General features: G+C 30.5%; 3 protein-coding genes and 2 long non-coding RNA genes across 16 annotated transcripts; 2 read left to right on the top strand and 3 right to left on the bottom strand.

The window, feature by feature from the left end:
• Positions 1-1,047: 1,047 nt before the first annotated feature.
• LOC136987311 (PEST proteolytic signal-containing nuclear protein-like) lies at positions 1,048-48,959 on the bottom strand. The gene is made up of 6 exons (XM_067285040.1): positions 48,951-48,959; positions 27,760-27,833; positions 18,015-18,265; positions 8,362-8,436; positions 4,859-4,911; positions 1,048-1,685 (listed from the first exon to the last, which is right to left on the bottom strand). Exons 2-6 carry the CDS (start codon positions 27,806-27,808, stop codon positions 1,565-1,567), a joined length of 549 nt encoding a protein of 182 aa, XP_067141141.1. The 5' UTR covers positions 27,809-27,833; positions 48,951-48,959; the 3' UTR covers positions 1,048-1,564.
• A 442-nt stretch (positions 48,960-49,401) lies between these two features.
• LOC136987303 (trithorax group protein osa-like) lies at positions 49,402-208,338 on the top strand. 7 transcript variants are annotated; one of them, XM_067285021.1, is made up of 16 exons: positions 49,402-50,395; positions 100,071-100,268; positions 142,069-142,191; positions 147,524-147,686; positions 152,336-152,434; positions 153,223-153,336; positions 179,638-180,005; positions 184,637-184,825; positions 188,547-188,748; positions 193,341-193,941; positions 194,023-194,329; positions 198,782-198,835; positions 200,709-200,907; positions 203,709-203,777; positions 204,721-204,944; positions 205,020-208,338. In XM_067285021.1, the coding sequence occupies exons 1-16, from the start codon at positions 49,625-49,627 to the stop codon at positions 207,171-207,173; spliced, it is 5,835 nt and encodes a 1,944-aa protein (XP_067141122.1). In that variant the 5' UTR covers positions 49,402-49,624; the 3' UTR covers positions 207,174-208,338. The 7 variants fall into 7 exon arrangements, with proteins under 7 accessions (XP_067141122.1, XP_067141123.1, XP_067141124.1 ...); XM_067285022.1 differs by having other exon boundaries at positions 200,712-200,907; XM_067285019.1 differs by having other exon boundaries at positions 49,403-50,395; positions 200,691-200,907.
• On the bottom strand, positions 145,158-145,785 carry LOC136987315 (uncharacterized). Its single transcript, XR_010882605.1, has 2 exons — positions 145,561-145,785; positions 145,158-145,473 (listed from the first exon to the last, which is right to left on the bottom strand). It is a non-coding gene; the product is annotated as an uncharacterized lncRNA (long non-coding RNA).
• A 3,521-nt stretch (positions 208,339-211,859) lies between the features above and the next one.
• On the bottom strand, positions 211,860-226,082 carry LOC136987309 (protein eva-1 homolog C-like). Of its 6 annotated transcripts, none has more exons than XM_067285034.1 (9): positions 225,891-226,082; positions 218,664-218,857; positions 218,311-218,434; positions 218,064-218,213; positions 217,724-217,870; positions 217,260-217,409; positions 216,506-216,649; positions 216,120-216,436; positions 211,860-211,991 (listed from the first exon to the last, which is right to left on the bottom strand). In XM_067285034.1, exons 1-8 carry the CDS (start codon positions 225,976-225,978, stop codon positions 216,129-216,131), a joined length of 1,305 nt encoding a protein of 434 aa, XP_067141135.1. In that variant the 5' UTR covers positions 225,979-226,082; the 3' UTR covers positions 211,860-211,991; positions 216,120-216,128. The 6 variants fall into 6 exon arrangements, with proteins under 6 accessions (XP_067141135.1, XP_067141134.1, XP_067141136.1 ...); XM_067285033.1 differs by lacking the exon at positions 211,860-211,991 and adding an exon at positions 215,079-216,036; XM_067285035.1 differs by lacking the exon at positions 211,860-211,991 and having other exon boundaries at positions 215,079-216,436; positions 218,664-218,845.
• Positions 225,066-226,319, top strand: LOC136987314 (uncharacterized). Its single transcript, XR_010882604.1, has 2 exons — positions 225,066-225,727; positions 225,814-226,319. It is a non-coding gene; the product is annotated as an uncharacterized lncRNA (long non-coding RNA).
• The last annotated feature ends 9,481 nt before the right edge of the window (positions 226,320-235,800 follow it).

Raw genomic sequence — 235,800 nt, forward strand, 5'->3', positions numbered from 1 at the left:
CTCTCTCAACATTTACACACAGATGGATTGGAACAGCAGGGCAGGCACTTCAGCAACCCACTTGATGACAGCCATCCTACTTCCCTCAGTCCAATGTAGTGAATCCAAGGCATTCTAGCATACAATTGGTCCACACTGTAAACATGTATACACATATCAACAGCAGCATACGGCTGTCGAACAGCTTTGCATTTTGAAATAATCTGGATAACTTTTTTCGTTAACAAGTATACATAAGAATTGGCTTTAATCCTTCCATTTCTTACATAAGTTTAGTAACCAGAAGTTGGCTACTAGAAAAATTGGCTAATGTGTCATTTGCTTAAGCAAATGACACATTAGCCAATTTTTCTAGTATGAAGTTTCAAAATGTGTCGGCAAGAAATTGGAAAATTAATTAGTCATACAATACTTGCACGATTCTTCTACCGTATGATTTTTAAGTAAGTAGCACTTTTATTCTCTCAGACAAAAACTGTACAATTGTTCTTTAAGCAAAAGTTGTATAGGAGACACACAGGCTACACATAAACACACTGTACGTATAAAAAACAGTATGCTGTGTATTACGATTAATGAAATTCAATTGATGAGATTACAACCTACTGGCGTCTTGTCGTAAGTTGTACAAATATTTGGTCAAACTTCTGCCGTACGATCAAATTGTACAATAAAAATTGGAAGGTGTGTCATCTGTTTAAGAGTCTGACAAAATGCCCTGATAGCTCTCACGGGAACAGCTAGATATTTAATTTATTTACATACAAGTTTATGCCAGTTTTCTAATTGAATTTTTACAATACACTAACTAAAAGAACTTTGCTTCGATGTCACATACGACGATAAAGTAGAAGAAAGTATAATTTCATCGTAAAAATATTTATTGTCAACCAAATTATAACAAAGTAAACAGAAATTTTAGAAAAACACCAAACATCAAACAAGAAGTTATTGTCACAACAATAATTATAACTAATCTAGTAGAAATCACACCGAGAGAGAGAGAAAGAGAGAGAAAATTGCAAAACAAAATCAAAACGACCACAATTTGTAAAGTTTTTTTACACCAGATATTGTTTATTAGAAGTAAATACAATATTTAATGTGATTTCGTACATGGATAACTATTCGGCGTGCTTACGACATTTAAGCATAAACATAATAAAAAGCTAGATCGGGTAAGATAAAAAAAACGCACGTGGCTTACGAGTGTCGAGAAAGATATACATCGCTACCGTATATGATGATGACGTCCGCATGGAAAAATAACGACAATTTGAAAAACGAAAGCCAAAATATACCGACCGAGTTTGAAAGCTAAGTAGAATGATGGTAAGAAAATTAGAAAATTTTGCAAGAAATTTATGTACACTCGTCGTCGTAAACGATTTACGTCGCCTAATTCGATTACTCGGTACGAGAGACCAAATCGGAACCGGAATTTAAAACGATATCCAAACTTTAAATTACGGAGTTAGAGTGGCGTCTACGGCACCGACCTCTCGAGACTGCAACGTGCCATTTGGTCGCTCAACCGAAATGATATGTACCGTCGCTCCCTACGCTATTTGTCAGCGACCTCCTCCATTTTCTGTCTCAGCTGTCTCTCGAATACTTTCTTGGCGTCGCAGAATCCCTGACGCGTCTTCCCGTAAGAATTTGGTCCTGCGGAAGTTGGCGTGTCTCTGAAAGAGGAAAGAGTAATTGCATACGTAAATCACAAGTATATTTACTCATATTTAAATAATTTGGCAAATTCTAACTCACAATGCCACAAAATTCATTGGTTATATTACTGAACTTTAATATTATAAACAGTTTTAGTTTTGTTCTTCCCATATTTCTTATCATGTAATGGCACAGTTTCTTCATCCAGAGGTAAAAAAAATCAATATTTATTACAATCTAGGAAATATTTTTATTACAATGGAGTTACAAATCCCATATTAAGCTGTAAATGTTGTGATCACTTCTGTGGACTTTCAATTCTTTCATGATTATCAGTATGATTTGTTTTATTATTTAGCAAATGGCTATCTCTACAGCTAAACAATGGTGTAAAAAGGAACACTGATACACAGAAGTAGAACGCCCTGCCATAGTAAAGCAATATAATCGGCATTTGAGAGACACTGAATCGTGCAACCAAATGATCTGGTACCGCCAGTCTGCTGCAAGAACAAGTGGGTTGTATGTGACCTACATTGCATTGTTGAAATGGCTTGCTCCAGGAATGGGCACATGTACCAACTTTTTTTCTGGCATGCAATCCAGAACTGACATTAAAAAAGTAAAAGTAAATATCTAATATCCTTTTTATATTTTGTTTCATGTTTTATAAAAAATTTATTGGGTTTCTAAAAGTATATATATATATATATGTAATTTTGATATATGTAATTTTGATTATTTGAAAAGATTCTTTCAATACTCAAAATACAACAAATAACATGCTCCCAAAAATTTTGCATCACAGATTTGGCAACTTTGGCATACGCATTTAAAAGGGTTTCCCGCCGCTGACTTGCCCAAATTGGTGGTAGAAAGATGTAACAAACACTTGTTAGAGGTTTAATATTCAAATAATTCTTGCACAAGTTCTATTTACACCTTACCGAGCACCTAATCCACAGTAAGAATTGTATGGATAGAAGAGAGAGACTTCCTCAGAGGGCAATCATCAGTATGCAACAAGTTGCAGAAAGGTTGTTTCTGTGGTCTCGACTTCTAAATAATGCCAAATAAGTGCCATTTTTGTCAACACCAAAAATGCTGGCCAATGCTGCAAAGGAGCATGTAGGATTAAGCAAGACTGTGATGGCAAGAAATCATTTTTCAAATTTTATAAGACAAAATAATTTCACTGTTGTATAAAAATAAAACTATCAAATGAAAACTTTCAATTTATAGTATTTTTATCACGTTCCCCTGATCATGGACATCCATATATTTGGATTGTGGGCCCACATGCAAACACATACACTGCAAAGCATAGCATTAGTGGGACCAAAAAGCATTAACCAAGGACCCTAAATGATCCATGACAAACAAAAAGTAAAGTGCATGCAGAAAATTGCACCAGTACTAAAAAGACTATTTTATTTTTCTTTTTTACTATTCAATGATCTTTTTACTTTTTTTATTATGGAAATATATGGCTTTGTCATTTATTTATTAACATCTACTTACATTCAAAATAGCTCTCATCTTAAAGTTTATTTTTATATTACTGTTAAAATGAAGTATGACATCAAATTAATATAATACAAACAAAGTGTATCAATATTGACAATTTAGAAATTATTTTGTTTCATAAATTGTTTTATAAGTGAAAATCCAAAATAATTTAACATTTTATATTATTCTTCTATTCAGATGCTGAAAATATTACTAATGTACAGTACATACAGAGTTTTTACTATTTTGTGCAATGTAATGTATGCACTGTAAGAAGTGTATGCAACATTATACCTAGTACTTCAAATGTTCCAGAGATCAAATTTAAGAGAAATTCAACCCAGAGTTCAAACGATGCTTCTACATTTGAACTAATAAAAACACCTAAACACCAAAAAACCAGCAAATGATGTGTACATTTAAACAAAACAGATGTTTTCTACCGTTTTAAATAGTCGTCTTCAGGTTTGCAGAAACCTGAAGATGACCTACTCCCTATTAACCATGAAACTGAAGAAGTGTGTGACGTAATTCACCTTTCTTAGCAATTTTAAAGTCTCCGTAGATGTTTTACCTAAAAATTGCTAAGAAAAGTGTACAGTGATTCTACCATGGCAAAGTCGAAATGTTGGAGGTTGTTCTTGAAACTCCACTTTTATTACGTCACAGAACAAAGGTAACTACCTCCGGAAAAAAACAGCAGCACTTGTGGTTTAATCACATGACATGGGTGAAATTAACCTGAACACGTAGAGGTGGTTTGGTAGAATCCATTTCATATGCCATAACTTCAAACACATGCTTTTTGTTGTCATAGATTACTGCAGTCCCCGAACTTTTGGGTCGTACCACGTAGTATCGATAATTGAGGTGAAAAAGGAACTTATCACAAAGCATGGAAGCAGTACATGTTTGGTGAATCTGGTGGCCATGTTTAAGATGTCAAGTCAATGAAGTGCACAATTCTTAAGAACAAGGAAGCAATAAAAGCAGCAAATATCACTAAAGTTTGACAATGTCAACCTCCGGGTGACTGCATGTTGCCAAGATTGAAAAATCCTCGTATGGATGAACGAGAAGCAATTGGCTAGTGATATCATCTCTGAGAAAGCCAAGAAAGCCACATAAGTGGTTGGTTGGTGTTTTTTGGCACAAGGGCCACATAAGCCGAACTGCGGCACGCCACATAAGTGACCTTACGAAACAGAACACAATCATTCCTCAACTAAGGTACAATAAATACAATTTTCATATTATTATGCAATATTAGGTATTTTATTTATTGTTTTCGTGTTTTACGTTATTATTTAAGGCATTTATTATTAATTGTGTTACTTTTACCTTAAATTATGTGTATTTGCTGTTTAAGTTTATCAAACTTAGGGTCTTGTAATGGATTAATTCACTTTCCATTATTTCTAATGGGGAAAAATTGATTCAGATTTTGAGAATTTTGGAGTTTGAACCTGTTTGTATTCCTGAAATGAAATGAATTCAGAGTATGAGGCACCAGTGTATTTTATGGAAAAATATCAGTGTGTCGTTTGATTCAAAAGCTTTAATTGCCATTCTTTTAAATATAATCATCGAAAAAGTGAGATTCAAATAATTGAAAGAACATGGAAAATAAACATGTGATTTTTTATAAATCTTGTACAAGTTAGATATGTAAAACTTTTACCTTCCTATGTTCCTCATTCTCATTTTTGCTTCTGGAGGCATTTCTTCCTCTTCCTGAAAAATAATTATTTTGAATACAACAAAATCTGTAGATTATTTTATAATAGTTTCGGTTTTATAAAATAACAAAAGCTATATTTAATATAGGGGAGTCAAAATGACTCATTCTATCCTTCTAGACAAAGAATTTTCTGGCTTCCTACTATTATTGAGCTACATTTTAACTAATTAAATGTACCGTACAAATGCTACTTAACTTAGGCTTAAAATACACAATTAAGTTGCTGTCTTGTGCTAAATTTAATAATTAGGAACAAATAAATGTAGAACATTCTGAAAGAAGAGAATCCATAGCTAAAAGAAATTAAAAGAAACATGGTGTAAGCAATATTGATAATTCTGCAGCATTTAAATTTTAGAGATACAAAGATGCACAAACTCTTGAAAATATAGTGAGAATATATTACCATGTATAATAGATTTCAATTAAATATCACAGATCTTGCAGTTGCCTATCATCCTTCATAATTCCATAATAAATTGTATCCCAGATCATCATCATCGCTCCTTTCAGATTTGTATTATTCAACTATCAGTGTGTTCCACAGATGCTTTACTGCAGAGTATTTCATACTGTTCTTTTCATTGACAGTACATTTCTCACTAATCCTGTTTGTGTCACATAGAACCTCTGACAAAAGAGTGAAACATGATTTTTCAACATTTGGTTGCATTTTAATAATTTCTGCATCTAAAGTACAAATGCATGGAACCTGAGTAGCTAACAGGTACTTTGTACTTAACTCCTTATCAATCACTTTCTAAGAAATGTCGACACTTGCCAAAAGTGACAATGATTTCTTAGAAAGTGCAGAGTATCTTCATCGCTTACTTTCAGTTCTTTTAGAGCCTTTTTTCGGTCCAAAACTGACATTAAAATTCTTCAGATGTACCAAGTTTTCATTAGCAAATAATCTATCTTTAGAAACTATTTACCAGTGACCTATCATTTTTCACAAACTTTCTCGTCGGGCTCATTAATAATTGGACAACGGCTTGATAAAGATATGGTCCAAGAGGTTTGCTGTTCTGGAATCGAGTAAGAAAGCTCTCGTACTGCATACACATTGATCAAAAAACTGAAAGTTTAACTTTAATAAATGAATCATTGAGAGTCCGTGTCAAAAATGCAGCCACTTTGTTGTCTTTAAATTTTTTTCTGTATGAAAGTTTGTTGTTGCTTACATATATCTTCACAAATTCAACAACTTCTGCTGCACATTCTAGGCCTTTTCATTCTCCAACTACCTTTCTGCACTAAATTTCTTAACAAATAAGCTGCTTACACTTACAACTATATATTTGGAGAACATATGGGTAAATCTTTTATCAAATAGTACAAATTTCGTAACGGTGACGGCACATTCCAATTTTCTACTTTAAAACCAGCTTTCACAGCACCACGGATTACATGTAAGTCGCATCTCCCCAACCTCACAAATGATTTTCCAACATTTTGCATTACCAAATGATCTGGTTTCTTCAGAAAACTTATATTTACATTTAATCCATTCATAAAGATGTGAAGAACTTTTGCTAGATCAAGACAAATGTCCAAGAGACCATTAAGAAATGAAGGGAGAAGATCAATCTTCTATACTGTGATCCAGAAAGACATTAAATATTTGATCATAATCCTGTTTTCACTGTTGTCTCAGTACTTTATCACAAGATCCATTTGTTCTTTGAGCAACTTTGTTTAGCAATTCATCAAAGGAGATTCTAATATTATTGCAACTTATAACAGAAACAACCAGTATTTCTCTGAAATAGTAGGCTAGGTTATAATTTATTATGCAAGAAGCTTTGTCTGGATTCAATTGAAAAATTGTGTATCTGTAACACTGTCGGCAAACATTTTTTTGAAAATGTTGTGAACGTCAGAACATGAATTAAGTGGTATCTTTCTTTTTCTTCACAACTTCCAATACTCAAGTTATCTTTCTCCTTTGTTGTCATCTTGTATCGAGAAAGGTGTTGGCGTGCCACTAGGAAACGTTGATTTGGCGATAGACCGTTCGTTACTGGTCTTAGACTTATTTTCCGCAACTGAAGATGCTCGAAGTTTTTCCCTAACTGAAATTTTTAAGCCTTACAAAGATTTGTTAAATCAAGAGTCGATGTCTAAGCAAAGTTTTCCCTCATTATATGTATAGTATAATAAAGTTTTGTAAAAGACAGATTTGTATGTCTCAATAGTGAGAATGTTTCAATAAGAAAACAAAGCTTGGTATGTATGTTGCCTTGTATCGCATCACTTCTTGCCGCCTTTAGATGGATACGCTTGGCCAGCCACATGGTCGACAAACAAAATCAACGTTTTTGTTAACCTTTTATATGTAATTACTTGAATATAAATAAAATTAAACAAACATTCTTCTCTAGTTCTGTTGTGTGTAGAAAAGACTTAATTCCTTCTATATTTTTCAAACTGTTAAAATACCATCTGCCACCTTCACTGTATTTCTTAATTATTGGGCTATCATCAGCAAACGCTTTAAGTATTTTACATAATATTGAAAAGGCACGGCCTCTAATAAAAGGTTGTCTCTGCGAAGAAAGACCGTTTTGTTCCTGGTGATTGGACACGACTTACTTTCTTCTATATTTTTATAAAATATACTAATACTAATAAATTATTTTGAATTATGTATTGACGTTACGGGAAAATCCCTATCTTTATCCTCCGACAAAAAATAATTAATTACACAAAATAAAGTTCAAAGACGATTTGTTAAACAGATCAAAAACATTTAAGGTTTTTTTTTATGTTGAATAAAAAAACAGTTTATAGTTTTGAAACCGTTTATATATTATATAATTACGCTGCTAATTAAGCCAATAGAAATAATTAAAAATTAAATAAACAAAAATACTAAATTCCAGCAATAAAATATTTTACGACTAGCATTTTTGACCTTATAAAAAGGCCTTCTTCAAGTTACATACTCTTTTATGAAGACGAAGTTTTACTGCTGGATTTTATAATTTTTTTCCAATTTTACATTAATTAAAATACCTTGTATATTATATGAATGATTAACACATCGGTGTTGCGGCGTTATAAGGTGATTTGTAAAAATTCATGTGTACTCGCAAGCACTTTCGACAGCTTACAGCTGTCATCTTCAGGGGAAAATCGAATACTATAATTTCCGCTTGTCACGCCGCAACACTGACGTGTTAATCATTCATTACTGTACGTTGGCGTGAAGTGTAATATTATTTTATTTCATATATTATAGATTAAACTAAATACAGTTTTATGTAGTGGAATGATACTTTTCTTAATGACTTTTATATACTACATTCCTAACATGTTAACATTTAATCAGTTTATAATAATTAAGACGTAATGTAAAAATTAGTAAAACAGGAATCAAATTTTATTTACAACCATTTCTAATTAATAAACTTTTAATTTAAAAAAAAAAAATTACGTACATCACTGTCTTGTCTGAAAGCTTCAGCAACTGAGGCACTTGTTTCTTTTAGTGCTGGTGTCGAGTCCTTCGATTTCTGCAATAATTAAAAAGTCGAATCAGAACAACATTTCACTTAAGTAAAGAAAGAAATCGGAATTTAATTAAAACAATTTTATTATTAAATCGTCTTATTTTGAATCTTAATTAATTTATCTGTAAGTTAACTGCTACGGGAAATGCATTATAACGTACGTAAACGGACGAAAAAGTTACGCAAAATTGCGTTTCGTTCGATTTTATCGACATCTATTTTTGTAAATTAATATTTTTTTGAAAAGATAAAATCACTTCATTATATAGATTTTAAAAAAAACGCATCTATTATTCTAAAAATCTAATTACAATTGACTATTAGAAGTAATCCATTGTGAAATGTTATGAAAGAAAGTAAATATTGACAATAGAGAAAAATGAAAGGACTCTCAAAGAATAGAAGAATTAATATCGGTAAATAATGTTAATTGGAAAATAATTAGAAAGCAGAAAGACATTTGGACATCAGATATTTTAATCAAATATTATGAATAGAGGTGGAAGAACGAAAATAAAAAATATTCCGAGTGTTCGTCACGAGTTTAATTAGATTAAAAATAACAAAAAAGTCCGACGTTATGTTGAAAAAACAGAATTAAAAGTTCTGTTTGCTCTTCAAAAGATTTTTATTAAACTTTTTCTTTTACATTTTATGTCTTTTTTAAGATGCAACCTACCAAGATGAGCTATTAAATTGAAATATTGAATTTTGAAATTGCGCATGTTATTCGTGAAAATGATTATTCAGAATATGCTCATGAGGAGTCTTAAGCTTAAATTCTGCCTAAGGTGGATGTCATTTTATATCTTTCAATCTGGATTAAAGAGAATTTTTGTCAATTTAAAGCTTCGGAAGATGATGAATTCAAATAATTAGTCAAAAGCTTCATTGGTATCGTGGAAGACAATCAGATTTATACTTAAAAGTCATTATTCATCCGCTCTTAAGATAGAATTTAGTTTATTCTTTTGACGTGATGAGAAAATCTGAAATATTAATCTCTCTCTATAGAATAAATTCTGGTCAAATTGTGATTTTAATGTATTATAATGAGTCAAGACACATTCCTATTCTAAAACCTCACGTGAAAGGCCTCCATCTAAATATGCTACAAATCATACGAATGTATAAACAGTTTATTTATACGGGGTCAGTCAAAAATCCCTTGCACCCCTTTCATACTAAAAGTACTGAAGATATATTAACTTTGTTAATGTAGTCACTTAGGAAGTCAAGTATAGAGAATTGGATGGCATTTTTGACAACCTTGATAATTATTTTCAAGGTCACTTAAAATAAAATGACTTTTTCTCCTCATCAATTTAAAGTCCTTTTTTTTTTAAAAGGAACATCTGTTTTCTAGATCAATAATCAGTATTGTGTAAACAGTTTAAACTAATTAAATGATACTCTATAACTTTGTTATTGGAACTTCTACATTACCTCTGCTTGTTAAAGTTATGAGCGACCTCGAAAATTATTTTCAAGGTCAACAAAAAAGGTTTTGTTCGATTCTCCGTGTACGCCTGATTTCCCACGTAAACATTAACAAAATTAATATATATTCGGTACTTTTGGAATGAAAAAGGTGTAAGGGACTTTTACAATATTTACATACGGGAGTCAAAATTTATATCAGTCCAGTATAACTTGACAAGTGACATCTAATTTTAAAGGCAATCTGTGCCAAAAACGTTTTCCACAAACATCCTAAGGGCAAAATAACCCTGTACAGTACTTCTCAAGGATTTCTCTCTTCGCTCGCTTTAGTGTAACAAACTAAGCTATCCTCGAATATCCTGCCGACCAAGTAAAATGAGATGATCGCCGATCCAGTTTTGCGATCGATCAATAACATCTTACTATCCTGACGGATTCCTGTTACGTTTGCTGATATTGATATCTTGCACAATGGCAAAATTTCATCAATCTTGTCTTTAAATAATTAAAATCAAATTCTTTCTTTAATAATTATGAGAAATAAAACAGATTTTATTATTTTTCAGTTGTTAGAATACGTTGTTGTTATCGAACAATCTGCTGGATTATCTATTGGAATATATTATGGCTAAAATAGCCCAATATATATAGCTCAATAAATAATCCAGAAGATCGTTTGGTAATAATAGTATACTAGTGCATTGGGTTGACAAATATGTTAGAATACGGTTTCCAAAAATTTATTTTTAGTTCACACTTCGAATTTAAATCGTAATTCGTCAAAACTTTCAAAGTGTAAATAATACGGTTCATAAAAATAAATTTTTAAACTACTTTTACAGGATTGCTTGATAAAGATTGCTCTCCTACTTCAATATCCTATGAAGTATGGATCTAGAAACATGCGGCCATCACTATTTAGTAGTTATGAGTCAAGACTGTATGCAGAACATTTCAGTTCATTGCACCTCAGTGCACTTTTTCACTCACCAAAGTGTGTTCTGGAGAATGCCCTCAGTTCACCAACTATAAGGCAAGCGATCTCTTGCCGTGTAGGGTTTTCAATTCTTCCAATGTTTGAGAGTAGACTTTCCCATTTATCAAGTCTCAGAGATAAAAGTTGCACAGTAATAAGTTGAGAAGATAGGCAGCCATTGTTCCTTATTGTCCCCTTCCTGAGTAAAATCACAGTGGAGTTGAGCAAGTAAAAAATAAGTTTAGCAAGTCATTCCATCTTTTTAGATCACAGTGTCTAGTGCAGAAATACAAAATATAACTTTAAAACTGTATTTTGTATGGAGATGGTTTTGTGCACGCCACCCTGTATATAACAAGATATCGCTTTTACAATATCAAATACAATAAACATAATCCAGCAACATTTATTGAAGGAAACTAATGTTTTCAACTACTTTTAGTAGTCATCATCAGATTAGAATAAAAGAAGAGGAATTTGAACATAAATTTCAAACATATTGAATATGCCTTTAGTTGAATGAGGTAATTGTCACTGATGCTGTTTACAAATGAAATCCTTGTATTAATTGACATTAAAAAAATGATTGCTATGCTTGTGATAAGATCATAATCCTTATAATTTATGGCCAGGTTCCATCCAAGTTTGTAACAAATTACTTTGTTTAATCATCAACTAGCTGTATCATAGCCTGAATATAGTCTGGCAATGGTTATTTGTTTAATTGTAATTTGATTAATCACAATTTAAAATGCAAGTCTCTCTGAATGTCAAACTTAAATCCTTTACCACGTAGAATACAAAAGGATCCAAACAGATGTGAAGAGTGAGTAATCTTGAATTTATTTTACAAGATTTCATATAGACTAGTGACTAGATTACACCATTAGAAAAGAAATGAAAACCAGATAGGAAGAACAGAGAAGAAAGTTAACGTGGCCTGACCCAACCTCCAGACTTCTCCGAAAGGGTAAGAGAATCCCTATCATTACATAGAATCCTGTGGAGTGGATGGTAAGTGTCTTTTAAATGGTTTAATAACTTTCTAGTTGTGACATACATACAAAAAAGGACATCGGCCATACACGAAGTGTTTAGCCAGCAGAAAAGAGGGTAATGGAAAGGGGAGGGGAAGGAGGAGGGAGAGGAGATAGACAGTAGAGAAGGGTAGGATCCCTCTGAATGGCATACATAAGGCTACAGTACCCTCTATGTTTGATGTTGGCCTGAAAGTTGTGACAGAAGTTACTAGAAAGTTATTAATTAAACCATTTAAATGAATATTTACCGTACACTCCACAGAAGTCTATACAATGATAAGACTTCTCTAAAAGGTTAAGAGAATTCCTAAGTTTATAACCCAACATCTCTGAAACCACACAAATGAGGCTGGATAAGGAATCAATAAAAATTAAACCATGGGAGAAGCTACAGTCAAAAAAACTTAATTTAATTTGCATCAATGTACACTAATTTAATAATCATTTCATTACAATTTTGCATTTTTTCTAAAAATTCTTTCAAGACAAATTAAAATGGAGTTAACACGCCAACAACTGCCGTAAATGATCGGGCTAAATTTTGGATAAATGATTACAGATTAGAAATAAATTTGGCATTAGAGTTAGGCGTTAGGTGCCATATCTTATTAAAATTAATAATTATAATATTTAAATAATTAATTTAGATTAAAACTGGAAGAAAAGAATCGGCCCGAAGCGGGACTCGAACCCGCAACTGCGGACGCGTTGCCAGTTACCCGGACCTTCGGTCAAAATTTAGCCCGATCATTTACGGCAGTCGTTGGTGTATTTGCTTATGATATCGGGTTTCGTTTGATGTATGTTTGTAGAATGGAGTTATTTATTCAATTTAATAATCATTGGTTACACTTTTTTAACTGCTTAGTTCCACTTCCAACTTTTAAAACATTTATTTCATCTTTTTTTCTTAATTACCATTTTAAAAATTCTTCCTAACTTCAAAAGATTTATTAAATACATCTGGAATATTAACAGCAAAACTAAAAATGCTAGTGGATTCTCTTTTAACAAAATTCTTTGAAAGGATTCTAATACTTGCAACTGCACAATAATTTAATTTTAAAATTCAAATTAATCGCTAGACGATTATTCTTTTTATTTAATTTCATTAATGTGGCAACATTATTTAATGTTTATTTATATTATATAATTCAAACAAGTTCTACAGATCCCATATTCTCGAACTGTTTGATTTCATCCTATTCCGCCAATTATAAATTTTATAAGCTAAAAATGAACAAAACGAGATCAAAAATGCTATTTTAAAATAATAATATCCTGGCTACTTAAATTAAGTTGTGTATTCTTTGAAATGGCAATTCAAAACACGAGCAATATCACTGGATTTTGACCGGGATCTCGGAATTAAAACCCGGTTTGTTTATCAATGTATCAGGCTTGACTTGCATGTAATTATAATAACCTATAAAGGCATTAAAATTAAAATTCAAAGAAACTACAAGCCTATTTAATCATCAAGAATTATTTGGATCTAATGTTTTCAGTCTTAGAGACCATAAATAATAAAATTCGCACTTTTCTCCACTCCAGTTTAAGAATTTAAGTTTATAGACTGTAGTTGGGAATTCTTTATTAATAAATTCAAGTAACTATTCTAACTAGAATATATATATTCAAGATGATCAAATAAAGCAAGGAAAATTTAATATTTAAATACAATAAACTAAAATAAATATTAAGATATTAAATACAATGCGTGTTACATATTGTTAATCACGAAATACTTCCGAGAGCGTTGGCAAATGTATCTACATTTTTAGCATTCGGACATTCACCGGAAGCTTTCTACTTGAATATTTCCATTACAGAAGACAGAAATATTTTTATGCGCAAACCTGTATATTCGATGATTAAGCAGTTTTTCTTTCCTAAGAACTTTGTTAGAAAACACTCCGAGAAAACAAAACTGCTCAATCATTGAAAATGTTTTACAATTTCTTGTAACAGTCTTAATTACTTTGTTTTGTACTGTTCCATTTTAAGTTTTTTTTCTTTATTAATACTTTCGAATGATTTTTGACTTGATAATTCATTTGTTTTCCGTACTCTAAATGATTTATTACAAATAAAAAATTCACCCAGTGGCAGAGCGGATAAAACCGCCGAACACTGGTAATCGTTGTAGGTTCGTGCCTTGTCAACAGGCCGACCACGTGGAGTTTTCCCGGTTTTTTTTTTTCATGTTTGTAATGCCTAAATACGGGCCAATTTCCCATAAAATTCCTCCTTAGAGGCATTCCTCTTTGGCAGATTGCCCACGTGTCTCATTGCCGTAAAAAACTAAACAGAATAAAAAGTAATTTAATCCATAAAAACAATTGTTTGCTTCTTATTTCCTAAACTGTTCATTGAGAATATTTTGAAATAATAAAACAGCATAAAAAATTATTAAAAATAATTTAAAAACAGTATATGTTTAGGCTTCAAACAATTTATTCTGAATTTACAATACAATTTTAATATTATTACAGATTTTTTTTGTAAGTATAAAATGAATTTGATGAAGTGCGAAATTAATTAAGCATAAATGCCAGATGTATTTAAAAATCATTAATACGAGGCAGCTACGTCATCCTAGAAGCCCACAAAGGTCGAAAGAGGTTTGCGTCAAGTTTGAATCATGCAACTCTATTTACTCAGTTTGTTACCTTTTACGAAATTTAATTTTTGAATTTGCAGCCAATGACCTTCCAAACATTTTGTAAATATTTAAGATTTAACATATGCTTTATTTGGTAATCAGCATATAGAGGAAAAAAGTAACACAAAAGTAAAATAAAATTGCTTATTTTTGCATTTATTTTTGAGTTTTTGTCCATCTTTAGAAGCATTCCCAACAAGCCAAAATTGAGATATGAACGAAATGTATCTTGTCACAAAGACGTCTCATATATTACCTACTTTTTTTTGTTATACGTGTTCCCGAAGATGGGGGAAAAAACCTAAAGACGGACTGTATTAATTTTTTATATACTCCAACTAATGCTAAAACATTTTGTTTACTTCTAATTTTAATGAATATAAGTTTAAAAATTATTTTTTTTAAACGTTAAAACCCTATTTTGGAATGCTTTCTGTTAAAATTAATTCTGTATAAGTACATTTGTTTAATCAATTAATAATATTTTTACAATGGTACTTAATAATAAAACTTGATTTTTTTTTGCCACGATCTGTCATTACTTTCTATATTTGTAAGGCAATTTTTGTTTTAATTAAACTGCTTTCAGGTCCAATTAATTTTTTTGTTTTAATTCTATTATTCATTCGAAATAATGTTTCTCATTTTTAAACTGAATTTTAGATGCAATTTAGTGCTGTTTTAATATACGGGGTCTTCCAAAATGAATGCTACCATTTTAAACTACTGTAATTATGCTAATTATTATCCGAGAAGTATGTGATGTGCACCGATCGATAGAGTAACGTCACTTTTTCGTCTCCCATCTGCATTCAAACATCTTGTTGTCTGCAATCTTCTAGGAAGTGCCGTAAATGAAAATGGCAAATCCACAATGAGAAGGCACTTTTGCATTCTGCAGTTTGCAAAGTTGGAATTGCTCGTCATTGTGCAATGTGACGATTTGTGGGAGGCGTAAAATTGTGGCTGCTGTGGGAGGAGTGATGACGGACATGCTGTAGCAAGCATAGGAAGAATTAGAGTAATGGTCAAATGTGTGCCGTGTGATACGAGATGCACGTTAAGAAATTGTAACAGACAAACATGAAACTTGGACAGTTTTCCAATGTTTTAGTGTACATTACAACATTTCTTAGATAATAATTAGTATAATTACAATAATTTAAATGGTAGCATTCTTTCTGGAAGACCCTGTATTTTAATAGAATAAAAGAAACAAAAACGTGCATTATCAATAAATATTTCTGTACTTCATTAACATCTATTAAAGCATTTTCTGCATATATTACAATTTAGAAAACACATTATATTATTCTAATATGAAAATTTTTGGATTGAAATGATTTTAAAGATAGCAATAATTACTAATTGCAAAATGTATTGAATTTGAATAACATCACATTATTATATGGTTTATGCAAGCAATTTACATTAAAATAAATTAAAAACTTGATGGCAATCGAAACATCGATCAAAATAATATTTATTAAGAAAAACAGTACAGTGCTAAATTAACGAAAGGAGTCAGATTCATTTGAGATTAAACACTTTTTGGAACCAAACTTTCCATTGTCAGATCTTGCAGACTTGAAACAGAAACAGCAAAGAGGCATTTTGAAAGGCTTTGAGAACTCCTTCTTGAATTCCTCTTTTTGTTCCAAGTCTGCAAGATGTGAGGACAGGATGTTTGGTCCCAAAAAATATTTAATCTCAAATAAATCTTGAGACTCCTTCGGTTATTTCAACGTTGTATTATTCTCCTTGCTTCCTATGGTGTCTTGCAATCTGCTTAAATATTTATTAATCTTTACATTAGAAAGTTTTTATATTAATCTAACAATCCTAATGTCTACCATAACACTAAGTGTGGATTAATACAGGTATACCTCGCCTTACGTCGGTAATTGGTTCCAGGAGAGGCAATGTAAGTCGAATTCACTTGTGTAGTTACGACGTACAGTGGAAAACGCCAATAACGAGCACTTAAAGATCTCTAAATAAGACGACAACACAGAAACACAGATGTTTTCATGTTTCGTTCTCTAGGATTTATGATGATTATATTAACATTTACTGTAAATGTACACATTTTAATATGATTTCATGTGCTTTTAACACTTTTCTAGTCATGTTATGACTTCAATATTTGTGGCGGACGGATGTAAAGTCAAATAAAATGACTTAAACTTGATTTTTATTTTTCCGTATACTTTTTTTTGACAAACTACGTATAATCAAGAACGACGTAACTCGAGGTATACCTGTACTCATCACTGTAGTGAATAGTGAATACTTTATGTGTATCTTTCAATTCAGTTTTTTTAATCAAAAATTTTGATCTATAATTTAATAGATGTAAGGCTAAAGAAATATTAGAAATTAGTTGTTAGAGTTTAGGACAGAAAAATAATATAGAATGGAAAACTCAAAATCTCTCATTTACAAAAGAGAAAAGAATGAGGATGATGAAATATAAATTTGTATTTTATATTTAAAGAGAAGAACAATCTGATCATTTTTTTTTATTTTAGTATTTATACCTATTTTCCAATCATAAAAAGGTAGCTGTAATTAACAATTAAATCCTTAGATAACAACACACGCATGCACGAGTGTCGCGTGCAAGCAACCGTGTTGTGTTTTCTTACATAATTTCAAATTTACGAAAGTTTTTAAAGATTTTTATTATAATTTGTAATTATTAAAATAATCGAACTGAGTTTTTTTTTATCTAATTCGCAATTTATTTCATCATTTATTTAATTAAAAACAGTTTTGTCATTAAGATCTTTATAACAGAGGCTAAAAATACACTGTTTGGTAATTACTATGCATGCTGTGGAGTGTCAGTTTAGAAAGTTACTCTATAGAATAATAATCACTTTTATTTTCCGGTTGGTCAATACTTACTTTCGCAGTCTTCCTAAAATGCTTATCAAAACCATAAATTATACGCCGCAAACAGCACGTTACCGTATGGTACATTAGCATTGCCGAGATGAGAAAAAAGCAATTAAATACATCAAAATAAAAATGTTTATCGTCATATGGGGCAATTCCATGGCATTGAATCGTATCAGACAGAATATTTAAACAGCAATAATGTAAAACGTGCATATAACATAGAAACATTGATCTTTTCAAGTGAAATTTATTATATGTTAATGCAAGGTTCTAAAGTTTAAAAAATTATAACTTGATTAAAAGTAAAATGTAACAAGCATTTGTTTGTGTTAACTCACATTACTTTATACTGATTTAAAGATGCTAAAATCTTAATTTAAAGCAATGAATTTAAATATAGAATAATCAGAAATCTATTAAATTTAATAATCTGGATATTTTATACCAGAGATTTTCAAATTTAAAGATAAAAAACAGCATCATTAAATAGAGTCATCTTTCAATATTTAGCTAAATCATTAACTGTTAAAAGAATAAAATTATTATATCGTACTTGATTTCCAAGTTTAATTGTTATCGGCGAAGGATTTTTCTTCTCTTGGTGAGTTGTGACCGAACCGAATGTCCTGGAGAAGCCCATGGAGATTTTGTGCTTTTTAATCCCTGCTCCATTACTGCCGCCCCCGCCGGAATCTTCGTCCTTGTCTAATTTTCTCTTCTCTGTGTCGGATGTCGAAGTCACGGATCCGATTTTCACCTCATCTTCGGAAGTCTTCTGTAGGATCTCTTTGTTATTTTCTAAGCCTAGGTCAAGGTTAAACACACTGGCAAGTTTGAAATATACTGTAATTAATTTCATTTTGCAAAATGTATATGCTAATTAACTTAAATTTTATCAAGTGACAATTTCCATGTTCTATATGTACATCTCACTGGACTAATTTAGAATCCTGAAAAGCTTTGTTGTTACTTTAAAATAATGGTAAGTCTGAATTAGTAGATTATTTGAATAAAAAAAAAATTATTTTATTTTAACTTCATAATACAGGGTGTCTGAAAAGTTACTATGCAGTGAAAAGGTCTAAGTTTTAATGAAAGTGAAGTTTTACATATGATATTACAGTTTCTCCTACAGCAAATACCGAAAAGTCTCCAAGAGGCCACAAAATCTGGGAGGAATGAGATCTGGAAACCTTGTGGGCCAGATACTGCAGCAAATTATGCAATTAGAAAGAAGTCTTCCAAGAAACTATAGTCTAAAAACCAGAACTTCTGTCAGCAAGCAGTATTGCAGCCTACCTCAAAGTGGAAATGTGAAACAAAACTTACAGGTCTCATACAACATTATACGTATAACTTTAATGTCATTTCAAGTTTCTCACTGCACGATTACTTTTCAGACACTATATATTAACTTATGAGAAACCAAATTCAACAACTAACATACTTTATAAAATCATTTGATCATATTGGAAACTGAAATTATTCTCCAGCTGATTTCATTTTGTTCAGGATCTACGAGCCATCATAATTACTCAGATGAATTAATCGATGCATCTTTAACAGTGAGCAGATTTTGAAGAACGCCAATGTTTTTGGCCCTGTTAATGGATCATCTTCGTGCCTACAGTGGCCAAGTGGTTCTGTCGCTAAACATTGGGAGTTCGGTTGCGGGTTTGTGCCATGCTCGGATGGGCTAGCCACGTGGAGTTTTCCGAGTTTTATCCACGTTTGTAACACCTGAATAGGGGCCAGTTTCCCTTACAACACCTCCCGGAAGGCATTTCCCCTCGCGTAACATCATGCCCCAAAGAAGGCAACGGGAAACCACTCTGGATGTAACTTCCCCTAGGATACACCTTGGCGTGTTACTAACCACTTACTAACTTACGCCAGGTGTTTGCCAACGTCTGGAATCTGATATGGCATACAAAGAAAGAAAGAAATGGATCATCTTCAGGGCTTTAACCAAGTCTTTAAACATCACCCACTGTTAAAGGTGCATTGATTAATCCATTTTGTTCTAACCAAATTTTTGAAAGCTCCCTTATTATTTATCAAAAAGTAATTAATTGCTTTAAAAACATTTTGAAACAGAAAAGAAGTTACATAATACTATTCTAAAATCAAAATTAAACATTGATACCAACAGGTTGCCAAACTGGTTCCGACATTCAAAAACTTTATATTAAGCTGAAAAAATATGACCAAATCTATACTGATTAATGCTAAAAAATATTAACTTAGCAAGAGGTTAAAGATTCTTTGGATACACGACAAAAGGTAGAGAACCATTCAAGTTCATAGTAATGAAAGTAGACAAGACAAATAACAATAAACTTGTGGAAAAAATGGTAATGTTTTTAAATGATGACTCTTCTTAAACAATTAGCAAGATTTACTTTAAACACAAACAATTAATAGACAACTATATAACAGAAATAACAGCTAAAAATGTTATCAGATATACAACTAAACCTCAAATCAAAGATCTTCTTCATATTGAATATCATCTTTTCAAATGTAATGGTTCAAATCTATTTAAAACAAGAAAACTGTATACTCTTTACAACAATCCAGATCTGTCATTCAATGTCCAGATGAATGAGGTAATTAATTTAAGACATTAGTCTACTACTCTGGGGATCTGGTATCTGGGCGAGCAATTCCTCGGGAATTTCTCACAAATATGTCAGGATATGGTCCTCGCTATTTGGTTGCCTCATTGTTTAACCTAACTGTGAGGACTGGGTTTAACCTGGCCCCAAAATCTTTTTTTTTTTGTTCAAACCCCCTCGTGGGAAATTCTAGAAAAGGTCGAAATTAAAAGGATGTTCAGCCTTCCGCCACCAGAAAGCACTTCCTTTCTCTCCGGATCCAAACTCTTAGTCACAGAGATCGAATCATCAGCAATTCACCATCTATCATGATTGGTGATCAAAGATAATGTGACCTGTAGTATATAAGGGGGAAAAACGCTGATAACGGGGTCACTGAAGGTCCGAATAAGACGCACGTCCCGTCTGATCCGAATCAAGAATCGAGGGCCGATCCCCAAGGACGCCAAAGCCCGCCAAAGACGAGTTGCTACGACCGATCCTCCTGCCAACCTCAACGACTGGAGAACGACCAATCCTCCTGCTTATCCATACGATTACTCCAGCCGATACATCCTAGGAAGAGGTATGACCCCGAAAATTGTAAACTCTCTCTCTCTCCCCCACGGTTAGGAACCGGACGTGTTAGAGTAGAGCTATTCTCTGTATTTTGTTTGACTGTCTAAATAAATCGTTGTTTGTTTTCACCATGGTTCTGTTTATTTGAATATCGCCTTAAACTTATCGACGAACCCACACGCTTCCTCCACTCGACCTGACAAATAATTACCTAATCCCTACAAGTCGGGATATTAAAAAAAAAATAGCCATCCAACAGTGGGGTGGGTCTTGCCGACCTGTTCGCCGAAAAAAAGGAGGTATGACTCTGTCCTACCTCCCAGCGTTCCCACATAACCAAGCCATAATTGGTAAGGTAAAAGGTCCTCTTAGTCCTTTTCAATGTAAATGCCTTGATGCAAAATATCTATTGATGATGATGCTAATTTGAACAGAAGGAACAACTGCTTTAAAAAAGTACGACAAAATATGTCAATACAAGTTCTCCACTGATTTATTAAAAACCTGAATATAGAAATAGTGTAGATTGACCTGGGCAACATGTGGCTTCTGTGGTGCAAGTCACTCTCTGTGTGGCTTTTTCTATGGCCCACAAAATCCTTAAACATATTTAGATCATAAGTATTGGGTTGTTCGGAAAGTTCGTAGCGATTTTTAAGAGAAATAAAAGAAATTGTTTTAATACTAAAAATATACTTTTATTCCATTATGTATGCGCCATTGTTTTTAATGACGTGTTGCCATCTATGGGGCAGCTTCATGATACCCTCTTCGTAGAACTTTCCAGTTTTTTCCGCGAAAAACTGATCCACGTGGTTTTTGCAAGCTTCCAAAGTATCAAAGTTTTTATCATGAAGGGAATTTTGTAGAGAACGGAACAAATGGTAGTCCGACGGGGCAAGGTCGGGTGAATAAGGGGGTGGGGTAAAACATCCCAGCCTAGTTCCAATAATTTTTGGCGTGTTCGTAAAGACGTGTGAGGTCTGGCATTATCTTGGTGAAACACAATGCCTTTTCTATTGGCCAGTTCCGGACGTTTTTCTTTAATTGCCATGTTCAGCTTATCCAATTGGGAACAATACTTATCAGAATCAATTGTTTGATTCTGTGGAAGCAGCTCATAGTACAGGATTACTTTCCAATCCCACCAGACAGTGAGCATGACCTTCTTTGGATGAAGACCGGCCTTTGGAGTTTTTAATGGTGATTCATTTTTCTTACCCCACGATCGTTTTCGGCTGATGTTGTTATAAATGATCCACTTTTCATCGCCTGTCACTAAACGCTTCAGAAAAGGGTCATTTTCATTTCGTCTTTCAAGAGAATCACAAATGGAGATGCGATCCAGTAAGTTTTTTTCCGTTAAGTCGTGAGGTATCCAAATGTCATAACGATTCACGTATCCGAGCTTCTTTAGATGTTGAAATACAGTACTGTTTGACGACTTCACTATGTCTGCAATCTCTCGAGTTGTGTAATGAGGGTTTTCATCCAATAATGCTTTGATTTGGTCCTCTTCAATAACAGGAGGTCTTCCTGAGCGAGGAGCATCTTTAAGGCTGAAATTACCCATTTTTAATTTTGCAAACCACTTTCGAACAGTTGATTCTGATACAGCACTCCCACCATAAACATCACATATCTTTTTTGCTGTTTGTACAGCATTTTTGCGTTTACGAAAAAAGAAAAGAAACAAGTGTCGATAATGCACGTTGTTCGCATCCATTTTTGCAATGAGCCAAATTAAACGCTATTTGAATAATCTTAACGGTTTTTTTGTAACGAACGCGTCTCAAGGTCATTTATCGTAATATTCATTGGTTTGTACAATTCTAATCATTTTTGCGTCAATCGGTGTCTCAACTGTCGGCTATCAAAAATCGCTACGAACTTTCCGAACAACCCAATAATTAAGGACGATTTCGTGTGTCAAGTAAAAACTCATAAGGCTATAAGCAATAAATTTGAAGATCAGTTATCCTTACTATTTACATAACCTTTACAAATGTAGAATTTCCTTAATCTATGAATTACATAAAATACTACTATTTGGCTAGATTGCACATTAAAACAGCACTGTATGGCCCCTTACTATAAAAAGGTTGCCCACATCTGATATAAATGACTGTCACAAACAAAATTTCAGAATTATCAACAAAAAGCAGTTATTAAACTTCAAAGAGGGTGAACAAAATCATGCCCCCCACACAAACAGTCATACATACAGGAAAAAAACCCCAGAATTTTTTTGCATTTCTCAATGTTTCAAGCTGTCCTGAGTCCAAAAATGTAAAAATCTTGGTGGGTCATTTTTTTAACTGATTGCCATACTTTCCCTCTGTTATATATAACAGCCAAGAAAGTAAAAACATTGAATTTATATGTACAATAGTAAAAAAGTTGTATTAAATAAACTTTTACATCCAAAAACATATCCTAAAATCTTTATTAACCGAGTTTTTAACTTCTCTAAAATGTTAGGTTCCGATTAAAAAAGAACTTTTTAACTCCCGGCGACCAGTAGCCTAAAAAGAAAGGTCAGTCGCCAAGAAAGCGTGTAGTCTGGAACACGAGATAAATAAATGGTGGTCCCTTTTTGGGCAGACTTTGACTTCAGAACCTAATAATATAATTGCCATTCGGACAAAAATTTACAAACAAAAATTCTCTAAAACAGTTATAATTCCAGTCGACTCACTATCGTTATTCATTATATAAGAATTAAAAGTTGCCGGTCAGAAAAATTACTTTCGACTTTATATTAGCAATAGAAATCTACCGGAAAAAACTGAAGGTAGAAGCTGCCAAAATTTTTTTGTTCCTAAGGTGAATGGCATTTTATATTTGAAAAAACTTCAGTTATGTCTACGTAAATTTTTTAGATTATTTTTCTATAAAAGTCTATTTCGTAGCTGAATTACAATTCATAAATTAAAAGTCAAAACACCTTATTAAAAAAAATTTCAACAATACACTATAGTTTGTAAGGTTTCGTCGTATTCTTCCGATTAGCAGAGTTTTTAACTTTTTAAATTTAAAAAAGAACGTCGAAATTTATAAATTACACGACATTTAGTTTTCATATTTTCAAATTTGAAAAGACGAATTAAAAAGAAACAAAGATTATATATCATATCATTGATAAACAATATAATGTACAGATTTATTATATAAGCTGTACATCAATATTTTGTAAAAGATTTTCATGTTTTATTCATACAAAGACATACTTTAAAATTTAAAAATATAGATATTTACAACATTGAGAAATACATTGTTAAGCAAACATCATAACATACTTAAACCTATAGAGCATAATCTTATATAGGCTATATGTAACACAATGATAAATACTTTTGTATCTAAACATAGAAAAGGTACAGAGAGTTTCCATTTTCTATTCAGTCCGTTGTTAAACGTTGCATACATCTATAACAGAACCCCAAAATGATTTGTTATCTAATTTGCACATTAAACCAATTTAATATAATCACCACAACATTACTGGTATATAATTAACTAACTAAAAGCGTAATTACCAAAAAACCAGCATTAACTCACTGCAGAACAAATGTTTTCAACCGTTTTCAATGGCCATCATCGGGTTCGATTCGATGGAATGCTTGTAGGAGAACGCGCATTCCAAAATACGAAAAACCGCACGTGTTAAAGTTACACGCATGTCCAATGTGGCGCTTTAACCAACAGTCTTGAAACTAGCTTCCTTTTTTTAACAATTCTGATGCTCAGGATGTCAAGGTCCCAATCGTAGAAATAACTTTCCAATTTAACAAGAAAGTCCAGTTTGGAAGAGGTTCTGCATAACTTCACCACAGCTTTTCTATAGGATTTGGCCGGCGTAGCCATATCAATATAATCACCACAACACATCACAATTTAAAGATTGCCCACTGTATTTTCATCATTTTTAATAAAATAAATAATAGATTCCGCCTCAATAATAAAAAAAAAATTAATGTATAAGTTTAACATGAACTGAATTTATTCACAAGTTATTTTTACACAAAAGTCAAGTATTATACTTTCTTTCATACTAACGTTATGTTATGATGATATGGTCTGTCACTATTATGTTTTTCTTTCAAAAAATATATTTATGATTTCATAATACTCTTCATATATTTCTACCAATATCATCATATAATATAAGCCAAATATATTTCTACCATATATACAGACATAATGAAAAAACCAATTAGAAAATGAGAATTTGTATGTTAAACTATACTGGTGGTTTTCAACAAGTGTTCCAAAACACAGGTATTCCACAAAAAGTTTTTATTGCAAATTTATTCCAATGTACAACACATTACCTTATTCACAGACAAATCCATATTTCTATTTTATTCCACGCAATCATTACTTCATCGCTTCGTTGTTTCGCGAGAATAGCAAACACAGAACTGCTTATCGATTTTTGAATATATTGAGGCTTTAATATACTTTTTATTATATTCATGTAATAAAAAGTATATTAAAGCCTCAGAAAGGTTGAGAACCACCGAACTACTTTTTAAGTCAACTGGAAAATAAAATCTTCAGAAAGACTATAAATGTTTAATAAAATTAAGATGAAACATCATTAATTAATAATCAAACATCCTTACTACACCCGATACGTTTAAAACTATACAACGACCAAAGCCGAATATTATTGGGCAAGAAATGGCTATAATACTAACAATTTAATAGACAATTTGGCATTAGAGGTAGGCATTAGACACCATCTCTTGATAAATATAATAATTATAAATTAATTAAATTATTTAAATAATAATTTAGAATCACTGGAAGAAAAGATTCGGCCCAAAGCGGGACTCGAACCTGCAACTCCTGCTTACCTGTGCAGATGCGTTGCCAATTACGCTACCCGGACCTTCGGTCCGATCCCATCTTCCAGCATATATAAGCTAACAATATAACCATTGACGGTTATTACAATGCCGGCTGGGGATGCATTCAGTGCCCACGACGTGCAACATCCAAGGCATTCAACCGGCCATCACAAACCCCGGCAAGAGATCAAGAGATGGCACCTAACACCTACCTCTAATGCCAAATTGTCTATTAAATTGTTAGTATTATAGCCATTTCTCACCCAATAATATTCGGCTTTGGTTGTTGTATATCATTAATTAACTAAATCTTGATCACTTTCAAAATAGTACCAAAGAAATTAAACATAAAAGCGACCATAATTGATTAAAATCAACATGTGATTCCTTCATATGAAAATGTGAATAAGGATATAACAAAATAAAGTTTATTCAATGATAATCCCCAATAAAACTTCTATCGAGTAGTAATTATTATCTAAAATGAATTTACTTTATTGATGCCACAACATTCATAACAGCTTCCCAAGTACTTTCACGCAAGGTCCATCTTCAGAAGAACATGTCAAAAACAAATTTCTTAAACTATGAATTCAAAGCTTTTGAATAGCATTTGAAAGTTTTGAAATAAATTTTTGGTAATACATTCCTGAATATAAATTTCATCTGTCCGAAAATATTTCAAAAGTTGTTATGAAAGTTATGAGTTTGCAACTTTAATAAAATAGTTTCTTTTTCCAAATATGTAAAAACTTAAGATTGCTAAAACTCTATTTTATCTTTCTGCTTAAACTAGAGTCAATAACATGAAGGACAAAGCACATTCAGAATTTAATTTGATCTTCAGTAATGCTAGCATCTTCGACCCAGTTAACAGACATCTTCAGGCACGACATACAATTTCAACTGTCCATACTTTCAAATGCTAAGAGATGGTCTGTTAATCTGTAAGATGTGAACTCTGAATAAGGAATTAGCCACACCCAGAATTGTAGACCCAGAATTATGAGCAATAAAGTCAATGTTACTATATCTGTACATGTGACCCTTTGCAAGATATTTTCCTCCAAAGGTCAGTTTTTACCATCACCAGTTCTACCGCCTATTCTCCAAACTTTGCAGTCACGACTTGCTATTGCTTGCCTCAACCGACACACTGCAAATAGTCGTGTGCGCACATCTCAGCAGCCGCACGGGGTGAGCCTCCACACCTCTTAAAAGTATATAATGTCAAGTACTCTGGGAACAGTCAAACAGGCTATTCAAAACCAGCATAGTCGCAAAGCTAAAGAGTCAAATGCATCTCCCAATCACACGAGACCTGGAAGTAGGCTGTATCTCGCAAAGTGTCGCACATAGAGGTACGGTTCCTTCGACTCTTTTGCTCCAACGAATACAATATACGGCTCCGACAAGATGCCGAACATCTCGCTCAGTGGCGTAATTGAACCCGTTAATTGAAAATATTAACGATATTTAAACTTCGCCCACTTAAAGAAGCACCAATTAATACGTGGCTTATTTGTCCCTACAAAAACAAACATTAAAACCCGCTAACAAAATCAAGAAGTGTTGTGTAAAACATTCATTTTGGTACGGTGCCAATGTCAAAGTGTGTAGATAGGCATATCAATTACACAGGTTTAAGTAGAAAGCTTTAGATAATAAATCTTCCCATGGAAATAAATTTAAAACACCTTCAATCACATAAGCAATTAGGTAAGTTAATGACAGTATTTAATAAAAAAAAAATACACTTATTCATATTCAAATAGAAATTATAGCCTTTGGAATCACTTATACAGTGAAATGGGTTAATGTAACCCTTGGTGCCAAGATGGCGGCTCGTCTCTCATTCCTATCCTAACCCAACCTATTCTAATAATTTGGTTGTTAATAATTATGGTAATTTATTAGAATAGGTTAGAACGTGCATCCTACTGTTTCCTTGCTGGAATCAGAGACGAGCCGCCATCTTGGCACCAAGGGTTACATTAACCGTGAAATGTATTGATTTTTCGGTAGATGTTACTTTTAGTCATTTGCTTGCGTGTTTACATATGTGTCATTTACCTAAAAGTAACTCCTACCGATTATTACGTCCTTGACAATAAAGGGTTTATTTCATTACTAAAAAATCAACAATTATTTATAATCAGACGTCCATAATGGCCGAAACGGTTAATAAATAACGATTTATTACTATAAAACCTTAATTTATATTATAATATAAGTAATTTTACGTAGAAAAGAGCTGATTTCATACCTTCCAATTTATTCCCCTCGACGTCCATTTTTATCTTCTCATCATACATTCGCCGAATGGCGATGATTTCCCGACTAAAAATAGCCAAAAAATCGGAGTGCGTTTTACCAAACGACAATTTTTTTTAAATTTTAATTTTCGTTAAATTAAGAATTATTTTAAATAAAATTTATTAATTGTACATATTTTAATTAAAATTAATTCGTTTAATGATTTTCTTGTCACTATTGCAACCTTTGATATTATATTTTGATAATACAAAAATATTAATTTAATTTATAATTTATTTTTCTTATAGTAGTGTATATGCAAATAATAATGATGCAATCAAATTTATACTGAAAAAAAAATAAATTAACGGTGAGAACTTTCAGAATGCCTCTTTTGATAAATATGCCGCCATGTTTAGTCCTGTTTCCTCTAGTCTAGAAAGCTCGCTGTTTATAATTAAAAATGTATTTTATTTTATTGCTTTATCTAATGGTATTGAAAGATGAGTATTTTAATATAAATAAACACAATATATAATATCTGGTAACAGTGGCGTAACGTGGGTGTCAGCCGCCCGGGGCGGAGGAAAATTTCGCCGTCCCCTTAAATGAAATACGGGGAATCCCTACAAGTCAGTACAGACGGTGTTGTCAGTCGCTACAATGAGCAAGATGTCATTATAATACATTCATTTAAAGAAAGGGGATTCCCCGGTTTCGTCACAGAATAAGTAATGAAAAATTCCGTGCTCATTTCAATCGGTCCGAATCGTAGGTGCGACAAAAATATAAAATGAAATGGTTCAAATTTTTACAAGATATTATTATTATTTATTGTGAAAAAATACCGCCCCCTAAAAGTGCCGCCCGGGGCGGGCCGCCCCTGCCGCTCCCACTACGCTACGCCACTGTTTGGTAAATAGAATAACAGTTGGACTTTAAAATGGTCAAATTGTGGTCCAATGGAATGCGACATTTCGCATAGTTTTCAAATTACTTTTTACCATAACAGTTACTAGATATGTTGAATCTCTAGTTCTAAAATAACACAATTACAATGCTCATTTAATCGTTATATTTGTAATATGAATAACAATAGGCTTTATTAAATAGAATTATTTTCATTTTACGTGTCTATTGTTGTTAACATTAAATTAATGATGTCCGGATAGCCGAGCGGTCAAGGTGGCAGCCTACTGCTCTAGGTGACCCGGGAACTAATCCAGACGGATCTAACCGGATATGTCGGCCCATGCCCCTTGCCGCCCGGTTGCCTGGTTTAACCCATAATGGGCTTGCTAAAAGAAACCTTCTTAGTGCCCACAGGACGGAAAGGAATTAAAAAAAGTCCTAACCGCTCGGATATCCGACCGTTAGTGAATATGGGTTATATGTCTCAATTTTGTCCATTATAGAGGCCTAACTCTCACTATAATCAGGCCAGCATAAATGAAAAAGGAAGGTTTATGATTGAATCGGAATCATTTATGATAAATCATAAACCCGATTCTTTCAGAGCGCTAGGCTGACGTCCTAACCGCATCGGCCGTTCGAAGGTCATCGAAAATCATTCATAAAATAAAAGAAAGAGGTTTTAGATACTATACATTTAATTATTGTTGTTGTTTTAAATTTTAAAAACTGCTAGGATGTCTCTATTAGTTTTATTTGTTTGATTTTCTTCATGATGTAGTTTCTCATTTGTATTAAACCTTTTAAAATGGCTGCCAAAACACATACATTTGTTATATGATGTCTGCTTTTTGGGTATTTGAGATCGGAGAAGTTGACCTAATAATGGAACGAATAATGGCACCAACTTTTTCCTATGAAAATCTGGATTGAATTATTTGATTACGGCAACGCGACACATGCAATCTGCTAAGGGGGGATATCTTACGGAAGGACTTTCCAAGAAAAACTGGTCCGCATTTAGGTGTTACAAACATAAAAAAACCCGGAAAACTCTTCGTGGTCAGCCTTTGGCGAGGCGCGAACTCTCTACTAGTGTTTAATGGTTTCATCCACTCGGCCACTACCGAGTTTATTAAGTAACGGCAACACAACACTTCAACGATCTGCCTAGGGAATGCTTTTAAGGGTAACTGATCCCTATTCAGGCGTTACAGATGTAGAAAAACTCCAGAAAACAGCACGTGGCCAGCCCATTTTGGCAAAGCGCGAACCCACGACCGAACTCCCAGTGTTCAGGGAACAGAACCGCTTGGCCACTGGTGGGCCAGCAGGGTAAAGGTGCATCATGTGATTGGTCAGCATAGTTAATCCTCTACCCCTAAGTTATATTAACCAGATGCCAGCTGATTCATGCTACACCTCACTCCTATGCATGACTATTAAAGTAGTCTAACGCCTAAGGGGAGTGGCTTCTTGGGTTGATTATACTGTACATAGTTTAAAATTCAACCTAGATGTTTATCGAGTACAGGACGTACTGGGCTTGGCTCTGGTATGTCCTGACACCACTACAGCACTTCATAAATGTTTATATAAACGAAGTTGTTGAAATTGCAGTACGTTTATGATAACTGAAACGCATTATATTAATTTGACAGGAATAACAACAAAGATCGCAAACATTGTAAAGCTATATTAATATTTTCCGAATGCAAAAATGAAAGGAAGTGAATCTTAGAACTGGCATGGAGATGGACACTCAATTTTGTCCATCCGAATAAATTTACAGCCGAACTGTTTCGATTAAATGAACTATTACTGGATTAGAAAGAAACTTCCAAAGCTTCCATGCATGCCATGAATAAACAGGAACAGAAGACAAAGACGAGCAGGCATAAAGACACTTGAATGACACACGAGATCAAAGAACAACACCGTCACGAACGACCAGTCGCTCGCACTCTTTTTACAGATTTGGTTGAATTAATAAATTATAATAGTTATAAAAAATTATCATGATATTAAACAGTTGATTTTTTGATTATCTATGGACATGATGTTGATTTTTCTTCGTATATTCCCATTTATTGGTTAATACTTACACTAAAGAAAACATATTTGCGCTGCATTAATGATACTTTAGGCAATTTACAGGGTCTTCAAAAAATGCTAACGCTAAGTTATGCCCAATTCGTAGGGGCAGCTTGTTTTCTACATAATTCCCTGTCATAGTCAAGAACTCACGTGACGCTTGTGCAGTGTTCAAAGAAGAACGGCGCTACCACCCCTGCCGCCATGACTACGCGCCTTCTCCACGTGTATATTAATCATATTAAAAGAACACACAGAGCTAAAAATTATTCAGTTATGTATAATCACCGAATGGATAAACCCCTAAACACAGTTTCGGTTACGCGCCTGGGTTGGCCACGCAATACATTGGCCACGCGGTGTTTTCCAGGCGTGCCCACGTGCCCAATACCTAAATAAGGATCAATTTCCCATAGAAAGTCCTGCCGAGAGGACTTTCTTCGGCAGATGAGCCTACGGCATCAAGTTACCGCTCTGGATGACCCGAGATCAAATTTGGGAGAGCAATTCTCCAGGAATTTTTCATGGTGATCATTCCCGAATATGTCGAGCCCCGTCCCAACTGCTCGGCCTCTTCCATTGTGGGTCTAGCCAAACCTACAATGGGTATTTTTTCCTTTCCGCCCGTGGGCACTAAGAGGGCCTCTTTTAACAAGCCCATTATGCGTTTGGTCAGGCCCACAATGCGACGGCCGTCTCACCCCCCTCCCCCGAAAAATTCCCGTTATTATATATTGAACATTATTAAATTACAAACATTCATTAAATATAATGAATGGATAAAGGAAATGTAAAAAAATCCGCCATCTTTTCAGTTTTAAAATAAAAAAAAATTAAAAATTTTGCAGAGAGATTTGTTTATTAGGGGGACGATGCTATTAAATTTCGGTGATTAAAGGTCAAGGATGTGGAAAGATAAATTGGGGTCGTGCGTATCTCCAGTAGGGTCTGACTTAATGACGATTTTACTCGTAATTAGCATTTACAATTTTTTTTTATAAATCCATCCCTACCCTCAAAATTAAGCTTTTTGCCATTTTATAACAGTTGAAAATATAAAAAGTTTTTAAATAAAATACCATAACAGATGGCGCCACCGAATGTCGCCGGGAAGGTTAAGCAACTCGTTGCTGGAGTTTTTTTTTTTAGTTTGACAATGTCTCTCGTTTATTATGCTCGCTTTTAATGGCACAAGGAAAAAGTTAGCCAAGTATAACGTCTCTAATAGAAGTTAGGGAAGTTATACTTGGCTAATTTTAGTACACTTTCTTGTCTGTCTCGTCGAAGATAACTGATTCAGCGGAAGTTGTCATGTATATTCATGACAACATCCGTTCAATCAGTTATCTCATAAAATATAAGTGACAATTCTAACAAAGAATAGATGCGAATTTCTTTTGTGTTTATTGACTTTATTATTCATATTTTTGATAATTTTGCTCAATGGGAAGGCACTAAAAAGGCCTGTTTTTTTTTTTTTTTTGGTTTTACCAATTGCAGGTTCTGCAGGTCCATAATGGCAACCAACCGGTGGTGAAAGACGGGTTCCGACACATCCTGAATAAAAAATTTCTAGAGTTAATTGCCTGAATTCGATCCCGGATCCCCTATAGATGTTATCCATAGATTCGTATTTTTATCCATTTCAATTAATTTTGTTGGTTTGATGAGATATGGTATAACGTGACACGTGTGTCTCCCGGGAAAATTGGCCCCTATTTAGGTGTTAGACATGTGAAAAATACCTGGAAAGTTCCATATGACTAGCCTGTTGGACGGGTGAGAACCTGCAACCAATTACCAGAAATCAGTGGTTTTATCTACTCCTTAATGGGCTTCAATTAAGTTAAAATCAAAAGCGATGTTTTCCTAAGATTTCCTTAATACTAATTTGCATAATGGTTTTAGTTTTCAGTCAGACGTATACACAGTAAAACCCGAGTTCGAATCCGCTCTGGGACTTTCTCATATTTTTATATACAGGGCGAATTTGGGATGCTATTTAACACGCTGGCCAACCTAAACTGCAGAATTTCTTTTAGAGGGAGTCCGGGAGGGCATTAAACCCTGAAGATTGAACAAAATCCCCTCACATAAAACACATTTTGTAAAAACACATAAAGAGTTATTATTTCTACAGTATGTATAAATTGGCTGACCAATTGCATTTGTCACTCCTTTAGATAAAAAAAAAATACCTAAAAAAGATGTAAAAAATTAAGTAACCCTGACCTTTTGACCTTTGACAGAAAGAGGATTTGGTCTGGTTCGATAGGATACGGCAATGCAACACATGGGCGATCTCTCAAGGAGAAATACTCCCTCCCTCCGTAGGCCTCATTATCTATGAGAAACTGACCCTTGTTTAGGTGTTGGACACGTGAGGAAAACCCGGAAAACTCCACGTGCCTATTTCAGTGTTTAATTAAGTGTTATCCACTCGGCCATTGATGCGCCGAAGAGAGATCTTGCATTTTTACTTGGTAAGTGCTTACAAATTACATAATAGAATTCCAATTAACTGCTTTAAAATGGGAATAATTTTAATTTAAAAAATTAATTTTTAAAAAATTTTAAAATTTTAAAAAATTAATCGTGATTTAAAAGATGATTTATGAGTTATCATCATCCCATTTTACTATTTTTCCCTCCATCAGCGCGGAAAATGAAAGGAGTATTGTCCTCTGCCAATTGTATACGCACTTTTGCTCAAGCTAGACTGTCTGGTTAAGTAAAACACAGTAAAAATTTATTAGTATCGAAGTTAGAAATCAATTTACAATAATTAATATATATTGTAATATAAAGGTGAATAGTATTTTATATATAAAACAAGTTAATACCATTATGATATTAGGACAATGAGCAAAATGAAATGGGACTCTGGCGAATCATAATTATAGGTCTACTTTACGTAATTATGTATAAATCTGGGCCCGAAAGAGTAACGAGGTTCCTATTCCTCTAGTATCACCTTTATTTTGTATTTTTAATATAAAAGGTTAAATTTTGAGGCCTTTTTATGTTCGAGGTATACAGAGTGCCTATCAGTAGCCGATGGATAAAACCATTGAACACAGACAGTTGCGGGTTTGCACCTCACCAATGGGTTGGCCACTTGCCGTCTTCTTCATATGTCTAACATCTAAATAGGAATCAGTTTACCATTAAGTGGGCAATCTGCGAAGGGGAGACGTCTCACTGGAGGAATCTCTCCTTGGCAGATTGTCTATGTATGCCTAACCCATCCATCGAATCTTTTCAGGGTCCGATCAAACAGTCCTACTAGCAGCCCTCCAATTGGCCTGATGGTATTTATATACTGCATGCGGTGGCGCACTCAGGAAGTGAGCCAAAAGCCCCTGGCACCCCGCAAAGTAAAAGGAAAAGACGTTAAATCGTAGAATTTACGTTGAAACTCCTTGCGTAATGTACGATGCTCTTTTTTATAGCTTGTATTTCCTCTTCTTCATAGTCTGCGAACGCTGCTGCTAATGCAAATGCCCATAGTTAGTGAGACGCTTTGCAATATCAATACTGAGTTGCAGAATAAAAGAGAAATGCATGCTCGACTTTGTTATACAAGATTCATCCATAACCCAAACTGTATACTTAGTAAGCAGTGACATCACGCTGTCCTAAACTCCCCCCTCCCTTGTCAAAAATTGCCACATTTCTTAAACTCTCTCTCCTCCTTGGGGCATGACATAATTTATGGACGATCCCTTTGCCGAATACATGAGAAACTGGCTCCTATTTAGATGTTACACGGTAAACTCTACCTGACCAGTCCGTTGGAGAGGCGCGAATATATAATTTTAATCCTTGCAGATGTAGTTCTTAAACATTATTGTGTGTGGCCTATTAATAAGCTACTATAAATTCATACTAACAGCATGGGGGAAATCAAATTTTATGACATCATCGCGTGCAGAGATTTGCATCTGATTTAAATATTGTCACGTAAATACCTAGAAAGTGAGATAACAATAATGATGGGTATTTTCCGGTTAATTGTCTAATTATCTTTCTATACAAACATAAATCTGGCTGATAGAGGCGATTATTCAGCATAACTTCTTCTAATTACCGAGCTCACCGGTGGACAAGTACTGGTGGTTCGCGTCTTACCAACGGGCTGGCCACGTGGAGTTTCCCGAGTTTTCTTCACGATATTAATACCTAAATAGATGCATCTCCCATGAATCGCGTTGTAATATACCAATAAAATCAAATCTAATTGCTCCAGAAAAGCCGCGTACAGACCAAACTTACAAGTTCTGGAACTGTTTGAGAGCTGCTCACGAGCATAAGATCCCACCAAAAGTTTCTATGTTTAAGAATGGCTCTCGGCATTTGAGTTCATCAAAAGTTCTAGAGCTAACTCTTTGGTGTACCACCTAGAGAGCAAACGTGCTACAACTACGAGAGCCTTTCCAGAACTCACAAAGAGTTCTGGAAGGGTTCTCGTATCTTTGATAATTCAATTTTTAATTTAAAAAAAAAATATAAAAGGTCAGTGGCGCGTTATGGCTTCATGGTGCCCAAACGAATTTGAATTAAGGGGCTTCGTGATAGTGTTGACTTCAGGGATTTTTCTTCGGAAAAGTTTTTGAAAGAAATATTTTCTTACGAGAGATTGGTTTGGGACTCCCTGTTGGTGGGTACCACAGGCAATTGTCCCTTTTGCCAGTTGATAGACCTATGTCTGTTTGTTAAAGTATAACATCAAGAAAAATCCTCATCCGTTCTTCCGTTGTCTGTCCTTCCTTAATCTCGAGAACGGAATTAGGCACATGAAAACGAAGATATATTTAGAAAGCTTAGGAGTAGGAGACTCCGATTAACTATATATAAGTTACCAACACAAACCGAAAGCTACGTTATTTCAATTCAAACTCCCCCCCCGGAAGGAGTTAGATAGATGATTGGCACGACTCTATTGTTAACGGGAAAGTATGATGTACAGACGCAAGCCACTACTAATTTGAGGTGGGCAGCATATATTTTAAATTAAATAAATTAAGAATGTGTTTAAAAATTGCAACCCAGCATTGTGACCATGTCACAATAAATAATTGCTCGTTTCATTTAAATGCTTTCCGGTTTTAAAAAATAAACATTAAAATATCTTGTAGTTGGATCTTCTTTACAGAACGGATATTTCAAAATATAAAATAAATTTATTATTATTATTATTATTATTATTATTTTAAATCCTAATTGCATTTTTTGAATTCGTCCCTGAATTTTTATACTTTCACGAACTCCACAAAAAGGAAAATAACAAGGGATTATAGTTTATTCACATCGTGGAACACGACATACAACGGGAACACTATTTAATATTGTTTAGCGACGGTTTAATAGTTCTTTCTATAAGCTGTGTGAAGGACGTATAACAGGATACACAAACAATGACAAAAGCAACACAGATCGCGGGGTTTGTGCCTCACCAACTTGCTGGCCGCTGAAGTTTTCCGTGTTTTATTCACATTAACACCTAAATAGGAGCAAGTTTTTCATACAAAGTCCTCCCTCGATGCACCTCATGATGACAAGAATTACTTAAATGTAAATTTACTTTCATTTATATAGGCCGAGTAATAACTCTAATGCTTTACATTAGAGGAACTTTCAAATTACATTGGATTTGTCACAGATAATATTAATACAGATGTATCCATTATAGACGACACTGACCTCAATTGATCGGCCTGCACGCGTGATGAATAATTTCCGGATCGAGCTGCAAACCAGGATCCTTCATGGCCACAAAAAATATCTTACAAGAATATGAGTCCAACCTTTGTAATTAAAAAGAAGTTCTATTAAAAATTGCATTGTAACGCAGACATGGAAGTGAAATTTATAGATTATTTATGCTTATTATTTATAATACAAACCAGGAACTATCAGCTTACAAATCTATCAATTCGTTATCCATAATGATAAAATCGTGATGCCATTATCTTTCATATATGGACTATAAGAAAATATTCTAAAGACAAACATACAAACCAAACACAGACATACAAGAAAAACACATAATAAACATACAAAACAAAGGAAACACGACAGATAAGCTACACAAATATACAAAACACACAATAAAACAGTACAACAAACGCATAAACATTTATTTATTTTAGATACAATAGAAAAAGTCTGATTAAGACTAAAGATTTCCACCCCCGAGTAACAACAAAACTCGTAACAAATACACAAGAAGTGTATAAGAGATAAAAAGATAAAGTGGAAATAAAAACATACAAACAACGCACAACAAAATAAGGCACACAAGAAACACACAAAAATGCAAACAACGCACAGCAAACACCGTATTTACTATATGACCGATCTTAGTTTTGTCCATTGGGAGCGAGCCGGATCACAATAGATTTGGCCAATGTAGGGCCAAATTGAGGGTGAGATCGAGAGACTGAGAGCAACGCCCTGACTGGAACGACGTTGGAAATAGAGTTGCAACACGTCTAACTTTATGTGTTCTACGTTCCTATGTTTTTCCCTAAATATCCTACTTTGAGAGTTTATGACCTTAAAACCATAGAAAATGCAAACGTTAATCAATATAATCATTCAAAAATGTAAGCATAAAAATTTGCGTGTTACATTTTTATTGGGTACACTTCTACTATTACTTTCCCGGCTGTTATAGGCCTATATAACAGAGGGAAAGTATGGCGATCGGTCAAAACATGACCCTTCACCCCCCAAGACTTTTACATTTTTGAGCTCAGGACACCTTTAAATGTCGAGAAATGCAAAAATGCAGGGGTATTTCTGTATGTATGGATGTTAGTGTGTGGGGGGAGCACGATTTCGTTCCCCTCTTTGAAGCTTAATAACTTCTGTGCTTTTTTGTCGAAAATATATGAAATTTTGCGGGGATGTTTGTTTATTAGGAGAGGTCGATGCTATTCAAATTTTGGTGGTTAAAAGTCGAGGGAGTGGGGGAGGTAAAGGGATCGCGTGTATCTCTAGTAGGGTCGGACTTAGTGACGATTTTACTCGTAATTAGTATTTAAAAACTTTTATAAAACCCATCCCTACCCTCAATACTAAGCTTTATGTCATTTTATAATAATTAAAAATATAAAAAGTTTTAAAAATAAAATATGGTAACAGATGGCGCAACCAAATGTTGCTGGGAAAGTTAAGCAACTCGTTGTTGGATTTTGTCAACAAAGTATGTAGACAATGCTAATTCGTATTTCATACACTGTACAGTACAATATACGCTACATTACACGTATTGTAACGCAATTAAATTACATAAAAAACACATTTTATGACCTTAATGTTTTTGCAGTTTTTAAAATGTAGGCTTAACACTACTTTGAATCGAATTGGAACTCGAATCTTTCATGTCCATGGGTTGTTATCTTATGGCGTGATCGTTTGATTAATTATAGTTTATCACGTTGCATTTATATTACACCATTCTTTTTAAAAATACACTTTTGTATTTATTCATTTGTTTTACTTTCATAAAAGGTATTTTAAACAGGCAGAACGATTCTTCCTGCTACCTTACCGCCATACGTTCAATAAGTGGAATGATGTGAGATGCCACAATTCACATCCTTCTCTTTTCTCTCTTCTATCTTATTCCCCAACCCTCAACTATTGGGCAAATCTTCACCAAATTTGGTATGCGGTTTCGATTAGCGGGATAAATTTTACTTCAAACTTTGGCCACTAGAGCGAAATTTGCGTTGCTGTCCTCCTTAACGTGAGCATTACGTACTCATTTCAGGTGTTTTTTTCTCGTCTTTTCTATCCCCCACCCCTCTTCCCCTGAGTTTCAATATTCACCCAGCTGCCATCTTTCCACGTGATAAATTTGGGGTTGCCAACCGTCCTCCATTTGGAAGGACAGAGATCTACGTCTAGCCACAAGAGCAAAGAGAAGATACATTTCGAGGGAATCGTGATCTTAAAGTATCCATGATGATGGCTAATAATGGATTGTCCACTGATATCAAAATTCGATATGGGCCTACAATTCTTATGGGCAACTCAAAACGCTCACCAGAGCCGAGTGGATAAAATCACTGAACTCTGGTCGTGGGTTCGTGCCTCGCCAATGGGGCGTCCACGTGGAGTTTTCCGGGTTTTTCTCGGTTTGTAACACCTAAATAGTGGCCAGTTTCTCATGGAAAGTCATCCCTATTTAGAAAGTACCAAAAGGCCAGATAGAGAAAGGCCGCAGTGTCATTACGCCGGTTATTGGAAGGACTTGAACACATAAGGGCTCCCAAACTTTAATATTATGGGTGGTCTGTCTCGAATATATTGGGCTCCTCGACGGCCGAGGCGATTAAAGTCTGCTTACCTCTTTTGGGGCCCGGAATCGAATCCGGACGAGTCAACCACGAGAATTTTTCTCAAGAGTTCTGTCTCGAATGTGTCGGGCCCTTTCCCTTACCACCCAGTCGCCCTCATTGTGGGTCTTGGTCGCCGAACCCACGGTATTGAAAAAAAGGTCCTTCTGGTACGGAAGGGCCAAATCAAAAAGAAAAATGAGTTTATTTTATCATGATGCGAATGTCTTACATACCACTCACTCTTTAAAATATGTTTACCACTTCATTATACAGTAAAACTTGTATAAAACGGCATTTTCCGTCTTGGCAGGTTTCCGTTTTAGCCAGGTTCCTTCTTAGACAGGTTTTATTTCATTTTATTTTACGATTTTATAATCAATTAATTAACTTTCGTTTCGGCTTATTCTTTATATTAGTGAAATTAAAGACAAAAAAATATGCCGAAATTAATTACAATAGAAAAAAAAGCATCAATAAAATGCAATTAAGCATATTTTAGTCTTTAAAATAATAAAATAAAAAATAAATTCGTATTCTCGACACTGAAATTAATTAAATTTTAAATATTTATAAGTTAAGTAATTTAATTAAATGCGTAATTATTTATTTCAATCAAATTTAATTAAAATTAAATATTGTAAAATGATTTTTTTCCATAATTTCAATTAAATTTTGTATGTAAATAAATTATCATCATACATTAATAATAGATGATATAAAGTGAAGTGGGACGTCATGATGACGACGAATAGAACTGATGACGTAATAATGACGACGACTAGGATGATGATGATGATGATAAAGAGTCGTCCATAAATTACGTAACGCCCCATTAATTATACTGAGGAATAATAGAAGGCATGGGATACATTACATTATTTCATTAATTACGTGTATAAACGTACTGTACGCTATGCAACACTTCAGTAACAAAAATCCAGCAGCGAGTTGCTCGACTTTCCCCGGCGACATTTGGTGGCGCCATCTGTTATCATATTTAATTTTAAAAACATTTTTATATTTTTAACTATTATAAAATAGCAAAAGGCTTAATTTTGAGGGTGGGGATGGGTTTTATAAAAAAAAATTGCAAATGCTAATTAGTAAAATCGTCATTAAGCCCGACCCCTTTATCTCCCCATCCCGGTTCCTTTAATCACCAAAATTTAACAGCATCGATCCCCCTAATAAACAAACGTCCCTGCAAAATTTCAGAAATTTTCCACAAAAAGCACAGGAGTTATTAAGCTTGAAAGAGGGTGAACGAAATCGTGCTCTCCCCACACACACTAACATCCATACATACAAAAAAAAAAAAAAAAAACCCGAATTTTGTTGCATTTCTCGACATTTAAAGGTGTCCTGACCCGAAAAAGGTAAAAATCTTGGGGGTCATTTCTTGACCGATTGCCATACTTTCTCCCTATTATATATAACAGCCAGGAAAGTAAATGTAAATCATTGTTACTCAAGGGTTGAGATCCTAGCATTACGTAACGTTACTGAAAAGACCCTCACCCAATTGTAACAATTAACTGTATACTCACCCACCCACATCTGTGTTACGTAATTTATGGGCAGCTTCAGAAGATGACGATGATAGTGACGTTGATGACGACCATGATGACGACAACGATGAATTGTTTAAATGTAATTTTTTTTTTTTTTCATCATAATTGTGTGTTGAATTAAAGAAAAACTCTATTAAATAAAACACTGATTTAATTAAAAAATTATAATTTTTTAACAAGAATCAAATAGTTTATATTAAAATATATATATATAAGATTTAAAGCGGTGCGACGAGGAGAAGCAACACGCCTCGATGCGAAGCGACGCGACGCGAACGAGAGATTAAAAATTGTAAATAATATTCATTTCCGAATGTATAAATGGTGTAAAAATCAATAGATTATACAGAAGATGTGACCCTAAAGTTATTTTAATTTAATTTAAAGTATTTTTCTTACATTTTATTGAGGATAATCGACCCACACACATGCATTAGTTATACAAAGAAAGACACACCCATCATACAAATATCACGCCAAAAAAATAGTTGAATCGTGCTCAAGAAACCTCAAAATGTCTGTATCGATCGATATTCTTGATAATGACTTTCCACAGAAACAATTATTTCATCTTAACACTGTAAAGTTTGAAGAAATTACGACAAATCAATAATTTAAAACCCTGTGCTGAACACTAGTCGCGGGTTGGCGCCTTAACAGCTGATCACGTGTTTGCGGATTTCCTTCACTTGTCTAACACCTGAATAGGGTCGAATTTCCCGTAGAAAATCCTCCCGGGAGAGACTTCCCCTTGGCAGATCGCCCATATGTTGCGTTGCCTTATCCTAATCCTGGGATCCTTTCACTGTATCAGGTGCTAAGCTGTGACGTATAAAAAGCCCTCCCCAAAATCGACGCCATATATTATAGAACCAGTACAAAATATAAACGCGGGCCTCTTCATGTAGAGCACTAAACCAAGCGCGGGGGCCCGGTACTAACGTATAAATCACACACACCCGTGAAGACTTTCCTCCTCCACAAAATAAGAGTTAAATCTAAAATCCTAAGTCTCTATAACACACGAGGCCTTTTCATCCTTCAAATAATTAAATTTTAAAGCACGGAGATCTAAGCTACAGTTCGTTTAGGCCCTACAAAGCCCCGAATATGCCGGATCTAGGCGTAAACTAAATCCTCAAAAGCTTTAGGGCCCTAAAGGTATTTGTTATAAACCATTCTATTGCAAGTAAACCCCATTTATTATTAAATACATATAATTTTTATGGCCTGAAAAATGCGATCAGCTAGGGCCACTCTCTCTCTCTCTCTTTCTACCCCGAGAGGCCCCATATAACACTGAATAACTTTAAATTTAATATAATTACATGCTTTATATAAGGGTTAAATAATAGCGTACGTGTTAAGAAATTTATCTCATTCAGATCTTTTGTTTGCCTTTACAACAGAGGAAGTTCTATAGTGTTTCCAGCCGATAAGGGGACTAAACAGATGTTGTCCCTTAGTGAGAAAGGCGTTGACTGATCGAAATTTCAAAGAGTAAATTATCTCGGGACGTTTAACTATTATATATTTAACTTAAATGGAATTTCGAGTCACTTTCATTCAATACCCGGAGGTAATTAACTCTTTATTAATTCTCCGAATCGTCCAAGTGGGGTGCCAAATTGAAAATTAAAGAAAGGTGTTTCTACGATAACCTTTGGCACAGTCACGTGTGCCGTTATATGGAAAAAAAACCGAGAATATCTACTTTCTACTAAATGAATTTTTATTGACGATATTTATTAACATATTTAATAAAAGACAAGAGAAATCTACAGAAGAATGTCGTCGTTTACGTGACACAAGCCATTATAATTGAACGATTCCTGTTACTTTCAGTTACTAATAAAGGCATCTGTTATTGATAATACTAAGAATATATTAAGGGGCCCGAATTATTAATAAAACGTGCAAAAGTGGATATTTTCCTATACAACTGTCGATGTATCCCGGGGGAAAACAAATGCCGTTTGCCCCTTATGCGGATATCCATGATGAATCCCTTATTTCATTTGTTTATTTAAGGTAAGAGGCCGCTGGTTACGCTAATGGCTATTCTAGACAATTTTTAAATAATTGAAGTAATGTATTCTCCAGAACAGTGATTCGTAACGCTTTGAACCTTTAAAATATTCCCTCTCTAGCCTACCAGTAAGTAGCTGGGTGGATAAACTAATAATCACGCGGGTTCGAACCTCACCAACGGGCTTATCACGCGAATTTTATAGATTTCCTTCACATTTGTAATACATAAATATGGGCCAGTTTCCCGTAGAAAGTCCTCCAGGAAAGCAGATTGCCCATGGGTTACGTTGCAGTCTCCATCAACTCCCCTCCCCCGGAGATGTAAAATAACAGATGTTTTCGAGTAAATTAATAAAATAATTTGAGAGTAATTCCTTCTTCTCAGAGTTGAAAAACTGCCAATTTTATAATGTTATACTTGATATTTCTGGGAATTTGAATGTTATTCACACTCCTGCATATTTAATGTAACACTTAATAATTACTATCTTCCGCTGTCGTAAGTATATTCATAATTATCTCATTATGACTTTATATTTAAATTTTTTCGACTTTAATTATATTGTTGAATATATTATATTATATTATTATTTTAATAGATTCACTGAATTTAGCAACGTTAGTTGAATATATTTCATATAGAAATTTAAATGCTTCTATATAGGGTTAGTAAGACCATCTCTATCTGATTTTTTATAAGTACCCTCTATCTGATCATTTACAGGAATCTTCTATACGATTATATACAGGAATCCTCATCAGGGATCCAGATACAGGCATCCATCAGTGACTGAGTGGATAAAATCATAAAATCACTCGTGGGTTCGCGCCTGACTAACGTGCAACGAGCTGACCACGTGGAGTTTTTTGGGTTTATTCACTTGCCTAATACCTAAATAAGTGGGCTAGTTTCCCATAGAAAGTCATCCTCCCCTCCTTGACAGAGCATCTTTGTGTTACATTGCATTACCCCATCAAACCAAACCGGGGATACTCGATAGAGTAGTAATCAAGCCCTTCAGGTTCAGCATCCAAAAATATAAAGAAAAAAAAAATGATGCTAGAGAGATATAAATAAAAATTTCTTCTAGTAAAAAAGAAAATGGAGAAATATATACTGTAAAATCAATAAAACAAATAGAAATAGATACGTGTTTTTATGGCTTTTAGAGAAGAATGGTCCGCCATTTCATCTCTCTCAGGAACTGTTTTTATTTAATGTAAAGTTATTTCTGTATAGTTTAGGTTGCTATAAGCAATTTTCGTTTATTGTTTATTTATTTATTTATTTATTTATTTTTAATTTTACAGATGATACAACACTTTTAATTGATAATCAGCACTGGTGTAACCAAAGAGGGCCCCAAGAGACCTAGGTTCCCTCCTTCGTAATGAAGTTAATAAAAATACTAAATTTAGGAAAAATAAGGCCTCCGAAGCCCTTCTATAACTTCTACGCTCTCGTGTTATCAATTTTCCTTACCTTTTATTACTTGGATCTAGCTCTACCTCTATAGAGGCACCCCTAATTGGCTCTCACAAATATGAGAGCTCCAAAGCTTAATAAATAAATAAATAACAAATTTTGGGACCTCTCGGTGACTCGAGCTCGAGCCAATTGGCTTTACGGGACACCTATCTAGGCCAACTTGTAGTCTAAATAGTAATTAGAAAATTTTATAATTATGATTAAATAAATCAATACAGTCAACTCTCTGAATAACGGCCACTAACAGAAACATAAAAGTGACCGTCGTTTGGAGGTTACTTTGATTTTTGTTTGTAAAAAGTTACTGGAAAAAATGCCCGCTGCTTATTGGAGGTTCGACTATAATAATATACATAAATGCATACATATACGTATATTTATGTATATAAATTTAGAAAAATATATTTAAAATTTCGATAATACATATGCTAACGATTGCCAGTGGCCTATAATCTTGAACTATGGCTTCAAACTGCGATACAGTAAGCTTAAATCCTAATGTTTTAATCATGATACTATGGACCAACCGGGAATCGATACTCCTAAGTTTCCAAAGTTATCGCGAGTAAAGACCACTGGAGAATCGATTGCCATCATTCCTCGTGGTTTAACTTCGACATGATGTTTATTTTTCCTAGAAAAAAAATATATAAGTGGAGATAAAACATAAAAAACGGCAAATATAATGAGATAAATCCAATAGGAAATCAATAGACAACTGGCATAGAATAACGGATGTATGCGGGGCCTCGGCAATAAAGTTATTAGTGGGGCCCGAAAATATTTGCAAAAAGAAATTTCCTTTCTTTTTTTTACTCAAATCTTATAAATTTGAAAGTGTGAGGCTATCTGAATGAGTCCGAGGCCCTATAAACCAACGTTAGAGCAGGGTCTGTTACTAGATAATATACTGTGTATAGGTAAGTGCCATTAACCGAATGGCCATGTTGACCCGTCTGTAACAGGGCCTGTTGGTAGATAATATGAGCCTACATAGATAAGTGCCCTTATAACATAGCCACGTTGGCCCATCGATAATATAGTCCTATATTTGGATAAGTGCCTTGTGATAAGGATTGTTACTAGATAATATATATGGATGATCCCTGTGATAGGGCCTGCTGATATAAAGAGAAAACTGTCTTCAAATTGATGTTACATAATTCCAATTTTTCCTGTATTTTTAGAATATATTTTTCTTCTTATTTTTACAAGTTAGTAAAGATGTTTCACAGCAGAAAGTTTTTAAAATAAAATGTTTAGTAAGCAGTCTTATCAGAATAATTTACATAAAGAGTGATAGTGATCTAACACGTACAAATTTATCGACTGATACCCTATTTTAAACCCGATTTTCTGTTAAAAAAAAGCATATTTTTGTATAGTCTATTGATTGAAATTTCATTCTGCTGAATTCCAATTTTATTTTTTTATTTGGACTATAAAGAAAATTAGAGAAAGTGCTTTCGTAATGTATTTTGTATATATATATTCATATGACTCTTTCGTGCGTACAAAATCGTTATATTGTGTATGTGAAAAATAAATTGTTTTGAAGTTATTTTTAGATTAAATTGTTTGTCACATTACACAAAAGTAGGTTAGAAGTTTGCTTTGTTATATATAAATAAGCTCAATTTACACTGTAATACGAGAGTGAAATACGAGAAAAATTACAGTAAAAAACTTATAATTTAACAGATGTTAGGTTTAGAAAGTTTGCTTTTGTATCTGTCACAATTTTCTAGTTAAAATTTCGATTTTTTTGTGTTTTTTTTTAAATTATTATTTGAAAATTAAAATTAACTAATCAAGAGAAGCATAAATTTAAAATATTAAATACAGCCAATGATACAGCGAGGATTGAAATATCCAATAGTATCGAAGAGATTCAAATTTTCAAAACAACAACCAATAAGATAATAAAGATTTCAAAAAGAGATCAACTCTCGTTTACGAAAAAATATTGTGACTAGTTTAGTAATAAATCTTCACGGCAGAGGGCGCGAAGAGCATAAAAATTTTAATTTCAATTAGAATTTTGAAATTTTGAATTTTTTTCAAATTTTCTAACGACGGTAAATAAATAGAAATATAAATAAATAATTACATAATCTAATATATATATATACTGTAAATATATTATTAAATAAAGTTAACTACGTAAGAAAGATTTTTTAAAAAAATTATATTTTTACGCGTAATTAACTTAATAATTAAATATAATCAAAAATAATTTATACCACAGATGGCAGCACTAAAACTAAATAATTAACATAAACGAACCTAATATGACTAAATGATAATTTAATATTGTATAGAAATGGAAATAAATAAATAAATATATATATATATTTTTCTTTTTAGTTGTGTGAATGATGTTTGCTCATGTTTGTTTCATGAAACATTGCAGGTATCCCCAACATATCATTCAAATCCCACATGCAGAAGGTAGAAGAGAGGATGACGTCGAGATAAAACATCGAATATAGTGAATTCGAATTTGGGATTTTATGATTTGTGAATAAAGTTATAGAGTATTTTTTCGGTTTTGATATCTCATATTTCTCCCTCAGATATATACGATTTCCTATTCAGTTGTTTAACATTTTTCTATACCGGGAGAAATAACTCAATGTCCTTTCTTTTCATTCATAACTGGCTCATTTTAATGTCTTTCAAACATTTAATAACAAACAAATGTTTTTGTTATATCCACCGATATTTACATTAAAATCGAAAACAATAACTCCATTCAGATTTTTAAAGTAGTCAATAAAAAAAAAAAAGTTCGGACGATATAACCAATAACGCGAAAGGAAATTCGAAATTTCAAAACAACCAATATCAGGAAGAAATTCAAATTTTTGAAATAGCCAATAAAATGCGGACGATTTAAATTTTCAAATATTTGAATTTCTGCTGGAAATATTGTATAAAAACACAAAGATTACGATAGTATAAAAGTTTGGAAACAAAAAATATTTTTATATAAACAGGATATATTTTAAAATAATTCTATAATAAAATAGAAACACCGGCGAATAAATTAATAATACATAATCGAGACTATGTGTTCTACGTCCATATGACACATAGCAATCACGTGATTCTATGCTTTAATTATAGCAAGCCACGTGGTCCGTCCTTGAATTATAAGAAGTCATACAATTTATTTTCCGCTAGGATGAAAAATTATGTGACCTTTTTTTTCCCTTCCCCACAGTAAATAGCGGTATTCTTGCTGTAAAAGCGAATCCTGTATCGATAGAAAAATGGGGGAAACATATAAAAATACAGAATAAAATAAACTCCAGTCACTTGATTGCTAAATTTCCTTTTCTGAATAAACAGTACTTTAGTGTACTTATCCCAACACAAAACACAAGCGATGCACTATGTAATTTCCTACAGCAGACCTCAATGCATTATAATCTCCGACGACAACGATCATTTAGATTTTTATTCACCAAAATTTATCCTATTTAATGGAAGATCTGCATGAAGAAAACGTTTATGAATTTTTTTTCTTTTTCAAATCACGAAATTACTATAATTAAGAATCAAAAACGGAGTTATTGGGCATACGTCATATTTAATTTAATAATAAAAATAACCGCCTTGTTAAAATGTTTAGCGTAATAATAATAATAAATAAAAAAAATTATTGACGTCATAAATCCATTTTACGTGTCGATATTTATTTTTCATCGGCAACTTATTCACGTCCTACATTTCTCGTTTTATTTACTTTACATTCTGTAATAATAATAATAATAATACGTCATCGATTTAATGCATTCGAAATTTTCATTGGACGAGAGTGGGAGATGCTTGAAATTCGACCAATCGTCTTTAAGTACGTAAGCGGGAGGAAAGGTCGTTCAACTCGTACGACTCGTCAGTTAAGATCAGGTGATTGTCATTTACTATGTTTATCACGTGATTCGAATGATTATTAGTTACAGAACGTGATTAGGATAGTGAAATGTATTTAAATTGTGCTGACTGTTTATACACGCGTTTTTTCGGTAGTTAAAGACTTAAAAAAAAATTTCCCCCCTTTCTGTGTAACAACTTACACATTTAAATTGGTTTAAGGTCAGTTCAAGTTAACCAACCCTTTCATTATATAAACATTAGTCACGTGATCGGTGGCGTCACGACACGACCCTGTTGACGTAATATTAAGGTTGCAAATAAATTTAAAAAATTGCTTAATTTCAAGCGTTTTTGTACGCCGTTTCGGCTTATTAATAAAGTTTATGCAAGTAAATTTAATAATTCGATTATATTTTAAAATAATATTTAACGCGTATAATTAATTATTATCTTAAATTTTATCCTCGTTTACGTAATTTAACACGAGCTTCGTGTACATTTTTTTTTGTTCAATTTAATTTCGATGGTCGCCGAAAGATGGCGGGTCTAAACTTTGTTTTCGCAATCCTTGCAACACGCAATCTGAGTATTTTTGCGATTGGAGCGATAAAGAAAATACTGTTTCATGAAACATAAACTACCTTAAATATCCGTTACTCGTAATTGGAGACGTTTAAATAAAAATTATAATTTTAAATCTTTCTTTTTTTTATCGACGAAAAAAAAAATTATAAACACGTCGATAATTCACGTATTAATAATTCTATTTTAAATTTAATGCGAATAGACGAATTATTTTTTGCTAAAAGGGCAAATATTACGATTTAAATTATAATATTTTATAAAAAAAAAAAAATATTTATTTACAGACCAAGCGATAATTCCGATACAAAGCGCCCTCTGAGCGCAAAAGTTTCGTTTCGTCAAACACTGTTCCGAATCAATTACTCGCGAACTATTTATTAGGAAAGATTAAAATATACTTAAACACACACAAATACTAAAGAATATCGGATAAGAATTTTTATCATGTAGCAATTTTTGAAGGTAGAATTATTATTTAGGAATGGTTTTTCCTCATGACTCAACTCACAGAAACGAAAAATGCCTGGGACGGATAACACCCCTGTGAAATGGGAACGCTCCGCACGTTTGGCTAATTGCCGTCAAATAGTGCGCGCTGGGTTTCTCGTATTGACGGCTTAATGTGGAAATGAGAAAAGATAACGTGAAATAAAACGTAATTAACGTCGAACGGCGAGTGTTTTAAATGGCGTTTAAGTATATTCGAAGATGCGGTTGCGGCGCGTGTTAGCGCGCGGATTGATTGTGGGGGTTTTTTTTTTCCACTCTTCCAGATGTTCCCGCTTTCGAAGTGAACAGAATAATAGTGTCTGGTTGATAAGACCTCGTTCACCATCCCTCTAGTTGTCTCAAAACACGTGCTTGGTATCAACTCGTCAACAAGGATCGCCTAACTATGTGACGTTTAAAGTCGATTGTTTGGCATGACCAGGATATTGTGTGCTTGGGTGTTGGCTTAAGATGGCAGCTCCGAACGAAACGTTGGTAATGGAACAAAAAACGGCCGAAGTGAGTAACAGCCCGAAAAACGAAGAAGCTAGCGACGACATCGGTAATAACATCGTCAACAATTTGAAATCGCCCGGGAGCAACCATCCTAGCAAACACGAAACGTATCAAGATGGTGGAAGATCGTCGAAAACGTTGAGCAACACGAACAGCGGAGGGGATCTGGAAAGGCAGAGAATGAATGCGGATTATCGTCACTACAACCAGAATTTCATAACGGCCGACGATTACAGGAACTCGCAGGAGAACCACACGAGTAATTATTGCGGTAACTTCGTCGATCGGAGTAACTATCTGGCCGACCAACATGGCGGCCAAGCCGATCAACAACAGGCACAGAATCAGAAAATGTATTCGCAATACGCTATTAGACAGGGTTATCAGTCGCGTACGGTTAATTTAAACGCTTCCCACCGGCCGGCGGTGGCCGCAAATGTCATGAGCAACTATCCCACTGGCGGTGCCACCCCGCAGCAGCAGCGATTCCTCACAGGACAAAGCATCAGCCAGCAAGGTGGACCCACACCGACACTCAATCAGTTATTGCAGTCGCCCAATCCTTTGCATCGTTATCAGAACCACTATGGTGATTACAATGCCAATAAAGGAATAAGTGGCAGTGATGTAAACAGTGCCATGGCTTTTACTAACGCTGGCAGCCAACACGGATGGGGTACCATCAGGAATCCCAGTTCCTATCCCCAACAGATGTATAGGAGTCAGGTGAGTTTCTACTCTTTATTCCCCTTTTATACACCTTTATTCTCTACGCACGCCAAACTCCCGCGGAATTTAAACCACGCCGCCCGTAATACGGCTCGTTGCGCCACATGCCGGTGCCATTTTGTTAAAAAAAAAAAGAAAAGAGAGAAAAAAAATGGTTTACAATCCGAGAGAAAACGGAAGATTTAAAAATCGGAAATAATTACTTCCGCCGCAGGTATAAAAATCGGTTCTAAGCATCCGGTTACGGGTACGAAATTAGGTATTTGTTCGAGCGCCCTCATATTATTTGACCCACGTGTCCGACTGAGCATCTGTGTGGCCTGCAGCAAGGAAATTTAAATTTTGGAGGCAAAAAGTGAGGCACAGCTGACAGCTGGGAATAGCCGAATCTGATTGGTTGGAAACGTCTTTCAGATCCGGAATTAATCACGTCTGGCAGGAGGGTAGCTCTATCTCTCTCTTCGTGCCAACAACTTTGATCTGCGGAGAGTTGGGAACGACCATTTTCTCTCGTTCCGCTTAAAACGGGGGTGCAAGGCTCGTCCGGGAGGGGCGCTAACAACTTCGCTCTTTCTACGTATTTTTCGAATCGCGCGGCTCAAACCGTACGTTTTTGTCGTACGTTTTTTCCCCCTTCTGCCACCATCTTAAATTCTTTAGGTTTAAGAAGCCGGGCGACGAGACGTAACGTTGATTTTTCTAGACGAGAATGACGTAGAAGTAGATGGCCGGTAAAAAATATTACCGGATCAATATTAAGCGATATATATATATATATTATTTTTTTCTTTTCTTTTTTCTTTCTTTCTTTCTTTCTTTCCCGCAGTTTGACGTCACGTTTATCGAAGGTAGAGAGAGAGAACGAGACGAATGTATTTTATAATATAAAAGCGTGCGAAGGCGTTCGTGTGACGCAGTTTTAGTCGGACAAGTAAAGTCGACTTTTATAAACTGGTCGAGCCGGTCTGAGATCGTCGAGTCTTCTTCCTTCGCATGGTGTTTGGTCGGGTGACTACGCTGTTTAGCCGTGCATGCACAGTTTATTCGCCGCTGGCCCCGTTTTTGGTCGGTTGCTCGCTACCAGACCGTATACGACTTTGCTTACAACGAGTTTTCGCGACGTTTTAGGGAAAAAATATATTCGACGAATTGCCTGGGGAGGGATTGTTTTTGCTGTTTTTTTCGTGTGTGTGTGTGTATATTTCTCTTCCTCCGCCTCTTTTCCCCTATCGGGTTATTCGGCCATGTTTGCTCGCTTAAGCCATGTTCGGTCGGACTGACGCGCAACTGTTGTGTTGCTCTGTTTGTGTGTGCATCGAGCGATCGCTCGATGTGTTCTCCTTCGCGTCAAATACCCGTTTTTTAGTCTTGTATCGGCCGAATAACATTCTGTGCAGCTGTTCAATTGAATTTTATCAACCGCGAGTGAATTTGTCGCCTCCTGTATTGATTTTCGAACGCCAGCTACACATGCTTACGTAATGGACATGTTTTTTTTTCTACGTCCTGCCGCTTGTTTTTCGTTTTTTTTATTTTTTTAAATATATATATCTGCGGGGATAAATTGCAGAAAGTCAATACTCATAAAAAAATCTAGCGTCGATATTGACCACCGTGGGTTGACTTAATTCAGTGATCACTTGTTTTATTATTATTATTATTATTATTATTATTATTGTTTTTTACATTTAGTTTGATCGTCCCACATCCGCCCGCGTGTTTTAATACCGAGAGCGACATTTTCTTTTTCTCGTTTAAAATAATTGATACGACAAAAATTGCCCGTGTAGAATCGCCTAGGCGAATGGCGGGATTGAAAGAAACGCTGGCTGCCATGCCGCGTTATTTTTTTTTCCTCCTCCCCTAAAGCGAAATGGTTTAAACTAGTAGTAAAGGGCATGCCGTAAACAGGAAGTTGATTTCTGCATGACGTCATCGACACGTGGGACACCTGTTGCTGCAGAAGGGCGGCGATCGGTCAGATGTTATTAATTGCAGACGGCCGATCGCTCTCCTAATGTTGATATGTCGTGACGTCAGTCGGGGCAATAGGCCAACGTAATCTCCGCTTGCCGTCTTTCCCTATGTTAATTAACTCGTGATCGGGTGCCGGCCGTCTTTCATTCACAACACGTGCTGGGGGTGTAAGGGGGATTGCATTCATTCATTCATGCGAATCAAACAGACAAACACGGGTGTGGGGTTGCGAGTTGATCTACTTTTTTTTTCTTTCTTTCTGTCTCTCTTTGTTGCTCTTAACCTTGATCGTGCCCTTTTCGATCCCCCCTCTTAAAAGCGTTGTCAACATAAGCAGGCCACGTGCTCAGGAGTATTACATCTGGCACGATGCACCTTACCGAATACCGATGCACAATTTTTTCTTCTTTTTTTTTTTTTTTTTTCTTTCTTTTCTTTTTTTGTTAATCGTTATCAGCTGAAAGTCGACTTTTAAACGCGGACGCAAACCGTGTTTTAGTTTATTAAACGTACCACCGTTTAAATTATAATATATTTCTACAGATTTTTGTTACGCAAAGTGCGAATCGCAATTGTTAAATTTGTTTCAAATCCTATTTATTATAGACTGCTGCCGTAGCTTGTATCGTCGCGCAGTTATTTAACGGTACCCGTTTCGGAAACGAATATATGCGGTTTGCGTCCCCAATTTAGTTATCGTTACTTTCTTACGAAAACGTACAGATTACAATTTATTAAAATTATGCGACGTGGCATATCTTGCGGGAGCTTTAACCTATTTTGCAACGCCGTTCCTCTTATAAAGAACTTCGTTGTTTAATATGTTGTACAGATACGGTTTCGTGTTTTTACTGGACTTGCATTTGAATTATAATTCTCGTCCCGTATATTTAATTTATAAATTTTTTTTTGTTCTTGGCGAATGACTTATGTGTGTCGTACAGTATCGCATTATGCAAAAACTAATCCTTTAGATATTGAATTAGCCAATTGTTTACCGATTAAAAAAAGTACAATAAAAATAGTCTTTATTTTTTTTTATTTTTTATTCAATCTGTTTTGTTTTAAGAAAGAAAATACTTATTATTAAAAAGTAAAATAATAGTAATATAATGTATTGTTTTCGAGTTGTAATATTAATGGATATTAAAAAATTAAAATACCGTTCAAGCAGTTACTGAAGAAAAAATATAAGTAGATAAATTTTTAATGGCTCGATAAAAATGCTAAAGAAGTAAATACTCGTGTCTTTTATCGACGGTATCTTAAAAAGAAATCCGTTGAAATATTTTTGAATATATAGTTTAATTTAAAAATTGAATTTTAAACTAAAATATCTATTGTTTTGTTAAATATAATAATGGATAACAGCTATAAATATTTTATACGTAAAGGAACATAATAAAAATTAAATGGACGAGTTTTTGTTACGACGTCTGAACTTAACGCCGGTTCAGATTAATATATAAAGATTTTGTTACACGCCGTACAGTTATAACATAGTTAAATCATGTAGGAAACTATATTGAAATTGGTAATGATTTGTTAATATTTTTTGACAGTTTAGCAAAATTAATCAGTCCTGATTATCGACACTTCGAGAATAATCTTTCCTAAAGCATTTAAATTAATTTACTTGTTTGCTACTTCTTGATTATCATTTGAAATAAAATCTCGAATATTTCTTTGTTCAAATTTAGGGCTCGGTTTTTCGTGCAACGTATTTATTTTGTCGTTTGTCAAAAGTCTGTACGTAATGAAAATTTTATAATATTTCCTCTTTATTTAGTACAGTACATAACTAATTTTTGAGTCAAACAAACAGTGATGGCATATTGAGGTTTAAATGTTAATACACTACCGCTATTTGTTTGCCTCAAAAATTGATACTAAATTGAACATGATGCTAAACTGAAGGACTTCAAACAATAAAAATTATATAAAAGAATGAAGTATATATGTCACAGGGATATGATAAAAGTGGGGATTTGGTCTTCTGTAACTCCAGGTGTCACAAATCTGCGTGTTTCAACGAAAATAAATAAACTTGGCGTTATCACTATCTTCTCATATAAGTACTTCTTACTTTGTTGATTCGTTTTTTGTCATTTCACGAAACCAGTTTAGAGATTTGATCGAGTCAATTCATTTAATTAGGGAAATGTCAATATCGAATCTTTATTTTAACATCTTCAGTAAATTGATCATCTCCCTTAGGGATTTGACCAAATCCCCACTTTTATCGTATCCCTGCGACATATATACAAGTTTGAAAGTCACGATTTGGTTGTAACAATGCTATTTGCAATGTAAAATCATGCATTTAGTAATTCACAGAGACTGAAACATTCTCTTTTTGATATTAAGAGGAAGATCCAGTCATGATCGTTCATTGGCATTCTACAATATTGAGGTTTGACTGCATTTTCTGCTAGTTATACTTTATTTTAAATACATAAACCATTTTACTCTTTAATAAAATCTTTTAAGTTGTATTTAATTCTAATTACCGTTCGGTATTTTTCCTGAAAATTACTTTTTTTAAAGTGGAGGTTCAGTCTTAAATTCAAAGTAATATGATATTAGTCTTCTTACTTATTATTTGTTTTTTTTAATTCGCTTTTCTTGATTGATTGAATAATTTTTCAGTTTTATTATTTACAATTTTTATTCCCCTTTTTCTAATGAATTTTTCATCATTAAAAAAAAAAAAAACATAGAATTAAATAATAGGATCAGGAAAAATGTCAAATTGTTTCCTGTCAGTAAGATTTCCTGAATAATTGAAATTAGTCAAAGAAATTTATGTTATAAATATATCAAACAGATTCTTTGATGATATTTCTAAGCGAATATGATACATTGTGATTTTCTTTGATGTAAACAATTGTAAATTTATTTCAGGAATTTGTAATTTAATGTGTCATCTCTATTCAAAGGAGTTAATAGATACATTGCATTATTTGCTATTATTGTTCAGAATAAATAAATTTAAGTAGAATATATATTTGCTATTACTTTATGAATATCTTGAATAGTAAATATTTAATAATAAAGTTTTAGAATGAAGCTACAATTAGTATCTACAACACTCACACTTTATTTATTACATTTATTTAATTTTTATGTTCTCCTACTCAGTACATATTTTTTAGATATTCTGAAAATCTATATTATTTAATAAATCAAATTATATGAGAAAAAATTAACTTAAAAAGTTAAAGGAACTAAAGTTTTTATTTGATATTAGCTAATTTTCATGTTGAATGCATATTAGTTAATACACCGACAACTGCTTTAGCCCGGCAGTTGTTGGTGTATTTGCTTATGATATCGGGTTCATTTGATGTATTGTTTGCATATTACTTACTTCTAGATTCATAAACAATAACTGAATTTTGATATTTTTTATAAAATTACTTAAATAAAAAGAATATAATTTAAAAACGTTTCGAAAATAATGTTTATAAATGCCTCCGTGTATCATTTAGATCCGTGTACTATAATGAATAAGATGAGTTTTTAAAGCTATAATGTAATTGTACTGTACTTCTTTTTTTATTATCAATTAAATAAATTAAATATATTATCTTCATTAGATTTTAAAACAGTTTTCTCTATAAAAGGTAGGGATTATTTAAATGCTTGTGAACAGACGTTTGAATTTTGTTAATTAAACAACAAAATTTGGTCTAAAGGTAGGCCATTAGGCAGCCATCATTAACATCCTAATTATTAATCTGGTATTAATTTGTAATTTTAATTAAATAATTTAGAAAATTCTAGAAGATATCACAACTTTTGTTTACTGGTCAGATATATTACCAGTTCTGCTGCTTGAACATCTATTGAATCTTTGTTTCTAGGCATTTGTTAATTTAAACTTTATTAACATACAGTCAGCAGATGACTGTGTCGACTAGGGATGTTGGCAGGGTAACAATTAGTTCACAAATAATCCATTGATTTAATTTATGATTAGCTATAGAATTTAGGCTTTGCTTATACACATGTATGAATCTGCTTTTGGTAGTTGTTTTTACTGATAATTTATATGTTTATTCAATTGAAAATATAACAATGAACAAAAGCCTTTTGTAACTTTTCCAGCATATAGTTTTATTAAAGAAAACAAATGTTTTCTGCCACTTTAGTGGTCTTTAGTTTGAATTTTGTAAAAAAGTTCTATAACCAGATAAGGGCCACTAAAGTAGCCATGAATGTTACTTATCTTTAATCGAAAATATAATAATTACGATTAATTTCGCCATCTCTTATTACAATTTGTATCTGCACGAAATTCATTTGTTGTAGATAAACAAAATTGATTATTTTAATAAATATAAAATATAAATACGACTTTACAAGCTGGAACTTTGTCTTGTCTTTACTTCCGCCGTTCACGACCATCAGCAGTCCAGGACTGCTGATGGTGTGAACGGCGAAGTAAAGACAAGACAAAGTTCCAGCTTGTAAAGTCGTATTTATATTTTATATTTATTAAATGTGAATAACGCCGGCCATGTTCTGTATTTAATTTTTATTTAAAATTGAATTAGTTCATATACTATTTTTCACAAGGTGACTGTGCTTTGCTACTAAATACCACCAGATGAATATGAAAAATATGACCCAGCTGAACAAACCGATCTCTCGAGGATTGAATACACAAACACACATCACCTCATGTGTATGTGACATTAACTTTTGAAGAGACTTTTATAACTATAAAACTTTTTTGTAAAATTTTTCTATAAGATTTGTTCACTCCAAGTTGTATTTTCTGTTTAATTAAACATAAAGGAGAGTAAATCCATTGATACGATTATGTATGATCGATTCATTGTGAATTTAAATATTAATTGAAATAAGTAAAAGGATTATTGTTATTAAATTTCAATATTGTGAGCTCTTAATGGAGATTAAAATATTAATAAGGAATACTCTAAATATTCTTTATTAATTATAATTTTTATTAATTTATTATTAAATACTCTATATTAATGCTGTAATGATTCTGTTTAATAGTCGTCCTTTTGACTTTAGTTACATTTTTTTCATCGGCAATGGATTCATAGTTCTTTGATTATTGATTAGTAAATGTGTTAAAAGAAATAATTTATACTAATTTAAGAAAGGAATGCCTTGAGAATTTAATAAATTAAACATATGCAAAACATTAAATGTTAAGCTTATAGATTTCTTATGATATTTAGAGTATTTTTTTAAGCAATGTTTAATGTAAGAGTCTGTCATAGAACATAGAGCACAAGTCCTTATCAGATGACTCAATTTAATAATTTTAAAGTAAATAACTCAATAGCAAATTATATATAAGCGTCCAGAAAAGTCTTTATTCGGCTAAACATTTTTTACAATTGTTAAGTTTCATTTTCAGACCAATTGAACATAACATTAAGAACAGCAATCGAGAATCATTTTGAAATTGAAATTTCTAACTTTTAGAAAATCGAACCACTCCGTCGGCTTTTATATACAGTAATTTGGGAACGTTATATTAAAAAAAAATAAAATTAAATTAAAACATTGAATTAAATGGACTAGTATTTTAATGTCTGTTAAGTTAACATTATAAAAATATTTATATTTATTTGAATTCATTACATTTTTGATTACACATGTGAAAATGATCTGAAGAATGGATTTACATTAAAAAAAAATCAACATTTAAGATCACATCCTTAATATGTTAAAGCTTCAATTCGGTTAATGTTACCTATGGTAGCCGAACATGGCGGCTCGTCTCTGAAACAGTGGGGACGCATGTTCTAACCTAACCTAAGCTATTCTAATAATTTGGTTGGCGATAATTATGGTAATTTATTAGAATAGGTTAGGTTAGGTTAGAACGTGCTTCCCTACTGTTTCAGAGACGAGCCGCCATGTTTGCTACCATAGGTAACATTAGCCTTAAATTCATATGTAAATAGTTCAAAAACAAATTATTCAAAATGATTATATATATATTTTTTTTATCAATAAATTTTACATTCTAGATTACAGCATAGAATTTTGATAGATATTGTATATCAAAAATTTAAAACGTGTGCAAATAAGATTTGTAAGTATCCTATAAATCATTAAAAAATCTTTGATTACATCATAAACAGTAAATATTTTCGATATTTTAATAACCTAAATTTTTAAACAAACTTTTTAGATAAAAATCCTCTCTCCGCGATTAACTTTAATAAATATTCCAGTCGAAAGTTTCGACTTTTATTTATTGGTATTCATTGTTGATTTTTAACTGCGATAAAAAGATTACGACGTTGTATATTTGACAAAATGCATGCCGCAAAAGTCTCATCTTAGCGTAGATTTTTATACGTCGCGTATTATTGGGAATTTAAGAAATGGTTTCTTAATATAATATAGTGGGACGTTAATGATACCAAGATGTTAGAAATATTTTCAATGATTCATTGATGTAACCTTGAATATAAATTGTTACATGGAGATAAGTTGAAACGTTTTTCGTCGTAAAATATAATTCATTTCGTTAAAAGAGTTTTAAATAGTACGTAATTTGCATAGATTACAGTAAAGTAATTCTTTATTACATGACATTATAAATTTTGTATGTGTTTAGAATTTCAAATAGAGAAAAACTGTATTTATAAAATATTTTTTATGCAATAGTACATGATATAAAGTAAAAAAATAATTTTTTTTTGAAACATGCTAGTATTATTGACCTGTATAAACTTATAAATATTGCATATAATTTAACATGGTAAACTGTTAGAAGGTTTATTTGATGATATTGAATTCGGAGTAATTTAAAATGTATTCTTTATTAATAAAATATAGACAATTCCAGATTTTAGTACTTTATATATTCTGGTAGAAACATTTGTTTGGTTGTATATTTTACATAATATTTTATAATGGAATTAATTTCATTATAAGCACGTTAGAAATATCGTTATTCAGAAATATTTCTGTTGAAATAAATGGAATATTATATTCTTGAAATTTTTTCATTTCAGAGTTATTTTATGATAAGTGATAAGAATGATTACAAAACTAACATTTACTTATTTATATTTTCTAATGTAAGTTACTCAGTTATGTATTTTAACAACAGGATAATAGAAGTTCATTTAAAGGCTACTCTCATTTGACTTTGATGACATCCTGCTAATAGTCCATTACAAATACAACTAAAAGCTTAGATTAAAAAAAAACACACATGCACACACATTAAATATTTTTGAAAAACTTTCTCTTTAGCCTTAGAATACGGTGTTTAAATGAGATCGGCACAAATTTAAAAATATTTAATTTAACAGTATTTGTGATGCTCTGAATATCCGATGTTCTGCACGAGCTTTATTTTATTTTTAAAAGATTTTTCGAATGTAGACACCAACAGATTTCATAGAACATAGAAACGTAGAATGCGAAAAATGCTTAAAATTTTATCATCTTGGTCACTAGAAGAATTACTAAATCAAATGTTTTTTGAGTTGGGCTTTGTGGCAGTTGATACACCACTTAACTTTTCGTTAAAAAATTTGAAATATCCGAAGCCAAATTTCTCTCCGAGGAATTTATTTACAGCTATCTACAATAACTCGTTACACTTGTCGAGTAAAGGTATATCGGCTACAAGATCGAAGTTAGCACCGTACAAATCATCCACAGATAAGTGAAAAGAAGCAGGAAAAGAGAAGTGGCGGGCGATATGCCCAAGCTTTATATTCTCGAGACGGCACCTCCTGAATTTTCGTATGCAGCGCCGCCACACGCTTATTTACTCTTTGTTTAAATTTGGCATTCGAGAATGAGAAGATGCTTCCCAAAACATATTTAATGTGCGTGTTTTTATGAATTTCAACCACTTCGAATATCTCTAAAAAGACTAGGAGAACAAAAAGTTATTTCAGCTGAATTTGGAACAATTAAGTTTGTTACTTTTAAACAATTTGAATGATTCACTATATTAGTTTACCAAAGTCTAACTGTAATATGTAAACCAGACTTCGAAAATTTTAAATTGTTTGTAAATTTTGAACATTGTTCCTTTATAATGAATATTATGCTGTATACATTATTACATCCATTGATAACAGATTTAAATGTAGAAGTAATATCTTTTATTTGTTTTTTGTTTGAGTCATCTTGTTATCGTTGGATTATGGGGTTATTTCCTTTCTTTAAATATATCCATTTTATTGAATAAGCTGTAGTCCTATTGCAACTCATTCAATAACTTATTTTACAAAAATGATTTAATTAGTCAAGGCTACAAAAGTGCGATTAAATGTTATAATTCATAATTAATAAATTCAAAAACGCAATGCTATTTTGATTCAGTAGTACTCGTACATAAGGTAAAGTCATCAATGACTTAGCATAACTTCTGAGAAAAACAATAAACATAAATAAATTAATTAAATAATAAATTTGTACATAATTTATGATTATTTAATAAAAGTTTTATTTATTTTCTTGAATAAGGGACATAATTTCCTTTGTTAATTATGAGTACAGTAGAGCATCGATTATCCGACTCAATTGGGGACTGGGGTTGGTCGGATAACCGAAAAGTATGAAAAATACATTATTAGTATAGTGTATTAGGCCTGGTTTAAATACTGGCCTCCCTTTCATGGTCGAGCCAGTGCTGCCAGCTAAAACATGCAAAAATTTAACAAAAATAATATTAAAGTAGCCAAGACATAACCAAATATTGTAGCGCCACATCACTAGCGGACATTTGAATTTACCGACTAGAACGCGGTTGGTTAATCGGGGGTCGGATAATCGATGCTCTACTGTAGTGTAATATTTTGTTTTGGCTTTCCTAAGTAATAACACAGAAAAGAAAATGATAAATATGAATATGCCTGTTAAAGATAGAAGGAATTTCGAATTCAGAATGTTAAAGAAGTGTGTGTTAAATTCTAATACCAGATTAATAAATTTATGATGATAATTAATTTTAAAATAATTATGCAATAAACATTTTATTATATTTGTTATAGTTGTATTAAATTAGTTATATTGTTAAGTGTCTTATATGATAATTAGTTTCACATTGATTAGATAATGATAAGTTAATGTTGATATTATTATTATTATTATTATTATTATATATAACTTAATAATTTTACTAGAGTATAATTGTAATATTATGTTTATTTTCATGCATTTGCAATAATAGTGAGGTTGAGGCCAAAGTTTTAAACGCAAAAACGTGTACGTCGGACGTTTGGCGCTGCTTTCCCGTAAGCCTAGAAGTTTGACAATGGCGTTTGGAACGTCGAGACGATTCAACTGACTTTCCAAACACCACTGTCAAACCTCTAGGCTTACAGGAAAGTGGCGCTGAATGTCCGACGTACACTTTTTCACATTTAAAACTTTGACCCCAACCTTGGTAATAATTATCTTAATGAAACTTTTGCAACTATTTGGTGACGTGACATAATATTTCAAATGTTTGTATCTGAAAATCTGATATATAAGCATTCACATTTCTATCTTTCAGAAAATGATGTTTTGTTCTTTAAGTAATTGTTATATTCTAAAAGTAAGAATTAAATTTTAGTGGTTTTTATATGGTGTAATCCAAAAAGTAATTGTATTTTTTTTATAAATATTAGCAATTTTTATATTTAATCTGTTTGGATTCCATTAAAATTTGGAATTTATTAACAAAGATTAAGTTTTACAAAAAACTTACAAATTTTTTTAATAGATAAATGTTATATACGTATATTGTGTAAAGACTTGAACACACTAATAGAAACTTTAACAGAAAAATCAAAGGAAATATTTGAAATCTGAAAAAATTGTATGTATTATATAGAAGAAATAGATATATTACATAATTTTCGTTGTACAGTAGTAGTGATAGTGTAGTTTTAAGTAAGTTAGGAACATAAGAATCAAATTGTATGCTGGATATTCTAGAAAAATAATACAAGTGAAAGTAAAGGAAAGGAAAGTAAAGTAAAAAAAGAGGTTAAAGTGATAATTCAATTGAATTTTATGAAAGAATTTTCATACTATGACTATAGTAGAACTCTGATTATCTTAGGTAATGTGGACTGATGCCATCCTAGACATAACTGAAAAATTGGATAAAACCCATTGCCAAGGGCATTTTAGAATAAAAATTATGAGTATAAAAGATATATGTGGTATATCACTTTTAAGTCTCCTTTTATATCTTTAGAAAATTTAATTTTTCATTATATTTTACATCATACAGCTAATAAGTACAATAGTCTTCTTAATAATAAAAATGTGAATTATTGCAGTTGCACTTTAATATGAATGATTTATCTCACATTAAAGATAAATGATAAAAGGTAACAGAAACAAATCATTTTGTAATACGTGTTATCATTTTAAACTTTCTTTTATGAATTACAGTAAAAGAATAGTAGTATATTTACTTATGGGTTTGCCTCAGATAATCACAGTTCTACTGTATTACTTTTTTCCTAAATCGAAAGACTGTTCAAAGATCATTTTCCAATCGCCAACTATTTAAAGCTGAAGATCATCTTTCCAATCTTTTGCATGTAGCTGAAACAGTATTAATTTTTTTATACAGTTTTTATTTTAAGAATACAAATTAACTGATCAAAACCAGAGAGCAAATTTATGTCATCGTGTTTATCAACAATCTTTCTGCAATGTTATTTAATGCTCTACTTTTCATCTAGAGAATCTTTATCTTTGATTCAGATGTATCTAGCCATGTAGTCACTACGGCATTTTTAACTTCAACATAACTTCCGATTCCATCTTTTTAAATTAAATATTCTGTTTTCACCGTAAATTTTTCAGTCATTTTGCTAAAACTATTTTTCTTTATTAAATATAGATAATAAATGAATGAAAAAAATCTCCTAAAATACAAATTTCGATACTGTATGCAGTTTATCTTGGATTTTGGAATTATTTGATCCTAATTACAATTTTTCCATTATCTAATAATGGTAATTACAGTTATTAAATACGTATAAACATTACAAATTGCTTCACCTTTTAAAATATAATAAACAACTGTAAGTTTTTAATCATTTTCTTGAGTATTAAACTTTCAATAGAACTTTTACTTGGCTCATTTTCTATACTATAATCTGTAGTGAGAGTTTAGAATTAAATTGCTATAAATTATGAAGAAAGAATCCCAGTCAGTGTTTTAAATACATATGGCCAGTATATGATTTATATTGTTCTATACTACATTTACATTACTTACTGTATTTTATGGACTATAAGATGCACTTTTTTCTTCAAAAAATTACCTCCAAAATTCAGGTGCATCTTATAGTCCATAGTGTCTTATAGGTATTTTTTTTTTAAATTGCTTAAAAATTAAGGTGCATCTTATAGTCCGTAAAATACAGTATATAGAATATATTTTGTAATAAGCATGAATATAATGTATTAAATTGATGTCAAATTTAACGTCAAATGACATTTCTTTCCCTCTTGGTTTTATTATAATTCAACAATTATATATATAAATTTTAAGGTTAATGTTACCTTAGGTAGCCAAGATGGCGGTTCATCTCTAATTTTAGCAAGGAAACAGTGGGCTGCACGTTCTAACCTAACCTAACCTATTCTAATAATTTGGTTGCTAATAATTATGGTAATTTATTAGAATGGGTTAGGTTAGAATGTGCGTCCCACTGTTTCCTTACTGGAATTAGAGATGAGCTGCCACCTTGGCTACCTAAAGTAACATTGGCCAATTTTAATTAATTTATGTAGCAAAACTAGTTTGTAATGATGAAAAACTTCATCTTTAAAAGTAATCTAAAGATGAGATTCGTGGACTTATTCCTTGCCCTGGACCAAAAGATCTGGCCCAGAGCAGGGTCACGAGTTTCAGAGACTCATAGTTTATAATTGTAAGTTTACAGGATTGAAAATGTGGTAGAATATATATATATTCAGCTAGCTAGCTCATGAGATTATAGACATACAGAAATTTATATTTATGCATTATTCTTAAGATGCAGCTCTTAGATTACTGAAAATTCTTTTCTGTGATTCTTAGGTTTTGGGAATTGACTATCTCTGATAAATTAAGTATATAGTTTAAGTATGTGTGAATATACTGAGTATATTTGTATTCATAAATATATATGTTTATGTTATAGATGTAATGTATATTTTATATCAAAAACATTTGACACAGATGGATATTACATAAAAATAAGTAATGGAAGACTTGTAGGAGCATTTTTATTACAAAATGTTTTAAACAGAATTTCAAAATGTTTTTTATTGATTATTAGTGCTTTTGTTAACTTAGCAATTGGGGATTACAAGCTCCGTACAGTTTAGAGCAGCGGTCGGCAACCTTTCCAACCTCACGGACCACTAAACTTGCAGTTTCAAATCCCGCAGACCACTATCACGAATATTTTTAAACAATACAAAATCTGTAGAATAACGATTACAAAAATTCAATTTTACTATATTAATATGAAACTCTTGTGTTTAATTATAACAAATTAATGCGAGCCTAAAGTTCATTGCTGCTTGTTTGAAATAAGTTTATGGATTCTTAGCGCTTTTCCACAAAGGACGACAATCGCACTCACAATACTGTTTATTGATTGTTATTTATTGATAGCAGTCACTTTGTATTTGGTCTTAGATTTGAATAAAAAATCCCCAATAAGCGAAAAAAGTAACTAAGCATTTTGCGCTTCTTTCGTAATACTTCGCGTAACCTTCTGTTGATCAATGTCCAAATTTCTCCATGGACCACCGGTTGCTGACCGTTGGTTTAGAGGAATTTGATTTTGTTAAAATAAATAAAATTAGTGAATTACTAATATTATTTTTCACATTTAAAGTAAAATACGTTTAAATAAAACATTTATCGTATGAAATTAAGTATATAAATTATACTAAATTCTTAAGTAATTTCTTATAAAAACATTAATTTATCACGTAAAAAGAATTGAAATTACTTGATTGAAAAAAAAAACCCCTATAATTTAGTATTATTTCAAATGTGCAATTTAACATTTTACTCTGAATTTCTTTCGATGACTAATAGAGAGCACATTTCTATTTTTCATTGTAATTTATCACAATAAAATTTATTTTATAGATAATTGTCATTTACATTTAATTGTAGAAGCAAGTTGAAATATTGGATAACGGTAATTGGTCATTAAGAATCCATTAAGTCGTCATAATAAATTTTGAATATTAGACAAAAAAAAGGAAAGAAAAGAAGAGATAATTTAGAATTTTCTCATTTTTTTTTTTTTAAATAATGCTATAAAACAAACCGAGAAAATTGATATAAATTATATTTGTTTTCGAATAGTAAGATAAGTTATTTATTGATATAGATACTTGTTACGTATTGAAATTAAACACACGCAAATATTTAATTTTAGTAAAATTAATTAATTGTATTAATCTGTTATCACTTATGATGACTAATGAAAGTGTTAAGATTAGTTTATAAATTATTTTGAGGATTAAGTATTTAATTCTTTGTTTTTCTATGCATATATCATAAATGAATAGAAATTTTCTACTTACTCGAGCCTCTAACTGGCGTGAAAAATAAATAAATACGACGAAACAAACGTTTTCGAACACCTTCCGTGTTCGGGTAAATGGCTGGATTTTTTATAATTTTTTAAAGTTTATCTGTCTATATATATTATCCAAAAATTGTTTTAATGGAAATTAAGGATATGAAAAATAAAAAAAAAAGCAAAATTCAAATGATTTTCTTGTACTCTTTTTCTTGTTTGCTCTATTTAAAATGCTATGAATATGATTTTAAATATTCTCTAAAGAATAATAAACAAATTAGTTATTAAAGGTATCTTTCTTAGTCAAGAAAGACAATACCTTCTTAATAAAAGAAATGTTTTTGTTTAAAAACTTCAATTTTAATATGAGAAATTCACTCTATTTTAATATGTTCTACATCGTACTTGATACGTCAATTGAATGATGTAAGTTGAGGAGCCAGAGATACCTGATGAAAAGTATCTCTTTTATTAAAGATATTGGATTGCTTACTAAGTAATTATTTAATTTATTTATCTATCAAGACGATGTTTACTTTTACCAACTTGTGAAAGAATAATAACTTAATAAGTGTATTATTTTCAAAGTATTGCTACCTAGCGTTTTCAAATAAAGGATCAAATGTCTATTTAATCGATAGTTCATACAATACATGCATATTTTAGCCGTAATCTTTTAAGTACAAATTTAAATTTCGCATCCGACGTATTTCATATAACCTAGCTCATCTAATTATATTCTTGTTAATTAGCAAATCGATTACGTCGATCTCTTATCAATTTTTAAAAATAGAATAATAAAAATAAATAAAAATTATCTTTATTTAAGATTCGGCAATCAAACAATATCAGGAGATAGTCCCGAAGCCAGTCGGAACCTTTCTGTAACTGATTTATTAAGTGTATTATTTGGATAGCTTTTCGGTAATTAAATTTTTCACTTTTTTACGTTAAATCTATATAGAAAGTACAGGAATTTTTTGTTAATTCGATTTTCGAAATTGATCCGAATGAATTTTTTTTTTTTTTTTTAACTTTTCTTATCAGAATATTTCACTTGGGAACAAATGTGAATGCATTTTGAATTTTATTGCTATCTGTTATGTTCTTAATTCAACAAAAAACAGTTCTCTTTGAAAAATAAATGTTGATAACACTTACTCGAAGACATATTCTGGAATTCTGCAATAGTATATATCAAAAGTTATTTATCAAATGCATATTTCATTGTACTTTACAATTTTTTGATGCGTTATCCTCATTCAATAAACTCATATGATTTTTCCTTTACATTTTCATGCGGAGATGTAACAAGATTGAAGATATTCAAATTGTAATATAACAAAAATCATATTTTTTTCTACAAAGGTCTTAGTTTTTTTTTTATACTTACGCTTAAATAAATTTACCAAAGTAAATATATGTACAATAATAAATGATACAGCATTTAAAAATACGTATCATGTATTTTATAACATTTTAAAGCCTCCGTTAACTTAATATAATAAATTTTGGTAGAGAAAATAAAGCGTATAAAAGAATATCGGCATTGAAACGATATAAAATAACAACGCTATATAAAAAATTGACAGCTTTTAACATTTAGAATAAAAATTGGAAGTGAAATTTATTATTTTATTTACATTTTTTAAGACCTTTAAATTTCATTACCACCTCTTAACGAAAATATAATTTTAAAAATGAATAGTAAACAATTCCGTCTCGACGATAAATTTAACGTTAGTATAAATTTAGAAATATTACGTTAAATTTGATGAGAAGGTAATGATGCTATAAATTATATCGCTTGTAAATATTAAAATTTTAAATATCGGAGTAATTATTAACACGAACAAATACAGTTTATATAATGTTGTTGATCTTTTGTTATGAATGGTGCTTATGAATTATTCATTAAATATGCATATTCTCGATTGCAATATTTTATCTTTTACCGCGGAAGCTTTTCTTTCGCGTTACGGTAAATAATATCATTACCACTTTATACTTTTATCGATTTTTTACGATTGATCCGTTTAACAAAATGTTTGAGAACAATTTAATAATATAAGAAAATTAAAGTAATAGTTATTAGCAAATTGATCATTCAAACCACTTGTTAAATTGCATTTAGAATTTAGTTTCATATCTGTCAATAAACTCTCTTAGTGTATATTGTATGCGGAACAATAGCTTGAACTATTTTTGGAATAGAATGAATCAGTTAGAATTATCTGATTGTTCAAATTTTGATTTATGTTTCATAAGTGTATAAAGAAGTAGAAGGAAAAATACATACGGATTTTGTTTTTTACATTGTAAGAATAATTGATATAATTTATTATTATTAATATCTTTACGATCGTTGATTTAAAACAATAAAAATTAGCAATGTTGCAATGAGAATTATTTTAAATAACGAATTAAATATTAAGAATATTTATCATTTTAATTATTTTTTGAGGCACGAGATGCGGCAATCGAATTAAAACAGAATTTGAACGCGCAGCAACTTTTACGATAGAAAATAATACTTTAAAAGCATATTTTAGAAATTCGAAATATTACTTTTTCTTTTTTTTAAATGAGATTTTGTTCGTTATGACGATTTTTATCGAAATTTTTTAAATTCGAGCATTATTTTACTTTGTTTTAATACATTTATTAATACAAATTAAATTATTTTATGTTACCTCAGATTTCGATTTATGAATCGCATACTCTATGCGAGTCTCTAAGAAATATTTATTTGTTTTTTGTCCGTCGTGTATGGCAAATTGCAATAATCCTTTCATTCTACAATGCAGTGTATATTTCTAATTTTTTGTAAATTAAATATGAACTAGATCCTGGTGTGCATATAATTTAATTAAAAATCTACTGACAACTCTAAGCATGAATATAAATCAGAAATACTATAAAAATGGAGTGTTTTATACGTTAACAGTATCATAAAAACTGTAAAAGTTACTGTTTGAAGCCATATTTTTACTGTTAAGAATATTTTCTTTTTATTGAACTGAAACATTTCTGACACTATTGTGCCCATCTTCTGGAATATAAAAAAATCTGTTCTGAACTTCTTAACACAAGCCACAACATTCTATGTATAGAAAACTGGCAAATAGATTTTTTTTAAATATATTTCAGGATGGACTCTATAGTAACTAATTTATTTTTTCAAAAAATACTTTGAATTTAATACTGTAATAAAAAGATGTTTTTAATTATAAATAAATTATATATAAGTTTGTTAATATTTTTTTTATTGCTATAAATTATAGTAATGTCAATCCAAATTTTATTTGAACTTATAATAAAGCATTGATTGAAGTAATCCAGTTATAAGATTGCAATTAAAAGAACTAAAAAAAATATATATATATATTTATATATTTCTGTTTGAAAAAGTTTTTTCTTTAATATTTTAAATTCATTTTTCATTTTAATATTGTTTTTCTGTCCATTTAAGAGCACATTCTATTATAAACTGCATTGTCTTTTGGCATTAAAACTTGAAATGTTTTTAACTACAAACAAGTTCTTTCGACATTTCAAAATGTCGTCTTCAGTAGACTCACAACAACCTTTAAGTGACCAGTAAAATATTTAATTGTAAAACAAATGTTTTTGACCATATTTTCCGGTCTTCTTCGGGTTAAAGATTGTTTTCAGGTAGAATATAAAACTCTAAGGAGTTCAATATTTGTATTATACCCGAGAATGGTCTTTAAAAATGAACAAACGTGTTTGTAATTAAATATAGTATATATTGAATAATTACTAACATCTAAATATTTGAAGATCTCCAAAAACTGGATATATTTACTAAAATTAATACCAAAAAGAACCTTAATCCGGTAAAAATAGAACGTTTATTAGTAAAATTACAAAATATATACCTCTTCAAATTTTTATTTTCAGTGTCTTTGGAAAGATAATATCAGAAAAATTGGTTAATGTTACCTTAGGTAGCCAAGATGGCAGCTCGTCTCTAATTCCAGCAAGGAAACAGTGGGACGCACATTCTAATCTAACCTAACCTATTCTAATAATTTGGTTGCTAATAATTATGGTAATTTATTAGAATAGGTTAGGTTAGAGAACGTGCGTCCCACTGTTTCCTTGCTGGAATTAGAGACGAGCCGCCATCTTGGCTACCTAAGATAACATTAACCGAAAAATTGTATTTTGATTGGAATTATCATCAAGTTTTATTAGAAAATAGTATATTTTCAAAATGAAATCAGTAACAGTTCTGAGAGTTTAAAATGATGTATAAAAAATCTAATATCATTATCAAGCTGTACTTCTTATTTTCATTTATTTGTAATTATTTTATACTGCATAACAGATTAAATTGTCTTCCAAATTATGTTGTTTCAACGTTTTTACATTTTAATCGCTTTGCGAAATATCGAGTAAAACTTTGAATTAGTTAACTATGAAATTTTTTATCAGTAAGCAAAACAGTTTCCTTATTTAAATACAGAAAGAATAACCTTTTCATTAATTTTAGCATAGTATAGTGTATCTTATTAATGAAGAAATGTCAGCTGATCTAACAAATGCAAATAAAGACATTGTGAGGTGGAAATACTGCTTGGTTAGTGATATAATATTCTATTTGCAGTTAAGCAGATCAACTTTTCAAGCCTACTACAACAAATAGTTCTGCCCACCTGTGTTAACACTATCCATTTTTAGTATGAAGTAAGGTTATTGACCACTATACCGTGACTTAGTAGTCACAGTATAGAAATATATTGAAAATCTTTGTGATTATGCTAATATTTAATATTTTATTTTAAAATATTAAAATGAATTTTGGTCACCGGTAATGTAATAATGAAATAGAGCTATATATATATAGTTAATTTTAAAGTTTAATAAAATTTTGCTATTATAATTAATTATCTTACAAGCTTATTCTACCAAAAAAATTTAACAGCGTAGAAAGCAATTTATGTTTAAAATTTAAATTACGTATGAATTATTTAAATTTTCTTATATTAAATTATTATAAAAACATTTTTATTTGCTTGACAAATAATAAATTAAATATAAGACTTTTTAAATTTTAAATGGTATGAAATTAGGTAAATAAATGATCTTATTAATGTATTATTTGTTCAATTGAAAAAAAAATAATAATAATTTACATAACTGTTAGATATGAAGAAATATTATTTTATTATTTATTTTATGATTCTTGTTAAATATTTACGAAAATGAAATTTTACAGTTAGACTAGTTTTTATATACACGGTGTCAGTGGTGTAGCAAACATAACTGGTGCCCTCCTCCCCCCTCCAGAAACACATATAGTTTGTCTTGGAGACCATTTGGGTGTCCCTCTGCGAGTGGCATCCGGTGCATGATACACTCCCTTGCCATCCCTCTGTACGGTACGCCACTGTACAGTATATAAACACAAAACAAAATTTATTCAGGGATGTGTAGCCACACAGTGCAGCATTTCTCATACTAATGCTTCTGTGCCCCTCAGTCTGCTGGCTCCCACTGCTGTCCCATAAGAATTTTAAAGTAAATAGTGTAAAAATATCACAAGCTGAATGAAACAGAAAAAATACATCAGACTCAATTACTAGGCTAAATGAACAGCCACAAGATAAAGAATCATAAAATGTTGTTCACCTTTTTTATTTATTGAGCTTTGTCATTTGTATCACTGGTTTGCATATGATGCGGTAGTTGCTGATGATCTTAGGAAACCGTAAAAATGCAATAGTCCATCTACTTATTCTAAGTCTATGTAAGCCATCAGCAATATAGGCAACCCATGCTCAGAAATTTCTGGTTACGCTTCTGTTTATTATAAGGAAATGATACCTTATTGGAATGGATTATTTAAATATTTAGAACTCCAAGCACTTTCATCTCATGCTGATTTATGTTCAGAGATCAGAAGCAAGGCTTGAGATGTGCTTCAGTTTAAATTTTTAAAGAACTCACTTTAGTAAAACATAATTTTATTGAGAAATCTCAAAATTCGAATTATGTTCTAACAGTGCAACAAATTCAAGCTAAATTTGTGTTTAAAATATATAAATTTATTTCTTGCATTGATTATGAGTTAGCAGTAGTTCAGAAACATTATGGAACAATAAAAAAAATATTAAAAATGCAATTGAAAACAAATAGAAAATGAAATTTTCTGGTCTTATTACATGTCCAAGAAAAGATTGGGTTAATGTTACCTATGGTAGCGAACATGGCGGCTTGTCTCTGAAACAGTAGGGATGCACGTTCTAACCTATTCTAGTAATTTGGTTGGCGATAATTATGGTAATTTGTTAGAATGTAGTTAGGTTAGGTTAGAACGTGCGTCCCCCCTGTTCCAGAGATGAGCCGCCATGTTCGCTACCATAGGTAACATTAACCAAAGATTGATAACACAGTTTTAATTATGTTGGTATACTTGAAAATTTCTAGACTAAAAAGATATCAAAATACTTTATTTTTGTCTTGAACAGCATATATTTTGAGATCCTGATTGTTTAAATTTTCTGAAAAATTCTATTTAATATTTAATTTTAATAACTAATCGCGTGACTTCCAAATTTAAGATAATTTATAAACTGTTAATAAATTCCATGTTAATTTAATATTTCCACTAATATAGATTATTATCAATTTGTATAAAAAAACCTCATTGTTTAAAAATCTCCGGACAATTACTATCATTCAGAATAATGGCAGAATGTATTGTGTATTGTACTATAATGTCATTTCTGTTGTATGTATGATGTTTGTTATAAGAGATGCTAATTTCATTCTTGTTATTATTCACATGCACTATTAACTCTTATGGACAGTTAAATAGAGTTATACTATAAAAGTAATAAAAGTTTCTGATTACATGTTTATATTCACAATACTTAACTTTTTTTTACTGGCATTTGATTGATTGATAATGAAGGACTGATTAGTCAAGGCTGTAGGAAATTGTTTTTGCAAACAATGCTATAATAAGATTTTTTTTTATTAGAAGGATATTTTAAGTTTCATTTTAATGTTATCTAAATTGGTTACAAGCGATAAATTAATTCAGTTTAACGAATATGATTATCAATGTAATAGATGACAGAAATATGTATAAAATTAAGCTATCTTTTAGGAATTTTAGAAACAAATCTTACATAAATAAACATAAATATGTTTATTTACATACAAGTTGTCCATATATACAGTGGAACCTCACTTAACGAGCGTAATTCGTTCCAGAGTCTTACTCGTAATGCAAAATACTCATTAAACGAAACAATTTTTTCCATAGAAATTAACGTAAAATACGATAATGCATTCCATGCCGAAAAAATACTGAAATGTTTTATGTATAACATTTATTCAAAAAAAATTGTACAATATACACTGTTATGGAGCGTGAATCACCATCATCTTTTCTTCTAGCGTGGAATGAACCATCCTGGAATGAGAATTCGATTTGCAGAAACAAAACAAAAATCACAGCTAATATGTTTTATAAACACTCCAAACAATATGCCAAATTCTTGGGTTATGTGAAGGCTGTAATTAAATATTAGAAATTAATTAATTTGACTAGAGGTAGGCAGTTATGTTTTCATCTCGTATTAAATTTAATAATTATAAATAGTTAATTTTTAATTCAGAGGTTTCTAAAATTTAATTTGGAATCGGTCATTAAATTTAATGACCCAAGAATTTGGCATATTGTTTGGTGTGTTTATTATATAACGGGCTGTGGTTGTTGACGTTTATAAGTAATATGTGTGAACACAAGTTTGGAAAAATATGTGGATTGCAAGCGACACTAAGATGCTAGCGGAAGGAGTGCTAAACTCAGACTGATGGAGCGTGCCGCATGCGCACAATTTGGGACTTCCCTCGTTATGCAAATTATTGCTCGTTAAGCAAGGCAAATTTTTACAATTTGTTTTGCTCGTTATGCGAAATACTCGTTGTGCGAGGTGCTCGTTAAGCGAGGTTCCGCTGTATTTGAAAACTGTTTTGAGATAGAAAATTTTGAAATTTGTATGATAGAATTCCAGTATACATTCTTTTCATGTCTTGGCTGAGATTGGATTAAGAAATCTAATGGCTTATAAAAATTTGAAAGAAGTTGAAAAAATGTTAATATTGTAAATTCAAACAATTCATTGCATATTTTCAGTATTAACAGTTTAACTCAATTTTAAAACTTGAAGTTTAATGGTAACCTGATCAGTATTGTATTTATAATAAAAAAATTTGCTTGTCTATGTGTGTATAAGAACAGTAAAGTAGAAGTTAATTACGAAAATACTGTGACAAATTTCATTAATAGCTACGCATAGTACCTTGAACTCTGTTACTAATGATATAATGTGAATGCCATCAGAATTGCATTCCTCAATTTTAGTTTTTATTTATTTTGTCTTTATGTTTGATGGCATATATGTTTTAAATGGAAATGTATTTATTTATTATGATTTATTACCAAATAAAAGTTATATTTTATATAATTCTAATTACAGTTGATTAGCTTGTGACTAATTTTAGTATTTGAATGTTTTGTTGCTCACAGTTCGTACGAAAGATTCATCAATGGATTTAAGGAAACCTTATGTTAGGAAATTATCTTTAAAACAGGTGCATTTCGGACACTTTTCCAGTTGTTCATAAACAGTAGAAAATATTCTTTTGTGACGTTTTAAATTAAGTATGTAGTACGTAAAGATTATAAAAAAAAGAAAAGAAAAATATGTAATCTTTACTTAACAGACATGTTGAAATTAGATTAATTTATTAATAATTAAAAATTAACAAGATTCTTTTTTTAAAAGAAAGTAATGAGAGATTTAAAGTAAGAATGACAATTCACACTGATGATTTGTTTTTATTTTTATATTTATATCCATTCATTTTTTATTATTATTAAGCTAAGTTCTTAATTGAGTTATTCAAGACATTACAATTTTATTAGTATTTAAATTTTAAAACAGTAAGTTGTCATCAGAGACCTAATCATGCTTTGCGTATTATATTGGATTTTAATTACGAGTAAATTTATCGTAACAAAGCGAAATCATTTTGCTCAAAAAAAATAATCTATTTAAAACTTTAAACTATTTACGAGTTTTTCGTTTAATAATCTAAAAACTATATCAATATGAAAAATTTATTATTGAATGTGATGCTTACGAATGAAGTAGATCACAGTCGATAAAAACAACTTTGTGTAACAAGTTAATAAAAATAAAGTTAAATATGATGACGACATGTTGTCACATTTAAATTTATTTGAGAAGTTTTTATATATTTCATAATACAAAGTATTAATAAAATGTCTTGAATTTGAAATGTTAGAAGTTTTTGAAATTGAAAAATTCTAATCTTTAATTTTCTGTCTATTAAATTGAATAACAGAAGAAAGTTGTTTTACATTTTATTATGTTAAATAAATCTGTTGTAAATGGAAGAAAATGTTAGTTGACAGTAAAATTTTTGTTCTTCTTTACTGGTTATTGGTGTTGGCATGATTTATGTACAGGTATACCTCGAGTTACGTCGTTTTCGATTATACATCATTTGTCAAAAAAGTACATGGAAAAATAAAAATCAAGTTTAAGTCATTTTATTCGACTTTACATCCGTTCGCCACAAATATTGAAGTCGTAATATCACTAGAAAAGCATTAAAAGCACATAAAATCATATTAAAATATGTACATTTAGAGTAAATGTTAATACAATCATCATAAATCCTAGAGAACGAAACATGAAAACATCTGTGTTTCTGTGTTGTCGTCTTATTTAGTGGTCTTTAAGTGCTCATTATTGGCGTTTTCCACCGTAGTTTAGACTTACGTCATAACTACACAAGTAAATTCGACTTACGTCGCCTCTCCTGGAACCAATTACTGATGTAAAGCGAGGTATACCTGTATTAGTATTAATCCAGTATTTTAACAATTGGATATTCTATGTATTTTTCAAAAGATATTTTAATCATGCTTATGTGTTATTAGATGGTCGATAAATCAAATTCACAACATTACAGTAGAGCATCGATTATCCGACCCCCGATTAACCGACTTATCGGTTAACCGACCGCGTTCTAGTCGGCAAATTCAAATGTCCGCTAGTGATGTGGCACTACAATATTTGGCTACGTCTTGGCCACTTTGATATTATTTTTGTTAAATTTTTGCATGTTTTAGCTGGCAGCACTGGCTCGATTATGAAAGGGGGGCTAGTATTTAAACCAGGCCTAATACACTATACTAATAATGTATTTTTTCATACTTTTCGGTTATCCGACTTTTCAGTTATCTGACCAACCCCAATCCCCAATTAAGTCGGATACTCGATGCTCTACTGTATTATGTTAATAAGGATTATCAATTGTATTATAGGAAATAACAGATGGTTTTAACAGTCTAATGTTAATCATTATAAAAGTATAAAAAATAGTAATGAGTAAATACCAGTTTAAGTAAACAAAAGTTAGCAAGAATGTTTTAATTGTTAGAAAGTCAATCTATTACTGAAATACTTTGTTAGACCTTATTAAACCTTTTATCAAATCAAGAATGGATAGCTATTCCAATTTCTTTAATGATCAGGTTTCTGATGAAAACCAATAGTTTCTAACAAGTTTCAGAACTTCAGTTGGTTTTTGAAAATGATTTTTTATCTTTTATTTTATGGATTTTATTTATCTCATTATCATAAAATATTAGATTTTTTTGTTGAATTGTTATTCAGATTTCAACAGATTCAATAATTAATTCAAATTAAAATATAATGAAGTTCCATTAAATTTCATATATTAATTTTATAATTATCACGAATTAATTTTTAACGAGACTTCTTTTTATGTTGTTAATTAAAATCTCTCTAAAGTAAACATTTACAGTAATATGTGTTAATTATGGAATAATCCATTTACTTGATTAATTTAAAATTATGAACAGAAATGATTAAAATAAAGTAAATAAAAAAAAGAGAGTTTATTTTAAATTATATACCAGTACTTTGTTTTTGAACAAAGTACTGGTATATAATTTAATTAGTAATTTTTTTAATTAGTATCAGTAAACTTTTTATTATATGCGAAGGTTTATTATAATGAATAATAATTTTTAAACTCTATAAAATTAAAACAATTTAGCATAAAAATATAAGGTTAATGTTACCCATGGTTCCAAGATGGCGGCTCATCTGATTTCAGCAAGGAAACAGTGGGGACGCACGTTCTAACCTAACCTATTCTAATAATTTTGTTGGTAATAATTATGGTAATTTATTAGAATAGGTTAGGTTAGGTTAGAAAGTGCGTCCCCACTGTTTCTCTTCTTCTATTTGCTGGAATCATAGATGAGCCACCATCTTGGAACCATAGGTAACATTAACCAAATATAATATGTAGTTTCAGATCTATCATAAGCTTCTTCAAATTTCAAAAGAAACATAAAGAGAAACTGTAATTCAAAACCTGTTTTTGCTTTATGTTCATTAAGTAAATAAAATCGATCTAAAATATAACTATGATTTTATATACCGTAATACAGTAGCAATATTCATTAAAGGTAGCCATATTAAAAATTTGCCCATGCTGTGTTGATTATTATTAATTACTGTTTGTCAAAATTCTTATTTAAATATTTATTTGATGTATCTTTTGAATGATAATGCTATGCTGTTTTAGTATATTTTTGTATTTATATATACACCACCACATAAAAAGTTACAGAAAACCTGATTTTAGTATTTATAGTTTAAGACTTTTTATTTAAGAAATTCTTAGATTGAACATTAAAATTTAAGGTTAAAGTGTACCTAGGTAACCCCAACAACTGCACTTCCAGAAGCTCAATAGCATTTACGATTAGAAATGCATATTTTTAATTTTCGTGGGCTCGAGGACGCACATTCTAACCTAACCTAATCTATTCTAATAAATTACCAAATTATTCTTTTCTTCTGTTTGTTGGAATCAGGGAACACGTTCTAACCTAACCTAACCTAACCTATTCTATTCCCTAATAAATTACCAATAATTTGGTAATTTATTAGGGAATAGAATAGGTTAGGTTAGGATGTATTTCTAATCGTAAATGCTATCGAAATTCTGGAAGTGTGGCTTTTGGGGTTACCTAGGTACACTTTAACCAAATTTAATAATACTAATTTCATTTTGATATAATATAATAGTTTTATAATTTATAATAGAGTAGCGGTCGTGAAAATCGAATCTCCTATTTACACATCAAAATGCATTCGGCATATATGAGAAGTAACATAATTAAATTATGATTATTATTGTGATTTGTAATGATAACATATGTAGTATAGAGAATAAACCAAGAATAAATAAAACAGTGCACTTATTATATATAATGCATTGTTTTACACTAGCAGCCTCTCCAATACTGTTAACAAGCACTGTTGCACAAATTTGCCATTCATAGTTATGGAAACAAAACAGCATAAGTGGCTCTGAAAAACAACATGAACAGTTATTTTTATTGAATGGCATTGCAATACTTTGTAGTGCAACATTAAGCCTTAATAACAGCTTTGCAGTGTTCTGGCGTAGAGTGGAATGGATGAGTTCCTTCAATTATTCTATACCAAACTTTTCTAATACACTCCTGCAGTTGCTGTTTATTTTCAGGTTTCTTCTCTACAATTTTTATGCCCATAATATGGTAGCAGTTCTCAATAGTGTTAAGATTAGGGTTGTCACCTGGCTGGCTTTGATCTCAGTCTCTTATACATACATACATACAAGAAAGACATCAGCCATACACGAAGTGTTTAGCCGGCAGAAAAGAGGGTAAGGGAAAGGGGAGAGGAAGAAGGAGGAAGAGGAGATAGACTGTAGAGAAGGATAGGATCCTTCTGAATGGCGTACATATTGCTATAGTATACTCTATGTTTGATGTTGGCGTGCAGGTTTTATGCTGCAAGGCCATAGACCCCCGAAGGGTCTAAAAGAAAACCCGAGTGTAGTGAACACCAATAATTGAGTGCCACCACAAATAGTTAAGTGTGGAAGTTAGTGCCCAGTGGCTGTTAGTAGGATGACTTATATCTACTTAATACTAATAAAACTGAATGCGATTGCAAATCTTAATACTACTTAACAGCTAGACAGACAGCATGAAAAGGAAACAAACACAATGACAAACTAGACAAGACGAACAGACCAACAGAGATAAACGGGCAAGACCCCAATTTTTTATTTATTTTTTATTTTATTTTATTTTTAAACATTAACTTACTCACTAACTAAACTAACCTACCATAACCTAAGACAAACCTAACCAGACGACTAAAGCTAACCTCAGTCTCTTATAGGAATTTTTTACTTAAACAACAATTTATGTTTAAGTGACAATATTACTAACAAACCATATAGAAATAACACATTGTACTTTGCTCACTCCCTGTCTTAGTGAAGTGGTGCCAAGATAGTGAGTAAACATGGTAATGTAGTGTAATTATCTTGGAAGATGCAAGATTTTGAATCACAAAATTGTTGGAATTAGTTTGACAGATAAGATGTTTTTGTTCACAGACTTGATAAGATGCTCTGCATTCACAGACTTATCTGTAAAATGTAATCTGCAGACATTTTTACCAGATATGTATCCTTCCTATGCCATTTGCTTTGCCAGAAGCTTTACTGTCTGCATCAAGCAGTCCTTGATATAATAGGCTTTACCTTTTCTATGTCTAACACAGGATTTATCATCAGAGCTATGCAGTTTAAATATGAATTCATACAAAAATATACAAAATAATTTCGCATGTCATTGCTCCAGTCCACATGCTGTTTAGCTCAGATAAGCTTCTGTCTGTGAATTTTACTCATCATTAATAGCTTCTTATGTTTGATAGACTTTTTAAACCCATGTTGTACAGACAATATTGCACAATTTATTAATCTTAATGTTAATATCCAATGACGTGAGTTTGAGAATAAATTACTTAACTCAGGGATGGCAGACCTTTTTGAGTCCATGTGCGTTGTGGGTGTAATTATCTTTAAAAATGTTTTTGCGCCAAAGTTTTAGGCATGCAATAACAATATTTAAAGAAATGAAATGAATATTGTTTAATTAGAATAAATGTAATGAAGCTGATTGAATAAAGAATGATTAGATAATAAACCGAAAGAATAATTGAAAAAACAGCTGATAAACTGAAACTATATGATACATTGTGCGCCAGATGATTTCTCCTGATGTGCCTCTTTGTGCACATGCCATAGACTCATCACCTCTGGATTAGCTCTTATTCACTATAAGGAGCTGTGTTGTGTTCAATGAAATATGAACTTTCTTACGTGTTCAGCCCTGATTGATTGTAACGGTCAAGATGTGTCAATAAGATGCTTAAATTCGGTTTTGTTTATTTAATTATCGTTTAGGAAATGTCATGTAAAGATTTTTTAAATATTGTCATCTAACTCAAAAGTTACTTATATTAAATTGTATACAAAATTACAAATGTTTTAATTAATATAAAACAGATTTCTGTTCTGTAAAGTTTAAAGAATGAAAAAAAATAAAGTAGTATCAATGTCATCTTTAGTTTCAGTTCTGTTAGCAAAATGGTGCAAAGAAATGTTATTGTGTGTAAATGCGACAGCTATCAGTTTAAATATATATTATCATTTATCATTTTATAGCAATGAAAAGTGCAAGAGTAGATTATAAGCCTACTGTTATTATAATTAAAGAATCAACAAGACTGATGATGAAAAGTTTATTTTTTGTTGGACAGACTGTAAATATATAATAATAAAAGTAACAAATGCTAAAATAAACTAAAAAAAATGTAATATTGATAACATCAATTTTACATGAATATTCATAAATAGAATGTTCTGAATAGTTTTCTAAGAGTTATATAGAGACTAGAGAATTATTGAAAATTTGTCAGCTTTTAAGATACAAGTTTAAATATGGATGTGTAATAATATCAATTAAAGTGTAGATTGACAAATAAAAGGTGAATAGGAGAGAACTAAAGGTGAGGCATACATGTAAACTGTACAGTATATATGTCTTTAGTGGTTTAGAGAGAAATCATAATGATAGATGAATGTGTCAGTGTTGTGCAAAGGATGTTTTCATTTTCTAAAAATGCTGTTAGTGATTTTAGACAAAGGAAAAATTGTTTGATAAATTTGTAATTGCAGGTTAAAATTGGCAGAAGCATGTACTGGCCTCAAATTGTCTTTTAAACCCTAATTACTCATAAGTTTATCAGCATGAAATTATGGTATTGTTGATTTTGAAATGAATACTATTAAATAAGATGACATCTAATAGTAGAACTTTTTTAAACAATATATTTACTTTACATAAACAGTAGTTTATGTATTTTGTATCATCTTAAAATAGGTCAAGTAGCAAACATGTTATGCACACAGTGCCAGAGTGAAAGAATTGTCTGCCAATTGTCTGTCTGTCTTATGATTTTTTTCTCTATATAATATGCCCAATAATAATAATTAATGCTCATAGTATATCATTGTTGTAATGCTTTATTAATGAGACATTCTAAAAATGTTAAAGGAGTGTTTTCATTAATAAATGACATACACAATTCATTTTCAATTATTATTGTGTAAGTTGCAATTATATTTTTAGAATCCAGTGAAAGTTCATTTGGTACAAAGGCTAACAACATTTGAGTATCAAAATTACAGATGTAATATAGCTGATTCATAATGTTTATACAAAGTATTGTGATATAATATTATGAAGCATAATAAATACTGTAATTATTATATCAATTGTTTAAATTAAGAAGTGTCTGTTACCTAAAAAAACTGTCTAACCATTCTCATTCTATTCACTTAGGAAGTTTTTTATTTGAAAGCAGTTTATAAGAATTATTTAACGTATACACTGCTAATAGAACTTTTATCTTACGAAAAAGTTCCATTATGTGCGTATGATAATATTAATTAAAGTGTGAATTGATGCACAGAAAATGAATGAGAGAGAACTAAAAGTGAGGCATATGCATCCTTGTTTTTGGTGGTTTTAGGAGAAATCACAAAAATACTCATGATAGCTTTAGACAAAAGGTGATAAATTCATAATTATGGGCTCAAATGAGAGTGAACATGCATCTATAATATAGTTTGAGCTCACACAACTACAGTCCCAAAGCGTGGTGTGTGATTAAACTGATACGAGTGGACCGAATCAGATATGTCCGATTCTACCCGAGGTTTAATTTTCTATTCATTATGTCGTGTCATCTAGTGTAATGCAAGAACTGTGGTTAAATAATGTTGATACAATGTTGGGTTAATGTTACCTTAGGTAGCCAAGATGGCGACTCGTCTCTAATTCCAGCAAGGAAACAGTGGGACGCACATTCTAACCTAACCTAACCTATTCTAATAATTTGGTTGCTAATAATTATGATAATTTATTAGAATAGGTTAGGTTAGATTAGAACGTGCGTCCCACTGTTTCCTTGCTGGAATTAGAGATGAGCCGCCATCTTGGCTACCTAAGGTAACATTAACCCAATTTTGCATCAACCTTAAAGTAATTGCATATGCTGCCCGCTCCAAATATAGTTAAATATTTATATTTGAACTACATTATACATTACAATAAAGGAAACTTATTTCCTTTATTGTTATTATTTTTCAGAGGATTTTTTTTAATTTATAATATTTTTAAAATAATAGCTTTGTTTATCATTAATAAAATTTAACTTTATTATGTAAAATGTTATGTTGTGAATATACATCATTATGTAGATATATAGAATGAAGTATATTTGATGATACTTTAACAGATAAAGAATTTATTAAATATATATATTTAAGTGTTATCCATAACTGATTAAGTTTTGATAAATATTAGTCATCAAAATTTGTAGTTAAATTATGTTATAAATGTGGCATAAAAATGAAATTAACAGTAAGAATGAATATACAGTTTTTTTAATGAAAAATATAGGGAAAGAAATCAATATTACACTATCATACAAATGATCTAGGAAAAGTAATAGTAGATGTAATCTTCACTGGAAAAACAAAATCACACTGAGTAAGAAAAGTGATGACAACCTCTAAAAATTTTACGTCTTATTTAAATTTAAATTTCAATAAATAATAATACAATTTTCAACTTTTAATCTTGAACTGAATTCATAATCTGTTAAATGATTCGAAACTAATAGTTTTTAATTATTTTATAGTAAGCAAATATAATGCGATAATTGAATTTGGCATTTTTTCTGGAAAATTAAAGGCTATAATTGAAAATTATTTAAAAAAAAAAAACTCCAAAATACAATACCGGACAAAATAACAAGCTTCTAGAAATTTAAATTACAGAAAAATGGCTAGTTTGAATTGTAGTTTGCTTCACAGTTGCTTTGTTTTGTTTTCTGTGGCATATGTATTGCCTGCCAACAGTTCCAGTATGACTGTTGGCATACAGTATGTTAAAAACAGTTTCATTATTTTATGTTTTAAGTATATATTTAGCCTGTGTCCAAAAAATTGCGAAATCCAGAAATTCAGACATCTTTTGGTCCCGAGCTTGAAAGATATTTGGTCTAGTACTGTGTTTTCAAAACTTAAATTGTTCAGATCTAAAAATCTATGGAGTTATCTGCATTTTCACACTTATTCATTCTCTTAAGAAAAACATGAAATGTTTAACATACCTGTTAAACATTTGAATGTAAAGATATAGAAAATTCTATACCACTATTAATTAATTAAATTTTATATTAAGATCTAGTAGTAATCTTTGTTTTAAAGTTTTTCATAAAGGATACAACTGAAACTTAATTATTTTTGTAAATTTGTTTCAAGTAATCTTTTAAAATAGTGTCTTCTATATATATTAAATGAAATTACCTTTTAAAATTTCAGCAACTCAATTTATTCAGAACAAACATTTTCAGTCATGCTTCGACTATGTCTTCTGCGAGATCTTCGCTTTCTGCTTCTCTGCTTGGATTTTTCTCTCTTTTTATCTCTTCCCTTGCTTCTCCTTCTGCTTCTTCCGACCCGTCTTCTCTTAGATTTCCCTCTTTTACTAGAACCTATGCGTTTGCGTTTACAGGTTACTCGACGCAGAACAGGTTGTCTTTGCATTCTTTTCAAATAATTCTCGCTACTTGTAAACACGTTCTTTAAAATGCAGTCGAGTTTATTATCCAGAAGACTCCTTGTAAGTTTTGGTGGACCCCCATCCATTTTCAGTCATGTTTAAAAACCTTACTCGGATTGTTCTTAGTCAAACATAAGCCTACATAAAAGAACAAAAAAGTAATAATAATTTAAAATTATAGAACGTTGGTTTAATTTAAAACTGTTATAAATTACATTAGTTTCAAAAAATTTATTACTACTGATTGAAAGATCAGTGGCAGCAATTGAAATAAATAAAACAGTTACAGAAATAATGTTTGAAATTGCATTATTTCTGTAATTGTTTTTGAAATATTTATTTCATAGTCTATTATAACTGTCTTTCTTCTACATTTCAAAGAATAAATTTGAAAAATGCTTGCATTTATTAAATAATAATTGTGATATTAATCCTTTATCCTATGAACTCATTAATTTCTATTTAACAGTCAATACAGTTAGTTAGTACTAGAATTCTCAATTTTATTCAAAACTAGCAGGTAGGCCCGGCGTTGCTCGGCAAAAGTAACGATAGCGAAGATTAAGATTATTACGTTATAGTCAACCTTACCCATTTTCACAGAATGCAAAAATTGGGTCCTCCTGTTTCCAGACTAATTAGAGAATTTTTAGATGAATCTAAAAATATGTTCGATTTCCTGCAAAAACGAAAAAAACTGCATCTGTGCCTTGCATGTTGCTTTCTCTTAACACTTTCATTGTTACTTAACACTTCCATTGTTGATGGAAATGTTAAGACTTAATCCTGTCCCTTTCCCCCAGGGAAAGAATTTCGAAAAATCCCTTCTTAGTGTGCATTCTCGTGACGTACCCTAAATGTGTACCAAATTTCAACTTTCAACTCCTAACCGTTTGGGCTCTGTGCTGATTATTATTATTATTATTATCATCGTTGGCATCATCATCAACTCGTCTCGATTATATATATAGATTCTAATAATGTGTTTATGCCAACAAGTTTAAATTTTCGTATTATTCTGATTACTTTTTGTTTGTTATCTTATTTTTTATGTTTTGCGATAGTGCACTTTTCCCAAAGATGGACTTATTTTTAACGGTATTTGAAAGTTATAGATGGACATCAATAGTTATTGAACCAAGTGCAACTAAAAATAATGAGACAGGCACGTAATAAATGAACATTAATAAAGAAAACTGTAATACTGAATATAATGTTTTTCTAGATGTTTGTAATTTTAAATAAATTCTTTTATTTACATTGCTTGGATTAAATGTTTTAAAAAAATGATAATCACGTTTTATGAAAAACTGTTTTAAATATTTTCATTCTATATATTTTTATGTCATTCTATAAAAATTTTATCTTTATTTAATTATAGGAATAACGTTATTTATTTAAAGATATGTTTGCTATATTCATACGTTAATGAAATCAATTTACTTACGATAAAAATTCATAGATAAAAATCATATGCAAAGTTATTTATACAAAAAGCTGTTTGTTTTTTTTTATTTTTGAGAATTTATAATGTCAAGGCAATGCAGTCTAGTTAATTGTAACATATACCAAATATAAAGTATTATAGAAGTATTTTTTTTTGATACTTTAAAATTTCGCAGTGTCTTAGAGCAAATTCATTTACTAGTATATATCGCAATCTAGAAATATAACTTAACGTAATTTGCAAAATAATTAAATTAATATTTACATTGGTTTAATGTGTACTGATTGGTATGTTGACGAATTTATATTTACATTAGTATATTGTAGTTTTTCTGTACTGTGGTGGTTTAATATATTGTGGTTATTCATTATTATGATTAAAATGTTAAATTATGTAAAGAACTATTAATCATTTAGTAAAAAAAAAGTAAATTTTTACTTTTGTTAACATACAGATTTTAAATAATTTATTTCTGTTCAGATGCAATAATTATAGTGATTTTCATATTGCATACCATATATTTTTGACAATGGTTAAGTATGGCTTTTCTCAATTGTGAAATTTGTGTTTTAATAATTATTCAAAATAATTTTGTTTCTTATTTATATTTTGATTTTTATGTCTAACTCTTTACTTGTGCAATAATTGTTTATTGCTTATTATCTAACTCTTTACTCCTGTTAATTGTTTATAGATATAGGACTTGCATTTACTTGCAAATTTCATGATAATTTGAAATTTTGGGAAATTTTCACTCGTCAGTCAATTTTGACTCTCAGTATTTCTCACTGCCATAGGTATAGCATAATTGGAAAGTATAGGCACTTCCCAGTTTACAATTAATCACTATAACAAATGCACATGACCAATCTTTCACTATTGTCAGTAACATGGTCAATAGCTGAATACACACTGCTTAGATTTTATGAAAAATTCAGAATTGGACTACTTTTTGAGTGGTCTGAAGTTTTGCAATGTTTTTTTTATCATTTAGATGACTTTTTGGGCTACTTAGTTGTTTCAGGTGACTAGTTATTCGAATTTAATGAAACTCCCGATAGGTAAAAGCTTATTAACAATAAACACACTACTTCTACTACTATACATTACTCTTTTAATTTCATCAGTTGTTTTATTTTATTAGATAATTAAAGGCATTTAACTCATAAACAAAAGCCTATAACAGGGATGGCGAACATATGGCCCGCGTGTCCAAAGTGGCACGTAAGAGAAATCATCTGGCACATAATGTATCATATGATTTCTGTCTTTTTCAATAATCCTTTCTGTTTATCACCTAATCATCTTTTTTTTTCAGTCAGATTTTTTACATTTATTCGAATTAAAGCATATTCGTTTAATTTCTTTAAATATCATTAATTGAAGTCTAAGACATTGGCACCATTAACATCTTTAAAGCTAAGTATGCTTACAATATGGCACGTGGACTCGAAAAGGTTCGCCATCCCTGGCCTGTAACAAATGATCGCTACACACAAATTAATTTGGTAAATTGATACAACAAAATAACCAACAGGAATGGAAAATAATTTTTATAATTAAAGTGTTAAACATTGGTCTTTTTCGGAATATTTTAAGTTTAGTTTGTAAATTATAAGATTTTGTAAAAATATAAGTACCGTATTTTCCGGCGTATAAGACGACTTTTTATCCCAGGAAAATCTTCCCAAAAGTCGGGGGTCGTCTTATAGGGCAAGCATATCCCAAACTCTATATTTTAACTGTAAAAGTCGGGGGTCGTCTTATACGCCGGAAAATACGGTAACTTAAAGGCTTAATTTAACTATGATTAATAAAAGTACTGTAACAACCAGTTCACACTTGTGTCCTAATTTTACCAGTGAACGGTGTGTCATGTGAGAGCATTTAGCACAGAGAATCAGATAAAGTTCTTTCAACAAAGCTGCTTGAAAGAGGATAATCTAAAAACCTTGATGACAATTATCTTAAATGGTCCATCAGTTTTTCAGTTTCCAAATGCAAAGCTATCGAGGCATGTGTGAAAGATAGAAAAAATGAAGAATTTATTTTATCTTGTAATATTCTCATCTGTTTTACTTTAAATTAAGATTTGTACTATTGTAAGTAAGGAATCTGAATCAAACTCAATCATAAATTTGTATTTAATTATACGAAATTAATAATTATCAGGAAATTTAATTCATAATTCTGTACTTGATTCATCCCTACAATCCTCGAGTCAAACCGACCCAGAATATTTCAGGTCCGGTGCGAGCCCCGAGATAAGACATTTAAAATAATTGTTTTTGTATTAATAACGTTTTAATTAATTTGTCAGTTTTATAGATAAGCCTGGAAAATATTAATCTATTAAAGAATTTTTCACTTGGTTAGATACATAAAGCTGACAGAATATTTAGGAATTTGAATATATTTAATGAGAAATATTTTTGAACTTTTACAGTTCAGTATTAATTATTTATTACAACCTGTTTAATAATGAATTTTAGATCAAAAGGCATTTTTTATCTTAACTGCTAATTAACAATTAGAATGAATAATTGATAAAACTATGGAAATAAGATTTTATATCAATGACTGAACTAACCGTTTGTGTACGCAAAGTTTATGTCCGTATTAATAAACAAATGGTAAAGCCAGATTCATTATCAGGTCATAACTTGACTAATTAATTAATACTTAATTAGCCAAGTTATGGCTCAATAATAAATTCAGCTTTATAATTTAATTATTAATATAATTTGGGCTTGGTTTTCCTATATAATTATGTTTATATTATCTTTCTATTTTTTAAAGTTTTCGTAATAAAATAAAAGTAGTTGCTTGCTGTATCAAATGGAGCATTTACCAGATAAGCAATAGTTAGTTTATTTATTATTATTACTATTTTATTCAAATTGCTAATTACTAGATTTATCAGTCAAATTTGGATTTTATTAAGAAACAGAATTTTTTAATATGAAAATTGAATTTTTTTTTAAGAGAAAATATGGTTAATGTTACCTTAGGTAGCCAAGATCGCGGCTCGTCTCTAATTCCAGCAAGGAAACAGTGGGACGCACGTTCTAACCTAACCTATTCTAATAAATTACCATAATTATTAGCAAACAAATTATTAGAATAGGTTAGGTTAGGTTAGAACGTGTGGCCCACTGTTTCCTTGCTGGAATCAGAGACAAGCCGCCATCTTGGCTACCTAAGGTAACATTAACCGAAAAGGATCATGTATCATAAGTAATCACTTAGCCTGGATTGCATCTGAAATCTGACAATTAGATATTTGATTTAATATTAATAAATTGTGTGATTTATTATGTATATATTTAATTTTCTTTTTGAAAGATTTTCTTTCATTTTTTAAACTTTTGGAATATTAATACAGCTTTATGAAGAAACATACCGTATATCTCGGCAGATAAGACAATAGTTGAATGATACGAAAAGGCCCCCAAAATCCGGGGTTATCTTATAGGACAGATACAAAAAATTAGATTGAAATCTATATAAATTAAAACCATTATAAAAAAACGGACAAACCATAATTATTTACTAGTAGAGAGTAGGGTACGTGCACAAAATAGAATAGCCCATACGACGTTGTTGCGAATAGTCAAGGTCGTTACCGGAATGCCGAATCAGTGCGAATGCTTGCAACAATCGCAAGGCAGTGCTGCCAGATGCAAGAAAATAAATTTGTTCATTTGAAAAATTACAAATAGGACATAATTCTGTATACGCTATACAGTATTATTATTCAGTTGATGATCGCCGATCTAAACCAACTTCTTAGGCCGTTGATAGTTTGGGGTCATCTTATAGGACAGATATAAGCTAAAATTATAAAACTTCGACGAAAATTTATACCTCGTCTTATCTGCCGAGATATACAGTATTTAGTTTTGTTGTTTGTATGCATAACACCAACTTTCCATTTTTTGTTTTTGTTTATCATTAAAAGGAAGCATTTGTATCATTTTCATTGGCTTTCATGCTTTCTATTTAATTTTTTAGGAAATTTAATATTGTTAAATATAGAAGTTTTTTTGAATGTTTTTCAGAAAATGTCTTGAATTATATCTGAGAAATTTCAAAACTCCACGGCCGTATTCCTACTGGATTAACAAAATTCTGCAATGTTAGAATTGCTGAAGAATGCATAATCATTTTTCACATAAAATTGACAAATAAAAATGTTTTGAAATTAATTAGACAAATTAAATAATAAGCTTGCTATTATGCGACAGTATTAGTTGAATACAGTATATTTAAGCTGTCGTTCAATCATTCATAGACATTGGCTATCTTTATCTTGAAATTGTATGATTTTAAAATGACAAATTTGTTCAATATTGAAAAATATATATTATTTTACGAAACTTTTAATATAATTGACATTCGAAAAATGCTTTACCTAAATATTTAGTGTAAAAAACATGAAATCATTTATTCAAGATAATGGTAATCAGCTGTTTTTGTAGTTTTTTAAAATTAATTACTGTTTTGTATCAATTATTTTATCAGTCAGCTAAGATAACTGACTGATAACTGGCTGTTTATAAATGTTTAAAAATAATAGGAAGTATTCTGGATGTTTAATCTTCTGAAGATATTACATAAAGTAAAACATCAGTATAATGAAAATGGGGTCATTGAAATATCTTTCATTACGTTGAAATGCAAGTACAGTAAAAAATGCCAGAAGAATAAAAACATTTATTAAATAATGAAAACCCTTACACTTGAGGATAAGAAGTAAGGAGTTATTGAAATCAGTACTGATATTAGAATTATATAAAAGAACTGTAATAAATTGACAATTTATATTTGTTGTCAGTGTTGTCTTGAACAAAGTAGTGGCTGAATTCATAACCTTACAACATGCACACTATGTTAGAATCCACTTCAGGTCATTTTTTTTTACCAACTCTGCAAATAAGTATGCACTAGCACCCTCTATTTCTTTCAGTTACCTAGATATAAAGGGATTATTCAGAAATTTTTCAAAGATGGTGGTTTTTATATATATTTTAATACAGTATTTGTCTATGAATGAAAGAATGGTTGTTGTCTGTATATTCAGTTATATATAGCAACTATCTATAGCAATCTGTCTCAGCCTTGAACCCTTCCAAGGTCAGCCATTCCTGTGAAACTGTAGAGAAGTGTGCCATAAATCTGTGATTGGGATAGATTATACTCAGTTTGCCATAACAAATTGTACGAAATGGACAATTTGTTATTCTTTTCTCATTGATTCTAGTGACTCAAAAAAAAAATATTAAATGAAAGTGAGAATGATGAATGTTTTTTATTTTGAGAATGCCATATAATAAACAAAGTTTGCATACTTTTATCTCAGAAATTTTTGAAATAAACACACTTGAAATACAGTAATTTATGTTTTTAATATTCATAAACAAGAAAAACGCTCTGAACACATTATTATACATTGTTTCCATAGGCGAAAAAACTCAAAGAAGTCTTGCAAAAATTACTTGCAATATTGTTTACAGTAGTGAGTGAATTTCCTGCAATATTGTCGGCAATAACTGTCATGCGAGAGATTTTCAGAAAATACTGTTGCAAGTTCTCGCGGTGCCATATACACAAGATAGTTTGAGATGTCATGAGAACTATCACAATTTCAGTTTTTACACATTGAAACCATGCCACATAGATATGAACAGATGGCAGCCACAACATTAACATTATTATTAAATAAAAACAGGTTCGTTTGGGTCCAACAATGGATTTCGAAGTGACCAGAATTTGGTCATTTCAACAAGTTAGTTACAGAACAGCAAATAGAAGACTCCCAACGATTTTTCAATTTTATTTGTGTGACTGCAGTAGATTTCGAGATTGTTCTACAACTTGTTAGCCAGATAATTAAAAAGAAAGATACTCGTATGTGAGATTCTATGACACATGAAAAGACTTGTCTTAACATTACGATTTTTGGTACTGCGTAAGCATATTTAGGTTATACAATATCTTTTTTAAAGCAGTTTGTACAGAATATTTATAATGGTATCCAAAATGTTGATACTGGATTTACATCCTACTCCAGTGTTCTCTACTATTTCTTTACTAGCCATATTTGAGAGTGCATTTCTGCTGCATTTATTATTCCTTGGTTGAAAGTTCTCAAGAAAAAACATAATTGAAACGTTAAATGTTTCAGAGCATTTTTGCCTACCATATAATTATTGATAAGTACTAATGTCTGTTTCTTTTTTGACTTCATAAATTGATAAAAGAATCCAGTCCTGGAAAATATTTCTCATCGTCCCAAGTTTCGTACAACAATGCTTGCAATGCAAATTGTACATATTTTTGAAATATTGCATATTTTTCTACTTAATAATAATTAATAGTTAGTGCCTGTAGAATTGGCTCATAATAAAGGAGCTTATGAACATACGACACCAAATTAGTACAATTCATAAATACACAATTTGTGGTGAAGAATATGGTGCAACAAGTGATGGGACATCACTTTATGCACCATATTCTTCACCATAGATTGTTTTATATCTGATACCATATTATTTTCTGAATCTATGCATCCAAACTGTGCTGTCTTTAAAATCAGTAATGCCAGATGAAAGTGCAAATGATCGTACTGTACATGTCCACAAAGCATTTGGCTATTAACTGGTATATTCTTGGATCTTGTATCAACAAACCATTTATGTATTTCTTTGTCTACTTTGTTATCTCCAGTACCAACTTTTTTGTCTTTGGTACTAGCTCATCTGAATCTAGTCTATACTCTATAATGTTTGTCTTTATTGATGAGCTAATTCTATTTTTGATAACTTGAAACCATGTCGTATTTCTATTGTTGTTTCTAACACACGATGCAGTGTAATCCAGCGACCACTTGGCTTCTTTTAATCTTTATTTCAGTTGATTATTTCAGTTCAACTGAAATAAAGATGAAAAGAAGCCAAGTGGTCGCTGGATTACACTGCATCGTGTGTTAGAAACAACAACAGAGCTAATTCTATATTTCTTAATTTATAATCAGCTTGCTGTATGGTAGATTTCAATGTAAATCCATCTCTGTAATCCTATGTCTACCAAAGTATTTTTTTGGATTACAGAGACAGATTTACATTGAAATCTATATTTCTTGACAGCACTGATTTTTGTTTCACTCCCATATACTTTATCTGAAATTTTTTCTTTTCTTTTAGAGAAGACTACTGCTACTTGTACTTCTTGTTATTCTTTATCATTGCATTAAAACACAGAATAAATTTAACTATACAGTAATAAAACCATACACTACAAACTAAATTGAAAGTTGTATTTAAAATTTGTGTTGCTGAATGAAACAACATCCATTGTGTTGCTGAATGGAAACAACATCCATTGATGTTGATAAAGGAATTACAGTAGAGCATCAATTATCCGACTTAATTGGGGACGGGGGTTGGTCGGATAACTGAAAAGTCGGATAACCGAAAAGTGTGAAAAAATACATTATTAGTATAGTGTATTAGGCCTGGTTTAAATACTAGCCTCCCTTTCATGGTCGAGCCAGTGCTGCCAGCTAAAACATGCAAAAAGTTAACAAAAATAATATTAAAGTAGCCAAGACATAACTAAATATTGTAGCGCCACATCACTAGCGGACATTTGAATTTGCCGACTAAAACGCGGTCGGTTAATCGATGCTCTACTGTATTTATAAATATATAGATTTGGCTATAATAGTAACTTTGTTTTATAAAGGATTGAATTTATTTACATTACATTAAATTGAAACTTTCAATACAGTAATATTTGTTAAACAAGTATTTTACATTGTCATTAAAATGCATAGTAAATTGATAAGGATAGGATTGAAAATAAATTCATTCTGTTGATAATTTGTGTGTTGATATTCGTTATAATGACATTTTACTGTATGGTATGAATGAATGTGTGTGATATATACACATTCATTTATACCGTACCATACCATATTGTACTTAATATAAATACATTTAATATTGTGTCTGTTTCTTTGGCATTGATGCTAAAAGCTGAAAACATTTAATTAATCAAAAATATATAAGCCATATATTTTTTATTAGACTTAAAAGTTTTTAAAAAATATTGTTACAGTTTAATTTTGACTGGACTAATTTATTTTAAAAAGTAATATTTACGAAACATTTTTCCAGTCAATTTACTGTAATATTCGTAAGTTTAAATATTGTAATTTTGTTTAAGTTATTTTTATTAAAGGTAAAGTAATAAAAGAACCACAAGTTATAATTTGTAGCTATTACGAATCAAGTAATATTCAATTCAACTTTACTACAAAAGTTTATTTATATGTTCTATAAATCAGATTTTTCTTTCATACTTTCAATTCAATACTAAGAAATTGATTATGTAATATTCGGTTATTAATTTCTGATGCACATATATTTTAGCTTTTATTTACTTACATTAGAATGAATCAGCTGATTTCTCAGTTATTCAACGTAATTATAGTGTTTGTGGTTACAAGAATGAATCTGTAGCTAATCAATCATTTGATAAAATATATTTTGTTTGACTGTAACGAGAAGATATTACTTCAAGAAACGTTAGAAAAATGCAATTAGATAATTTTAAATACGGTTAATGTTACCCTTGGTGCCAAGATGGCGGCTTGTCTCTGATTCCAGCAAGGAAACAGTGGTACGCACATTCTAACCTAACATATTCTAATAAATTACCATAATTATTAGCAACGAAATTATTAGAATAGGTTGGGTTAGGTTAGAACGTGTGTCCCACTGTTTCCTTGCTGGAATCGGAGACAAGCCGCCATCTTGGCACCAAGGGTAACATTAAAGACCGTTTTCTGTTAGTAAGATTTATAAAATTAAATGTATATTTATGATGAAAATAGGTCATTAACAAATAATGTTTCTATTATATTTAAAATATAAACAAATCATACTCATTAGAGAAAGTCTAGTTTGAATTAGTGATGATCTTTTTCAAATGCACATGATATGGTCCAAAAAGTATACTTTATTTAAAATCAAATTTTATTGTGAACTTTAAATAAACAAATACGGTGGTTTGATAAACTTACGATGCAGTAGTAGTAGTAGTAGTAGTAATATCTGTATAATCCCGGTAGTCCTAGACTAAGGGGAATCCGATTTAATTTTACAACGAAAGACGGCCAGACTACAATATTAAGCGCGTGAAGGTAATATTACAAAGTTTTCCCGATGTAATTTGTACAACAAAATGGCTAGACTACAATAATGAGCACGTGAATTTACTATTACAAAATTTTACCGATCTTCCGGTTTTGGCACAAAACTAATTACTTCACCCGGTACAATCCAACTGCAGTAGAGAGTCGTTAATCTGAACCCTGGTTATCCGAACGATTTTCAGTCGGACTGTGTCGTGCTGAATCGAACATTTTTGATACTAGATTTACTTCTAAAGTATAATTTTCATGTTTTATATTTTTCAATATATTTATTTTGTTTGTACAAAACAAAGAAATAATTTTTAACGATACAATAGCCTCGATTATTATTATAAAAATTTTCGTTAGGCTTAAAATCGGCGAAAATTCAACACGAAGCGACACGCAACGGAGAAAAATTTCAACATCGGATAGGTTAATATATTTTTTCGTACATAATCGGTTATCCGAACAACCCCAGTCCCCAATTGATTCGGATTAACGACTCTCTACTGTAATATAACAGTCCTGATGTAGTTCGTACGGAAGAGTCGTCTCCAAAACGCCGATGCAAACGGATGAAAAAAAATAAAGTTCTACACACTTCCGTTTCGTAGTTCTGACTTGCTTGTCCACTTCTATCACTCCTGACGAATTGCACAACAGAAAGTGCTAAGAACAAAGGGGACACACCTGTACCCCTTTACAGTAGCTCCCCCTACCATGGGAACACAACCGTTACAAACAAAAAAAACAATAATAATACTGATCAAAATGGTGTTGTAACACCACACATCATTCTTGCAATTGCCAACATTTACAATCTGGGCTAATTTTTGTTTGTGATTCCTTTTCTTTTACTTGGTCACATCTTGATGAAGCTATCTAAGAATAAGGTAATAATTGTTAATGCCTAGATTAGAGTTGACAAATTTGTTATTTTAAAAAATACACAATGCAAAATAGTGGTTTTGAGTTATCATGAATTCCAAATTAGTGAAGTTCAAGTTAGTAAGGTTTTACTATATTCTTCTATACGTTACAGCTTTATTTTTTACAGTAATTATAACGATATTTTGCTATGTTTTAAGAAAAAATACGTATGCAATTCTTCCATTTTTTTTCTCTCGGTACTTGCCGGTGCCGATTTCTTAATGGCATCTTTAAAGTCTAGATGGTATAATGCTAGCGTATTTTCGGTTTGGCGATTTCTGCAAAACTTTAAAAATCAATTTTATATATACAGTAAGACTCCGCTTAACACACGGGGATGTGTTCCTAGACGACAAAGCGCTAAGCGAAACGGCGTTAAACGAGGTCATTTTAACATAGAGTAAATAGGGATTGCAACCAAAAATAAACAGATTTGACTTTAATTTTAGATAATTTTTATATTAATTTGCATAACAATATATGTTAAATAACACATTAACATACGCACACAGAAATGTAAAGTTCATTTTTTGTGATGAAGGTCCTGGCTCTTCTGAAATTCTTAAGATTGCACCCAAACACCTCGTTTTGCTTTTGCACTCCTTTCAAAATCTGGATCATTCGCTACAATTTGATCAACGATTTCGGTTATCATTACCAAACTTTACTAAGGAAATCTGTAGAGAAATTTTTTGGGTTCTTCATTTTCAGAATCTCTATTTTCCAAGTTCTACATGAATTCCTTGTTCTGCCAGTTCTCGAAGGTCATCATTGGTAAGGCTCTCACCAGAAATCTGCAGTAAATCCTCAATATCCTGCTCGTCTACATCTCCTAGTCCCACTGTATAGATTAGGTTGACAATTTGGCCAACCTAACGATACGGCGATATATCCTATGGCATCTGTGATGTTATATTTTTTCCAAAATTGCACCAAACAAACATAGATTTAAAGAAAGTACACCTTTTTCTGATTGGTTTGTGTTCATAAATAATTGTATTATGCACAAATCAACGAAATGCCGCAAAAATTAAAATCTGTGTAAATTTTGAGCATTTTTTTTAAAGGCTTCGAGCAGACCACGTTATATCTAATCAGCATTAAGCAGGGTCTTACTGTATATATTTCTTTTCAAGCAATACATAAATGTTTATAGACTATAAAGACTACATATTTTGAAGTTGATAATTATCTATAATATACTAATTCATAACTCTGTTCAAGTTAATAATGCTTTATTTTAATTAAAGTATTTTAATGTGTTTCATTTTTTAACATCCAAATAGTTTTGGATGTTAAAAAATGAAATGTTTTTGAATCCATAATTTATTTTACTACATATTTTATAATTGAAAAGAATGAGCAAGTGTTTAGAAAGTAATATACAAAAAACATATTCGAAGGAATGTATTAACGCAATATATTATTCTATTTTTTAAGTTATTGTATAGAAATACAAGCATATTTAGTTTTTAACTTTACACTTTAATTAATAATTTTATTATTGATATTAATAGTAATAATAAAGCATTAATTCTATTGAGTTCAAAGTGGTTTTGAAATTGGTCCGAAAACCGGTTTGATGTATGATATTTAAAAACTGGTTTAGTTGTAAACCGGTTAAGTGATTTCAAGAATTTCCGGTTTTTGCCAATATTAATCTATTTGATTTTATTAGGATATATATCAGACATGGGCAAATGTGGCTTGGAGAGCCGCATGCGGCTCTTTTTGAGTTACACGCGGCTCTTGCTGAAAGTGTTAATTTCTGTTTTTTATTATTATTTTTACAATTTTATTTCCACAATTTTGTGAAAATATGTAATTATATATATGTAATATTTAGTAATTTATTTCGAAGTCTGTGTAATAAATTAAATTGACATTTCAAATCTATTCTCTTGACCCAGATTGGGGACGCCCTATCCTTCCCTGCCTTACCGTACTATACGTCATGACAGTACAGAACTGCGGCTCCCGTGCATTTTGGGCGAAAACCTACATTTCGGCTCCCACTTGAACTGTTGGCTTACGACATCGAATTACAATCTTTGATTAAAATTTTTTAGACAGCTACTACATATTATATGATGTTGTCTGTGTATGAAAAACAAATTTAATTAACTATGAATCTTTTGTTTCATTTATACATTACTTCTTTTTTGTATTCTTTCTAATATAATTTCAGGTTGTTTAAGAATAGTTTATTGTAGTGCTATCCCAAAATTAAATATGATTATGATGGTGATAAATTTCAATATAAAATTAACATTAATCATTTGACATCATAATGAATTTGTTACATTATGCTTTAATTTTTAAGTTCTTATTGCTGAAAATTTTAATAATGTAAATGATTTATAGTACCTAATGAAATGCGAATATTTTAATTAATTAGCGAGACAAGTTTTTTCTGTATCTCATTTTATATTGTCACTAAGTTGAATAAATAAATACATATATACAGTAGACTAATTTCTTTGAACTAGTCAGATTTCTATTTAGCCATTCCCGTTAGTCCCCATTTGATTTCTATTTAAATTCTTTCATCAATTTAAACTCTAATTTTGCCACCTACTGTGTATTTGAATCAATAGCATGTGTTAGTAGATTAACATCTTGCCACTTTTGAAAATTAAAGATTGAATTTAAAATGAATAAATTAATTTAAAAATAAATTAAATTAAGATTTAAAAACGTTTCAAATCAGTTGGCGCACAATTAGGATGGTTTACAATTGCCCTGTGACTCTTTTCGTCATGGCTTTTCAATGATTTTTGTTTTTATTCCATTGAATATACTACTCTACCTTTGTTTTGCATTTGTCATTGATTAAACATTATTCTGTTTGCCGTACGGTGTTAATGAATTGTTAAAATCATTTCCTTTTTGTTGTGTAGCATCCAGAAATGGTCACCTTTTAATTTGAGCTGTTTAGTCCATCTCTCTGAGTTCAAATTAACAACAGTCTACTGTATTTATTTGTTCAACTCAAAACTAAAGTATATATAAATTTGCTACCTAAAAATATCTCCAGTGTTTCAGTTTTAATTTGGACTTAGTTTAAATATAATCATTTTGGGTTGAATTAACTCTGACCAGGTTTTCATAGTTCAAGGTTGAACTAAGTTGAGCTTACGAAATCGAAATTACAATCTTTGATTAAAATTTTTTAGACAGCTACTACATATTATATGATGTTGTCTGTGTATGAAAAACAAATTTAATTAACTATGAATCTTTTGTTTCATTTATACATTACTTCTTTTTTGTATTCTTTCTAATATAATTTCAGGTTGTTTAAGAATAGTTTATTGTAGTGCTATCCAAAATTAAATATGATTATGATGGTGATAAATTTCAATATAAAATTAACATTAATCATTTGACATCATAATGAATTTGTTACATTATGCTTTAATTTTTAAGTTCTTATTGCTGAAAATTTTAATAATGTAAATGATTTATAGTACCTAATGAAATGTGAATATTTTAATTAATTAGCGAGACAAGTTTTTTCTGTATCTCGTTTTATATTGTCAATGATTAATTGCAAATGATTAATTGTCATTGCAAATGATTAATTTATATTTAAACTGATTTTATTTCTGCTATATTTTAAGAACTAGTAAGAACTATACATCTAATTTAGTAAAAAAGTATAATACAATGCCAAACGATCGCCTAAATATCGGGCTATAACATGGCTAGTTAAATGATTAGTATAGCGAAGGCTCGCTCGGGGGTCCGGGTAGCATAACTGGCAAGCACACTGCACGGCAAGCGGGGTTTGCGGGTTCAAGCCCCGTCCCGGACCAGTTCTTTTATTCCAGAAGGTTCTAAATTTACTTAATAATTTATTTATTTAATTATAATTATTAATTTTCTTAAGAGATGGCGCCTAACGTCTACCTCTAGTGTCAAATTGCTTTATACTAATCATTTAACTAGCCACGTTATAGCCCGATATTTAGGCGATTGTTTGGCATTGTATTATATACTACTCGGGCTTTGAGATGATGTTATCTAGTAAAAAAGTTTCACTATGAGCCATAATAACTACAATTACATTTTTAAAAAAGTTTATATTATAATTTTGCAGAATTATGTATTCTATTAATCAAGGAACACTTACAATAATTTTTTAATTGTTCCTCTGGTAATAAAATGTACAGTTCAAAAAATATTTAGAAAATTAAAATTTATAGGCTAGTCGTCTTTTAAAAAGTTATTGTTCAGTTATATAAAATGTACATTTTATGTTACATAAAACATATAATTAAAGAGCCGTTTCTTTAGTTTTGTAAAAGTTATAATCTAATATTTTTAGCAATGTTCAATTTTTTGAAATTAGTTTATTTACATTTAATTTTTAACATCATTTCTATATGCTTTAGGGTGGTACTATAGCAGATCCAGGTATGAAACGTGGCTACCTGTCTCCTGGACAACAATCATCCCAACAAACAAATCCTCAGGGTTCACAGCAACATGCTGGTCAGTATGGCCAACAATATGTTCAACGGTCATATTCTCAAGCTCAACAACAGCCCTCTCCAGCACGGAATATGACACCCGGATATTCACAAGTAAGGGTAATACATTTCATATTTCATTATTATTATTTTTATTTTTATCGTCGTCGTATTTTTAACAACAGTATAAAGTAATTTTTTCCCATCCGATTGAAATAAATTTTTCGACATTAATTCAGTTTGATAAAAATTAATTCAAATCGTAATGCCATCTTTAATTTAATCCCATTTGAAAAGCAGAAATATGAAATTACATTATTACACAATTTTTATTTTGTGTTCCTTTTTATCTAGTAATCATGCAGATTGTAGTTAGCGTTATATTATCAAACAATGAAGAATTTATTTACTAATACGGCTGACTCCTGCTTTACGATAGTAATCTAATTTATTTTAGAGACTCCCCATTGTATTGAACAAACTGAATTTTAAAACTGTTGTAATGTAATGCAAACCCAATAATATATTGTTTTACGGTAATTCGTTAAAAGATTTTCAAATACGTAATATTTGTCACAGTATATTTCTTGTAGAATATTAAATAGATATTGAAATACAATAATAAGGTGAAAAGAAGAGACCAAAAAAAAAAAAAATGCATATTATGTATTTATGTAGATGTTTTCCAAACAGAATGCATAAATATAGATTACTGAAAACATTCGTATTTGCAGTTGCATGATATATTTACACTTGCATACTCCTGTTGGCAACAATCGTAAACCTAATGTAAAGTGAACATTTCTCTCGTAATTAACTTCATTTTATTGTGGAGAGTCCACCAAAAAGTGATTTTGATTGGTTCAGAGTGCAATCATAAAGCACAAGTCTATTTTTATACCTTTATTCAGTTTTAAATATGAATTTAATGAATATATATTTTATTTCTTTATTGTAATATTGATAAAATTGTATGTAAAATATCAAATAAATGAAGCTTTGGTTGAAAATAGTAAAAATTAATTTTTTGGCTAATGCATAATTCTCATATTGTATGTATAGTAACTGAAAATAATTGCACATAAGTATTTACTGACTTTAATAAATGGGTAAAATATAATTCATTTTTTAATTTCAATGTAGTTTGTTTATGTCTTACTTTTATATTTATTAACATCTTTTATGTTATAATTTATATTTTTCCTGCTTTTTTCTCATACTATACAAATCTAAAATATATAATAAGTTATTGAATAATTTTTGTAATTAATACTCATATATACATAGGATCAAGGTTCCCGCTAAGCTGCGCGGCCGCACACTGCTCGAATTGTTGCCGCGCGCGAGAATTTATGTGCCGCGCAGGCGAGCACGCACACTGATTTGAATTGTTGTTTACTTATTTCTCACTCTGTCTGCAACATGATTATTGCTACGTATATTTCGATTAAATACATTAAATCATTGACAAAAGATAATATTTTGTATGGAAGTATGTTTTAAAATGAATTTTAATCTCTACTTTATAATTAATTATTTTAATTTTTATAGGAAAGATAAGATTATATATATATATATATGCTCAGAGAAGTACATGTTCTGCAAAGCTACAATAAAAATTAGAGGGAATATTGCATAGGATGTATGTGGAATGAAGGTTTTTATGTAGAAAACTGATATATGTATAATTACAAATCAGTTGTTGTTATATTTACTTTTAATATTAATATATACTATCATAATATTGGCAGAAGATTGATTTACAAAGAGAAGTTTAATTAATAATTACATTGTCTGCATATGTAAATACACATATTGAATAATGTTATCATTAAATTTTTGTTTACAGAAAGCATGCATGCAGCCAACCAGCAAAAATCAACTAAGGCTATATATACAATTTTGAAATGAACTGCTTAATAAATCAAAGATAATTCAAAAATAAAGAAAATTTCTTTTAGTAAACAGTAGATCATTAATGTTAGACAACAAATAATGTTTATTCAATTGGTTTAACAGTATCCAAGAATTAGTTTAACTGATTTCAAATGATAGGCATAATATCTGACTTGAATTTATTGAAAGAATAAGATTTTATATTGTAACTTTAATATTACTATTCATAACTCATATCTCCACATCTACAAGCATGTTAGATGCACAATAATTTATTGTTTTTCTTTATATAATCTTGTTTATTTGTTTTGTCGAAACCGTGTCTTCTTTTTCTTGTTTTGTTTGGTGTCACGACTTGGTGAATTTATAGACACTTGGCAAATTCATCTATTTAATCCATAATCTTTACAGAGACGCATTTTGGGCTTTCGCCCCTCTTCAGTCTGTTACATAATATACATATGTTGCATCTGTCCGGCACCTTCCGCACTACGTCTTCCCACTTACTTCCCCTCCCTGCTAACTTGACTGCTTCCCTTGCATGTCTCACAGTGTGTAACTTCTCCCTCTCAGAATGCTGCACACAGCCATGCCTACAACTGTATAAATATACTTTTTAAGATATTCTATTTAATAGTTGTAACCAGCTTTTATGAATTTCTATGCTTAGGTTCTTGTTAATATTATTTTTGTCTGTAGTAATTTTGTAGCTTTCTTTAAATTTTCTTTTGTACCAATTTTTTTCTTTGTGTACTATTTTAACATCAGTTTTATCTATGCTGCAGTTATGTTTGTGCAATGTTCATAAAAAACAGAGTTTATTCTATTATATTTTAAATCCGTGATATGTTTTTTTAACCTTGTTTCCAATCTTTTTTTATTTCTCCAATGTATGCTTTTGGTGGTTCACATGTGCAAGGTATTTTGTAAACGACATCAGTAGTGTTGTATTTATCTGATTGTTTATTTATGCCGGATTCTTTTTTGTAAGTTTCTATAAGTTGGTGCCAGTTTTATATTTATTTTATCGAAACTTTTATTTATCTGTTCGAAGAAGCCATGAATATAGGGGAAGGATGTGTATCTTAATCTGCTTTTATCTTTGTTTTGTTTATTTTCCAGTCTTCTATTGTAGATTTTACTTTCCCAGTTATTTATTATTTGTTGTGGGTAGCCGTTTAATAGAAATTTAGTTCGTAGTTCGTTAAGATGTTTATTCTTTGTCTGTAGTGAGCTTGTTCTGTTCACGATTCTTTCATACTCCATGTTGAATATGTTTTCTTTTATGCACTGTGGGATGTTTGAATTGTAGCTTATCACCTTCCTGATCTTGCATGGTTTAGTATATGGCTCGAATTCAATTCCCTTTGCTTTTCTGGTTAGTTTAATGTCTAGGTAATTTATTTCTGTGTTTGTCTCCTTCTCAACTTTAAATTTAATATTATAATTTAATTTGTTTATTTTTTCATCTCTTTCTTCTAATTTTATTATTTCTTGATCATATAGTATAATAATGTCATCCACATATCATTTATAAAACTTTATGCCTGTAATATCATTGATTATTTGATCTATATCTACCATAACAAGTTTTGCTAGTTTCGGGCCTACGACTGATCCCACGCTTATGCCTGTTTTTTGTGTGTAGAACTTATTGTTAACTTCAAAGTAATTACAGAAAGGATTATAGCATTTTCTTTTAAGATCAGTATCAGTCACATGAATCACTAAGTATTTATCTTGGGTTTACTGTGTACTCTCAGTCAAAGTGCTTTCTACCACTTGGCACTCTGATCTGGAATGCATTCATAGTGTGTTACACCTGTAGCTATTGAAGAAGATTAGGGTATATGAAATAGTGTTGGTGTTGGTGTGGGACTACAGGAAAGTAGATTAAGATGGTTTGAACATATGGAAAGAAGATGTAAGGACTATGTTGGAAAGAGAATTGGGAGGTTGGAAGTGATAGGAAGGAGGAAGCAGGGAGGACTGAAGATGAAGAGACAAGGTGGCAGAGGATTTGGGAGAGAGAGGATGCCCTGGATAGAGAGAAGTGGAGAAGATAGGTTAAAGAATGGAATGCTGATCCCATATAAATGTGGGAAAAAGCAGACGAAGAATTGGTGTAAGACTGTTTCATAGTTTTTATTGAACTTAAAATTTCAGCATAAACATAATTCTTGTTGCCACCAAATAATCAAGCAAAATACAGTGTCAAAAACAGGAATATAGATCTGGCTTTTTACTGTATATTATTTTCTTACCTCTTACCATCTCAAGAAATTGTTTTGATATGGATTTATGTACATACTTGAACAGTTTTATTTAACTGGTAGCAGCGTAGTCAATAGCAATGCCATTAGTTGTGCTGTTACTTATCTGCACTATCTATATTTTCACTTTTAAAAAGATGCCAGATATATTTTCTATGATATTTAGAGCTAGATGTTTTGCAAGCCAATGTAGAACATTTATATTCTTGGCTTGGAAGTACTGGATGACTCATCTAGCTTTCTGTATTGATATGTTATCCTGTTCATACATCATTTCTAGCAGTCATACCAGCACTTGCTCCATGGAAGAATGGTATGCTAAAGGTACTTTCGATAAACATAGCCATTATATTTTTGACTGACAACCTTAACTTTGAGGTTTCTCATTGAATTTTGACCATCTCTAAAATCATAACACTTTTTCCATGCTTCTGATACTTCACACATTGATGATTGTATGCAGTGTGATGATATCTAAATATATTTGAGTACCAGTTGTCTGAGTCATCTAGAGAAATTGCTTTTCATCTGAGAAAACATCATATTAAAATCCTGAATCCTCAGGGAGATGGTATCATGGATCACCAGGTGCTCCTGCTTATGCCTTAGGATTAGAGTCAGTTCCTTCAATATTTTACAGTGGCTAAAATCTTCCTATATATAAGGATAATATAATGGAATGTTTGCATTTAGATCCAAGTATGGATAATAATGGAAATTTACATTTAGATTCAAGATTCTTGGAGACACTAATTCTTAATGAACTGCTTTTTTTCTGTTCATTTCTTCTGCTTTCCACAACAAATGTCTATCCTGATTTTTCACGGCAAATAGTTGTCCAGATTTCTGTCATGGTTTACTTATTGTGGTCGTGAATGATATTGATGATTATTCTTTCTAGAAATATCTCTCATTTTTCATTTATAGCAAAGTATATTATTGTTCATACAAGGTCTTCACATCTGAACAGACTTCCTCACAATACATTCTGTTGCAAAGTTCAAACAAACTACTTTAATTTATATGATATGGTAGGCAAAATGCAATATTATATTTAAGTAAAATTACTATTCTTACAGGTAGAGAACATCTGGTTATGCTTTTTATAGAAATCTTGCTGGAACAGCTAGAAATTTCAAGAAACATTCTGAACATCTTGATCAGTCTATTTGTTATCTGTATCTGATTTATTCCTGCTTTGGTTATACATCTACTTTCCATAGTGGATTCAGAAGTCTTTAGAGGGGGTGCAGAAAGAAAACAATATACCTCACAAAATCATTTTACTACCTGAGATACCTGGCTTTACTCAAGAATAATCTCCAGAAGGGAGTGCAGTTATACCCTGCACACCTCTTCAAATCTGTCCTTGGCCACCTTTAATTTATTCTCACGCCAAAATGTTATCCAATATTGTACCCAGTAGTGCAGTACTATTTAGTGTTGTTACAAAGGTTTTGTAGAATCTTGCAACATTACTTACTTTTACTACTGTAAATCTAAGAAAAATAATTCATGTGACTGATGCCTCTCACATTGAAAATACAATGCTGTAACCCTTTCTTTGTATGGAAGTTAATAAAAGTTTTTGGAGATGGTAATTGAGTGCATTTACATTGTTTATTGACAATTTGTGAGTTTCTTTCTCAGTGTATTTCACTGACAAAGAAACTTTTAATGTTACGAAAAAATATATATACTTTTGTTCTAAGAAAAAAGGTTTGCACACTTTGTCTATATCACTGTTTAAAAATGCCATAATTTGGAATGTCTGATTATTCCATGTATCTTCTATGATATAGATAATTATTTCAGTTGATTTTCTGTAAAGTTTTTCAGCAGTCAATATTTTATAAGAAATGGAACATTTCAATTTATTGTCTGAAAATATTTGAGGACAGAGATATTTTTTTTTTTGTTATGATAATATCATTATTTGTAAGATAGGGCGATACAATCATTTAGGGTGCAACTATGCAGACGCAAATTTAGACCGAGCGAGAGGTTGCGAGCAATTTAGTTTTCGCAAAGGAAAACCATGCACAAGCGAGAAATAATGCTGGCGAGAGCAAATTTCTGGTTCTCGCACATATCTGACAGGTTTTGATATTGCGTCTCGCCTCTTCTCGCCATATATTCTCGCTCGCTCGGAAAATTTGCTCACTTGCATCTGCATAGTCGCACCCTTAGTTTGAAGCAATTGTGATTTTAAAAAAGATTTTCTTTTATTGTGACTTTAATGTGTCTCAAATTACAATTTGATAAGTAGGAATTTTAGTATTTCATAATATTCATTACTTTTATTTCTTTACTTTCATTTCTTTACTCTTATTAGTACAATTATGAAAATATAAGAATTATATATAACTTATTATTTATTTATTTACTTGACATAAATTTATACAATGAATGAGAAAACGTTTAAAAGAAATAAGAACTGTTTTTACAATTTGCAAAAATTATATAACATACATGAGTAATTGTTTTGGATTGTAAATTTATACCTAAAAAAATAGAAATATAATTATTTATGTAACTAGTATTTTTTTTATTATTATTATTTACTATTATGAAACAAAGCTGCCTGTTCAGGTAATTTTAATTCTGTTATGTATTAGAGTTTAGATAAAATGATTTTGCAATTAAAAAGTGGTCTTTATCAGAGAAAATATAATATCACTTTTAGAAATTTATTGTAATGGCAGACATTAACAATTCAACAGCAGTAAAATTTCTGTTTTTTTTTTTTTTTTTTAGAAATTTTTAGTATCAGATTGTCCATTATCGCTTGAGAAATTTTTCGAGTTCTTTCCACATTCTCTTATAGACCATTGATTTTCCATTTTCTGTTGTTACACGCTGCAGCTGCATCTACATGTTTTTCTAGTTCATTGAGTTTGAATATTTTGTTGTCTTATTATAAAATTTACTTTTTATTCCTCGTTGTTTGGATTGAAAATTATATTGAATAAGTTGAAATATAATAACAGAATTATTAGAAATTATATTGTGCGTAAACTTTTTATTATTTTTAATTTTAGATATTTTCAGTTATACTCGTTCTTTCATTTTATTATATGACTTCGAATTAAAATTCTTTAATATATAGTCAATAAATAATATAGTTATTAAAATTAGAAAAATACGCAAGGATAAAACAAGGACAGTTTAAATAAATATGTTAATCATTTCTGGATATTTTGCATTCATTTAAAATCGTTCTTTTGTAATAGTAATTGTATATGAATTTGTTATATACTGTAATGTTAAAATAGAACTTTTATTTTTTGTATTTTTTATAAAATGCAAAATATTTTTATAATTTTATTGTCACTACTAACTCAATGTAAAATTCCACTTCACTATTAGCATTGTTATTATTTTTAGACAAAAATATTTCGGTAAATTAGATTAATATATATGTTTCTTAATCAAATATTGCTATAAATAAGTAATTGACACACACCAGAGAAATATACAAATAATCCTTCGATAAAACCTTTAACCGGCGTGGGGTATGATTAAATTGTGTACGCTAACGTTTTCGGATCCCTCCCTGGGTTTTTCTTCAAGCTACGTTCTTTGTAACGATCTGTTATAACGAAGACCAGCCGTTTTTGGAACGAAGTTCGCTAGTTCAAATTTTGGTCCAAAAATGGCTGGTCTTTGTTATAACGGATCGTTACAAAGAATTTAGCTTGAAGAAGGACCCAGGGAGGGATTCGAAAACGTTAGCGTAAACAATTTAATCATACCCCATGCCAGTTAAAGGCTTTATCGAAGGATTATTTGTTTAAATATTGCTATTTTTGATAATTTAAATGAATGGAAAAATTCAAACTAGAATCATTTCAACATAATTTAGTTAACGATTATTTTTCTATAAAATACCTAACTTGTAAGTAGTAAATTGTATAGGAAGTGATATTCACATGATTCATGTGGATGTGATTGATTTTATATATGTATCATATTATAATTTTCACATTTTTGATCGATAATATAATTTTTGGTGTTTAAGCGTTAGTTGTGACATAAATGGCTAGCGTGTAGAAGTATTTTTTTTTCTCTTGAGTGCAGTGGCGTAGCAAGGGGGGCAAGGGGGTGTATCGTGCACTGGATGCCACTCACAGAGGGGTGCCCAAATGGTCTCCAAGACAAACTATATGTGTTTCTGGGGGGGCGCCAGTTATGTTCGCTACGCCACTGCTTGAGTGAATGTAGAAACTTGTTCTATTTATATTTTATATTGCTTACATTGGTTAACTTTCTGTAATAGCTGAAAATATATTTTTCTTTTCCTTCTTCTTCTTTATATGTATACTTACCGGATACATTAAAATTTTAGAGGTTCTACATATAAAATTAAGTGTGGTAACATATTTAAAATATATTACTTACGAGCCTGATTTTCCTGGAATATATTTTTTGTTTTATACTCTAATCTTAATAATAAGTAAGATTCATTTTAATGATGACAGAAGAAATGTATATGATTTATTACATATCCATCTATAAAATTTTTTTTTATTTTCATTGGATTTAACGAGCTTAGTTCATAAATAATATATTTAGAGCTAAACTAAATCCTACCAAGTTACATTTAGTTGAATTGATGTTGCAATAGAAATTTTTGCTCATTTAGACTATTAAAATTGTGATATTTTGTTTTGGATTATTACAATCTTGTATTTATATGCACACATTCACATTGCTGTTATGCTATCAGTAATGCAAATATACTGATAGCATAACAGCAACATTATATGTTTAATATTGAATAAATGATTATAAATTAGACTGTCTTGATATACTAGCAAGGTTAAGGCCAAAGTTTTAGACACAAAAACGTGTATATCGGACGTTCTGCGCAGCTTTCCTGTAAGCCTACAAGTTTGACAATGGTGTTTGGAAAGTCAGTGGAATTATGCTCAACACTCCAAACGCCATTGTCAAACTTCTAGGCTTACAGGAAAGCGGCGCCAAACGTCCGACGTACACGTTTTCGCATTTAAAACTTCGGCCTCAACCTTGCTACTATCTTGTTTTACATTTAGTGATAATTTCAGATACTGTCGTTACAACTTATTTAAATTCCATTTGCATCAAGTGGGATTTCCCATTGTTGATATATTTTAATTGAAAACAATGAAAAAGGAAAGATTCATTTGTTGATACTTTTTTATTATTTAATTCTTGATGATAATATAATAAGCAAGGACAAATATTGTATAGAATTTAAAACAAAAACAGTGTATATATTGTTTTTTTTCCATACTTATATAATGTGATTTGCATAGTAGGTTTATATAATTTGGTTGTTGAATGTATAGAAAAAAATAAAGAAGCACAAGCTTTATATAACACCAGTTTGTTAATGGAAATAAATAAATAAATCAAAATCACCATTTTTCATTCTGAAGCAATTTAAATTTATATTTCATGTGTCTTGATATTTTGATTGTTCATTATTATCGTATGCCATCTTTTATAGTTTTATTTTGTAAGCATTTATTATTATACTCATTGAGCAATTTCTTTGGCTTAAACATACTTGCCATAAATATTAGAGTTATTTTTATAATAAAATTTGTAGTTATGATTTTTAACATTAATTATAAATTATGAATTTCTTTTGTATGGTGTTGTTTATATATATTTGCTGCAAATATAAATTACATTGAAAAAAAATAATCATTTGCTGAAGATACTCCTATACTAGTTTTTGATTATGGCTATACTTTTTCTGTTCGATTAGCAACTCTTAGCTAAAACTTCGAAACTCTGTCGTCATGAATTAGTTATATTGGAAAATATTAAAATTATTCTAATTGGGCTGCAATTTTCAGATTGTAGACCTATATATTCCCACTGTTGTTTGTCTGTCTATCTGTTCTTTATTAATTTTAAGAATGAAATGAGTTAGACGAAAATTGAGACCAGGTACGTGAAGTAGAGGGGACATGTTTAACTGTAAAAACTTTTGGTTCTCATTAGAAAACACGTGATTTTTAAATTAAAAGATGATTAAAAATTGCAGCCTGCCGTCGTGATAATGTCACAATAATAAACTAATGTATTCAATTTTTGTATTTCGTTTTTTTAAAGATCCAAAATACTGAGATAAAATATCGGTTGTTCTTGAAGTCGTATTACAGCAGTAGTTTGATTTTTGAAATGTATTGACAGAAAATTTTATGATAGAAAATATTATGCTGCCATATTTATTACTTTATATTTTCTCATACAATAAAAGTGGGTTAATGTTACCTACGGTTTCAAGATGGCGGCTCGTCTCGGATTCCAGCAAATAGAAGAAGGGAAACAGTGGGGACGCACGTTCTAACCCAACCTAACCTATTCTAATAAATTACCATAATTATTACAACAAAATTATTAGAATAGGTTAGGTTAGGTTAGGTTAGAACGTGCATCCCCACTGTTTCCCTTCTTCTATTTTCTGCAATCAGAGACGAGTTGCCATCTTGGAACCATAGGTAACATTAACCTAAAAGTGTAATTTTAGTGATTATTAAATAGAAAATGTGATACTTTAAGATGATATATAATTTTTAACAATCTGCATTTTTTGCACAGTAAAATTAGGAATTGAAATGCATGTAAAATCTTTTGTAGTTCAATATTAAAAATTAATTAAAATGTCAAAATTTCTATAGGGAAATTTTTAAATTTTTCTAATGATTCTCAGAGTAGCCTCGTATATTTTGTTGATATTAAGTTTTATTATTTAATTACCATATTTACTCGCATATAAGACAAGGTTTTTATTCATTTTTCATTGCTTCAAAAACCTAGGTCGTCCTATATGTGCGAGTGAAGGATTCTTTGCGTTTTCGCAATAATTTTTGTGAACCGTGTGTTCGCATTTTTTACCGGATGCTCACCCTCTGGTGTTTAAAAACAAAAGTATTTTATCTGGGACATTTGAATCGTTCTTGTGTATTGTCAGGAGTAAAGATGAATAGGAATAGGAAAAGCAAAGCTTTTGAATTGAATTCCAATTTGAAATTCCAAAATTGCATGGGAGCCCGATATAAGTTTTAATCCATTCCCACACAAAAACAGATGATTGTTCGGAAATCGGAATTCGGAGAAACTTGTAAGTGTAATCGACGGAGAGTGGATTCGATCGTTAAGAATTGGCAAAAAAGGTATCCAATTGTCCAGCTTTACGAGAACAAATTATGTTGTCAATTTTACAAGATTTTTCCTTAAAGTTTAAAATGCCAGTAATTTTTCCGGTACAATGTGTGCATTTATGTGCATTTGACATTTTATTTATGATTAAACGAAATAAAATTAAAGTGTATTAATAAATCTAATTTTCTTTATTTAAATCTTTAAAGTCACTCCTCGTCCTATATGCGAGATTGTCTTATAAGCGAGTAAATATGGTATATTAAGTATTTAAAGTTAATAACAATCTTTGAGAGTTCGTGAAATTTTTAAATTGAACACTTAACAAATCTGTGGAATTATGAAGTAAAGTCAAAGTTTGTAACTAGTTTTTTTTTCAGTTTTTTTAAAGATGAAAACAGAATTCTTAAAAACATTTAAATAAATTTATTACTTGATACAATTGACTGTTAGAATATAAATTATTTGTATATGACATTTACAATTTTGCTATTTATAGATTTAATATTTATTCTCAAACTAAACAATTATCTCCATTTTATATTTTGTTTCCATTGAATTTTGTGATCAATAATAAAATACAAAGAATTGAATGCTGGTAATGATCGTTTGGATTCCATCAATAAAAATAGCATTTAAATTATACCAAGGATAATAAAGAAAAAATATATTTCTTTTACAGACAATACATGTAAAATGTGTCTTTACACTACATGTCCTTTCTCGCGCCGTTGAGGGATAAGCCAATTCCACGGCAGAGTCAACCTTTTATTTTTAATTGTGCTGCCATTGCTAGAGGGAAGAATTGGACTGTTTTACATTTGAAGGCGGACAAGAAGCCTCAAATGAAAGGTCGACTCTGTCGTGGAATTGTCTTATCCCTCGACAGTGTGAGAAAGGACGTGTAGTGTAAAGACACATTTTACATGTATTGTCTGTAAGAGAAAGATATTTTTTCTTTATTATACTTCATCGTCCTGGCTTATTTTTAAAAATTATACCAAGTATATTTTAAATACGTGATATCGTTATTGATATAATTCAGAAATTTATAACACACAGTCATCATGTAATATACATTTGTAATTAGTCTTGTTTTTATTCAGAAAGAAAAAATGCTTATAAATGCATACGTAAGGTGAATTATGATGTTTGTTATGTTTATAAAAGTTTTTAATTAATTTAAAACAAATAAAAATAGTATTCTACTTTAAAACGGAAACATGAATTCTTCTTTACAGATTTGGTTTCTTAAAATATTCTCTTTTTTTTTTCCTGCCTTACTTTTTATTACCTGCTTTTCATTTCATCAGGTAATTTATGTATTGCAATTCAGTTATATTTTTATTTTTGAAAAAAAAATAAATAAAAGTGAATAGGAGAAAACAAGCATTTGTATTTGATCGTGCTATAAATTTATTTTCTCTTGCTTCTCCGAAAGAAAGAATGCTGCCGTAACGCTGATTAGTTGTATTTTATATGCAGAATATGAAGTGAAATTTGTCTAGTTTTTTTAAGAATTGTCTACTCTTAACTTAAAATTACTCGGCGTATTGAAAATATAATTGTTGCAAGAATAAGGAAAGCGTATCTGAGAACTTATCTGAAGTCGGCATCTATAATATGTAAAATAAAGATGATTTATGTGCAGTCGATTATGCAATTTTTAATTAAAATGAACATATTTAAGTGATATGAATTAAGAATGAGTTGAAGAAAATAATTTTGATGAATTGTTTAGAATGACTGAAGTTTCTAAATAATCAAAATATTTGTTTCGTTATAGTAAAAACATAATCTCATATACTAATTAGAATTTATATAATGTCTATATAAAATACGTTTTTATGAAACCAATTATCAAAGTAAATATAGCATATGAATATTGAAATAAGATACTATTTTGGATAAAATTGTGTTAATATTTCCCAGAATAAAAATGGAGCTGACATGCTGGATTTAGAATGGGTATCATTTTGCTGTCAAAGCTAAGCAATGAAGCTATTTTAGCAACAAAGCTTACAAAATGTGAGATTATAACTATAAATTGTTGGGTTCGTATTAATGATCATGGATCCACAACATTGTCTTCAGAAGAAAAATCCACTTTCCAAAATTTTTTGTCCTCTTTCTTAATGTGCTTGGCAAATGAGGCTTTGTGGATTGGTGGACAGCATTTACAAACACTTCAAATAAAGTTCTGATATTGTCCAAAATTGATATTGTGATGTGCAAAATAATCTTGGACCTGACTATAGGCTAATTCAATTAGGTTAAGTTCCGCATAATATGATGGTTGATGTGATACAACGTGACCTCTGTTTTAGCTGTTATTGACACAATAGCTCAAATTTAGCTTTCCTATTTTTACTATTTCCAATAATCCCTGTTTTAATTGTTCTGGTTGCTATATTTCCTTCTCGGTTAACCTGTTATGAATTTATCTGTTTCTCCGTGAATTTGTGAGATTATTAGAGCATATGCTATGATATCTTGAATTATCCGTAGCCACATGGGATGAACACAAGAAATGTTTTAAACCATTCTTTGAAACAGGACCGCTATTTCTTGATGATAATCACAATTGCTGTTTGATGCAAAAAGTAGTAGAGTACCAGTAGTAGTCACTTGGATTTCTTAATTCAGTTGATGACCCATAAAGAAGAATCTCGATAATATTTTGCAATATTGTTTTTTCCACATTTGAAAACTGTTTGACCATCTTTAATGAATGTTTCATCTAAACAGAAAATACTATTCTAGATATTGACAGACTGTTCTTAAGTAATGATGTTTCCTTACAATTAGTTTAGATAATTCATGCAGTTTTTAATTCCAGTTTTCACAATTAAATTCAAATCCAATTTCCTTCAATACATTTATGCAAAGTTGGCTCATTCACATTTGGTAAATCAGGATTGTCATTTATCTTATGAGGAATGGATTTAATTACGGGAGACTCGTTTGTAAAGAAAAATTGACCAATTGTGCTTCTAATGTCCATGTAAACAAACTCATCACATTTCATGTCTTTTTTTTAAACCAAAATCTCTTTTTAATTGGCAACTCTACCACTCCACCACTTCCTGTAAATTGTCGTTCTTTCTTTCTAGCAAAATTGCTTGATGCTGATACATCAAACAGAACTGGAGTCTACTGTGTTGCCTGTTCAACTGACAAAGATGGATTTTGTTCTCACAACTGAGCATATACATTAAGAAGTACAGTATATTACTGACTTGACCTTGTAAATGTCCTTACTTATTACTTTTGAAATAACATTGAAGTAATTTGTTTGATCCAGCATCTGCTGTTCTGAAGAATGTTACATAGAAACTCAAGTACAATGAAATTGGATAAAATTACACAGAAAAAACTAAGAAAGTTTAAATATGTCTTACAATTTTGTAATACATTTTCCACTTTGTAATGAACACGGAACTATTTTCCTTTGTGTCTAACTGATCCAAAATCGGCTTCATTCTTATTTTGGAAAAGACTACAGTGACAGAAAACCAAACTGTGACACAATAAAACTTTATTAAACATGGAAAAAGTTATGTGTCTCATTATATTGTATGAAGATGTACTTTTATATTTAAATTTTAGTTAATACCATTTTGTTTTTCACTTTTTTTATGTTTACTTTTTTGCTTGGTCAGAAAATCAGCTTCTAATCCAATTTACTTAAATTCTCTTATGTTATTTGTTCATTTTATATATAACAGAAGTTTAAATTTCTTTATATTTTATTATAATAGTGATTTGTCTTTTTAAACAAAGAATTTAATTTATGGTAATTTTTCAGTTACGTAAATGTTTCAATAATCTAAATTATAATCAAGTATCAATTATATGTCAAATTATCTTGATTATTTTTAACTGGGTATTAGCTAAATTGATAACCTGATATAATTTGGAAATTGTTTATGTTTGGTTTTAATCGTGACTTGATAAATAATGTTTTGTATTATGTAAAGTTGTCACATTTTAATCATTCTGCAGGGAATATGATTGCTATTTTATTTGTTGTACTTATATACTGTTAAACAGCATCTCTTTCTCTGTGGGAAATCGTTTGAAGATGATTTGTTTATAACAGTTTACTTTGAAATAAACTATTTATCACTGTAAAATTCATCATTTTATTTATAATTCATGTAAAATTTTTGAACAAGTGAGTGAAGCGAGCAGGGGGGTTGAGCAAAGCAAAGGAGATTAGCCTCAGGGGAACAAAGCAAGCAATTTTAATTTGTAGAAAATTTTAAGAAATTAATATAATATGTATTTACAATTCTGTCTTTCTACAGTATTCATAATATTATTTACTAAAGAGTTTGGAATTATTTTTGAATATTTTTTACATAATATAGGCCTATATCTTAATTATAAACAACATCGCTAAACCCAATATATTATAAGACTAGACACCAACCAAATGCCGAAACTCTATCAGGCTAGTTTAAGGCTAATTACTAAATGAATTATGTACCAATTTGGCTCTAGAGCTTTAGTAATTAGCCTTAAACTAGCCCGATAGAGTTTCGGCATTTGGTTGGTGTCTAGTCTTATATCTTAATTATATCACTAACTATTATAATTGTCATCTAAAACAAGAAAAATTCATTTAGAGCAGTGGTTCCCAACCTTTTTTGACTTGCTAAATCATCGAGCATGTACCGATATCTTTAGGGTACATGTATTCCTGGTTAGGAATCGCCGATCTAGAATATAGTGTTACATTATATTATAGTTTGAAATTGTAAATATCTGTATTTACCTTCAAATTAAGAATTGCAGGTTAGAATGTTGTTGTCTTATGCAATTTATTCATAATATGAAACAGCACTCAAGTCTAGTTATAACTACACATAGAAATGCCGCACATTGATTTAGTAAGTTTTAAATTTTTTCATTATAACAGTTCATTTTTCCTAATAAAATATATTTTAATAAACGTCATATTAAAAATACTGAAATATAAATCACTTTCATTTGAATATTATTACGAATTTTAAAATGTAGCTCATAAATATGGAATTTGTTACACTTTACGGTTAATAGAGCGTTTTTCAGCTAAATTTTGGAGAAATTCTGAAAGTAAGCACCATGCTCGGTTTAGCTGATTCGGGGAGTTGTTAATGAATATGCTGGCCAAAAAATTCAAATAAAATTCTTATGAATTATGCATTGCATTTCCAGCATATGATTGGTATTAACATGCTTTTGTAGTCATTTTCTAGATTAGAATAGATATTAATTACTAAGGAGTAGATTATTTAATGTATAGAAGCAGATAACTATTAGAGATTTTCTTCAGTTTTTATTCAGAACAATTTTTTCATAGATTTATTGTCATTTAGTTAAGTACTGTTATTTTTGCCATTGAATATAACTAATCTAATAATTGCTTATAAAAACTTTAGATTTATGGTGGCAAATTAAGCAACGTTTAGTCTATTACTATGATAATATTAAAGCAGTTACATCAATGGTAATACAGTGGACTCCCGATATAACGCGCATGTCGGTTGGGAAACAACACCTGCATTATAAGGTAAACCACGTTATACTGAGTGGCACGGTGTAACGCAGTTCACCTCTTTACTTTAGCAATAATGTCAAGCTTTTCTTTTACTAATCATGCATACAATAATTAAACACTATTCAAAATACATGCAGGAACTCAATACATACACAATTACTCAATATGCAGTAACAATAAAATGCGCTACTCGCTAACGCCGCACGCACCTGTATAAACGTGTTTGAGCTTATCACGTCACGAACATTGCCCACGCCATAACCGAGTGGTATAGTGAGCAGCGCTATAACGAAGGTTTACTGTATATATAATTAATAAATGCTAACAGTATTAAAGTTTTAGAAATAAAGAAAAATAATTCCATTAATTGCCAAAATATTAAATAACAGTAAGATAATATATCAGTAGCAAGCAATCAGTAGTAGCAGTAATACATAAGCAATAAGACTTAACAATGAAAAAAGTGTAAGAAACATAAACAGCTTATCATATTACTAAAATAACTTCCAAGTTTTAAATTAATATGATTTATTTTTTACAGTTTTTATTTAATTATGAATTACGAAAATATAAATATTCGTTATATAACTAATTCAGATTTGTATAGAAAGATATCTCAATAAAAAGTATTTATTTAAAGTGAGATAACATTAGTTATTTTTTTCTGAAAATCCACAGAATAATTAGCTTTAAACAAATGTATAATGCAGAGGAACAAGTCAAATTTTATTAAAATGATCATAATAAAAAGTTTTAATGTTAAACTGATTAATATATTATATATGATAATGATGTACAGTTCAATGAATTTCGCTTGTCTCAGTTAAAGATAAAATTAAAAGTTAAAGTTCATGTAGAGATTAGTATTATCTACATTGAAATATTACTTTGAAAGTTATTATAACTGTTTGATTTTACTTTTAAACTACAGTTTAAGGCAGTAATTTGAAAAGAATTTTGTATTTTTATTGTATGTATAATTTAACAATGGCAAAATTTATTAAGATATATATATTAACTAATTTTTTCTAGGATTTTTTAATTCATAAAAAATACTGAAAAGTATACTTCATATCACCTTTAATCCTAACAATATAATCAGTTTGGTTAATGTTACCTTAGGTGCCAAGATGGCAGCTCATCTCTGATTCCAGCAAGGAAACAGTGGGACGCACGTTCTAACCTAACCTATTCTAATAATTTGGTTGCCAATAATTATGGTAATTTATTAGAATAAGTTAAGTTAGGTTAGGTTAGAACGTGCGTCCCACTGTTTCCTTGCTGGAATCAGGGACGAGCTGCCATCTTGGCACCTAGGGTAACATTAACCAATATTTTATTTACAGTAAACTTTTTTGGCAGTGTTAAATGGTCTTCTTCAGGCTTTTTAATGTGATCAATGTAACTGTGTTGAACTTAAAACCATAGAATCCTTGCAACTGTTACATTTAAAACAAAATAGGACATGCTTCAGATTTAAATTGTGGAATTGCTAGAATGATTATATTTTAAAATGTAACTGTTATAAATGTAACCATTGCATGGATTCTATGGTTAAGTTAAGTAGCGTTCAAATTTTTCTGTTGAAACTTTGGTCATATTAAAAGCTCGAAGAAGGCCAAAACATTTGCTGTAAATAATTATGTTACTGGGATTAAAAGGTTATTCGAAGTATATTTTTGAGTATATAGCATAACCAGTTTTGCCATTTTGCACATAACTCATAAAAAGTGCACCGTTTGCAAATTGACATTCACTGTTTACAATAAATAGATATAACTACAAATGAAAATATCTTTGATTATGTACAGTAAACGTATATTTAAAAAACTTTCTAAAATATCTAAAATTAATTTATTTGTTAACAATATAATAAACTGATTACAATAGGTAACTATTTAAAAAAATCTTTAATCGCTACACCAAATTTTAGATTATTCCACAGAATTTTTAATATGATTCTTTGTTTAGTCTGTTTGAAGTCACAGTCTCGGTCAAAAAACTTTTTTTTTTTCCTTAGAAACCATCAGTCCATTAAAGCGAAATCTTCACTTCTCTTTAATGTTAAATTTCGTTCAAATAATTAATATTGGTAAAATATGAATTACGTTTCGTTTCAAAACATCTTGTATAATGTTTGAAACTTATATTAGAAATTAATTTAAAATCAGAAAAATTCTTCTATTAAGAAAACATTTAAATTATTATTGAATAAAGTTACTTTTAATACAGTGTGCAAGTCATTTATCACTTGTGATTTCATTCATACAAATGAGTGAATATGATATACAATGATGAAACAAATACATTAGTTTTTGATTTTTTTTTTTTTTGTTGTCAGATTGATGAAACATTTGAACCTATTTAAACATTATAAAGTAATACCGAAATTATGAAAGTTAAAATAACTATTAATGTAGAAACAGGAGAAAAAAAACCTCAAAACTTTTTGAATTATTTATTTCTCTATCAAGTTTGAATAAAGCATTTCTTTTATACAGCATATATACTTTTCAAAAACTCTAATTATTTTAGATATAAAAGTATATGAACTCCAGATAGATAACCTACTGAATTTTTGATAAGAATCATTTCCACTCTTTATTTTATTTTTGTTTTGTGACTTGTAGATTATACTCAATATGTAGTTTGTTTCAAAACATGTTAAGCTTTAAAGCAAACTTTTAAACATACATAACTTATATATCATAATAAATTGATATGTTCTACTAGAATCATTTTCTTTAATAGTTAAAAAGGAATTTTGATTTGTTTTGTCTATGAGATAAAAACAAGATGCACCACTTATTAAAAATAAAAGAAAGATCTATCTGCATTACTGGTAAATACGATTAATTAACGAGTGTTTTTGACAGTATATAACAGTCTTTGGGTAATATGGCAGATGGAACGTTATATTGTTATGTATCGTCTAAGTAAAAATGTATTTATTGTACAGGATGATTTATGTCGAAATTGATATATGTTCAGTTTGTGTACGTAATTGTAATTAGTCTACCTTATACACCGTGTTTGTCTCTAATCTATATAATTGTTTCAACTTGCAACAGTGAAATGCAATGGTCAAATAAGATAACTTTTGCATAATAATTGATGGATTTATTTTTAAAATACATTATAATCCATCTCTTGAAATACAATTTGCAAAATAGAATATCAGGTTATACGATATCTGTGACTATCTAAAAAGAAGAAGGTGCATTTGCATCTTTTTTCATGCTTTATCCTATGAGATCATTGAAATTACTTTGGGAAAATACATATTAACCGACCCAAACATATAGGTAGCAGTGATTTTAGAATGTTTATCTAAAAACAGTGTTGACATGCAAAGTTTCCTAGCCATGTTTTGGAAGAATCTGATAACAATTTTAATGCAATTAAGATTTCAAATTTAGATATTGTTATAGAAATTCTAACAATTCAGAACATCCTAGTTATGTTAATATTTGTTGAGTTCGTATAAAGTACGAAATCATTAAAGATAATGAAAAGCATTATTTTTTTTTATTGTCTTTGGCATTTTAATAATTTGAATCTTTCATATAGCATTTTCATTTTATGATCTCTGACACCTTTGTAGGTTAATTTACATCTGGTTAATGAATCGACTGTTTTGTAAGGAAATATAGTTTAATATTTATCGTGCTATCCTTAAATTAGAAACTATACTTTGAAAATAAAGAAAATAAAGACATGTAAATTTATTATGTTCTCCTATTTATAATTTATAAACATACAATTTATCTTATGAAATACGTGATACACGAACAATTTGTTTTAAAAGGAATTCAAATAGGATTAAATGACTAACTATTTGGTAACTGATAGAAAATGATTGATAAATTAGTAGAAATGTATGTTAATTAGTATTCCTCTGATTTATTTTACTGTTTATGAAGCAATAAAAACACTAAAATGTTCTTTTTTTAGAATCATCAGTGGGATGTGGGTTGGCCAGAGTGATATACAGGCAGATCTCGCAGAATCTCTTCCCTGTTTATGGTTTTTCTGTTAGAACCTTCTCTTAATGTTTAACGCCCAAACTTCATATAACACATGAATCTCTCAATACAGTGCTGTAGGCTGTGGTCGTCGGGCACTATAGTCCTTGTCAGACCGAAGTGGTCAGATCTCCTTAGGCGCCAGAGGAAAAAGGCGGGAATTCCTCGATGTTGCTGGCGTCTCCAGTGCGCAAGACCCTCTGGTGGCGTCCGCAGGCATTCGCAGCCTTAATGCTTTTGGTTGATACATATTTAGAAAAAATCTGTAGAGAGTTTTTGGGACATGAATATAAGTTTTTAGCAAAATGATATGCAGAAAAAGTCTGTGATTTATTCCAAATATAGTTAGTAAAAATTCAAAATTGTGTGTACTAACTTTGTAAAGTATACAAAGTATCAATAAATATAAAGTTTATAATATGGCATACAGGCTATGTATTACTGTATACAAAGAAACTATTTGATAAAAACTATGTTAATTGTTTAATGTTTAGGTATCAATATTTTAACAGTTTTATATTTTTACACGATAGTTATTTATAGATAGGCACTTTATTGCATTTTAGTTACATTTTAAGAAACTAGTTGGAGATTTTGGGTTGCAATTCTAATGCATTGAAATTTTTCCTATTTAAAATGGGAAATAGACTCCTGATTAACACTTTGATGCAGCACGTCTGACTTTCGGGAATCGATCCGATCACTAATGTTAAGTAGAGAATGCTTGTAGCTGCATTTTATTGTTCTTGTAAAGGAAAAAGCTTGTACATTTGAAAGTATACAAAGATTTTCCTTCACGGAAAGTGAAATACAGACGGATATCATCTGAGATTTTGGTATGCATCCCATTCTGCAACTACTTAAATATATAGTAATTGTAATATAATTAAAATCCTCCTTTGTTGAACATGTATATTTAAAATACCATTAGTTTTTTATTATTAATTCCTGAAATTTCTGTAAGTTTTGCAAACAATTTTTCAAATGTCTTAAATGAAAAATTTTTAAATAAAAACTTCTCAAGAAGTAAGAATAAAAAATGAAGTTGCTTTTTTGACAATTCTCGAGACAAGAATTCTTGATTACAATGTCTGTTTGTATAATAACGTTACTTTTTTCGTGAAAGACTACATAAATCATTAAAAAGATAGTGAATGATAAAATGATGTAATCAAATACATTTGAAACTATTTTTAAAACTTTATTCATATAATGTTTGTTTATTTTCAATTACATTTAGTTTTCAAATAAAGTTAGCTTTCAGCTGCTCTCATGACGAGATGTGACAAATTATACTAAACAGCTTTTTTACACCTGCATTCTAGTTAATTTAATATTACTATTGTATAGGAAATAAGTTAAGAGAAGTTTTTATTACTTTGTATTTTTTGGACATAGGAGTTAAATTTTTAATATAAAACAACTATATAAAGTAGTTGTGTATGGTGTTAAAATACTGAAGCAGTTTCTCCCTACCTGTTTGAATTTTAAGCATAATGACAACTTGGATTAATATTAGTAAAATAAAAAAAATCTCTGTTTTTATTTGTAATTTACATGAGTTAAACAAAAATTAATACCGCATAGTTGTTGTTATTAAAAAAGCAATATATTGCAAGTATTTCAACAGTTCAAATTTTATTCTTTATCTTATCAGTCGTTTGAAGATAATGGTTTATACTATCTTTTTTTTTGTAAAAATAATTAAATATAAATAAACTAAAATTTAATTTATGTAAAAATGAACTCAATTTAAACTTAAACTTGTGTTTCATTAAGTTATTTGTGCTCTGATTTTTTGGTTAATGTTACCTATGGTAGTGAACATGGCGGCTCGTCTCTGGAACAGTGGGGACGACACGTTCTAACCTAACCTAACCTATTGTAATAAATTACCATAATTATTGCCAACCAAATTATTAGAATAGGGGTAATTTATTAGAATAGGTTAGGTTAGAGCGTGCGTCCCCACTGTTCCAGAGAGGAGCCGCTATGTTCGCTACCATAGGTAGCATTAACTGATTTTTCATATATCTTTCATTTAATACTCAATATAATTCATCACTAAATTCAGTTATTAATACCCATTATATATATTTTGAAGTGTAATAGAAGTATTTATTGATATATTAGATAATTTTTGTATGTTAAATGCAAAAATTTTTAATAAGAAGAATCTCTATTTTCTCCGTGTTTCATTTTATCAAATCTTGATATAAATATAAGATTAGATAAACAGACATTAAAATAAATCAGCTTATATTTTAAGAAAAGAGAGTAATTTAATATTTATTATATTTATAATTTCAAAAAGATTTATTTTTGAACTGGATCAATAAAATATAATGAGGTGAAATGCTATCCACTATTATGTTGATTTGCCTCCCACTTTAAGTTTTTTAAATATATGATATAATCTAGAGTTCATTAATTATACGCAATATAATTTGTCCTTTTTGTTTCGACTCCTTATTTAATTCTTATAACAATTAATATCTACTTTCTTTTAAGAAATTGGCTTTCTTAAAAGTAACTGAATATTTATTTATTGTTAGAAGTATTTATATAGATACCAATTATCAAAGAAGTATTAAACATTGTTAGTTAGAATAATACTGTAATATTTTGACTGGTAACAGAGTAAATTTAATTATTCATACTTGTTGATCGTGCTAGTGATTAATAACTTACGGTGAAATAATTATTGTAATTGTAGTAAATATCATTTCATAGTAAAATAGTAGAAGATACATAGATACTGAAGGTGGACTAAAGTGAAGTTGAAAATATTTCAAAGTAATCTTGATATCTGTAGCCGAGCAATTTGTTTATTGAATCGGTATTAGAAAATATTTTATGTTTATTACTTTTTTATCAAGTGAACGTCAGGTTTGTATACTTTTATATGTACAGTACGTATTTATGTATGCTTGTGAAACATGTTTGAACTTGTTTATATTAAAATTTGATGTTTTTGGTAGTGTATTATTTTGGATTTATTATTTTATGCAGCAGATATTTATTATTTCAATTACTGTAATCATCGTTTATTTGATCTTGTGTAAAAAGTATTTATTAGTGTTTAATTTTGATATTGATTTTGAATAATTTAAAAACATGTATGAATGGAATTATATCATTGACATTACTTTGAGAAAGTGATGCTTTTCTGATGAAATTTCTAAAATAAAATATATATATACAGGCCTGCCGTAAGCGGGCGTGCAAGGCGTGCACTGCACACGGGCAGCACGTCCATGGGGCGGCAAATTGGTATTGCTGGCAAGCTCAGCGTAGGTAGTCATAGTTAAACAGGGGCGGCTTAATCGGTATCGCACACGGGCGTTCAAATAGCTATCAGTGCCTCTGTGTATATGTATATGTATATATATATATGTATATATATATATAATGAGACAAATAAATTATTTTTCTACAAGAAATATAAAACAAAGCAAAATGCCATAGAAAACATCAATTTATTGGATACAATCGTCAACAGTTAAAACAGTTGGATACTTTGACGTTATTAAAGTAATCAGAAAGAAAGTAAATATATTTTAAAATGAGAAAAAACAATTATGTAGTTCTTTTGATTTTATCAATTTAGTCAAAACTCGTAGATTATTATATTTCTGACATTAATAATTAGATATTAATTACAGTTTTGAATATACTCTTTTTTTCCTGATACAGAAAGGTAATAAAAGATAAAAATGTTTAGCAAATTATCGTTAGTTTGTTGGATACATTGAAAATATAAAAAGCATTTTGTTCTGAAGATTTATGGAATTAAAATGATAGATAATAAAGTTTATTTAATTTATTTAATATTCTATTTTTATTTTATAGACAATAGGATTAATGCATTTTTTTCATTTAAAATACATTTTAAATATGTATTCTCTGTGATTCTCACGTATTCCTTTGTGTTCATTCACTCATATCTGAGAATGTTTTATTCTCTTAAGTATGTAAAAATATGAATCTATATATATAAGTCTGTATTTTTTTTAAATTTGAAACTTAATTGTAATGTTTTTAATGTGCATTTTCGTAGACCGTGTACTTCTGCGTACGTTTCGGATATTTTTTGCTACCGTTCTTTTCATTCCGTTAACGGAATTATAACTTAACATAATATATTCACAGGATTATCTTAACTAATTTTTTGTAAAGTTAATTTTAATAAATTTAAATTTATTCCATTTATACTATTCAAAAGAATCCCACATGATTCTTCATTTAAATTAGCTGTTGTTCATTGCATACATCAGTTTTTTCTTATTACATTTGAATATTTATGTCTGTGTACTTAACTTCAGATTAATGGATAGGAAGTATTTCTTATGCTTGAACAGCATAGTTTTTATTTTTTTACTTAAAATAAATTAAATTAATAAAAATTTTTATTTTTTCTTATAAGTTTTGGGGAGAAAGAATCTAAGAATTTAATTTTTCTATAACTGTTTGAAAATTGGTCGATCAAAAGGAATAATTTTTAAGGTTATATATTAAATAAAATTTTGTTTATGAATTTAAATCTTATAAATTTTCAAAATGAAATGATTTTCCAAAGCTTCCCTCTGGGGATATATGTGATTATTCATACATTTCTCCTTAAGCACAGGTATTTATTTATGTGTATATATGAATTAAACAGTTGCAGCAGCAGATCAGGTCTGATTTTATATATATATTTTATTCCGATACGAATAGAAATATCTGAATAGCAAAAATAATTCTAACTTCAGTCGTATAATTCGGATCTTCTCATAGAAAAAATCTGTTTCGTCGATATTTTAAAATACCGTTTCTGAAAAATATTTGTTTAGGCATATATAACATTTTTAATTAACAATTGAAAAGTTTGCTTGCTTATTATTTGAACGAATACTAAATATCTGTTGGAAAAAGCTTTTGAAGAATGAAGTTATTCAAATTTCTGCATTTTGTAGGCAAAATTTAATGTTTTATAACAATCAAAATGGCAAATTTAATTGATATATAAGTGACAATCCAGAAGAAGAAGAAGAAGAAAAAGTCACTGTGAGATAGCATCTAAATTCAATATTGTAAAGTTTTCACAGAGCATCAAGTTCTCTGAAAGTTTATTCAAGTTTTTCATGGAAGCAGAGAAGATTGTGTAACGAAAAGGAGGATCAAATTTAGAGGAATAGATTAGTTTTTCTTATGCAGTTGTGATACTTTATATAAATTACAAAAGAAATTAAACAAATTTAAATTATTGGCTCTAACTATTATAATTCAGTAAATAGAAATCAACAATTTATTTAATATGAAATAATTTTAATGTCCTTATATATATCTATTGTTATCGTATCGATGTACTTTTCTTATATAGTCAGATTTGGAAAGGATATTATAGCATCAAGATTTTTATTTCCAAAATACTTACGTAAAGTGAGAAGCCGAAATAATCTATGAAAGAAGACAAGGCTGGTAAATAAGAATTGTTGAAGAGTTAGTAATGGCATTCAAAATGAATAGAGTATATCATACTGTTAATGTTAAAAAACAGAGAATGATTTATATCCTTAGTTCGGTTGTTGAAATTAATCAAAAAATGAAGAACTCTCTTCAAATTACAGATACAAATCATAAATATTTTGTGAATTAATCATCATTTTATATCATTAAAGTGAATAAATTTAATTAAAAATTATTACTGTGATTTTGAAAACTTACAAATCTTTTTCTTCACATATAGAAACTTTTTGGCTTTGAACGGTGTTGATTACTACTGTTTTAAAAGTATTTTCGATTTATTCTAATATGTAATAACGCATTATAATTTGCGACAGTCTGATAATTGAATTGGTATAAGTATATTTCGAAAATATTTGAGCATTAGAAAACTGGTGCTCTGTTTATTGGGAATTGTTTGATATTAAATTTTACAAATCACGTATTCAATTTTTATATGCCTTCAACTGTTAGTCTATTGTTATGATTATTATTCTACAAAAAAAGTGCTTCTTTCTTAAACAAACATCGGTAGCCATAATTTATTATTAATATAGCCGATTCCAGCCCGAAAATTCGGTTTTGGTTGGTTTATTGCTTCTTTCTTATTGTATATATTGGTGTTTCCAAAGTGTTTTGGACTAGCATACCTTTTAGTGCATATATTTCTTATATATTATTTTATGTTTTGTTCTAAAATGAATTTTTGTTTTCCTTGTCTTTCAACACCACTACATTCCTTTACCTTCTGGTGCTCTCTTGAGTCTTCTATACCACCCTCAAGGAGGCAATAGCAACCACTTTCAGAATGACTGGTGTATATCATTTTATTTTCAGAATGATAGTTTATACAATAAGTAAAACTGTTCTTAATTTTGTTTTTCTTTTAATGTATTCAAGATCCTTAACTTCCTATTTTCCATAAGCTCTTTTTCTATATTTATACTTGATTGACAGAACATAATCTTTTCAGATACAGAAATTTACATTTAAGTTACCCAGGTTGTTTTAATTTGAATACTGTAAGACTAATTTATTGTATTATCTAGAAAAAAATTCTTTAGATACAAACCTGTGATGTTAAATTGAAAAATGTTGATTTTTTTTACAATTTTTTTATTTAGTTTTTATAGAATTGCTTGAAATTTGATGTTACAGAAATATTTTTCGAGAGCAAATTACGAATATCTTCATTCAGATTCATTATTTGTAATTTCAATTTTATTAAAAATTTTCAATGCTATTAATCATATTTGATGTAAAAATAATTTAGAATTAATTAACATTAAATATTCATAAATTAAATTGCGTTGGCTCGTAATAATAAATTTATATTTATTGTACATGTAATAAATATATTATTATTCAGTATATACATAACGAAATGTGTAATGAGTTGATTTATTGTTTGTTTATATTATTTTTGTATTGTTATAATCTTGTATATATATATATAAAAATAATAAATACATACATACAAAGCAATTAAATGATTAGTAATTTTTATACTGTTTCTGTTTTTTGCTATTAATTTGGATGATTAAACAAAATTATACATTTATATAATGATATATTGGAGAGAGTATTGAAATAATTGTATATTATAGATAATAAGAAAAATACCAATTACTTTTATAGATTCGAACAAAGGTATAAATCAAAGATTTAGCTAAATAATTTAAATACGATTAAATAATACTACCTCTTTTAGTTATCATCATTATTATATTATTATTATTAGGAATAAATATTAAATAAAGAGTAGTTTTAAATGGTTAAATAATGTTTTTAGTCCAGATAATAATAATTTTTTGGGTTAATGTTACCCTTGGTGCCAAGATGGCGGCTCGTCTCTGATTCCAGCAAGGGAACAGTGGGACGCACGTTCTAACCTAACCTAACCTATTCTAATAAATTACCATAATTATTAGCAACCAAATTATTAGAATAGGTTAGGTTAGGTTAGGTTAGAACGTGCGTCCCACTGTTTCCTTGCTGGAATCAGAGACGAGCCGCCATCTTGGCACCAAGGGTAACATTAACTACTTTTTGAAATATTTTAAAATTGTATATACATAATTAATTTCCAGATAAAAAGCATCTCGTCTGATGCTAGTTTTCAAAATATATATATATATATTTCTTCATAAATTAAAATTTTATTTAAATTAAAAATATACTGTTCAATAATTAAAAACAAAAATAAGTCTCATGCACAATTATATCATCTGTAACTTATAAATACAGATAACTTAATTATTAATATAAATACTTGTAAATATTAATTGTAGTGTATCTCTTTATTTTTAATTGGTAACAAATGCAAACAGTTATTAAATAATCATGTTTGTTTATTTAGTTGTTATAATAAATAATAATAATCTTATTATTAAACGACTAATTTTTAACGATAATATTAAACGGAATAGAGAACATAACTTTTTAATATAATCTTAAGAAAACAGCGTCGCTGTTTTAACATTATATTCTTTTATTTTTATATCGATGAAATTGCCCATGAAATTGGATAAAAAAAATTGACAAGTTATATCCCGGTAGTTTATGATAGAATTGAATCACAATTTAACTTTTGGACATTTTAGGCTATTCTACTATATCATATATTTTTATTTTGTTTTTCCTCTCCATTTATTTATTTGTTGGCTTAAAGAAAAATTGAAATAGATTTTCAATATACTCAGCCAGTTGTTAAGCAGCCATCCATCATAAGTTGTTTGGAGTTGAATTTTGAGGTGATATGTCAAGGTTGGAGTAGGAAGGTTAACATTAGGTGATTTTTATTTTTTCTTATAAAAAATGTTATTCGGATTCCATAAAAGAAAATATTAAATAAAAATAATACGACATTACGGTATTTAACGCTTATCTTATTACGCAAAAATGTATTTTATGTATATATTGAATAATAAAATAATCGTCAATGTTGAACAAATTCATATAAATTAACACAATTTTTTCTTTTCGTATGTGGGAATACGTAACATAAATTAATCTGTATTGCGTAAGAAATAATTATTTTATTGTTTAAAGAGAAAAATAAATACAATGGTTTAATAATATCCTAAAATAAAACCTTCGTTTCATTCACGTTATAAATACATATGTGAATGTTGCTGAATTGATAATAGCAAAATAGAATAAGCAATAATTAAACACTAAATTCTGAAGAGTAGAAATACCAGTGCTTTCTTTAAATTTTAGTGTTTAGATAAATTAGAAACTAATACAATTATAAAAAGTATTGGTCTCGTTATTACTTTTATTAAGTGGATTAATTTATAATTGATCGGAGGATTACAAACGATTTTTATCTGTAATTTGTATGTCGAGTACTTTTTAAATTTAAGTGAAGTGTATAAGATATATAAATGGTAAGTTTCTAAAAAATTCAATGGTAAAGAAACCGAATTTTTTAAACAATAGTTCAATAAAGACTAAAATAACATCGGTAATTACGATTTTTAATTCGTGTATCTGAAAATTGTATACGTATTTCCTTTATCTCTTTCTGTAACATCAAATTTTTTTCTACGAGTTCTTCAAAATAATATCAAGCAAGTTTAAATACGATCGCAGTATTTTTAGAAATATATAAATATCGCGTTTATTTCTATTTTACTTCGAGATTTTAAAGGTGAATTCAGAATTTAATAGTTTTTCATGTAAAGAAAAGCAAGTTTTGTTGTATTTGATTCATAATTTTTGTGCCTGTAATTTAATAAATAAGTGAAACGTTAACTGTATATGATATTTTCTAATAGTTATTTTCTGATATTTTAATTAAAAATATTGTTTTTAATAACTGCATTATTTTAATGATTATTTCTCAATTGTTCCGATTTTCATTTTATGAATGTCGGTTATATGGATCATCGCTTCAGTTCAATATGTTAAGTTGAATCTTGTATTTACCATACTTTTTGGCATATAAGACGACCCCCGACTTTTACAGTTAAAATATAGAATTTGGGATATACTCGCCGTATAAGATTACCGTACTTTCCGGCATATAAGACGATCCCTGACTTTTGAGAAGATTTTCCCGGGTTAAAAAGTCGTCTTATACGCCGGAAAATACAGTATTTGTTGAAAGCATGCAGTTCATATGCTGTCTTAATATTCTTTGTATTATTTCGCTGCTTTTAATTCTTGTATCAGAAAATTACAGTCTACATGTATGAGAATACTATTTTTATTGCATAATAAATGATAAATAAGCTGTTTTAACTGTTTTTCTCTCCATACATTTTATGATCTATTTTTAATCAACTTTACGGATAACTTTTACCTTTTATATAATGTTTATTCTTGATTTTCCTACCTCAATGTATTTTTAATTATAGAAAATGTTTATTTTGCTGGATGTATTTATTAAATAAATATTGAAACTTTTTAAAATTCAATTATCTTTTTAATGTTTTATAAATATTATATTAGTTTTGAAATATTGAAAATTCCAATAAATTTTTTTATCTTAACCTCAGAAATAATTAATTATTTGTTTTTTTAAATGCATTTTTTAATATTTACAATCAATATCTTGAAAGAAAATCCAATTTATAGTTAGAAAGTCCTTACAAATATTGCTATAATATTTATAAATTTATTGTTTTTTAAATATGATATTGTTTTCAGGCAATATATTATTGTTAATTGAAATAATATTGATTACGAAGCTCGTTACAGAGATTTTTATCTAAATACTAAATATTCTAATTAGTTTTAGAAGCGTATAATTGAAAAAAATTTTATATAATTACACACGTAGATTAAGTCGACAGTATAAAAACATTAAAATTTGCTGGTTTAAGTTGATAGATTATTATTATTATTATTATACAGCATTAAGTCGGAAAAATTTCTTCCATTCATTACTTTATTATTGAAATTAGTGTTATAGTTTGTAAATAATTCTATAAGGCAAAAATTATTAAAAATTAAAGAAATAGAAATATGTACATTTATTTTATTTGAATTTTCTATTATTAAAATAATAATTTTTAAATTGAAGCCATTTCTATTTGATGTCCTAAATTAATTCATGCATACTATGCAAAAACATTGCGCGGATTATCTCTCTAGTTTGATCTGACATACTATTAACATTTGCATTATTTGGATTGAAATAATTATTGGTTCACTAGGTCGATGCAGTGTTACAAATTGTTAGACAAGGTATTTCAAATAAACGTCAACATTTATATGGCATTATTATTATATTAAATAATAATAATGCCATATAAATGTTGACGTTTATTGGAAACAGAACAAATAATTTACTGTAAATTAGTAACAAATGTTCATTCTTAATATCAAAAAGTTAGTGTCTCCACTTGTTCTCCATCATTTTAACCATGTCTGGATTATTCTTCAGGTAGTTTACAGATCCTAAAGGCATGTTTCTTCCGTTAACATTTTTGTAGCATCTTATACGGCAAACATTGATTTTAAAAATTGCTCGAAAAGGTGTGTAATAGTAATCCAAAACAAGAAATATATATAAGAGTATTATATTTTTGTATTATTGAAATTTTTTGGTTGTAAATCTATGTTGATCAATATATGCCACTAAAAAGCTTATTTAGACTGTTGCACATTAGATTTGCTGAATGCAGTGAACCATTTAAAGCTGATTTAATCTCTGTTCAAAATGTTATAGTTCAGTAATTTTTGAGAAAGTATGAGTTAAGAAAATTTGTCTTGGAGAAAGTATATTCATTCAATCTTGGAATTAAATGATTTACTTTATGAACAAACATTCTTGTTAATAATATATACATGGACAGACTTTGTTGAGAACTTTTTTCTTTATAATAATAATATAATTGTAATGAATTCCTTTACTTTTACATTGGTTTAATGTACTGTATATATAAAATGATTGCCTTATAGCTTGTATAATTCTGATCGTTATAGGCATATAGGCAGTTTTGAATATTACTGATTGATTTCATGAAACTTTCTCGAAGATATGATCTATGTCTCTCACGTAAATAGATATAAAAACTAAAAATTACCATATTAGTGAAAGTAGTATTAAAATTTACATATTATTACCTTGGGTGAAAACTTAACATACATTACCAGGGCTTATCAGATGATAATGAGGACTTGGGACAAAATACATATTGAGGAAAAAAAGCACATTAAATTATTATATTAAAGGAAGTAAACAAAAAGATTGTGTAGAGAACCTAATTTCTTGGAGCCTAGAACAGTTTGCTCCTTTTCTTCCCTTTTGGATATCCCTGTGCATTACAAATTTGAGAAAGTGAAAAAGAATATTTAAACTGTGGTAACCACTATTTGTATGTTTTGGAGTTTTATCACATAAATAGACATCTCTGAATTCTCAGTAAACTTAAATCAATTTTTGTAGAATGAAAATAGATTCCTGCAATATTGTTGTTCCTGAACTTTCTGATATATTGCATATCATAGGCTTCTTTCATTCAATACAATTCCTCTCTTGTTCTTATTTTTCTTGCTGTTCTAATTAAATCTATATTCTCTTTTTCTCTGTCTTTTCCTGTTTCTTTTTCATCATATGAATTCTTTTGTAATATTTTTATCTATCTTTAACTTCTTTATTTCTGAAATGTCTAGGCATCTCCACTTATTTTAAAGTATATTAAACTTTTGTATCCATTTATTTGTTCTGATGTTTTTATGTTTCTACCTTAATATTAATTAATTACAAGACCGATATTACATCACAATTACATGCATTGTTATACATTATTCTCTGAAGTCCCAAATACAGTATATCAAGATTTTATAGTCTTAAATTTGATTTATGTTGCATTGTATTTAGGATATGAATAAACTATAAAATATCTAAGTTAATATCAATAAAGTTTATATGAATGGTCTTTTTATTTGTAATAAACAAGATAAATTAATCTCTAATTGATTTTGTTATCTTATTTTATATTTAATAATATTCAACAGACAGACATAATGTTTTATTGTTGTACCTTGCAATATAATACAGTTTGTAATAGTAAACAAATATAAACTATCTATTTTTATAGCATTTATATATTTAAAAAAAAAAACGTTAAGGGAAGTAGTTTACAATTCATTCATTAACACGTGTAAATAAATGTTTTTTTTAAGAGAATGAATGAATAAAATTTATAAAAAAATTTTTATCCTTGTTTAAATTAATACTTCTTTACTTCTATCCATTAAAAATAGAAATTAAGTTTTTATTTCCATGTTTTCGAAGCAAAAAATTATATTATATTCTGGTTATGAGAATTCCTATATTAAATCACTTTCATGAAAAGATTTTAATATAATGTAAACGATCTTCTGTGAGAACTCGGATGAGGATAACAATAAATTTTAACTAATAGAATCTATGTTAGTAAATAAAAACAATGAGCAATGAATAAAAGTTAGTCTCTTTCAGTATTACAGATGGTAAATTTGTTATAAATCTCTCTTAAAAAGTAGTGAATCATTCTATTTACTTGCTGAAAATCAATATATAATGACTCAACATTACCATTATCCATTATAGAATAGTTTACTATTTTATTTCCAAGCTCCAATATATTTTTTTTTCAGTAAAAAAGTTTACAATCATTATATAAATTACTTAAATGTTATATGATACGTATATATCACATGATATCTTAGGTCTGTTTTAGAACATTAAGAAATTTTATCTGATTTCCCTTTTCTAATGATCACACATAATGGATAGCTCTATATGCTGCTCTAAAAATACTCTTCTATATTATTATATTTACTGTCTTTAAATGTGAACTTTCTATGTTTTAACCAAATAAACAAATAGTATTATTTACATTTTTAAGGAACTAAATTTTGATTTTGTACAGTAAAAGTTTTTCTTAATATAAATTGACCTTTTAAACTTTCATACATCATAAATAAATCTAAAAATATGTCTTGTATAAAAGGAAAAGAAATAAGGCAAAATTTATCCACTTTATTGGCATTAAATATGATTTTTGAATTATTTGAATATAAAAATAACTGAAAACCTCCTCTTCCTAATATTTATCTAAAAGTTATATCTACGAAAATTATCTGGTGATTGGTACTCTATCTCTAACAGTTTTACAATTACTAGTCCTTTAGCAGATTGGCTCTGCAAGGCCTCTTTCACCATTAACCTGTTTACCTTATTTTTCATATTCTGTGTTTATTATATATTTACTTACATTTTCTTTATGGTAATGTCTGGTACGTTTAGTCTAACAGACTCTTAAGCCAGAAAACAGCCGACTGGCAAATTACTTAAATTTATTTGCTTAATTTTTTTTAATGATTTTTGTACATTATGAACAACTTTACATTCTTACTTTTCAAATGTAGAATAAGGAAGCCTCTTTCTTACGGAAAGTCTTTTAAGGTAGACTGATGAAATTGTGTTAGAAAGGTGTTTGATACCGAATCTGATAGTTTAGTATTATTATTATTATTGTTTTTAATAAATATCCTTATTCTTATTTCTCTTACGCATTGCTCTGGTTCTTTTATTAAGTGTAAAAATCTTTTAGAAATCAATATTTGGATATATAAAATACAGGTCGTACCAATATTAATTAATACAGTAGAGAGTCGTAAATCCGAATCAATTGGGGACTGGGATTGTTCGGATTAGTGATTTGTTCGGATAACCGATTATGTACGAATAAATATATTAACCTGTCCGATGTTCAAATTTTTCTCCGTTGCGTGTCGCTTCGTGCTGAATTTTCGTCGATTTTAAGCCTAACGAAAATTTTTATTATAATAATCGAGCCTATTATATCATTAAAAATTATTTCTTTATTTTGTACAAACAAAATAAATATATTGAATAATATAAAAACATGAAAATTATACTTTAGAAGTAAATCTAGTATCAAAAACGTTCGATTCGGCACGACACAGTCCGACTGAAAATCGTTCGGATAACCGGCGATTCGGATTACCGGGGTTCGGATTAACGACTTTCTACTGTAACTCGTAAAATTCCGAATTATAATAATGAGGAATCTCGTTTAAGCATTTGTTGTTGCAGACGAACGTAGAAATTACAACACTCCGGTTGCATTAAGACTGTTTTTAATTCTCGAAATATATATTTTAAATATTGCATTAATATTTATGAACAATTCGGGATAAATGAAAACAATTTTTTTTTTTTTTTTTTTTTTTTTGTAAATATGAAGACCCTGCGTTAATAAAAACAGCTTTTTCTCCGATATTCAATTTCTTATAATTTATTATTTTTTTTTTTCTCTTACAACTTTAGTATGAATATTCTGTTTATTTTCAAATATTTACTGAATTTATTTACTTTTTTTTAATCAATTACATTTATAAATTTAATAACATGATATCATCAAATTTGTGTAGCAAAATTGAAAGTTATAAATTTTAAGATCGTTTTTAAAAAAAAAAAATTCTATTCCCTTTAGATCCAGAAAATTTTAATTTAAAATATAACATTAAGATAAATAAATAAATAAATCTTGTTTACTTTTTATGATTTATGACGAAACGGATGATTTTGTAATTAAACAAATTACAGGTTAATTAAATGCGATGTATTTTATTTTAAAAGAGAGCAATGCCGAAGTGTATTTACGGCACTAAGATTTATTTAAATTACTTATTGAAGGAATTTTTTCAATTATTTTCCCGTATATTACATTTAAAAAAAAACCTGTTATTAGATAAGTTAAGCGATTTGTTCGATAAAATGGAATTTCTGAATGCGGTTTTCCGAACGGTAATTCGAATGTATATTGCAACAATTAATTTGATATCGGTTTGATCTTTATCTCCAATTTAGATATTGATTCTCGAGAGAAGTAAGTTTTATACCGACGCAGGGGATACTAAGAACTTATCTGCATCATTTATTTCGGTATCAATATATAAATGCTGTTTAAGGAAAATTGTTAAAACTGATAAGAAAAATGTCCATAAAAAAATTTTTTTTAGTGTTTGATTAGTACTCCAACTTGGAAAATATTTGATTGAATTCTGATGAAAAGTCAAATAAAAGGAAAAAAAAATATTTGATGAAATAAAATGTAAATCATGTAAATGTATGACTTTTATTATCCGGGCAATATTGATAATTTGTCGGAGTATCAAGCAAATTTTTATTTCGACATGTAAGTGTATAACTGAATAGCATTTGAATCATCTGAATGAGAAGTAGATGAGTTTGCATGTAATCATCTAATTTAAAATTCAATTTAAAATGTTGAATTATATTAGTTTTATCAAATACATTTTTATTTCAGATTGTATTTGCAATTTAAAAAAATAAAAATAAAAAAATTGAATACATATAATAAATATGATGAAATTTGAAATAAATTAAGAACGCAGTTTATCAATTTTATACATATACCATATCTGCATTCACGTTAGTTTCTCTCATATCTTGAATAAAGTCGACATTTATTTTCTAATAATTCTTAAAGTTAACAGATGTTATTTACACTGGGAATAGTTGAAGCATTAAAATTTTCTCATTTCCTTACTCTTTACTTTTTTATTTGTAAATAAGTTTGTATAATTTAATAAAAACAGATTTTATGTATATATGCATTGAATGATTCTTACGCCCGAATGTTCTTCAAATAATAATGCTCGTGTTACCAAGTTAACGACAATCAACTAGCTTTTAATCATGCCGGTATATATTGTATTGTCCTTTATCCTGATCTAGAACAATTAAGGTTATCTGTATTTGTAGAAAACCTTTTTGTTCATTAATTACTTATTACATTTTATTCTCTTGTAAAAATGCTATTATTATTATTATTATTATTATTATTATTTTTTAATTATGTCTCTTAACCTAAACAAGAATGACAACAACCATATTTTACACTGCTTGTAATTTAATAGTTTTCATCAATACTTTAGAGGATATGTCATGGAACGTAATAGCGATTATATAAATTTATATTTAACTTAGTTTCTATTTTATAAAGGCGAATAAAACAAAGGTTTTATATTAAATGTATCGGATTTTTGGTCTTGTTAATCACTTAATAAATAAGCCGCAAAGAATCATTTTCTTCTTCCAGAATCTTTTGCTATTTTTTGAGCCTTTGAATAGATTATTTTGCTTAAAAAACATTCTAAAAGAAGAAACATATTAATTAAAGTTACGTCTATATTTATAAAATATATATATATATATCACGAAGTTTGTGTTCAAAAATGTATCTCTTCAATAATGTTGCCATTTTCCTTCTTTCTTTTTTTTCTTATAAATTATTCATTACAGAACATTTTATTAGATTCTTATCTTTAGAGATTTTAACCAAAATACAAAATTCAGTATTTTGTAATTTATTATGTAAGGAACAACATTAAAAAAAAGACTTGTTGATATTTTTTAATGCCTTATATTATTTATATTAAAGTTTTATTTGTACAAAATTTATTATACGTGCGCTTAAATGTGTAATTTAAAAGACAGTTTTTTAAATAATACGTGAAATTTTTTATACTGTTTTGCTCTGTTATTAAAATATTTAAGTACATACACTGTACGTACACACATTTTATTTAATCATACTCTGAATGTATTTTATTAAATATCAATGGTTTATCACAAGTAAAATGAAAATAATTTTAATTTTTTAATTGAATTTTATTCTATTCCTGTGTTACTTTTATTTAAAAATTAATATATACACTATACATGTACTGTACGTAATTTTTGTTTTATCTGCTATATTTAATAACTTGCTCTGGGAGTTATTAGTTTGTAAATCCTACTGTGTTTTATGTAAGTATTTTTCAGAATTTATATTATATATATATATATATATATATATAATATTTATTTACTATGCCTTCTTTTAGTTAGAAAGTTTTTTTTTTAATCTACTGTGAATTAAATTGTGATAATCTTTGTTATAAAAACATAGATCCTGTAGTTTTTATCAGTAGATAAAATTAGAACAAGTATTAATTGTTCTATTTTTAGGAAATATAAAATGAAGGGCTTTAAAAGTTACCTTTTGAGTAAGTTTTAAATAGGATCCAGTAAACAACCTTAAAAAAAGTCGGTTAATGTTACCCTTGGTGTCAAGATGGCGGCTCGTCTCTGATTCCAGCGAAGAAACAGTGGGACGCACGTTCTAACCTAACCTAACCTATTCTAATAATTTGGTTGCTAATAATTATGGTAATTTATTAGAATAGGTTAGGTTAGGTTAGGTTAGAACGTGCGTCCCACTGTTTCTTTGCTGGAATCGGAGACGAGTCGCCATCATGGCACCAAGGGTAACATTAACCAAAAAATCTGACACTCTTCTACAGCACAGATTTAACTTCGAAAAATAAATAAATAAATAAAAACGAATCTGTACAAAGCTAAAGTATTGATGTAATACTTGTATAATCTTCCAGTCGAGTTTTCAATTAAACGTTTATTAACACAGGTGTAATTGAAAATATTGTCGACTATCCATTAGTCATTTTATTTGGATTTTAACGATGTAATTTAGAAAATCTAATGCGATAAACGATTTTAAAAACGTAATAACTTAAAATTACTGTTGTTGTTTATGTTTGCGTTATTTCGAAATCAAATTTCGAAACAACCGTGCCATTATCTTCATCGGAAAAGGAGGGGGTACCACACATGCCAGAAAATAGGGCTATCATTTAATGTACGATCGTTATCGCATCGCATTTCCGCGAGCCATCGCGCGCACATTTTAACGATTTGCCATATGGTTCTCTACGTATCGTATTCAAAAGTAATATTTATATTATCTATATTAGCGCGCGTAAATCGAGTCGTTAAACAACGTACTCACGCACGCAACCGGTTAGCTAATGTACTGTACAGTACGAGAGGAATCGTCATTGTCGCGTTTAACGCTAGTTTCGGGGAGGGGGGCTAAGGCTGTGCGTTACGGGATCCGATTTTCTGAATTGATCGCTTCAAATTTCGTAAAACGTGCGGCATATTACGGTACCGAATTGGCTGTGAGGAACGTAAGCGTTACTACCTCCGATCCTTTCTAAGTGATGGGCAGAAATTAATTCTGTGCGTTATCTTTACTTTCCAGGCTGTTATGGAATATAACGTGGGGAAAGTAGTGCGATCGGTCAGATCGGTTTCTTCTCCAAGTCTTGACACTTCACGGGTTCAAAAATGTAAAGAAATTCCTTGTGTATGCGCGCGCGTCGGTGTCTATTTTTCATTATATCTCGGGACCGGACGGGCAAAAAATTTCGAAATTTGGCAGGATTATTTCTGTACACGGGGCATTGATACTATTAAATTTTTGTAGTTAAAGGTCAAGGGAGTGGGAAGATATAGAGGGGTCATCTGTCATATCTGGTTCAGACTTAACGAAAATTTTACCTATTTACAATTATTGTTTTTTAAGAAACTCTATCCCCGAAAATGAGCCTTTTTTGCCTTTTTATAATTATTAAAAGTAATTTTTATATTATTAATTAACTCCTATAACAGATGGCGCCATACATAACTTTAACTTTGTGAATTACGAGTGCCGGGAAAGTCGTGCGAAAGCCCTTGCCGGCTCTTTATTCCCTGATTCTGACAGCATTGTTTGTACTGTACTGTACCTATAATTATCTCCACATAAAAAAAATAAATCAATATTTGTATGTTTCGCACGCGATGGGGGGGCAGATATCTGATATATAACAGATAGTGGTTTAAAACTGAAGTCGAAATTATTATTATGCTAAGTAATGCTTTTCCTTTTCGCCAATTAATTACTAATTATTTTGAAATGTAATAGAAATAATGAATAAATGTTTCATTTTTGTGTTGTTTGACTGTTTTTATCTGTTAATAATCTACTGTAGGCTTTTGTGTGTTAACTATAGCACAGTATATTGGTATTATTGTGCGATGGAAGTTTGTATTTACCTAAGAGAGGTACAATTAACAGTGATAATTCAACATTTGTTAAAACATCATGTTATCACTTAAATGATTTGTTTTCTTGTTACTGACATTTATTATTTGTTTAATTTTGAATTAATTAATACTATTTGTGCTTTAATAAAGAAAAAGGTTTTTGTCACTTGTACTATTCTTCCAACAACCCCTTTATATATTTAAATATAATAAAGGGGTCGTTGGAATAGTAGTACATATAATATAGTAGACAGTAGCGCTTTATTGGCAGAAAGGACAATTGTAAAAGATTGGTCTATAAGAAAATATTTTTCCCTTTCGAAAAATGTCTAAAGTCAACACTGTACACGGGTCCCTTAATTCAAATTAGTCTGGACCCACGAAGCTATAACGCACCACTGATAATACAGTAGTACAAACGCAAACGTATATACACACACACACACACACACACATATATATATATATATTATAATAATTGATTTTATATTGCATAATAAACGGTTTGATCCGATTTGGCATTCCAAATAAAATACAAAACGAATCATATTATAAACTATGGATGCGTGTTGAAACAGAAATTCCGTGTTTGTTTTCCATGGATATATATTTCGTCTCATACATACTATTGTGACATTTGTCTTAAATAAATCATCCAGCGTTTACGTAAATATACAATTCTTCATACTTAAACGAACGCAATAAAGTTCAGCAACGTCCACAAATGACTTTCGAAAGCAAGTTTTATTAAGCGTAACTTTCCCCGGAATACATAAAAATTACAACTCATTGTTAACAACAACAAACGAAAGTGATGCTCCAGGATGGCATAATTTAATTTCATAAGTGAATGTTTTATGCATTTTTAAGAGTAAAATAAAATTTTAAAAAGTTCTATTAGTGGGAAGAAATGTATAAATAATCTACCGAGATGTGTTGATTTTTAAATTACAGTGTATATATATATATAAATCAGTGTTTTGTTTGGTGTACATTGTGATTAAAATTCACACACACTCGTTTGTATAGTCCATTGAAGTATATTATGTACTAATGTGTTTATACATTTTAAAAAGTTTTCTTTAAAATTTATTGTACTCGTTGTATCGGAAGTTTGGTGTCTTAATTATTCAGACGTGTTAATATGGAATGTTTTGAATAAAGCGGAAAAAGAAATCTTGGCACTTAGAGTGCTTTCCATTCGAAAAGACTTTTAATTCATTCCAGTTTAATTAAGTACATTTTTGTGAGGTAAAACACTTTGTACATATTGACACATCTCGCACTGTTAAAAGTGTAAACTTTACTAAAAGAAATGTAATTTTTGATCATTTGTAAATAAAACTTGTTTGGCAGAACAAATTTTAACTCCTAATTAATTAACTAATTAATTTTTAAAGACTTTAGTTCAGTGTTTCCATCGTTTCTATCCCCCATTTTCTTCTCGAAAAATAAAAATTAAAAGGTTTTCGGTAATGATGAACCTTAATGAATCGGATTTCTGATAGGATTTTTTCTCCGTTCTTAAATTTATATTTAAAATGCATTTAAAAAAAAAAAAATTTAGTATCATTACATTATAATGATTATTATCATTTTTTTTTATTTGCAGCTTCCTGCACAGTATAATATGCAGCAAGTTAATACAAATTCTCAAGTGACACAAGGTAACTTTGACCAACGGCCATTATCACAGATGGCAAGCTTTAATCAACCTCAAGGTCAGGTAACTCCAGTAAGTAAAATAAATAAAGAAAATTAAATTTTAACTTATTATCACTCCAGCATTTCCTACTTGCTAATGATAAGCATTGCTTACAGTTTTCGAAAAGAAAGTCTGTCCATAAAATTTGTTAGGTAAAGGCCTCTAAAGTGTTTAACCTATCAGCACAAAATTTGACACGAATATACTTCTACACCCTACAAAAATATTGTTCGAGTCCCCCATCCCTAAAGCCCACCTCCCGTTACGCCCAAGCAAATCATCGCTTGGGCTTAAGAGGAGGTTTTACATTTTTATTATTGTGAATATTCGGTTGATAAATGTACCGAGACCATTGTTCTTATCACCACCTCCCAACCCAACCCTGCCAATTTCACCCCTTCAAAAGCTGGAGAAACTCTTCTAGTTATATATAAAAATACCTCCATAATAATTTAAATTGAATGCATATTGTATTTAAAAGCATCTAGCCACCGGTCCTCTCCACACATTTTCTCAGAATCGAACGAAATAGGTCAGAAAGTACCCACTAAAGCGATGGGGATTGCACCACGGGGGCAATAACCTTTTAGGAGTTTTTCTCCAATTTCTAGTCATTTAACAGTCCTTAAAAGAAAGAAGATGGTTTAAAACCTTATGCCTCCCTTCGGTATTATTACATCCCAGTTTATAGTACTGCAAGTGGTGGTAGTAGTAATAATAATAAATTGCGCCACAGATAGGTAATAGAATAACTTTTTTTTACGCTAGTAAAAATATGGAATCTATTGATTTATTATTATTATTATCATTATTATTATTATTATTTTTTGATAAGCTTCGAAGATTCCAATAATAAAACACGTAAAAAAAAGGAGGCGCTTTTTAATGAGTTCAAGTTTTGCAATCAGAAAAATAATTTATTATGTCACTCCAGAATAGAAATTCAAAATGAAAATGATTATTCTCTCTACTTCATCTCATTGATTTTCGTCATAGTTTCCCCCCTTTTTCTTATGTACTCGAATGCCTTAAAAAAGGAGAAAAAGAATAATGTAGATCATGTAAATTAAATTAATTTTTAAGAGCCGCACCAAGCAAAATAACTAGGAACGGGGAGAGAAATCTTTTTACTTTTTTCTTTCTTTCTTTCTTTCTTTCTTCTACTTCTTTTCCTTGTCTTTAATGTGGGCCTGGTAGACAGAATAACCATTCAGCTGAGGAATGAGTTTTGGAATGTTACATAATTGTCATCAGTCTTAAATGTTATTAATTTTGTATGATGTTTTTGTGGCTTAGCGCGGTCTCTGAGGGCTAGAAATCTTTATTACATCGCCGGCAACTTTTTTTTTTATTTCGTTTCCTCCTCCCCCGGTTTGTTTTGTGCTACGGAATCTCATAAAAATAAGAAGAATTTTTATCTTTGCTGGGATTTTCGCTCGGAAGCGTGCTAAGTGTTTACCTTGCCCGACGTATCCGAACCAACGTGTAAGAGCTTGGAAATTTTGGCGCGTGGGCCAAATTCAGACGTGTGTTTTGATCTATATAAAACTTCTCTCCAAACTCGAGTTTAGTCGACGAGAACTAAACAAGCGTGGGAGTTAGCTCGCCTTTGTTTCTTTATAAGGTTTTATCTTGCGTGTTTTTTTTAGTGATGCTTATCGGTAATTAAATCGGTTGCTTTCGGTAGTACCGGCGAAACTTTTAATAAAAATCTGGCAACGTTGTTGACTCTCAGCGGCATTCTTTACTTTGTTTCATCCCTAATAATTGCTACCATTACTTTTTTAAGTCTTCGGATTGGTTCGGGAGACGTTAAGGGGTGGGGGCCGTATCTCCCGAACCGATGGTCCGATTTTCCTGAAAATTTCTACACGCATTTCACCCCAATACGCAAACCTCCCTGCAAAATTTCAGAAATTTTCGACGAGAGGCACAAGACTTATTAAGCTTCAAAAGTGGTGAAAAATCGTGTCCCCTCTCTCACACACAAACAAAAGCCCCCCAACTTTGTCTTCTTTTCCCGATGTTTGACGGTTCCCGTGTCCAAAAATCTCGGGGTCGACCATACTTTCTCCCTGTTATATAACAGTCAGGAATAATCCCTCACGTTTTAATCATTCCCGCGCGCGAAATTTCTCGATATTTTTACCCGATCCGAGCGTGGAGCCATTGTGATTTTTGGTCTGAGGGGAGTAAAGTAGGTAACATTCTTTACATAGCTCCTTTCCCTCCGTCGGTTAACGTTGCTAATTATTAAATTTGCGGTGGCGCATAGCTATAAAAGTACCGTAAATGGTTTTCTGTATAATCTTATTTAAAACGGAGAGCGTAACGAATAAATGACGTCGTCGCTTTCGCGTACAATGTTTATGCCCGATTTAGAATGATCGAGCGGCCAATCGATGAGTCAATAAAGTTTCGGATAAGTTGCGAGCGGCGGAGAGTGGGGGGGAGAGAAGAAAAAGAAAAATAAAAATAAAAAAAATGTTGCTGAAACTCCTCCAAAGCGCCAACTTGTTATTTATTTCTACTTGGCGGAGCGCGGGCGCATCGAGACGGCAAGGTGACGCGACGAGAAACTTTTACTTTTAGCGTTTTCCTTGCCTAAACTCTTTTAAAATATAAATCTGGAAAGCTCGCAAAAGTTGCGTAAGCCGAGTTCGTTATGCCCCGAAACGTCCGACTTTAGGTTTAATTATTTAAAAAAGATAACGGCGATAAAAAGTTCGCCGGTCGTCGCGAGCGCCCGCAGCGCGACGCTACGCGACTACCGACGAAATTTATAAGCCACCGTTTAAACTCGTCCGGTTGTGCAAATGTATTCTAGTTTTCCCCGTCTCTCTCTCTCTCTCTCTCTAGATAATACAGATATAAATCAAGGCAGCGTGAGCGAAGAATGGAAACATTTTTATTAAAATGTTAAAGTTTGTATAAAATTGGATGCGTTATTCATTTCTGTGCCTTTTTTTTTATATTTTTTTGTCGTCCTCCTTCTCCTCCTCCTCCACCCCCCTTGCTCCTTGCAAATAACATGTTATCGTAAAGTCAGTAATAACAGAAGCATCTCACATAACCTACTCGGAAAATCGGTTTTTCCACATCCGGAGTACCTCCTATCGCGTCGGAAATTTCGTTCTGTCGCTCCGAAAACGGAACCGGGGATCAGTTTCGATGTCATTTCCTCGGGCGGAGTCTAACAGTATAATAAACATGGAGACCTTTAATCTGCTTATCCATCAGTGGAGTAAATCGGTCTGTAAACACTCTTTTATACCATCAATCGGTCGGTGAACAAATCCTTTTCTATCGGCGCTGTTGGATAGAAAAGAGACGCGTTAACTATATATATATATATATATATATATATACATATATACATACATACAAGTATACACTTACCCCTCTATCAGAAGTTGGTGCGATTTTTCCAACTTCGGTAGTTCTGTGCCAGTCAGGCGTGTCGAAAACTCCCCCAGGGTAAGATTAGTCAGCGTGACCTTTTTCTTTATTTTATTCCGTTTTTTTTTCTCCTCCAGGTCTTTCTCGGTGCGAGATTTGAAATAATTGTAATGCCCCCGGATTTTTAATTTTTTCCCGTGTTTTTCTCCGGCGCGCGCACGCGTATTTTTTTTTTTTTTTTTGTTTTCCTTTTTTTAAGATCTCGTACGCTCTTCTGTCATTTTCGCGTCTGGGAATGTTTTGATACGCGGAGATCTGTGCAGTATCTGTACGCTGCCAACGAGATCCTGTCCAGCGCCGCCGAGTAACGCGATCCGACGACAACGCCGCCTGTCTAAGCTAGGGGTGGAGGAGATTGTAAACCCCCGTTTCCCACCGGACGGCGGGGGGGAGGGAATAAGGAAACAGATAGAAGTGACAAGAGGACGATCGTTGAATTATTTTGTCCAGATCTGTTTTTCCACACCTTTTGACACGTTTTAAAGTCAAATGTCCTATTTTACATAACCTTTCACCCAGTCGTTAGAAGCGAACGGCGGAGTGGAAGGACGCCCGTCTGCGAGGCTAGATAAAGTTTCCGACTGGATAGGAGCCCGGCTGCGAGGCTAGACGTTCCCCGCGTCTAAGAGAAGGCGGAGTATTGACAGGCCACGTGATAAATCGCCGTTCGTTTGTGTGACGGAGACCTAAGCCCGGCTCGGCTCCATTACGCCGAACGGTGTGCCGACCGACGCTAGCAGGCAGACCCGACAGCGTTCAATTCTAGAATCGCTCTTCCCTCACTAACTCCAATACAAAATGCCAAAGCGTCCCGTCTTACTCTGTGATGACATTTTACTCGATTTTTTTTTATTTTATTCTCTTCTCCTGCCCCGTTTTCCTCCGTTTCTCCCCGTCCCGCCGCGCGGCGCCACCGACAACCGTGCGTTATTTTTAAAAGTCGGGACGGCTTCTTCTTCTTCCTCCTCCCCTCGCTTCGCCAGTGGTGCGGTCGGGCGGTTGCCTAGCGACGGTTCGCGCTGCGTTGGGTCCGGTTAATGCGAGTGCTGTTATCTCGGTTGAGCCTGGTAGAACTTGCCAGTGTTGTAACTCTCGGCAAATCCAGTCGTTTTTATTGAAACAAGGGCCAACTGGTCGAAGTTGTCGGCTCTCGTATCGAGGCGGCGACTTAAAAAAGGGGGAGGGAAATTTTCTTTCTTCCTCCCTACTCCTCCTCTTCTTCTTCCTCCCTCCTCTTTCTCTCAGAAGTTTATAACGAGGAGCGAGGAATTGTTAGCGTGTCGGAATCGATTTTTTAGTCATCGGTTGCAATAAAGGAGTGTGTAACTAGTTTGTAAAACAGGAAGTATCGATGAGCCGACCGCGCTGACGAACTTCTAGAGCCCCTAGCTGTTCGCCTTGGGTTGGCTGCATCGTTGCACGCAGCAATGTTATTCATGGAGGCTCTATCGACTAGTGCTGGACCAGGCACTGGCTCTTTCTGACCTGGGGAAAGGTGGGGGTGGCGTGCACACGGGATCGAACGCTGCAAGGTCTCTGTGGCGTCGGTTCTGCTGTTGGCAGCTCGTCGCCTTTGAACTCCAGTAGTAAGTGGTCGTTTCTTTTTAAATGTCAATCGATTACAATACACCACGCTCGGAATATGTAAAGCACGTGCGAAACAGATTCTATTTTATTTTAAAGTGGGCGTGCTGTGGGTATCGATCGATGCACGCTCTTGACATTTTTCGATTTTTAAATTTCCCTCCCGTCCCCGCGCGATGTTTTTTTTCCTTTCTTTCTTTTTCGTTTTTCGCTTGTTTTTTTTACTCGAGATTCCCGCGGGGCATTTTTACGTTTACGTTTTAGTTTTTCTGCTTTTTTTAACCGTTAACGGTGTTTTCTCCCCTCTCTTTTCTTTTAGGAGGTGGCTAGTGGTGTGGATGACGATCCTGGTGGAGGGGGCGGTGGCACCAGTACTCCTGGTTTGACTAGGACCCCTGGCACTCCTCCCACGTCGCAGGGTCAACCTCTGAGACCACCGTCAGTTTCGTCTACTGGTTCACGTTCCATGTCTCCAGCCATAGGTAAGTGATCGAATTTAATTCCGTTTAAATTCATTTTGAATATTTCATCAACCTTCTGTCTTATCCAGCCAATGATGATTTTGAAATCGTCTTGGAGAGGCGAAACAGCACGTGTCTTACTCATCGCTCCGTTTCTGTGAGTGACGGTGGTGTCGCGTGTTCACACCCACCGATGATGTCATTAAAGAGATGGGAAACCCCCCATTCTCCCCCTTTAACACTGGTAGACTCCACGTCTCCCTTCCGCCCTCCCCCAGCCTGACCTCATTTGGCTGGTCACACCTCTCATACTAGAAAGTTGTGACACAACAAACAGCTGTTCGGGAGATTTATTGATGCACTAGGCTATCCTGACATTGACCTTGAAAGAGTGGGAAGGAACGATAGGGGAAGTTTTATTTGTCATCCCACCGCAAGACTAGTTTACAAGACCGGTTGTTGAAGATAGAACTGAAATTCTTACAGGATATCTCTCTTGAGTGATGTGTGACGTCACCTGTTTTACCAACCTTGTAGATAGGTCAATCACATCCTACTCTAGAATATTAAAAGAAAAAAATAATTGCATTAGAAAAGATGCTGCACAGTTTACGTCCCCAATGGTACCATTGATACGGAGTTTTTTTTTTCTAATTATCCATGCTAATTTTTTATTTTTTTGTTTTACTTCGGCTCCGTGCCCTTGGCAATTATTATCAGTATTTAATTGCTAGAAAATTATATACTATTATACCTCATTTAATTTTTTAAAATAAAATTATTCCTTTAAAATGTAGTTTCGAACAAAAAAAAAACGTATCGTTATTGATTAAGTTTTTTTCTTATTTAAGAATAAAATTAACTAAATTATTTGAGGATTTATCTCTGTCAAAATTAAATTATCTCGACTAGCGATAGGAGAAAGTTAAGAAAGAACGAGTTATTTTATTTTGCTGCCAAATACAGTTTGTGCGCGTTTGCGTTACGAACAATGAAAAGCGGAGATGATAAAGAAAAATAAAAATAATAATAATAATAATAATAGTATTTTTAATTAAGTAGATTTAATAAAATATAAACAATAAGATTAATTCTATTAAGTTTATTTAGTTTTAGTCGGACAAATATTTTCGAAATTGTTTCCTCGGCGAAACGATGTTATATCGGCCGAGTCGACTTTAAAATTTGCGTATTTAAGAAGAAGTTTTTAGTATTTTGCAGCATTTTTAAATACATTTTAAAGTAGAGCTAATCTCGTATTAAAATTTTTAAAAACTTTCTAATTTATGAATTAAATTTATTAATTATGCTTATTATTAATCATTCTTGTAATGAATTTAGTATGATTACGTTGTACAGTCTCTAAGGCTATAAATAATTTGATTTAACTAATAAATAAACTGAAAAGTGTAATAATTTTAAATTAATATTGAGAAATATACATCTCTCCAGTATTAATTTAGAGAAGGCTTCTGATTTATTGTATAATATTTGTTTTATAGCATGACAGATCCTCTTGAGAAAATCTTCCAATTACAAATGTTTGTTAAAAATATAATCAATGTAAGAATGAGAAAACAAAAATTTACCAATTCTTTTGAAGACAAATATAGTCTATATAATATGTTTGTTAATTCTTTTCTTAAAAATGAAGGCTTCAATGCTCCATTTTCGTATCAGTAACAATATTTTAAAGTCAGTAAAGCTTAACAATTTATTTATTGATTGTTTTACAGTTTATACTGAGTAGTAGCAAAGTTTGTTTATCGTTTTGGGATATTTATAAGTATGATAATTGGCTCTTAGCACGAAATACATAGCGAACCTTCGATTGATTTCTTTTAATGGATTGAAAATTTAAACTCAAAGAATGGCATATGGATTTTTTAACTTCGAAATGCGAATATGTTAATTATACTTTCTTTTCGTCTTGCGGATACAGAATATAAGTTTTTTAATCCTTGTACAAACTTTGGAATTACATTTTCTTCTTTTTTGTTTTATTTTTTTAACAACTTAAATCTTCCAGAATAATGCTCTCTACACTATTATCGTACTTAAACCCTGGCGCAGATAATCTGCTTACTGGTTATTGTTGACTGCTTGACTGTAATAACTACATTGTTGTTGATTTATTTTTATTGTAAAAGTCGACAAATTTGTTTTTTAAAGAAAATTAATATATTTTTAATAATAAAATTTATTTAAGAATATAATTTTACGTACACGGGATTGAATTTTATTATTATTTATATTCTATCCGAATGTAGTAAACTTCTGTAAACGAAAGTCCGACTGTCTTCATCTTTTTATTCATCTTTTTTATTGTCTAGTAAAATTAAATCGAAAGTTGATTTAGGTTTTGTTATTTTGCGTGTATTTTGAAATATATGTTTCAATATTTAACACATTTTGGGGTTCGCGTCATTTAAGGAAAAGATGCTGTTTTTAAGAGTAAAAGTTTTTTAAAAATCCAAGAAAACATTACACAATTTTTTATAAATTATTGTCATTTCTAAAATGATAAATATTTCTGTTTTCTGTTTCAGTATTGCTTGCATTATTAAAACTATTTTAAAATAGTTTGATATTTAGTAGTAACAGTATTTCACACAGATGTTAGAACCAATATTTTTGAGTTTTTGTCATATTTACATCTATATATCTGGTTGTATTTTTTTTTGTTTCATTGACTGTATGAAGTAATTATCAAAATGCTTTTTAAATTTTGATGTCTATCTGCATTTTTAATTGGATTAAAAATGTTTATAGCAAACGTCATACTTATCATTAGATCTTATTACTGCCGGAACATGACACTTAGCTGATATTTTTAGATTATGACACTTGATTTTACATTTTCTTTTGTCATATATAAAACTATAAAAACATTTTAATATATTCAAATTATTATTATTTACTGTCTTTTCGGTTTAAATAAATAAACTATACCGAGTAAAAGATAAAATTTCACGTAATGTACCTAATGTACGTAGACGTCGTCCGTCTTTATCGACAAGTGGTTTTGTTTTAAAAAATTAGCCGTTTTATTTAAGTGGTATACTCTACACTCTTCACCTGACTAGTCTTTATAACTATATAACAGGAGACCGTTTTAGTGTATATTTAATTTATTTAATGATTCCATTTATTCTTCTAAGTAGCCCTATCTTCTTGTATCATTAAAGTGCAGTTGTGAAAGCATAACTAAGTTTATTAATTATTCCAACCTTACAGTCAACTTACAAATTATTCATAATTACGTAACTAGTTCTGTTCGTGTCTTACAGAAATAGGAGTTTACATTTCTCTTTTCTTTTGTTTACTGTCTTTTGCACAATGCTTTGATCTAGTTCTATTTGGCATTAGTCAGGTATTTTTATTTTGAATTAATTATTTAAAAATTAATATTTTTTAAAGCCTTTTTCGGAAATAGAGTTACACGTGCGCGCATATTTTTTTACACGTGAAATTTTATTAAATTTTAAAATAATTAATTTTATATTAAATTTGCTGGTATATTTATTATAAATTTATTAGAAATATAATAACAATAAAAATTAATAAATACAAAAAAAAAATTGTGAAAAGAACCGTCTCAAATGAATATATATCGAAGAAAAAGAAAATATTAATTATAGAATTGCAATTAATATATGTGTAAACAATGGAATTATCTGTTGTTGTTTAGAAATTTGTTCTTTGTTTGCGCTTAAATTTTTATACAAATTGGACTTGGCGGTTTTTTTTTTTTTTCTTAAGATTATAATTGAAAAAGTAATGATGAAGACTTTCAAGTCTTATTTATCAAAATATGGAATCATCAGAATTATTTTTATTATTATCGTCTTGGTATAATTCTCTACTGAATTTGTTATGCCATTGTTAAAAAGTTTATTTAAATTGCTAATTTAATTATCATACAATAGAAGTAATATAAATAGAAAATTTCTAATTCTTGAATAAGTACTTTATTATATAAAACAAATGCCTCTGGTCGTTTATTTTTGAGCAACTGGTTACGTTAGTTTAATAAAGTAAATAATAATTGTGTTTTTATTGCGTTAGTTGAAAGCATCTGCGTGTTCTTTACGACGAAGTGCATGCTTCTTGATAGTTAAGCATTCTTTCGGTTTATTGACTACAAGTCATTCACTTCACAATGTAATCGTTATTTACCTAATTTGAATTTTAGTTTTAATGATCTAATCATGTAATATTAATAGAGTTTTAATTAGCTTTTTTGATTTAGTTATTTTTAAAAAAAGTCCAGTTATGTTTGTTACAAAGAAATTAATAAATATATATTTAAATATTAATTTTTTTAATATGCGTTGTTTGTTAAACCCTAAAATGAAGAAAATATAAATTTTTAAAATTATTTTTCTTTTTGTAATTAAAATTTTAATTTTTAATTTCACAAAATCATTACTTAATATTCAATTTAGTTTTCTTTTTTTCTTCTATCGACTAATTAATGTAATTTATTTTTCGTTACTTGGATAAATACAGAGTTTAAAGCGAAGGTATTCTGTTTTTTTGTAATTTCATTTATTAATAAAACAATTACATAACATTATTTGTAATTCATACTTTGAATTAGAATGTTTCGACTTCATTAAAAGTGAAAAATAATATAATAATAATTTAAATGTTTGTTGTTATCGTAGGCCAACAAGCAAACATTCCGATGTCTCCCAGACCATCATCTAGCCAATCAGATAATAATGGACAAAGTCACATGACTCCAACACAGATGGCAGCACAAAGTGAGCAGTTTATTTATGTATTTTAAATACAAATTTAAATGCAATAATTACATGTGTTAAACTCAAGCAGATTTATTGATTCTACAGTTAAGATGTGTTCAATACCCTTCTTTAGGTCTTTACAATTCAAATTCCAACTTACGAGTAACTTAACCAGAATTTCGTGTTCTCGCATTCCGAAATTCGAACACTGTGCTATAGTAGAACATAAACCATTAGCTGTTTAAATGATATCTTAAATTCTTAACTAAAAAAATTACAAAGCCCTATTACGAGTTTACAGAAACAAGAACATTTATGATCTTACGTATTTATTGTACCAAATAAATTAAATTTACATTTTTCCCAAGATGTTTCCTCAAATATTTTCACTCTGAAAGTGATTTGGTTTTATTTTTCTCCAAGTACAATAATCCTTTCATTTATGCAAGTGATTGGCTCTGTGAAAAGTGTGTAAATTGGAACCATGGAAAGCTGTTTAAAATAAGGATCTGCTTTATATTCTCAGTATTTTACTTGGGTAGAAAGATTTTAACTACACATCTGTATAAGAGATTACTAATAAAAAAAAACACTTTTTTAAGTAACTCTCATTTATTACCATAAAGTTGATTATGTAAAATTAAAAATTTTGTCAACTGCGTAAATGGAAGGATTACTGTATCAGTGACTTATTGCACAACCCATAAACAATATGTATGTTTGTAGTGGTTCATACATGTTTTAACACTGTTGAATTTTATATTAAGTCTTTTATGATTTATTCATTTTTAAATAAAATTTTTCAGATTATAATCAACAAATGGCATCCACGCAGTTCTATGGAAACAAAATTCATCAGGGGATTATGGGAAATAGTGGTCCTATAGGACAATATTCTCAGCAAGGACATTATCCTCAAGGTATATAATAACTGATTAAGAAACAGTTTCAGTATACTTACTTTAAATAATTTAAATATTAAAGTAGTATAGTGGTAAGAAGTTATTATGTTTTTGCATTTTAATTTTAAACTTCTAGATTTATGTTTATTATTATTATTTTTTTCTTCTTCTTCTTCATCATATAATTTTCGAAATAAATAAATTTAAACTTCAATGAATAAATTTTGTTATGCAAATAAAAATGCATGTCTAAACAAAGTTATATGTTTGCTTTAATGCAAAGATATCAGATTGTTAAATTCAGAATATGATACAAAAAATTCATACTGTTGACTCGTATAGTTTCTACTGAATATTATTAATTCTCACTTTAGCATTTGCTGTGTTTTTTTTATTTAGTAGAAACAAAAACAGTATAATATAATCATTTTAGATCCATTTTGTAATAAATTTTATTATTTAAAACTTCATTTAATTATTGATATTAATATTGAATCTGTATTTTTAAAATATAATATGAATATCAGTTAGAAATATTCTATAGTTAACTCATTTATCCACATCACATATAGTTTCACTGAGACACCAGTTTTAATTTCCAGGCAATTATCCTCGCCCTCAAAGCTCAATGGGTTTACAGGGGTATGGGACACAAGGACAGAACAGTTATCCTTCTCCCATGAACAATCCTAACTATCCTTCCCAGACAGGGATAGTTCGTTTGCCTCCTAGTGGTACACAGAATTACCCAGCTTCTACTACAGCTGGCTTTATGAATTCCCAATATGCCGGTCCTACCGGATATGGAATGATGCCTCCACCTAGCCAGTACTCCAAATCCACCATGTTACCACCTGGTAATGCACAGGCAGCAGCTCAAGCCGCCATAGTGGCGGCAGCAAATTCTGCTAGTATGCGTTCTTCACCGATGTATCTACGGCAGCATTTACAACAAAAAATGTACAGTGGAAGTTATAACAGTATGCAACAGCAACCTGGGATACCAAATTCCATGCCTGGACCCCCAACAACACCAACTCCGGCACCTTGTGGCACCCTAATGCCAGTCAGGATGATTCTCCTATGCTTCCTCCTGCAGTCAGTACTCCCTCTTCTTCCAACATTCTAGTATGTCACCTCCTTCTGTGTCTACACCAATTACAGAAACTTCCAACGCTGTAACTTCGTTGTCATCTAGTGGTTTTACTCAGACATCTGCCCCATCAATAGGTAAAATTTCATTCTGTCACTTGTGTCCATGTCATTTCTGTCACAATAGTATGTTGTCTTAATTTCTAATTGTGAAGTGTTTTATTTTTTTCTCTATCTGTATAATATTCCTTCTATCTTAACTGTCTTTTATCCTTTTTAACACTCATTTTGATCATTATATATTTATTTCCCCTTAGAGCATGAGGCATTTCTAATCATTATTTTTATCTCATTTACATGAAGGCATTAATTAATTACGTGATAAAATTCTAAATAATGTATTGGATTGATCGCTTTTATATCATTACTAACGGTTACAGGCAGATTTAATTATTTAATTTTTTTTCCCCTTCTTAATTTCCTGATCCAAAATTTATATAGGTGTTTAATAAAATAACAACAAATCTTTAATATATATATATTATTTTTATTTTTATTTCTTTATAAATTGAATTTTAATGTTATCAATGTTAATAAAATAATTATTTCTAATATTACTTCACAATAAAAATTGTTCGTAATTGATTTAACAATCTCAGTTTTTAATTAGTTATTACGAAAATGGATAATTAAAGATGCTTAAAAATTTATTATTTTTATCGACGAGGTTTTAAAAATTCAAATTTTTTTTTTACGATTTTAGAAAATTAAAAAGAAATTGGAAGCTTTTCTTTTTTCTTGTTTAATAACAAAATTATCCATTAAAAATTAGATAAAATTATGCATAATTTATTAAAAAGCGAAAAAAAAAGACCACGTTTTGTTAAAATTTATAAAACGTTGCGTTATTAAATTACATTATATACATAACTCGAAAATGAAATTTAAAATAAATAATCCGTAGACTCTTCTTTTCTTGTCTAATATCTCATTTTCTAACGCATTCTTCTCTTCCTTTCATTTTCTACGAAACTATTTATAAACTAAGCCCACTTGAAACTAATCATTTTAAATTAAAGCATGTTGCATGAATTAAGCAAATAATAATAATAATAATAATAATAATACATAAACCAAACTCTCGACTCAATTATAGACTATTGGTTATCATTAAATTTAAATACTTGATCATGCATTTCTGAATTTATTTACAAACTTGCACTCTGGTGGCCACTTTAGTTTTCTCTAATAAATTGCTATCTGCCTTAAAAGTTATTTGGTTGAGTGAACAAATTGATCAAAGATTTGCAAATATTAATTTCTTATCTTATAATGGATAAAGATGAAATTAATCTTTATTTATATATGTATATATATATATATATATATAAATATATATTTATTTAACTTTTATTATTATTATTAACCGCTTTTCATTTGTGTGAATAAGAAATTAAAAATTTTATTTTTGTTTTTTTTTAGTTTCGAAAGTTAAAATTTGGAAGCTCCACGAACAAAAGCTAAATTTTGTTTATAATTCGTTCAAAAATAACATAATTAAATTTCGATTTTGTTTAATTAATTTATTTATTTATTTATTTACAATTTCTTTGCTCATTTCGAGGTTTAATCGACGTTAAAATGTAAAATCGGTTTTTAATTAATGAATTAAAAAACATGTTTTTGTTCACGTGCGTGTTTCAAATTTTATTTTATATCATTTTATTATTTATTTTAATTTTTACTCTTTTTATAATGTTAAAACAGAATTATTCAGTTTTTATAATATATATATATATATATAAGCATATAATCTATATTTAATTTTATTTCTCTTCTATTAAAAATTAAATTATTTTGCATTTTTATTTTTGTTGTTAGACTAAAACTAATTTATATAATAATGTTATTTTATGTTTAAAAATTTATACCGTATACATTTTAACTATATATTTTTTTAATTTTAAGTATATATTAAAAGAAATTCAATTTGAAACACTTCATTAATAATTCAGACTTTTACATATGATTTTTAATCATTTAAAAAAAAATTCTTTTCTATATAAATTTACAAAATTCTTATATGCCGAAGCAAATTTTTGTTTTTTTTTTATATACAGATATAATTTTGTGTATTATTGTAATTTAATTTAAGCTTTTTTTAATGTAATTCTGTTTTTATTATGTGCTCTCTGACGAAAATACTACATCACTTATGTTCATAAAGAAAACAGTTAATGTCAATTATTGTTTTTTTCTCCCCCCTTTTTGCGTCGTATTTGCTGTCAAATTAAATAACGTATTATATAAAAATGCGGCCGAAAAGAAACTTAAATATATCGTTAAACCCACATTTACCTTCTTTATGTTATATTAATATTAATATAATTAATAAAAACTTGTTGAATTATCTTAATTTACGCGATTCTGCTTAATATAATAACGTGAAAAGGTTTTGTTTGTACCGAATCGTAAAGTGTTACTTAGAGAGTACTGTACATTATTCAAAATGTTAGTAAGTTAATTCTCCGAAAATAAAAAGAATCATTTAAGTAAATTTGTATTTTAAATAATAAAATTTTTTAAAAGTTAATTGATACGATAACTTGCGTTAAACATTTCGAAAAATACGAAAAATTATAAGAATTAGGCACGACAATTAGGATTCTTCTTTAGCGTTTAAGTTTGCGAGCAAGATTATTATTTTTTTTGGTTGTATTTTATGGTAAGATATATATTTAGATACAGTATTTTTATATGTATAATAAATTGCTTGTTGTATATTTAATATTTAAAATTTATTAAATTTTACAATATATAAGTAATAAATATATAATTTACAATAATATTAATGAAATATTTTACAATTTCTCATATTAAAAAGCAAATTATACATCAAATGTAAAGAATGCTCGAATGTTTTCTGATGTTATAAAGTTTCTAATATAAAAAATTTTAATGATTTTGCTATTTTTATTTTGTATTATTATTAATTTTCTCAAGTTCGAAGAATGAACTGAATTTATATGCAAATATTTGTAACATTGGAAAAATGGTGAAACATCTCTGTAGTATTTAGTGTATAATTTCTGGATTCACGGCAAAATTGCACGAATGTTTAATGATTTTTTACAGAAAATAAGCGACTTTCAAAAATTATGATGAGATAACTTTATTTAAATTTGAGAATAAGTTGCCGTGCAGAAAAGCTTAATAATAAACGTAAAAATGTTTTATTGATAATTGATAATTTAATCATAGATAATATATGTAGTCAGTAATTTTTCCCTAAATTACAAGAAATTAATTGAGATATTGCCGCTACCAAGTCATTTTAATGAAAAATAATTTATTTTATTTCACCTATATTTATCGTCATTTTATCAGTTGACCCGACCAAATTTGATAGGACTAGGACGTTAAAAAGTTGAATTTGATTTATAAATCAATGAAGTGGAGATAAAATGGGAACAAAATGACTATAGTTTGTGTGGTATAACCTTAGACCTTCTGCAGGAAATAGTTCATCATAGAAATAGGTATTGAAACTGATATATAATCGCATTGAATAAGATTGATCACTTGGTAATGCTATAAGAACCTGCCGGTAAAAATATAAAATGTTAGCTTCGGCTTTAAAATTACCACGGAATAAAAGCGAACAAAGATTTTTATTTTATCGTCTGTTATTAACGAATTAATTGATTAAAACTGTTTGCCAGTTAGTTTAAGTGAGAATCGTTGAAGATAAAAACTTTGCGGTGACGTTGGAAGCGTTCGCGAAAAGAAAGTAAAAACTACAACCGGTAGATAATGTATCAAAGGAATAACTAACAGTTAAAAAATTGCTTACAAATTACAGTTAGAATAGTGAAAACAGATAAAATGTTTTGATTTGTGAGTCATAAACTTAGTATCTATTAGATTATTTGTTGAGTTGATTGATTAGCTTATCAGTGTTTTGTTGTTTGTTTGAATGAAAACATTTGCATAGTTACATTAGTCATATTACACACATTTGTTTTGGACTGAATTATTACTCATTTTTGTTTCTCTTCTGGTTTTATTTATTATCGTTACAATAAGTTCTGACTTACTTCTGTGTTTATAGGCTTATGTTATGTATTAAGTAAGTTCTGAATTTAGTAAAAATGAATTCTAAAAATCATAAGAATATTCGTATGGAAAGCTTATTGACTGCATGTATTGGTGAGCTCGTTGACTATATTTATCTAAAATGCTATACGATACTCTGCTATAAACCTGTATGAAGCTTATTTTCTGTCTAAGAATGAAGAATATGCTAAGATCACTTTTCTTTTCAATATAATTGTGAAGAGCATTATATTAACTTGGTTTATACTATGTTTGTCTTATTATTTAGCGAGTTTTAGTATTAATTGCTTTTAGTATAGTTTCCGAGCGAACACACTTCTCATTCCATTGTGCAGAATTAATTCATTTAATAGTTTATAAAATGAATTTAATTGCTATGTGACATTTTTATTTAAATTTAATTGCTTAGTTGCTTTGTTTATTTTATTAAATATCTAATTCTTCACCCAAAAATATATGGATACTCATAAGATCATCTCATATGGTACTCATAAGATATGTATTAAATATCTTATGAGTACGTCTGTGTATCAAATTTTAAACTGTAGGTCTAGTAAAATTGAGTAGAATTAAATAAAAATATATGTAATTTTTGTTTTTTTTAATCATATTTGATAAGACAAAGGAGAACATTTTATCTTCAAGATTTTTTTTCTATTGAAATATGATAAATGTCGTTTTGACAATGTTTTGATGCAAAATATAAAATCGAGCATTTTATAGTAATTCGTTAACTCGATTATTGGATTATAGAGTTAATAAATTCAAATTATTTGTTACTGAATTAATTTAAATTCCATTCAGATTATCATTAAATAAATGGGAAAGTTTTATTTAGGTTGATAAAATACAAAGTCAGTATTCAAGAAAAACTATCTTTTATATATAAAAATATGTAATGTTTTATAATTTAATTTGAAAGAATAATATTGAATGAAGTAAGCATAATAAACTTTGATAATATGAATTACAGAAAAAAAGATATTTTTTCACCCTGTGAGCACTAAGAGGGTCTTTTTCGGTACACATTATAGATGGATTCAACCAGGTGGTGAAGGGCAAAATTTGATGTATCCAGCGAGGTTCTTAGGGAGTTTCTTGTTTGGATTCAATTCTGACTTCCTAGAGTGATAGACCGACGCCTTAACCTTTTCAGCCATCTGGCTATTGTCATAATTATGTTCGTAATAATATAATCCAAACCAGACTGCTAGCATTATTTGCATTACTATATGGCTAATAACAGTACGAGAATACAATTATTTAATGCCTAAGAGAGGCGTTAAACACTGGTATTCTTAGTTAACCAACTAAATATATAAAAAATGATTTTTTTTTTCAAGCATTTAATAATTGTTTTTAAAATAGTAGTAATAAAATTTTATTATTATTCAAAGTTAGTTTTGATAATTGATTGAGCGTTGCTATTATATAGAGTTAATGTAAATATTTATTCCCCTAGTAACAACAAAGTTTTGATTTATTTTTCTCATATTACTTTATAAGATTAAAATACTAATTTCTCTTATTACAAGCCTACTGGGCTTAAACATGAGTTACAAGATTATTATTTACTATATTTTTTTTCTAGTTTAAATGTAACTCTTTATAGGAGAACATTAGATCACCATTCTGTTTTTATGGACAAATTACTGCATCACTCACCTACATGAAACTATAAATAGCTTCACAATAGATTTATACTAGTGCAAAAAGTTGTAGAAGTGGTTAAAGAAAAGGTACTTACCGATATTTAAAAAAAAAAAAAACGTTGAATTTAATTAGAATGTGGTGTTTACTGTATATTAAAATATTAGTCTTGTAATAACAAAATTACAGTATCATAATAGGGGGCCTCTCTATTAGGAGACTGTTTTAGCCAAAGGAATAGAAAAAAAGGTAATAGTGGGCTTCTACATGTGTCTAAAACTTAAAGATGAACACAATTGCTAGCTAGAAGTCTTGGTGATGAGCTTGCCATAATGCTGCGAGTGCTGCATCTCGGTTCAAGGTGGACATATTCTTTACCGACGAGTCTATCTGTCTGGGTATCGGTAAGCACTTTCCATCCATTCTCCACCTATGTCCAGCAACTGTGTATATTTTTCTCACCAAAGACATTTTTTTTTATTGTTTTAATTTGTAAAATTCCTGTGTTAGACATTGAGTAGTACAGTTCTGTCGTATCTGTCTGCATTCGTCTACGGTTCTCTCTATTTGTGTACGAATGTTGTCTGTCCTAAAGTTTTGGACATGATGATTTTATTATCTTTTCTATATAGTTTCATGTTAAAATTATATTTGACAGAATTTTTTCGTCAGTTAAAATTTTGCTTTAGACTTTATCATAATAATCATTTAATATATATTAATAGAAATAAATTTACTTGTTACATTATAAGATAATTTTTAGTGATGCAGTATTGAATCTTCGAAATTATTTATAAATTCTTTTGAAATGTGCATAAAAAAATGAATAATGAAATAATCAAATGATACGGCCAGATTCTTACTGGCCTCCGGCAGTATCACTCGATTAGTAATGTATATTGAGTTTGGTTTTACGTACAATAACAAAATAGCAAGTTATTGTTGAACAAAACACTTCAAATTTTAAAGCATTTTTATTTTTTATGACGTTACATTTCTCTTACAGATACATTTATTCGTAACATCACATGGTTGTTAATAATAGTTGATATATTATTTGTTTGTATCAGTTTGTGCGAAATATTTGCTCGTTATTGGATTATTTTCAGCTATAAACATATGTAAAACATTATTTTAATTAATTTCTGCTTTGTTCTTGTAAATTTTAAACATTTAGATTTTTAGGACGATAATAATCAGTATAATTATTTTTCATTTATAAAGCTTAATTTTGGAATAATTTGAAATTAATTATGATAAAGAAATAAATTGTTAATATTGTTTATAATATCAATTTCTAAAATTGGAAGATTTGTCATAAAGTACATTTATAGATCCATTAATAATTAATATACTTGTTTAGATAAAAATCAAGTATAATTGATCACATGTATTGAAATACTAGATTAATATGTGATTATAAATAGGAAACAAGCATTTATAGAGTATTTCTAACTTTAAATCTTTCTACATATGTCATAGAACCTGTATAATGTGGTTTGATATCATAACATCAACAGTTGGGTCAAAATTTCATGTTTTTCAAATTTCATAAAAAGTTTTTATTTCCATCATTTGAAAACCCAGTGTAATATAAGATTATCATAAGTTTGTGTCAGCCGGAGGCCACGGTAATTTACTTTCGACTTAACGTTCCGGAGTCTCAGGATTGCCCGAGATTCCCGGAGCGGCTGTCTAGATTTTCCACAAATGCCGACAGTTTTTAACTTCGGATGAGACAGCCATGCCCTTGGGAATCTGCAGTATACGGCAGCCACTGGATCCTGCCGAAGAAGCTGTAACTGCCCCTGTGGATCTCTGGGTGGGTGGGGTGCTGGATAGATCAGTCCCTGTGTCTCAACTTTCAGTAGATCTCAGCACGACAGACATTTCAGGTTTTGGTGCAGGATAACTTTCCATACAATCGTAACTGTCTTATCTATTATGGTGAAATATATACATAAATATTAAACTCGATATAATATAGTGTTGAAAAACATTTAGCCGTGATTAAAATATAAAAGGACTTTTTAATATTGTGATATTTTAGCATTTTATTTGACTTTGATAGAATTGTATAGATACAAATGTATTCGAAAAAGTAGGAAAAGCACCGTAATTTGATAAGAACACGAACATAATTTATAATAATATAGGTAATGATGCCTGTTTATAATCTTTTTGTATCAAAACAATATTTATAAATGATTATTGTAAAGGTAATATTACACTTGTTTTTCCAGATTTTTGCTGTTTATTACTTTCTTCAGTATAAATAAAACAAATAGAAAGTGGGATGAATATAAATAAATTGTTGAAAATAATATAAAATTTGTATTAAACATAAAACAGAAATAATACCAGGTCTCATTTAAAGATGTCTGTCAACTTTCTGGAGAAAACAGAATCGGTTTTAATAATTTTATAAAATTAAATGACACACTCAAGGTGTTTTATTATTATTATTATTTCTAAGTAAATATTAGAAAATATTAGTTATTAATAATATATATATTTTTTTCTCAAACGTGTTCTAGTTAGGATAAACTAGAATTTATGTTTTGCATAAAAATATGGTAAAATTATGTGACAAACTTGTTTTTGTTTCATCAGAGAGGTTTCGAAATCGAAATTTTCTTCATTTCGGCGCAGTTAGCAAAATCGAAATTTAACCGTGTAAATCTTAATTTTGCTGCTTAAATTTTTTGAAAAGTTCTAAAATTTAGATAAAGGGGAAAAAATTCAATTTTTTTACATTTAGACGTGAAAAATTTCAATTTTAATATCTTATTGATTTTTGGTCTTTTAATCAAGTAGAGAGAGAACTAACAAGTTGAAACTTAGTAGGCCCCTCAAAAATTAAGATCTGACAGATTAATAGCGAGGTTGAGACCAAAGATTTAGACGCAAAAACGTGTACGTTGGATGTTAATTGCCGCTTTCCCGTAAGTTTAGAAGTTTGACGATGGTGTTTGGAAACTCAGTGAAATTGTGCTCGATGTTCCAGACGCCATTGTCAAACTTCTAGGCTTGCAGGGAAAGTGCCGCCGAACATCCGACGTACGCGTTTTTGTGTCTAAAACTTCGGCCTCAACCTTGCTAATAAGAAGACAGCTACAAAGCAAATGCTTTTTTTTAAAAAATTGAAATCGAAAAACTGATGAATTGAAGCAAGCGAATATTAGGAAACAATTTATATGTAGCAAGTATATAAATTATTGTATATGCTTGCTTTGGGAATTCTCACACCAGTAAAGTTCTTGAAAATTTAAATGTATTACTGTAAATTTCGTTGAACGACGAATTGAATCGATACGAACTTTGTTTTCTATTCATTCGACCATGAGGAAATAGTAGAACATAGTTTGCTTTATTCTAATATCTATAAAAATAAAATAATTCACTTATAATATCTGATAATTTTTTTTATATCATCAATTTAATTGTTATTTTACACATGTAACAAATATTACAAAGCAAGAAGGTTGGGCATATCATTTGTTGTTGAAGGATATGGATTTATAGATTTATATCTCACTGAGCCAAATACTTTTTCTAGGTTTCTGCAGTTATTGATTCATAAATTAGATTTTAGCACTCTCTGAGTGGATGGAAATTTATTTATTAACAAAATCACTTTTCATATAAACGTAAATTTTAATCTTTTGCAGTTTTCGTTTCCGATCAATCTCTATCAGAATGTAAGGTTTTCAGAGATAACCCCATTTGAATTAATTTTACATGTTCCAGAAGTTTTTACTTGGTTGTTGAATTATTTACTCAGTTTCTTAGTTTTTATCTCTCTACTCTGTGCCCTAAAAGGGTCCTCGTCCGTACCTATAATAGGTTTGGTCAAATCACAACAGGATAGCTGGGTGGGGAGAGATGCAATATATATTTGGAGTGGTAGGCCATTTCTGTATTATATAATTGATTTATGATAATTTTATAAATGATAAACGACTTGGAAAAACTTAAAATAGGATTTTCTCGAGTTGGTTTATGAATATCCTTAAGAGAAATCGCCTGATAGTATTAAAGTTTTAAACAATATGTAAATTTGTGTTATATATTTATTATTATAATTGATTGTCTTTCACATTTCTAAATTTCTATTTTAGTTAATTCTGACGTGCGAATTATTAGATTAAAAAAAAAAAAAAAAAAAGCTTACGTAATATGTCTTTTCTTTGAAATGCCATTAGATGGCAGCACCTTGCAGAAAACATGCACACAGATTTCTGTATTTTAACAGCTTTTTGTTTGTTCAGTTATTTTTATTATATCCTCGTGTTTATGTTACAGAATAAAACAATTTTTAATTAATACAGCTAAGACAATGATAAAAAACTGAAATTAGCTCTTAGGTTGGACATAACGTCGGTCTTTAATTCATCAAATTTTATAGCCAAGCCTCTGAATAATGGCCACCGACAAGAATATAAAAAGTGGATGTTGTTTGGAAGTTATTTTGTATGAAAAAAAAGACCACGTTTAGAGGTGGCTGTTATTACAGGTTCGACTCTATTAATTTGCTGGATTACAGACTGATTTTATATCTGTTAAAGCTGGATTGAAGCTTGGTAATTACTATATTTGTGGCATTGTTTGTCTTAAGAGGTTCTATAACGTCAGCATACTATATAATTTTTTTTTTAACTCGTAACTATGTCACGTTCATGTCGTCATTCTTCGAAGATGATGGTATTTAATATTTTGTTATTTGACAGTTAAAATTATGGGGATTTAGAGCATTTTATTTGTATCGATTAATTTCCAAAACGACGGAGACGATAGTAAACCAATTATAATATACCATATTGGTTTTTAAACATGCCCCTATTAAAAAAAAGATTTTCAGAAAAAATTAGGTGGTATCTAAAAGTAAATTCCATCTTCGGGCAATTTAGTAACGAGTAAAAATATGGTAAAAACACATAATATGCAGAAGATATTAAATAAATTAATAAATAGAAGTATGGTAAAATTTTCATTATATGCAGCTTTTGAAGAGCGACAAAGAATATACAGTAAGATGCATACAGATTTAAATTCAGAAATAATGAAAAAAGTCATAAATTTGAAGTAGTCGAGCCTTTGAACATCAACCACTGACAGGAATATTAAAAATGGCTGTTGTTTGAAGGTTATTTTGTATGCACTTCTGTTCAAAAAAGTTCCCAAAAAAAATGGTCGCCGTTTAGAGGTTTGTCCATAAGTCAAACCTTTAATAACAGCCACATCTAAACAGAGGGGGAGATTTCATTTTAGTTTTTACTTTGTTTTTCCCTCTGTTGTATGCATTTCTTTTTCTTCGTAGGCATTTTTCTGTTTTGTATTATATTTTGAATGGCAGGATCAGAATTTTTGATTCACTCGATACAATTTTCTTTGCTACTTTCTTTTGCTTAGTCATTTCTATTTATTGTTGATTCATGATGAAAATCATACTGGCATCAGATCTGTCAATATTTGTTATTATTAGTAATACTGTATTATTTATTTTACAAGTCACATAAATGTTCTGTAAAACGAATGATGTAGTATTTTCTATAATGCAACTTATTACACTTTTTAGCAATTTTCATTCGACATTTATCGCCCGTTTTTAGCTGTGAAAAACGCAAATTAATTTGAACGAGATATTTTCCAAAATTTCTTATATCTATATAAAAAAGTAAAGAATTTGTCACTTCAATCTTCCATTTAAAATATTAATTCAAAACTGTTTTTTTTTTTTTTTTTTCGGTAAAGTTCTTTTTTAAACAGATTTTTATGTGTGAAAGTTAAGATTTTAATTGTAAAATTATATAAATATTTTGAAGATTTTAATGGGTATGCTTACTTAATTATTTTGTTAATAATTCGTCAGTGATACATAGCTAAAAATTACAGCGTAGTCCAGGGATGGGCAGCCCTTGGTCCGCATATGGCCCGTGTTGCATAAAATATGAATAAATATATCAATTTCCCAGCTTAAGGAAGTATGCAGCAAAAATTCAAATGTTATTCTCTACAACTTATGTACTGAATAGTTTTTCCTGCAACGAATTTAGTAAAAATTAAAACAAGAAACCGGCTAACAGACACGTCGAAACTAATTTAAAACTAGCGGTGACTAATATTTAACCGAATATTTCTGACATATTACGTTTACATCAGTTTCAGAAGCTAAATTAAGTATACCTATGCTAATTTATAAATGTATACGAATAAATAATTGTGATTTACCGACATGTTTTCCCTCTTCTTTTGTATGCGGCCCGCATCAGTTTTGAAATGCGGCCGTTACGTAGAAGGAATGTTGCCCATCCCGAATATTTTTTCGTGTGTGGTACGCATAAAACACTGGTAAATGCCATATTAAAGAAATAAAATATTTAAACATTTTATTATAAGTTATAATATACAATATATAGATTAAAGACCGATAATAAACTGAATTGTTTTAAAATATAAAATTATGGTTTTGTTACGTAATAATTCTATACGAAAAGAATTGTTTCAATGTTTGTAATGCGCTTAAAATGTCTCACTTATAATATTGAAATTCATAATTTTTACAATTAAAATAACTAAAAAAACTATTAAATATATTCTGATGTATTTTTTTTCCATCTTCAGTCCTTTAAATTTAAAAAAATCTTATAATGAATAATCTCTGTTACCAGAAAAAGAATCGGATTGCAATAAACATTTATTCCAAAGATAAGCTAATTGTTTACAATTGAAATTTATTAAAGTCTACAATGGATAGAATAATCTCTAATTAGAAAATGTTTCATATTTAATAAATATTGATTATTATTAACAATAGTTAGTTGTGTACTGATACCGTAAAAGATGTAAGTGATATGTCTGACAAAAAGATTAAAATATTTTGCATTTATTTATTATAATAATTGTATAAAAAGAAAAGATAAAATGATAAATCAGTTTGTATAAGTGTTAATATCATTAAGTTTTCTTACGGAGGAGTTGAAGTAGATAAAGCGTAATTCGTTAGAGCTTTTTTATTGAAACATTTTTCCAATATTTTGATTGTTTATATATACAAATAAGCTACTCTTATACATTAATTGTGAATTTTAATATAAATATTTTGTAGGATTACTTCCTTTATTTCCAGTTTAAAATTCTTGCATTCGAAATACTTAAATTTGTTCGGATAATCATGTCAAAAGTAGGTTACGTCGATCGTTTTCCGGCAGAGATCTTCGGTATTTGAATGAATCCGAGAATCTGCGTACCTTAATTGAATCGACGTATAGAACGATGCAATAAAGGCAATATTTGATAGCTCGACACAAAACTAAAAAAAATTCCGAAACGTGGCTTGGAATACTCCTCGATAGGGATATGTATTTTATTAAAATAAAGCATTTAAATCTTGAATAGTCGACTATTCAATAATTTATATTAAGTAGACGCTTGGTTATATAATTGGATTTCTTTTGTATAGAATGTTTTGAAACTATACAGAAAATTAGCCAGCCAAATTGAAGAAGAAAAGTATTTTTGAAATAATGCAGCAGGATGATAAAAAATATATATATATATATATATATTTATTTATTTATTTTAGCAGCATCCTCTCTGTTAGCAGAGAAAAGAAATGGAGTTATTACTTTAAATGGCCTTTTATTGACATTTTTAGAAGCAAATACTCAAATTGACTTCCTTTTGCACATAAACATGCATTAGCACAATACGGAAGAGATTCTTTTAACGCACGCAAATATCTCGGGCTTACTTCTTACAATTTCCTGCTGTGTGCTGCGCAGGACACAATATCTCCTGTCAAGACATTCATTTATTTTACAGTTATGTCTAAAATGTTTCTTTGTACTTATTTTTTAAAGAAATTACATTATTAAACTATAAGTGCATTTTTCATTCTATTGCTTCATTCTGTTTTGGAAAGTTTTAGGCATTATTTTATTTTTTCTGGTTTAACTAGTTTAATTTTCTTTGTAAATTTCATAATGCTATTCATTTTTTTTCCAGCTTTTTTGTGTAACAAATATGTAAGTATAAAAACACACGTACAGACGTGATTCTGAGAAACTGAACTCTTTTTAATCTCTATAAGTAATTTTAATTAATATATACATTTTACGGCACTGGTTACAAGGTTTGCAAGAGGATTAAGTGGTTTCACCCCGGTGTGTATAGGTGAATTATATATATTTTTACATGGAAGCGATGATAATCGCTTATATCTGCAATTATTTATTTGTTTTCTAGTATCATTACTTATTAAAACTTTATATATATTTGTTATTTTAGATATATTTTATTTATAAAATGAAAATTACTGCTTTTAACACTTGTTCCCGTTGTTCTGCTTGATTAAAATCTACTGTTAATCTGGTTAATATTAATTTGTTCTTTGCAAAATAACAGAAATTCTCATCTCTTGCAAGAACAAAAAATTTTATTTACCTCCTTTTTATTATTCTGTTTTTGATTACTATTCATTACAGTGAATACGCAGCTTATTTTTTCATTTGTTACAAAAGTTATTTATTAAAATAAATTACTTATATATTCATTTCTGTGTCTACTTCCTATAATTTTTATTAATTCCCGCTCACATAAATTATTTTCATATTTAATTTAGTTTTTTAAATAAACAAAATGCCTCGACTATCTTCTAAAATCTTTAATCCGTGTTTATAATTCTTAAAATTATTTTTAATTGTTAACGTGATATTAAAGCATGTATTTTCGTCATTAAAAATTTTGCTTTCCGTCCAAAGCTTACGGCCGCGTCAACTTAATTGAGATCAGATTACTTTTAATCAGCAAAGAAAATTAGCATCATTTAACTTTATTTGATCGGATGTTTCGGCATTTTTAAGAAAATTGCTTCACTTGCGATGATAAATTTGTTATAAAATTGATAAGTAATCAGTTTGTAGCTTTTTTTTTTATTAAAGAAAAACATTTAATTGACAAATAGCAGAGTTTAATGAACGCGTTAGGATGAAAGATGTTTTTTAATCCAGATTTTTAAGTGTTAGACAATCTCTATATTAACGTAAAAGCTTTTTTTTTTAAATTCACGTGTCGTCTTTTGATAAGAGAGAAGTTTTAAAATATTGTATTTGATGTTTATTAAATATTGTAGAACAACTCTTCCGCACACTGTTTAAAAAGCAAATAAATGATTTTTGTAGCGATGAGAATAATACAGGTACCTGAATAGTTACTGTATAGTAAGGAAAATTTTAATAAAAGTGAAGTTTTACATAAGAGATAAAAGTCCGGAGGAGTGGGGTCCGGAAATCTAGCAGACCAGATTCTATGGGAGGTTATATGATGGTACGATTATGCGAATTTCTTGTTGCACAGTAACGTTTCAGACACCCTGTAATTATGGCTCGAAAAACAAGTTTTCAGTTTATTGTTTCTACAAGATTTGACTAGAAACTAATTTCTAATAGACTACAATGGCGTAGCGAGGGGGTGTATCATGCACCGGGCACCACTCGCAGAGGGGCGTCCAAATGGTCTCCAAGGCAAACTATATGTGTTTCTGGAGGGGGAGGGGGGTGCCAATAAAGTGTCGTGCCCAGGGTGCCAGTTAAGTTTGCTACGCCACTGATAGACTAAATCATAATTTCATAGATTTCCTTTAGTAGAAACTAAATAATAATAAAAATTTTTATAATAAGTTTAATAAAAAAAATAATAAAAACTCCGATATCATAGATTTCCTTTAATAGAAACTTAAGGAAATCTACGAAATTGGAGTTATTATTTTTGTTTTAAAAAAAAAATATATGTTTTAGATGGAGTTATTTCTAATTTTATCAAGAAGTTTTGCAGTCTTTTTCTTATATTTGCATTAGATATAAACGAAAGAAATCTCCAGTATAATTTTCATTCTTTAGAATGTGAGAAACTCTAGCAAATTCGTATATTAGATTAGATATTCGGAATGTATATTTGATTTAATATTCCTTAGAAATTTAACATGGGAAAATATAATTTTTGTTCAATATTAAAAATGTTTTTATTGATAGAACAGGGGAATATCGACAGTAGACATTCGAATTTCCCAAATGTAATTTTGTCATCTAGATATAATTTTCGAGAGAAATTTGTAATAAATAATATAACTAAAAGTGTTATCTGTTTTTATTACCGAGAAATTCTTAAATGTGATTTAAGATTTTCTTACGTTTAGGATTATTTTTTAGAATATACGAGATATCTTATTTTTTAATTAATAAATTTTACGTATGTTTGAAAAAATTACACGGCAATTACGATGTTTTCTTCTTTAGTTCGGCAAAGATTTTTCTTTCTCTTCGGTTAAGGAAACTATTACTAAGGAAAAGAATTGCTTTCTGGCATGCACACCTTGGATGGATTCTAAACACAGTTGTCAAAAACATAGAATTCATGCACTGTTTTCTTTTATTAGTGGAGATCTAATGGATTTTCCTTGGAGTTTCCGAAAGTTTTGTCGAAACCGTAAAAGTTTTTACTTTGTTATTTAATTCTCTTTTTTCTTTAAATTCCTTTTTAGATTTCCCAGGAAGTATATTTATGATCCATTAACAAATATACTATGAAATTCTGAGTTTTGTTTTAGTATAGAATTCAAAAACTTTTAATAAATTAAATAAATTGGAAGTTTTCTTTTAATCCGAAATGTTTATTTTCATATGTTTAAAAGAACTTTTATATAAATATTGTTGCGTAGCAATACTTAATTCAAAAATCAAACAGTATAATAAAGAACTTCTCTAAAGTCGGCAATTTATTAAATTTGTATGGAAGAAAGGTGGTTTGATTAGATTAATGTAATTAATTTTGTTCGTCCTTTAAAGGTATTATTTTTAAATGTCATAGCCGTGTATTTTCCATTTAGACGGTTTTATAAGCTTGTCAAATGTAATTTATTTTTGATACTAGAAAAATATCGAAAATATTAACTTTACTTTCCCTATTGTTAAAGTAATGGAGAGAATGTATTGCGAAATTTTGATCCTTTTTTTGTGTTTCTCAACACTTTAAGGCCCTCCGATTCCAAAAACATTAAAAAGATTGTACCAAATTCTGTCTACATCTGTGCGCTTGCATGCACATGTGTGGGTTAGTGTGAAGGATTTATGTTTTGCATTATATCCTGGAACCCGGGGACTAAACAGTTTTAAAATTTGACAGAAATACTTCTATATATGAGGCATTGATGCTGTTACATTTTGGAAGTCAAGAGAGTAGCGATCGTATCTCGAGTGGGGTCAGACTTAATGAAGATTTTACTCATTATCGACATTTCTGTTTGAATGCCAGGAGGTCGTACAATGGCACTTTTCAGCTTTTTTTTTAAACATTAAATTATAAATATGCATTTTTATAGTTATGTAATTAACGTAAATATATTGTTATAAGTTTCATTGCTTCCTATAGCTTATTGTTTTGTTTTTGTATCAAAAGATTTATAGATAACATAAGAGTATTATGGAATAATATGCAAATTTGGCATATATGTTTGTTTATTTGTTCGTTATTGTTGCACGTACGTAAAATAATTTCATATGCCCTTATATTTTTTCAAGAGGCATAAAACTCGAAAATTTATTAGAAAAGTATAGTTAATTAGTTTTAAATGTAAGGAACATCATGTATATTAAATTTATTGGTTTAGTTCGATGATTATGCAATTTATTTCTCAAAAATATTTGGAATGTGACGGGATAAAACAACACAGCGTGTGTGGACGATCTGCCGACGTGGGTGTTTCCTGGACGGACTTTCTGTAGGAAACTGACCCCTATTCATATGGTCAAATCATCGGTGAGGCACAAATTCTTGACTTTTAACCGGTATTTTGTGGTTTTGTCGGCTCGGCCACCGTGGGCTCAAAAATATTCAATAAGTTAAAATGATTGACACTTAGAAGAAATCCGTTATACGTCTTGAATTTATTTATATATCAAATAAGAAGTGAACCGTTACTAAAAGGTTTTATTTTTATCGTTAATTATACACCTAAGCCCCGTCTATGTACTTACCAAATATATATTTACGTTAATGGAAAAAAAATTGGAGTGAATACGAGGAAAAGAACCTGGAAACTGAATTATTTTTAATGACAAAAGATTTTTTTTTAAATTTTATTTTTTGTTTATAATTTAAGAACCGTTTGTTCTAGAGACTTCAAAGAGGATTATGTTCTGTATACTCCTTCACTTAAAGTATTTAACCAGTTTTTAATGCTACTTTCATTATTCCGAGGTCTTAGAAAGTTTTAATTTTTCGTGAAAAAGAAAAAAATTACAGTTGCATATCTAAAAATTTACGACGCGTTGCCATTAAAGTTCTCGCACGATCGATTTTAGAGATTAGTTAAGAGTGTTTAATGTAGATAACATCTAGGTCGATTTTTAAAAAAAAAAACATTATTTACAATCTTCTAATGCAGAATATGAATTTAAAATTAAATTTAACCTGATCGAGTGTAGTTGCATCTGGTGCCATTAGATGGAGCCACATTTTATACTCTCCTTGAACAGGTTATTTATTGACAGTAGCTGCATAAAGTTAACCTTGGTAATGCATTGTCTTTGAAGTTCAAGATACAGAAATTTCCTCTGTTGGCAAATACATTCGTGCCTTAAAAAGATTTAAATTATTTAGATATTTCTGTTTAAATATATATATATATATATATTTATTTGTTTATTATCCGTTCTAGTATTTGTATATCGTAATTACAGTTGAATTAATTTATCATGGTATGAAAATAAATGCTTTCTTACATTTAAATTTTAAGAGATAAACTTTTATTTAAAGCTGGTTATATTTAATGTAAAAATCTTATTGTCTTATCATAAGGGAGGAATTATAATAAATAATTCAAAAATAAAAATATTTACTCATAAATATTAAAATGAAATTAATCAAAAATCTTTCTTTTACAGTGTTTGGTTAAGTTTTTCAGGTGTTTGTTCTTTCGTATAATGAATTTATAATGATTATTTTTCGAAAAATAGAAAATAAAAGGGCAAACTGAAAAACTCGTTTGTTTTTTGAATTTTATATCATGTTATAGAATATTTAATGAATAGTTTTTTTAAAGTTTTTGCCTTGTGGATGGTAAGAGTCCTTTTTTCTTTTTATATCCCTCGTCAATTCTGTCGAACCAACCAGGGGGGTGGTCGGGCGGTGAAGGATAAACCCCGGCGTATCTGGGACCGACCACGGGATATCGTATTGCCCACGAAAATTTTCAGGGGGGTTGCTCGTCCAGATTTGATCTCGAGCTCCCAGAATGGTAGGCCGGCACCTCGACCGCCTCTGCTATCCAGCCATTCAAACGACTACTTTTGTTAACTGTTCTGTGCCGTCGAGAATGGATTATTGTAATATGTGCCGTATTCATTTCATTCTGAATAGAATTTGGGCTTAATGGTTACGATTTAGTTATTGATTTTGCTTATATAAAACGCTAAACTTTTTATTGTGTTTAATTATTACAGATAACTTTTATAATGTATGGAATTTTACATAAGCGTCGTGTTTTCGTCACGTAGAATCAATATATATTGCAAAAGAGTTGAGTGTTTCGAGAAAATAGCCACTATCCGTCAATAAGTACGAAAATGTTTAATGTGTTTGTGTGTATGTCTATAATGTCTTTTACTGTTCTTGCATGTCTGTTATTAACAAACAATAGCAGTTTGAATATTCTAAGAAAAAATCCGAAGACCGAAATTATAAAAAAAAAAAAAATTTCCAAGTAAGCATCTGGATTGAAAAGTAATTGTATTTTAAAACTGAATTATGTATATTGTTAAAGTTTATAATAATTGATGGCTGAGTTTACATTTAATAATTTGAATATTTTTTCCATCTGAACAAATCAATTTTTATGTTGTATGCATATTGTCAAATTGATGTTTAATGCATTTTTGATTAAAAAGAAAAATTATTCTATTTTTAAATTCAGTTATTTTGAAGTAACTGAATGAATTGGCTTAGTGCAAAAATAAACAAAACCTGTTTTTGCGGTTATTTATTTGAAAAACGTTGATATAACGTATAAAACATACATAAACTTTCCCTCTTTATAAGGAAAAATTCACTCGTATAATATAAGAGAGCGCGTACATTTAATGAAAACTTTAAACTGGCTTTGCATTAATGTTGTCGGTGTTAATGAAGAGTTAAAATTTGCACACATTTAAAAGCATCCGATGAATTATTTTCAAATCGTTGTCTCTATGTAAATTTTGCACAACTCTATCCTTATTTGATTGTATAATTTAATGAAATCTCCTTACAAAGATTTAAGAATTAGAGTCCAAGCTATACAGCAGTGTTATAGGATGTATTCTATTGGTGCTGTTTTCATATAAAGTCTGTATGGTAACTGCATTTTTAAATTTTATTGTACAGAACTTGTTTATGGATCTTGTTGAATTGAAGTTAAACAATGAGGTGGCTATTTAGTCATAATAAATGTTATCTTGATTTCAATTATAGGTCCTAAATTTAATCCGAAATACAAAATATAGTGAATTATATACTTCGTAATTCAAATTTCAATTTTATTATTCCTGTTAGTCTGTTGTTACGTACTTATTGATCGATTACAAAGATTCTGTAAATTTGTCGTATTTAAATTGTCCTGATCCTGAGATCTCCCAGATCCTACCACTATGGAATACCTGGGAGGCTCTTGAAAGACTCTCAACCGCTTGACTCTCTCTAGCCATCAAATGTAAAAATTTTCAAAGATTTTAAAGATTACAGGTTAGTCATTTGTCTAACATATAACTTTTCTAATAGTTAGAATAATTACATTTATCAATATTTTTGCCATAGAATCATAACTAATGAGAAGAGAAATGTTTGTTTAGTTTGAATACCATAAAAAGAAAAATTTCAATAAATTAGAAATGAAATACAGATACTCCTCACTTTACGACCTATCTGCTTAACGACCAATCGAGTTTCAACCTGCAATTCGGGGAATCCCCTTTCTCGGCTTGAGTGTCGGTCGGTGGCCAATGGTGACATGTGCACTAACGCTACTATAATAGGCTAATAGCATACTATAATAGTTTTTTTATGAATAATTTGAAGTTTGTTGCGTAATTTGTTATAATTTTACAGCGATCCTATATTCCCGGCGCAAGCTCCTAGCTTATCGACCGATTCGCTTAACAACGTAGTCGTCAGAATGGAACTCCATCGTAAAGTGAGGAGTACCTGTGTATATATATATATGATTAGAATACTATAAATACTTAGCTCATCAGTATCCAAATGAATAAAACCACTGAACACTTGGTAGTTGGTTGCAGGCTTATGTGCAACCAACAATCTGGTTGCATGGAATTTTCTGGGTCTTGTTCATGTATGTCGGGTCGCCAGAGTGGTCAATATCGACTCACAGGGGTCGATATAACATTATTAGGGGGTCGATTATCAAGCTTAGGCTAAGGATAAGGAGGAGCTAAGGATCAAGCTTATCAGTCTCTCACTGATTGTCAGTTACAAAAATTATTATTAACATAATATACAATAAATGAAAAACAAATGCAAAATTAAAAGAAATGTATTAAAATAGTAAGTGCTTTGTTTTGCTTGTAACACAAATCTTTTTGGTGGGGGTCGACGTGAGGTTTCAAAAACTTGTAGGGGGTCGACGATCAAAAGAGTTTGGCAACCCTTGATGTATGTAAAACCTTAACTGGGACGAGTTTTCCATTAAAGCCCTCTCGGGTGGTACCTTCCCTTTGGCAGATTGCATTATTCTTATCCTATCAATACTACTATAAATACTTCTGTTTTACATAAAATATTTATTTGATAAATTATTTTATTTTTATACTGTATATAGAATGCAACCTTTTTTATAACAAGCTTCTAAATTGAAATTTTTCTTCATTAATAGTAATTTTTACTGAAATAAGAATTTTAAATGATACAAAAATGTTTTTTGTTTAATGTTATTTTATTTATTAAAGTTAACCAGACTAAAGACTAATATTATTATTACTTTATTAAATGTTATGGCACGAGTATTGTTTGTTTTGTTGTCGTTAACTGAGGTTTGTAAGGAAATTGGCAGTCACAGCCAGTTAACATTGCAAGACGTCTAAAGTGTTTCCTTGAGGCACAACCAGAAGAAGCTATCCCTGCACTCGTTAGGCACAGAAGAAGCAATCCAAGAACAAAGCAATCCTGATCAATTGCTTTGTTCTTGTGTTTTGTTTGCTTTTTGTGCATATTTTCCAGCACGCAATGCTATTTTTACTTTTGACCCGAAGGCCTAAATTACAATAGGCATGCTCAGTTGCATCAGAGATCACAGATGTTGTCAGTTTTAACTCTTCTGTATATCAAAAACCTCTCTATGTTTTACATTTAAATGGGCTCTCGTTACATTTTTGGATTCCTTGTCTTAATTAATGGAAAATGGCAAAGTTTAATCAAAATCACTCCATCACATTTCGAGAACGAACATGATTCTATAAACCTCGAAAAGAGGCTTTGCTAATGCTCCGTGAAGTTTAGAATACAAACAATGAATTTTATATAGGAATTAATGCTAGAAAAATATAAAGTTGTTTTATTTAAAAAGTAAATCTTATTTCAAGATAAACAAGTAAGAATAGAATTTATTGAATTTTGAGTTGTGGCGTACGTTCAAATAGTTTTTCATATATTACGGATTGATAATCAAAAACAAAAACATTTAATTCCGTAGAAGTTATTGAAAAAAAAATTGTTTTTATATTGATATCTCAATTCATTATATGCTTTTGAATTGCCAAATATGACAGGATTTTCATACAATGTTAAAAAACTGTTGGATTGAAAATTATATAAGTAAATATTTCTCAAATACAAGGATGCAATTAAGGTAAAACTTCATTTAATATATAACTTTCCTTCTTATAAAATATATCTGTTTACAACTAAGTCTCTATTCCGAGTAATTTATTTACAATAAAGTGAATTTTTCTCAAGTCAATTGTTCATTTAAAGAAGAAAATTACTCTCTTCTGGATAGCAAAGTTGACCGTTTTTTATTTTATATTCCTCAGTTGTCGTCTTTTCCTTTCTTGTAATGTTTGTTTTTATCTTTTTAAATTTTTATTCACTTTGTACAAGATTAAATTTTCATCTTAAACTCTCTATTTTTATTTTTAAAAGATCATTTTTGATTTTGTTGAACCCAAGTGTGTTTGTGTGGTTTACTTCCATTTATTGAATTGGTTTTAATACTTTTTACTTCTGGTATTATTTATTATCGATAAATTACTTCTTAAGTTATATTTTCATCTTAAAGAACATATTTTTGTTATTTTATCCTGCGAGATAAATGTATCAAGGTCTTGTTTGTATGCCGCTCTCTCAATTTTCTCCGATGTTCGGTCCACGTTAGAGTGGTAAAATGGTTTCACTCGTAAACCTTTGTTATAATATATGCCAGAATGGTAAGTTTTCTCTATTTCGATAGCCCGTTTTCCACTTTCTGCTAATTAAATGTTTTTATCTTCGATAATCTTTTCATATTAATGCTTTAAAAGTGAGACAGATTCTTGACTCGTGATGTGATTGACCTTCTAATGACGCGACTTTAGATTATAATCTGGTAGCTGTCCAAATCAGATAATAAACTAGTTCATAAGTATTTATTGGATGGATGTTTTCTGATATTTAAACCTTTAAACATTTCACTGAGATTTCTTTTCTGTGTTTTCCTCCTTTCATAAAAGTCATACAATTATCGTAATTGATCATTAGAAGAAATGTTTCATTTAGTAATAACTTAATAGGAGTCTTCTCTTTTATTCTTTAAGAAGCTTTATAGATTTTTAAATGAAAATGTCAATGAATTTCAGATAAGTTTTCTCGTTCTTCTAATTTTTGTTTTTTATTAACATATTCTTGAAAATTTACCACTTTGACAAATATGTAGATTTTTTTAATATTTTTACTTCATTTCTGTGGTATTTTTGAAACTTGTTTTAATTAATTTATTTTGGATACTTTGTCATTAATTAATTTTAAGCTGGATTGTTTTTGTGTATTGTGGGTGATAAATCTCCGCTTTTTTTCGGTCATTACCTTTGAATTTTTGCTATAAAAAATGCAAAAATTTAACAATTTATACTAGCGTAAATTCTGTTATTTGTAAAGTTATAATAAACTTTCATTTCGAGAAATTATGCTGGTTTATTTTCCTGCAGATTTACTGTTGTAATTCAAAATAATTTTCACACTATATATATATATTACAGGAAATTTTTAGGAATGCAATTTTATGAAATTAACACGAATTACTTAGAAAACTGTATATTAAAATGAAAAATTTATAATAATACTCGACGCACACCAGAGTAAATATAAATAATACTTCGTAAAAACCTTTAACCGGCGCGAAGAATGAATAATTTTCTGCGCTAACGTTTTCGGATCCCTCCTAGACATTAGCGTAGAAAATTATTCGTTCCTCATGCCGGTTAAAGGTTTTTACGAAGTATTATTTATAATTTGGTTTTACAGCATGAATTTGTTGAGCTGCACTAATCTTGTTTGTGGTTTGAACCCAACAATGGTTTGTTACACTAGCCAAAAACGTTTGTTTTTACAAAATTAAATGATGGATTATAAAGGATTTTTATACTACAAAGCAGCGTGGTTTCGGTTGAATATTTTAATTTATCGTATTATTCTTCCGGATAAATTTTATATTATGATTTGCGTTGTATTGAATACAAAACATAAACATTAGCAAATTTTTTTTTACTGAATTTTAAAAACTCTATTATAATATATTATGGAAAAAAATTAAATTACTTACCAAGTTGTTTGGTTAAATAAACACAGTGTCTCAATCTTTTAATTTTATTTGAAGAAATTTGCATACTATTATTGAATTTAGCATTCCAAAAGAAATTTTATAAAGTACTTCTCATATTCTGAGTTACAGTGCTTATATTTGCTGCTTTTGTCAAGAAATATAACTCTTAAACAAAGAATTTTCCTAAAGTACATGTGTTGTGTCAAGTATCATTTTAATGAGTTTTCCCAAATGATACGGGGCCAAACAAAGCAACGTTGTATCACGTCATTACAAACATTGAAGGGCTATGTGCAATCAAATTTGTTGTTGCGCCATCCCGAACGTTTACACCTGAATTGATGTGACAACAATTTGATTCTGTGTGACTAAAGACGTATCTTTTCAATCTTTCTAATGATTTTTGAAGAGACATCTCGTTTTATTTTAATGATTATTAGTAAAGAAAATAAAAATTATTAAACTTTTATATGACATAAATACTAATTTATTTTGAATAGGTGAATAACAGTTTTATTTATTAATTATTATTGATTTTTTTTTAGATAATATATTATATCACGTAATTGAATTTTTAAAAAATATCTTGAAATAATATTAATTATAATTTTATTCCATAGGAACATCATCTACAACAATGACTCAAAGTATTGAAAGTCCTGTGTCTTCGGCTGCAGTAACAGTTTCCAGTCCAGTTGGCGAGTCGTACACATCTCAGCAAGCACTGTCGTCTCAAAAACGTATGATGTCTTCGGGTTTCCAACCTCCTCCTGTGTTAGATGAAGGAAGTCAAGCTTCTAATACGTCGGCTTCGTCATCCCTTCCAGAAGAACACGCTACAACTCCCAAACCCAATAGTAAATCAACATTGTCTCATCCTCCAACACCAAATACACTTCCATCTCCAGGAGCAGCTTCAATGTCATCTTTTCACGATGAATTTGATAGCGTTTCCAGTCCTAGCTGGCCAAGAACTCCGGCTAGTCCAGTAAGTTGTGTAATTTCTTAATCTATAAACATACACATATATATTTTTAATATTCCACTGAGTTGTAATTATTATATTCCACTTGATATATTTATAAATTTGCTTTGAGAAAACTCAGGATTATCAATTTCTAGGTTTGCAAAATATTAAGTCAAAGTTTCAAAGATTGAGTCATATAAACAAATATTTTTATCAAAAAATAAAATGTTGCTCCTTCTCGGATGAATAATATCAATTGTAATCAGTTCATTGAGTTCATAACATATTGTTAACTTCTGTCATTTGTTTTATGTACATATATACAGGCTCATCCAAAAAGAACGCTATCATTTACTGTAATTATGTTAATTATTATTACCCGAGACGTATGCGTTGTGTACCAAACAATACAGTAAATGTCCCAGGGTTTCATCTACCATCTTCATTCAAATGCCTTTTTGCCTGCTGCCTCTAGGAAGTGCCATAAACAAAAAATGGCAGCTCCGCGACAGAGAAGGCATTTTGTGTTTTGCAGTCTGCAAAGTCAGAATCGGTCATCGTCGTGCAACAAGAATGTTTGCCTTAAGTGGTCGATCACCGAAATTGTCTGCGAAACTCGCAAAAGATCATGTTGCACGGCAATGACTGATTTCAACTTTGCAAACTACAGAGCATAAAATGCTTTCTCTGTTGTAAAGTTGCCATTTCTGCTTACTGCACTTCCTACAGGCAGTAGATTAAACTAGAGCATTTACTCTATCGACTGACGCGCATTGCATTACTTCTCGGTAATAATTAACATTATTACGGTCATTCGAAATGGTAGTATCGTTTTTGGAAGACCCTCTACATTTTACACGTTGAAAAGCACTTTTGAAATTTAGAAATCTAATTTGTGTATTGAATCTAATTAATAATTTAAAAAAAACTGATAACTATAATTTTATCTACAGGTAGTGAACAACCAAGTCTATGAGCATACACATCATTAAGGTTGTTAAAATTTTTATTAATATAATTGCTCCATGTTAATGTGTTGCTTGTTATTCAGTATGATCAATTATTGCATGGCATGATAACAAATTTAAACAAAAATACATCAGAAACAAATACAATTTATTCTTATTATGGTATTATTATTATTATCTCTGTATTAAGATTTGCATGTAACTATATGTATTGATATTTTGATATATGTAAGTTGATCAAATCAGAGTTACACAGCTTTCAACTCATATATATGATGATAAATTTAATTATGGTTATATCTAATTCATAATAAAATAAAAATTAAGTATTCTATACAGATGCTAATGTAAGAATGTAGTACTTTATAGATCATTTTTGTGTTGAAATTTATAATGGTAGCGATCAGTATAAATTTCAACAAATTGTAGTCGTAATATTTTTGAAAAAATGATGATAAAATTTACTTGTATATATTTTAAAATTATGGAAGAATCTCAATAATTTATCATTGTTTAATGTATTAATTTGGTTATTCCAAATTGTAGCTAACGTTTCACATCAATATGTTTATGGTAAATAGAACATATACCAGGGGTGGCCGAACCTTATGAAATTAGTACCCATATATCACTTATCAGAAATATGCAAAAGCCACATTCTCTATCAGAACTGTATTTTATATATATAATATAAGTTTGTTAAAATAAATTGTATAAGTAAGCTGTACGGAGCCACACTAAGAGCCATTTGCATCTTGCTAGCTTCAGTTTGGTCACTGGATGTATACTATTAATTTATACTACGTAAAAATAAGTTTATAAGTCAACTGCATGAAAATGCTGGTTAAGTTTAAAGAAACGACAGGCTCGTAATACCAAAATAACCAGCAGAAAATTTAAAAAACTCACATTAACAAATGTCTTTGTCATTATTTAATGATCATCATTATCGTTTGCTAATATGATTTTTTTTATTTTCTTCTAGTTTTTTGGTGTTATGAGTAGTCTGTTGTTTCCTTAAATAAGTTTTTCATATAATAATGTTAATATGTTAGGTCTGAATTAGTGTTAGATACTAACAATATAATTATACCAAAATCACTATTTTGAGAAAAACGTATGCTTTGTTTAATATCTTTTGTTAAAAAAACTGTATTGCAATATTATAACACATGTTGTGATGGATTTTAAATAATAATTAAGTATTTTACTGTATCAGAATTATACAAATGTAGTTCATTACCAGTTAATACTTATAAAATATATTAGAAATGTCTTTGTTAATTACTAAGTAGAAAGTCAAAATTTTATTAGAAGATAAGTAAAATAATAATATAAATTATCAATCCATTTGAGACAATATTCAGAGTTAAGATTTATTATATGCTAATTACATGTGTGTATTCTTTAGATACAGTTGTAGTTTGTACATGACGTCTAAATATCAAACTGGATGAAGTTAATATAAAAACCAAAATACCATTACAATCCAGCATTTAGTTTTAGATGATCAAACATTTTCGGCTAGCTGCTAGCAACTGTTGATTATCCATTAAAAGTCGACAAATACGAATTCAATCGAGGCATAATTTTATTTGTATTTATCTTATATCTTATTAATAAGAATGAAAGAAAGAGCAGGCCTGAAAAGAATATTACAGTCAAACACATAAGTCAATTGTTGTTTTTTTAAGAAAATTTTAAAAGATTTTCACTAAAAATAAATTTCACACATTTCACTATAACAGTAGGATACGCACTATTCATAAATAATTGAAAAATTTACTCTACATTACTCAATATGTAGAGTATTTGAAATCCGAACTCTACATATTACTGTCATTTTTAAATATACTAGACTCCCACTAATCCGGCTATTCCTTACACAGATGAGTGCCAGATTAGCACAAGTGCCCAATTACCGAGAACATACAGACCTAATACTCGTGTAAAGAAATGAATGACACGGTCCATTGCCCTTTCCGAAGGTATGCAGGGAAATAATACGGCATGCTGACGTGCAGAAATGTACACAGAAATGAAACCCAAGTAAACAGCAAAATGGGTTGCATGGCACGATTAATATTTTCATAGAAACCGAATCTCATAGCCAATTACACTGGGGGGTGTATGCTAGATAATTGAGAGATCAGATTAGCAAGCATGTACTGTAATTTGTTATAATAATTTGCACAGTTATATTTTTGTTTATTGTGTTCATTTTTATTGTCATTTGCAATTAGGATTTAATAAAAATATAAATTAAAAATAATAATAATAATTGTCTGTGACGTGATAAAACGTGTGATAACCTACCATTCAAATTATTTAAAAACTTTTCGAGATGTACATTCACTTTAGTACAGTAAAATAATTTATATAGGATATATATGTTGAGATAAATATATTAAAACTTTAAACAATAAAACTGTGTTTCGAATGATAAGATTTTACACTTAAATTAATAAATAATTCTAGAGTTTAAAGAATCGAAAATTCTACGTAAAACAAACGAAGTTATCACACTCGCAATTCTACTAAAACTTGACCATCTCTCAGTATTAAAATTCTTTAATACACACAGATTCTAAAAGCAATAACAGGTTACTTTCAGGGGTGCATTGCTATCTTTATCATGCAAAAGTTTACTAAAAAGATAATTTAAGTGTTTATGCGCATAAGAAAAAATTTTAGATGTTTGTTTGATGTTCCGCTCTGACCAAATCTTTTGCCTGACGAAGGCGGTAGCGCACTGTTGTAAGTACTTGCTTATAGAATTTGTTTTTTTAAAGAATTTTAATACCGAAAGACGGTTATTTAGTGTTTTTTTTTTTTCACTTGCAATTCTTTGTGATTGAATTAATCATTAAAGTACAAAATTTATACATAAATAAGTAACAGGTAAATGAAAACAGTTATTAAAACGTTCGGGACACTTTCAATATCAGACTCTGCAGTATATATTCTGCTTTATGTATGTTGTGTTAAAAGTATACTTGGTCGACTTTATATAAATTTCTATCAGAACTTTCTTAGAATTATAATTCGATTTTAGTTGATGAATAATCTGGCTTTTGGATACGGTTCGACTTCGGAACAAAAAATAAGTTAGCCTACATGAAAATGTAATGAAATAAATAGAAATTAGAGTAAGCTAGCTTGTACGTAATTGATTAAAATAGAACTTTCAAGTATATATGTTATTTGATTGAATATGATAATTTTTTTTTTAAATTGTCAGGCAAATAATGCTTCTAGATGGCAAGCAGTTAAGTAAACAAGCCAATGATAGACTGTATCATTGACTCGTTTACTTAACTGCTTGCTGTGTAGAAGCATGCAATGTGATACCAAATATAATAACATACAAAATGTGCGTAGTAGTCTCTAATGGTTTCTTTTAATCAAAATAAACTCTAAAACAATGAGTTTTAAGTTAAAATGGATTAAAAAAATGTCGTCAATGATAAGTTATTGAGATTTTTTTATTGGTTTTTGTCAAAACCTGTTGCCTTATCGTATCGCTTGCTTTCTGCAAAGTAGTCGATACCGATATTGCCTATTTCAAAAGAAATAGTTGAGTAAAATTGAAAATGCCAATTATTATTTTCTTAACAATAAAGGTTGAATTATAAGGACTTGCCGAGTTTTTAATAATTATTAATTGTTCTAATTCTAATGTAGCGACCTGATGGATTACTGAAGTTATATGATATGTCAGAAGAGCCCGATCGTCGGAATTTCTTGGATAAACTCATTATGTATAACGAAGAGAGAGGAACTCCCATAACTCAGTGCCCTACAATAAGCAAGCAACCATTGGATCTGTATCGTCTATATATTTCTGTGAAAGAAAGAGGAGGGTTTGTGGAGGTAAGTTTAAGATTAACGTAATATATTTTCAGATGCTAATACAAAATATTTCAATGTTATTACAAATAAAGTTATTTTGACCATATTCAATTGTCTTCGCACACCAGGATGAAATATAAAAAAACACACTTACGTAAAACCAGTTAACCAGAGTGGTAGAATTACAAGGAACACTAACGTTTTCAAAGCCCCGTCTGGGCTCTTCTTCAGGCTTTATAGTAAAAAGAGAAGCCATACGTTGAGAATTGAATAGTTTCCTTTTAAAAAACCATTATTCAAATCATGCCACATGGAAACCTTCCAATAGATTTAAATGAAATGAGCAACGATTCGTGTAAAGAGCATGTGCCTCTTAATGACGTTGATGGTAATATTTTAAAAATTATCCTCTAGCAGGATCTGCCACGCTGTTGAAAGGGCCATCTCTAAAATTGATTTATGTGGTGATACATCCTGCTCTGAATATTTCTGTAGCTTCTAAGAATTTGAGATGTTCTGGGTGATTGGTAGTGAGGATAATGTGGGCTGCGTTAAAGTCTGCCGTGATGTCCTGATCAGTGGCATATGTTGAGAGAGCCGTTGTAGACCAATTGTGAAGTATATCTGCCTTATGTTCTTTAATCCTTACCCCAATTCCTAATATCCTTATCCCTATTCGATTCTCAACGTATGGCTTCTCTTTTTACTATAAAGCCTAAAGAAGAGTCCAGATGCGGCTTCGAAAACGTTAGTGTTCCTTGTAATTCTCCCACTCTGGTTAACTGGTTTTACGTAAGTGTGTTTTTTATATTTGACCATATTATCACATGGGTCAGTATATATCTATAATACTGAATTAGCATTAATACTAACTCCTTTTTCATTACAAACATTGAAACAAAGTAAAATATTTATCTTAATGTCAATACATTATTATCTGATTGTTATTTGCTGACAATTATTAGCTTCTCAGAATTTATTCATAAATAATTAAATTCTTTCTTAAATTAAGAGTATATTTTTTAATTTGAACATTTATTGTGAAATCGGGGGGTCCGAAAGAGTCGAAACCCCACTCGACTGACACCAATATGTGAGATCCCGGGGAGGTAAGAGGGAGTCGTACCTTCCGTTCCGGCAACTCACTTGTCAAGGATGGCTGTTACGTTGACGGCGCGTTACGCGAGTGGATGAGGAGGAAGGATGGGGTCGACGATAAGGCGAAGCCGACAGTCAAGAAAGACACCATTTTATAACAAAACAAGATTTATTAAAAGCCAAACGAACAAAACTATACTTCTAACCTCATATACAAAAAGGGGCCGGAGAGAGAGAGTTTACAAATATTTGTTCATACCTCTATAAATTACGTAATAGACGGAGTCCAGCGAATGTCCCTTAGGTAAATATTCACTCCGAAGTAATAGAAATCTTCGGGATGACGGAGAGTCCTGTATTTGGCCGGTGGCACGTAGAACCTTAGAAAATTCGAGGCGGGTCAGTGGCACTTAGAAACGTAGAAACTTCGGGTTCGGTCGATGGCGCAGTACGATTCGTACTGGAGAGACAATCGGAGAGCCCTTTAGGGGGGAAGGAAGCGTCTTTTATAAGTTTTTCTTGACAGGAAAACCTGTCACGTGATCGATAACAGATCGCAATTTGGGCCATAGGTGTTCCCAGACTTTAAATAAACGACTAGCTCGGACGCTAACTGTAAACCATCATGCAAGATGATCTACCTGCATCCGAGGGAACAACGGCTTGTTGATAGTTAGGGGCGATTGTTGCCCGTCGAGGGTCAACAATTTCCCGGGTATGGAATGTTGTTGATTAAGTCGTTTATAACTGGAGTGAAAAAATTCAGAAATTTCTAGGTTTTTAACTTCCAGATTTCACATTATTATATCAGTACCTTTTAATAAATGCATACTAATTAAAAGAATGTTTCAAAAATGGACTTTTTTGTGACTTAATAATTTAGTGTCAGGCCCTGTTTACATTCTAGTGCAGTGTGGTGTCATAACGAGAGTTCTGCTACTTTTGCTACTTGTTGACCTATAGACACGCACATCAGCACACACTCCAAAATTGAACAATGTTCGGCTTTGATGTTTGATGCCAATTATCTGCTGTGCCAAATTAGCTGCTGGCCAGAATTTGACTATAACCCTTATCTTGTCACCTCGAATAACAGCTAGTGACCCCCCCCCCAAAGCTCCACGCTGGACTATAAAGTGGCCTTGGTTATCTTCGTCAAATATTAAAATAAGTTAAAAAACCAATAATAACATTCATAGAAAAACTCTTTCAAACTTTAGGTTAGTTTTATTACACGATTATGTTATCAAAGGTATAAAATGTAAAAACATTGCTTGATTACAGTTTTAAAATTTGATAAAATAATACATTTTTTCTTTAAATTTTTAAATGTTTATATCTCAATAGACACTTAATAATAATTAACAGTCTAACAAAAGTAAGTATTTCACATAGAGTGAAATATTAACGGCATATTTTTATTATTACTGTAACGAAATTCCATAGTGTTTCAGTTTTGTGAATAAGTCACTTTTAACATTGAGTATACATAAATTTTTGAATTAAATTTTTGAGTATACATAAATTTTTGAATTACATTCATTAATTTAAATATTATAAAGAAATATATATATATATTTATATGAAAAGACATGACATTCATTTCTTTTGTAACTAACCACCTCTTTAAGCATTATTAAAATTTTAAATTAAGAAATTATACTTATTTGTGCGCATTGTAATAATATTACGCTTAGTTTAACTTCTGCGATAATTTTTGTAAAATATATTATTTATTCGCGATACCGAAATGTTAAAAGAAGTAAACGAGCGTATATAAATACAGCAGAATTAAATGAATATTAAAAATCATATTTATTACTATTGATTATTACATAAAATATCAAATTATCCAAAAAAAATAGCTAAATTTTTCTAAATTACTGGAAGAACTTGAGAGTTTTTCTACTTAGTAATAAAGCTTTTATCAAAAATTTCATTGCAGTACGTAACACCGTTATATATTGTTACTTGGAGGGGTTTGTTCGATTTGTATTCATTTTTCATTCAAATAAGTATTTATCAATGCAATTACAATTGATGATTTGTGAAATGCGTTAAGGCGATACCTTCGTTTTCATTGTTACTTCAAGAATTACTGTTATAATAATATAAATTTTTACATGAATTTCATAACAGTTATTATTATAATAGCATTAACGTTAATATAATCTATTCTAGAACAAGTTTTTCCCACCTTAAAATTATCTATATTTGACTTTATTTTTGTTTTAAATAAAGAAGAAAATATTTGAAAGCACTTACGAATCTAGTGGCACAAATTTAAAATTCGATTTCTGTTAACGAATCTGTTTTTGATTAGTTTTGGATTTAATTAATATATTTTAATGGTGTTTATTGACACTCCATACTGGATAAAATAGTTTGGTTTAGATTAGAGTTGTCCTTGATTAAATCTGATAATTTTTGGCATCTATTGATAATTCTTAGTTGTCTGTATGTTTATTTACTGAAAATATTGTATAGTAAAATATTTTTTATTGACAACTTGATATAATTTTTCTATAGTTAATATTTTTGTAGGTGTGTGTGCGTGTGTGTATATATATATATTTGTGTATATACATATATAATGTGATGGAAGTACAAAATTATATTGCCTCAAACTTCATTTTATTTATAGGTCACAAAATCTAAACAGTGGAAAGATGTAGCTGCAGCGGTTGGAGTGGGAGCATCATCCAGTGCAGCTTACACTCTTCGAAAACAATATATTAAGCATTTACTACCATACGAATGTAAATTTGATCGCGGTGGGATTGATCCTCAGCCTATAATTAATCAAGTGGAAGCCGCGACAAGGAAAAAGGGAAAGAATTCTTCAGGTAAAATTCGTCTTTTTTACATTTATAAGTCCTCGTCACTTAATTGCGATGATGGTTTTGAAATTTGTGAAAATATATTACAGTATTTACACAGTCCGAATCCATAAGTGGGAATCTGCACCTTCATGCCAAATGTGGTCTATTTTGGCTTGTAGTGCTGCCTGGAAACAGTATAAAATTGTACAAATTTAATTCGGCTGTAAATTTTGAATTATTTAAGTGTGTTTCTGTACTTTTTTCTACAAAGACATGTATCTAAATACAGTTTATATATATTTTTGGTACATATATAATGAATATATACACTTATACAACTTTCTATACAACATGCAGTCTTAATGAGACACGGCCTTCTGAATACAAGAAATTCCCCATCTTTGATTGAAACACTTTTATGTAAAGAAGGCAAGAGCAGTTTTTATTATATTTTAGTAGAAAAAAAGCTTATACATTGAGATAAAAAATAAAACTTTTTAATTTAATATATAAGCTGCAGTAATCTGTTTTTTCATAAGCCACCCACTTACATTTTAATCATTCTTGTTTAATACATGACATAAAATCCATGAAATTTCTTGATTCGTATTGTCGTATTGTGTCATTTTATACAGCATTATGTATATAGCTGACATTTGTAAATATATATATAAGTTTCTGTGACATATCATGTTACAGAAGCTTATATATGGTTTCTTCAAATAATCTTTGCACCACAACATTTTCATTTATAAAGTGTATAATTTCATTTATTTATTTTATTGTTATTGATACAAATACTTTCATACAAGGGGGAAAATGAACGTGAATTTAGAAAATAAACAGCCATGTAATAATTTCTTAATTTATGCTTAAACATTACAAATAATACAAAGATTTATCAAAAAAGGTAAATAATTTATATATTGTTGTCTTTGACGTATTCCTACTGTATAAATAATTCTTTAAAAAATCATCAAGTCTCTCTCTTTAACAAATGTAAGACTGGACGCAATGCAAAAATGTGTTAGTATGCAGTCCTGATCAGTAACACAATATAGGCAAGAATGCCCCCTTAGAAATATCTATATGCCGACCACTCACCATTATCCAGTATTTATTAAGACATAGTTGCATTAACAAACTTTTCATAGAAAATCCAGTGTTGTATTATAAGTAATTAGTGGTCTGCCAACCCGTACTTCTTTCACAAATATTATGTCCCTGAACTAAACATGAGCTATATCTTGATTCCATAATTGTTCACATCTAATTTGCATTAAGTCTTCAATTGCAACTGTGAATGATTCGAAAATACAAAAAAAATGGCCTAAATCAGAGATGGCAAACTTTTTGAGGTTGTGCACCTTATAGGAAGCATAGTTACCTCTATAAATGTTAATGCATGCCATAGTTTCAGACTTCAAATAATGATATTTAAAGAAATTAAATGAATATGCTTTAATTAAAATAAATTTAAAAAGCTGATTGAAAGAAGGATGATCAGATGATAAATTGAAATTGTATGTTACATTACATGCCACAGTTTGCCACCCCTGGCCTAAATTATCAAAAATGATAAAGCTCAATTTCTCTTACTTGAATTTCCTTTCTTTAGTAAAGAATCATGAACACATTAACGAAGGTCATGATGAGGAAGATCGATAATCTTAGACCAGAACAACAAAATATTAATTTTGAGCGGGGAGTGTCCCTAATTCCAATCTTACAAGCACAGAATGTTTAAGCTTGAATAATCTTTTGAAATATCTTAATTGCACTTTCTCAATTTTTTCAATAAGATCCAAATGCCAAATTGGAATCAGATATGTCAATTTAGACTTTAACATAGCATGAAAAAGTTTAAACATTGCTTTAATAGAGCTCATCCTCGTTGTTTCTGTAGTGCCAAAAGACAACCTGTCTTCTGTTGTATATCTTTCTCTACTATATCCAAATGATAATTAAATACTCCAGAGGAGGAAAATTTCTTCCTAAATATTTACAACGAAAAACAAAATTAACTTCTACATTCTTAATAAAAATTTTATCAGTTGTACAAAGTCTTCCTCCATTACAAAACACCAATCCCTTTGTTCTCTCAAAATTAATAGTAAGCTCATTTCTCATCATATAATCAGATAATAAAATCAGTTTCTTATGTAAAGATGACTTTTGGTCTGCTAATAATAATACATCATATGCATATAGAAGACAATGCAGCTCATCCGTGACATTTAGGTAAAAACCCGAAAGATTAGAATGATGGAATATCTTTGGTAGATCACTTATAAACAAAGCAAAGTGTATAATATAAAAAAAGTTTTTCTAGCTGAAGAACACATACAGGAACCATCAAATATATTTCTCCAATTTGCTTAAACATGTACATTTCTTTACTCCACTAAGAGCCTAACCTTTTACAGCATCCTAGGCACTTTCACTTGGGCCCAAACTGCCCAGAATTTGAGGAACACTACAATATGAATATCTAAGACTTTATGTAAAAATACATAAGACACTGTGGACCTGTAATGGAAAGAGGATCTTTCTAACCTATGCCCTAGAAAAAATGTCAGTAGCATTGTCTAAAACAAGAGTGAGAGGATTGTGAGGAAACTTAACCCAAGTTTTATGTTTAAAATCATAATTCATTAGCTTTTTAATTTGTGAATTTTCCATTTATTTATTTATTTACACCTTTTACATTATGATAAAAAGATATTAATGTAAAATTGAATACAGTCAAACGTAATATATTTACTGGAAATTATTATAGTAATATCTTTCATTTGATGGATACAAAAACATACTAATAGATTAGGTAGTGTAATGGAAAGAAACTGTGTTTATATACATTATCAGTATCGAGATAAAATGACAAAAGTGAAAGTTGGGGATATGTGAAACCCGGACTCTAGTAATTATTGGCATACAAAATTTGAAATGCATTTCTGAGGATGAATGAAAACATTTTAGAATAATGATTACTCTATTATATAAATAAATAAATAAAGTATTGCATTGCTTAGAAATCTAGTTTTGTTTTGAGGAAAACAATACACATGATGATAGAAAATATTACCAAACCAGTCGGTGACGAGCCTGCCGTGACACTGTGAGTACCACATTACAGTTTGAGGTCAGCTTATTCCATACTGATGGGTCTCTGCCTTGGTATCGATAAGCACTTTACATTCGTTCTCCACCTAAGACCAACAGTCAAATATATCTTTTTCACAAAGCCTTTTATTGTTTTGATTTGTAAAATCTGTTGTCCTGTGTTAGACGTCAAGTGATATAGCTATACAGTCGATTCTGCTTAATTGGAACACGTTTGGACTAATCCATTTTGGCCCAATTAAACAAACTAATAATAAATTTTAAAATAAAATAGTAATATGTAGGTAAATAAATAAGTAGGTACCTATTTTAATGCTTTATTAAACCAAAATACAGAAAATATTTGTACTATAAATTTGCCGGACTCAGGACAATAGATAACTGATTCACATCATACTAGTGTTGCCAAATACAGTATTAGTAGTGATGTACACAAGGGTTGATCGTTTGATTTGTTTGTGATCGAACGATTTTTCCTTTCTCCCTTTTTAGTTAGAACATATTCTAGCTAAAAAAGGAGAAAAGAAAGGGTTTGTCCAAAAGTTACTTTACGGTTATTTTCTTTTGAGCACAGTTTCCTTTACTTGGAGTTGGGCCAGTTCAGAGAGAGTGTCCGAAGAATCCGCCAGCTTCAGATGCTGGTCTCAACACTCAGATAGCTGCTGTCTGAATCTAGATGTAATCATGCATACAATACCTTCCAAGGGAACTTTAGCTATCTTCCAACTCAGTCGAGAGACTTCAAAAAATTGTTCGAGGACCTTTGTCCCTTCACTGTTAAGAAGATGTCCAGTCCAATCCAAAGCATGGTCAGTAGCTTGCATTCAGGTCCACCTGAGACAAAATCCCGGTGTGATACGTCCCGTTATGCTGACCTCCTCCAGAAAAACTGACCTGCTCGAGCGAAAAACAAACTCGCTTTGTCTCTGCCAACCATTAGGCCTACACGACAATAGTGTACATAGTGTCTACATATTTTCGGAAGATCTCTAAAATATATCAAAAATTACTAAATTCCTTTTCTTCTACTGTCCCAGTTAAGCAATTAAATTATGTATTCATTTATTAGTTAGCTTTCCATTCTTTGAGATTTGGCCCAATAAAACAGCTGCCCCGATTAACTGGCGGCCCAATTAAACAGAATCAATTGTATTTGTCTATGGTTCTCTCTATTCGTGTACAAATATCATTTGTCCTTAAGTTTTGGACGTGTGATGTTTTTAAATAGAGCTCATTTTTATTAAGAAATTATATATAAAAATTATTATATACTATTTGTTTCTTATAATAATTATAGTTTAAATTTCAAAAATAACAATAAAAATACTCAAATTTATAAATTACATTTAAGCAGTTGAAGATTCATCTGTTTGATAAATGTTTATGTTGCATGTGTTTTTAAGTATTAAATTTTAATTTTATCAGATTTTTTTAATTGTCAAATTAGCAAAGTTTAAAGAATCCTATATCATTTTTAAAACTTTCTCTTTTAGGTTCTGGCCATCAAGAAGCTTATCCCCAGCCTTCACCAAATCAAATGATGGATGGCTATCCACCTTCTAATTATTCTGGACCATATCCTCCACCTTCTGCTTCGCATACTGGTGCTGGTATGATAACTTCTGGAGACTATCCATCTAGTCAGCATCCTTCTTATGGACAGTCACCACATCATCATAACCAAATGCCCAATCATATGGTTAGTGGTTCGGAAACAATGAACATGCAAGATCCTTTTTCGGAAGAAATACAGAGCAATCAATACCAAAGGTCTACACCTGCTAATAATTATTCTTATTCTCAGACTTCAATAAATTCTATGGTACCTCCTTTTTCTGGAACTCAAGCGAGCATGAGTGGTGGGTCTTACGGCTATACCAATGCTGCAATTCCTCCGCAACAAGAACAGTACGGAGAACAGTATTCGCAACATCCGAACTTAATGGCTTCGGCCGATTCTTCTACCTACACTCATCCTAGAGGATTGGTTCAGGAACCTTGTAACCAACCGTCTGCCGGATATCCTCCCAACAGACCACTCAGACAACATACCGCCGCTCAATATCCTTATCAGGGTCATTGCGATCGCGAGAGGTTAGCGATTACTCGACGGTATTCTATTTTTTTATTCAAAATTAGCATAAATTAATATTAATCAAATGTAATTGTTTACAGATATGATCAACAACAGCCAGCACCTGTGATGCAACCTACCTCTCAAATAAATAACCCTTTGATGGTTAGCAATGCAATGCAAGGTGATCCATCACTTTATCAATCTCAGCGATTTACTGCACAACAGATGAGCATGCCGCCTCGTGATACGATGACTCCGCAACCGCCCACCGGCTTTCAACCGAGAGCTTCGATGACACCTAATCAGTATCCTGCAGGGATAGCAGGGCAGGTACCCGGTCAAACACATTATTCTCAAGCTCAACCCGACGGATTCAGAGGGGCCGAGGTTCCTGCACAATATCAAGTAAGTTTTCGGAATATTTATTTTCATATTCCATTATACATGCATATGAGATTTTTAAGAGATTTTTTTGTAAAGAAAATTTTATGGATGGTAAAAGTGTTTTCTTAACAACTTCTGTGTGTGTGTTTGTTTGTTTGTAATATGCAGTTTTTATATTTTAAAAAAATAAATTAGGAAGTGTTTTACATGTAAATTAATTTTTTCCACGATATTCTAAATAAATATAAATCGGATAAATCTTTACTTAAATCATAAGTTTGAGAAGTTGTAGCCCAATCAGCATCAGACAAATTTACTTCTTGGAAGATATATAAGACTAACATGTAACATACATACATTAATTACCAAATGTATTAGGCAGAATTTTATTTATAATGTGTACTTAATAGAGAATCTTTAAAAAAGAGGGAGTAAATTTCTCATTGCGTTTATGATTGGTTTAGTTTTACGCATTATCTAGCTTAGTGCATTATTCCAAATGCACTAAGCTTTTGCATAAAACTTGGAAACATTCAGTAATGAATTGATTCCGGACAAAGTTGCTGCAGTTTAAAGAAGTGGACGTTTATCGAGTTTCAGAATTTAACTGTTCTTCTCTTGTTTGGCTTGTATAAGCTAATCCACTCTTATTGGGCACTTAGAATAACGGCTAAATATAACAATGGTTACAACCTTTTTTACGGGGGTCGTCTGTTTGTTATGATTAAGATAGTATACCTGTCTGTCGGTGTTAGAAAGGCATTTTATAACCCCAAAGATGGCATTAACACAGCATCAAAAGTATTGCGAGTTTTTTCTGTTATTAAGTGTCTTTCTAATGTTGGCAGATGGTTGTTCTTTCATAATCGTTACAATTTTTGATGCCTTGCAGTTACGTGCGATTTGTCTATTTCTTATTAAGCTAAACATTTTGAAGATCTTCAGTATTTTCTTAACTTTCATTCGGAGCGGAGAGAAATTTGAAATAACTTTTTTATAGTCTCCAACATTGAAGTTACTTACAGCTCAATAAAGTGTTTGTGTAATATATGTTCAATGTCTTCATTGAACAAATGCTAATTTGAACAGTTTACCGAACTGTAAGTAATAATATTATTTTAGACTTTTATTATTACTGACATTCAAGTGCATTAAATAATAATTCAACATAGAAAAGCGAGAGTTGTGGGTTCGAGTCCACTCCGGGGTCAATCTTTCAATCTTCCCTTCTACAATATTCTAAAATTAATTTTATTTCTAATGATTAAATTTAACACTTGGTAGCTTAATCACCTATCTGTTTCAAATTACTTGGTATTTTAGCAATTATTGTTGTACAAGGGTGGTAAACATTGTCCAAGCGACGTCACCTGTAATATTTGAGATAAAATATAAAAATAAAATTAATTAGCCAGATTATATCTCAATAAGAACCCAGCTGTTGTCTAGTTATAATAGTAATTGTTTTTGTATTTTAACATTCCAGAGAGGAATTTGTTGGATACAGATTTTTCTAAACATTAAATTTCTGTTTTTATTTTTTGTTAAGAAAGATCTTCGAAATTTGCCTTATATTATCAAAGATTATTTTCCTTTTAATAATTTGCTTGCCTAATGACAACATTTTAAATGATTAAAAATAGTTAAATATTTTCTGCCCACGTTCTGTAGTGTGAAGTTGTACCACAAGCTCTGATTGCTAATACCAAAAACTGCCATTTCGAGTATAACATACATAACTGAAAAAACTCCAAGTCAGAAACAAAAAACATAAAGGAAAATAGTTTACAAAATGCATAATTTTAAGGAATAATTACAAAAATAAATTTTTAGAAGTAAATTTTTTATATTTAGAAGACTGCTTTTGAAGAATGGATTACCTTTGAAATAATTTTGTAACACATCACTCAATAAGTCTCCGGTCTGACACATATATGGCAACACTGTTGACAGACCCATATGATTTCTAGATAGTACCAACCTTCAAATGATACGTGTCAAAATTTCATGACATTCTGACAATTCGTTTACAGGTTACAGTGGTTTTAGTGACCCCAGTTTTGTAATTTTCAAAACAATAGATAAAAAAGAATTTCGTGTGTTGATTAAACATTGTTTTTTGATGGGGAAAAATACTGTTGAAGCCAAACAGTGACTTGATAAGCGTTATGGTCTGCACCAAGGAAATCAACTATTATTGACTGGTATGCCGAATTTAAACGCGGTTGTACAAACACTGATGGTGTTGAATGCTCTGTTTGCCCAAAATCGGCAGTTGTTCCGGAAAACATAAAAAAAATCCACAAAATAGTTTTGAAAGACTGTAAAGTGAAGTTGTGTGAGATAGTTGGCACTTTAAAGATATCAGAAGGTAGTGTGTTTACAATTTTACATGAAAATTTGAGCACACGTAAGTTGCTTTCAAAGTGGGTGCTGCGTTTGTTCAAACTGGACCAAAAACAACAACGCCTTGACAATTCAGAGCGCTGTTTGGAGCTGTTCAAGCAAGATAAAAAGGATTTATTGTGTCGGTATGTGACGATGGATGAAACTTGTATCCATTACTACACACCTGAATCAAAAAGATTGTCAGCTGAGTGGACAGCAGCCAGTGAAAGTCGTCCAAAGCGACCAAAAACTCAAAAGTCAGCTGGCAAGGTTATGGCATCCGTATTTTGGGACGCGCATGGTATTTTGTTCATCGACTATCTTGAGAAAGGTAAAACTATCAATAGCGAATATTACATGGCACTATTGGATCGATTGAGTGTAGAAATCAAGAAAAAACACCTTCACATACAAAAGAATAAAGTGCCGTTCCACCAAGACAATGCCCCGTGTCACAATATCGATGAAAACGATGGTTAAATTGAATGAATTACAGTTCGAATTGCTTCCTCGCCCACCATACTCTCCAGATCCGGCCTCCAGTGACTACTGACTTTTTGCAGACATCAAAAACATGCTCCAGGGAAAGAAATTTGGCTCAAATGAAGAAGTGATTACCAAAACCAAGGCCTATTTTGAGAGCAAAGACAAATTGTTCTACAAAAAAGGCATCGAAAAGTTAAAGGAGCATTGGAATGAATGTATCACTCTTGAAGGAGAGTACGTTGATAAATAAAGTCGAATTTCTAAAACAAAATTGTTTTTCTTAGTTAGACTGGAGACTTATTGAGTGATGTGTTACATCTGAGTGTGTTTTGGATGCATGCATGTTAGTTACTCAGTCTAAGATAACATAGATTCTCTTTTTCTTGGATTTATGTGACTTTCTCTCCCTAAATGAAACGTTTTTCAAATATAGAGGCAAGCTAAAATTCTTATTCAGATCTTTAGAAGTATGACTAAAATAGTTTCCAGTTTAAAGATGTTTAAAATTTGCCCATAATCACATTGTATAATTCATTTTACTTCAATTAGTATCGTACAGAATAAAAAATAAACAAATGGGAAATCTCTCTGTTATATAAATATTGTTGTTATAACTCTTGATTTATTGAATTCATCCTTATTTGTACCGACGTGGCCTACTGGTGGTCGAGTGAAGAAAACCTCCGAATGCCGGTAGTTGGTCCAGGGTTTGCACCTTGCCGGATGTCTCGACTGTGTGGAGCTTTCCGGATTTTATTTACATGCCTAACAACTAAATAAGGGCCGGTTTTCCATACTAAACTTTCTGTAATGATAGTAACTTCAGAACAATAAAATGTTACTTTTAATTGTTATTCTTTCAACAGCTAGTAGCCAGTTTGATAAATGGATTTATATTGCTTATGGTTTTGAACGTCATATTTGAAGAGTCAATACAATATTAATAAGGCTCTATGACAATTCAAATAAAATAATAGCAAACAGCTTTTTAATTTTAATTTTTAAATTTTATAATATATGCAATTATATATAATAATTTTAAACAAAAATATTTGTACTATTATCGACATATTTTGTATATTTAAAAAGAAAAAGAAAGTCAGATAAGTGATTCACGATGCACATTTTTATTAGCAACCCGTCGATATTTTATTTGTCTATCCTTTGCACATTATCTTTGTAAAACGCACACACGTTTCTTCCTTTTCTCGTCATTAAATATCACAAAATTCACGTGCATAATATTTATAGTTATATATTCTACATCTATTTTCTCAATGCATGTTTTAATTTTAAGATTTAAGACTTTTTAATATTATTATTATAAATTATATTTATATACGTATCTGCACATTTGATTTAAAAAAAAAAAAAGCAAAACTTTGGTTCGAAAACTTTCAAATCTTACGTCCGGAGTTTTATGAAAATTTTCGTCTGTGGTGCCGTAAATCGGGGCGTTCCAAAGCTGCCGCAGACAGATCGTCTGTCAAACTCTCCGTGCAGAAACTTATATAAGTATAACGATGACTGAATTTTCAAAGTAACTATTATTGCATGGTGTCTTGTGCATGTCACTTAGTTATTACTTGCTGTCCTCAGAATCAGATGTCCTGTCTACAGACATTCCAGCGACTTCTTTCCAAGAATCCCCAAGTAGGTTTTTCTATTTTTTATTCACTTTCTCTCTTCTCTCTTTCTCACTGCATTTCTGTTTTTTATTTATTTATTTTTGTTAAATATTATTTTGTTATATTGTGTATTTAAATTATACATATTACTACATAAGAATAAAACAAGTGAATGCCATCCGTTTCGCCTTGGGGTCAAATCATAAAGAAACTTTAATGGAGCTTCAAAACAAAACGTATGTAATAAAATTTATTATACGTTGGGAGTAAAAAGCACGTTACGAATAATACCTTATTTCCTCATTTCTAAGGTGCATTTTGTTTACCCATCTCTGCTTTCCCGAAGTAGAGGTGCATTTTAGAATCTGTTGTGTTTTACATTCACGGATAAAAACGACAATTAGAAATCACTGCGAGTGGTCGGTGTGCTCTGTTGTACATTCGTAGGGTTTTTTTTTTTTTTAGCCATATGACTAAACGGTTACTTCGGCTCGAATGAACTTTTCTGATAACCGTTTAATGTTTAAAATGCCTTCGAGATGATATAATTTAGTGCAAAAAAGAGTTATGCCAAAGAGTATGCCGAAAGCTGCAAACATTATCTGTTTTGCGGCATTTATATTGCTTTGTTTTTTTACTCGTAAAGTCAAAAAACAGTATAAAAGTGATTGCTTAAAAATCCATAGAATAAAATCAAAATTTTAAGATTCAAGATCAAAATTGAAGAAATATGGCACATTCTTGACCTCTCCAGAAAAATAACCCATTGATTTCGTTAGAATAAATTAAAAGCAGCCAAGATATGATAAGTATTTTGTTGCCGACTTAATTTTTGTTTTCCAGAATACCCATAGGTAAAATATTCTTATCAAGACAGAGAGCCAAAAATTACTGCTGTAATCTGTTTTCTCGTGGCATATTTTGAACCTCCATTAAAGCATCTCTACGACTAAATATATAGATTATTTTTTCTATATAATAATAGATTAATTATTATTAGCGAGATCGAGGCCGACGTTTTAAACACAAAAACGTGTGCGTCGGACGTTCACGCCGCTTTCTGTAATTCTAGAAGTTTGACAGTGGTGTTTGGAAAGTCAGCGGAATCGTGCTCGACATTCCAAACGCCATTGTCAAGCTTCTAGGCTTACGGGGAAAGCGGCACCGAATGTCCGACGTATGCGTTTTCGCATTTAAAACATTGGCCTCAACCTCTCTACTGTTATTTTTGCTTTGCAAATTGTTAATAAAATTTAGTAAATTTTTCAAAAATTAATACATTGATAATTGTAAGCAAGAGTACGAAAAGAGAAATATAAAGTAGCATTTTTATTGAAATCTGATGAAAATTCTACTTATTAATGAGTTAGTAAGTAGAAATTTTACCAGAGAACATCCTAAATTCAAGAAAAATGCATCCAAGTATGAAAAGTTTAAGAATATTACAAAAGTATTAAGTTTAAAACTTGATATAAAAACAAACTGCGGTCCGATTTAATCAAATAATCTGGTAATTTAGTCCCTTTGGTTGTTTGAAACTTAACGTTCAAACTAGTAAATGGATTGAATTTTGTCGCCAATATATTTTGTCTAAAATAGTAACGTAAAAAAATTCTTTTTATTTATCATCTAAATAAAATTGCTTGCTAATTGCAATTTATTTTAATATAACTCCTTTTTTTTAATATTTAAATTAGTATTTTTGTTATCGACTTCTATGCTCGTGCAAAATTTTATTTATTAATTACTCAAGAGTTCTACCGGCGGTGCTTTTATTATTTTCTAAAATTAGTTTGCAGATTTATGCATCGTCATTAAAGTAATTAGTTGACCGTATTTAATTGTAAAATAAAAATTAATATTCGACGATGTTTCTAAAGGGTTATTCGTCTGCTCAGCAGAATATGTACGGACACGGCGGACCCCAGGCGCCTGCAAAAGTCGTGACTCCGCCGACTGCCAACCGAGACATGTATCAGAGAGAGGTGTATCCTCCGACTCCAAAGCGTCATATGGATTTCATGAAGCCTAGTCTTCCCGATCAGTATTCGTCCGGATCGTACAGTCAGCAGGCGGCATCGCCCTCTCCTTACGGAGGTAAGCGGTTTGTTACCATTACACGTTAACCGAAATCTCTTGTGTAAATTGACACTTTTATGTGAATTTTTTTATTTATTACAATTTTTAACATATTTTTTTATGCCATTAGCATTGTAATATTTTCTTTCCTTTAATTTTTAATTTACTCTTCTTTGGAAGAATGACACATTGTGAGTGAATTGTAAACCTAGAAAATATCCAAAATATAGGCAAAGTGATATTTTTATTCCAGTGAAACTTTACTTCACAACAAATGTTTCCATTTACAAATTGCCTGTTAAATAACTATCTTTGAGTTGAATTTAAACATAAAAAAAGGATAGAAAAATAATTACATCGTACAAATAATATTACACTTAAGATACAACTTCCACATTGATTGATTGTAATAAAAATTGAACACAATCCATGTGATTTTATTTAATTCCAAATGACTTCCAGAAATAGTTCAACCTAGAGTATAGAAATAATATAATTGATGATACACACTTCCTAGTATAAGGGAATAACAGATTTGGTCTCGCTTCAAGGCAATTGTTTGTTCAGATATTCCAAAATTATTAAGGAAATTTATTGCTTAAGTATTAAAGGTTATCATTAGAAAGTGACTGCGTCAAATTGTTATCGTAAAAATTGGCGAAACTCAGTACCATTGTCAATATATAAGTGAGTAGACGAGACGTTCACTCAATTTCAGAAGGTAAAACTTAATAAATGAAATGTTTTTGTTTAATTATATGTTATCGTCGACACGTATTCGCATGCATTCGGCACAGTAGATTGAAGTAGAATATGATTCTGTTGATTTATAAATTTGTTACGATTAATTTCTAGTTAATTAGAAGTAAAGTTTGGGTTATCGTTTATAAAAATTGCCTTTAATAAAATTCTATAAAACTATACGATTTCTTTTTACATACTCGGGTATGTGACATTTACACACGGGTGATATTTTGGTAAGTTTTCTGACTATTATGTGATGTGATACGCGGGGGAATCGTAAGCGTAACTTGCAACTTAACCTCCACACAGGCATCCAAAAGATAATGGTACCTTCGAAGTACCAGTAAAGTACCACTCATAAAGTATCAGTAAAGTAAAATAATAGTGAAGGCTCTATTACAGAACAGTGATAACTATAGTATTTTAAGTAGATATAAAATACCGTTCCAATAGAGATTGTGAGTCTCTCGTATTTCTTATAGGTTATTTATGGCTCCTGTCATGACAAGGATGATGATAATTTTTTTTTTCTTGACACTTTGGGAAATTGTATAAATTGAAGGTGATGTTTTGTATGTAGAACTTTCATTGGAAACTTCTTAATGCAGTATGTAAAAAATAATTGAAAATAATATGTAGACTAAATTATAATCTCAAATTAAAAATTACAAGGATTCTTTCCAGGGAAAGTTATAAAGATATTTATATCTTCCTCTAATATCTATAAATATCATTTGCTAGTGGTTTAAACAAGGAGTGTTTTATTCGTCTCAAAAAATCATTTATGTTATAATTAATATAACATAGAGGGTCTTTGTAACAAATTTATTTGTTAAGTGTCCACACTTGTACATAAATAGAAGATATTATTTGTTTGCAGTGTTTTAGAGAAAACAATAAAGAATGTTTCTAGGTAATATCATATTTTCTGGTTTTTATGCATACAGAATTTTGTTTACAAAGGACAGAAAATGTTTTAAATTTCACGCGTAGAAGAAAAACAAAGGTCTTCATAGTTGTCTTGTAACACCGCAGGAATTACAGAATATTGGAACGAATAAAACGAATCTGTTATCCGGATATCGAAATGTGACATAATTTAGAATCGTTCTCCTTATTTGCTAAGAAGATAGCCATTTTTCTATTATTTAATTTCTCAGAATAATGGCATTCATAACTGTCAGTTTATTGATGTTCAGTGAAATTCTAATTGAGAAACTGAATGTCATTTGTCTATTGCAAAGAAATTTGCTTGTCACAAAATTTATCACAAAACTATTTTCTTATGATCTGTATTTGGACTTTTATTTAGTCTATTTCGAGGTACAAATTGTTTTGTCCTGCAGAAAGCCTTGGAGGTTTATATATGTATATCTGCGTGTCTTTTGCATTCTGTTAGCTTATGTTTCAGTCGATTCTGTTTTACTTTTTAACATTTTGAAATATGAGATACAAGAACAAAGATATATTTTATGGGCAGTTTTGGGTCGATGCTAAATCGCGCAATTGACATTTACAAGAAATTACTCGTGCATTTGTTTTTAAAGAACTATAGGAGGAAATTTTCTATACGGAAAGATGTGTCTAACATTTAAATTTCTAGCAGAGTTTTCAAAATTTTTACAGAGAATAAAAATCTTAAAAATCCAACCAGAAGTACTAAAGTTTACAATTGGATGCAAGTTTAAAATAGTAATCGTTTGGATTGTCTGGAGATTGTTTTGTAAAGCGAATGGTCAACAGTAAAGCGAAGTAAAAGTCAGTCACTGGTCATGGAAGAAGTGTGTTTAATTGTCAACTGTCAGAATAAAACAATATAAACACAAGCAAGTTAGTTAAAAAGTTTCAGAAAATGGTAGATTTGGATAAAGTAAAGTTAAGTGATGTAAAAAATTAATAACCTGAAGCCTGGAATTTCTTTTGATACTATTTCTCAATATTGATACTTTTGGTATCAATGCAATTACTTTTTTAGTATAATTGATACCTACATTATCTGAATTAAATAAAAGCAAATGAATGTAAAGTTTGTATTTTGTGAAGCCATGTTCTTACAAATTTTCTATTCCAAACAGATCGTAGTCAGTATGGTTATCGCAGTTCCCACATGATGCCGATGTCTACCTCTCCTGCAATGCAGCAAGGTATAATATTGTAGAAAAATTACATTTATTAAATCTAGAAATATTTTAAATTTAAGTGCTTAGATTCAAATAATAATTTCAAAACAGACTAAAATTTGTGAATGAATTATAAAGTGACGGTATGCAAATTTTCATTTCTTTCAAACCTTTACAGATTGCACTTTTGGTAAAGATCAATTATCACGCTTCCCAGCAACAAACCCAAACCACTGCTCCATTTGGCCACCGGGTTGGCCGGCAAGCCAATTTTCTTAACATACGTAACACCTATTTAAGGGCCAGTTTCCCGTTTTAAAAAACCCCTCCCGGCAGCCTTCCTCCTTCACAGAAATGGCTAAATTCCCTCGCTCGGCGGTGTCCGGGTTCGGGTTCCGATCGTATTTTCAGAAGTTTTTGTGGGTGGTTACGCTCCATCCCATTTTGGGCCCAGCAAAACTCGTGACGAGTATGAAAAATAACCACAGAGTAGAATTTTTATATACAGATTTGGTTACTAAAAGTTTTTGGCCCAATGTGCGTGCTCTATTCCAATGACATTTTAAACGAAATTGACAAAGAACCAGTTAGTTTATGTCCTGAAAAAAAAACAGAGCTGGGCGATATTGACGTTTATAAATGTACTCAAGTATACAAACTGTGGATTAAAAGGTGTAATGATACAAATAACTGCACTGGTGATATTGGTAACGGCCCTTTCGGTTGGTGGCAAATTTTCTTAATAAAACGGAAAACAATCCCCGTTAAACTACGTCACTTATGACGTAATGCGCTCTTTCCCGGCGATTCTCTCCCCTAATGAACTAAGCTTTCATTTTTATGTTGTGTTTGTTATTCTGTATTAAATAAGGCAAATGTTGGAAAAAGGTGTATTTGGCATGTTTTTAAAGTTGCATAAAAAAATATGGTGTGACGTAAATTAAGTATTACGTTGCCTATTTATTAGGTTGGTCAAGAGAGACCCAGTACCGTCAGTACCAGTCTGTCTATCCTCATCCCCAGAGAGACGGATGGGATAACACCAGACCCGAAGGTCCCAACACGTGGTCACACTACGCACCGCCTCAATCCGAATCTTATCATCCACACATGGGAAGTTATTCTCCTTCGTTACCCGGTAAACCCATGTACGGTAGAGACAGAATGTATATTCCTCCTAACAAAGTTGCTGTAAGTTTCCTAAATTTCTCTCTCTTGTATTGTAATTGGTTTGTTTTATACCTAAGAGACATTTTGTGTTTTCAGCCATCGCCAGGAATATCTCAACAGCCTCAGTTCTTGCAAACACCAGGACGCAAGGAGATCATCTTTCCACAGGAGAGCGTGGAAGCGACGATTCCTCTGATGACCAAGCGAAGAAGGATCTCATCCAAGGATGTCACCCCCCTGGAAGCCTGGAGGATCATGATGGCGCTGAAGTCGGGCCTTTTGGCTGAGAGCACATGGGCCCTGGACGTTCTCTCCGTCTTGCTGTACGACGACAACACTGTTTTGTATTTCGGCCTGAGCCACCTGCCGGGTCTTCTGGAAGTGCTTCTAGAACACTATCGACGATGCCTCAAACTGATATTCGGCCTGACGGGCGATCTGGAAGTGGGCTACGAGACCAGGTATCACATGGACCCAGATCCAGAGGACGAGCAGGAGCGGTTGTGCGACAGAAAGTGGTACGAGACGAGTCACGGTCCCTATGACAAGTTTAAGGTCAGCGGTTCGATTCCCATATCGCAGATAGACAATAGCGACAAGACAGTCATCCTCGACAAGGAGAACTTCACTCAAAGGACAAGATGTGGTAAAACGGTTAAGACGAAGAACGACGAGAGCCTCTTTCTGCTGGACCCCGAAAGGGCCTGGGACTGCTACGAGGGTTTCGAGAGCGGAATGGGACACTGGCATCTGGGAGGAGGCGACATGACCTGCCACATTCAGACGTATTTTGAGAACACACACAGTTATGTAAAGTTTGTTCGCATTTTGGAAGACGTGGTGAAATCCGAGAGAAGCGAATCCAGATGTTCGGATGATTCGGACCTCCCCGAAGAATCAAACAAGTCAGTGGCGTCGTCCTCCAGCAGCGACAGAGAGATCCCCGTTTTAGAGAACATGCAGTGCGTGGTGGAGAACAAGGACGAATCAGAGCACTCGGAGGAGCGCAAGGAGGACGACATCAAGCAGGAGCCAAAGGAGGAGGAATCGTCGAAGGAAAATCAAAACGAGGAGGAGGAAGACGACGAGGATGACAAGAAGCCGGTTTTGGAACCCATGAAGGACGACGAATATCCGAAAATCCGCGAGACGTCGTACCCTAGAAAGCGCCTCCACCTGGAGGACAGGGAGGACGAGGCGTACAACCGAGACGAGCCGTCTTTGTGTGTCATCACCGATTCTCAGATATCTCTGACGCGACGTTGTTTGTGTCTGTCTACGCTGTTCCGGAATTTGTCGTTCGTTCCCGGCAATGACGCCGAAATGTCTAAGCACGCGGGATTTTTACTGTTGATGGGTCGTCTGTTGTTGTTGCATCATCACCATTCGTTGAAGAAAGTCTCTCAGCAGCATTACGACCAGGAAGAAGAATTGGAGAATCCCTCCGCCTCGGACTCTTGTAGTAGCTTAAGTAGTAAGCGAGAGTGGTGGTGGGACATGCTTCACATGTTGAGAGAGAACACCCTAGTTACGTTGGCCAACATTACCGGCCAGCTAGATTTGGCCCCCTATCCGGAAGAGATCAGTCTTCCTCTTCTGGACGGACTACTGCATTGGGCCGTGTGTCCGTCGACGTACGCTCAGGATCCACTTCCTTCGCAGCCACCTCACTCCGTCCTTTCGCCTCAACGTCTGTCTCTGGAAGCACTCTGCAAGCTGTCGATCCTCGATGGTAACGTGGATCTGTTACTAGCAACACCGCCGTGGTCACGCATCGAAAGACTCTTCTCCCTGCTGTCTCGATTCCTCAACTACAACGAGGATCAGGTGTTGCGCGAGTTCTCCGTCGTCCTCTTGTCCAACCTGGCTCAGGCGGACGGCACTGTTACGCGATCCATAGTCACGCAGGGATCTTGCATCTCGCAGCTGATCCTGTTCGTCGAGCAGGCCGAACAGAACGCATTGCAGGTGGCCAACACTCAAGGCATCAACGCTCTCCGAAAGAACCCCGAATTGATGGGTACCACGCTGGACATGGTGCGCAGAGCGGCCGGTACCCTGCGCTGCCTGGCACGGATACCGGAAAACAAGCCGCTCTTTCTACAACACCACCAGCGCCTGCTGGCCTTAGTCATGTCCCAAATTTTAGATCAGGGTGTAGCTTCGATAGTAGCCGACGTTCTCTACGAGTGCTCTCAAGACATTTCGGATTTCGGTAGTAGTGCCACTCATTCGTTCACTAAATCATAGTAATCGTTGTTGCACCGTGTGCAGAAAATAAATAAAAGAAAATAAAAATTTTTAAAGTATTTGGGCGTTGCCTTGTCGCCTGCCCAAATTCGGGCAGACAGAAGAAAAAACAGCAAACAAACAAAAAATCCACCACCACCGATACGTGCCGGGCCCAAAATCTGCAGCTAATTTCGCAGGTGCGAGTAAGTCGCATTACGAATTTTCGAACACACGAAAGGAACTGTGGAATGTGATGAGACAAAAGAAAAGAAGAAAGGTTCCCAAGAGGCGAACACACATCCAAAACTTCTGTTAATATTTATTTATCATATTGTCGGGGCCTCGAATGTGTGTGCGTGTGCGTGAGTGCGTGACGGATGTAAGAAAACACTATAAACGGACGGCGTGCCACGTCGGACGGGTGCGTAGATAAGAACGTGACGTAAGAAAAAGGAAAAATAAATAAAAATAATATCTACCTTCACCAAAAAAAACAATCGTCGGGCACGAGAATATATTAAAAACAAAGAAGTTCATAATAAACAGCACATGTGATCTCCAGAAAAAAAAACAATGCTTTCAAGCAAGAAAACTCCACCCATCAAATCGTAAGAAAGATCTCTTGTAGATAATTAAAAAAAGAAAAATGCCAGCATAGTGTTAACCCTATTGACAGGGTGTTTATTATTATTATTATTACCTAATAGGAATTTCGGGAGTTGTTTCCCTCGAGGCCATGGTATATTTTTGTTTAATTTGTACAAGTTTCCGGATGTACAGCACCTGGCTGAAGTTCTGTAACGTCCGCCGTAAACAGGGAGGGGGAGGTCCTCTCTCCTTCCGCCCACCCACATCCATTTAATTTAAAAATGGTTGTTTGTACCCATGTATCGTGACCGTGTTATGCCGAAATGTATTTGTTTCTCAGCATGACCCGATGCGTCATTCTGGAAACGACCCATTAACAAAAAAAAACAAAGAAAGAAAAGAAGAAAACAACAAAATGGACGACCGACAAAATTCTATTAAAAGCCAATTTTTTTTTTCTGTTGGATCTGCAAAAAGTGTAGAGGTGAGGTCGAAATCTGGCATTTCCTCCAAGTCATTCTTTCGTACCAACGCGTGCAGAAGCTTTATACTATGTATATGTCTGACGATCCTGAAATAAATGTACAGAAAATTTGGTCTGAAATCATTCTTTAAAACTCCCACCATCCTGGGGTGGAGCGCGCGATGTTTCGTCATCGGTTCCCCACGTCACTTTACGACGGAACGTAATCGATGACGTCAAATAGCACTTGATTTGTGAATTACCAATCACTGCGTCGTTTCGATATTGATGTGACGTAGCGTATTTTTTTTTTTTTTTAACCATTTCGTAGACTTTAGCCATTATGCCATCTGACGGCGGTTGTGCGAGTTATATAAAAAAAATTTTCTTTTTTGACTATCTCGAATTATTTATTTAACGTAACTTTTGATAGGTGGAACGAGTAGAGACGTTGCGCCATCTGTTTTTTTTTTTTTTTAATGTTTTTGATTTGCAAAATGAATAGCGGAGTAATAAATTACGTTAGATCGGGATTATAAATGATTGCGCGGAATTTTTTTAAATTTCTCGTGCGAATTTCTGTAAATTAAGTGGAAATTGTTTACTGTGCTAACGTAAGAAGCGTAAAGAAAATTTCTCTACGGTTTGAGAAATGAAAAATTTCTCATTCGGCTGCGAATACAAATTAATAACTTTCGTAAGGAATTTAATTAAGCGTGACGGAAATGCGTCCCGATCAAAAGCCGGAATTTTTATTCAATCGATAAATGCACGAGGAAGAACTCCTCCCCCCCCATTTTTTTAATCGAATGGGAAATTAAAGTTTATAATTATCGAAATAAAACATTTAATTAAGAAAAATAATAATAATAATAATTCCTGCGGAGTTCGACAGAGGGCAGTAGCTTTTCTAGAAAGCCATAGTTAATTTTTTCAACAACAGATGGTGCTACGTGTTAATTAGTTTTACTTTGTTTAATAAGTCGCTAAAAACAACATGGCTTGGTAAATTAAGAATTAAATAAATAAAATTTTCTAGAATTTGTTAATAGTTAAGATGTGTTGCTGTAGTGGGATTTATAAAATCGATTGTAATACCGGGTTTAACAGATCACCTGATAACGGAATATAATAAAACAATTCTATTATCTTAGAAATAAACCATAATTCTCTATTAATAACGTTAAATGTATGAAATTACAAAATAGCTTGTTTTAATCTCTCCTAGTGTGTATCAATGAATAAGTACAATATCGGTCTCTATAAATAAAATACAAAAGTAGCTTTCGGTTTCCATAAACAAACTATTGGGAATTCTCTAGCAACCCAAAACAATAGAGAATCGCCCCTTATTTTAGGAATTTCATTCAATTCAAAATATGTAATTCTTATCCAGTTTCTACATTTTATTCTTGAATTTTTGATGATTTTTTTTTTCGAATGTAAAAAGAAAATCTAATTATTCGAAAATATTTTATTGCATTTGATAAAATGTACGAGAAATTTTAAAATATTTTTTTATTTTTTAAAGGTTAAAACTCGTATTAAAAGCGATATTGTATAATTCAACTTACCTGTCAATCCTTCTTCCAAATTTAATATACATTGCTTGAGTAAATTTAATTTTTCAAACTCCCGGCTCAAAAAATTTTCTTGTTTCTTTTTTATTTAGCTAACATTTTGAGTTTCTTCCAAGAAAAACAGAAGGGAAAAAGTCATTTTTTTTTGTTTGTTTCTTTTTACTATTTAATTATCCATCATTCAGAATCACTTCTTGATTGATTGAATCTCTTGTTTGGAATTTTCTCGACGTCTAACAAGTTTCTCGTCTTTTCTGTTTGTTTTTTTATTTATTTTTTCTTTCTTTCGATAATAAAACCGGTAAACGATAATTAATTTATTTAAAAAATGTGCTAAAAATAGTATTTTTTTAGGTAATAAATTAACAAAAGTTTAGCTGAGAAGTAGCGCTTTAAAAGTTAAAAGCCGCAAGAAATTTTCGCAAAAGTAAAAAAAAAATCAGGGGGCGCTTTAAATTATTAAAATTATAGGCCTGTTCGTTTTACGTCAATTTGACGTCATCGTTTCATTTTACAATGAGAAATTCTAAAGAATGACGTCAAATTTACGTAAAAATGTGCAAATTACCGTATCAACCTATAATTTTAAGCGCCACCTCATTTTTTTAAACAAGAAATATAGAGCCAGCGCATTTTAAAAAATATATATATAATTTAATTTAATAATTATTGTTGATTATTAAATAAATTTACCTAAATAATACTTTTTTAAAAATTAAATTCCAGTTTTATTATATAACTGCAGACATAGTTAATATTTATAAGACCTTATGAAAGTGACTTGACCTGACCTGTATATACATACACACATACACACGTTTTGGATGAGTTTACTCATTTTTTTTTTTTTTTTATGGAGTAATAGAAATTCTATTGGTAAAAATGGGGATTTATTAATGTTTGTTGAACTTTGCTACTGAATGAACGCGTTGACGGACAATCATGAAAGGAAAAATGATTTATTCGTTTATCGAAAAATGGGAACGTATGAAAAGGGGAGTTTAGCACGTGACCACACAAACATTTATACTGACAAGGCACATTATGGATCGTAACTAACGTAACGGTCCATACAGATAGTGAAATAAAATATTACTGCAGCACGGACAACCATATAAAACCTAAAAAATCTCGTTTTTATTTGTTGTAGCTGCTTGTAAATGTTTCCTTAAACAAATAAAGATTTAAAATAAAATAAATGTCTTAATAGTTGCTGCTGTTTCGATCGTACTTGGCTCAGACCTTTTGTTAATTTTAGTTTATTCGGCCGACGATAGATGGAGGCAAACGATACGAAACCTGCGTTAGGCGGACATTAATAGGATTAATTAATTTTAACTGTTTAAAGGTTTTAAACAGGGGAAAAAAACCGTTGTTAATTGAAATTGTAGGTGAAAAATTTTTTAAATAAATTATATTAAATTTCTGTAAAGCTAATAAATTATTTTATATAGAAAATTGAGGAAAATAAACAAGGAAATATCCTTCAAAATATGGTAAAGTGATATATAAGAATTCCTTTAAAATAATAAATTGTTGTTAAAATATCATAAAATATAAAAGTAATAAGGAAAGTATTTTATTTTTAGTTCCTTGTAAAAATATTTCAAAATGTTAATTTTAATGGAAATTATATCAAATTGCATTTTAACGATAATTAAACAGCAAAACAGAAAACGCAATTAATGGGAGAAATTCCAAATTTACGAACGAATAAAAAAATTATTAATTTTTTTAAAAAAAAAGGAATTTTAATAAGATCATTAAAACGAGCCTTTTGGAGAGAGAAAGAGAGAAAATTATACCAGAAAAATGATTTAAAAATCTACCTATACATTTTATTTGAATTATAAACTAGATATAAATAGCTGATATCTACTCAAATATTTTATTATCCGGATTGTGTATATGTCAATATAGTTATACAGTTAAAATAAATTTGCATTTTATTTCTATGATATCACGTAAAGCTCGTTTCTATCGAAAAGCCTCTAAATCTCTTAAGAATTCCGGGAATAAAAAATTTTAAAAAAAAAGTATATTTTTAAAAAATATGAATAGAAAAATCCTTACCGAGTTGATAATTTAGACTTCTTACCGTAGAAATTCGGTAAAATAGCTTAGATTTTTCTTTTTATGTAGAGTATATTATACACTTCACAAGAATACATAAACAGTTCAAAAGATATATTATATACACACGGTCTGTAAATTAAATTAAAAAATAAAAAATAAATACACAAGTAAATAAAATGATTAAGTTAGAGCATTGTAAAGTAAAATATAATAATAAAAATATGCATTAAACAGCGGATATGTCGTCATTGAGGTTAGTAAGGTCGCATGATTCCTTATAAAAGTATTTTTTTTCTGGGTGTTAGTAATATAAGTAAGGTCTTGTCTGGTAGAGTAAGGCGAGACAAAGATGTGTCGTGGCAGATGTTGTCCCCAACGACAAATATCATTACATAGAAACAGCATTTGAAGGCATCCCTTGCTGGATCTGGTGACACCAAGGTCAATTCTGTCGTAATATATTGAGCGTATCAATAAAACAACTCATAAATTACGTCATGTAATTTTGAACAGGTGATGTAGGATTAAAAGGTGAATATGATTGGTTCCAGTTGGTGGGCGTCATAAATTACTGAAGAAAAATAATTTATCAAATTTTAATGCACTGCATTTATTCAACCAAATGAATAAAATTAACAGTAATAAATGATTTTTAATTAAAATTTTTAAAGTATTTTTCGGATATTTCCGACGTGTTAGTGATTTATGGTCATTTCGGTTGTTATGGCAACTGATGACGTTGCAACAAGACGTTATTACGAGGGATGTTTTGAATTTTTTTTTTCCGCGATTAAATTTAGATATGCAATATAAGAGAAAAGATATACAGCTTATTTTATTTTTTATGTTCTTAGTTCGTTTGTATATTTATACACGCGTATAGATATAAGGCTATAAGTATATCAATATATAAACTGGAAAATAAGTTTTGAATTGATGATGTGATTCAATTTTTAAACTAAAAATATAAAAGTTCAACTATTTTTATCATAAAAAACAAAATATTTTATTATTTTCTTTTTTAAATTAAAAAGTAAAATAATTACACCAATTAGGTTTTTAAAATTTAAAAATTAACCAATAATCGTCGTGATCGATAAACGTCATCAATTAACGTATTGATGACGTTTATCGATCACGACGTTTCATTGGTTAATTTCAAATCGAAAAAAACGGAAATATTTCTCTTCGTATTTCGTCATTGTTCAATTAACCAATAAAATTTTTTCATGAATATTTCATCAATAAAACGTTAACCGATCTTTGTTTTTTTTAATAAATTATTTCGTCGTGTTATCATTAGTGATCCTCAGAGGTCAAAAATAGGAATATTGGAATAATAATTTCGAGGAGCAGCTGGCGTGCTGCGTATCGTATTTGTGCTAATTAAAGCTCTCCTTTCGTCACATTGTCGCTTAACGATAAGAGTGTACCCATTAACAATGTCGTTGAGTCACTCAACAACACAGTAAAGTCAATAAGAAATAACTGAAAGTCCTCTGACGAAGATGCCTCTTTCGAAAAGGAAAGTCAATCCTGTTCAGATCCCAAAAGGCACGATCGGTTTCGCTAGATTGTTTCCTTTTTTTCCCCTTCCCTTTTTTTACTCTGTCTAACTCAAAATATAATTCTTTTTCTATATTATATAAGTTTCATAACTCAAATTTCTTCAATTTTTGTTTATTAAAAATAGAAAAATAATTTAAATATTCTTTTCGATCTTTCTGCTCCTTTAATTAATTAATGCCTTTCTTACAAAAGCTTTTAAATTATATTTCTTGTGTTATTTTTTCTCCTAGACAATATTTTATTAAACTGAACCGAATCTGCTTACATTCTAGAGATTTTCTGTAAGATTCTTGAAAGATTTTTGCTATGTTCCTAAGCGAGATACTTTATGTTCCCCCCCCACAAAAGACTGTGAAGAGATAAACGTTTTAATGTTCTGAACAGAAATGTTTACAAGAAAAAAGCATTCTGGTATTCTGTACAAAATTTTCTACAAGAAATGAACTCTCGTTCTTCCGAAGCTTCTTAGAATCGAGAGAACATTTTTCTTATATATCTCCTCACATAGTTTTATAACAGAACTTGTTTTTTATATATGTCATTCTCTTGTAATTAATGTTCTGTGCAGACACTATAACACAATGTTATATATGTTCCATAAATGTTTATTATATGTACATAAATTACTCTATATTATTATTACTATAATATATTCTCTCTCCTCTTGTATAAAAGGTATATAAGAAGAGAGCATTCTTATGTTCTATTAAGTTAGCTTTAGAAATAAAACTTCTCTTAAATCGTGTGGATGTTCTGTAAAACATGATAAAACGCTTTAATTTAACGTTTTATTACGTTGTTACGATATTTTTAAAAGATTAGTAGAATCATAATTTAAATTATAAAACTATATTAACATAATTTCAAACTTTTAGAACATGTAACAGAAGTTTTCCAGCTAAATTAAAAAAAAAAAAAAAAAAAAGTCACACGTCTCGATTAAGTGTCATAATTTTATATGAGCGCTTAGTTTTGAAAAATAATTAATATAATTATGGGGACGAAGCCTTTATGGAAAGATTAAAAATGTATTTATATAAAATTTTAAACAAAAGAGATATTTTCGAAATTATTCACGTCACGTCAACTTCTATAGTGATGTCAATTAAGTAGTTTGGAGCAAACAGGAATTTCTCCACTATCTTAACGACACAAAAGAATTACAAAAGAAAGGAGTACGGGGGAGGGTCAAAATATATATGCCCAGAATACAAAATCGATATTAAAGTTTCTGTAATGTCTGCTCGTTTTTCTTCTCCGTGCTATTTAGTTAATCTGATTTTTTACAATCTTATTTTTATATGTATATATATACTTTATTTGAAAATTTTAAACGTTTCTGTTACATTTTCTTTCCGGATTAATTTGATACACGTTGTTGATTAAAACCTTGTGTGTAATGTTGTTGATTAAATTACACTCCATTTAAAATTAAGTAAGTTATATATTAATTTCTAGATTAACCGTTAATTTAAATTAGCCGTTTTAAAATATCAATTTAAATTAACGGCTATAATGGATGAATGTAATTAAAAATAAAATTTAAAGTGAATGCAATTTAATGATAAGTCATTTTATGTGCACTTTTGTTTTTGAAGTAGAGGGAAAAAATGATTGTCCATTTAGAAATAAATTACTAAAGAGACAATAATTTAAAATATTATTTTATTGATAATATTTATAAAGATCCTTAGATGAAACATTAAATCTAGGATCTATAAATATTTTTAAATTTAATTTTTTACATGGCCATGACTGTATTTTTTTTTTCTTTATTAAATTGTTAAATATTCCATTGAAAATAGCCAAAATGTAGGGCATTCCTTAAAATTCTCCATCTTTTAAACATTATAAGAGAGATAGAAAGAGAGAGAATTATTAATTGGCAATCAAAACTTAAAAAAATGACATCAAAAATTGGAGCACGGGCAAATACAGTTTTACAAAGAGAAAAAATTCATTAGCAATGTATTTGTTTGCTTCAGTTTTAAATTTATTTTTTTTTAAAAAACGATCAAGTTTACGAAAAGTTCGTGAAATTTTTGATGTCACACTATATCAATATAAACATATCTACAGTTTAAAGACCGTATAAATGATTCTTTTCTTGTTTAAGAATCTGAATTTAAAACTTGTACAATGTAGAAGCCTTTAAAATCTAAGTAATTTTGTTTTTCTTTTAAGGAGACATGTAGGACGAATAGGACTTCTCTTTTTTTTCTTTTCCGGATAAATTGTGCGGTAGGAAATCAGTAGAATGGACGTTGGGAGAAGTGCAGAATGAGTATCGTGTTAAAGTACACAAAGTATGGGACAGAAAAAGGTGGAAGCCCATAAATCAAGGCAGTGGTTTAGCATATCTTGAGTACACGACTCAAGTGGGATCAGTTTGCAAGATATATTATACATATATTTATATATATATATATATATAAATTTGTTTTAATTAATTCAGGTACTTGTTTGGAATCAAAAAATACATCGATTCCTTAATGCAATACACCTGATAATAACATTAGCACAACGATATTGCACAATTCCTGTTCATTTATAACAGTAACAATTTCATAACAGTTTCTTTGGTGAGTTGTGACTATCGTTCTGCCTATTCAAAGACAAAACGATTTCCTGTTGTTGTTTTTTTTATAGTAATAGCAATAATAATATTATAATAATAATATACGATACCTCATTGTACTAACTGTAATAATAATTATGAGAAATTGGTGCTCGTGGATGGGAGTCACTATCTTGTCGAGACATTGTTGATCTATTGGTATATCTGACAACTTCCACACTATTTTCTTGTCTACCTGAAGTATCGTAATGATCAAGTTCTGAAGCATCGTCAAACACAGAAGGCAGAGGATCTGTGATGTGTAATTTTGCTCTTTTACGTTCTTGTTGTCTTTGGAAGTATAAACGTCCTGCTAATACAACTAAGAATGCTAATAATCCAGCACTCAAACTAAGGGTAAGATAAAGGATAAATCTCTCCTGGTTGGCTGAAAAAAATTCCTTATGATAAATTTATACGGAAATCATAATTTGAATTATAATTTATTAAATCTGACCTTTCACGAAAGTATATGCTGATATCCATTCCGTCAGAAATCCTATTACACGATGATTTCGTTCCACTGTCGTGCAGTTTTCTGTTAATTCCTCAGTCGTGTATTCATCACTCTGGACATCAGGCTTATATGTCCCTTCGTAGTCTGAATAATATAGAAATAATACAGAAATTAAAATTAAATAATTTTAAGGCAAGTAGAACTACATTTTATGTAGTTCTACTTGCCTTAAAAGCTTAATCACATGATTTGTTAGTTACAGTTCGAATAAGAAGGATTTACTAATTGTATAAGTATGTAATGAAACATTATAAAGTAAATATTTCTTCATATCATTCTTGAATCTTAAGATTAATCTTTTCTCATATGGTTTAATGTTTTTCTACATTTAGTAAAAGATTTATTTGGAGCGCTAATTACCTCCTTAGTAGGCTACAACAAAATGTTTACCATCTTATTTCCCAGAAACACCCCATGGATAAGAGTGGTGAAGGCCATTTAACGACCTCGAATGAAACACCTGCACTTTATTTCTTTACATAAATTATTTTATATATAAAAAATAGCATTGCGAGTACCTCTAATTAAGAATTTTGGTCATATCTGCGAGGCGAAAAAGAAGGAATCCAATTTGATTTAAAATAATTAATTACTGTAATAACCTAAGCGTTGGTATCAAGAGAGAGGTCTATCTGGAGGTCATTTATTGATTGTGAATTAATATATCTTTCTAATATGGGAATATTTGATATACCTTTATCAGTGATTTCTAACGATGGTATCGACGTAGTGGACACGTCAAATGGGCGTGGTTCTTCGATGGAAGTTGGATAATCGCTATCTTCGTCAACATCTTTATCAACATCGCTTCCCAGTTCTAAGTCTTTTAATATTGCCTGAGGGACTGAAAGGGATAATTTGTGGTTATTTATAATTACATAGTATATAAATTTAACGAAATTAGAATAAATGAATAAAGTTTAAAGGAAAATTTTATAGGAATTTCGTTTATATGTGTATTAGATATGATATAATTTAGTTAATAAGGAATGGTTGTAAAAATTTTGTGAAATAGCGAGTAAAAATTTACGCTTTTATAGAGAAATATGTTGCAAGTGCAGTACATGTATACAGCTTCTTTTTACACAGATTGAAGAAGAAAAAGTTTTCCTTTATATAAGCAAAAATGCTGACAATCGTATGAACGATAATACTTACCACAAGTATATACAACTTTCAGAAAGAGTCTTGTACCTTGTTTACATCCAGGATTTTCAAATGTTGTCAGATCAACTGATATAGAGCATTTCTTTCTACCGTGGCAACTCTTCATCACAGTTTCTGTAGCGTAACTCGCTTGGCAATCTGCCAAAACATGTCATCAACTAAATCCAAGTATTTGGTTTCAAATCAAATAATCTTACAGGATATTGAATATTTGATTTTAAACTAACTTCAATTATGGTAAAAGATAACTAAAATTTAATTTTAAAATGGTATAGTTACTTGAATAGTTTTGTTAAATATTTATGAGAAAAAATTAATTATTATTCTTTACCTTCTCCTGGGAGTCCAGGAAAATGGGGGCATTCTGGCACGCTACTGGTTGTAGCCCCGAAAAAGGCTGAATAGATAACAATTTTGAGCGTTTTATGGCATCTTAGTCTTAATTTTTCTCCTTCACAGGCAATTTTATTGAAAAACGTATCTAGGAATGTTTTAAAAAAATTTTTATTTTAGAAAAAAATTACTTGTTTTTACTTACATGCAACAAATTATATGCTTTAAAGTTCTAATGGCATTACTGGGTCGACATTTATAGGCAACTTCGGCATATTTCCTAACACCAGGACATGGATCTTCACCAAATGTTTCAGGGGTTATTTTGATGTCACAAACTCTCTTTTCTCTGCAAGCGGCTTCGACCACCTGCAAAGAAAACAAGTAAAGTTGTCATAACGAATACCCATTGAATTGTGTCGTGAGTAGAATTTTGTCAACAAGCCTAATCTATATTCTTTGGATATCTATAGAGAAAAGCAGTATCTACAAAAAAGATATTGATATGCGAAATACATGTAGACAGAGAAAAATAGAATTCCGTAAATTTAACTATTACTTAATATATTTAAAATAGTAAATAATTTGCAAAACTTACTTTTAATGCATTAGGAACTAAACATTCTGAAATCTTATCTATCTCTTGGTTTGTAGAACATATTTTAGAATTCTCTGATCGTCCATATTGGGCGAAATATATGCTGATAACTGTGTTGGCCCAGCATTTGATATTTAATTCTTCATCGTCGCAAGCGTGAACTTGCATCGTCTTCAATGTGCCTGATAACAGAGCTATGAAACAATATAGGATAGAAAGTGAAAGTAAAGATAAGGTGCAAATACCCAGAGCTAGGCTTGTCAACCAATTATAATAAATGGCGAAAAATGTAGCTGGCGATGAGTTAATTGCACCTTTTACTTAAAGAAATTCTATTATTTTTTATGTACTGCAACATAATTCAGTTAATGTTAATTAATTAACATAATTTTATTATTATTATAATTACAATGATTATATATTAATGTATCTTTTAAGTTTTATTATCGTAATAAAATTACAATCGATTAAAATAATTTTTAACTGAAGTTCATAAGTTGGAAGCAAATATTAACCAATGAACTGCTCAATTGAGATTACTTATCAAATTACACAGGAAGAAATTTGCACTTTATTGGATATTTCATAAGAAAAAAGCACCAACTCAATAACTATATTTCATTAGAGAGGCTTTCTAATCCTATTACTTAACATCTATCTAGACATTAACTGAAGATGATTTTTAAAAAAAATTATAATAATCGAATAATAGATTCTTCTCTTTTTATTCACGTGACATCAATTTGTTAAAAGATATAGCGAAACTGCTAGATAATAAATTCTTTCTACAAAACGTATAATTGGATTTTCAGCTAGAAATAACATTAAAGAAAGAAATTCGTTCATAGTAAATTTACTACAGAATATAATTACCAGGTTTGGCCACAAAGCAATAACCTCCACTCCTCTCTCTCTCGCTTAGGGATTATGAGACATCAATGAAGCTGTTTCCTCTCATCACGTGGCATCCGAAGTAACAAACTAAATTTACAACTAATTTGAAATAAATTTTCAAATGCTTTTTTTTTTCCTCCTATTGAAATGAGTTTTTATGTTCTAACGGAAAAGTTTCGAAAATTATTCTCTAAAAATAAATTACCAATCTATCAATTTAGCTTGACTTTACACGGAAATAAAAATATGACTATCTACTGCCTGCCTGTTTATCGATTTATTATAATTGGAGATGAAGTAATGGCAACAGAACTTGGCTAAATGAATAAAGTAATATGTAGTAGTTGGTTGATAAAATGGTATTACGGTTCAATATCCCAGTATTTAATATTATAGACTAAGATATTTATTCGCTAAAACAAGGCAAGCTAAGGTTATAAATCATTCACGAATAGCGCGACATGTAAGTAAATTCTAGGAAAAATTTCCAAATAATTGCGTAATATCCAGAAAATTTAAAATATTCTACAAAATTTTGTTGCTTAAACAAATGGAAGTACTTCATCATTTCTTTTTTTTGAGTTCCACCTTTTCCTTGTATGCCTGCTTAAGCGACCACCTTAGGCCAATTACGTGTCTTACGTCAGCACGCTCTTCCAATTAACTCGACTGTCAAACGCACGTGATTTCCGACCCTAAAGCCACTTCCGGTCATACGAAAGCAAAGAAAAGAATAATCATCAGGTGTCTCGAATTTATAATATGCTAAACAAAAAAAAAAAAAAAATCCATTCAAATGCTAATTTACATATGCAGTAAATTAAATATTAAACGGAAATTTCGTAAATTGAAACTTGGCGAATTTTCTGAATAGTTAACCGAATAAGGTCGTAGGCGTTACTGAAAATGTCAAACCATAAATATCAAGAATTTCTAAAAGTCTGCGGTGATGAATTGGCAAAATTTAATTAAGACCAAACGAAAAAGTTTTTTAGAAATTTTCAAATATAAAATCGATAAAAACTTCTTCTTCAATCGTCATTTTTACAATAATAATAATAATATAATCTCACGTGATTAACTGAAATAAGAGATCGTTATTTCAGATTATACGGTCGAATTATTTTATTTAAATACCTTCGACAGAAAATATTCTTAAATTAAATTCAAGAAAAATAGCATTAGAATTAATTAACAATTTGGATAATTAATATTTCTAAGTATTTTCCAAAGTTAAAAGTAATTAATCAAAGGAAGAATTGAAAATTTAAATAACCAATTGGATTTTGCCACGTTTGTAATTAAATTGCGCAATCACGTAATATATTTATAATTTTGTAAATATTTCCGTTTTCATAATTTAAATACAATAATTAAATAATGTATTTGTATTTTCTTATACATTATCTATATAAGAAAATATAAACATATGTATTAAACGTATTCTATTTCGTTAAAATTATTAGTAAAAATGACTGGTGCCCAGTTAACGGAAAAGTGCTAAAAATTTAAATATTGTAAACAAACAATTTCGACCAATCGGCGTTTAATAAAATTGAACAAATCGAAAGCCGTGTGTTATGTCACGTGATTTTTTGTATCTTAACCCTAATCGGAATGCTTTTATAGTGTCAAATGGGGTCATGATTGTGATTAGATGGATTTAATACTTTAAAGGATGATATTTGTTTTGAAAACTCTTATAATAATGATTAAATAAGTTAGGGAATAGAAATATAATAATATAAAATCCTTACAAGAGAATCGGAGCCTACAGTTTGTTTTGATACACCGCCCACTTGTGTTGTTATTGATCTCGGAAGAAAAATAAAGAACAGTAAGAAACTGTTAGGAAGAAGGCCTTGGATTTCTTTTTAAAAATTGCCCTAGTATCTTATTCGAGTGGATACTTAACAATATTCAAAGAAATCCATTCGTTTTATCTCAATATACTTCTTGTTTAAGCTGAATAACCCTAATAGGACTTAACTGAACCAGACGATCGTTGTAATTCATTTATTAACCGATAGAGGCGGTGCTAAAATTGATTTTAAAAAATTATAGCCAAATAACCTACATAAATTATCAATATTTAATGAATTTAATTTTATTGATTATTCGTCGAGTTAATTAAGAAAATTAATTTAAAATAATTACAAAATGCGTCTGATTTTTTTTGGGGGGTAATATTTATAAATAGGCTTGCAATAGCTTGCGAATGTCATTGATCTGATATCTTTTTAATTAGCACCATTAACCGTTTTCAAACGCCGAGAACAAAAAAGCAGGGAGATCCATCAATGGTCCATTTATAAGCAAAATTTATCACTTATGATATACGAGAATAAATAAAAAAAAAAAAAAAAGGAAGCCGAGAATCTACATGTAGTATCCTTGGTGACAGGTGTCAGTTTTCTGCATTTCGGTACATAAACAACAACTTAAATAACATCTTATGAAAGTAGTAGTAAGTTATGGCAACATACACGAAAGCCAGAAAAACGTTATTGAGTTTTTAAGCGATAAATTGTAAAACTAACTGCTTTTTATACGAGAAAAAAAGAACACTTTCAGCTAAATTTCAATGACGAGTATCAAAGTCGCAAGTTCCGCCTGCTATTGATTGTACGATGTTTTAGAAAACAGTGTGTTTCTAACAACAAAAAAAAGTAGGTGTTTGTTGTTTGAATGAGATAAAAATTTGTGCGATAATAAAATGTAATGATGTTATTCATCAAGCATTTACAAAAATGTAAATGATTCATTCGCGTCGCTGCATCCTGTAATTCATTTCTCCGTTTGACCTTTTTTAATTTTTAATTTTTTTCTTTTTTTAAGGTTGGGCTGTTATCCTGTTTCGTTACTGTCTATTTAAATTATTTCTGAAAGAATGAAAAATTAGGTTATGCTTTATAAAACCATATAATCTTGCGAGTCAAACTGTCACTAAATGGATGTAGGACATTAATGAGAGAAACGGCAAGAAACCCAAGTCCTGGAACGAAAGTTGAATCTTAAAGATTAAAAATTTTCTTGACTTTTCTCGTATATCATCATGTTAAAAATTAATTTAAATAACAGAAAAAAAAACTATTATGAGGACGGATATTTACAAGAATGCCAGCTCAAGCGTTTTCTATTTATAACTCATAACTCACGTCAAAGAATGATTCTTATATTACGGCAAATAAAAGGAAGGATATGAATAAATCAGGAAAATGTAACTGCTATTTTTAATAAAGTAGTTTAAAATATATGATTGACGGTTTGAAAGAAATTCCGTTACATACAATCCGGAATATTCACAGTATAAATTATATGTATATATATATATATTTATACCTTACAGACGTCGGATCGGAACTAATAAAGAAATCAGAGTGGAAATCATTGCATAAAAATGACTGTGGACACAGTTCTGTTATCTTCATACGCACCGACAACTTTGGGTTTGTATCATTCCACAAGCGCGACAAGTCAAGCGTAAAGATAAAGCAGTAGAGACGGCCACAATATGTCCCTGTTGGTGAAGAAAACGAGGTTAAGTTCCTACTGTTGTAAACCATTTGGTAGTAAGAGTATGGCAATTTGATACGAAACGGGTGCCATTTTGGAAAGAAGTTTCGCTATCAAAAAAAGATATGCCCGTGTTCCCTTTTGCATACCGATATGCTTTCTGAAAAATAAAGCGATAATAAATCCTTCTGAAGAATTTTCTTATTGATGCAGTCTTAAATAATGACGAACGGAAGAGGAATCGCTTAAGGATCCATCAACGTTAATCAATCGAAGTCATTATTAATGGAAGATATCCATAGAAAATCTTTTACGGTGGAGGGCGTCGTCTGTTCTTAGAATGGCTTAATCAATGCATCTCAATCAATATAACGTTAAGAGTCAATGAGATAGACGATTAACCTTTCCCATACGTAATTCTGATACGCGATTAATAGAACCAAACTAAATTAAATTTCCATTTGCATCCCTAAAAAAGAAATCGTTCAAATTTAAAAAACTATCGACGTGCCTTGATTGGCTAAGCCATTTGTGACGTCATTATAAAATGTATTTTAATTATCATTGCTTTTAATAGCATTAAAAGTAACCATTACGCCTATTAACACTTAAATTGCCTTTTATACACGCAATTATTTAATTCGCAATTAATAAAATTATTATACCGAAATTTCCACACTTCTTAATTTTTGAATTTAAATTCAAATGTCAATCTCGGACGTTAATTGGTTGCCATTCGTGACGTCATGTGAATTAAACGTACGCTCGGTTTTAATTAATTTTTTTCCCGACTTCGTAATTTAATAAATACTAATTACGATAAAAATTTTACAAATTAACGTCTCCGACGATATAATTATAACCTTCGATTAATGTAATCAAGTATAAGGGTTTTATTTATTCGCGAAAAACCCATAAGTTCCCATCGGGTTATGCAAATCAGTGTCGTAATCCATTAACAAACTTATCCTGGATTACGGCGAGATAATTTACTCAATTTTCGAAAAATAACTTTTAAAAAATAAAAAAAAGCATCCCGTTGATTAAAATAGGATTTTGTGTTAATTTAATTTTAATAATTCTACGGGTATTATTTAAATCTTAAGTAGGTCCATACGTTGCTTTACAAATGCCGATATTTTTAGAGATTCTCGTGAAAGTATGCTAAACTGCATACCTATTTGAGCAGAAATAAGAGTTAAACGAACTCCTTTGGTTTGGATCGTTGCCAGGAACGAAAACCTCGAAAATGGAGGACCAAATAGGAACACACAAAATCTGTACACTAGTTACTCGATAGTCCATTCATTTAATGAGTTTTTTTTTTATTTTTATTTTCTTGTATCTTTAAATTTAAAGTTGCTCGAGTTTTCTAACCTATTCTGTTCAATCAATAAAGAGATTGAGAAAAGGATCCACGCCAATGGGGTGCGAGGAAAATAAGCAGATATCGTAGATCAATGTAAAGGTCAGCGCCCTCTGACGAAAGAAAAATGAACGCCGGCACGGGAGGAAAAAGAAAAGAAAAAAGTGCCATCACTTCAAACCGCGATTTAAACGTCTTATTGGCTAACATTGGCCACACCCATCTCACATGATCATCTTAACCAGACAGAAGGACGCCAGGTGGAGCACGTGTGCGTGTGTCTGTGTCTATCTCTGTGTGTGTATATGATGCGCGCGCTTGTGTTTATATTTGTGTGTGTGAGTATGTGATGAGATTTGACTTCCACTTCCGGAACATGACGTAAGCATGATCATGATGATATGTATTATGCGCGATAGATTACAGGACGCGATTTAACAGTTTAGGTGATTGATGGCGCGCTTTCGACCTTGGGTAGTATTCGTTTATGACTACGTCCTCATAACACCTGCATCTAGAATAATCTAACCAATTGGTTTCCTTCTTCCTCTTCCCCGAACGCACCTACAGTGCATATGCACATATGCATGCCGCAGAGAGGATATATATATATATATATATATATATACACACACGCGTGTACACAAAAAAAGAGGAGGAGGAAACGTACCTAAATGACTGACGACCCCCCTTAGACAGATGGAAAAATTTAATATTCGAAAAGAGCCCATTTTAGATAAAATAAAATTCCTTTTCTGCGAGAGAACAGCAGATAAACAATTTCCGAAATCAAACGTTATGGAGATAAATTTCCAATTTTGAAGATCGAAACAAGCGTTTTACCTCATCATTCGCACATTCAGCGGAGTGATACTTTGTCGGGCGAAAACACGCGATAAATCTTCCAGAATTCTTTTATTTTATTTTATTTTATTCTGGAAGTCAAAACAAAAACTAGATGCGAAACAGAATACATTTAGCTTATAGAAGAGAAACGAAGAGGAAAAAAATAGAAATAAATTCAACGCGTAAACCCTCTTAAAATCTGCAAGAAAAGGGGATCAATTTTAAGCCTTTTCTACCCCATAAAACGTTTTCAAAGAATGTTTTCCCCCACGTAAAGATTATCAAACATCCCCGCCCAATAGAAGCACGACGTACTTTTAATACAAGAAAACGAAATAATAATAATAATAATGCCAGATACGATACTGTCGCTACTTGTCATTGGCCTTGATAGTCACGATCTTGACGGGGGTATATTTTTAACCACGTAAGAGGAAGTAAGGTAAGATTTTGGATGCTAACCAAATCGTGCAAGAGAAGAGAGGTGGAAAGAAAAAAAGGGGGAATAATATATTAAAATTTCTATAGTAGGATCGATTACAATATGAAGGGGGAAAAACAACCCGAACAACGTCGTGGCACCTGTTATAATAAATTTTACTCACGGAGGTTGCTGGTGTTAGTAGATCCGATAGACAATATATAGAAGATGGATAAGACAGCAGCAACGTTTTCCCGCCATATCGTTCCCATGGCGGCGAGTCAGGCGATTGTATGGAACACGGCGGCCGATATACTCCTGGCAGCTGCACTCGGTACCATCTTAACACACACCTCTTCCTACTCTGACTGAAGCTAAGCAGGGAAGCGTCAAGCATTCGCAGGGGCTCTCGAAGACCACGCTACGTTAACTACACCGTCGAGGCTCTGGAAGACGTCTCCCAATCAATTCCTACACACCAGAAGTTTTGCCCAGGCGCTACTTTATAGTATAATAAACTCTGTCGTGTTTTACATTATTGCATTTTATTATAGTTATTTATAAGAAAAAGTTATATACGTTATTAAAGAATTTCTAGTTGTATAATGGCGGATTCGTAAGGATGCTTTTGGGAATTCGACATTATTACATAATTACGAGGGGTTTAAAAGAGTATCGAATGACTGCGTTATAAATAGAACTTGCTGTTTTATTAGGTTATGATGTAGTGGTTAGGAATAGGACGTATTAAAAGAAACTATAGATAAATCTAAGTAGGTAATAGGGAGTTGAATAGGAAACATTCTAGAATTTAAAACAGGAGAAGGCTGTATATTTTCTCAACAAACTTCCTGGACATCTGGTGGACCGTTAAAGTACTATCGCTCTCAGTTCTTTAGCAGTCTTAACGACTCTCAAACCCGTCATGTTCTTTCTTTTGGTAGCAGCTGGACCCTTATAAACAAGAAGACGATCCTGTTGTTGGAAATGTAACTCTCTTTAACTCTGTCCAGATGTATTATTTTATCATTCGATTGATGTCTCCCCTACCTAGTAATTATCGTAGTTTTCTTAGAATAGAAGCTAGAATATGGTTTTTTCCACTCGTAAAATTAATTTTTTAAAACTTTTTAAACTTTGCCTCGAAGAAAAAAAAAAGTAAATTGAAGTCGTATTAGAGTCTTTAAAAAATCAATGAGTCTTAAAAGCCTGTGTGTAATGGAACATGTGAAATTCAACATCTGCAATAATAAGCTTCCTTCTTAAATACGCACTGAAGAAAAAGTTTGGTTTGTAAGGATTTACCAAGTTAAATATACGACTGATAAATATTTAATTTTCATAAATTTTTTCCCTATCCTTCCTTTCTTCCCCATTGTTAACTGGAAGATACAGAGAAAAACTGAAACCTCGTGTGGTGAAGTAACTATAGGTAGAATTTGATGAGTTTTTGAAAAGCTAAATAATAAAATTCGATCGTAAAATATATATTTCAATCGATGCTTGTGTTATAAAATTCCGTTTCGAAAACCTATAGTGTGTTTTTTTTTCTAATACCTAGACTTGGAGGCGCGTTTTTTGTCATTTCTCGACGCTAAACAGTAGTTCGATAGCGCAAATCAATCTTTTTATATTATGTGCGGAATTAAAAATGTCACATAAATACCTCGCACGAGTCGCCTTTTGAATGATATATGCGAACAATTCCTGCAAAGGATCTATTTAAAATGCAAATCAGTAACAAACACAATACTCTTCCCTCGAAGGCACATGTTACACATTTCATCGTCAATAAATCTATACGCGCATAATTCATCTTTTAGTAAAAGTAAATATTACATTTGGCGATATATTTACTCCTGGAATTACATTAATTCGAGTAAATTTTGTACAAATTTAAATTACGTCTTTTAACGTCCCAAAAAATCATCTGTACTGAATTTATTTATGAATGAACTGATTATGTACAGCGTTTTATGACTAAACCAATCACGGCATTATGTTTCGTGGATGAATCCATTATTGTCACTTTCGAACGAGCTAACTATGATAGGGTTTTTTTTTTTTTCCAACGAAGCCAGTCACGACGTAATTTTGCCCATAAATCCGTTATTATCACTTTCAAATGGACCAATCGAGACGTTGTTTTGCGTGTGAATCCGTTATTATCACTTTCAAACGAACCAATCACGATGTTACATTTCACGAATAAACCAATTAGGTGATTTTTTTTCTTTTCAAATAAACCAATTACAACAAATCACTTCGTTTCTTTTTAACTTCATTATTTTAATGAGGATATAATTTGCTACTAATGTAATTTAAGTAGAATTTTATCTACAAATGTACGAAACTAATTTTTACAATTAAAGCGCTCTGGAACTTAACCATACAACTAAACCATAATATCAAGCTGCGTTCAATGCTTTACGTGATGCTGTTTCTTAACTGTGGCAATTTAATTAAGAAAATAGCTTTCCTGTAACAAACCTTTAACTTTTCCAAATAGGTCTACTGTAATTACTAACTCTCGATACTTTTAAATAAACTCTGGTTTTAAAGTAGATTCTATACATATATCCCTAACGATGCGAATCTAAAATAGCTCGCATTCTATTAGGAAGAATCATTACTTATTAGAGTTTCAACATTCCATCGAACATATTCCAGGCATGTTTCTGGCAAATGGTTTCTGTACAAGAATGCGAATGTTGACCAGATAAACAAACAATTTGCTGCGCGTTATACGCGATGAGAGAGGCTACACGATTAACTCAACACTATTTTCCTGCGTAGAAACTTTTAAAAAATGAAAGAAAAAAAAAATATATAATCTAACTTGCTGAGATGATTAAGTATTTACATTATTAAATTTATCTTGCATTCTTTCCCCCCCCCATTGTCAGTAATAAAATTATAAAGAACAGCCAGGAAGCTCAGCGTACTATACTGTACATCTCGACTCGGTTGCATTGCTTACTTAGCTGGATACTCTATATTGTTAATGAATGCAAATTCGTGAACAGTGTTCGTCTTTAAATTAAGATTAATAAACTAAACTCTTCCAAACAACGATTTCACTTTTAGCGTAATCGTTGCAGTTTCCAGTAATTTTGATAAATGATCTCATCTTTATCCAATGTCCCAGTGCAAACAAAAGATTTTTGAACTCGTGTCGAAGACTTGATACCTTTACTAATAAATCTTAAATAAATTAATAATTAGAAATATTAATTTAGTAAATTTTATTTTATTTTTTTAAAGTGCGGTTTGTTGCATAAACCGTAAATTTACTTTCAGAGTTTTTATATTTATTTTAAAATTGAACGTATCTTATAACCTATGCTTTTGTAAGATAATACTTCACAAAATCACAGAACTCGATTGTAATCTAATAAGACCGCAATTGATTACTTAAGTTAACGTTTTTATTGTTTAGAATCTGCAGCGAAGGTAATACAGTAATTGTATTTAAACAAAAAATTTAATTAAGTTTTGCAATTTTCTTGAATATTTTAAATATATATCTGATATATTCTTAGAAATAATATAGAAAATATTCACTAGAAAAGTTTAGTGTACTGTATATAATACAATCGAATCTCCAACAACAGCAACCTTTCAACAGCGGCCATTCTTTTCATAAACTGTTTTTAATAAAAGGACACACAAAATACGGCCATTTTAATATTCCTGTCGATGTCCGTTGTTCAGAGATTTGGCTGTATATCTAAACTGATTTACAGCGTGTAATGTAACCTTTAAAAATTTATACCATTCGAATAAATAAATAATTAATTCAAATAAAACTACAGATGCAAGTTTAAAAATTAAACTACTCTATAGATTTACAAAGCTGCTGATCACCTTTACCTGATAATAAGTGGAAGAAAATGGATTTTTTTTTGGTGAGGATCATCAGAGGTTATATTATTATTATCACACTCATGATTACATAACACCTCTCTTCACAGTAAAGTTGTTATTCCTAGTTGTTAATTAAATCGTATATCTGACAATAGTCTTTCCGTATCCTGTATAAACGGATATTATTAAGGAAATGAAGGCAATAGAATATTATCAATACAACAGGATTTTGATATCTATGATTAATAATATGTTAATAAAACATTAAAATTTCACCTTATGGATCATAAATGATGTATGAGCAGTTTAGATCCTTCTGTGATAAAGTCGCGCTAAAGATAACAAAGAGAATCTTCATAAATTAAAAAAAATAATAATAATAAAAAATTACCATTTTTATCGTTTTATCTTTTAAAATTATTCTATTAAAGTAAAAAAAACTCGAATAACTAATGAATATATATGATTAATCTCGCTAGATGGCAGTAAAATAATAATATAAAAAAAATATGAGCGTTTTTATCTATTAAATCAAACATTTATTTATAAAATTGAATTGTTTTTAATAAATTAAATAATTGATGGAAATTTTTGACATTTAAATAATATTTTTTTATTAATGAAATACGAGAGAATATTTAATCTGAATTCGTCCTTTATTTATAAATAGCGCAAGTCATGTTGACTGCAATATGGCTAGATGATGAGATGTTGAATTAATAATAAAATTCTTGTACTGCCGATAATCTTTTCCATGTTAACTTGATGGGTATAGTATTATGAAAATGCATTACGATCGGGAACAATACAGCAGGGGAAAAAAGAAATAAAGAAAAAACACAAACTTAATTTCCGGATCGTATCGCGAAGAAATGGTGGCCATTGATTACAACAACTGATTTTTCTTGTTAAAAAACTCGTTTCCTACTTTTAAGCTATTTTTACGGTTAAGTTAGGCACATCAAAACGATCATTCATTTATGTATCATCATATACAGTATAGGGACATGCAAACTAGCGATACACGCAAGTGAGGATACATATGAGAATATACATCAATAACACATATAGATCTAACAAACGAATAAAATACGACATTCATGTAATGATACTAAAATATGCCATTGTCTAGACACATAATATGTTAATACTTGAATATAAACACATACTCAGTTATGTATCATCATATATATAGAGATGCAAACTAGTGAAACACGCACATGACAATACGTCTGCACGCAAATAAACATCAGTAATAATCATAGATCTATCAAACCAATTCGTATAATTATAGAAAAATGGATAGGCTACAGATGCAAACATGCAAATAACCTTGGAGAGGTATTGTGAGCCCTGAGGCTAGGGCCTCGCGGACTCCTTTATTTGAGGTGACCCTCTCGGCTTGTTACATTTATTTTTATGCATTCAAAGTTACATATTTTTTCCTACACATTAAAATAGAATTTTTAAATATAGATTCCAGCTCGAGAGCCCTTTAAAGGCCTGTGCCCTGGATATAGCTCTGGTTTCCCCTCCTCTCTCGACGGCCCTGCATATGCGTGTATACACACATCCGAATACACTGATATACACAAGCATTATTCAAAAGCAACTCTCTATCCATCGATTTTTTCATGATACAACCCGTTTTTTATATATTACACATTTTTGAAAAATTTAGTAAAAGATTAGTCGAGTTAAGATCTGAAAGTAAATTGAACTGACGTCTTCGTAACCTTCTGCTGTCGAATTTCTAAAAAGCAAAAATTTGTATAGAAGTCAAGAAGATTAAAGGCTTTATCGATAGCAAATTAACTTGACGTTTATTTAACTGTATATCTTAAAAATGCCATTATAACTCAATAAATTTCCGCTATAACAAAGGAATTAGTCCGAAACTTCAGCTCAGGTAAGCATATGATCATTTTTTTAATATAATCCCACTAGTAGTCGAGTGGATAAAACCACTGAATGCTGGTCGTGGGTTCGTGCCTCACCAACAAGCCTTGAGTTTTCCGGGTTTACTTCACAAGTCTAAAACTAAAACAGGAGCCAGAAACCCTTAGAAGTCCACCCACTTGACAGATCGTCCATTTGTTTCGTCGTCTTATCTCATCAATTCAATTGTTTATATAAATTTAAAGCACTAAATTCTATTTCAAAAAATATAATAAATTTATACGACATTTGACAAACAGACAAACAACAGTTTAATTTATAATTATTTATTTTTATATTATATAAATTTAAATTGAATGTTTATATATCTGAATTAATAAATTCTTGTTTTATATTTTAGTAGACGTGTGTGTTTGTGTGTGTTTCGTTCTTTTATTTTCTTCGATTCTCCAAAGTATATAAAAAAAATAAAATAATAACTCTCGAAGGATCTTATTAAATTTTTATTCTTGTTTTTGTGGATTAAAAGCTGGAAAAAATAACAAAAAACAGTTTATTTACTCGAACTTCCTTTAATATACTAGCTTATTAAATTATCTTTCACCAATAAAAATATACAGGGTTTATTTTTTAAATAAAAAAAATTTCTAAATTCAATAATAAAAATTGTATATTCTAAACATGACATTTTATATTTTATTATTTATAATTTTTTAAATGTTTTACTAACTTCAATTGCAGTTTTCTTTAAATTTTTAATTAATACCTGACCGTACAGTATGATAATAATTAAAGAGTAGGTGTTCAGACCTATCTGCAGAAAGAACTATTGGGCAAATCACAACCAAATCCAATATAAATACTGTCCCTAATATGCAGTTTCGATTTTCGTAAAAAAGTTAGTTCGAAATTCAACCGCTAGGGCGAAATTTGGCGCTTGCGTCTCCTTTTAATAGGCGCATTAAGTAGTTTTCTAACGAATTTCGGATATGAAATCGCAAAACTCTCTTCACAATTTGGCGCCGATGTATGCTTGATCATGCCTTTTAACAAGGCATGATCAAGCATACATCGGAGCCAAATATCACCCTAGCGACTAAATTTTAAAGTAAATTTATTTTGGAAAATCGAAACCGCATACTCAAAAAGGTATTTATACCAAATTTGATTGAGATTTACTCAGTATATTTTCTACAGAATGGGCTGAAACCTACTTCTTAATAATGATCACACTGTATTTACCTATGCCACTGAGTCATTGTAATAAACCGAGTGCAATTTAAAGAGACGTGTCATATCCCATTACAATTGTATGTGAATGTATAATTAGATTTACAAAATTAAATATTCGTTTAAAAATTAGGATATTTTTATTTATGAGAATAAAATATCCCAGTAATGTTCACGTAGATTTTAAAAGTGTCGATACGACACAGCGCCATCATGTTTTACTTATGTATGTATTCTTTAAGCGCTCCTGTGAATACATTACAAATAAGCTCTGTGTAATATATTTTGTTGATAGACTGATTTAGGTTAAAATGTGACTTATATGAAACGTTAAAAAGTAGAAACTATTAAAAAGGTGACAGGGTGAGCCGCATAAATCTTTGGGCCCCGCACGTTTTTCGTAACCTTTCTACACTGTACTTTCCATATTTAAATTTACACGATACTATAATTCGTTTTTTACATTTTTGGACGCCCATCAGTGGATAAAACTACTGTACACCGGTAATTAGTCGTGGGTTCGCGCCCCACCAACGGGCTGGCAATGTGAAGAAGTTTTCTGGTTTTTTTTTTTTTTTTTGCATATGACAACGCGTTACGTGGTGATGTGTCTTCCGAGAGGACTTTCTATGAAAAATTGGGCCCTATTCAGGTGTTACAAACGTGAAGAAAACCACGGAAGACTCCACGTGGCCAGCTCGTTGAGGAGGCACAAATCCGCAACCAGTATTTCAGTGGTGTTAGCCCATGGTAAGAGCCCATCAGCGGATACCACTCGACCACTGATGGGCTTTTTCTGGGTTTTTTCGCATTTGTAACACCTAAATAGGGCCTATGTCTCGTGAAAGCATATCCAGATGGCATGCATCCTCCTTGGAAGATTCCACAAAACAATTGGTTCTTGCTGCATTGTGGGCATAAGAGGGCCTTTTTTTCCAAACCTATCGTGGATTTGGCCAAGCCCACGTGGGGTGCGGCCGGGTGGTGAGGAAGGGAACCCAGCATATCCATGGAAACTTCGAGGGGTCGATCGCCCGGATTCCATCCAGGATCTCCCAGAACGGTAGGCTGAAGCCTTAAACGTCTCCGCCATCTGATTATATAGATTAAACTCATTAAATTTCGTTTAATAATAATATTTATAACAACAAAAGAGATAATTAAACATGTTAAAAGCTTTTATTATCTTATAAAACTTTTAAATATAAAAATTGATTATGCAGGTTGTTTGTTGGAGATAAAAATATTTTTAATAAAATTTAACTGGATATTTTCTATTAATAACAACGTTTTAAATTATAATTTTTTATATTAAAGTATTTAAAAAAATAAAATAATAAAATAAATTGCTACAAAATTACTAAAATCCCAATAGCTTTGAAAATTGCATATTGGGTACATTATAGGAATTTTTTTTTGAATTAATCTATAAAATCTAATGATTATAATATATTTTATTCAATATAAAACTAAAATTTATTTAGTAAAGATGCACTTTATACCATATTTACATAAGAAAATAAATATTTATTTTTTAAACTTATTACTCAATAATATATTGGAAGAGGAAGAAGAAAAAAAAACAAAAATGCATTTTTTATAGAGAAAAATAAACATTTTTTTTTCTTAAAATTATTTTTAAACTTAATATAATAAAAACTTTAATTAAAATAAATAAAAATTGTTTGTAGAATATTCACAAATTTAATTAAATACCAACCTGTAAACGACGGCCACTGAAAGGAGCATAAAAATGGCCGTCGTTTGGAGGTTATTTTAATGTATTTTTGCTCAAAAACACTTTTTAAAAATGGCCGCCGTTTAGAAGTTGTATTATTATTATTGTTATTATTATTGTTAAAATTTTCTATGCTTAAAATGCAGAATTAATTATTATTTTGTGAAAGAAAATATGAATATTTAAATTTAAACGAGAAAATATTTTAGAATAATTTTTTATTTTTTTTTTTAATATTTAAAGTTTTAATATATTTAAACAAATTCTAAAACATTCTAAACTTTTTAAAGTTTGTAAGCGAAGAAATGTAATCTTTTTATTTTGGCGTGTTTATACCGTAAAAAATAAATATAAAAATATTATATCAACACTTCAAAAATATCTTAAGAAAGTTAGAAAATAAGTTTGATTATAAGTTATATATTTTGTTGCAGTAGCATTGTTCTAGATTGGATCCGTGCCAAAATCACTGTTCTAGATTTAAACTAGATCCAATTTAATTCGTCCAATCAGAAGTCTCGATGGCGATGACGGTATTTTTTTTTTTATGACGTATGTGATATTGATTGATTTGATGACTTGTAGAAAACGTTAAAATGAATACAATGGAACGAATAGGAGAAGCATTTTTATTTAGAAAAATAATATTTCGGCGGGCATTTATCAATATTTGTTTGAACGTGACTGTTTCCTAGTACGAAGCACGTACGGGCACGTAACAGCGGCCAATAATTATAACCAAATAAGGTAAAGGTTCGGCTCAGGTGGACCTCTGACGATCAGTTTATGAAGTTTTTATTCGAATAATTTACGATTATTTTATTTTTATATATTGCCGGCCGAAACGCTATACGTTATATGAGGTCGCGTGTATTAATAATTCCATCAAGAATATAATTAATCCATTAAACGAGTAATGATTATTAATCTGATGAATCGATTGGCCGTAAATTATCAGCAGTTTATTAAGAAAAAGTAGTTTCGGCTGTAAAATATTCGATAGAAATTAGCAATTTTCACGTTAAGCGATAGGATCAATCATGCACTTAAAACTTATCGCCATTTTGAAATGCCATTTTTTAAAAAAAATTATTAATTCTCCTTTTGATAGTTTTATATAATTAATGCTTATAATTTATAATACTTAAATTAATTATAATAAATAACGATAGAGAAGTATTTATTTAAAAACAAGGAATTATGTAAATAATAAAATTTGCGTGGCGCCCTCTAATAGCGATTTATGTAAACCGAAAGATAATATTATTATTAGTAATTTTTTTTTTAATTTTCGAAAAATTTAATTAATTAAACGAATTATTTTAAAATATTTATACTTAAATGCATTCTTAAGAAGTTA

Source organism: Centruroides vittatus, unplaced genomic scaffold (assembly GCF_030686945.1).
Source record: "Centruroides vittatus isolate TY-2023 unplaced genomic scaffold, ASM3068694v2 scaffold_149, whole genome shotgun sequence".
NCBI lineage: Eukaryota > Metazoa > Arthropoda > Arachnida > Scorpiones > Buthidae > Centruroides > Centruroides vittatus.

Coding starts and splice junctions, on each gene's coding strand:
- LOC136987303 (XM_067285019.1), top strand. CDS start 49,625: ATGGCAGCTCCGAACGAAACGTTGGTAATGGAACAAAAAACGGCCGAA. Junction 180,006..184,636: donor CAAGAACTCCGGCTAGTCCA/GTAAGTTGTGTA, acceptor ATTCTAATGTAG/CGACCTGATGGATTACTGAA. Junction 204,945..205,019: donor TTCCTCCTAACAAAGTTGCT/GTAAGTTTCCTA, acceptor TTGTGTTTTCAG/CCATCGCCAGGAATATCTCA.
- LOC136987311 (XM_067285040.1), bottom strand. CDS start 27,808: ATGTATGATGAGAAGATAAAAATGGACGTCGAGGGGAATAAATTGGAA. Junction 8,437..18,014: donor CAATTAAACTTGGAAATCAA/GTACGATATAAT, acceptor TAATTATTGCAG/AAATCGAAGGACTCGACACC. Junction 4,912..8,361: donor CTTTCAGACAAGACAGTGAT/GTACGTAATTTT, acceptor ATTATTTTTCAG/GAAGAGGAAGAAATGCCTCC.
- LOC136987309 (XM_067285034.1), bottom strand. CDS start 225,978: ATGGGAACGATATGGCGGGAAAACGTTGCTGCTGTCTTATCCATCTTC. Junction 217,871..218,063: donor TCCTGGACTCCCAGGAGAAG/GTAAAGAATAAT, acceptor ATGTTTTGGCAG/ATTGCCAAGCGAGTTACGCT. Junction 217,410..217,723: donor GAAAGTTGTATATACTTGTG/GTAAGTATTATC, acceptor TATCCCTTTCAG/TCCCTCAGGCAATATTAAAA.